Source organism: Schistocerca piceifrons, chromosome 5 (assembly GCF_021461385.2).
Source record: "Schistocerca piceifrons isolate TAMUIC-IGC-003096 chromosome 5, iqSchPice1.1, whole genome shotgun sequence".
Taxonomy (NCBI): domain Eukaryota; kingdom Metazoa; phylum Arthropoda; class Insecta; order Orthoptera; family Acrididae; genus Schistocerca; species Schistocerca piceifrons.
The window spans coordinates 289,473,933-289,762,290 of record NC_060142.1 but is presented as its reverse complement, the minus strand read 5'-3'; the positions used below and the strand labels follow the sequence as shown (position 1 = coordinate 289,762,290).

At 41.0% G+C, this 288,358-nt stretch overlaps 2 protein-coding genes and 1 non-coding gene across 3 annotated transcripts; 1 reads left to right on the top strand and 2 right to left on the bottom strand.

Annotated features, from left to right (window-relative positions):
• The first annotated feature begins 27,554 nt into the window (after positions 1-27,554).
• On the top strand, positions 27,555-29,354 carry LOC124798245. Its single transcript, XM_047261562.1, has one exon. The coding sequence runs from the start codon at positions 27,793-27,795 to the stop codon at positions 28,360-28,362; it is 570 nt and encodes a 189-aa protein (XP_047117518.1). The 5' UTR covers positions 27,555-27,792; the 3' UTR covers positions 28,363-29,354.
• Positions 29,355-98,679: 69,325 nt separating this feature from the next.
• Positions 98,680-260,025, bottom strand: LOC124798555 (LHFPL tetraspan subfamily member 3 protein). The gene is made up of 3 exons (XM_047262012.1): positions 259,255-260,025; positions 127,567-127,815; positions 98,680-99,852 (listed from the first exon to the last, which is right to left on the bottom strand). Exons 1-3 carry the CDS (start codon positions 259,664-259,666, stop codon positions 99,647-99,649), a joined length of 867 nt encoding a protein of 288 aa, XP_047117968.1. The 5' UTR covers positions 259,667-260,025; the 3' UTR covers positions 98,680-99,646.
• Trnas-cga lies at positions 229,091-229,165 on the bottom strand. The gene has a single exon. It is a non-coding gene; the product is annotated as a tRNA-Ser (tRNA).
• Positions 260,026-288,358: the final 28,333 nt, after the last annotated feature.

The following is a 288,358-nucleotide window of genomic DNA, read 5'->3' as shown; positions in this document are numbered from 1 at the left end:
AAAATCCGGTTCGAAATTCAAGTGTACCGGAAAAATTATCCAACTGTTGCTTAGTGTTCACAAGACATACAGTACGGTATCTGAGCTCCGGAAAAACGATAACCGAAAATTGTCTTTGCAACTACCAATATATTCCATCCATCCGCTCGAAGGAGGTGTCTCTGCGATCCAAAACTCTCACTCCCCACGAAAATATAAGGTATCTTGTGCCATCCTCCTGTTGCTCTTTTAGTTATTCGAATGCTGATATACTTATTCGAAACTAATGGAAGAATTGCTCAGGATCGCTGCGGAGCTCTTGGAACAGAACGTGAAACCCCCGTATTCGTTCCTTTCTAAATTAATTGAAGGAATCCATTACATTTTGTTTCTCTTTCTCCTTCAAAGGAAGACAAACTAGAAAAATTGTTAACGTCACATCTCGCTGGGGCTGAACTGAGAGACTGTAAAGGAATACAATTAAGGGATCTACCGTGCAGTGCCGTTCACAACAGCAGCCGGATATATGTGAATACCCCGCGGCGGCATGCCGTGTACACGTTTATGCTTAGAAGGCTGCCGGACAAGTGTGGAAGGAGCCTCAGTCTTTCCTTCAAGACTATACCCTACCAATTTGGTAATATATCATATGAATACGGAAGATTCGTCCGCTTGTAACCTTTACGTAGGTGTTGTAAGCCTTGTTTGAAAACAAATTGCTCCGTCACTCATGGTACTTGATTTGACACTAATACCCACTTTACTCTTTGCCCTCTAGCTTGCATTCAGTACTGCTCGGTTCTGTCTCTAAGCTGTTTTTCTGACAGTGTTTGTTGAACAGCAACAATGATATAGAGTTGTATGGATAGCTGAGTTTGCCAAAATGCACATCGTGTTTGGGTTCATTGAAAGTAGTGGAACAGGAGGCACATCAACGTTATGGTGGGCTGTTCCCGCAGCAGTGAACCATATCACAGTACTTTCGCATCGTCTGAGAGTTGTTGCGTTGCTCAAATGGCTCTAAGCACTATGGGACCCAACATCTGAGGTCATCAGTCCCCTAGACTTGGAACTGCTTATACCTAACTAACCTAAGGACCTAACACACATCCTGCGACCGTAGCACCAGCGCGGTTCCGGACTGAAGCGCCTAGAACCGCTCGGCCACAGCGGTTGTTGTATTACCATGTGTCTTGTGTTGCACATTCTGGTGATTGTAAGTTACAAAATTTTTCATTACTAAGATGGTATTTTCACAGAAACAAAAGTAATTAGTGTATAAGTCTATCATAATTACATTACATTACAAGCCACCAGAAATAACTTTTTCTGACACCAAATGCTTAGAAAATATTGTTGAACAAGCTTCAATATTATGCCAGTGAATTTCAGATTCATGCAGTAGATGCCACAAACGTGCAAGAGTTAGACCGCAGAAAGAGGTTAAACAGACTGCCTAACGACTAAAACTCGTACTTGATTGAAATCATTTGATTTCATATTATTTTTATTTTCATAAAATACGGTTTAAATAATATTCAACACGCGACCAAGTAAACCGTTAAACACAGCTATAATAAAAAGTTAAATTACTTTTGTGACCCTTACCACTCCAAGTAATACGAATTAAAATTCAGTAGACAATTTGTTTCACTTCAATAAAAATTAAGAAGCTACACACGCTTTTCGCTGACCATGACGGCGAGATTGGAACGTCCTGACAGATTAAAATGGTGTGGGTGCACACCTTTAATCTGCCACGAAGTTCCAATATCTGTATGCTACGAAAAGTGGCAATTGACCCTGAATAAAGAAAAGTGCGAAGTTATTCACATGAGTACTAAAAAAAATCAGCTAAATTTCGATTACGCGGTAAGTCACAAATCTGAGGGCTGTAAATTCAACTAAATACTTAGGGATTACAATTACAAATAACCTAAATTGGAACGATCACATAGATGATATTGTGGGTAGAGCAAACCAAAGACTGCGATTCATTGGTAGAACACTTAGGAGGTGCAACAAGTCTACCAAAGAGACTGCTTATATTACGCTTGTCCGCCCTATTCTGGAGTACTGCTGTGCGGTGTGGGATCTGCATCAGGTGGGGACTGACGGATGACATCGAAAAAGTACCAAGAAGGGCAGCTCGTTTTGTATTATCGCGAAATAGGAGAGATAGTGTCACAGACATGATACGTGAATTGGAGTGGCAGTCATTAAAACAAAGGCGTTTTTCGTTGCGACGGGATCTTCTCATGAAATTTCAATCACCAGTTTTCTCCTCCGATTGCGAAAACATTCTGTTGGCACCCACCTACATAGGGAGAAACGATCATCACGATAAAATAAGAAAAATCAGGGATCGCACGGAAAAATTTAAGTGCTCGTTTTTCCCGCGTGCCGTTCGAGAGTGGAACGATAGAGAGACAGCATGAAGGTGGTTCATTAAACCCTCTGCTAGGCATTTTATTGTGAATAGCAGAGTAATAACGTAGATGTAGATGTATATGTACGACACACACTCCGCTGCAGAATTAAATATTTACTCTGTACGCCAGTGAAGGGCACTGGCAGCGAAAGCCAAGGCTCCGAGTTCGACACAGTGTCTTACACTCCGCTGCAGTATAAAGATACATTCCAGAAACTGCAAACAGAGTGCTAGTTAGCGAAGTGGTATCAAATAACAAGACTAGAAACAACGTTATAACTGCATGACCTACTTTTTTATGTGGAATATGTTTCTCATTTCATTCCCACATCTACATACACAGTCTGAAAACCACTGTAAAGTGTTTGACAGATGGTATTTACAAGGGAACCGCTCCCCCCCAATCGCACGCTCTTTGGATTTTGTTGTAAAGTGGCCCAATGGATAGCCCGTCATAAACTGAACACACATCAAGCACGAAAGCAGGAAGAGTGTGTACTGGACTCTGAAAAAAGAAGCAAAATACGAGGGTGGTTTTGAAAAGTTCTCTGAATCACCACGACAGCTAGCGCAACGAGTTGTGCACGAGACATTCATTGTGCTGTTGCCTGTAAACATGTGCCACGTCAGTGCTCTTGGAAGAGAACTGTGGCGGTGACCTGGTTCTGTTGTGGTTCCCGCGTAGTGATTTGCGAAGACAGAAAAAATGGAGATTCGAGCAGTTATTAAGGACTTCGTGAAGAAAGGTATGAAAGCGAAGGACATTCATGCCGATTTCCAGAGTACGCTGGGGTTCTCTGCTCCTTCATATTCAACTGTTGCCAGGTGAACAAATGAATTTAAATTTGGTCGGAAGAGCTTAGATGATGATCCGCACAGTGGTCGGCCAAGATGTGTCACTATTCCAGAAATCATTGCAAAAGGGCACAAAATGGCCATGGAGGATCGGCGATTGAAAGTGCATGAAATTGCTCACGCTTTCCAGATGTCAACTGAAAGGGTATATCACATTTTAACTGAAGAATTAGAAACGAAAAAATTATCTGCAAGATGGGTGCCGCGACTCTTGATGCTGGATCAAAAACGCATGAGAATGGACGAATCGGAACAATGTTTGGCCAGTTTTAGGAGAAACGAGCAAGATCTTTTGCGTCATTTTGTGACAACAGATGAAACTATGGTGCACTACTATACCCCGGAGACAAAACAACAGCCAAAGCAGTGGAAATATGCTGATTTTCCGCTACCAAAGACAGCAAAGACGATTCCTTCGGTTGGAAAGTTCATGGCATCAGTGTTCGGGTGTAAGCCGTAATCCGTAGGTAGCGGTCATTCAATGCACTAGTAGCCCTTCCTGTCTCTCTGTATCTCCTCCATGTCCGAACAACATCACTTTGCTTCACTCCGAGACGCCTGGACACTTACCTTGTTGAGAGCCCTTCCTGGCACAAAGTACAATGCGGACGCGATAGAACCGCGGTATTGATCGTCTAGGCATGGTCGAACTACAGACAACACGAGCCGTGTACCTCCTTCCTGGTGGAATGACTGGAACTGATCGGCTGTCGGACCCCTTCTGTCTAATAGGCGCTGCTCACGCATGGTTGTTTGCATCTTTTTTTTTTGGGGGGGGGGGGGGGGGGGGGGGTTAGTGACATCTCTGAACAGTCAAAGGGACTGTGTCTGTGATGCAATATCCACAGTCAACGTCTATCTTCAGGAGTTCTGGCTGACGCAAAAAAAAATTATGTGTGTACTAGTACCAATGAAATCGACTGTTAGTAGTAAACAAAGTAATAAACAGCATGTAAAGTCAGTGCTAGTGTCGCTTAAAGGGCTGAGTCAACATACACACCCCATACGACGCCCACCCTCCCGTCAGTCGCGTATCAGGACAGATGGAAATATCTTTTTGCACTTTTAAAAGATTGCTTCAAGGAATTTGCACAGTTTGATTTCACGAAAGCCGATTTCTATCTTATTTCATCCGAATTTCCAAGCTTTATCCAGCGGCGGATTCTTGAGCCATTGGAAATGGGAAAAGTTATTCGTCAATGATATATTGCGGAAAACGTACGTCTTAAGAGCTATAGCGTCTGATAGATAATTTATCGATTCATGACCTCATACCAAGGCTAACCGACCACTGCGAGTGCTTTGTTATGAAGGTATTATACGTACAATGTGACAGTTATTGAACTATATGAAAAAAGAAAATTAGTTACAAACTACGGCATGCACACACTTTATTCAACATGTAAACATCACTACAGATATTCTAATTATGTTATGACATGTTCGATGTATGACATGTTTGATAAGCCCGCCATCATTGGCGATGATGTGGCGCAGACGAATAGCAAAATTCTGCATGATCCGTTGAAGTGTCGATGATCTTTAGAATGGCTGTATTCAGCTCAGCAATGGTCCTGGGTTTGTTGCTGTACACCATGTCTTTAATATAGCCATTCAAAAAGGAGTCACATGTGTTCAGATCTGAGGAGTATGGCGGCCAATCGAGGCCCACTCCAGTGGCCTCTGGGTACCCCAGAGCCAGAATGCAGCCACCAGAGAAACTCTTCCAGAACATCAAACACTTTCTGCTTCGATGGAGTCGAGCTCCATCTTGCATGAACCACATCTGGTCGAAATCCCTTTGGATTATTGTGGTCGTCTTCACTCCAGAGATTGGTTTGATGCAGCTCTCCATCCTGTGCAAGGTACTTCACCTCCCAGTACCTACACTCTTCTGAATCTGTTTAGTGTATTCATCTCTTGGTCTCCCTCTACGATTTTAACCCGCCACGCTGCCCTCCTATACCAAATTGGTGATCCCTTGATGCCTCAGAGTATGCCCTACCAACCGATCCCTTCTTCTAGTCAAGTTGTGCCACAAATTTCTCTTCTCTCCAAATCTATTCAATACCTCCACATTAGTTATGTGATCCATCCATCTAATCTTCAGCATTCTTCTGTAGCACCACACATCGAAAGCTTCTATTCTCTTCTTGTCTAAGCTATTTATCGTCCACGTTTCACACGCATACATGGCTACACTCCTTACAACGACTTTCAGAAACGACTTCCTCACGCTTATATCTATACTCGATGTTAACAAATATCTCTTCTTCAGAAACGCTTTCCTTGCCATTGCCAGTCTACATTTTATATCCTCTCTACTTCGACCATCATCAGTTATTTTGATCTTCAAATAGCAAAACTCGTTTACTACTTTAAGCGTCTCATTTCCTAACCTAATTCCCGCAGCATCACCCAATTTAATTCGACTACATATAATTATCCTCATTTTTCTTTTGTTGATGTTCATCTTAGATCCTCCTTTCAAGACACTGTCCATTCCGTTCAGCTGCTCAACCAAGTCCTTTGCTGTCTCTGACAGAAGTACAATGTCATCGGCGAACCTCAAAGTTTTTATTTCTTCTCCATGGATTTCAATTCCAACTCTGAATTTTTCTTTTATTTCCTTTACTGCTTGCTCAATATACAGATTGAATAACATCGGGCATAGGCTACAACCCTGTCTCACTCCCTTCCCAACTACTGCTTCCCTTACATTCCCCTGGACTCGTAACTGCCATCTGGTTTCTGTACAATTTGTAAATAGCCTTTCGCTCCCTGTATTTTACCCCTGCCACATTCAGAATTTGAAAGAGAGAATTCCTGTCAACATCGTCAAAAGCTTTCTCTAATTCTACAAATGCTAGAAACGTAGGTTTGCCTTGCCTTAATCTATTTTTTAAGATAAGTCGTAGAGTCAGTATTGCCTCACGTGTTCCAAGATTTCTATGGAATCCAAACTGATCTTCCCCGAGGTCGGCTTCTACCAGTTTTTCCATTCGTCTGTAAAGAATCCGTGTTAGTGTTTTGCAGCCATGGCTTATTAAACTGGTAGTTCGATCATTTTCACATCTGTCAACACCTACTTTCTTTGGGATTGGAATTATTATATTCTTCTTGAAGTCTGAGGGTATTTTACCTGTCTCATACATCTTGCACACCAGATGGTAGAGTTTTGTTAGGCCTGGCTCTCCCAAAGCTGTCAGTAGTACTAATGGAATGTTGTCTACTCCCAGGGCCCTGTTTCGGCTTAGGTCTTTCAGTGCTTTGTCAAACTCTTCATGCAGTATCTTATCTCCTCTTTCATCTTCATCTACACTCTCTTCCATTTCTATAATATTTCTATAATAATTTCTACACTCCTGGAAATTGAAATAAGAACACCGTGAATTCATTGTCCCAGGAAGGGGAAACTTTATTGACACATTCCTGGGGTCAGATACATCACATGATCACACTGACAGAACCACAGGCACATAGACACAGGCAACAGAGCATGCACAATGTCGGCACTAGTACAGTGTATATCCACCTTTCGCAGCAATGCAGGCTGCTATTCTCCCATGGAGACGATCGTAGAGATGCTGGATGTAGTCCTGTGGAACGGCTTGCCATGCCATTTCCACCTGGCGCCTCAGTTGGACCAGCGTTCGTGCTGGACGTGCAGACCGCGTGAGACGACGCTTCATCCAGTCCCAAACATGCTCAATGGGGGACAGATCCGGAGATCTTGCTGGCCAGGGTAGTTGACTTACACCTTCTAGAGCACGTTGGGTGGCACGGGATACATTCAGACGTGCATTGTCCTGTTGGAACAGCAAGTTCCCTTGCCGGTCTAGGAATGGTAGAACGATGGGTTCGATGACGGTTTGGATGTACCGTGCACTATTCAGTGTCCCCTCGACGATCACCAGTGGTGTATGGCCAGTGTAGGAGATCGCTCCCCACACCATGATGCCGGGTGTTGGCCCTGTGTGCCTCGGTCGTATGCAGTCCTGATTGTGGCGCTCACCTGCACGGCGCCAAACACGCATACGACCATCATTGGCACCAAGGCAGAAGCGACTCTCATCGCTGAAGACGACACGTCTCCATTCGTCCCTCCATTCACGCCTGTCGCGACACTACTGGAGGCGGGCTGCACGATGTTGGGGCGTGAGCGGAAGACGGCCTAACGGTGTGCGGGACCGTAGCCCAGCTTCATGGAGACAGTTGCGAATGGTCCTCGCCGATACCCCAGGAGCAACAGTGTCCCTAATTTGCTGGGAAGTGGCGGTGCGGTCCCCTACGGCACTGCGTAGGATCCTACGGTCTTGGCGTGCATCCGTGCGTCGCTGCGGTCCGGTCCCTGGTCGACGGGCACGTGCACCTACCGCCGACCACTGGCGACAACATCGATGTACTGTGGAGACCTCACGCCCCACGTGTTGAGCAATTCGGCGGTACGTCCACCCGGCCTCCCGCATGCCCACTATACGCCCTCGCTCAAAGTCCGTCAACTGCACATACGGTTCACGTCCACGCTGTCGCGGCATGCTACCAGTGTTAAAGACTGCGATGGAGCTCCGTATGCCACGGCAAACTGGCTGACACTGACGGCGGCGGTGCACAAATGCTGCGCAGCTAGCGCCATTCGACGGCCAACACCGCGGTTCCTGGTGTGTCCGCTGTGCCGTGCGTGTGATCATTGCTTGTACAGCCCTCTCGCAGTGTCCGGAGCAAGTATGGTGGGTCTGACACACCGATGTCAATGTGTTCTTTTTTCCATTTCCAGGAGTGTATATACTCCTTCCAACTTTCTGCTTTCCCTTCTTTGCTGGGTTTCCATCTGAGCTCTTGATATTCATGCAAGTGGTTCTCTTTTCTCCAAAGGTCTCTTTAATTTTCGTATAGGCAGTATCTATCTTACCCCTAGTGATATGTCCATCTACATCCTTACATTTGTCCTCTAGCCATCCCTGCTTAGCCATTTTGCACTTCCTGTCGGTATCATTTTTGAGACGTTGTATTCCTTTTTGCCTGCTTCATTTGCTGCATTTTTATATTTTCTCCTTTTATCAATCAAATTTAATATCTCTTCTGTTACCCAAGAATTACTATTAGCCCTCGTCTTTTTACCTGCCTGATCTTCTGCCACCTTCCCTATTTCGTCTCTCAAAGCTACCCATTCTTCTTCTACTGTATTTCTTTCCCCCAGTCTGCTCAGTCGTTCTCTAATGCTGTCCCTGAAGCTATCTACAACTGCTTCATGCAGTTTATCCAGGTCCCATCTCCTTATATTCCCACCTTTTTGCAGTTTCTTCAGTTTTAATCTACAGTTCATCTGGTTTTCACTTTGGATAAAGGGGTTGAAATCATATTCCAAAACCTTCACGTACCATTCTATAGTCACCGTGCCATCAGAGAATATCGCACCGATTTTTCTGTGTCTGAACATTCCACACCGCACAGTCCGTTGAGGCGGGAGAGATTTCTCGGTCGCGAAATGCGCATTCTCAGTCCACCAAATGCGCCAATTTTGCTTATTGGCGAATCCATCCAAATGAAAGTGAGCTTCGTTGCTAAACTAAACCATATTCACATCAAAGTTCTGTTCGTCAGTTCTGTGGACCATAGTGTTGGCGAAACACAACAGCTCTTCCATGGTCCTGGGGTTTAATAGCTGAGGGGTTTGAATTGTATATGGGAAGAGATGCAGGTCTACAACGAAAATTTGTCGCAGTGTCTTCCGGTTGATTCCCACCTGTTGTGCAGCTCGTCTGATCGATTTCCTGAGGCTGTTTTGAAACACAGCACGTCTTCTCTGTGTTTTCAGGTGTTTTCATCCTTTTTGGACGACCGACATTGCCAGCGCTGTCATCACGAATACTACCCGTTCTCTCAAACTTGCGAATCAAATTCTTGATTGTTAGCACTCTTGGACCGCTTGTCTTCAGCCTGAACTCGGTCGCAAACTTCCTTTGTGCCACAGTTGGGCTGTTATTCCTCGCATAGTAGGCCTTCACGAGCGCTATACGCACAGGCACGCCGTACCGCGACTTTTTCGCGTGCAAAGGGCCGACAACAACAAAGCACACGCACATGGGCATACTGATTCCCATCATGCCCCGTGACCAACCGTGCAGTGTGAACATCCTAACGCAAAGCGTTCAGAAGTTATGACGATTTTATTTAATATAGTTCAATAATTGTCACCCTGCAGCTTCATTAGTGTGAAGTGTAGGCACAAACCCATTATTCAGTAAGATTACATGAAACTTTCATTTTAAGCCAGATTCTGTGGGAAAGGCTTGTTTCTGTTGTGCCTTGTCCCATAGGGTCGGCTTGGTTATTAACGGATCTGTTATGGTTAGCTTAAAAGTTGACCGGACGCCTTTCCTGCAGCTACCCTGTTAACCCCCCAAGATGGAATATGCACTGTTATTCATTTGACAGTGGGCGAAAGTTTTCTAAATGTTTGCTAATCGTGTAACTGAGACTCGACTTGGGTACCAGCCAAGTATTCGCCTAGTGCGATGTGGGAAACAGCATACAAACCACATCCAGGCTAGCTGGCACACTGACCCTCATCGTTCACCCGGGGGCCGGATTCGATCCGGAGCCGGTGCACCTCCCCATCCCAGAAGAGGTGCTATTTTAATATCTGTGACGTGTAAAGTCGTGTAGTCGTCTGTCATTTGTTTATTTCTTTCAAATAACCTTTGTACGTTACTGACAGTACAGTTAGCCTTCTGCCGCTGAGCAGTGTGGTAGCAGTGCGCAAGTAGCAGCATTACTGCATTTACTAGGCAATCTTTTATTTTAATAACCGTTTAAATTTTGTGTCGAATTGTTTGTGCTCTCTGTAGATTAGTTCAGACGTTCTTTGCACAACTATTTAGCATGGATGGGGACTGCGACTGCTGTGTTCGGATGCGGCCTGAGTTGGCATCCCTTTGCTCCCAGCTTCAGGCAGTGTTGGCTTCGGTCACACAGCTTGAAGCTGTTGCCAATGGGCATCACTGTGAGGGTCCAGACGGGGGTTTGTCGGGGACGGCCAGCTCGTCCCCCCGATCGGACTTCGGCTGTGGCTGCCCGGGATACTGCCCACATTGAGGCTGATCCCTCACCGTGGTAGAGTGGGAGGTCGTCTCGAGGTGTGGCAGGGGGCGAAATGGCGAAAGACATTCCGGAGGGCTGAACGGAAGGTCTCTCCAATTTCTCTGACGAACCGGTTTCAGGCTCTGTCTCTGGCCGATACTGATCTTCGGCCAGACATGGCTGCTTGTCTTGCTCCAGAGGTTGCCCCTCAGTCTGCAAGATCCGGGCGGTCACAGAGGGTGGGCTTACTGGCAGCTGGGAGCTCCAACATCAGGCGCGTAATGGGGCCCCTTAGGGATATGGCTGCAAGGGAGGGGAAGAAAACCAATGTGCATGTGTGTGCATACCAGGGGGAGATTCCAGATGTGGAAAGGTCCTTCCGGATGCCATGAAGGGTACAGGGTGCACACATCTGCAGGTGGTCGTTCATGTCGGCACCAATGATGTGTGTCGCTATGTATCGGAGGAAATCCTCTCTGGCTTCCGGCGGCTATCTGATTTGGTGAAGACTGCCCGTTTCGCTAGCAGTATGAAAGCAGAGCTCACCATCTGCTGCATCGTCGCCAGGCCTGACTGCGGACCTTTGGTACAGAGCCGAGTGGAGAGTCTGAATCAGAGGGTGAGACGGTTCTGCGTCCGTGTGGACTGCAAATTCCTCGACTTGCGCCATAGGGTGGTAGGGTTTCGGGTTCCACTGTATAGGTCAGGAGTCCACTACATCCAACAGGTGGCTACACGGGTAGCAGTGGTTGTGTGGCGTACACTGGGCGGTTTTTTAGGTTAGATGGCCTCGGGCAAGTACAGAAAGGGCAACAGCCTCAAAGGGTGCGGGGCAAAGTCAGGACATGCGGGGACCAAGCAGCAGTCGATATTGTAATTGTAAGCTGTCGAAGGTGCGTTGGTAACGTACCAGAACTTCAAGCGCTGATAGAAAGCACCGAAGCTGAAATCGTTATAGGTACGGAAAGATGGCTGAAGCCAGAGATAAATTCCTCCGCAATTTTTACAAAGGCACAGACGGTGTTTAGAAATGATAGATTGCATGCAACCGGTGGTGGCGTGTTTGTCGCTGTTAGTAGTAGTTTATCCTGTAGTGAAATAGAAGTGGATAGTTCCTGTGAACTACTATGAGTGGAGGTTGTACTCAACAACCGAGCTAGGTTAATAATTGGATCCTTTTACCGACCTCCCAACTCAGCAGCATTAGTGGCAGAACAACTGAGAGAAAATCTGGAAAACATTTCACATAAATTTCCTCAGAATGTTATAGTCTTAGGTGGAGGTTTCAATTTACCAGATATAGACTGGGACACTCAGATGTTTAGGACGGGTGGTAGGGATAGAGCATCGAGTGACATTATACTGAGTGCACTATCCGAAAATACCTCGAGCAATTAAACAGAGAACCGACTCGTGGCGATGACATCTTGGACCTATTGATAATAAACAGACCCCAACTTTCCGACTCTGTAAGCGCAGATCAGGGAATCAGTGATAAAAGGCCGTTGCAGCATCCCTGAATATGGAAGTAAATAGGATTATAAAAAAAGGGAGGAAGGTTTATCTGTTTAGCAAGAGTAATAGGAGGCATATTTCAGACTACCTAACAGATCAAAAGGAAAATTTCTTTTCCGACACTGACAATGTTGAGTGTTTGTGGAAAAAGTTCAAGGCAGTCGTAAAATGCGTTTTAGACAGGTACGTGCCGAGTAAAACTGTGAGGGTCGGGAAAAACCCGCCGTGGTTCAACAACAAAATTAGGAAACTACTGCGAAAGCAAAGAGAGTTTCACTCCAAGTTTAAACGCAGCCAAAACCTCTCAGACAAACAGAAGCTAAACGATGTCAAAGCTAGCGTAAGGAGGGCTATGCGTGAAGCGTTCAGTGAATTCGAAAGTAAAATTCCATGTACCGCCTAGACAAAAAATCCTAGGAAGTTCTGGTCTTACGTTAAATATGTAAGTGGATCGAAACAGCATATACAGACTCTCTGGGATGACGATGGCATTGAAACAGAGGATGACACGCGTAAAGCTGAAATACTGAACACCTTTTTCCAAAGCTGTTTCACAGAGGAAGTTTCACTGCAGTTCCTTCTCTGAATCACAGCACGAACGAAAAATGGCTGACATCGAAATAAGAGTCCAAAGAATAGAAAAGCAACTGAAATCACTCAACAGAGGAAAGTCCACTGGACCTGACGGGATACAAATTCGATTCTACACAGAGTACGCGAAAGAACTTGCTCCCCTTCTAACAGCCGTGTACCGCAAGTCTTTAGAGGAACGGAAGGTTCCAAATGATTGGAAGAGAGCACAGGTAGCCCCAGTTTTCAAGAAGGGTCGTCGAGCAGATGCGCAAAACTATAGGCCTATATCTCTGACATCGATCTGTTGTAGAATTTTAGAAAATGATTTTTGCTCACGTATCATGTCATTTCTGGAAACCCAGAATCTACTCTGTAGGAGTCAACATGGATTCCGGAAACAGCGATCGTGTGAGACCCAACTCGCTTTATTTGTTCATGAGACCCAGAAAATAATAGATGCAAGCTCCCAAGTAGATGCCATTTTCCTCGACTTCCGGAAGGCGTTCGATACAGTTCCGCACTGTCGCCTGATAAACAAAGTAAGAGCATACGGAATATCAGACCAGCTGTGTGGCTGGATTGAAGAGTTTTTAGCAAACAGAACACAGCAAGTTGTTCTCAATGGAGAGATGTCTACAGACGTTAAAGTAACCTCTGGCGTGCCACAGGGGAGTGTTATGTGACCATTGCTTTTCACAATATATGTATAAATGACCTAGTAGATAGTGTCGGAAGTTCCATGCGGCTTTTCGCCGATGATGCTGTAGTATACAGAGAAGTTGCAGCATTAGAAAGTTGCAGCGAAATGCAGGAAGATCTGCAGCGGATAGGCACTTGGTGCAGGGAGTGGCAACTGACCCTTAACATAGACAAATGTAATGTATTGCGAATACATAGAAAGAAGGATCCTTTATTGTATGATTATATGATAGCGGAACAAACACTGGTAGCAGTTACTTCAGTAAAATGTCTGGGAGTATGCGTACGGAACGATTTGAATTGGAATGATCATATAAAATTAATTGTTGGTAAGGCGGGTGCCAGGTTGAGATTCATTGAGAGAGTCCTTAGAAAATGTAGCCCATCAACAAAGGAGGTGGCTTACAAAACACTCGTTCGACCTATACTTGAGTATTGCTTGTCAGTGTGGGATCCGTACCAGGTCGGGTTGACAGAGGAGATAGAGAAGACACAAAGAAGAGAGGCGCGTTTCGTCACAGGGTTATTTGGTAAGCGTGATAGCGTTACGGAGACGTTTAGCAAACTCAAGTGGCAGACTCTGCAAGAGCGGCGCTCTGCATCGCGGTGTAGCTTGCTGTCCAGGTTTCGAGAGGGTGCGTTTCTGGATGAGGTATCGAATATATTGCTTCCCCCTACTTATACCCCCCGAGGAGATCACGAATGTAAAATTAGAGAGATTCAGCCGCGCACGGAGGCTTTCCGGCAGTCGTTCTTCCCGCGAACCATACGTGACTGGAACAGGAAAGGGAGGTAATGACAGTGGCACGTAAAGTGCCCTCCGTCACACACCGTTGGTTGGCATGCGGAGTATAAATGTAGTTGTGGATGTAGATGCATAACACGGAAGCCTATGAGGGTGGTTCGATTGTATGAGAAAAACTACATTTTAACTAAGATTAAGCAAAATTGGCTTGGTTGTTACAAGCGTTCTGTTATCTTGAATTTGCCTAGCACGCGTATTTGCTTGTTGTTACATGGACATGAATCTCAACCTTTTGTTCGTTTTTTAAAAAAATATCTGGTTCTTAGTGACGTTTATAAACTGTACTGAATGACTTTATGAGTTCAGTACTTTCCTTTTTATTTCATCAGTTCATGAATTGTATAGATCATATTAACAATTAAACAATATACCGAGCGAGGTGGCGCAATGGTTAGACACTGGACTCGCATTCGGGAGGACGACGGTTCAATCCCGCGTCCGGACGCCCTCATTTAGGTTTTCCGTGATTTCCCTAAATCGCTCCAGGCAAATGCCGGGATGGTTCCTTTGAAAAGGCACGGCCGACTTCCTTCCACATCCTTCCCTAATCCGATGAGACCGATGACCTCGCTGTCTGGTCTCCTTCCCCAAAAACAATCCAACCCCAATTAAACAATAAACCTTAAAGTTTTCAATATATTTTTGTAATTCGGAAAGAGCTATAAAATCCTATATTTAGCTTGTTAGTTATCACAGAATTCGCTCTGGCAGGACCAGCACCACATGTTCAGTGTAGGGATCTATAGTTCCCACATACGGCGCCGTTTCACTTATTACCGACTCTTGAAACTTTGTACATCCAGTAGCGGAAATCAGTATAAAGACATGGATATTTACAGGAAAATTAGCATTGTCGGCTGGAGTAATTGTGTACAGTGTATATGCAACAGTATGAGATCCTATATACTGACAAATGCAGTCATATGTTACAGCATATCGTGTCAGTAGTACAGAATATAACGAATGGTAGACGGTGGAACTCAGTATAACGACCGTCAGCTATGTGTGTGGTTAAGTGTGTGCATGTCTGTCCTTATTGCAGGCAGGGAACAGACACCACTAGTGACAGTACGTGTTGTCTATATAACCGACGATTGCGACAGTTCCACGCGAAAAACGGTCATTATGAGATGAAAAAGCTGAAATCCGTACGTACAAGGAAATGGGACTCCATAACCGTCAAATCGCCAAGAAATTGAACCGTTCAGGAACAATTATTGATAATTTCGTTAAATTGGGCTCACGATATAGACAGAACGGAAAATATGGGCTAAGTAGAAAATTATTTAAGGATCGAAACAGAGCCTTATGCGCAAGCAAGGATCACAAAACATTATTCTTCTCAACTTGTTGCTGATTTACAGTTGTCAGTAACTGCTAGACGTGTACACAAATTTTGTCAAATGACAAACATCTTATATTCAAGAAACGACTGCAGAAACCTGTTCTGACACCTAAACATAAACAGATTAGATTGGAGTTTGCCGAAAAACGTAAGTCATGAGCTTCATAATGGAATATAATGATCTTCAGTACGAAAAGAAGTTTAATTTAGATGGGACGAATGGATTTCAATATTATTGGCATCGTCTGAGAGCCGGCCGCGGTGGCCATGCGGTTCTAGGCGCTGTAGTCCGGAGCCGCGCGACTGCTACAGTCGCAGGTTCCAATCCTGCCTCGGGCATGGATGTGTGTGATGTCCTTAGGTTAGTTAGGTTTAAGTAGTTCTAAGTTCTAGGGGACTGATGACCTCAGATGTTAAGTCCCATAGTGCTCAGAGCCATTTGAACCATTTGAACCATCGTCTGAGAAAGAGCAGCAGCTAAGAATGAGCAGAAATTTTGGTAGTGGGTGTGTTATGATTTGGACAGCCTTCTGCGCCAAATACACTGAGATGCTAGAAACAGAATTGATTAGAGTGTGTGAGGACTTAGGGGACGAAAGTCTAATGTTCCAACAGGATAATGCATTTGTACATGTTTCTGCTACAGTCGAAAAGTGCCTTCAAGACAAAGATACCGACCTCTTGCCCTGGCCTGCACGTGGCCCGGATATGAACCCCGGGCAACCTTTGGGGAATGTAGCCAGGATTTTGTCAAAGGGTGGGCCCGATATGTTAAAGAGGACCTTACAAAGACTCACATTTTTCATTTATTCTGAAAATTTCCATAAAGAACGATAAATCATTTTATTCTAAAATGATCTCGGAGTTTTCACCAAGTGAAGACATAATCTCAACACTTAGGAGTGCTGTATTTTGGCAAACCGCCACGAAGCAGTCACGCTCAAATCTCCCTTCACCCTCCAAAGTCCTTGTACACTCTTCTCCTTTCAGTCTGGATTTGAGCTGAGGAAGTGATCACAAATGCACGAGCGCTTATTTTTTTTTTTTTTTGGGGGGGGGGGGGTAACAGTGGTTATTAGTGGCAGGGCTTTTCGAATAAAGAGATCTCTGTTCGAGAGACAAGCTAGAATAATTTTTGGTGGCGAAAATGCAAACGAATTATTCAGCATCTGTCACGAAAGATCATTCCCTGCATTAAAGAGCATCCCAGCAGACGAATTCATCAGCCTAAATGAAGAGAATTGGGACTATTGTTTATTTATCATATGGCTTTCCTGAAGAGGGGCAGCAGCCTTTTCAGTAGTTGCAGAGGCAACAGTCTGGATGATTGACTGATCTGGCCTTGCAACACTAACCAAAATGGCCTTGCTGTTCTGGTACTGCGAATGGCTGAAAGCAAGGGGAAACTACAGCCGTAATTTTTCCCGAGGGCATGCAGCTTTGCTCTATGATTAAATGATGGGTTCCTCTTGGGTAAAATAACCTGGAGGTAAAATAGTCCCCCATTCGGATCTCCGGGCGGGGACTACTCAAGAGGACGTTGCTATCAGGAGAAAGAAAACTGGCGTTCTACGGATCGGAGCGTGGAATGTCAGATCCCTTAATCGGGCAGGTAGGTTAGAAAATTTAAAAAGGGAAATGGATAGGTTAAAGTTAGATATAGTGGGAATTAGTGAAGTTCGGTGGCAGGAACAACAAGACTTTTGGTCAGGTGAATACAAGGTTATAAATACAAAATCAAATAGGGGTAATGCAGGAGTAGGTTTAATAATGAATAAAAAATAGGAGCACGGATAAGCTACTACAAACAGCATAGTGAACGCATTATTGTGGCCAAGATAGACACGAAGCCCACGCCTACTACAGTAGTACAAGTTTATATGCCAACTAGCTCTGCAGATGACGAAGAAATTGATGAAATGTATGATGAGATAAAAGAAATTATTCAGATAGTGAAGGGAGACGAAAATTTAATAGTCATGGGTGACTGGAATTCAAGAGTAGAAAAAGGGAGAGAAGAAAACATAATAGGTGAATCTGGATTGGGGCTAAGAAATGGAAGAGGAAGCCGCCTGGTAGAATTTTGCGCAAAGCATAACTTAATAACTTGGTTTAAGAATCATGAAAGAAGGTTGTATACATGGAAGAACCCTGGAGATACTAAAAGGTATCAGATAGATTATATAATGGTAAGACAGAGATTTTGGAACCAGGTTTTAAATTGTAAGACATTTCCAGGGGCAGATGTGGACTCTGACCACAATCTATTGGTTATGAATTGTAGATTAATACTGAAGAAACTGCAAAAAGGTGGGAATTTAAAGAAATGGGACCTGGATAAACTGACTAAACCAGAGGTTGTATATAGTTTCAGGGAGATCACAAGAGAACAATTGACAGGAATGGCGGAAAGAAATACAGTAGAGGAAGAATGGGTAGCTCTGAGGGATGAAATAGTGAAGGCAGCAGAGGATCAAATAGGTAAAAAGACGAGGTCTAGTAGAAACCCTTGGGTAACAGAAGAAATATTGAATTTAATTGATGAAACGAGAAAATATAAAAATGCAGTAAATCAAGCAGGCAAAAAGGAATACAAACGTCTCAAAAATTATATCGACAGGAAGTGCAAAATGGCTAAGCAGGGATGGCTAGAGGACAAATGTAAGGACGTAGAAGCTTATCTCGCTAGGGGTAAGATAGATACTGCCTACAGGAAAATTAAAAAGACCTTTGGAGAAAGGAGAACCACTTGCATGAATATCAAGAGCTTTGATGGAAACCCAGTTCTAAGCAAAGAAGGGAAAGCAGAAAGGTGTAAGGAGTATATAGAGGGTCTATACAAGGGCGATGTACTTGAGGACAATATTATGGAAATGGTAGAGGATGTAGATGAAGATGACATGGGAGATACGATACTGTGTGAAGAGTCTGACAGAGCACTGAAAGACCTGAGTCGAAACAAGGCCCCAGGAGTAGACAACATTCCATTAGAACTACTGACAGCCTTGGGAGAGCCAATCCTGCCAAAACTCTACCATCCAGTGAGAAAGATGTATGAGACAGGCAAAATACCCTCAGACTTCAAGAAGAATATAATAATTCCAATCCCAATGAAAGCAGGTGTTGACAGATGTGAAAATTACCGAACTATCAGTTTAGTAAGTCACAGCTGGAAAATAATAACACGAATTCTTTACAGACGAATGGAAAAACTGATAGAAGCGGACCTCGGGGAAGATCAGTTTGGATTCCGTAGAAATGTTAAAACACGTGAGGCAATACTGACCCAACGACTTATCTTAGAAGAAAGATTAAGGAAAGGCAAACCTACGTTTCTAGCATTTGTAGACTTAGAGAAAGCTTTTGACAATGTTGACTGGAATACTCTCTTTCAAATTCTAAAGGTGACAGGGGTAAAATACAGGGAGCGAAAGGCTATTTACAATTTGTACAGAAAGCAGATGGCAGTTATGTCGAGGGGTATGGCTTGGTTCAAATGGCTCTGAGCACTTGGGACTTAACATCTATGGTCATCAGTCCCCTAGAACTTAGAACTACTTAAACCTAACTAACCTAAGGACATCACACAACACCCAGTCATCACGACGAGAGGTATGAAAGGGAAGTAGTGGTTGGGAAGGGAGTGAGACAGTGTTGCAGCCTATCCCCGATGTTATTCAATCTGTATATTGAGCAAGCAATAAAGGAAACAAAAGAATAGTTCGGGGAAGGTACTAAAATCCATGGAGAAGAAATAAAAACTTCGAGGTTCGTCGATGACATTGTAATTCTGTCAGCGACAGCAAAGGACTTGGAATAGCAGTTGAACGGAATGGACAGTGTCTTGAAAGGAGGACATAAGATGAACATCAACAAAAGCAAAACGAGGATAATGGAATGTAGTCGAATTAAGTCGGGTGATGCTGAGGGAATTAGATTAGTAAATGAGACACTTAAAGTAGTAAAACAGTTTTGCAATTTGGGGAACAAAATAACTGATGACGGTCGAAGTAGAGAGGATATAAAATGTAGACTGGCAATAGCAAGGAAAGCGTTTCTGAAGAAGAAAAATTTGTTAACATCGAGTATAGATTTAAATGTCAGGAAGTCGTTTCTGAAAGTATTTGTATGGAGTGTAGCCATGTATTGAAGTGAAACGTGGACGATAAATAGTTTATACAAGAAGAGATTAAAAGCTTTTGAAATGTGGTGCTACAGAAGAATGCTGAAGATTAGAGGGTAGATCACGTAACTAGTGAGGAGGTATTGAATAGAATTGGGGAGAAGAGGAGCTTGTGGCACAACTTGAGTAGAAGAAGGGATTGGTTGGTAGGACATGTTCTGATGTTCTGAGTCATCGAGGGATCACCAATTTAGTATTGGAGGGCAGCGTGGAGGGTAAAAATCGTAGAAGGAGACCAAGAGATGAATACACTAAGCAGATTCAGAAGGATGTAGGTTGCAGTAGGTACTGGGAGATGAAGAAGCTTGCACCGGATAGAGTAGCATGGAGAGCTGCATCAAACCATAACAACAACATGGCTTTTAGTGCCGGGAGTCTCTGAAGATATGATCGGCACGCCTTCGATGCCGCTCTTTTATTTAAGCAGAGGGGCTGTATCTTTAGGGGAGTTGGAATCGTTAAGGAAAGAAAGGTATTTGGAACTGGCTGTAGCCTGTAGTGAAGGACCAAACCCAACATTTGCCTAAACTGAAAACGGGAAACCACAGAAAACCATTTTCAAGGTTGCCGGCAGGTTGATTCCAACCACCTCGCGACCCAAATCCAGGAATTGCTAGCTCAGTGCCCCACCATGCAGAGCTATTCCAGTACAGTGGAGAGTTTGGAAATACTGGTTGCTGTACGTCATTTTAAAATAAAATACAACGCATCACAACAAAAGGTTGAATTCTCACAGTGCATGCTTTTCCTGTAATTGTGCATGTTTATTCATTTGATAGTGCATGAATGCATGCATATTTTAGGACTTAATTGTGCATGGAATTGCTGGCTTCAGGTATTATAATATTACAATAGCGTAAATAGGTTTTCAACGAAAGGGGGAGGGAGGGATGCAGGACGCAGTCAGCTCGGGGTAATTCAAGCAACCCACTCAAAAAAAACTTTTAGGTACAAACGAACCGCACAGTGTGCTATCATCACATACTCCTTCTGCTCTCCATAAACCCCTCCACATCGTTCCGTGTCGGAACTGGTTTTCATAACTGAGAACCGCCGGGTGACCAGATGGGGCGATACTTTTTCCATGTGGGCTACTAATGATAGAATATTGAGCAAATTTATTAAAGAAATGCAGCCATTGCCGTTTGGGCGATATTTTTGTTGATCAACGCGATTTTTGAGCGAAACAGACAAATCAAAGTGTACTTTTATGCGCTAATTTTAGTTTAAAGTTATTTGTAATGGTATTTTCAGCTCCACTGCCCCGTGAAATACAGAAATACCCAAAGGTCTTCCAGCCTCCAAATAACGACTACAGTGCTCATATTAAATTATTATAGATAGGTAATCAGGCTATTATAGTAGTGTGTACTATTTTTAGCTTAACCGTAACGCTAACAGTTAAATCAAAATCAGTTTTCCTCTTCTGTCTTGTTACAAACTTATTTACAGGGTGGTCCATTGATCGTGACCAGGCCAAATATCTCACGAAATAAGCGTCAAACGAAAAAACTACAAAGAACGAAACTTGTCTTGCTTGAAGGGGGAAACCAGATGGCGCTATAGTTGGTCCGCTATTTAATAGTTTCATTTCACGCCGTGGAATTATAGCAGGGACGTTTTTGGTATAGAAGCTGGGCATTTGGTGACTTTGTGAGTTGTATATACTATATAAGCTGATGTCTACTGTCGAAACTACATAAACACTGAAGTTTAAAAACTGGTAATATTAGAAAATACATTTATTTTCAGTCTGGTATCATTCTCCACCCTCGTGTTCTAAGACCATTATTATTCGCGTTTACTACACATTAGTTGTTGCCATGAAGTGAAAGGTGCAGTGTAGTTTAGACTGAAATCACTGTATTCCCTTGCAGGCGATCATACGTGAATACTGGGCAGGCCTCCTAATTCCGACTGGTTTCCACGGTTTACTAACTCTTTCAGTAGCATTTGCCACCATTTTTTAAAGAACTGTGTAGGCACTGGGCCTGTTACACATATGTGTTTGACTCCACATCGACCGAAAGTAAAATTTCAATGCCAATAAAATAAAAATCCGAAAGCTGAAACGTTCCTAGTTACAATCTGGTGCTAGTTTCCTAGCGTTTTGCATTCTTAGTGGAACACATCGTTACTCGTATGGCATGTGGCGAAAGCTGAAAACACAGAAACATACTGAAATAACTAACAAGCATAGAGTTAGTTTCAACATAAAATGTCATGGAGCTATAATGCTCATGAAATGCTGGTTACAGAGTAGGATATTTGTCAACATACATAGGTTCCAAACGTCAGGTTACTTTGTCATAGCTACCTTTGAAAAGTAACTTTTTGTCCTCTCACGAATCTAGATTTGAATCTGTAGTAGTTATAATTATTCACTGTTACTCTGGTTAATAAATAAATGTGTGAAAACACAACGAGTATGTCAAATATTGAAGTTTTAGTCCTTGGGTAACGTGCAACCAAATAGTGTTGTACTTAAGTGATAATTCCGGTTTGATGTTGGCGACATGCACAGCAGCCTACTCTTTGTTCACTCCATAAATATTTCTAGTCTTTGATCATATCATATGAATCAGTTTTTGTTATTTTTTAGTCACTTTCAGTGTCAGTCGAAAATAAATGGAACATTCTTCTCCAGAAACTTTTTTTCTTCCGTTGAGTGATAAAACTGATGAAAATCCCTTGAAACCTAAATGTAGCCTCCATACCATCCAGTGACGTGAACTAAAGTGTACTATCCGACCATGATATTATTGTACTTAGCCTCCCGTGGCCGTTATTGGAAAGACGTCGTAACGTTACAGTAAACGAGTACAATGGTGATTAAGGGCAACGCATCGCATTGTTAATGATGTCAAGATAGCTGCGCGTATGCTATCAAGAGATTCTGCGTGCCCTCGATGCCACTCTCATTTCAACGATAAGCCGACCGAAGCCCCCTCACTTCCAGGCGCAATGATATTGTAGTGGACTAATATGTGTAACAAAGAACCTAATAAACATCCAGAAAATGGTATAAATTTGAAGAAAGTACTATCGACTGATACCGTCGATGATCAATTTAAAAATGCCCCTAAAAATAACATGAAGACTACTAACATCTTAAAAATTTACAGTGCAGTAGACTGTACTCAGATATCTTTTCCTACAACACGTTCTTAAGGCCTTTCGAAAACTGTTTTCAATCTTTGGACATATCTTTCACGTGAATACGGCTTTTTCCGTGAGCGACAATGATGAAAGGATTACTGAGCATTGGGAACGTCAATTACATACTGATCACGAAGAAAGGGAAAGATCTAAATATAACTATTATTTTGAATTGTGAAAAAACTGGATACGTTTACTCTTCCATTTGACGGAATAGAGCGAGAAGAAAGGATTAGTGATTATGTTAACTATTTCAGTGTTATTCTTTAAGAGACTATAACTGCTGTAACGTACATAATATTTGCGGCAGTTCCCAAATTATTAAACAACTGCGATCTAAACTGTGTTTCTTGGTCAGTGATTACCTGTGATGGTACACCGAATCTTGCAATTCAGTGCTGGTAGATGACTGTTACCACTTTTTCAGCTGAAATATCTTCAAGTGGTATGACTTCCATCCAAGATGTGAAACAGTCAATACAAGTTAAACAATAAGTAATGCCATTAGAAGGAGGAAAAGGTCCGATGAGGTCAATGTGTACAACACTGAAACGTTCATCAGGTTCTTCAAACTTCTCTAGCAGTGATTTTGTGTGGCGAGTGACCTTGGTTTTCTGACAACTGACACAGGATTTAGTCCACTGATGCACATCACTTTTGATGTTTGACCAAATGGGTCTGCTACTCAACAGTTTCACTGTTGTCTTTATGCCAGGATGAGCTAAACCATGAAAATGAATAAATATTTGATAACGAAAAGGTTCAGGAATATAAGGTCTGATGTTTGCAGTGGATGTGTCACACCACAATGTTTTCCCTGATGGAAGTTGATATGACTTGAAGTTTAAGGAGTTGTTCCCTGTTCGGGGTTGCTGTAGTTCTTGATCTTATTGCTGGTTTTTGGCAATTTCATCATAGTCCAGTATTACTACTTCACCAACTCTGGATAGGGCATGTGCAGCAACATCGTCATGGCCACTGACATGACGAATATCGGTCGAAAATTGTGAAATGTATTGCAACTGTCTCATCTGTCGAGGAGATGCCTTATCATTGTTTTGCTTGAAAGCAAATGTGAGTGGCTCATGATCAGTGAAGATTATGAAGTCTCTTCCTTCCAGTAAATGCTTAAACTTTTTTACAGAAAGGTAAATTCCCAATAATTCTCGGTCATAGGTACTGTAACCCTTCTGTGACTTACTCAGTTTCTGTGAAAAGAATGCAACAAGTCTTCAATTTCCATTTTCCAGTTGCTGGAGCACAGAACCAACAGCAATATCTGATGCGTCTGTACATAATGCTAGGGGTAACTCCGAGTTAGGAAAAGCCAATAATGCAGCATTTGCTATATCGTGTTTAGATTTCTCAAACATTTTCTTTGCTTCTTCAGTCCACTGAATTTGTCTATTATCCTTCTTTCTTGCCCCCTTAAGATAATCATGCAAAACAGCTTGAGTCTGTGCCGCATCTTTAAGGTAGCGACGGTAGTAGTTGACAATGCCAAGAAATCTACGGAGTTCATGCAGTTTGTCAGGTAATTTATACTCTAAAGTTGCTTGCACTTTCTCAGGTAGTGGACGGGATCCCTCTGATATTATCCAGTACCCCAGGAAATCAATTTCATTTACTCCAAAGGTTGATTTTGATATGTTAATTCGAAGTCCATAACTAGACAATCGCTCCAGGACTAGTTTCAGGTATGTTCGGTGTTCTTCAACACTGGATGAGGCGATTAAAGTGTCATCGAGGTAAAGAAACACAAAATCCAGCCCAAACATAACTTCATTAATGAATCGCTGGAATGTTGAAAGTGCATTCCGCAGGCCAAAGCTCATGACATTAAATTCATACAGTCCAAATTGTGTGATTACAGCTGTTTTGTGCTTATCTTCTTCAGCAATAGGTATTTGATAATAGGCCCTAAAGAGAGCGATTTTAGAAAATATGTTTTTGCCTTGAAGAATACAATGGAAATCTTCTATTCTAGGTACAGGATGACGGCCTGGAACTGTTCTTTCATTTAACCGTCTATAATCTCCACACGGACGTATTGAGCCATCCTTCTTAGGTACAATATGGAGAGGACTTGCCCATGCAGATTTAGATGGTCTCATGATGCCATTGTCTAACATGAATTTAAATTCTTGTTTTGCCATTGCCATGCGCTTTGGGTCTAATTGTCTTGCCCTAGAAAACACAGGCGGGCCTTCAGTGGCAATATAGTGTTTGACATCATGTTTAATTCCGCTAGGTACCAAATTAGGTTTAGCTATGTCAGGATACTGTAACAGTAGATCTGTAAATTTTGTGTTTTGGCTCATGGTGCTCAGGACGTTTTCCTCTGAGATTGACATAACTTTACCCTTAGCATTGAGCTTGGTTACATCATCTATTAATCTTTTACTATGGACATCTACTAATAATTGAAATTTATTCAAAAATCGGCACCCAATATAGCTTTATTGATCTTCGCAACTATAAATGGCTATTGAAATTGACGTCGCAGTCGCAGATCAATAGTACGAAGTTCGATTCCGTATGTAGGAATTTCGGTACCATTTGCAGCATACAATTTATATGGTGAATCACCACTAAAATTTGCGTGAGCGGGAATTACAGAAACACTGCCGACTAAAAATTGAAATCCTGTTTTTTTGTCGGTTACAAATAAGCGGGTTTTGCGGCAATGGACTTGGGCACCAGAACTTGCCGCTAATTCAGCTGCTGGGTCGCGTTTCCCTTTTCACTCCAGCTACATGGAGGTGTGCATTTTTCAGGCTTGCAGTTCTGCCCAAAGCGAAAGTGGTAATAACAGTACTTGCCCTTGGGGTTGTATTTATTTCCAGACTTACTACGACTTCTTTTACATTGACGCTCACAGCTTCTGTTACGAGACCTGCCTCGATAACCAATTGACAGCGCGGCCATTTGTTGCTCTAGTCCAGAAATTCTTGTCATCAAGTCACTCATGGTTATCGAAACATCCTGTTGGCTGCAAGCACCACTTTTTGTGACGAACAATTCGTTACGGGGATTTATTTCTGTTATTCTATCAGCCCTTACAGCCACTTTTTCGAGTCCCTCGTCACTGACAATTAGAATGTTCCTTATAAAATCCGGAAGTTTTTCAAACCAAAGTTTCTTTAGGACTTTTTCTGGCACATCTACACCTGCCAAAGCTTATATTTTGCGTAATAACTGACTAGGTTTTTGGTCTCCCATTTCAATTCCAGTAACTAATCTCTTAATACACTTATCTTCACTTTCTTTGAAAATATTCAGTAGACGTTCCTTAGCCAACGAATATTTATTCGCATCTTTGCCGCAAATAGTGTCCCAAATATTTTCGATGTATTTTGGTTCCAATTGTCACCAAATATAACTGCCGTAACGTAATATTTGCGGCAGTTCCCACAAGATGTTGCTTGACGATATTTAGTCTAATTTTAAATCACCAAGAACACACGCCACTTTGCCTGCTTAAGACTTCTGTATTGACTTCTGCTTAGCAGCCATCTCAGAATCATCACATCTTTGTTCCCAAAGAATAGAAACAAATAAACAAAATTTTAAAGATATTACATCATGTTATCAGTAATGAACTATAACTATTAACGGTCTTGGCAACTTCATAAAATATAAAAATTCCATTTAGATTCATCACTGTTGCCTTTACAAGACAAAACGCCATTTTCCTGCTTCAACATTGTAGCAAGATAAAGGTGTTTGATTCAAAAACGAATGTTTGCATACTAATTTTTAGTAGTTGCTACGCAAAAAATCACTTTAACAAAATGATTACAGGGTCATCTAAGCAAAGGTCGTACAAGGCGTTGGCTTCCAAGTTTACCAATGGATTCATTCTCTGTACTGAACAGACTAAATCAACATGTCATGCAAATATTACTGAATGTTCAAAGCTCAACATAAAAATAATCCACTTCTGAGGCAACAATACTTGTAACTATCATGAAATCTTGATTCTCTCGTAGACATCTACTTTAAGGAGCTGGGCATTCTGATCACTACTTCACAGTATATTTATTCCCTCATGAACTTTTTTGTAAATAATCTACTACAGTTCAAAAGCAACAGTGATTTACATAATTAAAATAACGAGAGAGAAAGTAACATTCATTACTCCATATTAAGGCTGTCTTTAGCACAAAAAGGTGTGCACAATCCTACAGCAAAAAAAAAAAATTGATCACCGTCCCAGTGATATGAAATGTCTGACAGACACGAAAGTAAAATTTGGAAACAAACTAAACAAAATCCTTCTTTACAACTCCGCCTATTCCGTAAAATAATTTCTATTACAGTAATGTGTAGAAGTGGTGGGTAGGAGTTACTAACTCACTTCTGTATACTTCAAAAAATAGAACTTCAGCAAGTAATCTACAAATTAATTTGCGATGTGAATATAAGATGACTCGTTCCACACCATTACGATTTATCTTTCAAAATGATACGAAACTAGCTAACTAGCCGTTAATACGTAGGCCAGCAGCGTAGTGCACAAAGCAAGACATGTATTATAACGGAAGCGAAAAATGACTTCCATTAAAAAGTGATCCTTCAACCACTTTTCCTTGCAGCACAGTGTTTTAGGAATTCTCGCTTGCCAAGAAGTTTCATATCTTAAATTTACCGCTTTGAGGTTGATTCATTCAACTGTCGCCAGATGGCAGCTGCAGATAGAAGCGGTCAAGACAGTCTCTAGCGGCCACAAACGAAACTAGTTGAGGTGACAATGTTATATCGCGTAGTAACGAAGGACGACGTTTGTTTACCACACTGTAGGAAATGAATGATCCCATAATTCTTTTGCAATAGTTCACCGTATTTTTCATCCACAAATATCTCTTTTTATTCTGACGTACAAACTCAGTGAAATTCAAACACTAAATGCTTAGAGTAGTGGCGATATTGCGACATGTAAATCGTTGAAATGTTTGTGCACAGATCGCAGCACAGGCGTTGACTTCATTTTTTGCATTCCACACATTCCAAAATGCTGAGGCTGGACGCAATGTCAGTAGTGTGTTTGTCACTTCAGTAGTGTTCAGGAATTTCGGGCAACAGATGCAAGACGCTGTTATTCTATTCAAGATCTTGGATATTGTCGCACAATCAGGTACTTTCCAGTTAATTTGTACCTAATAATGGAAACCGCGGAATCACCCCTAGACGTTTTATCACGTGCGGCCACCATGGTACGAGACAATTCACCCCCACGCCGCATCGTTGGAGGAGAAGCAGTACTCAAGAGAGGTATGCTACCTGCTGTCGGCAGAGTTACAGCACCGAGAACACATGCGCAGTTCAAGATTACGGGCCCCTGCCGCAGCGAATTGGCAGACACACCGTCGACTGCACAGGCAGAGGATAGCGACACCCCCCTCGACATGTCGACGAGAGGCAATGGGCTGCCACCCCCCTCGTACAGCGAGGCAATGTCAGCAATTGCAGGGCACCGCCCAGGGCATTGTCGACAAATGCTCTCAGGCGAATGTGACCCCCTCATTGATGAGCATTTTCGCAGATCTCTAGGGGATGATTACATGAACTTGTACAATGCAGATACCAAGAGATCTTCACGCCGTGAGAAAAGAAAAGAAGTGTGCGATGATACTGGTGCTGATAGCTGCTTGTCAGTTGAAGATCATTTTGCAAAAGCTCTTGGTGATGCGTGGCTAGAACTTCAAGCCAAAGAAGCAAAACTATCCAACTGAATGAAGTGCAAATTTCAGCTTTCTTCTTTGGCATACAGCTGCGGATGTGTGCTAATTATGTACTGTTTATAGTTGTTGAGCTCTTTCTTCTGCTTATGTTCATAGAATTGTGAATTTGGTGGCTATTTCCTTGCATTTCATAAGGCAATGTTCAGCTCCATTGTGACTGTGTCTTCCTTCATTTATAATGTAACACAAGTGTAACAGTACACATTTTCTGGAAGATGTCTTCCAATGTCATGTACTTTGTGTAGAGATTTGTATGTAATGTTAATGTTTACTGCTGAATCATTTACTTTTTAACAAGTAAAATGTATTAGAGCATACTTGGTATTGTGCCATTCACTGGTTGTTTATTTACTACAGTAAATGTGCATAAATTTGAGAATATAAAGGTTTCAGTTGGTAATGAAGTATGCTTGGCTACATACATTGTTACATGTAAGGTAACTTATAAGCATAATATGACACTTTTCATATTAAAATGTATGCTAAGAGAATCATGACTTCACACTATTCAGTTATTAGAATTAATACTTTCAACAAATTAGATTTAAAAAAAATTGTGAACATAATAGTACATGATCTGTTTAAGGGTAAATTAAGTAATCTAGAAATTAGGACAATGTGAAAAAGTTATATTCCCGGTGTGCTCACATGTTATAAAGTGCTACTACTTTGAAAAGCTTTCGCACACAGTACGTAAGTTTTGTGATCATTTCTGTGATTGTGTCTTATTTAATAATTCTCCTCCTCAGAGGCATGCTCTGCTGCTGTTTGCCCAGTTCATAGCAGTAAAATCTGTGTACCTTGTGGGCTTTGGCAGGACTTGACAAATAATTTGCTGATATGGCAACAGTTAACATCATACACATCTTGTTGGTGTCTGTGTTAATCCATTCCTCTATATGCCAATTCACTTAAGCTTTATATGTTACCATTAATTTTTTTTCCTGTATGATGTAAATATACAAAATACAAAGTTTATATTAGAAAATTGTTTCATTTCATAAGTTACACTTCAGTTACTAAAACAAAGTAGCAGTTTGTGCTCTTTATCTTAGAAGATTTTTTTTTTTTTTTTTTTTTTTTTTTAACATATATTTCTATTGAGTTCAGAGGCTGATTGCCAGTGATCTTGTTAGTCAACAAATGTGCATTACAGTAAAGTATTTCCAGTATGAAAATTGATTGTTAATATGATTCACTGTATGTATGCTTTCTTTTGCACACTGCACTAGATCTCAAACAGGGATCCATAATGTGAATGTTGACATCATTGAGATCATTGGACTCTTAATGACAGTTTTCACACTTGAAATCAAAGTATGAACTGGATCTCTATTAGTTAAGTAACAGCAATGCATTTTAGGCCAAATATCAGTACAAAGGCCTGAAAACAATAAGAACTAGGATGTATTTATCAAGTAAAATGGATTATGGTACTGTCAGTTATCAAATAACAGCCCATTCCCCCAATATTTGTTTTTAATTAAGTGCTACAACAATGATAGAGTTAGGAATTATTTGTACTTATAGACAAAAGAAAAACTGTTTAAAACCTTTCATTGTCCAGTTATGGTATGGAAATTTCCCATTCCACAATAATGAGTGGTAAATGTTGCATCAGAATGGGGAATTCTTAACAGATACCGGTAGCAATTTTGTATGAGTCATGAAGATGCATCTTCTGTTTCCTCTAGCAGTTGTTCCATAAATTTATGAAGAACATCTGTTTTGCATGCAGTTTTCATTTATTTTTTGGAATTGTGTACACTTGATGGAGACCACTGATAATTTATTGTTTCAGATTATTGCTACATTCCATGTTACTCTTACATGCACATTTAAGGTATTTTGCTGAGTGTTGGCAAACATTCTCCACACTCTGTTTCTTTTGAGATTTTATTTTTTGTTAAGCCTCTCATTGAAATATTTTATAAAATCCATAGTGTCCATGTTTAGCTGCCTTTTAGCTACTCTTAAAAAAATGTCAAAGCTCTTCTCAACCATGCATTTGTTTTTTTTTTTTTGTATTTTCCAAATGTTCAGGTTTCTCAAGTGACAGGGAAACTAAGCAAAAAGACAATGGATATTGTGAACAAGCGCCATAAAATTGTTATAGCTGTCACTTTATTGAAATTGTGAAATACAAGAGATATTTGTGAAAGAGAATTGCTGAATAAGTAATTTTTGAGTACTATATGCTAGTGCCAATAACTGTGAATGTAAGGATCATGCATCTGATTAGAAAAAATTGGTTAATGGAGTCCTTCGGGGAAAGGAGAGAGAGAGCGAGAGCATGATTTTATTTTTTTACCATCAATGTTCATCTAGTATTGTGAGTTACAAGGAATTGATCATACTGCAAGAAGCATATACAACCCATTAATTAATATGAAAAATTTAGTGTTCAGTCTGTTTAGTGTGCTTAGCAGCTTTCTGATGTTAAAGAAAACAGTAATTCCACTGGTATTGTTGGCAATATTTAAGTTTTGTCAGGTCACTCAGACATAATGCGATGATCATTTCTTATTTAAAGTTGCACCACAATTCCTTTATCTGTTTTTCTGGGCAGATACTCTACAGTAGTATACATGTTATAGCTTGCAGATTTTATAATTACATTTTGGTCATCAGTGCTTGCTTCTGCCATGAATAACACTAACAAATTGTCTCACTTTAGCAAAACTGAACATTCTTGTACTGTTATGTTACAAAAGACAACATTTGAATTCAGGCGTATTGAGGCACCTAAACAATGACATGTTAGAAAATGTGTGTATGTATGTACAAAAAAAAGAGGGAATGGGCCCAAATTGAGAAATACAAAATTTTAGTCATTTGTATTGAGCAATGAAAAATGTGGAGCATTTCCTAAAGTTTTCAATTGCTGTGGAAATATTCACGTTCCACTTCAAGAAGCAATCAAAATCAAAGCTGCTGCTGGACAGGCACTAGTTCCTTTTGAATTTTCTGTAACAGAGTAAGTATATTCTATGCATTCTAGATAGCTACCTGCAAATATTCTAGAATGGACTGGCATAAGTACACTATATTTTAAAGAAAAAGTGCTCTCACTTCAAACAAATGTTCAATGTCAACTGGAAATTTGCAGTTTATGAATTGAGGATTGTGGAAAGATCATGCAGATAGCACTCGACTCTAGTCCAATAAGTCAAGAAACCAGAGCACTCAGTGCTGGATTTGTGCAATGTTTCTGGGGCACTGACTTTAGATAACATAACAGCTATTTCTCCAGATAATTTATACAGCATTTGTCCACTGTTACAGCAAATAGAAAAATTACTTTGTTGCACTTGAGTTCAAAAATAAATTATGAAAGGAAATGACAATATATACAATGCGCTCAGGATGTAGTTACTTTGTTTAATCACCAACACTGCACTACACCATCAGTATGAGATCCATTTCTAGTGCGGATCTCTGGCACTATTTCTGACTTTTTCACAAAATGAATCTTCACTGGTAATGGTCTGTCAAGATTAAGAAATGAAAAAGGACCAGTAAAAATCTTGTACAAGTAAGTAAAATATGAACCACAGAGTGAGTGCTGTGAGTATCCATGGAAATAAAACTGAACCTAAAATTTTGTACCTGCATCTATACTCTGTGAACCACTTGAAGAGCATGGCAGAGAGTATGTGCCATTTTACTACTTGTTAGGTTTTCCCATTCCATTCACATATGGAGCACAGGAAGAGTGATCATTCAATTCCTCTATGCATGCTGCAATTGATCTAATCTTGTCCTCACAAGTGAGCATTACCAATTAGCACTGCCTACTGTTTATAATTCCTACGTTTAACAGTGATATAGAAGTTCTGGTTGATCTAGTGCTCTTTTTTTTGTGAGAATCTGTTTTGGGAATTTCCCTGTGAAAATCACCCTTGTTCTTGCTGTGGTAAAAGGAATATGGCTGATGTGAAATCACCTGTTGACTTCAACAAGCAAAGGCAGAAAACTATGTTGAAGCCCCTGTATGTGTATGTTGCAAGACATGTATGTTCTGCAGGTGAATGTAAGTAAAGTACAACATTATGCCAATAACACTAAGCAAAAATAGGGAAGAAGAGTAAGATTGAGTGTCCCATCAATGATTATGTCATTAGGGATGGGACACAAGGTCAGATTGGACAAGGATGGGGAAGTTAAATTGTACATTTCCCTTGTGCAGTTTAGGGAATCTTAAATCAAGATGGCTGTACGAGAATTGAAAGCCTGCACGTCCTAAATCAACATCCAATTAGAATTTATTTGCGCTATCAGTCAGTTTCTGCATCTGCACCATTCTCAAGTGCTTGTAGATCTTCTAGTCCATATATACTTGGCAATGGCATAAACAGCAAAACCAGTCAGTAGCGCAGAAAAAAAATAGAAGTATTTAATGTAGCTAAACAATAACATTCCAACTATTGCTGCAGATTGTTTTAGATGTTGCAAAGAGAGAGAGTTCATACCTTATGACAAGGAATCACTTGAAAATTTTGTGAACATCTAACATAGAATGTAATTCTTTCAAAAATAAATAAATACTATCAAAGGAGATCCATTACTAACATGCTGTGAACTTTCATTTATTCCTGACAAAATCACATTTTATGACACAATCATAACTGCTTTCAGCCTTCATTAGGTGAACAAAACTTTCATTACATGTGTTATCGGAGCGTGTAATAACTGTTGTGTTTACCAAATGGTGCCCAAGGCAAGTAGTTCATAAAGGTGTCCAATATGGTTAACAATACACTCATTACATGTATTTCAAAGCGTATAGTGATCATTTTGTATACCAAATGATTTCTGAACAAAATGGAATCAGGCTCTTTGGGATCCTCAGCTTTTCATGTCTTCAGCTGAGGCCTGGTTCAGTCTATGTAAACTCATAGAACACCCATGATTATGCACCAGAAAATCCCGAAGTACTTAGAACAGCCATTGCTTGACCTCAAGATTGGCCTTTGTGTTTTTTTGTCAAACAAAGTTTTTCATCAGACTGTTAATGACCAGAAACTATTTAATCCGTGTCCGGATCAACTCACAGAAGATGAGCAACTCCAAGGATAATTTCAACAAGACAAAGTAACAACATACACTGCCTTGTTACAAGTGCTTGAGGTGTTTAGTGAGGAGAGGACAGTCAGCAGAGGCAGTACAAATTCCAGGGCACCTATACCACCTGAAGAAAATTGAAGGGCCAGGTGTAATACTCATACACTGGAGTAGCTCCTGCAAAATGTTGAAAACACTATTGTTTCTATCCCACAGGCAGAGGTGCTGTACATGTCTCACAGATTGATAAACCTAGCACAGTGCTGCATTGACGCCAACAGTTGCCATTTTCAGCATATTATGCAACATTCATTAACAAGGGTCAATCCCATATGAGTCCCATTGTATATATTTTCTGGGTCAGTTTTATTTTGCCACTCCTATAGCAGCTGTTGATAGGCTATTAGTACCTTAATATTTATATGATTAAAATGGTATTTTTCAAAGAAAAATCTGCAACTATAAATGCTGCATCCTACTTACAGTACATTACAATCTCATTTGCAGTTTTACAGTGAACACTGCTACTTGCTGTACAGCTACAGGACATTTCAATCCCTGAATAGAAATATTCAGATAATTTGCAGAAAGAATGGCTAAAGAGATATGTTTTCAATTTTCTTTTAAATTGGTATGGATTTCCAATTTCTTGCTTTGTGTTGGATGGGAGTTTGTTGAATATCTTCCTACCAGAGTGCACAAGTCATGTGAACTCTAGAAGACAGGCACAATGAAAAGACATCTCTCTCTCTCTCTCTCTCTCTCTCTCTCTCTCTCTCTCTCTCACACACACACACACACACACACACACACACACACACACACACACACACACACGAGACAGCCAATACCGGCATCTCAGGCTGCATTCCAGCCCCAGATGCTGGAGTTGGCAGTCGTGTGCATGAGGTATGCTTTTGCTTTTTGCTTACATGTGTGAGTGGTGTGTGTATGTGTCTCTTTTACTGATCAATGGTGTGGCAGAAAGCTTAATGTAAGTGTCTTTTAATTGTGCCTATCTGCAACTTGACATGTCCTCTTTAAGGTAAGTAGCAATCAGTCTTTTCTTACATTGTTGATATTCCTACCTGGAGTTTCTACTGTTTGAACTCTAGTAGATTATTTTAGTGGCTTGCGCACATCACAGTTCAGCTGTAACTGATCTTTACTATCAATGAGAAAAACCATTTAGAAGTAAATGTATTGGGATGTGAGTGCAAGAATTCCAAGATCCTTGAAAAGGTTTCTGCAAGAAACATGGTTATCTGCTTTATACAGTGTTATCACTGCTTGCTGCTGCCATATAAATAGACCTACTTTATTTACCTTAGGTACACTGCCCCAGAAGATAACTTCATAGGATAACATGGAATAAAACTACCAAAAAAACCTAAAAATTTTGTCTTTAAGTCAACACAATGAGAGATGCTTGGAAGGATGTAACTAGTCGAACTGAGCTTCTTGATTAGTTTTCCTACTCCACATTAAATTGTGCTCAATTGAACCCCAATCAATTTCATGCAGGCAGTTTCTGTTGGTGTATGAGTGCCATTAATGTCTATTTCTAATGCTAACAGTTTATTATTGCTTGTTTGAAACTGTGTTGTATCAGTCTTTGTGAAATTAATACTTAAAGACTGTTAACTATAAACCATGTGTAGGTCTGTTTGACCAGTATCTGAGCTGTACCTGCCAAGTTTGAGTTTGGACACTAAATAATATGTCTGAGCCATCAGCAAACATTACTGTCTTTGAACTGCCTTTTGTACCAAGTGACAGATTTGGAAACAAGGTTGGTCTCAATACTGAACAAGTCATGTTCCCCCATTCTGAGGTTAGTTTCATGCCAGTGATACAATTTGTTAATGAGACCCTCTGCTTTATTTTGAAAGTAAGATTCTATCCCTGCAAGAGTGATACTGTTAATACCATAATATCAAAGACTTTAGCAAGGTCACACAAACTCTCTGCCCACTTTATTCAGAGGATAGAGAAGTGATTCACATTCCCCAGCCATTCCAAATGAATACTAACATCATTCTTGTTGATAACTTATGGACACCTTTGTCCCTATTACCATTAGTAGTAATTTAAATCAACATCTTATGCATCCACATTTTTAATATTGTTTTACTTACTGCTTAGTGTATTTAATTACTACCAGTACTCACTTTAAAATTTTGTCAACTAACCTCAATAAAAATCCTAAGAATTTTTCATATTATGTAAAGTCAGTAAGCATTTCATTATACCCAAAGTCCTCAGCTATTTGTTGGACAAACTCCAAAATTCACGTTCATGCAATGGTGTGCTCCACATGTACACTCTCAGAAATTTCTTCCTCAAATTAAGGCCAGTGTTTTATACCAGCAGACTTCTCCTGCCCAGGAATGCCCTCTTCACCTGAACTGGTCTGCTTTTTATGTCGTCCTTCATTTGTCATGCATTATTTTACTTCCAAGGTAACAGAATTCCTTCAGTTCATCTACTTTGTGGTCCCTAATTTTGATGTTAAGTTTGTCAGTAATCTCATTTATCTTACTCATTAATTCTTTTGTCTGTCTTTGGTTTACTCTGAATCCACATTCTGGGCTCAATAGACTCTTTATTCCATTCAGTATTTTCTGTAATTTTTTCTTGCTTTCACTGAATGCACCAAGTTTTTAGCAAAACTAATCATTGATATCCTTTTGCCTTGGATTTTAATCCTAGCCTGAAACTTTTCTTTTATTTCTGTTATTACTTCTTGAATGAACAGGTTGAACAATAGGGTAGGAAGACTGCATCCCTGCCTTACATCTTTTTTAATACGAGCACTTCCTTCTTGGTCTTCCATTTGTGTTGTTCCCTCTTGGCTCTTATACATTTGAGTATTTTATGTCTATTAACATTTTACACCAATTTGCATTGTAAAACACTTTTTCTAGATCAACAGATCCTATAAACATGCCTGGATTTTTATCAAGTTTCACTTTTTATCAGATGCAGCACCACAATTACATCGATGATGCCTTTACCTTTACTAAAGCCAAACGGATTATCATTTAACTAATCCTCAGTTTTCTTTTCCATTCTTGTGTATATTATTCCTGTCAACAACTTGTATGAATGAAGTGTTACATTAATCACGTATAATTCTCATCTGCCCTTCACAATGTAGCTGAGACACTGAGTCACAACAGCCACAACAAAAAGACAGTTATACATTTAAGCTTTTGACCAAAAAGGCCTATTTCTAAAGTAGAAAACACGCATTCGCACAAGAACAACTCGCACACATATGACCAGCCACTCCAGCAACAGTGGCCGGACTGCGTACAGCAACTGCACCTGATCAGAAAAGCAATCTGTCTGTGATGTGGGTAAGGAGGATGCTGGGGTGTGCAGGGGAGTGACAGCAGAGTATAAGAGGGGGAAGGTGCAGTGCTGTTTGTGGTAATGTCCAGGGCCGTGGTGGGGACAGGATGGGCTGCTAGAGCAGGGTGCAATCAGGAGGCTTAAAGGAATCAGGGAAGGGAGTGGAAAAGGAGAGGACTAGAGAAGGGGAAAAAGACTAATAGTTGCATTAGTGGGGTAGAAAGCTGTGTATTTCTGGAGCTGAAGCAGGGAAGGGTATAGGTAGGTGGAGGACAGGTACTAGTAAAGGTTGAGGCCAGAGGGGCTACAGGAATGTAAGATTCCAGTATATTGCAGGGAGAGTTCCCATCCTTCCTACAAACACAGCTGTTCTGAATCATGCAGACTGCCATTTTTAGAGATGCGCATTCCTCTGAACTGGCTCTTGTAGTATTCACTATCACAGTATGTATAGTTTTAGAGAACTTCAAATGCATCTCCTCATTCCTCAGTACTTCAGTCTTCCACTTCTTTCTACATTGATTGCTTCAGACAATTCTTAAACTGCAGCTAGCTTTTCATTATTTCTAAATTATCTTCTAATTCTATATCTGCTCTTGCACATGTGCTGCAATCCAGTATCTGATTTTAGAATCTCTGTCTCACTATGATGTAATCCAGTTGTTATTTTCCCATGTCTAAAAATGGTTCAAATGGCTCTGAGCACTATGGGACTTAACATCTGAGGTCATCAGTCCCTAGAACTTAGAACTACTTAAACCTAACTAACCTAAGGACATCACACACATCCATGCCCGAGGCAGTATTCGAACCTGCGACAGTAGTGGTCGTGCAGGTCCAGACTGAAGTGCCTAGAACCGCTCGGCCACACCGGCTGGTTCCCATGTATACCACCACCTCTTGTAATGTTTGAACAGTATATTCACTATTTCCAGCTGAAGTTTACTGAAGAACTCTGATAGTCTTTCTACTCTTTCATTCCTACTACCAAGCAACATTTTTTCGTAACACCATCTCCAATTCCTTCCGTACCACAGCACTCAAATACATCTGAGTTATTAAAGCATCATCTCCCAGTTGGTAATGTTGGAAACCCCTAGGGGCTATTTGCGAATGATTCTGTTGTCTACAAAAAGAGCGCAGTGTCAGATGAATGTAGTAAAATGCCAGAAGACGTGCAGAGTCTCAGTAACTGGTGCAGGAATTGATAGTTAACGCTGAACAAAAATAAAAAGAAAGTATTGTGCATAAATAAGTGAAGATATCCATTACTGTTCAATACAATTCACAAAAAGTCACTGAAAACAGTAAAAAATGTCAAATACATATGAGTAAGCTTCTATAGTGACATAAAATGCAATGCCTACATAAAAGTTGTTGTAGGAAAACTGGGTGCCAGGCTGAGACTCAGTGGAAGAATGTTAAAGAAATGGAATCCATCTGGGACAGAAAGTGGCTTACAAAACACTTGTTCAAATGATTCTTGAGTACTTCTCAATCTAGAGTTCTTATCAGGTCCAACTAATATAAGAGACACCGACATTACAGAAAACAGCAGTTTACAGCTCTTTTACAGCTGGTAAACAGTGACAGTGACAGCTCAATATACAGAACTTCACAGTGAAGAAGATGAGGAAAACAGAAAGCATGACAAACTGTGAAAGAAATCAATCACTGTAAAAACATAACACATCAGGAAAACCACACCATGTGGTAAAAACCATAAAATAAAAGCTCACTAATGATGCTGCAACTGCAGTGAAACATGTTTGGGATAAAAAACAAAATTGTGTTTTGTTAAAGGCAGACCCCATCCAAAAACTTAAGTATCATTAAAGCAAACATGGACAAAAGAGCTTCAACCCCAAAATGATTGCTACAAATATACTCAACAAACTCCAGTGACAGATACAGCAAGAGAAGCATTATGTACAATGGAGAGGTCTACTTTTGAAATTCTGGGAATGTATGTTTCAAGTGTACTTGGGCAACATACTGCTTCCTCCCATACACATACCACAAAATGATATGATGAAAAAAACCAGTGGAACTAGACTTATACGGAGGTTTCTCAACAGTCGTTATTCCCACACATCATTCAGGAATGGAAGATGATAGTGATGCCAAAAGTACTCCCTGTCACACACTGTTAGTGCCTTGCATAGATGTAGATATAGCTGTTGTTTTTATCTGATACTTCAAACCCACATTCAACTTAACACAGACCACTATCAGCTTTTTCTCATTTTAGTATTACATTTATACTGTTGTTTTTGAACTATGACTGATGACTAACAATAAACTTATAAGGGAATAATTTTCTGTGAGGTTGTCGTCAGTATACCCAATTATTTGAAAAAATGTCTAGAAGAGATTCTAAAGTGCATACAACACATTATCATCATTACATACATCCACACAATGAACACTTTATTCTCAGTTACATGTTATCACAGAATATGATATCATAATACAATGGTGACTGAAAGTAGGAAAAATAAGTGAACTTTTTGACATTTTTCATCTTCAAATTATTATATTATCTGAAATACAATAGTCAAAAAATCATGTAAACCATTCTTTACAGAACTTAGGATCCTAGCCCTGCCACATATTTTTATACTTGAGGTTGTCATGTATGTAAAAAAGAGCATGTTAAAAATTGAAAATGTATTTATTCAGAATAAAACTGTACATGAATACCGTAAAAGGTCAAATAGTGGCACACACAGAAATCATTGTTATGCCGGTACCACCCTGTGCAAGAAAGGTGTATATATCACTCAGGATCACAACTGTTTAATTGACTGCCAATTCACTTAAAGACCACTAACCAAACACATATCATTAAAAAGATTCTCTAACATTACATCTTCTAAAAAGCTGCTTTTACTCAACATCACAGTATCTTCAAAACTGAATTTGTTAATATACTGCATATTTGATGCCCAGAAGCTCTCTCTTGGAAAATATGTACATACAAGTATTGAAAAGTGAGACTGCAAAAGTGCCAAATTGCATTAAGCATATTGTATTGCATTCTATTATATGTTAAATATATCCCACTTAATAAAAGAAAATTATGTAAAATAGCCATGTTCAGAATTTTCTCTGTTGTAAAATCTATAACTCTATATCTTCTGGAAAACTGTTTTTGCTCAGTATCATAGAATCTTGCAAACTGAATTTCATAAATATACAGTACTGTACACCTGCTGCCAAGAAGGTCTCTCCTGGAAAATAGATACATACAAGTATTGTAACAAAGAGATTGCAAAAGTGCTAATTTGCATTAAGTGTATTGTATTGCATTCTATTGTATGTTAAACATATTCCATTTAGCATCAGAAATTTATATAAAATGCCCAAGTAAAGAATTTTCTCTGTTACAAAACATGCATATATTCTATTTAACATAAGAAATTTATATAAAATGCCCAAGTAAAGAATTTTCTCTGTTACAAAAGATGCAAATATTCCATTTAACATAAGAAATTCATATAAAATGCCCAAGTAAAGAATTTTCTCTGTTATAGAACATGCATATACAAACATCATAAAAATGACCCTCGCAAATAACATTCAATGTAACAATGTTTAATTTAATGAAATTTTGTTTATGATCTGGGGTATAATACATGCATCTCAAAGATTTCAGGACATAAATAAATAAATCCCTGTTACGTTATTTAGCCTGTTTCTTAATGCCATACTTTGCATTCTTTTAATTAAGTAGGATGAAAACCAGTTAACAGTAATTTCAGCATCTCTAGGAGAACACTGTGACCTGCAAAATCAAGTGCTTTTGACAAAACACAGAAAATACTAAATGACAATGATTTTTGTCATTTAAATTTCATGTAATATGATTCACGAATTTAAAACAGCATGTCTGGGGAGAGAGCCATTTGAAAACCAAACTGAGATTGACTATGCATCATAATGTGAGAGAAGTGTGTTATGGTTCTCATTTAGATAATCTTGGTTTATTAAGTATCCATTTAATCAAATCATTGAAATAAAATATGACATTTTTGTATGTTAATTTGCAATTTTAAAAACACTGTACATTGCAATAAAATTAATTCAATGCCATAATTAATTTTAAGCATGTAATACTGTACAATAAAACATCTTTTCCCAGTACCATACCTTAAAGAAGGAGGTAAATGGTGAGTCTGGTAACTAATTATTAATATCTGTCCTGGCACATTTCTTGTAAAGGAATCTGCCAATAACATATTTCAGTCTGTTTGGAAATATCCCCCATGAGGGTGATGTATTGTGTACGTGCCTGCATACATATATTGGAAGAACAGGATTTAGTACCTACTTTACTTAACATATATCAACACCATGAGAGTTTTTGATTGTGGGGGAGTTAATTACATTCATAATTTCTTTAGCAGCGTGTGGGATAATTGTGATTTGCCAGCATGTATGCTTCTTGCATAGAGTCTTATCACTCTCTTCCTTGAACAGTCCATGTCAGTCTTCTGAGCTATTTCCAAGAAGTAATGATTAACTGATTTCCTGTTTTCTCTTTTAACAGTTGCCCATGCAGTTTAATTTTATTAGCTGAATCATTCATTTCAGACATTAAACAGAGAATTTTTATTTTTAATCATCTTTCTCATGACAGCATATTATTTCTAGTAGTATTAAATAAGTCCTGTTTCTCTGTTTGTTCTAAGCATTTCACTGCTCCTTATAGTCTGATTCCTCTGGAATCCAGTATTCTTTTATGTCTTATTAATGCTCTAATTGAATATTTTCTTTTGAAAACAGCTATAAAATGTTGATAGAAACACATCTATAAGTATATAGATTAGGTGTTTAAATTCATCACATTGTACACATCCCTATATTCAGTTTTGAGTAAGCCTGCCTTAAAACTTCATTATTTACTTCAGTTGTTTTCCATTACATCACTTCACTGTACTCAGAAATGATCAGAGGGACCATTCATTACTGCATAAACAGTTGGGTCATTGATTAGGTATTCACTTACATAAATGTTTTCTGTTAGTGTGTTGCTTACCTGTAATACTGGTGAGAAAATTAACAACAGAACTCAGGTTATAAGAGTTAAGTAATATTTCCAGAATGTTGCATTTTCACAGATCTTTCACAAAAATAATTTCAAGTAATTATTAACATTTGTTTGGCACCTTTCTTGTAAAGAGAGAATTAGAGAGAAGATAAATTTATGGCACAACTTGACTAGAAGAAGGGATCGGTTGGTATGGCATATTCTGAGGCATCAAGGGATCACCAATTTCGTATTGGAGGGCAGCGTGGAATGGCATATTTCAGTCTGTCTGGAAATATCTTTCTTTTGTCTGTGAGTTGGCATAATAGTGGTACAAAATTTTTCTAGGAATGTTTTGATACTTCCGTATGGGGATCTATAAACTGTAATAATTACAAATGACTTTTCTGCTAGCATCAATTTACAAGCACAGGCATTTTTTATTTACATTTCTTTTTCAGTGTAGTCAGAAAACAATGTCTTTTGCAAACATCGTATTGTGTACAAAGGTTTAATATGAATGTTAGTACATAATGTGTACAGCTTAGAATTATTTCAGTGAAAGTAGACATTTATTTAAAGAAAAGATTTTAATTTTGCTTCTGATTTTCCAATAGTGAGGACACTCACAAAGCAGTTCCCAGATGGCTCTGTGCCAAGGAGCAGATTTCTTTCATCAAGGAATTGACAATTGGTAGAATGTTTTGAGCATTAATTGCAGAAACTCAGGAAGTATGTTGAGAAATTGTGGTATGTATATGTGTCACTTTGAAGTGTAGTGATGCCTTCAATAAAAGTTTCTTGTTCAGCCATAATAATGTGTAACTTACTTTTACTTGCATCGTCCATCATAGATTGTTTTGCTTCCCAGGTAGCAGAATTCCTTCAGTTCATAGTTCCTAGTTTTGATGTTAAGTTCATCACTAATCTCATTTCCGCTACTCCTCATTACTTTCATCTTTCTTCAGTTTATTCTCAATCCTTATTCAAGGACCACATGAGAAATTGTTAAAAGAGAAATAGGAAAATGCTCTAAAGACCAGAATATTGTACTTAAATCTAGTGATAACATTGAAATAAAGAAGGAAGGCTTGCCCGATTACATTAACAACTACTTTATAAGTGTACTTGATAAATTAAGCAAGAGCTTTACCAAAGAAGGGAAAACAACAGCAACAAAAGTAGTTAGTAGCATGATGATAAGTCCCACTAATAAAATGAAATATTGAAAGTAATTAACAGTATGAAGCCCAAAATGTCTGCAGGACTGGATGAAGTGCCAGAGACAATAATAAAAAAAGTCACCTCACAAATCTTGCAACCACTGGTACATATTGCCAATTTATCATTCAATGAAGGTGTGTTCCTCCAAATGCAGAAAATTTCTAAGGTTAAACCATTATTCAAAAATGCGGATACACATAAGATAGAAAACTATAGACCTATATCCCTCCTTCCATCTTTATCAAAATTTTTTGAAAAACTGATGTAAATTAGACTCATAAGCTACCTTGACACCTTCAATCTTCTAAATTGTAATCAAGATGGTTTTTGTACAGGTCACAGCACAGAAACACCTATACAGGCCTATATGGAAGAAATTATTAGAAATTTAGACAATAACAAACGTCTCAAAAGTGAGATCGACAGGAAGTGCAAAATGGCTAAGCAGGGATGGCTGGAGGACAAATGTAAGGATGTAGAGGCACATATCACTAGGGGTAACATAGATACTGCCTACAGGAAAATGAAAGAGACCTTTGGAGAAAAGAGAACCACTTGTATGAATATCAAGAGCTCAGATGGAATCCCAGTTCTAAGCAAAGAAGGGAAAGCAGAAAGGTGGAAGGAGTATATAGAGGGTCTATACAAGGGCAATGTTCTTGAGGACAATATTATGGAAATGGAAGAGAATGTAGATGAAGATGAAATAGGAGATATGATACCGTGTGAAGAGTTTGACAGAGCACAGAAAGACCTAAGTCGAAACAAGGCCCCGGGAGTAGACAACATTCCATTAGAACTACTGACAGCCTTGGGAGAGCCAGGCCTAACAAAACTCTACCATCTGGTGAGCAAGATGTATGAGACAGGCGAAATACCCTCAGACTTCAAGAAGAATATAATAATTCCAATCCCAAAGACGGCCGATTTGACAGATGTGAAAACTACCGAACTATCAGTTTAATAAGCTACGGCTGCAAAATACTAACATGAATTCTTTACAGATGAATGGAAAAACTGGTAGAAGCCAACCTCGGGAAAGATCAGTTTGGATTCCATAGCAATGTTGGTACACATGAGGCAATACTGACCCTACGACTTATCTTAGAAAATAGATTAAGGAAAGGCAAACCTACATTTCTAGAATTTGTAGATTTAGAGAAAGCTTATGACAATGTTGACCAGTTTAATAAGTCACAGCTGCAAAATACCAACACGAATTATTTACAGACGAATGGAAAAACTGGTAGAAGCCGACCTAGGGGAAGATCAGTTTGGATTCCGTAGAAATGTTGGAACACGTGAGGCAATACTGACCTTACGACTTATCTTAGAAGAAAGATTAAGAAAAGGCAAACCTATGTTTCTAGCATTTGTAGACTTAGGGAAAGATTTTGACAATGTTGACTGGAATACTCTCTTTCAAATTCTAAAGGTTGTGTTGTTGTTGTGGTCTTCAGTCCTGAGACTGGTTTGATGCAGCTCTCCATGCTATTCTATCCTGTGCAAGCTTCTTCATCTCCCAGTACCTACTGCAACCTACATCCTTCTGAATCTGCTTAGTGTATTCATCTCTTGGTCTCCCCCTATGATTTTTACCCTCCACGCTGCCCTCCAATACTAAATTGGTGATCCCTTGATGCCTCAGAACATGTCTGACCAACCGATCCCTTCTTCTGGTCAAGTTGTGCCACAAACTCCTCTTCTCCCCAATCCTATTCAGTACTTCCTCATTAGTTATGTGATCTACCCATCTAATTTTCAGCATTCTTCTGTAGCACCACATTTTGAAAGCTTCTATTCTCTTCTTGTCCAAACTATTTACCATCCATGTTTCGCTTCCATACATGGCTACACTCCATACAAATACTTTCAGAAATGACTTCCTCCCACTTAAATCTATACTCGATGTTAACAAATTTCTCTTCTTCAGAAACGCTTTCCTTGCCATTGCCAGTCTACATTTTATATTCTCTCTACTTCGACCATCATCAGTTATTTTGCTCCCTAAATAGCAAAACTCCTTTACTACTTTGTGTCTCATTTCCTAATCTAATACCCTCAACATCACCCGACTTAATTCGACTACATTCCATTATCCTCGTTTTGCCTTTGTTGATGTTCATCTTATATCCTCCCTTCAAGACACCATCCATTCCGTTCAACTGCTCTTCCAAGTCCTTTGCTGTCTCTGACAGAATTACAATGTCATCGGCAAACCTCAAAGTTTTTATTTTTTCTCCATGGATTTTAATACCTGTCTCCGAATTTTTCTTTTGTTTCCTTTACTGCTTGCTCAATATACAGATTGAATAACATCGGGGAGAGGCTACAACCCTGTCTTACTCCCTTCCCAACCACTGCTTCCCTTTCATGTTCCTCGACTCTTATAACTGTCATCTGGTTTCTGTACAAATTGTAAATAGCCTTTCGCTCCCTGTATTTTACCCCTGCCACCTTTAGAATTTGAAAGAGAGTATTCCAGTCAACATTGTCAAAAGCTTTCTCTAAGTCTACAAATGCTAGAAACGTGGGTTTGCCTTTCCTTAATCTTTCTTCTAAGATAAGTCGTAAGGTCAGTATTGCCTCACGTGTTCCAGTATTTCTACGGAATCCAAACTGATCTTCCCCGAGGTCGGCTTCTACTAATTTTTCCATTCGTCTGTAAAGAATTCGTGTTAGTATTTTGCAGCTGTGGCTTATTAAACTGATTGTTCGGTAATTCTCACATCTGTCAACACCTGCTTTCTTTGGGATTGGAATTATTATATTCTTCTTGAAGTCTGAGGGTATTTCGCCTGTTTCATACATCTTGCTCACCAGATGGTAGAGTTTTGTCAGGACTGGCTCTCCCAAGGCTGTCAGTAGTTCCAATGGAATGTTGTCTACTCCGGGGGCCTTGTTTCAACTCAGGTCTTTCAGTGCTCTGTCAAACTCTTCACACAGTATCGTATCTCTCATTTCATCTTCATCTACATCCTCTTCCATTTCCATAAAATTGTCCTCAAGTACATCACCCTTGTATAGACCCTCTATATACTCCTTCCACCTTTCTGCTTTCCCTTCTTTGCTTAGAACTGGGTTTCCATCAGAGCTCTTGATACTCATGCAAGTGGTTCTTTTTTCTCCAAAGGTCTCTAATTTTCCTGTAGGCAGTATCTATCTTACCCCTAGTGAGATAAGCCTCTACATCCTTACATTTGTCCTCTAGCCATCCCTGCTTAGCCATTTTGCACTTCCTGTCGATCTCATTTTTGAGACATTTGTATTCCTTTTTGCCTGCTTCATTTACTGCATTTTTATATTTTCTCCTTTCATCAATTGAATTCAATATTTCTTCTGTTACCCAAGGATTTCTACTAGCCCTCATCTTTTTACCTACTTGATCCTCTGCTGCCTTCACTACTTCATCCCTCAAAGCTACCCATTCTTCTTCTACTGTATTTCTTTCCCCCATTCCTGTCAATTGTTCCCTTATGCTCTCCCTGAAACTCTGTACAACCTCTGGTTCTTTCAGTTTATTCAGGTCCCATCTCCTTAAATTCCCACCTTTTTGCAGTTTCTTCAGTTTTAATCTACAGGTCATAACCAATAGATTGTGGTCAGAGTCCGCATCTGCCCCTGGAAATGTCTTACAATTTAAAACCTGGTTCCTAAATCTCTGTCTTACCATTATATAATCTATCTGATACCTTTTAGTATCTCCAGGGTTTTTCCATGTATACAACCTTCTATCATGATTCTTAAACCAAGTGTTAGCTGTGATTAAGTTGTGCTCTGTGCAAAATTCTACCAGGCGGCTTCCTCTTTCATTTCTTAGCCCCAATCCATATTCACCTACTACATTTCCTTCTCTCCCTTTTCCTACACTCGAATTCCAGTCACCCATGACTATTAAATTTTCGTCTCCCTTCACTATCTGAATAATTTCTTTTATTTCATCATACATTTCTTCAATTTCTTTGTCATCTGCAGAGCTAGTTGGCATATAAACTTGTACTACTGCAGTAGGTGTGGGCTTCGTATCTATCTTGGCCACAATAATGCGTTCACTAAGCTGTTTGTAGTAGCTTACCCACATTCCTATTTTCCTATTCATTATTAAACCTACTCCTGCATTATCCCTATTTGACTTTGTGTTTATAACCCTGTAGTCACCTGACCAGAAGTCTTGTTCCTCCTGCCACCGAACTTCACTAATTCCCACTATGTCTAACTTTAACCTATCTATTTCCCTTTTCAAATTTTCTAACCTACCTGCCCGATTAAGGGACCTGACATTCCACGCTCCGATCCCTAGAACGCCAGTTTTCTTTCTCCTGATAACGACATCCTCTTGAGTAGTCCCCGCCCGGAGATCCAAATGGGGGACTATTTTGCCTCCGGAATATTTTACCCAAGAGGACGCCATCATCATTTAATCATACAGTAAAGCTGCATGCCCTCGGGAAAAATTACGGCCGTAGTTTCCCCTTGCTTTCAGCCGTATGCAGTACCAGCACAGCAAGGCCATTTTGGTTATTGTTACAAGGCCAGATCAGTCAATCATCCAGACTGTTGCCCTTGCAACTACTGAAAAGGCTGCTGCCCCTCTTCAGGAACCACACGTTTGTCTGGCCTCTCAACAGATACCCCTCCGTTGTGGTTGTACCTACGGTATGGCTATCTGTATCGCTGAGGCACGCAAGCCTCCCCACCAACGGCAAGGTCCATGGTTCGTATTACGAAGGTATAAACTTTAATTCCGCCAAACAATGCATGTCACTTTCCGAAGCATTGAAATCCAGATTATGTTGCACTTTTGTAGACCAGTCATAGCTCATGTCACATGATCTCACCAGTTGATGACAGCACAGGACACGTGATATGGTTAGCCAATAGTAAGATCACACTTAAGTAGCGCGAACATACAAATACGAAAAGTTAATAGTTTAAATTAATATACATAGCATTCATATATAATACTGGTCTTGAAGGTTAATAAGCTGGAAGAGAAGTTAAGATTCCACATATAATGTTGATCTTTTTTGCGCGTGATACACTTTAAGATACATCACACAAATGTGCCAGTAAATTTTTTAGCAACGACATAAATTTTATCTACTGGGCTCGAAAATATTCTAAATGGTCATTCTAAAGGTGGCGGGGGTAAAATACAGAGAGCGAAAGCTATTTACAATTTGTACAGAAACCAGATGGCAGTTATAAGAGTCGAGGGGCATGAAAGGGAAGCAGTGGTTGGGAAGGGAGTGAGACAGGGTTGTAGCCTTTCCCCAATGTTATTCAATCTGTATATTGAGCAAGCAGTAAAGGAAACAAAAGAAAAATTTGGAGTAGGTATTAAAATCCAGGGAGAAGAAATAAAAACTTTGAGGTTCGCCGATGACATTGTAATTCTGTCAGAGACAGCAAAGGAGTTGGAAGAGCAGTTGAATGGAATGGACAGTGTCTTGAAAGGAGGATATAAGATGAACATCAACAAAAGCAAAACAAGGATAATGGAATGTAGTCGAATTAAGTCGGGGGATGCTGCAGTAATTAGATTAGGAAATGAGGTGCTTAAAGTAGTAAATGCGTTTTGCTATTTGGGGAGCAAAATAACTGATGATGGTTGAGGTAGAGAGGATATAAAATGTAGACTGGCAATGGCAAGGAAAGGGTTTCTGAAGAAGAGAAATTTGTTAACATCGAGTATAGATTTAATTGTCAGAAAGTCGTTTTGGAAAGTATTCGTATGGAGTATAGCCATGTATGGATGTGAAAAGTGGATGATAAATAGTTTAGACAAGAAGATAATAGAAGCTTTCCAAATGTGGTGCTACAGAAGAATGCTGAAGATTAGATGGGTAAATCGCATAACTAATGAGGAGGTATTGAATAAAATTAGAGAGAAGAGAAATTTATGGCACAACTTGACTAGAAGAAGGGATCGGTTGGTAGGGCATATTATGAGGCATCAAGGGATCACCAATTTAGTATTGTAAGGCAGCGTGGAGGGTAAAAATCATAGAGGTAGACCAAGAGCTGAATACACTAAACAGATTCAGAAGGATGTAGGCTGCAGTAGATACTGGGAGATGAAGAACCTTGCACGGCATAGAGTAGCATGGAGAGCTGCATCAAACCAGTCTCTGGACTGAAGACTACAACAACAATTATGTGGCAGGAATCAACCTAGAGCTTTCCAAGGCCTTCGATACAGTAGATAATCAATTTCTCCTTGACATACTGGAGGCAATAGGCATCAGAGGAATTGGGAGGAAATGGCCTGAATCCTATCTCCAAGATAGAACTCAGGTTGTGGAACTTAGCTCATCTCAGAATAAGCAAAAACTGAAGTGGGTAGCTGATGCTAAGAAAGTGGCAGTAGGTGTCCCTCAGGGTAGTGTTCTTGGCCCCCAGTTATTCCTAATCTATATAAATGACATTGAAAGGCCCAACAGATCATCAAAAATTATGTTATTTGCAGATGATACAAGCTTAATTGTAAGTGATGACAGCAAATCATTATTCACTAGAGCTGAAAAAGTTCTGAAGAGTGTGCAACAGTGGTTTTACACCATTAAGTTAACACTCTATTTAAATAAAACAAATTACATACAGTACGGTAAAGTAAATGAGATGGATGATCACCATTTATCATTGAGTGACCATGAAATAGAGAAAGTCTGGTCTACAAAATTTTTGGGCATGTACATTGATCAGCACTTGAGCTGGAAAGACCATGTCACATACATATCCAAAAACTCAATTCAGCATATTTTGCACTGAGAATCATTTCTAGAGTTTGCAGTGCGGAATGTACAAGATTAGTATATACGACCTATTTCGATTCTATTATATCCTATGGAATAACATTCTGGGCTGCAACTAAATGTTGCTTTAGAGAGGTTTTTAAATGACAGAAAAGGGCCATTAGAATTATTACACACAGCTCTCCACAAACACACTGCAAGCCCTTGTTCATACAGCTAAACATACAGTACCATCTTTGTACATATTAAAAAGCATACTGCATACAATAACACACTTGAGTAGTTCACATGTAAATTCAGATCTTCGTGATTACAATACACATATCTGTAAGAATCTGCATGTAGAAAGAACAAGATAAACAAAAACTCAAAAACATGTGATCCACTGTGGAATAAAGCTTTATAATGCTCTGCCACTCTGCATCAGGGGAACAGAAGATGAAGGAAAATTTAAGTCAGAATTAAAAAAGTATCTGATAAATAAATGTTTTTATAGTATAGATGAATATTCTGAATTCTTAAATCATTAACTGATAGTTGTATTGTCAATATCATGTTGTCATTGTCAGTTCTATGTCTTGTTTATTCTCTTTTAACTCTAAATTATGCGTAATTTGTGTTTTCCAAAATGTACTAAATGTATATAAATTCATCACGTACAGTGTGTGTTAAAAGAGCATGTAAAAGAACAACCCATAAATTCAATGTTTTAATTTTCAACATATTATATAATGTTAATTTTATGTGTTTGATAGAAATTTGCAATATTCTGCTGTGCATATTCTGGACAGTATTATGACAATTCCTATATCATGTAAATGGTGCAAAGGATGATAATAAATGAAACGAAATGAAAATGAAATGATGTCCTTTCAAAGTGAATTTTATGTCACTCTAGAATTTTTCTTTTATTTCCATCATTGTTTCTTTGATGTATAGACTGAACAGTTGATTGTATCCCTGTCTTATGCCGTTTTTAATCTGAGCATTTAGCTCATGGTCTTCCATTCTTATTGTTCCTTCTTGGTTCTTAAACATATTGTATATTATGCATCTCTTGTTAGAGCTTTTATCCTATATTTCTCAGAGTTTTGAACATCTTATGCTGCTTTACATTGTCAAACAGTTTTTCTGGGTCGACAAGGGCTACGAAAGTTGTCATGGCTGTTCTTAAATCTTATACACATTATCAGCTGCAACATCGCAGCTATCTCTCCGGTGCCTTTACCTTTCTTAAAAACAAACTGATCATTACCTAGAAGATCCTCAATTTCCTTTTCCATTTTTACATAAACTGATGAGCCAAAACATTATGACCACCGACTTAACAGGGTGTTTCTCCATCTTTGAAATGAAATACATCACTGATTCTGCATGTTAGGGATCCGGCAGTTTGTTGGTAGGTTTGTGGAGGTATGTGGTATTAGATGTCTATGTACAGGTCATGTAATAACGGGCCACTGATTTATGTATACAGTGACAGCACCCAATTGCGACCCAGATGGGTCCCATGGATGTACATCAGGCAAATTTGGTCTGCAAGACATCAATATGAGTTCACTATAATGCTCCTCAAACCACTTTAGCACGTTTCTAGCTCCAAGACATGGGCAATTGTAGTGCTGAAAGATGACATCACCATTGTGGGAGACAACAAACATGAAGAGATGCAGGTGGTTCGCAGCTATCAGCGTGTCTTTGATTGCTACCACACGTCCCATGCAATGGCAGGAGAATGTCTCCTAAAGCATATTACTGCTCCCACCATCATGCATCTGTGGCTCACTGCACTTTTCAAGCAACCATTTACCTTGATGAAGGCACTTGTGGAGATGACCAGTGACCTAGTGTAGCAAAAATGGGATTCACCCGAAGAGCCAATACATTTCCCTTGATTGATGGTCAAATCCTGATTGTCGCATGCCCACTGCAGTTATAATTGATTATGTCATTGAGTGAACATGTGAATATGTAGGGGTGGTCTGCTATGGAGTTCCATGTTCAACAATGTACGATGAATGGTGTACTCCAAAACACTTGTGCATGCACCAGCATTGTCACTGTGCTCTTTTGGCCAAGATGCCATAGATCACCATCTATCCTACTTTACAGAGCAGAAAAGCCTCTGAACCCCATGTTCCATGAAGAGTCATGTATGTCCAACTATATAGCACTCAGTGGTAGTCTCAATATCCTTCTACCTCTTTTTGTAGATACTCACAACAGTAGACTGTGAACATTCAACCAGCTTTGCTGTTTTCAAGATACTCATTCATAGGTTCTGCAGGGCGTTCCCCTGTCCTTGTCTGCTCCTCTTACATACTTTTGTTACCATATCATGTGCTTCTAACATAACCAGGCAACATCCAACATGGTGGTGGGCAGTGTTCATGTTTTGGCTTATCAGTTTATGTTATAATTGTCAGCTACTTGTGTGGATGAACTATTAGGGTGACTGTGCAGTAATTCTGACATTTACCTGCCATTTCTGTCTTTGGAATTCTGTGGATGATATTTCTACAAAATTCTGAGTATACGTCACCAGTCTAATAGAATCTACACATTAGTTTGCATAGTCATTTGGTTGTTACTTCTCCCAGTAGTTTTAGAAATTTTGAGAGAATATTATCTACCCCTTCTGCCTTAGTTGATCAAATGTCTGCCAAAGCTCTGTTACACTGACTCTAATATTGAAACCCATACATCTTGCTTATCGACTCCCATTTTTTCCTTTTATCACATAATCAGACAAGTTGTAGAGGTCTTACTGTATTCTTTTTGCCTCTTTGCTGTCTTCTCTATGTTTAGCAGTGCACCTATAATGTTGCTGCCCTTGCTTTTAATTTCATTGAAGATTGTCTTGACTTTGTTCATCCAACAACAATCTTTCTTTCAATTTCTTCACATTGTTCCAGCAGCCATTTTGCCTTAGCTTCCTATTTATTTAATTCCTAACTATTCGTGTTGTCATATTCCTGTCTTTCTCTGAATTTTGTTGTATGTACTTCTTTCCTTGATCAATTGAAGTATTTCTTCTGTTACCCAAGTGCTCTTGGCAGTTTCTTCCTTGTACCTAGTTTTGTTCATCCAGCTACTGTGATTGTGCTTTTTAGATGTTCATTCCTTCCTCAACTGAACTGGCTACTATTGTACTTATTATCACAGTATCTCCATCCTTAGAGAACTTCAAATGCATCTCATCATTTCTCAGTATGTCAGTGTCCCATTTCTTTCTAAATTGACTATTTCAGTTTACTCTTCAGTATTAGTAAATTGTGATCTGACTCTGTATCTGCTCCTGAATATCCCTTACTGGTAAAGAATGTCATGGAGTTGACCAAAGCTTTATTCAAATTTTGGACTTTTATATTCTGTCACTGATTTGAGAAAATATGAATGTATGTGGGTCATCAGTCAGTTGTGCCTGTGTTACCTCCAGCTTGAGTTTCTCATGTTATTTTATCAATTATATTATAAGAGCAAAGGTTTAAATTCCACACAAACTTAACTCAAGTCACTTTTGTTTAGTGTTTCTAATCATTACCTATGAGTGCTAACTGCATTAATTTTGCTTTCAGTGTTTGAGTCCATGGAGTTATTAATTATACATAAAACAATATCAGAAAATAGAAAAAGGAAAAAATAAATATATTCCTGTCATATCATTGTTTTATTCATTCATTCATCATGTGCCATAGATCTTATCAAGAAGCTGAAGTTTTATGGATGTGGAATCAGTCAATGCATATGTGACAAAGGAGAAATGGTTTGTAGAAATATAATCTGTACACTGTATTAACAATACAGTGCTTAATAGTATTTGTAATTATGCCAGTAAAAATTTAATATTGTGAATTAAATGGTAAAACCTGCTGCTTTCTGAGTTAACTTAAATGGTTGTCATTTATGTTCTATTGGTAGATAAATATTTACTTGATTATTGTGGTGTATGCAGGACTGGAACCCTGCATATTTGGCCACCAAACTTCAGTATATGCTTCACAGGCCATAAATGGCCCCTGCCTCACCTTGTGGGTTGTTTGTAAATAGAAGAGTCAAGTTACTGTGTAAAGTAAGCCTCCTGGCAGCTGCCACAGTGTCTGGGGTTGGCAGCCACACCACTTACTTGGCATGCAAGCCACTGTGTACAGTGCTGCTGTCATGGGAGCCTACGTACACCTTTGCAGTCATATGTCCATGTGATACTGTGGATGTATATTTCCACAGCTGTCTATTTGGTTGGTGCTCAAACTCTGGAGGGCCAGACATAGTCCAGGCTCCAAGCAACCAATAACTGCTTCAACTGTCCGCTACAGGTCTCCACTTCAGACCCCAGCTGCCATTGTTGCTCCTGTTCCCCATCTAGGTGTCACTTCACCCTCAATGCAAGCTGTGTCCACCACTGCATTTCTGTCCACTGCTCCCAAGGGCACCACTTCACAGTGTTTGTACATAGACTTCACATGAGCTCATCACCTCATCGGACCCTGCCATTATTGCACCTTGCAGCTCATCAGTAGTATACCCACAAACTTCCAGCCTCATGCTACTGTGTCATTACTAATCTTCCCTGCTCCTCTAAGCATTGTCAAGAATCAAAATTTCTGTTATTCATTTACCTAGGCATTTATTCTCAGAAGGTGCACTTATTTAAGTTCCTGTAATAAAAAGTTGTCATTGAAAAGCATGCATTCCACTCCATCCAACCACATCATTCAATAAAGAATATTGTAGTTCCAATAGTACTTCTGTAAATATAAAGCCATGTTTACAACGCATTACTGTTTGTCATGCAGCTTTACTAAGAACACTGTTGCTTGCTACATGGTTAATAAGAATTTTCAGTCCTTAAGTCAAGATAACAAGAAAATTTGTAGAAGGTATAGCTAACAAGGAACATTTTTAATGTTGTTTTTTAACTGGTAGGGCTTCCCAATTCTGTGATTTATGTTGGATTGCAGATTACCTATTAATTTTACTGCACTCTCAATTCTAAACACAAAGGCAAAGTGTACATAAAAATTACTTTTGTGACTTGTATTGTGACTGTGCAAGATATAATTCAGCAAAAATTTATTTTTATTACTAGAAACACAGAGAGAAAATGTACTCAGAAGTGAGCGTAAGGTCCTCAGCGAGGTGCAGTTATCTATACCATGTTCTTACTGCTGGCTTTTCTTGAAAAAGTACAGGGTAAGGCAAATAAAAGTGGTCTGGAAAACAGAGTTCCAGACTACAAAGAAACACGGAAGAGGAAAGGAAATACAGTACTAACATGAACTGTAGCAGATGTTGAAAGTGACCATCATTCATCTTTTGGCACTTTTAGGCCCTAGTGAACATGTTTCTGAAGGCAGATCGAAGCCAGACTGCTTGACTTGCTACAGTCTCATCTGAAATGTTCTGCTGAAAACTAACTGTTGTGATACACCTTAGACTTGAGGAGTCCCCACACAGGGTAATCGCACACTGACAGATCAGGTGAGCTGGGTGGCCACCTAGGACCGTGACCAACCTGACATCTGCTAACAACTCTGTCAGGTGTGAAGATTATGTTAATGCTCCAAGGTTCAGCCAGCTGTATGGACATTTGCTCCATCCTATGGGAAGTAACTGTAAGTCATTTCCTTCTCTGTTAATGCTGCTACAAATCATATCCACACATCTAGGCCACTTTTATTTGCTCCACCGTTTGCTTTGTTTACTTTGGGAGCACTGCCCCAGAAGATAATTCCATAAGACAAAAGGTCATGAATATGTCCCAAATTAGCCAACAAATTTGTTTTTATTTCAATACAATGAGAGATACCTCCAAAAGGAGAACATACAGAAATGAGCTTCTTCATTAGTCTATCTAATTTCTCATATCTGTTACCAGCAGTAGTTTCTGTGTAGGTGAACAACTGTAAGCCTGTACTTATGAATTGTTTTCACAAAAAAAATTATTTGTAGTTGTTATGGTATACAGATGGCCACTGGGAAACTTTCAGATATTCTTGGAAAATATGCAATATCATTATGCCACCTGGCAGACAATAGAATGCAAATGATAATCTTTGGAGATTTTAATATCACTTTTCTAAAAGATTCAGGTAGAAGAAACAATTTGGAAGTGTTACTTAATGTTTACAATATGTGTCCTACCAGAATTATGCAGGAAAACAATATACTAATAGGCAACGTTTTTGTATGTGAAGACTTGAAGTATAAATGCTTATGCAGTAGTGAATGGTCCCTCTGACTATAATGTACAACTAACCATACAAAACCAGTATCATGGAAAACAGTTAAGAGTCTTAACAAACAGACAAAGGAAAATTTGAGAGTAGATTTACTGGAACCTCATTGAAGGAATGTGTATAACATGACAGATGTCAACTCCAAATTTAACCTATTCATCGTTGGATTTCTATCAGTTTTTAACAGGAGGTTACTTATCCCCACCCCCAGCCCTCAAAACATAGCATTGCTCTAACTAAACCTCAAAAATCCCTGGATTGCAAATGGATTCAAAATATCACGAGCAAGAAAAAGGAAATTATTAGAAATGAGTAGGTATGCAGGACTACAATTTTGTGACAAGCAAAGTCCTTAAAAACATAAAAATCTCTACATAATGTCTGAAATAACTAATTAAGATAATAAAATTAAATTTGTGAGGGCAGTAGTTAAAAGAGAAGCAAAGAAATCTGTTAATGAATGTAGGAACTTTGTTATTAAAGACAACACCCTTATAGTAAATGTTGGAAGTCAGATACTCAACAGATTTAATAATTACTTCCTTGAAGATGCTCAGAAGATTAGCATAGACAGTTCAAGAGATGAAACCATAGATTATATGCAAGAAGCAATGCCTCATACATACAGGCAAATTACAATTTGTCCACACTTTTCCAAATAAATCAAGATTTGATTTGATTTTTATTTGGTCCTGTTAATTCACACTTTGTACACATGATTTGTGATTTTCACACATTATACACATGATTTCTCCCCCATGAACCATGGACCTTGCCGCTGGTGGGGAGGCTTGCATGCCTCAGTGATACAGATAGCCGTACCGTAGGTGCAACTACAATGGAGGGGTATCTGTTGAGAGGCCAGGAAAACATGTGGTTCCTGAAGAGGGGCAGCAGCCTTTTCAGTAGTTGTAGGAGCAACAGTCTGGATGATTGACTGATCTGGCTTTGTACACTAACCAAAACGGCCTTGCTGTGCTGGTACTGCGAACGGCTGAAAGCAAGGGGAAACTAAGGCCGTAATTTTCCCCGATGGCATGTAGCCTTACTGTATTGTTAAATGATGACGGCGTACTCTTGGGTAAAATATTCCGGAGGTAAAATAGTCCCCCATTTGGATCTCCAGGTGGGGACTACTCAGGACGACGTTGTTATCAGGAGAAAGAAAACCGGTGTTCTACAGATCGGAGCATGGAATGTCAGATCCCTTAATCGGGCAGGTAGGTTAGAAAATTTAAAAAGGGAAATGGATAGGTTGAAGTTAGATATGGTGGAACTAGTGAAGTTCAGTGGCAGGAGGAACAAGACGTCTGGTCAGGTGAATACAGGGCTATAAATACAAAATCAAATAGGGGTAATGCAGGAGTAGGTTTAATAATGAATAGGAAAATAGGAATGCAGGTAAGTTACTACAAACAGCATAGTGAATGCATTATTGTGGCCAGGATAGATACGAAGCCCACGCCTACTGCAGTAGTACAAGTTTATATGCCAACTAGCTCCGCAGATGAGGAGATTGATGAAATGTATGATGAGATAAAAGAAATTATTCAGATAGTGAAGGGAGATGAAAATTTAATAGTCATGGGTGACTGGAATTCAATAGTAGGAAAAGGGAGAGAAGGAAATGTAGTAGGTGAATATGGACTGGGGGGAAGAAATGAAAGAGGAAGCCACCTGGTAGAATTTTGCACACAGCATAGCTTAATCATAGCTAACACTTGGTTCAAAAATCATAAAAGAAGGTTGTATACATGGAAGAAGCCTGGAGATACTGGAAGGTGCCAGATAGATAATATAATGGTCAGACAGAGATTTAGGAACCAGATTTTAAATTGTAAGACATTTCCGGGAGCAGATATGGACTCCGACCGCAATCTATTGGTTATGAACTATAGATTAAAACTGGAGAAGCTGCAAAAAAGTGGAAAATTGAGGAGATGGGACCTGGATAAACTGAAAGAACCAGAGGTTGTAGAGAGCTTCAGGAAGAGCATTAGCGAATGATTGACAAGAATGGGGGAAAGAAATACAGTAGAAGAAGAATGGGTAGCTTTGAGAGACGAAATACTGAAGGTAGCAGAGGATCAAGTAGGTAAAAAGACGAGGGCTAATAGAAATCCTTGGGTAACAGAAGAGATATTGAATTTAATTGATAAAAGGAGAAAATATAAAAATGCAGTAAATGAAGCTGGAATACAAACATCTCAAAAATGAGATCGACAGGAAGTGCAAAATGGCTAAGCAGGGATGGCTAGAGGACAGATGTAAGGATGTAGAGGCACATATCACTAGGGGTAACATAGATACTGCCTGCAGGAAAATTAAGGAGACTTTTGGAGAAAAGATAACCACTTGCATGAATATCAAGAGCTCAAATGGAAACCCAGTTCTAAGCAAAGAAGGGAAAGCGGAAGGGTGCAAGGAGTATATAGGGGGTATATACAAGGGCAATGTTCTGGAGGGCAATGTTATAGAAATGAAGAGAATGTAGATGAAGATGAAATAGGAGATATGATAGTGTGTGAAGAGTTTGACAGAGCACTGAAAGACCTAAGTCGAAACAAGGCCCCAGGAGTAGACAAAATTCCATTAGAACAACTGACAGCCTTGGGAGAGAGCAGGCCTAACAAAACTCTACCATCTGGTGAGATAGATGTATGAGACAGGTGAAATACCCTCAGACTTCAAGAAGGAATATAATAATTCCAATCCCAAAGAGAGCAGGTGTTGACAGATGTGAAAACTACCGAACTATCAGTTTAATAAGCCACGGCTGCAAAATACTAACACGAATTCTTTACAGATGAATGGGAAAACTGGTAGAAGCTGACCTCGGGGATGATCAGTTTGGCTTTTGTAGAAATGTTGAAACACGTGATTCAATACTGACCCCGCAACTTAGCTTAGAAAATAGATTAAGGAAAGACAAATCTACGTTTCTAGCATTTGTAGACATAGAGAAAGCTTTTGACAATGTTTACTGGAATACTCTCTTTCAAATTCTGAAGGTGGCAGGGGTAAAATACAGGGAGTGAAAGCCTATTTACAATTTGTACAGAAACCAGATGGCAGTTATAAGAGTCCAGGGGCACGAATTGGAAGCAGTTGTTGGGAAGGGAGTGAGACAGTGTTGTAGCCTCTCCCTGATGTTATTCAATTGTATATTGAGCAAGCAGTAAAGGAAACAAAAGAAAAATTTGAAGTAGGAATTAAGATCCATGGAGAAGAAATAAAAATTTTGAGGTTCGCCGATGACATTGTAATTCTGTCAGGACTTGGAAGAGCAGCTGAACGGAATGGACAGGATCTTGAAAGGAGGATATAATATGAACATCAACAAAAGCAAAACGAGAATAATGAAATGTAGTCAAATTAAGTCGGGTGATGCTGCAGGAATTAGATTAGGAAATGAGATGCTTAAAGTAGTAAGTGCGTTTTGATATTTGGGAAGCAAAATAGCTGATGATGGTTAAGGTAGAGAGGATATAAAATGTAGATTGTCAATGGCAAGGAAAGCATTTCTGAAAAAGAGAAATTTGTTAACATTGAGTATAGATTTAAGTGTCAGGAAGTCGTTTCTGAAAGTATTTGTATGGAGTGTAGCCATGTATGGAAGTGAAACGTGGAGGATAAATAGTTTAGACAAGAAGAAAATAGAAGCTTTCGAGATGTGGTGCTACAGTAGAATGCTGAAGATTAGATGGGTAGATCACATAACTAATGAGGAGGCATTGAATAGAATTGAAGAGAAGAGAATTTTGTGGCACAGCTTGACTAGAAGAAGGGATCGGTTGGTATGACATATTCTGAGGCATAAAGGGATCACCAATTTAGTATTGGATGGCAGTGTGGAGCGTCAAACTCGTAGAGGGAGACCAAGAGATGACTACACTAAACAGATTCAGAAGTATGTAGGTTACATTAGGTACTGGGAGATGAAGAACCTTGCACAGGATAGAGTAGCATGGAGAGCTGCATCGAGCAAGTCTCTGGACTGAAGATCACAACAACAACAACAACACATGATTTACCATAATGTAGGACAAGTCAAAGAATACAATAACAGGGGGGGGGGGGAGGAAGGGAAGAAAGAAAAGATTTGTATGACACATTTTCCTTGTAGGTATTAGTTATCATTATTTACATGGCAATTGTTTGATTTTATAATCTGCCTTACCAATTGCCACATACAGTACTGCAAACAAACTACATGCAAGGCACACACTACTACTTAAAAGAACTCCAGGAAATAAGCCCTGATTTCAAAATTAAATGTCTCAGAAACTAAGAACAATAGATGAGTGCAACAAAAGGAGTCTTTAGTGTGAAAGCTGTAAGATTTTTATACAGAAGTTCAAAAAGTTCAAAAAGCAGCTAACAGATGGTGCTGTATACTCCACAGCTCATACAGTATCAGAATGCATAATTAAAGTCATGTGCTGCAATCAGTCTTTGCAATCACATCACAATGTTTTTGAAATATCCACCACTCACAGTACGGAGGTGGCACAAATGAACAGCAAAATTTGCCATCCTGTAATGTCTCAATGGGTTTGTATTCAGATGCCACACAGATCACCAGTTCAGTCTTTGTCTAGCATGGTGAAATGGTTCCAGTAGACAGTATCTTTCAGTGTGTCCCAAAAAAAAGTCACAAGGACTCAGATGAGGTGAATAGGGAGGCCAGTCCATCCTTGTGATAGTAAATTTGGAATAATCCAACACAATGGCTCTATTCCTGAAGTATTCATCAAGAAAGCAAAACAACTGTCCAGACCAATGTGGTCTGGCACTATCTTGCATGTACCGCTCATTGTCTCATCAATTTTCTGACACTAGCTGCGTGGTGACAAACTATTACAAAACTGCAAAGTAAAGTTCACTAGTAAGTGTTTGTCAAATGGAAAAAGGGACAATAGTTCCTCTGCTGCATACTGAAGCCCAAGCAGAGCCTATATTAGTTTCACTTACCACAAATAGTAAATTTTGGATCCCCAAAATCATCAGTTTTTTATTCGCAGCTCCATTCAGGTGCTTCATCTGTGAAATGGGCAACATCAAAGCCTTCATTATTAGTTGTTGTCAGAATCTGCTTTTCAAAATCAGCCTTCTGTTGTACAATGTGTGCAGGTGGATTTTGAATGGAAATGTGTGTAGTCTCTGTCTCAGCATTTTTTGTGTGCTGGAACACTATAGATCAGTCTCTGCAGCACCTTTTTGGACAGATTTCCTTGGATTTTTCTGAATAATTCCAGAAACAGTGGTGGCATTTTTGGGAGTAGCTACAATTTGCCTAGGCCAACACTCTCCACTAGATCATCAGCCATGCTGCCTGCCCCTTAGAATTTGGCAAAGAGCTTGCAGCCAGTTTCTCCATTGGCTCCATTTGGAAATCGTTTTAACCTATTTTCATGTGTTAATGGCAAAACTAATCACTCTGAGCTGCAGCATACTCTCTATAGGAACTATGTATTATAGTTTAAGTGCCACCTGTTAGCAGCTTTTCAAACTGTTTTGAAAATTGTATATTATTTCTGTATAAAAGCCTTACAGCTTTCACAATAAACATGCCATTTGTTGCACTCTTCTATTGGTCTTAGTTCTGGTGATGTTTAATTTTGAAATCAGGGATCCTTTGCTGAACACCCTGTACATACACACATACATATATAAGATACATATATAGTACACAAAAGTACAATTGTATACTCTTATTCAAGGCTGGACAGCTTGTTTTTGCACTATACTAAACGTTATTGAGGCTTAGTGAGTCTTTGTGAGACTTTGGTTTTGTCTTATGTGATTGTGAGCATCATATTTAGTTTGTAAAAGTTTGTTGTTGTTAATTACAAATATCATCAGTGGAAAATCCAGGATATAAATATCATCAGTGAACAGATATACTCATTTGTGAAATCAATGTCCTGAGAGTCTTGAATATCTGCTTATAAGATGTCCAATTTGTAACTCCAAAGCTCAACCTAACAACTTGTTTATTTAGTTCAAAAATGTTTTTTTCATATAGTTTAAAAACTTTTTCCACTTTTGCAGTATTTTCCCACAATATAGTACGATAAGAGACCAGAGAGTGAAAAATATGTAGAATTTGACAACATTATTATTCCCCTGTCAACATACTGTGAAATAGCTCTTAGTGCAAAGCATGCTGATCTTAGTTTCTTGATTAGTAAATATGTCCATTCCATCTTAATTGAGTGTTCATTTGTCAGCCTAGAAATTTTATATGTGGAGTTTCATTAATTTTCTGCCTGTTGATACCTGTTTCAGGAGCTTTCAGCTTGTTATTTTTAGACAAAAATGGCTTAGATTTGTTTTAGAAAAGTTTATTGATCAACTATTTGCTATGAACCATTTGTATAGTTCATGTGTTATTGATTCAGTTGTAATCTTCTTTGACAAAATCACTCTCTTTACTAAGATATTTGTATCATCAGCAAACACTACTATTTTGCCTTTTATTTACTTATGCTTGTAGGTCATTAATGTACACCAAGAAGATCGGTGGTCCAAGGGTCAAGCCCTGGGAAACACCATACTTAATAGCTCCACACTCTGATTTTGTTGTTTCACTTGCACCTGTTAAGGCAACTTTTTGTTTCCTTTTGTGTAAGTAAGATTCTATCCTAGCTGGTGGTTTGTCTTTGACACATACTGGTAGTGTGGGTGTTTTTGTACTAATGTATTATGTTTTACACAATGAAAAGCCTTAGTAAGGTCACAGAAAATCCCCACAGAATGCTTTCTATTGTTCAGTTCATGAAGAATTTCGTTTGTGAGACTAGTTCTCTCTGGGGAGAGCCATCTAGGTTAGGGAGAAAGTCAGTGAGCCTATTGTACACTATCTTCTCAAATAATTTTGAAAACACTATCAGCAAAGAAATAAGTTGATAGCTAGATATTACATGTCTCTCAACACCTTTGTGTCTTGTCATTGCCGTAGCTTGTTTTAATGTAGCAGGAAATGCCCCAATTTCTATAGACTGGTTACATATAGCACACTATGTTGCTGATTTTAAATCACCAAATAATTTTAGTGCTTTGTTTGATATTCTTTTGCACCCAGGAGTGCTAGTGCCTTTTAGGGATGTGACAATTTCTATAGTTTCATTAGGTGTTGTGTATTTAATGGATAGTATCACTTTTGGTGTGTCTGAGTAATACTAAATAGGAAGGCTGAGTGTTTTATGTTCATGTTTTCAACTATAGAGAGGAAAAAGATATTCAGTTTGAAGGCTGCACTTTACAGATTATTCTGATTTTTCCAGTTTTCCATTTCTTGTGCCATTCCTGATCATTCTAATTTTTTGTCCCTATTTGTTTCAGATTTTATGATATTCCATATGGTTTTCACTTTTTTATTTGATCTCTTAAATTGCTTCGCATATAACATGTTTTTGGCCCTTCCAGTTACACACTTTAAGATTTTACAATATCTCTTACAATGTATTATCACAGCTTTATTTGTACCACATTTCTATTTTAGGAAAGATTTGCTTTTTCTGTTACATGATACTCTAATCCCTGTTGTTATCCAATTTTTCCACAAACAACGTGGTGCACAGATACAAGACAAACTCAAAAACAAAGAGGAACATACACTGATCAGCAAGGACATTTTGACCATCAACTTACTATCAGTATAAACCCATCCAGACAATAGCAGCATCACCTGGCAAGGAATGATTGTTAGTGAGACACACTCATGGTGCACGTAGTATCAGTGGGTATGCTGTCCATGAGTAGAATGAGTAAGGTGAATGATCTATTTGAGTTTGACCAAGGGCAATTGTGATGTCCCAGAAGACCAGCATGAGCATTTCTAAAACTGCACAACTTGTCAGATGTTTGAGGAGTGGTATAGTGAGTGTCTTCAACACATGGTAAAATTAAGGTGAAATCACATCCAGACATTGTGGGGTTGGTCGTTAGAGATGTTGGACTTCGTAGTCTGGGTAGACTGGTAAAACACAACAGGCAGTGAAATGTGGTGGAACTAACATCAGACTTTAATGCTGTGCAGAGTACAAGCATGTCTGAACACACAGTGCAATGAACACTCCTAACAATGGGGCTCCGCAGCTGACAATCCAAGCATGTACCCATGTTAACATCATGTCAACAGCAACTGTGATATAACCGTTGATACTGGATGTTGACATAGTGGCAGAACATTTCACAATCTGATGAATTCTGATACCTTCTTCATCACACCAATGAGAGGGTGTGGATCTGTCATTTCCAAGGGCAGCAGCTCCCTGACAACTGTATTGCAAGATGGAGATAAACTGGCAGAGGTTCTGTTATGAGGGGGCAGCCTTCATGTGAGCATTGATGAGACCAATGGCGCTTTTGCAAGGCATTAATATGACCAATGAGTATTGTAGACTTGTTTCAGGCCATGGACACCCCTTCATTAGGTGATCGTTTCCCGATGGCAGTGGCATTTTCCAAGATAATGCACCATGTTACAAGGCTAGGAATGTGATGGAATGGTTCAAGAATGAAGTGGCATGTTCCAATTAATGTGCTGACCCCCCTAACTTGCCAGATCTGAACCAAACTGAACAGATCTGGGATGCAACTGAACATGCCATCAGAGCTCATCACCACTCTCCCCAGAATTTATGAAAATTAGGTGACTTGTGTGTGCAGATGTGGTGCCAACTCCCTCCAGTGACCTACTAAGGCCTCATTGCTTACATGCCACACTGCATTGCTGCTGCTGTCCATGTCAAAGGTTGACATACCAGCTATTACGTAGCTATTAATAATGTTCTGGCTGATCAGTGCGTACTGCTGTAGAAATACTCTATGGAGAATTGGTCTGACTCAGCTTATGCTCTATACTTCCACAATTTTGATTTCTAACTTCCTTCACACAAACATGTATGTTAGCAATAACCATAAGGCACATGTCTTTGATAATTTCACTGTAAGCTTGAAGAATAAGGCATCTGAGCTCCATTAAATGATGTGGACATTTCAAAAAAATTATTTTCTTTTGGTACCCCCAAAGAAAGAAGTTGCATGGGTGGGGGTTTGGTCTACTGGGGGGCTAGTCATTGAAACAACCTGGAAATCTGAGTGAAATGACCCGCATGTTGAAATGCTTGTGGCAGAAATGCAACACAATATTTGCAGTATGTGCCCTTGCTCCATCTTGCATGAACTATTGTACATTGAAGGACAATACAGTAGCAAGAAGCTAGCAGAGATGGGTTGTAAAAATTAATAACAGACTTGAAATGAAAATACATAAACAACTTTCCAAAGTATATACCCTTAAGGATATTCAAAAAAGTAAAAATATGTTCCTAATGCTCTTGAACATAAATGGGTTAAATTTAAACTATCCAGATGGCAGAGAAACAAAACTTAACAACTTGCACATCATTTTGTCAGAAAGACCAAATATCAAAGTTGTTTGCTTGATTGAACATTGGCTTATACGGGACAATATCAAAATCTTAAATAACCCTGAAAAATTTCATATTGTCAGTAGTTTTTGTAGGAGTAATGGAACAATTATGCAGGACACAATTTCTATTCTTTTAATCACAACTGTACTTTTGGAAGCTGATTGCAGAGTTAGGCCAAAGTACAGGGTGTCTGAAAAAGAACTCATTAATTTTAAGTATAAATTTAATGGGGAAATTAATGAAAAACTACATCAATGAGTACATATCATGAAAGAGAATTCCTTCAAGTTTTGTTTAATGTTAGTAGACTTCAACATGGGATCCATTTGTTGCTCTGCACACATTGAGATGATATTCCACTTCTTGCCACATATTCACCAACATTTCAGGTGTAACTGTCCCAACCACTGTGACGATTCTTTCCCGTAAATGATTGATGTTTCTGATCTTTTCACTGTACACAACATTTTTTATGTGGCCCCAAAAGAAAAAGTCCAGTGGGGTTAAGTCTGGGCTTCATGGTGGCCAAGGTATTAGGCCAGCCCTGCCTATCAACCTTCCTGGAAAGCAAGTGTCAAGAGCCACACATTAATGGTTACTGTAACGAGGTGGGGTGCCATCTTGTTAGAAAAACACAAGCCCCTTTTCTGCCTCAATATTGTCTATTTGGGGAAAGACGTACTTTGTCAACATGTCACAGTAAACATCCCTGTTTATTGTTTTTTCTACAAAAATGAAAGGACCAATCATATGATCTACCATCAAACCACACCAGCATTAACTACAGGAGAGTCACTTTGATGCTGAATAACTTCATGTGGATGCTCTGCCCCCCAAATTCTGCAGTTATGACAATGACATGAAATGTAGCCTCATCAGAAAAGAGAATCTTTTTTAAAAAAAAATTGACATCATCTTCAATTCTGTGTAGAAAGTCAACAGCAAACTCATACCTTTCGATTTTATCAGTATGTTTTATTTCATGTAACAGTTACAATTTGTAGGCACACATCTTAAGTCTTCTACGCACAACATCATACACAGTACCTTTAGGCACTCATAATTGTAGACTACATCTGGCCAATGACTTCTTCGGGCTCCGAACACACAAAACACAGATCTGTTCAACAACATCTTCAGAAGTTCTCGGTCTACCTGGTGATTTTGCTTTTAAAACACGACTGGTTTCCTTGAAGGATTTTAGCCAATGATGGATAGTTTTTGCAGTAGGTGGTTCACCACCATACTGATGTCTAAAATAACATTGCACTGTTATAACTGACTCAGTTTTCACAAGCCAAATAACACACTGTTCTTTCTGTTATGGAGTACACATTGTTGCTGAGTTGCACTGCACCGCACTGCACACACGCCTGGACTGAACTGAGGGAGCAGAGGAAAAAAGCAGTGCTGGTGCCTTCTCAAGGTCAAACAGACCTGCCAACTGCAGGGGAGCTGAACTTGTAGAGTTGATGAAACAAACACCACAAAGTAGAATAGAGTATGTCACTTTTTACAGCTTCTAAGACACATTAAAACTAGAGAGTTCTTTTTCAAACACACTGTATTGTAATTTTTGGCTGTGTACAGAATTCCAGGTGCAGAAATAATGAAACTATTTTTGTAGAAATTCCAGTGCCTATTGCAGAAATTTAAAAAAGGAACCAAGAAAACATTCGTAATTGTTGTTGATTTCAACACAGATTCAGGTAGTGATGCCAACAGCTTGACAGAATTCATTGACATGATTCAAAAATCAAGTATCATTTAGTTTTACTAATTTTATTCAAATAAATGAAAAGTTAGCAAAATGTATAGATAATATTTTAATCAGTTATAGTTATAATGAGGTAAATAAGTTTTGTTTGCATTTAGGACTTTCTGACCTGTGTACGTAGTTACTAAAGACAATAGAACTTTGCTCCAAATAAATTCTACACCAAATGACAGGCCAGTACAGAAAATATGAACTTATTATTTCACCATAGATTAAATAAGGTAGGGTGGACTACAGAGCACAGTATTTCAAGTTCTGAATTTTTTTCTGAATTGTTGGAAAACTTCTTGCACATTTTAATTAAACTTTCTGTCTTACTGTATACTCTCATCCAAACAAGATTCAGCATGCTCAACAGCACTGACCAACCACTGTATCATCCTCAGTCAATAGGCATCACTGGCGGTGGATATGGAGGGGCATGTGGTCAGCACACCACTCCGGCAGCAATAGCCAGTTTTCATGACCAGAGCCTCCACTTCTCAATCAAGTATCTCCTCAATTGACCTAACAAGGGCTGAGTGCACCCCCTTTCTACATCTACATCTACATTTATATTCCGCAAGCCACCCAACGGTGTGTGGCGGAGGGCACTTTACATGCCACTGTCATTACCTCCCTTTCCTGTTCCAGTCGCGTATGGTTCGCGGGAAGAACGACTGTCTGAAAGCCTCCGTGCGGGCTCAGCATATCTGGACAATCACCCATCCAAGTGGTAGCCAAGCCCAACAGTGCTTAAAAAATGGTTCAAGTGGCTCTGAGCACTATGGGACTTAACTTCTGAGGTCATCAGTCCCCTAGAACTTAGAACTACATAACCTAAATAACCTAAGGACATCACACACATCCATGCCCGAGGCAGGATTCAAACCTGAGACCGTAGCAGTCGCGTGGTTACAGACTGAAGCACCTAGAACCGCTCAGCCACACCGGCTGGCAACAGTGCTTAACTTCAGTGATCTAACAGGAACTAGTGTCTCTGCGGCAAGGATATCAGCACCATTATATTGATACTGTAAAAAATAAAAATAAAATAAAAGTTGTTACCAAAGGAATAAAAATATCCAGTGCAAGAAAAAGACAGTGACACCAGGAAATAAAACACAACAAAAGTCCTGATTTTGTTACCTAAGTAAAAAATTGCAGAACTATTTTTAAGGAAATTATAGGGGCAACAAAAGAAATGGCAAATATTAGATTTATTTTTGACACTGAAAACAAATCAAAGGCCTATGGTCAGTGATCAAAGCTGGAACAGACATTACACCTACAGGTGTTGATATTTTTGAAATTAGGGTAGACAACAAAAATATTGTAAACCCTGCTCAAATTTCGGAACTGTTTAATAAATTCACTATAAATGGTAACAAATCAAACATTAATGTACAAAAGTTCACAGGGATAAGGTAAATTTCTTTTGTACTGGGGAATATGAAGGTGACCTTTTTAACACATTCAACAAAACTACTGCAAAAGATATAGAAAATGCAGTACTACCACTAAAGTGTAAAACATCAGCAGTGTAGGAGGAATACCAACAAAACTGTTATAGGCAGTCTCCAAATAACTGTGCAGCCTCTGTCCACAATAACTAATCAGCCCTTTGAAGAAGTTTGTTTTTCAGAACCTCTGAAGTACACAATACTTAAACCACTACCTAAAAAAGGCACAAAATGACGTATGGAAAACTATCACCCAATCCATCTTCTCCCACCACTATCAAAAATATTTGAAAAGGTTGTCACAATACAAATTCAAAATTTCATAGAAAAATTTACAATGATTTCAAAAAAATCAGTATCGGTTTCAGAAAGGCAAAAGCACATTATCTGCCACCAACTAGTTTGTTGACAAAATTAGTTCCTCACTAAACAACTCCCAGCATGCCACAGGACTTTTTGTCACATGTCGAAGGCCCTTGACACTGTGAACCACTGCTTGCTACTCTCTAAACTGGAAAAAACATGAAGTTAGGCACACTGTATTAGAATGGTCTGGTCCTATTTAACGAACAGAAGACGAAGAGTGGTTATAACGTCAGAGAGAGAAAAATAAGCTCCAGAATGGAGAACCATTTTACAACAAGTACGCTAAGGTTCAGTCTTTATGTCCTGTTCTTTTTCTGTTTTACACAAAGGACCTACCACTAAATACTGAGTGTCACTTATTTTTATTTGCAGATGACATATCTGTAATTATTGAAACCATCAGTACCCACCAAATTGCTCAAACTGCATAAATACCTTAGACAAATTAGATACCTGGTTTAATTAAAATTAAACATCAGAAAAACTCAGTTATGCAGATTAAAACAAGACAAGTGAAGTTAAATTATGTTCAAATCCATCAAAAACAATCAGGATTTGAATTCCTAGGAATGCAGTTAGATAAAAATGTCTCATAGGGCTCACATACACTATGTGATGAAAAGTATCCAGACACCCCCAAAATATATATGCTTTTCACATTAGGTGCATTGTGCTGCCACTTACTGCCAGGTACTCCATATCAGCAACCTCAGTAGTCATTAGACATTGTGAGAGAGCAGAATGGGGTGCTCCACAGTACTCACGGATTTCAAACGTTGTCAGGTGATTTTGTGTCACTTGTGTCATACATATGTACATCAGATTTTGATACTCCTAAACATCCCTAGGTCCACAGTGATAGTGAAGTGGAAACATGAAGGGAAACGTACAGCACAAAAGCATGCAGGCTGACCTCATCTGCTGACTGACAGGGACCACCAACAGTTGAAGAGGGTCGCAATGTGTAATAGGCAGACATCTATCCAGACCATCACACAGGAATTCCATACTGCATCAGGATCCACTGCAACTATTATGACAGCTAGGCGGGATGTGAGAAAACTTGGATTTCATGGTTGATCGGCTGCTCATAAGCCACACATCACGCCAGTAAATGCAATATGATGCCTCGCTTGGTGTAAGGAGCGTAAACATAGGACAATTGAACAGTAAAAAAACGTTGTGTGGAGTGATGAATCATGGTACACAATGAGGCGATCCAATGGCAGGGTGTGGGTATGGCAAATGCCTGGTCAGCGTCAACTGCCAGCATGTGTAGTGCCAACAGCAAAATTCAGAGGCGGTGGTGTTATGGTGTGGTCATGTTTTTCTTCCAGGTGGCTTACACCCCTTGTTGTTTTGTGTGGCACTATCAGAGCACAGGCCTACACTGATGTTTTAAGTACCTTCTTGCTTCCCTCTGCTGAAGAGCAATTCAGGGATGGCAATTGCATCTTTCAACATGATCAAGCACTTGTTCATAATGCATGGCCTGTGCCTGAGTGGTTACATGACAATAACATTCCTGTAATGGACTGGCCTGCACAGGGTTTTGGAACGTCGACTTTGTGTCAGGTCTCATCGACCGACATTGATACCTCTCCTCAGTGCAGCACTCTGTGAAGATTGGGCTGCTGGTCCCTAAGAAACCTTCCAGCACCTGATTGAATGTATACCTGCGAGAGTTGAAGCTGTCATCGAGGCTAAGGGTGGGCCAACACCATATAGAATTCCAGCATTACCAATGGAGGGCACCACAAACTTGTGAGTCATTTTCAGCCAGGTGTCCGGATACTTTTAATCACATAGAGTATACAGTATCTCACAAATTAATTAAATAGCTTAGCAGTCATGATGATGATATTATACAATGCTACTAGCATGAACATAAGAAAAGTAGTGTATCACAGCTACTTTCAATCAGTGATATGGTACAGAATTATGTTTTGAGGCATCTCAAACCATATTTCCCAAATATTTAAACTTCAAAAATATCCACACAATGAAAAGCAAATAAAATCATAATGCACACTCCTAAAAAATCCATGTGTATTATGTGTTCCCTCACTGTCTGTCAATGAACTGATTATCTTTGGACCTAGTAACCCTGATTTATTTGTAGCGAATTATTGGCAACAGGATTGCAACACCAGGAATCAAAAGAATTTTATGCTGCCCACCCCTTGATAAAACTTTATCCTCAAACTCTGCAGTATATGGCTATGAAATTGTACAACAAAGTAAAAAGAAAAGAATTGCTCAGTATTAATTTGGAAATGCTGATAAAATTTATATGACAAACAGGTCCAGAAATGTTTCTGTTCAGTAGAGTTCATGGAGGACAGTCTGAAAAGTTGAGCAGGAGAGAGCATGTAGTGAGGATGTTACAGCTTGGTATTTAAAAAAAATGATCAGTTATGTATTCAATATAGTATATTATATTAATGTTATTTAAGACAACTATAAAAAAATTATTGTGTTTTGATGAGTTTCCTGTACATTAAGTCAGTGACTTGAATTTATATGTCATGAGACAATAAATTTCTAATCTTCCCTAGACTACTTCTTCTCATAACTCCTGTTACTAAGTCTAAACATATTAGCAGATTAATTGTTTGTCATTCTACCATGCCTAACTTCGGTGTGTTTAATAACTGTTTTCCACTTGGAGAGTTTTAGGGTTGCCATTTGACCTTCATAGGCCATTTATTACAGCCTGTGTTTTTACATCATCATAATATGTGGGCGGTCCAGAAAAACATTGTCAATAGCAGGCTTACTATAGTCATTTACTCTTTTTGCGGATGAGATCATCAGGTGTCAGTTAAAGCAAGACTTCCATGTTTCTAATTATCTGTGACTGCTACTGGTGTTATAAAGCTTTATAAGGGCAGTTTGTAGCTGAGCAATAAACTTGATATTTCCTATTGGTGCCCTGTAGATTTTTGTAATCATGATGATCAGTTTTTCTAGTTCTAGTCTGATGACTCATTCAAAAAGTTGTTCAGTGCTGTACTGATTTATATCTAGATTCTGTGACGTGGGAGTAAAGCAAATAAAAATTGCAACATCTCCTTTTGTTAAGATGGTTCTACAGTAGCTAGGTCTAATTTTGTAACTTTTTAAGTTAAGCTCCTCAATTTCTGCAGATTCTTTGCTATGTTAATCAAAGTACATCAACTTCTGTTTCATCTAAATATGTCACAACTTGAAGTGAAAGCAGCAGCTCTTCCTTCTTGTTTAATGGACTTCTTATATTCTGATAGAATATTTTTAAGCAATGATTCTTAGCAGCATGCTTATTTAAAATTTTGGTATCTGTCAGATTATTATCAACTAGAACTACTTTTATCTGCATCTTCCATTTTCTGTTATCTTAAAAAAGGTCTACAGCTAATGTTCAAAATTACTGGGATTGTATGGAGTCTGTCTTACTTGTATCTAATGTTATTAGTGATGATACCTCTAATAAACTTTTTACCTGCTGTATTTAAATGCAAGCCATGATGTGCCTGATGATATTTGTTTAGTGACACTGTGTCATCCATTTCAGAGTGTGACTAGCCCGGCTGCCACAGCACTCTGTCAAGCTATTTATTGAAATCTTTCATTCATGACCTATTGCAATGATAAAACTATCTTCACATTGATGCTTAGCTTATCAAAAACGTAGATTGCCAGTTATCATACAGATAACATGCTACATTGCAAACAGGCACAATTAAAAGACACTTACACACAAGCCTCCAGCCACAGCAAAAATTGGAAAAAGAGCAACACACACCATTCATTCACACAAGCAAGCACACCTCACACATGCAAATAAAATCCTTGATGATGGTATTTTCCCTGATTGCCTTAAAATTACAGTTACTCTCCCCATATACAAAAAGGGTGACAGAGAAATACCAGATAATTATAGACCAATATCAATTGTCCCTATACTCGCCAAAACCATAGAGAGCTGCTCACACACGCAGATTTACATGTATTTTGAGAGCAATAAATTACTCAATGACAGCCAGTTTGGATTTAGAACTAATCAGTCAACCATAAAAGCTATTGAAAGCCTGATAACTGAAATCCACAACACTTTTGAAAGGAAACTGACCACCTGTGCAACACTCATAGACTTAAGCAAAGCATTTGATTCAGTATCACATGAGATAATTGTTAAAAAATTAGAATATTATGGTATTGCAGACAAACCACTTAATTTGTTTAAGTCATACCTAAATAACAGGCAACAGTTAGTGTGTGTGAACAATGAAAGGTCAGATCTAATGAAAATTAAGGGAGGAATTCCACAGGGCTCCATTCTTGGACACTTCCTCTTTGTTGTCTATGTTAATGACTTCTCAAACAATATAGCCTGCAAAATTGTTTTATATGCTGATGATATGACCATGATCTCCACAGGTGAGAGTATGCAAGAGGTGGTAAACAAAAATAATGAACTTTTTGAAAAATGTTATGCATAAACAACACAAAAACAGAGGACATTTATTTTAATCTGAAAGTACGGAATGTATAGAATCACAATGTCAAACTACTGGGACTAAAAATAGACCAGAGGCTCTCATGGGATGACCATATAAGCTATCTGAGAGGCAAATTTGCACGAATAATATTCCTGCTGTATAATCTAAGACATTCTGTCTGTAAAATTTTATTGATTCATTGCTCCTATGCATTCTTTCTGTCACAGTTACAATATGGGATTCTGTTATGGGGTAATTCACCAGGCACAAACTGTGTACTCAAATGGCACAAATAAGTAATTAGATGTTTACAAGGATTGGGTCCAAGAGAAAGTTCTAAGGAGCATTTCAGTATATTAAACATAATGACACTCCCAAGTCTCTATATGTATAACTGCTTAATATACGTAAAAGAAAACATACAACAATTTACACAGAGAAAGAATTTACATTTGCACAGCACTCGAATCAGGAGGAGGAGGAGGAGGAGATTAGTGTTTAACGTCCCGTCGACAACGAGGTCATTAGAGACGGAGCGCAAGCTCGGGTGAGGGAAGGATGGGGAAGGAAATCGGCCGTGCCCTTTCAAAGGAACCATCCCGACATTTGCCTGAAGCGATTTAGGGAAATCACGGAAAACCTAAATCAGGATGGCCGGAGACGGGATTGAACCATCGTCCTCCCGAATGCGAGTCCAGTGTGCTGACCACTGCGCTACCTCGGCATGCTTGATATACCGTATTCTAGGCTGTCATTGACACACAACAGTCACAAACATCTAAGTCTAAATTTATATAATAAACTGCCACAATCTGTCAAAACCCTCACCCTCTTTAAATTTAAGGAGGCATTAGAAACATGCCTCAAAAATAAATCATATTACTCAATTGAAGAATATCTTGGAAGTAATTTGAAAGGAATGTATGTATAAACAATGAAATAATGTAACTATCATTAACTAAATGTGTAAAACCCTATAATTAATTCTTGAATGTAAACTGTATAATGATTATTGCTGAAATTGTCTGATTAGTAAGAAGTTTGTGTATTTATATGTATATATGCATGTGTAAAATGATGATGTGAGTACAATGTACAAATTACTAACTACTAAAAAGGTGTATGTATATGTACGCATAATGTGTTGTTGTTGTTGTTGTGGTCTTCAGTCCTGAGACTGGTTTGATGCAGCTCTCCATGCTACCCCATCCTGTGCAAGCTGCTTCATCACCAAGTACTTACTGCAACCCACATCCTTCTGAATCTGCTTAGTGTATTCATCTCTTGGTCTCCACCTGCGATTTTTACCCTCCACGCTGCCCTCCAATGCTAAATTTGTGATCCCTTTATGCCTCAGAACATGTCCTACTAACCGGTCCCTTCTTTTTGTCAAGTTGTGCCACATACTCCACTTCTCCCCAATTCTATTCAATACTTCATCATTAGTTATCTGATCTACCCATCTACTCTTCAGCATTCTTCTGTAGCACCACATTTTGAAAGCTTCTATCCTCTTCTTGTCCAAACTATTTATCGTCAATGTTTCACTTCCATACATGGCTACACTCCATACAAATACTTTTAGAAACAACTTCCTGACACTGAAATCTATACTCGATGTTAACAAATTTCTCTTCTTCAGAAACGCTTTCCTCGCCATTACCAGTCTACATTTTATATCTTCTCTACTTCGACCATCATCAGTTATTTTGCTCCCCAAATAGCAAAACTCCTTTACTACTTTAAGTGTCTCATTTCCTAATCTAATTCCCTCAGCATCACCCAACTTAATTCGACTACATTCCATTATCCTCATTTTGCTTTTGTTGATGTTCATCTTATATCCTCCTTTCAAGACACTGTCTATTCCATTCAACTGCTCTTCCAAGTCCTTTGCTGTCTCTGATAGAATTCGAATGTCATCCGCGAACCTCAAAGTTTTTATTTCTTCTCCATAGCTTTAATACCTACTCCAAATTTTTCTTTTGTTTCCTTTACTGCTTGCTCAATATACAGATTGAATAACATCGGGGAGAGGCTACAACCCTGTCTCACTCCTTTCCCAACCACTGCTTCCCTTTCATACCCCTCGACTCTTATAACTGCCATCTGGTTTCTGTACAAATTGTAAATAGCCTTTCGCTCCCTGTATTTTACCCCTGCCACCTTTAGAATTTGAAAGAGAGTATTCCAGTCAACATTGTCAAAAGCTTTCTCTAAGTCTACAAATGCAAGAAACATAGGTTTGCCTTTCCTTAATCTTTCTATCTAAAATAAGTCATAAGGTCAGTATTGCCTCACGTGTTCCAATATTTCTACAGAATCCAAACTGATCTTCCCTGAGGTCGGCTTCTACCAGGTTTTTCATTCATCTGTAAAGAATTCGTGTTAGTATTTTTCAGCTGTGACTTATTAAACTGATAGTTCGATAATTTTCACATCTGTCAACACCTGCTTTCTTTGGGATTGGAATTATTATATTCTTCTTGAAGTCTGAAGGTATTTCGCCTGTCTCATACAACTTGCTCACCAGATGGTAGAGTTTTGTCAGGACTGGCTCTCCCAAGGCTGTCAGTAGTTCTAATGGAATGTCGTCTGCTCCCGGGGCCTTGTTTCGACTCAGGTCTTTCAGTGCTCTGTCAAACTCTTCACGCAGTATTGTATCTTCCATTTCATCTTCATCTACATCCTCTTCCATTTCCATAATATTGTCCTCAAGTACATCGCCCTTGTATAAGCCCTCTATATACTCCTTCCACCTTTCTGCTTTCCCTTCTTTGCTTAGAACTGGGTTTCCATCTGAGCTCTTGATATTCATACAAGTGGTTCTCTTTTCTCCAAAGGTCTCTTTAATTTTCCTGTAGGTAGTATCTATCTTACCCCTTACATCCTTACATTTGTCCTCTAGCCATCCCTGCTTAGCCATTTTGCACTTCCTGTCAATCTCATTTTTGAGACGTCTGTATTCCTTTTTGCCTGCTTCATTTAATGCATTTTTATATTTTCTCCTTTCATCAATTAAATTCAATATTTCTTCTGTTACCCAAGGAGTTCTACTAGCCCTCGTCTTTTTACCTACTTGATTCTCTGCTGCCTTCACTACTTCGTCCCTCAGAGCTACCCATTCTTCTTCTACTGTACTTCTTTGCCCCATTTCTGTCAATTGTTCCCGTATGCTCTCCATGAAACTCTGTACAACCTCTGGTTCTTTAAGTTTATCCAGGTCCCCCTCCTTAAATTCCCACCTTTTTGCAGTTTCTTCAGTTTTAATCTACAATTCATAACCAATAGATTGTGGTCAGAGTCCACATCTGCCCCTGGAAATGTCTTACAATTTAAAACCTGGTTCCTTAATCTCTGTCTTACCATTATATAATCTATCTGATACCTTCTAGTATCTCCAGGATTCTTCCATGTATACAACCTTCTTTCATGATTCTTGAACCAAGTGTTAGCTATGGTTAAGTTATGCTCTGTGCAAAACTCTACCAGGCGGTTTCCTCTTTCATTTCTTAGCCCCAATCCGTATTCACCTACTATGTTTCCTTCTCTCCCTTTTCCTACTCTCGAATGCCAGTCATCCGTGACTATTAAATTTTCATCTCCCTTCACTACCTGAATAATTTCTTTTATCTCATCATACATTTCATCAATTTCTTCATCATCTGCAGAGCTAGTTGGCATATAAACTTGTACTACTGTAGTAGGCATGGGCTTCATGTCTATCTTAGCCACAATAATGCGTTCACTATGCTGTTTGTAGTAGCTTACCCGTATTCCTATTTTTTTATTCATTATTAAACCTACTCCTCCATTACCCCTATTTGATTTTTTATTTATAACCTTGTATTCACCTGACCAAAAGTCTTGTTCCTCATGCCACCGAACTTCACTAATTCCCACTATATCTAACTTTAACCTATCCATTTCCCTTTTTAAATTTTCTAATCTACCTGCCCGGTTAAAGGATGTGACATTCCATGCTCTGATCTGTAGATCACCAGTTTTCTTTTTCCTGATAACGACGTCCTCTTGAGTAGTCCCCGCCCGGAGATCCGAATGAGGGACTATTTTACCTCCGGAATATTTTACCCAAGAGGGCGCCATCATCATTTATCCATAAAGTAAAGCTGCATGCCCTCGGGAAAAATTACGGCTGTAGTTTCCCCTTGCTTTCAGCCGTTCGCAGTACCAGCACAGCAAGGCTGTTTTGGTTAATGTTGCAAGGCCAGGTCAGTCAATCATCCAGACTGTTGCCCCTGCAACTACTGAAAAGGCTGCTGCCCCTCTTCAGGAACCACACGTTTGTCTGGCCTCTCAACAGATACCCCTCCATTGTGGTTGCACCTACGGTACGGCCATCTGTATCGCTGAGGCATGCAAGTCTCCCCACCAACGGCAAGGTCCATGGTTCATGGGGAAGACCACCAACTCTGGAAGCTTTCTGGCAGTCTACAACTTAACAGTTATCTTTGCAGTAAGTAGTAATCTATCTTTTCATACATTGTTGATATTCCTACCTGAAGTTTCCATTCTCAGGTGTTTATATTGAAAGAACCTCAGCTGGAAGTTAGATGTTACGCATCTCCGTAAATGTATAAACTCTGCAGTTTTGTGTTGCATATAGTATCAAATTTTGGTGGTGAAAATGTCAAAAAGTTCACTTACTTTTCCTATTTTTGCACACTGCCTTATGGCATTATGACATCCACTCTAGAATCCCTTGTAAAGAACTCTTTAAAACAGTTGGGCGTACTGATACCAACATCACATAAATTTACTTCCTCATGAATTTTGCTGTCAACAAACAATCACAGTTTAAAAACAACAGTAACACCCCTAAATGGAATACTAGAAGGAGAAATGATTTTTCACTATCCATAGTGTGTAGTATGGCACAGAAAGAAAGGAGGGTTTCAGCCTTAATACTCTCAACCACCTGCTCAAATAATCAAATTAACTTCTGAAATCAAATCATATCTGCTTTCCAACTCCTTCTACTCATGTATAAAACACCTGATACATGGAAAAATACTGAATGTATGGAAAAAAACATAAGAAATTATGAAAATGGACAGCATGTTGCCATATTTTTCTTCTGAGAAGATATACTATAATTTTAAACTGTGTTGTTCCATATTGTAATGAAAGGTCACAGTTATGATCCATACAACATGCAAATAACTAACTGACTATATCTGTTGCCTTCATTTTAAATTATATTCAATTGGGCCCCACGGAATTTTCCACACAGTATTTCATTTAGTGCATGATCTTTAATGTCTATTTCTGGCACTAACAGGTCAATTTTCTCATTTGAAATTGTATAAAAGGAAGCATTCTAAGGTTTAGACTTATTATGTTTGCTGTGAACAGTTACAGTCATAGATCTTGGAAAAACTGTTATCAGAAGCTATACAAGTACTGAAAAACCACTTAAAATTGAATAATAGATATATTTATAGAAGCATATAAATCGTGAAAAGCCTCACTTATTGCATTAATTTTAAATGATTAGATAGAGAATTTTGTTTCAATTGGACTTCTCATTAATTGTGGAATAATTTATAATCTGGATAATTTGTAGAAAAAGTAGCTCATGAGGCATGTTTTCAATTTTATTTTCTAATAGTTAGGATTCCCAGTTTCTTCTATTGTTTTAGAGGGAAGTCTCTTAAATACATTTGCACTTTAATATATAACTCCATTCTGAATGTTACACAAGAAGACAAAGTTTACATCAAAACTATTTTTGTTTCTTGTAGCATGACTACGTAGATCAATGATCAGCTGAAACTGAATTTTGTTGTCCTCAATAAAAACTATTAAGAGGTAAATGTGTTTAGAAATAAGTGTAAGAAATTCAAGATCCTTAAAAATATTTCTGCAAGCTGTACTTTACGCAATATTATTACTGCTTGTTTCTGTTGAATATACAGAAGATTATTACATGAGACAATAAGGAGTAAATATATGTTACATAGCCTAACACTCTTGTATTTAGATTGCCACAATGAGAGATGTGTTGGAGGGCTTCTTCATTGATTTATCTATGTGTCAGCTTCACTGCAACTTACCAAATTGGAATCCAAGGACTTTTATGCAGTTGTTTTCATTTAGTGTGAGACAATTTACGTCTATTTCTGATGCTAACAGATCCTTTTCACTTGTTTGAGACTGGTTAAACTGTTGGCTGTGAAACTCTTGTAGGCCTATTCAGCTATCATCTGAGCTGTATGTCGTGGTTCTTGAACAATACTTAAGATTCACTGGCAGACCATTTTATTTATTTATTTAGCATCTGTGTCATACAAATGATATTGGACTTGTCATACATAGAAATTAACAATGTAGAATATACAAAATAAAATTGTCTACAATTGGAATTGTTATACACAGAAATTAAAATATAGAATGTACAAAATGAAATTGTCTATAATAAATGAAAGCAAATTTACAGTTTCTTTCCACATAAATGGTTTATTTTAGTTTAAGAACAAGAGTGGGCCTAGCACCAATTCTTTTGTGTACCCATATGTTATATTGTCCCTTTCTGAAGTTAGTTTGATGCCCGTGACACAGTGTATCAATGCAATATACTGAATAGTAATTAAGTTTGGAAAAATTAGTACATACACTGAGCAACCAATCAAATTTTGGAAAAAAACACTGACTAGCCACTAGAGCAAGTGAATTGCCTTTATTCAAAATTTGTGTGAACAGAAATATGAGAGAAAGGGAACTGGTAACCAGTGGTCATATTCAGAACCATAATGAAGGGAGGGGGTGTTTCAATAGGTCCCGCCAAGGGTACAGTTTAGTCAGTTTCTGTTAATTAATGACTGGAGTGGGATATAATGGTGAAAGAAGCTAGTAAGAAAGGTGGAGAAGAAACATAATTTACTTGCCTCTCTAGCTAGGTATTTCAATTAGTATGATCTGCTGTGTAAATAAAAAAGAATTCAAAGTAAATCTTCTGTGGCTGATTAATAACATGTTGGTCATTGTACCTCTACACAGCTAATCTCTGTTTGTCCAACAACAAGTTAGATCCTCATGCAAACAGAAGTATACTCAGTCACTTGTCATCAGTTGCATTGCTCATGAATGTGTGTGAATTGTTACCTAGTGCGAATGAAACTATGACAAAGCACTGAGACTCTTAAGCTTCTTTGCTAATTGCTCTGATGAATGTTTAACCTATGAAATTTTTACATCAGATTTTACGGGTCAGCCAATTTCATTGGGTCTGCTAGCCATGCCCATATGGATGTGTCATTCATATATGCACATCTGAGTGAAACGCAGTGAGATTGGCCGTGCTGTTGCATTGTAAATGTACTGATGGTTAGTGGGTCTTTCATCATCACTGTGCCACTGTAGCACTGAAGATATTTGTAGCAATTCCAGTGATGGCAAAATCTTGGGAATGCCTTTTCAGCAATTTAAAGGTGATAACAAACTACTTAATGTCAAGTATGGGTGAAAGTAGGTGTTCAGATTTGGCCATCTTGTTAATAGAATATGACAGCTGCTAAACTTGATATCAATGAAATAACCAATGGGTTTGCAGTGCTCAAACTGGGAAATCCAAAGTAATAAAAACACAATTCCTGGAAAGGGATAGGTTATCAACAGTTTAGAAGAAGCAAATACATACAATTTTCAGTATTGTTGTAAACAAAAGGATATAGGTATTGTTTTACTTTCATTTTTAAAGAGTTTATACAATTTGTAATTTATTTACTACAATGATAAAATTAACTTATTATGTGCAGTATTTTTCATAACTATAATTTATTTGAGTAATTTTTTAATAATGATTAATTTTTTTATCTATTTATAAAATTATAAAATGTTCTGTCTCAGAATACAAAAAAATCCAGAAAAGGAATTTTAAAGGAAGGAAGGAGAGAGGCACAATGTTGGCAGCTCTGCTAGGATCACAGGATCACCTTGGTATGGCTCTGGACATATTAGTCCATGAAGATTCCATTGGTAGAACTTTGGACATGGTGGGCAAAGCCTAGCATGGTCTTCTTGGAGCTGTGGCCAATGGCGCATGAGAATGACGAATCAGAAGAAAAAAAAAAATTATTTACAGCCTACAATCACTGTTAGGTATTCTACAATTACAGAGCACTAAGGGCTGGTATCCAGAACTGTGCCAAAATGAAATCAAGGCCACAGAATATACGTGGTCTGAGACTGAGCTAACATCAGCTGAAACAAAATGTACAAAATTAACCAGCTGAGTAAAATGAGCTAAATGAGAAGTTTAACATTTATGGAGTATTCTGTCAGTACTTGGAGGAACTTAGACACACTAAAAACTGAAATATGCAGTACTAATGTTCACTCTCATGATATTCATTTCTGTAAGTGCCTACTCCACTTCCCCCATGATTTTCTGATCATAATTTCACTTCAAAGAATGGTTCAAACGGCTCTGAGCACTATGGGACTTCTGAGGTCATCAGTGCCCTAGAACTTAGAACTACTTAAACCTAACTAACCTAAGGACATAACACACATCCATGCCCAAGGCAGGATTCGAGCCTGCGACCGTAGCGGCCGCGCGGTTCCAGACTGTAGCACCTAGAACCACTCGGCCACTCCGGCCGGCAATTTCAGTTCCACCCTCCATGTTGCTAACCACCAAATCCTCCTTGATTGAAGTTCTGTCTCTCATTTTTGCATTAAAATACCAGCACCATCTAAACAGGCCTTGAAGGCCCATTCTTTATATAGAAGGATCTCGTGGTAGATTTCCATTAAAAAGAAGTGCCTTGAGGCCAGCTAACAGACATGCTCTCATGATTTATAATAAATTATAAAATGAATATTATTGTGGATCATCAGTACTGTGTCTTTCAGTTCTTAAATGAGAAGAAATCAAATCAGTTTCTTTATAGCCTCAGACCTGCAGGAGTCACATAAGCAGTCCTGCCATCAACACAACTGCCAAATATAAGGAGATGCCATCCTTGTTTGATTCCATAGGGCAGTGGGGGTAGACTGCTTTCTAAAGTTGGCAGACATGAAAAATATACCAAACAATCGTGAGAGCATTTTTGTTAGGTGGCCTCAAGGCACTTTTTTTTAATGGAAATCTACCAGGAGATTCCTCTCTATAAAGGGTATTTCAGCCATGTCATGGCATAAAGAAATACAAGGCTTTTGAAATGGATTGTCTGCCATCTTAGTTACCTCAAAAGTTAAACCTCTAAAGTAAGTTGATAACTGTACAAAACACCATAAGGTAGTTCCCCAGTTTGTCACGAGCATACTGATATGGATAGCCAAATTTTAATCATTTTGTCTCCCATGAAAAAATGAGGGACAGAATTTCAATCAAGGAGAATTTGGTGATTAGTAACATGGAAGGCAGAATTAAAATTATAACCATGGAGATCATGGGGGGAAGTGATACATCAAGTTACATAAATGAATTTCAGGAAAGTGGAAACAGAGCGGATTTTCATTGCAGTGAGAGGAATAGGGATGGGAACAGAGAATTCAAAAATAGGAGATCGTGGAAAGAAATACATTCTCTCAAGGCAAAAAAATAATGTACGATGAAGAAATTATCGAAACTAGATGGAAATCAGTAGGTTGATGTACATGAACAGAAAACAAATGATCACAATTTCAGAAAATTTGGATAATTTATTCAAGAGTAACAGCTTCTGAAATGTAATCATTTGTTTGCTTGTACATGTACATCATATCTAAAAATTTCCACCACACTCAGATAGTTCCTTCATGGTGTGTGGTTCTTTTATCTTAGTGTGTAACACACAACATGATATCAGAAGATCTGGCAATGGGGGAAATGTTCAGGGAAACTGATGGTTTAGGGTGAAAAATAGGAACCAAAATCAGGCTGTCTATTACAGAAAAAGGTTTCAGGAAAAGAGAACATCCCAATCTCATGGGCAAAAAAATAGAGTAGCAAACCAGATGAGTAGCTTACATTCAGACAGAAAATTTTGGGAAAAAAATTATTACTAACATGGTTAATTATGATGAAGAAACAGATGGGATGATTTATCATGAAGTTACAGCAGTGGCAGACAGTAATTTAAAAAGTAGTGATGAATATAGTTGAAGAAGTCAGTATTCTCATAGGAAGATCCCTGACAAATAAGAAAAAGTACGAGTAGAACATAAGACATGAAATTTTAAAGATAGCTGGAGTAACTGTAATGACAATAACAGTAAAATCAGAGCTAATTTATGAGACATTTGTGAGATATGCATCCAGACTGGTGTGGGAAGAAATGAAAGATATGTTAGATAATGGAGGTAATCTGACATTGAAAATGTTGAGGAGGTCCTAAGGTTGGAAGGTAGGAGACGAGGTACTGGCAGAGGTAAAGCTGTGAGTACCGGGCGTGAGTCGTGCTTCAGTAGCTCAGTTTGTAGAGCACTTGCCCGCGAAAGGTAAAGGTCCCGAGTTCGAGTCTCGGTTGGGTACACAGTTTTAATCTGCCAGGAAGTTTCATATCAGCACACACTCCGCTGCAGAGTGAAAATCTCATTCTGGAAACATCCCCCAGGCTGTGGCTAAGCCATGTCTCCGCAATATCCTTTCTTTCAGGAGTGCTAGTTCTGCAAGGTTCGCAGGAGAGCTTCTGTAAAGTTTGGAAGGTAGGAGACGAGGTACTGGCAGAGGTAAAGCTGTGAGTACTGGGCGTGAGTCATGCTTTGGTAGCTCAGTTGGTAGAGCACTTGCCCGCGAAAGGCAAAGGTCCCGAGTTCGAGTCTCGGTCGGGCACACAGTTTTAATCTGCCAGGAAGTTTCACATCAGCGCACACTCCACTGCAGAGTGAAAATCTCATTCAGGTCCTAAATAACTTACAACACATTTCCACTGGATTCTCATATTGTGAAATATTGTGTGACAAGAAACCTTCCAAACTTATAATTGAGTTGATAGAATGTCCTGCTAGCAAAAGACTTACTGCTCAGATGGACTTTGTAGCCTTAGACATTTATGGGCTATTACCAAAATCAAGAGGAGGTTCGAGTTAAATTTTTGTTATTGTTGATCTATTCTTTAAATTCACAAAATTGTATCCTCTTAAGAAAGCAACTAATAAAACATTATTTCAAAACTCATAAGGGATTTTTTCCAAATGTAGGTGTTCCAAAAGCAATTTCTTCTGACAGTTGGACCCAATTCACTTCAAAAACTTGGAAAAACTTTTATTGAGGGGGAAGAAGTAAATTATATATCAATTTCAGCATATCAGCCTTCAAGCAATCCTGCAGAGAGATATATGAGGGAAATTTGAAGTTATGCAGAATCTATTGCAATAAATCTCATTCAAATTGGACAGAGTATGTCTTATAACTATCATATGATTTCTGTACAAGTTGTAAATATCCTTTTGCTCCATATATTTTACTCCTGCTACCTTCAGACTTTCAAAGAGCGTATTCCAGACAGCACTGTCATCAACATTCTCTATGTTTACAAATTCTATACATATGTGTTTGCCTCTCCTTAACCTATCTTGTGAGAGAATTTGTGGGCTCAACATTGCCTTGTGTGTTCTTACATGTCTCTGGAATCCAAAATAAGCTTCTCTGAAATCAGCTTCTACCATTCTTCTGTAAATAATTCATGTTAATATTTTGCAGTGTGATTTATTAAACTTATAGTTCAGTAATATTCCCACCTGTCAGCAACTGCTTACTTTGGAATTGAAATTATTACATTCTTTTCAAAGTCTGAGGGTATTTTACCTGTCCCATACATTTTATTTATTTATTTATTATCTTTTTTTGCATATAGTCACCAACTGATGACTTTTGCAAACATCATAGCATTTTTATACAATTTTTGTACAAACAGTAGGAATATGCAATTCATATGTACAAAAAGCCACTTATGGTTGATGCACTTGGCAATATATGCTACAGAACTTCATAATGCAACATACAGTTGTTACATAGTACAGGTATTTGCATTTACAGCATGTTGTTACAAAAATAGTACATATTACAATCACCACAGAATAGTACATCATATAGATAGAAGAGTTAGGCCTACATTTAAGAGTAGCTACATTTTAATATCAGTATTCATTCAGTGAGTACAAACATTTGAGCTTGAAGAATGGTTTTAATTCCCTTTTGAATACTTTACCTCTGTCGCAGCTTGTAGCACTTGGCAGTTTGTTAAACCATATCTGGCCATTAATCCAAGGACTATGATCTGTTGTCTTTAGTTTAGTTCTCTTTCTGAAGAAGCAATCTTTTTGTCTTGTGTTATGGATATGTACATCAGAGCACTTAGTTTCATTATTTTTATGGTCCACAGAGAATGTTATTGATTTGTACAGATACAAGGAATATACATACTGTCAGATATTTATGTTGTGCAAAGGTTTCCCTATATGAATCTCTGTATCCCGGTCGATGCATGTCCTGATTCCTTTTCTGCAGTGTTAGGATTCTGTTCATGTGACCATCAGCAGCACATCCCCACACCTCTATTCCATAATTAATATATGCAAATACTATCCCATAATGAGCCATTTTTAATGTTTTTCCAGAGACTAATTTTGATAGTTTGCTAATTAAATGCAGTGAATTGCTAATTTTATTGCATACAAAATTGGTATGGTCTACTCATCTAAGATTTTCATATATGTATATCCCCAAAAATTTATATTTGTCAGTGTCTACTTTTTTGATGCCACTTATATTATCAATACAGGTTTGGTATGAATTACCAAGTTTAAATGGTAATAGCTGGGATTTGCTAATATTGACTTTTAGACCTTGATCATGGAAGTAAGTAGTTATTTGACTTAAACCATCAGCTGCAGCCAATGTCAAGTCATTAGTTTGTTTGCAAAAGAACAAAATTGAGGTATCACCTTCATAACTTACTAATTTGAAGTACAGAGGTGCCTCTAAATCATTAATGTAGACCATGAAAAGGAAAGGGCCCAATATGGAGCCCTGAGGTACACCTTGTTTTACTGTTTCATAGCTGGATTGGAAATGTTTGATCTGATCATTAATTTCAAAACTAAGTGTTGTACACTGCTTACGATTGGTTAGATAATTGATCAGTAGTTGTATGAATGTGTCATTTATATTGTAAGTTTCTAGTTTGCTTGCTGAGTCAAATGCTTTAGTAAGGTCTAGAAATATCCCTTATGTCTGCATTCCCTCATCCAGGGCATCATACACCTTGTGGAGAAATTTGGTAATTGCCATAATGGTACTGTGATGCTTTCTGAAGCCATGCTGTGTTTCTGCTAGTCTTATTCTTTGAGAAATAATCAATAAGTTGTGTCAACATAACAGTTATGCACACCAGATGGAATAGTAATGTTCTGACTGGCTCTTCCAGGTGTAACTGAACTAAAACCTTACAGACAGGTGATAAATGTTGCAGACTAATATGTGTATGTGCTTTATGGTAATACTGAAGCAAAATCTTTTTCTGTGGTTAATTTTTATTTCCCTCAGAGGGACATACACTTTTTGTATGTCCTGTGCATGGCAAGAATAAGGTCCCCTAGCAATGTAGCGTTTTCTTCAGTTTTTCATTTCTGTTGGAATGTACCTTGCCTAGTCATCCTCTTACTTTACTTTCATTCATACACTTCATTTTAGGGGGTCTGCTGTTTCAACATCCAGATACATTGGCAAATTTCAACAATTTTAACCTTATATGTGAATGTAGACTATCCCAGCTGATGAAATCTTATTTGGTTCCCATTCAGGTGGCTATGAAGAAATTCTGTGATGTTTTGATGAGTGTCAGTCACTCTCATAAAAAAGTAAAGGAATTCCAATGCAGCCACCTGGATGGAATGGAAGCTCAAAAGGATTTCATCAATTTCAACCTTATTTGCAGACAGCAGTCTGAAATGTTTCTTCATTTCAGGGTTTCTGCAGTTTTCATTCAAGTTTATCTCCTTCAGGTAACAACATTCTTTGTATGTCATGTGTGTACAAGCGTAAGGACCCATAGCTATTTATCATTTTCTTGTGATTTTCATTTTCTAATGCTACATTCCTTGCATATTAGTTCTATTACTTTCCTGTCAATTGTGTTCTTCATTTCAAGATTTATCCACTTCTTAATCAACTATATTTCTTATTATGAGTGTTCTACATTGTACAGTCAAGTTTAAATTTCAATACAATGCTCTCTCCATGGCTATACTTTTTATTCAATACAATATTATCAGTGCAATACTATGTTTATATCTTGATTCAGTGTCATCTCATATATGCCTGGTATACATCTCAATCTAAATCTTCATCTGCATCTATATCTGTACTCTGCAAACCACTGTGAGGTGCGTGGCAGAGGATATGTCCTATTGTACTAGTTATTTGGGTTTCTTCCTGTTCCATTCACATGTGGATCACAGGAAGAATGATTGAATGCCTCTGTGCATGTAGTTATTATTGCAATCTTATCTTCATGATCCCTATGTGAGTGACATGTAGGGGGTTGTAGTGTATCCCTAGAGTAATTGTTTAAAGCTGGTTCTTGAAACTTTGTTAATAGACTTTCTCAGTATAGTTTACATCTGTCTTCAAGAGTTTGCCAGTTCAATTCCTTTGGTATCTCTGTGACTCTTTCCCATGGATTAAACAAACCTGTTACCATTTGTGCTGCCCTTCTCTGTACATGTTCAATATCCCATGTTAGTCCTATCTGGTACGGGTCCCCCCACACTTGGGCAATATTCTAGAACCAGTCATATGAGTGCTTTGTAAGCAATTTCTTTTGTAGACCAATTGCACTTCCCTAGTATTCTACCAATAAACTGAAATAAGTCTGCCACCTGCTTTACCCACAACTGAACCTATGTGGTAATTCTATTTTGTACCCCTACAAAGTCTTAACCCAGGTATTGTATGAGTTGGGTGATACCGACAGTGACTCAGTGATATTACAGCCATAGGATACTACATCTTTTTGCTTTGTGAAGTGCAAATGCTGTGACATCTGCACAAGACACAGCCATGGCAAAAACACCATAGGCGCAAAGACATGAGCTGGTGCCAGTCCCATAGAGACTCTCCACTTGTGCGAGTTCCACCGATTTCCAGCCCAGTACAATCCACCAATGATTGGACGACAACAGACAGAAGCCTTCTCGGAAGGTAGAAGAGCAGCTCTCGCCTACTTGGTTATAGATCATTGTCCAGGGCTAACTTAGGCAGGGAACATCATCTAGTGAACTCTTAGAAGTGCACAAACAGTTGTTGTAAATTGCACTTGCTATGTACTGTGAAGTTTACCTACGATTATTTGCACCTAACCATTGAGGGTCGTTTTTGTGTTCTATTACATGCAGTGTTGCAGACCTCACTATGCAACAAGTCACAAAGATAAGTAAACACTTTTACCTCATTTGCCTGAGTGTTACTTTTTTATTGGATTGTTGTAGAACCTTTATTCTCCTGTGCTCTTACTTGGCCCTGGTGCATAGATGTGTAATAGTGGCAGGGAGAGATTGTCTTAAAGGTGAACTGCGCCAGAAGTCATCTCTCAGACTCACAAACTTGGCCTCCACAGCAGTAGCAACAAGGCCTTTTCAGAACTGGTGACAAGGGTTTACAAAACAAAATTTTACATCTCTGATCATTTAAAGCAAGCACACTTCCCTGGGGCATACCCCAAGTTACTTCACCATTTGACGATGACTCTCCATCCAAAATAACATGCTGTGTCCTCCCTACCAAAAAGTCTTCAATCCAGTCACAAGTTTCACTTGATACCCTGTATGATTGTAAAAGCATAGGAGTAGTACTGAGTCAAATGCTTTTCAGAAATCAAAAAATACTGCGTCTACCTGACTGTCTTGATCCTAAGTTTTCCATATGTCATGAAAAAAGTGTGAATTGTGTTTCATGTGACCAATGTTTCTGGAATCCATACTGGTTGGCACTGAGGTGGTACTTCTGTTCAAGACAACTCATTATGTTTGATCTCAGAATTTGTTCTAAGAGTCTACAACAGATCGAGGTCAAGGATATTGCATGGCAGTTTTGTGGACCACTTCTGCTACCCTTCTTGTAGAAACTTGTGGTGTATTAAGTAGATACTGTATTATTACAGGATATACTTAAATTATTTGAAGTCTCTCTTTCTTTGTATCTTTTTTACTTTGTGGTAATATCCATGTTGTGATAAAGAAATATACTTAACGATGGTTGGTGCGAAGGACTGATTTAGATTGAGATTTCTGGGAGAGAAATGTTATAGAAGAAATTTGTAATACTGAAACTGGACATTACTTCCTTATATGTACAACACATAATCTGTTAATGTAAGATAGATGATTTCTTAGTAGTTTGTTCATTCTGTGTTATGGATTAAACACAAATACAACAAAGAACAGGGAACATTCTTCATACTGGAATTTTGTACCAAATTGTTTATACTCACAAATTCTTACACTTTCTTGACTGCTGCATGAATGCTCGTGCAGAATCTTATGCATAATTCATGCTGCAATTTATGTTACGTTTTACCAAATATGTAAAAACTGAAGTCAAATGCGATGTAAATATATTTCTATTCATTATATCTAAAAACAAAGATGATGTGATTTACCAAATGAAAGCGCTGGCAGGTCGATAGACACACAACCAAACACAAACATACACACAAAATTCAAGCTTTCGCAACCAACGGTTGCTTCATCAGGAAAGAGGGAAAGAGAGGGAAAGATGAAAGGATGTGGGTTTTAAGGGAGAGGGTAAGGAGTCATGCCAGTCCCGGGAGCGGAAAGACTTACCTTACGGACTTTCTGCTCCTGCAAGTGAACACTACCTCCTCCCCAATGCCCTTTTGACTCACTGCCAACCATCCTCCCAAAATCCCAAAATCCCAAACTCCTTGTTTGATTCATGTTCATTGACGTCATCTTCATAATCTGAACCCAGAGCCAAGGCACCCTATTCTCATTCCTGGACATTGACTCCCACCTCTCTGATGTTTTGGTCCATACTTAACAGCTGTCATCCTTGAAACACACACACAAACACACACACACACACACACACACACACACACATACACACACACACAAAACAAAACAAAAAAAACAACAACAAAAAAACCTGCTCCCATATAGTCTGGCCACACATACATGGCATACCTGCAGCGATGAGATTCCCTTTCCCACTATTATGAAGGTCTCACTAAGGCCTTCACAGACTGCCATTAACCCCCCCCCCCTCCCACACACACACACACACACACACACACACAAACCTAATCCTTCCAGTGTCCCCAAAATCCAGCTGTGAAGGAACAGCCATGACATCACCCAGTTTAGTATCACCCTTTTCCCATTTTATTTCCCTTGTAGAACAAATGTTTATGTGCAACCGTACAAGTGATTTATATAGCTCAAAGACTGATTGTGACTACAAGAGACAGATTATCTCTGACTCGTGATACAAAAACTCTGTGAGTATAATGTGGTACATTATGTGTACAGTGGGCTTCTTACTTCTGATTTAGAATTACAGAGAGCAGGATCGCAGTGCAATTGTAATTAGTGGCATTGTTGTAAGCTGCCATTTTGAATACCAAATGTAATTTGATGTATTACGACAACCGATGTGTGTGCGAATCTTGTCGGACTTACGATGAATTTCTTAGCAAAATACTGGTTACATGGAACTCAATAAAGTTTGTGCCAAGAAGTATTTTACCCTGAACAATTCTCATTCAAGGAAGGGACATTAAGAAAGTAATTCAAAAATATATTAGTAAATGTCATTACTGGGATGATCTGTTACCACAACAGGATATACTGAGAATATTAAATGCTAGATAACCGGTCAGTGTCAGAAATCTTCTAATTAATGTGTCAAACAAAAATTTGGAGGAATTTTTATCTATATTAGATTCAGTCAACCTGATTCAAGAAGACTTGAAGCCCACATCAGGATCGAATAATGCATATAATAATCGAACACTCATGTCTGGTAAGTGGCTGTGGAAGTGGTAGTAATGCACAAGGAAACAACCAAATGGATAAAGCAAATGCAAGCAATGCACCAAATCATAATCCAAACAATCGGAAGAACAACAGTGGAAACGGAAATGGTAGTGGCTTCTGACTGGCCACAGGCAAATTTAATAGAGCCAATCGGAGAGACAATCCAGTCCAACCCAATAACCAGAAATTGTCAACTCGTCAGTTTTCAATCAATAACTTTCCACAACAGAAACAACAGAATCATCCGCAGTCTATGCCAGGAGATTGACACATGCAAACACCAATAATTATGGAGGTAACAGACGGCACAAATAGTGGCAATGACGTGTGTTCAACAAACTAATCATGACCTCCTCAAATGCCAGAGACATGGTCAGTATTTGAATAGGGGCTACAACCAGCAATTGCAGATGCTACAGTGTAATGATGGAAAGGAATTACAGGAGGAAATGTGTGAGGATATTTATCAGTGTGACGAGGTTTATCCTTTCGTGCAAGTGTCGGAAATCCTTGCAACAATCAAAGGAATTCCAGTCACCGTACCGGTAACATTAGACACGGGAGCTAATGTGATATCAAGTGCTTTGTTCCAAAAGCTATTGCAAAAAGCAAAACCACCAATTTAGCCAGTGTAGAACTGTAGAATTGCAGGAGCCTTAAGCACAAGGTCCATAAGTGTCAGGATGCAGACACAACTGAAGTTGAAATTGGGAAATGCAGCAATTACATGCATGTTCCTGGTTGTTGGATTGTATCCTGGGCATTAGTAGAAAACGAGAGAAGGACAGAAGCATTGACTTCTCAGGGGGGAAAGAGAAATTTTGGATCAACAGTGTTTAGTGGAGGTTGAGTTAGTATGGAAAGGAGTAGTACATGAGTGGTACTGCCATGCAGCCCACATAAACTTGATCATCACAAATAATAATGCCAAACAATGTTTTACCTGAACACAATGAAACTATCCACATTTTCAGATCAAGTAATTGAGAAACTTAAGGAACCTATGCACTTCGCTGATGAACAGAATCAGCAATTATCAAGCCTCCTATTATCTCATTCAGTTATTTTTGAAGAAAAACCTGGAATTATCAAAGGATATGTGTGTCATCTTGATGTCACATAGGACATATGTCATAGCTTCTATTCAGTTCCCTGGGGTCTTAAGAAACTGGTAGAAGAGGAAATCATGAGCAACTTGTTTCACTCTTCAACCAAATTCACACCTGCTGAACTGATGTTTAGAAGAAAGGAAAGAAATGAATGGGTTGATAAAATTCTGAAGGCAGAAGATACTGACATACCTTGGGCAGAGAAAGTTGGACAAGCTCTGGTTAATCTCACTGAGAAGACCAGGGTCTGAAAAAAGGATTATTACAGCAAACTCAAATGGATGCAGACATTCAGGACTGGGAAAAAGTTATTGCTCCGAGCACACCCGTGATCCCCATTACTTTTCAAAAAGAATAGGTGGCAGTTATTATATGCTGGACCATTTGTAATTGTGAAGATTCCAAACCCTGGTGTGTATTACTGGCATATCCAGAAAGTTTACGAAGCAAAGGACCATATCCTCATCAAGATATTAAGAAATATGATATGAAGTGATTAACTGTGTGAAAAGGACTATGATGATTAAATTCCTAGTGATTAGGAATTATGTAGTGAGGACTGATCGATTATCATTAAATTTATAGTAATTGCATTTGTGCTGGACTATGATGCACTCATAATGAGATCAGAGTTACTAACAAGATATTATGCACAGCATAGTGCATACTTTAGAGAAATAGTGATAGTGTTTATCTAGTAAGTAACTAATTAATGCTTTTTATTAATTCTTCATTTTTTGGAAGAGTGTATATATATATTTGTATGGTTGTTTGATCTAAGTTTCATGCATCATAAGTTACTCTTTTGTGTGAGAGGAAATGTACCTGAATTGACTGAACTTACCCAAAGGAGGTATTCTGATTTATAATGATGGTGACATTTTCGGGACTTGCAGGAATCATCGATAATGAACAGTTAAATTTTGCTACAGTCTTTCCACTTAGTATAGCTGCAAGTTGGTTGGTATGTAAGGTGTAGACTGGGATTGGTTTGATGGTTTCTGACCCTAATGAATTTTACTTTCAGGAAGATGAAATCCTTTCTACATGTTTGTAAGATTTATTTGATTTCAAATCATTATAAATATAAGAGAAATTAACTTATCTATCTGCTTTAAATTGCATTCAGATTTGGGTATGGTATGAAAAGAAACTGAGGAGGCGTAGGAGTTTAAGAGAGAAATGTATGATGAAAGCATAGAAGTGGTGCAAATGCAAGGTGATTTATAGTCTTCATCGAAAAGGTGGAACATTCACTTTGGATACACAAAAAATTGTATTGTCTTACTTTGAAGGATGATAGCGAGATATTGATGCATAGGGAGAAGGATTCCTAAAATGAAGGATGATTTTTTTTTTTAATCTCAGCTCATACGAAAAATTCATATATGTCTAGTTATGTGGTTAAAAAAAGTATTGGATTGTCTGCTGACTTCATACAGTCCCAGAACATCTGAATGTAATGGCATGATCAGAGGAGTGATTTACTTTGTAAAGACTTATTTAAAATAGATAAAATCGACTGCTATGCAGTGGACACTTCAGTGAGACATACCTCTTCCGAATCTACACTGAATTTATGAAGGATCCAATGGAGAATGTTACTAACCCATTCTTTTGCAGTGCCTTAGGTAAAGATCTATATCTGATCCAATGTTTGAAATTGTTTCATGTACTGTTGGTCCTGTCTGGTTCCTTGAGGTTCATGATCATTGCACTTTCCTTCAACCCGGTTCCTGGTTCCCGCAAGATTCATCCTACGTCAACCTCCAACAGTTCCAGTCAGCCTCCAGCATCCAGCCATCCACTTGTTGACCAACTCCATCCAGCTCTATAAATCTTTGTCAAATCCATCTATTCAAGTCAACAGATTGTTATTGTTGTTCACTAAACTGTTTTAAACACACAAACTATAGTTTATTCCCTACTAGTAATCTGAACATTCAAACACTTTGCCAAATGAAATTGGTTATGTTTTAAAACATCTCAGGTGATTAGTAAAGAGTATTTTAGTTTTCTCTTTTCTGTGCATAATTTTCAAAATTTTTAAATCCATCTTATCTATATATCATGCATCTTATCTACATATCATGAAAAGGTCAAAATTGTGGGCCTGTATTTTGGGGTTTTTCATGGTTTCCATCTGGAATAAAGCTGCCTAATGGGTAGATCTGAATTTATTATGATCTTCCATGGTTGTGTGGTACAGTGTGATAAACCCTCTCCACATGTGGAAGTCAGCAACCTAGTACCAAATGTTGTATCTTTTTGTAAACTCAGGCTATGATAAAGAGAATAAGATAAAGAAATGAAAGTAGAGTCAGAAAAATCCTTCAAATCTTCCAAAAACAGCTATGAGTTCTCTTGAAGAATGTGACAAAACTTTCTTCCCAACATTTATACCCTTCTGGAATTACTCGCAGTTATTCCCATTTCTGTCATAATCATAGAGCAAACTTTCTCCAGCCTGAGAAGACTGAAGCCTTACCTAAGGAACAATATATCTGAAAGTAGGCTTAACAGGCTTGCTCTACTTTTTATCCACAGAGACATTATGGTTAGTGATGATGAGGTTCTTGATAAGTTTGCAAGTGTACCAAGAAACCTGAACTTCGTTTTGTAAGCATTGTTCTATATAAAAAATTGAAGTTCCTTTTTAATTTCATGTATTCTTTTTATAGTCAGTCCGATAAACGATTAATAAAGCAAATTTTGTTGCATTGTCATTTGTCAAACAGTCAATTTAATAAACATTCTTGTAAGGTCTCTGCAAAATAACACCTACTCAAAACAGTCTTTTGAATTATAGTTGGTAAAACACGCAGGGGCATATACACAAAAGAAAAATATAGGGGTGTTGGCAATTTATACATACACGACAGAACAAACCAATATTTATAGCTAGAATCACTCCACACACGATAATCACAATTGTGTTTTCACTCTTTTAATTTGGATAAGTGTTTGCAGATGAGACACTTTTAAAATCTTGACTAATGTTTGAAATGTAGTACTATTGCCTCACTATGTTCGTTCTCCGGCGACTTGCTTTGTTTCCTTGACACTCTTATAATCACAAGCTGCCGACTACTGCGACAATGTATGATAGATTATTGAATTTGACAAGGTACATTATTGAATTTGACATTGTCGTGCTAGTTAGCATCTTGTAATTATAAAAGTGGAGACGAAACAAATAGAGTCACTGGACAACCATCATAGCGAGGCAATAATAACTGAGATCTTTTCATCACTTGGTTTTTAAATGTTATTTTTATGATTTAAAGGCAACAATAAAAAAGCTTGATCTCAGAAAAGTTAAAGGGGATTCAGCACAAATTATCCTGTGATTATAAGCAGCAAAACTGATACAAAATATAATGGGGTGCCTACTTAAAATAACTTATCTTTACATTCATCTTGCCTCCCCAAAAATATATGCTGTATTCACCACTGCTATGGCAGGAATAATTACGGAATTAGTGATGAGAAGATTGTTTGTTGGAACGCTGAAGGAGAAGAAATGGGGGCATCATACAAATTATATGGAAGAATATGAAGATCCCAAATTCATATAAAAATTTCGTAGTACTACTTTTCAATCTCATTCTTGGGAAACTGGAGCATATGAATGAAATAAGAAACTCTCTCCTAACATAAAACTTATTTCTTGTAGTAGGCCTCATAGGCATTTGATATTGGTACTTTGTGAATTATATTCTCTCAAGTTATTCATGTACATAAGGTAGATAAAAATGACCACTCACACATAACAGTCTCACTCATTTGGTATGTGTTGCAATTGCTGCACTATTATAAAAGCCTATTTCATTTTATCTAGCAGCCAGTGACAAAATAGATTAATTAAATCGAGAAACCACACCAGTCTTTGGTACTATTTGCATCAACAGCTTTTTCAGTAACAGACTACAAATTTTGATTTTTCATGTAGCAAAACATTTGACGAACTCTGATGAGGTAATAGATTCTTTCGCAGAAAGGAAAGAATGCTGTGTAAAACTGTACCAAGATTAGAGCGGAAAAAAATGCTGGGACCTAAGGATTGAAGAAATGTGTATTGCCTTGTTTGTCTATACTGTCTATACTGATTTTATATTTCTTATATTTAATTTTATGTCAGAAAAAAGAGAAAGTTACTAGCTAATAGGCAATAAAGAGTGCACATTTTCTGAACAGTTCTTATTCTCCCCATTACAAATAATCACACCCATTATTAATTATGAGATTTTTTTAAAGGGAAGTAGGATGTCAAACTGGCCGACTGACAGCAGAAGAGGCACCACAGGGCATTTTAATTTCCACTGTCCTGAATACAGGTTTGATGGCTTCCATTATAAAATATCCACATTTGAATTCCACAGAGCGAAATACATTGATTTGCGATAGAAGAATGCTGTGTGAAGAGGTGCAGCACTGCATTTTGCACACTGAAGACCTTGTAACATGTTTTACATTTACTCATCTATACAGGTTTTATGTATCAAACTCTTCAGAAGGATGTGACCTTCAAAATGAACAAAATGAACGTATTTTTGAAAAATCAATTTATTTTTAATTTTTTACCTTGTCTCAAATGCTCCATGGGAGCATGGGGGGGGGGGGGGGGGCAGCACCACCACTATTTTGCCCCGGTTTGGTTTGGAAATATTGTAGATCCAGGGCTGTATCCTACCACATCAGAAACAGAGTCACCTGTGAAAGTAGCCGTGTCAAATACCAGCTCTGCTTCAATTTCTGCACAACATTTTATGTGGGCATGACTACCAGCCAACTGTCCACCCACGGCCAAACTTTGGCTGATAGCAGAGTTGACTGCTTAGTGACAGAATGTGCCCCTAAGCACAACTTGCTTGATTTCAATGGCACCTTCACAACTTGTGCCATCTGGATTCTCTCCCTTCAACGTCAACTTTTCTCAACTACATACATAGGGAGTTATCCTTGTGACACAGTCATCGTTCCCCTCATACTCCTCGCCTCAGTCTCTGCTCACCCTCTGCTTCCACACCCTCTTCCTGACACTCTCCCCTTTTTCTGTTCTGCCATCCACTCTCTCACATCAACATCATAGCATGCACTCACTGGCTCCAGTGCTTGTGTGTCTCATTCCTATCCCATGTACCAGCTGCCTCTCTCCAAGCCATCATTCACCCCCCTTACTCCAGTTTATTTGCTGAACTGCAGTCATGGTACAGTGTATTCAACTGGCAAAATGTAGCTGCATAGGCACGTGTGTGTGTGTGTGTGTGTGTGTGTGTATGTGTGTGTGTGTGAGAGAGAGAGAGAGAGAGAGAGAGAGAGAGAGAGAGAGAGATTATCACCACATATAGTGTGCCATCATGAGTATAATTCCATTTCATGTCACTAGTTAAGGCACTTTCCTGTTTACCGCCTAGTGATCCAGAGTGCCTCTCATTTCCCAGAGCTTTTGTTAATTTATTTTATTATAGAACAACATTTATGATTTTCTAATATTCTTTTGTTTACTAATTTGTCTACCATTCACATACTCAGTACTTTTTACTCACATTACTTTGTAACTTATTTCACCTTTCATGCATGAAAGCTGCATGCATCTTCTGTTCTTAAATCATCATGAATGTATAAGATAATTACACTATAAAGGCACTATCAGCAGATAATTAGATACATGTATCTGTCCTTTATCTATCTTTTCATACCTATTACAAACTATATGACAGCTAACAATCTCTCATTTGGAAGTGATTGAGATGAATGTGCTTCAAAATGTAATGGAAAGTTGAAAGTGTGTTGAAATAAAATAAAGAAGCTGTGTACTTTAAAGATGCTACTATACATATGAAACATAAGCTCACAATAGATCATTTAAGATTTGAATGTAGTTCATTGACAATTCTTGTATTGAAGTGTAGTTATGTTGGCACTGGGACATCTTTTTCCTGTAGTTGAGTGCAATTTTTAGCAATTCAATGATTTATTTCAGAGTCACTGATACAAAAATATATACACTTCATAACTGTCTATGTAAATAAATATCAATCATCCAGTTTCAGAAAAAATAAAATCAGTACAAAAATTTCTTCCATTCTTTTAAAAAATTATATACAATAGAATCAATGGAATGATCATAAGTTGCACTGTATGTCACATCAACATGGTGTGAAAGACATTATATGAAAAATGGAATCACGAAGCATTTTAAGAATCACTTTATGTTAGCACATAGAAAAATTTTTGATACCATATTATATTCAGACTGGTAACATTTTTATTTCAATGACTGCTTTGTATAATGAGCAAGATTGTTCTGGTAATACTGAACACTTACAGCCATCATGGCATTTAAGACTATGTCAATGAAAAATTTAGTTTTATTGTGGTTTCCACAGTAAAAATGTGTTAAAAATATATTTGATACATATATAACAAGGCATACAAAAAGTGTGAACATTCATTTTAAGCGGCTAGGTTACCTGTGCCATGTAATCATCATCATATTTTGTACCCTTTTCTGCATTTTGAATTAACATCCTAAAGACTTTCACAGGTTATTTTGAAATGCCTGTACTCTAATAAACAACAAATTAAGCAACAGCCACACTTTAAAATTGTGTCTTAATAATCCACAGCTAATTTTCTATTACAGGGATGAAACTAACCTTTCTGATTTAAATAATCTTCTAATTTAGCTCTCAAACAATTTAATACACTATGCACAGCAAACACATAAAAGAAAAAATTCAGGATACAGGAAGAGAAAATGAATATCCAAATAAGATACTAAAACAATATAAACCATGTTTGTCTCATTGCACATCATTGAAGATATGTAACAGGTGAATTTTAATGCAGTGATACCTGTTACATTCTTATTGAGTGTGCAGCAATTACATGATACATAGATGAATATAGTTGTTCAATCTAATATTCACTCATGTGTAGGTACAATATTCAACACTGTCTTATATGCAAATATTTTAAAGCTGGAAGTTCTGTATGCTTGAAGCATACTCAGGACGGTAGCCGGATGCCTTTGAACGACCAGTGCGGTTTGAGAACTCAGAGAATCGATCTGCTTCTGGGCCATGTGGCTGTGGCATAAGCAATACTGGATGAAGATTGAGAGACTTGCGAGAACCGGCCACAGACTGAGCGTCCCCAACAAATCCACCATTCACTTCACCTGTGACAACAAAAACACAAGTAATTAGCTCCAGCCACAGTTACTGTTAACATTAAAAAATATTACACATTCCTGTAAAAAAACTCTATGTATAAACATGCTGTTAGACAGTAGCATTTGAGATCTTGTTGGCTCAAGATCTTCACATAATCTACTACAATAATGCTGTATTGTTTATTTGAGGGCAACAACATGCATATTTATCTTTCCACGAATGTACATGTGGTCAGAGGCAGTCGAAATATTCTGGATCTGGGGAGAGTGTCTATTTGGAAGTCATTCTGTAACTATATCAGGAAAGGCATAGTAACCAGTGCCACCAGAGATTCCTGCAAAACTAGTGGAACCAGAGACATAAAATGAGAACACAGCTAATTGGTTAATTCATATTAGGAAAGATATAGTAACCAGTGCCACCAGATATTCCTGCAAAACTAGTGGAACCAGAGACATAAAATGATTACAAATATAATTGGTTAATTTCATCTTCCACAGGTATCTGGCAAGAGTTATAATGAAACAGTGTAGAACAAATCAGTTTACAGGTTATACACGCAAAATTGCTTTTTAATACCCACCATGTAACAATGAAAACAGATTCCTAAATAACACTGTCACTTATATTTAATAAAAATTAATATATTAGTCTTTGATACTACTTGTGTTATTGAGAAACATACTTTAAATTTAATGACAACAGAGAAACTTTTATCTTCTGTGCTAAATGAGCTATTACAGCCACCAATATATTCTGACGCTCATCTCTGTGTCAGAGCACCAGATCCCACTTTGAGGATTTTGAAAATACGTATTACAAGCAAGAAGCAAAATGAACTTAGTTGTGAAACAAGTCTCCATTTTCCTGCCTTTATATCTGAGAGTATGTTTAGAAGCACAGTGACTGATGACATTGTAGACAGTTGTACATTCTAACAGAGCACGAGAGCAATCAATATAGAAAACTGTGCAAAACCTGATAAGTAAAATAGATTATGTGTGCACTTTAACACATTGTCCCCCTCTTTAGTACAATAAACTATCAATGACAAATATTTGTATGTGAAATGACCACCAGGTACATCACAGGTATTTTCCACAAGTGTGTCTCTCAGCATGTGCAAATGGATTATTATTTTAGCTGCTGTTAAAAAAATGCTCCTACCTACATACCCTAATAAGCAAATGAATTGGATATAACTTCTATATGGAAAGAGAGTGCCCCTGTTGTCATAGAAAGCTGAGAGGTTGCAACATGATGAGTCAAGGATGTGGTCAGACTTTGTCCTGGCCATTGCTGTGACAGAAGATAGCAAGATATCAGAGAAGTTTGTAGCGACCAGATTATAACTGTCTAATGTATAGGATTGTCCATGTAGCACTGGGCTTATAACATACTACTGAGAGTAAAGAGTACTGTGAGTATCTTGATTTCGGGAAAACTACCACTGTTTGAATCAGTTGTTGTGGGCAACAACCTGCTGAACACAAAAACTGCTGTTGACAATTACATACTGTAACAATATATGGTTTGATCACAACCAGCATGCAGCATTTCAACCAAAGCCATCTCAGTATTGGGATCTGACACCACAAATCACATCCATATCTCTACTCATTGCACACCACAAGGCATAGATACTAGCATGGACCCAGAACCAATGTAGGACACACACAGCCAAGAAAAAGGTCACCTTTATTGATGAGTTTCAGTACATATTGGTACACTTCTGTGGCAGTGTACAAGCACGTCAAAAACCGCATGATGTAATGAATGCATGTTGGCTACTTGATGCCTTTCAGGAAGATGGTGAAGGTACTCTTGTCTACAGAATATTCACTTTGGATGAAATGTGTCCTCCAAGCTGTGTGCCGTCTTCTCTCACTGGTAAATAATACCATAATCTGGCCTCCAATGATATGTAAGCATTATTTCACAAACACAGCACCATTCACTCATTCCTTGTATGTAACCTGCACTTTCATCACGCCCACACGCCACGCCTTAATTGTGTTAGAATGCTTTGATGAACACTGCACAGACTTGAGGGTGCTAGTGTAGTCCCTGAGATCTACAAACATACTCCATGAGCAATGACAACACTTTCTTGTGCACTCGAGCATCATCAGCAACCAGCTGCAGATTGCTGGTCATCCTATTTATCAGATTGTTTATTTGTAAAGAAAACAAGGGTAATTTTTTTGCACTCCTCTGAGGCACGCTTGGTGATGCACTTGTCTATACCACGACATGGCACTGCCATTTTCAGGGTGAAAGTGGCTACAACACAGTGTCATAAGTATGGTGTTAATGTTAATTTTTAAATATTGTAGACAAATCTTCACTGAAAATATAACAACTAAGGAACTGATCTGGTACCAACATAAATTTATAAAATAGAAGGAGAAAAAACAGCCATGCAATAAAACGAGTGATATATCTCTCTTAAGGACACGTTAACAGAGAGAATGTACCTTTTGTCATCTCTCTGCAATATATTCTAAGTTCATCTGGTTACTAAATATGTACAGATAGTCTGTCCATTTTTAAAACTGTCTACTTGTCTTGTACTATAAAGTGAGATGGCACAATGGTAAGGTATTTAGGAGGATGGAAGTTCAAATTCTTGTCTGGCATCCAAGATTTGGTTTTTCATGATTTCCTGAATTGATTAAGGCAAATGCCAAGACAGCTGCTTTCAAAGGGCATACTCAGTTTCCTTCCACTTTCTGATCTTGTGCTCCATGTCTAATGACTTTGCCACAGATGGGACATTAAGCCCTAATTTTCTTTTCTGCCTTTTTGTCAATGTACTAAGAGACACAGTTTGCTTTAAGCTGTATTTGTAACAAAACTTATATACCAGCCAGGCGCAATTCAGATCCTGCAAAACAATTTGCTGTTGACATAAAGGGATCGGACAAAAATATGGGAATACCACAAGAAATACATGTTTGCACATAACTGCTAGCCAAACCTGCAGGTTGTGCTGCTTTATTTAACCATGCACTGCACCTCTATGATGTCCTCAATACATTACAACTGTCGATCATCATCAGAACAATTTCCTGTGTTGTTGTGAGTGCATTATGTGGGAGCTATGTGAATTCGAATGTGGACAAATTGTTGGTGCTCATATGGTGGGTGCTTCCACAACCAAGATAGCAGAAGCAGTTGGTGTTTCAAGAGGCACCATATCAAAGACTTATACCACATACAGGGAAAGTGTAAAAACATCACAAGCTAAGTCACAATGTGGATGAAAGTGTGTGTTGAGTGATTGTGATGGACGGTCAGTAAAGAGGATTGTCACAAAAAATGAATGAATGACAGCCCAAAAGTCACTGCAGAACTGAATGCCACATGCTTAAGCACTTTCAACACAAAAACAACATGAAGGGAGCTCCATAAGCTAGGAACAGCAGGGTGAGCTAGAATTCCAAAACCACTAATCAGCAATGCAAATGCCTCTAACAGGAACAATGTGATGCCAGAGTCAAAACCTAGACTATCGAACAATGAAAGAGGCATTTGGTTGGATGAGCCTTGTTGTGTGCTGTTTCCAACTTCTGGATGAGTGAAATATGACAGGGTTTCATGAGCATTTGGGCAGCCATACTGTAGTATTCCACGGGCTCCATGGTTACTCTGCAAGGGGCATATGACCATTTTGGCTAATAAGGACCATCCTAGGGTACAGTCCCTGTTCCTCAATGGTGATGCTGCGATCCAAGATGAGTGGACCCTTGTTCACAAGCTTGCAGTGTCTAGATTTGGTTTTGTGAGAATAAGGGTGAACTGACACATCTCCCCTGGCTAACACAGTCACAAGATCTTGATATTATTGAGCCTCTGTGGTCTCCTTTGGAGAAAAGTGTGCGTGATCACTATCCATCTCTATCATTACCCGAACTTTCCATTCTTTTTCAGGAAGGATTGCATAAGATTCCCTAGTAACCCATGCAGGAGCCATATTTATCGATTCCAAGGTGACTAGAAGCTGTTTTCAATGCCAACAGTTTTCCTACACCATATTAGGTATGGTAATGTGTAATATTTTTGGTGTTTCAACAATGTAGGAAAAGGCAGATCACTACTTACTGTAACAATAACATGCTAAGTTGCTGACAGGCACAATTAAAAGACACTTACACATCAGCTTTCAGCCTCAGCCTTCACCAGAAAACAGAGAAATACACACCACTCATTCACACAAGCAAGCACATCTCATGCACAAATGACTGCCAACTCTGGCAGCTTGGGCCACAGTCTTTTAATTGTGCCTGTCTGCAACTTAGCATGTTGTCTTTATAGTAAGTAGCAATCTATCTTTTCCCACATTGTTGATACTCCTAACTGGAGTTTCCCTTGTTTGATTTTTGGTGTTTCTATATTTTTGTTCACCCCTCCCTCCCCCTGTAAGAAAATGTACTTAAGAACAGAGAAAAAGTTTTAGCCAGCTACAAATACTGCCAGTTAAGAGAGAAAATTGTGATTGTATGTTTCCAGATTTTTGGCTGAACTGAATCTGTTTTGCACACAATATTTTATGTGTAACCTACTTACAAACTTTAGGTGATTCGAACAATGATCTTATCTGTGCTTGTTATCTGGACTCCAGCCAGAGTGTGACAAGTACTTGTTGCCTTATCATTATTTCTAGCAGAATTTGACTTCTATTGCATGCTGCAACCTCTGAAGAACATTTATTTTCCTACAACTGTGCTGATCTTTCTTTTTTTTGTGTGTGTGTGTGTGTGTGTGTGTGTGTGTGTGTGTGTGTGTGTGTGTGTAACTCACATCTTGTCAACATCAGGATGTTAGAAACCCTTATAAATAGAGATGGCTCCCATTTAATTAATGCTTATGATCTAAACTCAGCTTATTAAGATATTGTGGGTTACCTCATCTGTCTGAGCTGGAAAACATCAGAAAGATATCCAGTTTACAAAATATGGCCATGGGCACCAGAAAACAAATATAAACCAAAGGATACTGCAGGTGTCTGAGGTGGCACTCAGTTATTATCAGGGGCACCACTGAGAATTCCCCATATTCTTCTGTGAGACCACAACCCTGACTTAGCCATTTGACAAAATATTGACATAAAATTTAATCATCAACTCAGATAGATACCCAAAAGATATCATTACTCAATAATACTACAGAAACCTCACAAAGGAGACAAAATTTCATTAGTAGTTATTGTACCTGGCAAGGCTGGGGTTACATTGCCCTTTTGATATATGTAACTAAACATCCTTCACAAAATATGCTAATACATAAAATTCAACCAGGATATTTGTTATCACAGACAATAAACGCAAAAATGAGACAAAACTTAGAGTTGTCTGATATTTTCAATAAATTTGTATGAGAGGTTAAGAAATAATTATTGATAAACATGAGTTTTGTATGAGAGTATAGTTTTCCGCAGCAACATTCGTCAAGAAATGTTTCACAGATTACTTGCTGTGCCAGATTTGTAGGTAAGCTCAAGCTTTCTACAACTTCTGTCATCATTGTTAGGAGCTATCTGTAGGTGATGCAGTACTTTATTTAGTTAACAAATTATGGAGACACCATGAAGTCATGAAATTTCCATGTGGTATCAGAGAATATGTCTATGATCAAGTGGTTCACCATATGTGTCTGATTGCCACGTGAACGACTCATGTTCAGTTCCCGATACTGACAGGAATTTTTTCTTGATGGATGGGCTATAGTGGGTGCACTCAACACTGTGAAGCCAACTGAGGAGCTACTTGTAAGAGAAGTAGCAGTTCCTAGGTCTAGTAAGCTGATAATGAGTAGAAGGGCTGTGTGCTGACTCCACACTGCATCCTAATGACACCAATTGGCACAGGACAACACAGTGGCCACCAGCTGGTTGGCATTGCATGGTTTTCTGGGCCTGATACTGCATTAGTTTTACTATGATGAGGAAAATTAGCAGCCAACAAATATTGACCTATACCTCAATGTGCAAAGCTTCTGTCATCCAACCCAAAACAGGGCAGTTTAAACATGCTGTTTTTGATTGGGACTGTTTCTGACTAATTCCAAGATAAGACATCTTACAAAAATGACTATAGTGAATGACATAAATCTCTAAGGAACAAAAATATATAGATACTCAATCATCACAAGATAGCACTCGTTCCTTTCTCCAGAGAGACAACAAATAAAATAGGCAAAGTCCTGTGGAGGCACAGATTCCAATCCATTTTCCAACCACCCAAGAAAATTAAAGAGGTGCTGCACCCAGCAGTAGACAGCAACTGAAGAGTGAAGGGGTGCACAGTTTCTCATTATTGACCAACAACACACGAAGACTATTTCACCACAGTTTTTGTATTGTTTCATCAAGAACTTTAGGGCTTTTTGTGTGGATCTGTGAAAGTGGTTGAAATCTGAATCTATTAGTACATACCAGAATTGAAACAACAGTCAAAACAATGGACAAAGGCCAGCGAGAGTTAGTTTAAGAACATAGTGCCAAGGTATAAGCCTCAGAGGTTACCTGTAAAACAGAACAGCATATCATGAACTTGCTATGCTCCATTGTTCAATTGTTGGAAACATGGGTTGAATGAAGAGTAATCAAGAGGAGCATGGAAGCAGCTGTTCTTTCATTAGTACAATGGAGTCTCACACTGCAACAACCGTAACAGCACATGTGCGTGAATTGGGCTTCAATTGAGTTCATTCCTCATCCATCCTATTTTGCAGTGAGAGGTCTGAGTTACTCCTTCTCAGGGGAAGAAATAACCATCAAATAAGGAAGTGATTGTTATCAACAATAAGTAATTTGTAGAGTCTGGCAAAATCTTGTCCTTGCAAGAAACAATATTTCATGTTTCCCCACTCTAAATTTAGTTTCATCCCCATCATATCATTTGTAAATATGAGCCTCTGCTTAAGTAGTTAACAAATGATTCCATCCATGCAGTTTTCCTGGCAGAATTTTTTGATGCATGCAAGATCACAGAAAATACCAACAGGGTAATTTTTCTTGTTCTACTAGAACGGGTGGGCAATTACGCAATACCAGTTTAAGCAATCCTACCAGATTTCCTCTTTAAAGTGCATTTCTGTCCCCGTGTTTTCAGCTACTGATAGGAAAAATTCATTGAATTTCATGGCTAGTGATTTAAATTTAACATTATCTTCCTTATAGCCACACCATTTGCAATGCAGTGCCCCAGAAGTTCAACTTGTTTAAAAGTCTTCTTCAATTTCATTTCGGTATTTATACCAGAAAAGTCTTCTGTGAAGATAAGCTTACTTTTCTTACAGCAGTTTGTTGTGTCTCATTCTGGCCATTTTAAGTAACATTTATTTTTTGGTCAAAGGAACTCCTATTATCCCATTTTATTTGCCCAAGAATCACACTCAGATGGACTAGAGCACAGCTCATTGTCTTGTTATTCAGTTTATGTTGACCTACACCATTTCATAAAAACACTGGAATGACTCTTCGAGAAGAATATCCCGTCACAGTCCATTTCACATTTCAGATCCTTCTGTAATGGCATCATTATACTGGGATATTTAAAACCCCAGTCTTTCTTCCATCCTTATTAAAAGGCACACCAATACTTATTACATCATTCACTGACTGTGTTATTATTAGACTCAATTCCCTTGATTAGCAGCTCTTGCAGGGTCCCACCTGACTCCAAATTCACTTGAATAATGTGCTAATTCAAAGATGGTAAGGTACACAGTAAAGGAAATGTATCATGTGATATGACAGTCTGCTTAGTTCCATCTATCATGTACATTTATGAACGTGATGTGAAAATTGGCAATGATTTTCATATGATTGCATTTCTGGTGTCACGTACTATTACAAACAACTTTCTGAGGAAAGGCAACCAGAGCTCAGAGACATAATGAATAACAGTTAAAAAGCACAAAACACCTAAACTCAATAACCACTCAAATTATCACAAAAGTTATGATTATTAAAAAGTCAAGATTGATGACATGTTTCCAAAAGCCTCATAGCTGTATGAAGGTGTTTTATTCACATTATCCACAACTACCAGTTTTACCTCAGTATACTGCCCCCTCCCCCCTTTTCATGCTGAGCTCTTTACACAGATGCCTTGTCAGATGAAATTAGAATAGCATGTGCTCAAGTCTAATTTCCACCTGTCCATCTCTCCAACCAGATTTTGCAGTTATGGTGGAGCTGTTTAGTCTCCTTAATGTTACAGGAACACTTAAGTGCAAACTGCAATGCATACCATAAATAATTGTTCTCAACAAAAATTCACAAGTTCAATGCACTTATTTAACTAGAAGAATTAGATATTCACCTGAGAGTGAGCCTGAACCCTTATACCTTTACTGTGTAAGGGTACAGACTATCATTTTCTATTTTACAAATAAGTATGACCATCTTGCAGTCTTTGAGTTTTTAAAAATAGAAGTTGAAATAGGTCTCTTTTTCATGTTGCACGACCAGATATAAGTGCAGATATTTTTTTATATATGTACAGACATCAGTTGGTTAGTTGCTTTTTCTCAGTGTCAAAGTATTCCACAAACCCCACAAATATGTCACATAATTTACTACCTGAGTTTTTTTCTACTGCACCACAAAGTGGACTGTGATTATCGGTATAAGCTAACCATTTTGTGTCCACACTTCAACATCTGACCTGCTGCCCAGCAAAAAATAAGCATTAACGGCTTGCTGTTGCCACATGTACCTGGACGTACTAACCAACCTAAAAATATATTACTCCTAATAGCTATAATTATTAGTCTGCAAATGAAGTAAATAGTACACCATTCTCAGTCACAAATAAAAGTATCTGCACACATACCCATTACACTCTGTGTGTGTGTGTGTGTGTGTGTGTGTGTGTGTGTGTGTGTGTGAAGCAAATCCTTATGTACTTTGCAGATGACACACCGTCAAACAACAGAAATGCAACCAACTTGTGCCAACCCACTTCCACAATTAATGTACTTTCAGTTGAGCTATCAAAACAAACAAAAAATTCATGTGGTACAGTTTTTAGGCTTAAAGTACAAAAATAACCATAAACTTTGCATAACATTTTTACAGAACTATATTGAATGAGACATAGGCATCAAAACATGTTTTGGTAATAGAGAAAAGAAATACATTGTGTTTTGCAGAGAGCAGAATTTAAAAACCAAATCATATGAATGTGAATTATTTACAAGTAATAGTCATAAGATTTTAATTGACAAAATAAATTTATGCAACTAATTTTTTGTTTGTTTGTAGACATGAGTCTCCAGTCCTATTATACACTGAAATCCTCATGTCACAGTTCCATAGCACAGTGGTAGAGAAGCCAATATGAAATGGTGCAGCCCATTGATGAAGTTGATTATTGTGGGGTAATTGTTTTCTGAATTTGATGGGGAACAATTATGTAATAATTCACACTGAGTGGAATCAGTTTTCAACATCCTGACAACATTTTGAAATTTCAAAGAAATTGGTGAGGAACATCTGGAGATTTAAAATATTGAAGAAACAAACATAAGGTTTTTGCTAACAACATACCCCTTTATATATTATATATATTTATATACCATATGGTACTCCAATAGGTATACAAAGACACTCTCATATTCGAAAGCAACATTGTGTCAAAATTTCATAGCAATCAGTGAAGAATTGTCAGAGATAATAGTATACAGTTTTGAGCAAATGAACCTCTACCTCTACCACCACCACCACCACCATCCTCTGCCTCATCATCATCATCATCAGCAGCAGCAGCAGCAGCAGCATCAGCATCAGCTCATTCTCACAGATTCACTTCTACTAGTACATCAGCACCTATCTTTCCAACTTCGCAGAAGTTCTCCTGTGTACCTTGCGGGACTAGCTCTCGTGGAAAAAAGGATTTTGTGGAGACATGGTTCAGCTACAGCTCAAGCACTTTGTAGAGGAGTGTTCACTAATAGAAACTTCCTGGGAGATTAAAATTGTGTGCTGGACTGAGACTCCAACATGTACATCTATAGACCTACTCTGCAAACCACTGTGATGTGCATGACAGAGGGGATGTCCCACTGTAACAGTTATTAGAGCTTTTCCCCATGCCATTCATGTATGGAGCACAAGAGGAATGACTGTTTGAGTGCCTCAGTGTGTGCTGTAATCTTGTCTTCGTGATCCCTATGGGGGCAATGTGTAGGAGGTTGTAATTTATTCCTTGGCTCATCAGTTAAAGCTAGTTCTAGGAACTTCATAAAAGAAGGTTTTCAGTCACTCATTTAGTTAGGTAGTTAGTTAAATGTTCCATGGGTCATTTGAATGATTCTTTTATTGAAATTATGTGGGACAAGTCAGATACAGGATATGTATTCATGATTAGTGTTACCATTAATGAACACTTTTTTTAGTTCTACTCATGCAACTACACTTAAAAACAATATTTTTAATTTTTTTCTCATAAGTTTGCATCTACCTTAAAGAGTTTGCCAGTTCAGTTGTTTCATTACCTTTGTGACACTCCGGTATGGGCTGAACAAACCTATGAATATTTATCCTGCCGTTTGTTCTATCTGTTCAACACCCATTGTTAGGCATATCTAGTATGGGTCCCGTTCCATATCCATATAAACTGTTGCACCCAGTTATTCATATGAGTTGTCCAATTCCAACTGTGACTTATTGATATTATTGTCACTGTATATTAATATTTTTTGTTTTATGAAATTAACAATTTTACACTTCCGAACACTTAAAGGAATTTGCCAATCACAGTAACACTTCGAAATTTCATCAAAGTTTGGTAGAATATTTGAGCAAATAGGTAAATGTTTATCTGTAAGACGTCTGGGGGCCATTAATACGTGACATGAATAGCAGGGATCCCAACACACTTCCCTGCAGCACATCCGAAGTTACTTCTATACCTGTTGAAAACTCTCCATTCGAGATAATGTACTGTGTGCTCCCTACTAGAAAATTCTCAGTCAAGCTGCAAATTTTGTCAATACCCCATACAATCATACTTTTAATAGTCAGCACAAATTCTGCATTGAGCGAGCCAAGGTCTACTGATCGAGCTACCGAAGCACGACTCGTGACTTGCCCTCATAGCTTTACTTCCACTGTACATCTCCTACCTTCCTGACCTCCCACAATGCAAAGGTCCTACATTCGAGTCCCAGTCCAGCATACACTAGCAGCAACCCCAGATTATTTACAGAATCTAAAAGCATGTATAAAACAGGAAGTTTCAAATCGGCACACACTCCACTGCGGAGTGAAAAATCATTCTAGAATATTATTATTTCTTTCCTCTCTCAGATGTTATGTCTGGTTAGAAATGGAAAGTGATGTGGATCTTGATCAAGCGTGACTTCCTTTTAACTGTATGGTATATGTTACATTGCATTTAGGAACTTTCGGGTAATTGAACATGTATCAATAATTACAGATTTCTGTAGTTGTATATATACATTTGGATGTAGCTGTATTGCATTGATGTACTGGTGGATATTGTGTGGTATGACTCCTGTAGTTGATAGTATAATTGGTATAATGTCAACTTTATCCTGATGCCATATGTCCTTGACTTCCTCAGCCAGTTGGATGTATTTTTCAATTTTTTCTCCTGTTATCTTCTGTATATTTGTTGTATTAGGTATGGATATTTCGATTAGTTGTGTTAATTTCTTCTTTTTATTGGTGAGTATAATGTCAGGTTTGTTATGTGGTGTTGTTTTAGCTGTTATAATGGTTCTGTTCCAGTATAATTTGTATTCATCATTCTCCAGTACATTTTATGGTGCATACTTGTATGTGGGAACGTATTGTTTTATTAATTTATGTTGTATGGCAAGTTGTTGATTTATTATTTTTGCTACATTGTCATGTCTTCTGGTGTATTCTGTATTTGCTAGTATTGTACATCCGCTTGTGATGTGATCTACTGATTCTATTTGTTGTTTGCAAAGTCTGCATTTATCTGTTGTGGTATTGGGATCTTTAATAATATACTTGCTGTAATATCTGGTGTTTATTGTTTGATCATGTATTGCAATCATGAATCTTTCCATCTCACTGTATATATTGTCTTTTATTAGCCATGTGTTGAATGCGTCTTGATCGATGTGTGGCTGAGTTAGATGATACGGGTGTTTGCCATGTAGTGTTTTCTTTTTCCAATTTACTTTCTTCGTATCTGTTGATGTTATGTGATCTGAAGGGTTGTAGAAGTGGTTATGAAATTGCAATGGTATAGCTGATGTATTTATATGAGTGATTGCTTTGTGTATTTTGCTAGTTTCTGCTCGTTCTATAAAGAATTTTCTTAAATTGTCTACCTGTCCATAATGCAGGTTTTTTTATGTCGATAAATCCCCTTCCTCCTTCCTTTCTACTTAATGTGGATCTTTCTGTTGCTGAATGTATGTGATGTATTCTATATTTGTGGCATTGTGATCGTGTAAGTGTATTGAGTGATTCTAGGTCTGCGTTACTCCATTTCACTACTCCAAATGAGTAGGTCAATACTGGTATAGCGTAAGTATTTATAGCTTTTGTCTTCTTTCTTGCTGTCAATTCTGTTTTCATTATTTTTGTTAGTCTTTGTCTATATTTTTCTTTTAGTTCTTCTTTAATATTTGTATTATCTATTTCTATTTTTTGTCTGTATCCTAGATATTTACAGGCACCTCTTTTTCCATCACTTCTATGCGGTAGCTGTGGTTATCCAATATTTAATCTTCTTGTTTAGTGTGTTTTCCCTTGACTATGCTATTTTTCTTACATTTGTCTGTTCCAAAAGCCATATTTATATCATTGCTGAATACTTCTGTTATCTTTAGTAATTGGTTGAATTGTTGATTTGTTGCTGCCAGTAGTTATAGATCATCCATGTATAGCAAATGTGTGACTTTGTGTTGCTATGTTCCAGTAATATTATATCCATAATTTGTATTATTTAGCATGTTGGATAGTGGCTTCAGAGCAAGGCAGACCAGAAAGTACTTAATGAGTCTCCTTGGTATATTCCACACTTAATCTGCATTGGCTGTGATGTGATGTTATTTAAATTTGTTTGGATATTAAGTGTAGTTTTCCAATTTTTCATTACTATGTTTAGGAACTGTATCAATTTAGGATCTACTTTGTATATTTCCAATATTTGTCGTAACCATGACTGGGTTACACTATCAAAAGCTTTTTGGTAATCAATGTATGCGTAGTGTAGAGACCTTTGTTTAGTTTTAGCATGATATGTCACCTCTGCATCTATTATCAGTTGCTCTTTACATCCTCGTGCTCCTTTGCAGCAGACTTTTTGTTCTTCATTTATAATTTTGTTCTGTGTTGTATGTGTCATTAATTTCTGTGTAATGACTGAAGTTAATATTTTGTATATTGTTGGTAGGCATGTTATGGGGCAATATTTTGCTGGGTTTGCTGGGTTTGCTGTGTCTGCTTGATCTTTAGGTTTCAGGTAAGTTATTCCTTGTGTAAGTGTATCAGGGACTGTGTATGGGTCTGCAATGTATCTGTTAAATAATTTATGGATATAATGGGGGGAAACATTCTACGTGGGAAAAATATATCTAAAAACAAAGAAGATGTGACTTACCAAACAAAAGCGCTGGCAGGTTGATAGACACACAAACAAACACAAACATACACACAAAATTCTAGCTTTCGCAACCAACGGTTGCTTCATCAGGAAAGAGGGAAGGAGAGGGAAAGACGAAAGGATGTGGGTTTTAAGGGAGAGGGTAAGGAGTCATTCCAATCCCGAGAGCGGAAAGACTTACCTTAGGGGGAAAAAAGGACAGGTATACACTCGCATATACACACATATCCATCCGCACATACACAGACACAAGCAGACATTTGTAAAGGCAAAGAGTTTGGACAGAGATGTCAGACGAGGTGGAAGTACATAGGCAAAGATGTTGTTGAATGACAGGTGAGGTATGAGCGGCGGCAACTTGAAATTAGCGGAGGTTGAGGCCTGGCGGGTAACGAGAAGAGAGTATATACTGAAGGGCAAGTTTCCATCTCCAGAGTTCTGACAGGTTGGTGTTAGTGGGAAGTATCCAGATAACCTGGACGGTGTAACACTGTGCCAAGATGTGCTGGCCGTGCACCAAGGCATGTTTAGCCACAGGGTGATCCTCATTACCAACAAACACTGTCTGCCTGTGTCCATTCATGCGAATGGACAGTTTGTTGCTGGTCATTCCCTCATAGAAAGCTTCAACAGTGTAGGCAGGTCAGTTGGTAAATCACAAGGGTGCTTTCACACGTGGCTCTGCCTTTGATCGTGTACACCTTCCGGGTTACAGGACTGGAGTAGGTGGTGGTGGGAGGGTGCATTGGACAGGTTTTACACCGGGGGCGGTTACAAGGGTATCCCAACCTGGTACAGAAGCAAATAACCAGAGCCACTTCCTCATCCCCTCAAACCCAGAACCTCCCACAGGAGAACCCCAAAAGTGCCCCACTTGTGACAGGATACTTTCCGGGACTGGATCAGACTCTGAATGTGGCTCTCCAGCAGGGATACGACTTCCCTAAATCCTGCCCTGAAATGAGATCCATCCTCCATGAAATCCTCCCCACTCCACCAAGAGTGTCTTTCTGCCGTCCACCTAACCTTTGTAATGTCTTAGTTCATCCCCAAACCACCTTCCCTACCCTCTGGCTCCTACCCTTGTAACCGCCCCCAGTGTAAAACCTGTCCTATGCCCCCTCCCACCACCACCTACTCCAGTCCTGTAACCCGGAAGGTGTACACGATCAAAGGCAGAGCCACATGTGAAAGCATCCACGTGATTTACCAACTGACCTGCCTACACTGTGAAGCTTTCTATGTGGGAATAACCAGCAACAAACTGTCCATTCGCATGAATGGACACAGGCAGACAGTGTTTGTTGGTAATGAGGATCACCCTGTGGCTAAACATGGCTTGGTGCACGGCCAGCACACCTTGGCACAGTGTTACACCGTCCGGGTTATCTGGATACTTCTCACTAACACCACCCTGTCAGAACTCCGGAGATGGGAACTTGCCCTTCAGTATATCCTCTCTTCTCGTTACCCGCCAGGCCTCAACCTCCACTAATTTCAAGTTGCCGCTGCTCATACCTCACCTGTCATTCAAGAACATCTTTGCCTATGTACTTCTGCCTCGACTGACATCTCTGCCCAAACTCTATGCCTTTACAAATGTCTGCTTGTGTCTGTGTATGTGCGGATGGATGTGTGTGTGTATGCGAGTGTATACCTGTCCTTTTTTCCCCCTAAGGCGAGTCTTTCCTCTCCCGGGATTGGAATGACTCCTTACCCTCTCCATCCTTTCGTCTTTCCCTCTCCTTCCCTCTTTCCTGATGAAGCAACCGTTGGTTGCGAAAGCTAGAATTTTGTGTGTTTGTTTGTGTGTCTATCAACTTGCCAGCGCTTTTGTTTGGTAAGTCACATCTTCTATGTTTTTAGATATGTTAAATAATTTAGTTAGATGTGAATGTGTTGAGGTGAACTTCTTTAGCCAGAAATTTGCTATTTTATCTTTTCCAGGGGCTTTCCAATTGTGCGTAGAATTAATTGCTAGGGTGACTTCATGTTGCAAAATTATCATTTCAGGCATTTGTGGTATCATCTTGTATGTGTCTGCTTCTGCTTGTATCCACCGTACATGTCTGTTATGTTGTACCGGGTTTGACCATATGTTGCTCCAGAAGTGTTCCATGGCTGCTATGTTTGGTGGATTGTCTACTTTAATGTGCGTGTTATCTATTGTCTGGTAAAATTTCTTTTGGTTTGTGTTGAATGTTTGGTTTTTTTTGCTTCTATTTTCACTTTTTTTTTTATCTTCTAAGTCATTTGGCCAATGCTTGTAATTTCTGCTTCTTTTCATCTAATCGCTCTATTGCTTTTTGTTATGAGATTTTACCTAACCTTTTTCACTTTTGTCTGATATTTCATTTCTTATAAATTGTGTTAGCTGTCCGATGTCTTTTCTCAGTTTTTCTATTCTGATCTGTAGTCTGTGTTGCCATGCTGGTTTTGTGGGTTTCTTCTGTGTGTTGGTTGGTTCTGATCTCTGCCTAGTGTGTATATTTAGTGTAGTGAGTGCTCTATATAAACCAGTAGTTGTAACTTTCCATAGTTGTATTTTCATTTATTTTGTTGTGTATGATTGTGTTGATAGTTGTTATTGTTGTTTCGACTTGTGGGTTATTTGGTGGTCTATGCAAGAATGGTCTAATGTCTGTATTTGTGTCTTTGTATTCTATATATGTCAGCTGAGATTTTTCTTCTATATCTAACACGTTTGTCACTTCGTGTTCTATTTCTGCTTGTTCTGGTGATTGTCTTAAGATTTCGTTTTACTCTGATTGTTTAATTGATGCGTGTTGTTCTTTGTTTGTTTGCTCTGGGATGTTTGAGTCCATTACTGTATGTTCTTCTTCTTCTGATTGCACATTATTTTGTTCCAGTATTTGTTGTACTTGTTGTTTGATGTTTTCTAATTCTGACTGGGGTATCCTGTTATTTTTGATTATTACATGGATCTGATCAGCTAGTCATTGTTCTGTTGAAAATTTTAATTCTGGGTATCTGGTAATAAATGTTGTGTATACTTGTGATCTGTATCCATTTGTGTTGGTTCCTAAGTTTCTTGCTTGGTAATAACAGAACATGAGGTGTCGGTTAACTTCATCTGACCATCTCATCCTCTGTCTTTGTTTTCCTTCTAGAGTGGTTGCAGGAAGCATATCCTGCAAAAAACCTCTATTTAGATTTAAATCATTTTCCGTGTGGCTAGCAGTGTCGTTACCATCGTGGACGGGCGTAGCGTTCAAGCGTCGTCCCTGACCATGACAGCGCTTGTCCGAGGCTTCACTAGTTCTGTCCTGAACCAACTAATTACACTCAAAGGGGGGTAAGCCCTATTAGTGGTTTGTCTTTTCGTTGCCTTTTATGACTGGCAGAACATACCAGAGGCCTGTTCTTTTCCCAGGCCCCCAGGGGTTATATTATTATTATTTCCTTCACTTTCTCAGACGTTAAGTCCGGTTAAAAATGGAGTGACACGGACCTTGATCAAGCGTCACTTCCTTTTAACTGTATGGTATGTGTTATATTGCATTTAGGAACTTTCGGGTAATTGAACATGTATCAATAATTACGGATTTCTGTAGCTGTATATATATGTTTGGATGTAGCTGTATTGCATTGATGTACTGGTGGATATTGTGTGGTATGACTCCTGTAGTTGATAGTATAATTGGTATGATGTCAACTTTATCCTGATGCCACATGTCTTTGACTTCCTCAGCCAGTTGGATGTATTTTTCAATTTTTTCTCCTGTTTTCTTTTGTATATTTGTTGTATTGGGTATAGATATTTCGATTAGTTGTGTTAATTTCTTCTTTTTATTGGTGAGTATGATGTCAGGTTTGTTATGTGGCGTTGTTTTATCTGTTATAATGGTTCTGTTCCAGTATAATTTGTATTCATCATTCTCCAGTACATTTTGTGGTGTATACTTGTATGTAGGAACGTGTTGTTTTAAAAGTTTATGTTGTAAGGCAAGCTGTTGATGTATTATTTTTGCGACATTGTCATGTCTTCTGGGGTATTCTGTATTTGCTAGTATTGTACATCCGCTTGTGATGTGATCTACTGTTTCTATTTGTTGTTTACAAAGTCTGCATTTATCCGTTGTGGTATTGGGATCTTTAATAATATGCTTGCTGTAATACCTGGTGTTTATTGTTTGATCCTGTATTGCAATCATGAATCCTTCTGTCTCACTGTATATATTGCCTTTTCTTAGCCATGTGTTGGATGCGTCTTGATCGATGTGTGGCTGTGTTAGATGATACGGGTGCTTGCCATGTAGTGTTTTCTTTTTCCAATTTACTTTCTTCATGTCTGTTGATGTTATGTGATCTAAAGGGTTGTAGAAGTGGTTATGAAATTGCAGTGGTGTAGCCGATGTATTTATATGAGTGATTGCCTTGTGCATTTTGCTAGTTTCTGCTCGTTCTAGAAAGAATTTTCTTAAATTGTCTACCTGTCCATAATGTAGGTTTTTTATGTCGATAAATCCCCTTCCTCCTTCCTTTCTGCTTAATGTGAATCTTTCTGTTGCTGAATGTATGTGATGTATTCCATATTTGTGGCATTGAGATCGTGTAAGTGTATTGAGTGCTTCTAGGTCTGTGTTACTCCATTTCACTACTCCAAATGAGTAGGTCAATATTGGTATGGCATAGGTATTTATAGCTTTTGTCTTGTTTCTTGCTGTCAATTCTGTTTTCAGTATTTTTGTTAGTCTTTGTCTATATTTTTCTTTTAGTTCTTCTTTGATATTTGTACTATCTATTCCTATTTTTTGCCTGTATCCTAGATATTTATAGGCATCCGTTTTTTCCATCGCTTCTATGCAGTCGCTGTGGTTATCCAATATGTAATCTTCTTGTTTAGTATGTTTTCCCTTGACTATGCTATTTTTCTTACATTTGTCTGTTCCAAAAGCCATACTTATATCATTGCTGAATCCTTCTGTTATCTTTAGTAATTGGTTGAGTTGTTGATTTGTTGCTGCCAGTATTTTTAGATCATCCATGTATAGCAAATGTGTGATTTTGTCTGGGTATGTTACAGTAATATTGTATCCATAATTTGTATTATTTAGCATGTTGGATAGTGGGTTCAGAGCAAGGCAGAACCAGAAAGGACTTAATGAGTCTCCTTGGTATATTCCACGCTTAATCTGTATTGGCTGTGATGTGATATTATTTGAATTTGTTTGGATATTAAGTGTGGTTTTCCAATTTTTCATTACTATGTTTAGGAACTGTATCAATTTAGGATCTACTTTGTATATTTCCAATATTTGTAGTAACCATGAGTGGGGTACACTATCAAAAGCTTTTTGGTAATCAATGTATGCATAGTGTAGCGACCTTTGTCTAGTTTTAGCTTGATATGTCACCTCTGCATCTATTATCAGTTGCTCTTTACATCCTCGTGCTCCTTTGCAACAGCCTTTTTGTTCTTCATTTATAATTTTGTTCTGTGTTGTATGTGTCATTAATTTCTGTTTAATGACTGAAGTTAATATTTTGTATATTGTTGGTATGCATGTTATGGGGCGATATTTAGCTGGGTTCGCTGTGTCTGCTTGATCTTTAGGTTTCAGATATGTTATTCCGTGTGTAAGTGTATCAGGGAATGTGTATGGGTCTGCAATGTAACTGTTAAATAATTTAGTTAGATGTGAATGTGTTGAGGTGAACTTCTTTAACCAGAAATTTGCTATTTTATCATTTCCAGGGGCTTTCCAATTGTGAGTAGAATTAATTGCTCGGGTGACTTCATGTTGCAAAATTATCACTTCAGGCATTTGTGGTATCATCTTGTATGTGTCTGTTTCTGCTTGTATCCACCATGCATGCCTGTTATGTTGTACCGGGTTTGACCATATGTTGCTCCAGAAGTGTTCCATGTCTGTTATGTTTGGTGGATTGTTTATTTTAATGTGTGTGTTATCTATTGTCTGGTAAAATTTCTTTTGGTTTGTGTTGAATGTTTGGTTTTGTTTCCTTCTATTTTCACTTTTTTTGTATCTTCTGAGTCGTTTGGCTAATGCTTGTAATTTCTGCTTCTTTTCGTCTAATTGCTCTGTCGCTTCTTGTTGTGAGATTTTACCTAACTTTTTTCGTTTTTTTTCCGAGATTTCATTTCTTATAAATTGTGTTAGCTGTCCGATGTCTTTTCTCAGTTTTTCTATTTTGATCTGTAGCCTGTGTTGCCATGCTGGTTTTGTGGGTTTCTTCTGTGTGTTGGTTGGTTCTGATCTCTGCCTAGTGTGTATATTTAGTGTAGTGAGTGCTCCTATATAAACCAGTAGTTGTAACTCTTCCATAGTTGTGTTTTCATTTATTTTGTTGTGTATGATTGTGTTGATAGTTTTTATTGTTGTTTCGACTTGTGGGTTATTTGGTGGTCTACACAAGAATGGTCTAATGTCTGTATTTGTGTCTTTGTATTCTATATATGTTAGCTGAAATTTTTCTTGTATATCTAACATCTGTGTCACTTCGTGTTCTATTTGTGCTTGTTCTGGTGGCTGTCTTAAGATTTCGTTTTCCTCTGATTGTTTAATTGGTGCATGTTGTTCTTTGTTTGTTTGCTCTGGGATGTTTGAGTCCATTACTGTATTTTCTTCTTCTTCTGATTGCACATTATTTTGTTCCAGTATTTGTTGTACTTGTTGTTTGATGTTTTCTAATTCTGACTGGGGTATCCTGTTATTTTTTATTATTACACGGATCTGATCAGCTAATCATTGTTCTGTTAAAAATTTTAATTCTGGGTATCTGGTAATAAATGTTGTGTATACTTGTGATCAGTATCCCGTTGTGTTGGTTCCTAGGTTTGTTGCTTGGTAATAACAGAACATGAGGTGTCGATTAACTTCATCTGACCATCTCATCCTCTGTCTTTGTTTTCCTTCTAGTGTGGTTGCAGGAAGCATATCCTGCAAAACACCTCTATTTGGATTTAAATCATTTTCCAGTTGGCTAGCAGTGTCGTTACCATTGTGGGCGGGCATAGGGTTCAAGCGTCGTCCCCGACCATGACGGCGCTTGTCCGAGGCTTCTTTAGTTCTGTCCTGAACCAACTAATCACACTAAAAGGGGGGTTAGCCCTATTAGTGGTTTGTTCTTTTCGTCGCCTTTTACGACTGGCAGAACATACCGGAGGCCGATTCTTTTCCCGGGCCTCCACGGGGTTTATTATTATTATTATTATTATTATTATTATTATTATTATTATTATTATTATTATTTCTTTACTTTCTCAGACGTTAAGTCTGGTTAAAAATGGGACGTGACGCGGACCTTGATCAAGCGTCACTTCCTTTTAACTGTACGGTATATGTTATATTGCATTTAGGAACTTTCGGGTAATTGAACATGTATCAATAATTATGGATTTCTGTAATCGTATATATAAGTTTGGATGTAGCTGTATTGTATTGATGTAATGGTGGATATTGTGTGGTATGACTCCTGTAGTTGATAGTATGATTGGTATGATGTCAACTTTATTCTGATGCCACATGTCCTTGACTTCCTCAGCCAGTTGGATGTATTTTTCAATTTTTTCTCCTGTTATCTTCTGTATATTTGTTGTATTGGGTATAGATATTTCGATTAGTTGTGTTAATTTCTTCTTTTTATTGGTGAGTATGATGTCAGGTTTGTTATGTGGCGTTGTTTTATCTGTTGTAATGGTTCTGTTCCAGTATAATTTGTATTCATCATTCTCCAGTACATTTTGTGGTGCATACTTGTATGTGGGAACGTGTTGTTTTATAAGTTTATGTTGTAAGGCAAGCTGTTGATGTATTATTTTTGCTACATTGTCATGTCTTCTGGGGTATTCTGTATTTGCTAGTATTGTACATCCACTTGTTCTATTTGTTTCTATTTGTTGTTTCTATTTGTTGTTTGCAAAGTCTGCATTTATCTGTTGTGGTATTGGGATCTTTAATAATATGCTTGCTGTAATATCTGGTGTTTATTGTTTGATCCTGTATTGCAGTCATGAATCCTTCCGTCTCACTGTGTATATTGCCTTTTATTAGCCATGTGTTGGATGCATCTTGATCGATGTGTGGCTGTGTTAGATGATACGGGTGCTTGCCATGCAGTGTTTTCTTTTTCCAATTTACTTTCTTCGTATCTGCTGATGTTACATGACCTAAAGGGTTGTAAAGGTGGTTATGAAATTGCAGTGGTGTAGCCGATGTATTTATATGAGTGATTGCTTTGTGTATTTTGCTAGTTTCTGCTCGTTCTAGAAAGAATTTTCTTAAATTGTCTACCTGTCCATAATGTAGGTTTTTTATGTCGATGAATCCCCTTCCTCCTTCCTTTCTGCTTAATGTGAATCTTTCTGTTGCTGAATGTATGTGATGTATTCTATATTTGTGGCATTGTGAACGTGTAAGTGTATTGAGTGCTTCTAGGTCTGTGTTACTCCATTTCACTACTCCAAATGAGTAGGTCAATATTGGTATGGCATAGGTATTTATAGCTTTTGTCTTGTTTCTTGCTGTCAATTCTGTTTTCAGTATTTTTGTTAGCCTTTGTCTATATTTTTCTTTTAGTTCTTCTTTAATATTTGTATTATCTATTCCTATTTTTTGTCTGTATCCTAGATATTTATAGGCATCTGTTTTTTCCATCGCTTCTATGGAGTCACTGTGGTTATTCAATATGTAATCTTCTTGTTTAGTGTGTTTTCCCTTGACTATGCTATTTTTCTTACATTTGTCTGTTCCAAAAGCCATATTTATATCATTGCTGAATACTTCTGTTATCTTTAGTAATTGGTTGAGTTGTTGATTGGTTGCTGCCAGTAGTTTTAGATCATCCATATATAGCAAATGTGTGATTTTGTGTGGGTATGTTCCAGTAATATTATATCCATAATTTGTATTATTTAGCATGTTGGATAGTGGGTTCAGAGCAAGACAGAACCAGAAAGGACTTAATGAGGTTCCTTGGTATATTCCACGCTTCATCTGTATTGGCTGTGATGTGATGTTATCTGAATTTGTTTGAATATTAAGTGTGGTTTTCCAGTTTTTCATTACTATGTTTAGAAACTGTATCAATTTAGGATCTACTTTGTATATTTCCAATATTTGTAGTAACCATGAGTGGGGTACACTATCAAAAGCTTTTTGGTAATCAATGTATGCATAGTGTAGCGACCTTTGTCTAGTTTTAGCTTGATATGTCACCTCTGCGTCTATTATCAGTTGCTCTTTACATCCTCGTGCTCCTTTGCAACAGCCTTTTTGTTCTTCATTTATAATTTTGTTCTGTGTTGTATGTGTCATTAATTTCTGTTTAATGACTGAAGTTAATATTTTGTAGATTGTTGGTAGGCATGTTATGGGGCGATATTTATTATTATTATTATTATTATTATTATTATTATTATTATTATTATTATTATTATTACTATTAGGGAAGCTGCTAACAGAACTCAGCGTCTTTACACAAACTGAAACCTCACATCTTGAATTACTTGTGATTGTCCCAATATTAGTGGCAATCCCAAACACAAGAGAGAAACCCAATCTTCTTCCAAAATCCCAGCCTCCCACCCTGGTGCCCCATGTCTCTCTGGTTTTTTTGTTTAAGAAAAAGGAAGAAGAAGAATACAAAGAAGCTTTAGTTACACTGAAGTGCCAAAGAAACTGATGCAGGTACATGTATTCAAATATAGTGATATGGAAACAGGAAGAATATGGCACTGCAGTCTGCAATGCCTATATAAGCAAGAAGAGTCTGGTGCAGTTGTTAGCTCAGTTACTGCTACAACAATGTCAGGTTATCAAGATTTAAATGAATTTCAACGTTGTGTTTTAGTTGGAGTATGAGAAATGGGACACAGCATCTCTAAGATAGTGATGAAGTGGGGATTTTCCCGTACGACCATTTCATGAGTATACTGTAAATATCGGGAAAACATCAAATCTCCGATACTGCTGCAGCCAGCAAAAGAGGCTGCAGAAACGGGACCAACGACGACTGAAGAGAATCATAGGTTGTGAAAGAAGAGCAACCCTTCCACAAATTGCTGCAGATTTCAATGCTGGGCCATCAATACGTGTCAGCATGTGAACCATTCAATGAAACATTATCAATATGGGCTTTCAGAGCCAAAGGCCCACATATGTACCCTTGTTGACTGCACGACACAGAGCTTTAAGTCTCGCCTGGGCCTGTCAACACTGATATTGGAGTGCTGATGACTGGAAACATGTTGCCTGGTCAGATGAGTCTCGTTTCAAATTGTATTGAACATACGGACATGTACAGGTATGGAGAAAACCTCATGAATCCATGGACCCTGCGTGTCAGCAGGGGACTGTAGTGGTGTGGGGTGTGTGCAGTAGGAGTTACATGGGACCCCTGATACATCCAGACACGACTCTTGACAGGTGACATGTACGTAAGCGTCCTGTCTGATCACCTGCATCCATTCATGTTCACTGTGCACTCCGACAGACTTGGGCAATTCCAGCAGGAGAGTGCGACACCCCACACATCCAGAACTGCTAGAGTGGCTCCAGGAATGCTCTTCCGAGTTTAAACACTTCCGCTGGCACCGAACTCTCCAGACACGAACATTATTGAGCATATCTGGGATACCTTGCAACGTGCTGCTCAGAAGTCTCCGCCCCCTCAACTCTTACCGATTTATGGACAGCCCTGCAGGACTCACGGTGTCAGTTCCTTCCGAGATTAGTCGCGTCCGTGCCACATCGTGTTGCGGCACTTCTGCATGATCACGGGGGCCCTACACGATATTAGACAGGTGTACCAGTTTGTTTGGCTCTTCAGTGTAGAAGGAGCCAAACTCTCTGTGAAGAAGTCTTTGAATAACAGCTGCCTTTTCTTTTTAGCAACGGCTGGACTGAGAATACCCGACGATAAGATGCAGGGCCGGCGCAAGGCACGTGCGAATACGTGCGGCCGCACGGGGCGGCACTTTCCGAGGGGCGGCGAATCTGCCGCCCCCCCCCCCCCCGTGCCCCCCTATTTTAAATTATTTTTAGGACAAACTCAACATTCATGCCCAAGAGGGGATTCGAAACCAAACCTCGGAGGGAGCGGCTTCGAGAACTGTGGCATGGCGCTTCGACAGCCTGCCGGCCTACCCTGTTTAACGCCGGAGGAACAGAGAGGGGGAAGCAGTCTGGCGTATTCTTATCAGTGGAGAGCTGCCAGCCTGTTACGCGCCGTCTGTTTACTCACAACTAATTTTGCAGAAGACGAAATCTAATTTGGAAATTCGAATGCAATATTCGATACTGCGGTTACATGTTAAGCCTGAAGCAATTTTGCTAAGCCCTTCAACGGCTGTTTCCGAGTGTTTTCTTCTTCTCGCATTATGGGGGAAAAAAATGGTTGAACATTACTACAGTCAAACATGTCCAACACCTACAATGGCTAGAAGTATTCCGAATGGGCAAATGCGCTGCGAGTAATTACAAGGGACAAAGACATTGCTAATAAGACTTGCATAAGTTGGGTTTCGATTTATTTTTGAAAATTTTTGCTATCCGTTTCTGAGTGATAGTCGGACGTTTTCGTTTTTGAGCCTCGAAACACCTGTCTCCGCCTGCATATACAACAATCAAACACTGACCGGCACTTTTGTTTGACAAAACTACTCGAACACTATCACTTTGCCAAAATTTATTTACTGTATGGTACGTGTGAATCAATGTTTCATCTTAGTAAACTACTGGTCGCTTTGATTCTGATGAAAACCTGAGAAAGTATGGTCTTTTAGCAACAATGTCCTCTCGTCCGCACAAAACAAAATGTCAGTTTTGACACCTTCTACAACGAAAATCCATAGACAGAAAATTACTTCTGAGTGTTTCCTTGCTAGCTTTGAAGCTCATTTCTGTTTGACAAAAGTTGCGCAGTTTTCGCAAAGTTCGTATTTTTTTCTATTGTACGTAATGCCATAGAAATTGCTGCCTGATGATACATTTATCCATATCATCGGTCACACACTTATTGTGAGCTTCTTGCTTCTTCTTCTCGCGCGCTAGTTTAACCGTAGCCTCGCTGTACCTCGTCATGTGACCTAGTTCCTGGCACTACCGCGTTACCACTTCGGCTTTCCAGGCAATAGGTATTGTTGCGTCCTCTAAAACGAAAGCTAGAATTCGTTTCGGTAGTTGGCCAAGGTGGGAATTTAAGGAGATGGGACCTGGATAAACTGAATGAACCAGAGGTTGTACAGAGTTTCAGAGAGAGCATAAGGGAACAATTGACAGGAATGGGGGAAAGAAATACAGTAGAAGAAGAATGGGTAGCTCTGAGGGATGAAGTAGTAAAGGCGGCAGAGGATAAAGTAGGTAAAAAGATAAGGGCTAGTAGAAATTCTGGGTAACAGAAGAAATATTGAATTTAATTGATGAAAGGAGAAAATATAAAAACGCAGTAAATGAAGAAGGCAAAAAGGAATACAAACGTCTCAAAAATGAGATCGTCAGGAAGTAAAAAATGGCTAAGCAGGGATGGCTAGAGGACAAATGTAAGGATGTAGAGGCTTATCTCACTAGGGGTAAGATAAATACTGCCTACAGGAAAATTAAAGATATCTTTGGAGAAAAGAGAACTACTTGTATGAATATCATCTCAGATGGAAAACCAGTTCTAAGCAAAAAAATGGAAAGTAGAAAGGAGGAAGGGTATATAGAGGGTCTATACAAGGACGATGTACTTGAGAGCAATATTATGGAAACTGAAGAGGACGTAGATGAAGATGAAATGGGAGGTGTGATACTGCGTGTAGAGTTTGACATAGCACTGAAAGACCTGAGTCGAAACAAGACCCCGGGAGTAGACAACATTCCAATAGAACTACTGATAGCCTCTGGATAGCCAGTCACGACAAAGCTCTACCATCTGGTGAGCAAGATGTATGAGACAGGTCTAATACCCTCAGACTTCAAGGAGAATATACTAATTCCGATTCCAAAGAAAGCATGTGTTGAGAGGTGTGAAAATTACAGAACTATCAGTTTAATAAGTCATGGCTGCAAAATACTAAGACGAATTCCTTACAGACGAGTGGAAACACGGTAGAAGCCAACCTCGGGGAAGATCAGTTTGGATTCCGTAGAAATGTTGGAACACGCGGGCGATAATGACCCTACAACTTATCCTAGAAGAAAGATTAAGAAAAGGCATAGCTACGTTTCTAGCATTTGTAGACTTAGAGAAAGCTTTTGACAATGGTGACTGGAATATTCTCTTTCAAATTCTGAAGGTGGCAGGGGTAAAATACAGGGAGCGAAAGGCTATTTACAATTTGTACAGAAACCAGATGGCAGTTATAAGAGTGGAGGGGCATGAAAGGGAAGCAGTGGTTGGGAAGGGAGTGAGACAGGGTTGTAGCCTATCCCCGATGTTATTCAATCTGTAAATTGAGCAAGCAGTGAAGGAAACAAAAGAAAAATTCGAAGTAGGTATTAAAATCCATGGAGAAGAAACAAAAACTTTGAGTTTCGCCGGTGACATCGTAATTCTGCCAGAGACAATGGTTCCAATGGCTCTGAGCACTATGGGACTCAACTGCTGAGGTCATCAGTCCCCTAGAACTTAGAACTAGTTAAACCTAACTAACCTAAGGACATCACAAACATCCATGCCCGAGGCAGGATTCGAACCTGCGACCGTAGCGGTCTTGCGGTTCCAGACTGCAGCGCCTTTAACCGCACGGCCACTTCGGCCGGCCTGCCAGAGACAGCAAAGGACTTGGAAGAGCAGTTGAACGGAATGGACAGTGTCTTGAAAGGAGAGTATAAGATGAACACCAACAAAAGCAAAACGAGGATAATGGAATGTAGCCGAATTAAGTCGGGTGATGCTGAGGGAATTAGATTAGAAAATGAGACACTTAAAGTAGTAAAGGAGTTTTCCTACTTGGGGAGCAAAATAACTGATGATGGTCGAAGTAGAGAGGATATAAAATGTAGACTGGCAATGGCAAGGAAAGCGTTTCTGAAGAGGAAAAATTTGTTAACATCGAGTATAGATTTAAGTGTCAGGAAGTCGTTGGACTGAGAATACCCGACGATAAGATGCGAAGTGAAAGGCACGCACCCTTGTAGAGAGAGCCGTTGTTGGCGTAGGCGGGCTCGGGCTGCAGGCGGACGTGTCGCGTGGCGAGGATGAAGGCGAGAGCGGCGAGGATGGCGGCGTCGAGGCAGCCGATGAGCGCGAGCAGGAAGGCCCAGCGCAGGCCGCATGCGCCCAGCTGGTAAAGGCCGGCCGCAGGGCCGCACATGGCTCGCACCTCGGCCGCGTCCCAGCCCGCCGGGAACACCGCCACGCCCGCTCCCAGGCTCACCGCTGCCGACAGCGCCACAAGCGCAGGTTACTACTGGCTGCACTAAAATAAAACGCTAGAAGTAAAAGTGCTGGTCTTTTTGCACAATTAATCACAAAACGCAGGTTTCAAAATTATTATTTGGAAACTTTGTTACAGGGCAAATACAGGGTGGCGCACGAAATGTGTTACCATTTTGTTTTTGAATATAACCTTTATTGTCAATACAATCTGAAAGGAACATATACTACAATGAAGAGCCGTCCATGGAGATTTGTTCTAACTCAGCACATGCTCAATACGTCCACCATTTAGTTTCCGAACTTCCTTCAAACGAACACTGAAGTTAGTGATAACCGAGCGGCACATGTTGTTGTTGTTATGGTCTTCAGTCCTGAGACTGGTTTGATGCAGCTCTCCATGCTACTCTATCCTGTGCAAGCCTCTTCATCTCCCAGTACCTACTGCAGCCTACATCCTTCTGAATCTGCTTAGTGTATACATCTCTTGGTCTCCCTCTACGATTTTTACCCTCCACACTGCCCTCCAGTACTAAATTGGTGATCCCTTGATGCCTCAGAACATGTCCTACCAACCGATCCCTTCTTCTAGTCAAGTTGTGCCACAAACTCCTCTTCTCCCCAATTTTATTCAACACCTCATCCTTAGTTATGTGATCTACCCATCTAATCTTCAGCATTCTTCTGTAGCACCAAATTTCCAAAGCTTCTACTCTCTTCTTGTCTAAACTATTTATCGTCCGTGTTTCACTTCCATACATGGTATACAAATACTTTCAGAAACGACTTCCTGACCCTTAAATCAATACTCGATGTTAACAAATTTCTCTTCTTCAGGAACGTTTTCCTTGCCATTGCCAGTCTACACATTATATCTCCTCTACTTCGACCATCATCAGTTATTTTGCTCCCCAATTAGCAAAACTCCTTTACTACTTTAAGTGTCTCATTTCCTAATCTAATTCCCTCAGCATCACCCGATTCAGTCTGCTTTAGGCGGTGGCGCGGCACGGACCTGCTGTCCCGACCGCGGGCGCGCGTGGACGAGGAAGTGTTTACACCGCCGGTACTCGCGCGTGTTGTTGTCTGACTCGATCGCCATGGCACACAATTTTCGAAAGACTACGCTCCAATTTACGTTCGACAACGAATTTGCCAGACCCAAAGCTTCCGAAATAGAGCGTTTTTTGAGGGAAGAAGTTCGTTTACCTGCTGCAGACATAATTGTCAGCAGTACAATGTACGTAAAGATGACCGATGACGCTGCGTGTGAAAGAACTCTCTCCGCTGCTCAAAGAGGATTTAAATTTCGACACTCTGATGGCCATATCAGCGATGTAACAGTAGCTCCTTCCGGATTGGGTGTGAGGGTCATTCGGATCTTTGAATTGCCGTTTGAGGTGCCAGAATCGATGGTTACTGAATCGCTGCGACCATATGGAACGGTACTTAGTCATACGCCTGAACGCTGGGCAAGTTTTAGTACATATCCTGTGCTTAACGGCGTGCGACAGGTGCGGATCGTCCTTACTAAACATATCCCGTCTTATTTATACATTGGCGGATGTCGAGCTATTGTGATCTACGATGGCCAGCCACGCACCTGTTCTGGCTGTGGTGGAGAAGGACATATCCGCTCGGAGTGCATACAACGCCGCGTCGTGCAACTGCCACATGGGGAAGCGTCACAGCGAGAAGTTCCCACGCAACTGCCGATGACGTACGTGTCGGTGGCTCGCCGGGAGGTGTTGCCCAGTTCGGAGCGTGACAAGGACGTGTTTATGCAAGAGCAGACAGAGTTACGGGACCACGGAGGTGACTCGGAGAATGTCCCTACACCCACATCACGTCAGTTGAGGGAGGAACCTTCCGCAAACTCACATGAAGCACGCGGCGTGGAAGTAGAGGTCGAGACAGTGGCGCCGGCAACGGCCCAACGAACGATCGACGAACACAGTGAGGCAGCAGAGGGTAGGGCACGCAAACAGCGATCGCCGAAGCGTCGGAAAAAGCGTCGCCATAGTTCGGGTGACGCGTCGCCCCCTAGCCTAGGGCACACGGAAGGTATCCTAGCCGAAGACCTGTCTGACACAGAACATGTGCCTTTAGAGGACGCTAACAGGATTCCGTCAGATGGTGACCGGATGTCCTGCCTTTCAGATGGTCCCTCTTCATTGACACCGACTGACCCAGCGCTGCCGACGAAGGAGTCAGGGATACCAATGTCCCAGCAGCCACGTCGAAATACATTAGAGGACGTTCCTCGGATGGATGACCACTGCGACTGGGCGGAACCAGTCGAAGAGATACAGGAATTGCCACCCCCTGATGATGACCACTCACCTACAGGATGCACACCACGGAACGAAAACAAAGGAGGGCAGCCCGTTGGCGGGCACCCCTCTGAGCACGAATAGTGGACTAAAGCCCTTGGAGTTCTCAATGACATGACATGAGCATGACAACGACAACAGACCAAGCATATAAGGTGGGCACAGTGAACATTAACACCGCACGTTCGCTTGCAAAGATGCAACTTCTCCGGGACATGATTTACGCCACTGACGTTGATATTCTGCTGATGCAGGGAACCTGCAATTCTGCTTTTCCCGACGTGCATGGATACAACACTTACCTAGCGCCAACTCCAGATGGAGGACGTGGCACAGCAATACTAGTCCGGGAAGGGATTCCGATGTGTGACCTCGATTACCTTCCTTCGGCTCGGGGTTTGGCTATGACCGTGAACGGCATCCGTATCGTCAACATCTATGCACCCTCCGGATCTGACAATCGACAGGCGCGTGCACGATTCTACTCGGAGGAGATTGCCTCCCTCTTCCATGGGAGGTATGACCACATCTTGGTAGGGGGGGATTTTAACTGTGTACTCACACCGAAGGATCAAACTCCTAATTTCAGCTCCTGCCACGCATTGAACACGATCTGCCGGGACATGGCCCTTATGGACACGTGGGAAAAGATCCATGGGCAGCGAGAGGGCTACACGTATTTTACTAGCCACTCGGCGAGCAGGCTGGATCGGATTTATGTTTCTGACGGATTAAGAGATCACGTGTTGGCTGCTGAACGTTGGCCCACGGCTTTTACGGATCACCTTGCATATTTATGCACGTTAATCCTCCCAAGGCAGAGGGTCTGGCGGAGTCGTAGTTCCTGGAAACTTAATTCATCCTGATTGGTGGATCTCGAATGTCGCCAGCGGATCGAAGAAACATGGCAGACTTGCACTCGCCGTCTGCCGCTGCACCGTACGGTTCTTTCGTGGTGGCTGCAGTGTGCAAAACCGGCGATACGAAGAGCTCTCATCACGTATGGCAAGGAAAAAGCGAAATGGCTCCGAGATACACTTGATTATTACTACATGGTGCTCCGCGACCTGTCCTCCAGGGCCCCATCGCCCGAGCGTCAAGCGGAAGTCCATCGCATTCAGGCCTGCATTTTATCGATCACGAAACGTCGACTGGAGGGACTTTCGATCCGTGCTCGGTGCTTGGACAACGTTGATGGAGAACGTATTGGCATGCATCATGTGTCCAAGGGACATGCGCGTAATCTGCATCATGTGTCCAAGGGACATGCGCGTAATCGCCGATCCCTAATCACAGTCCTCCATGATGACGATGGTCGGCCCTTGACGTCACAACAGGACATTGCTGCTGAGTTTCTGGAGCATTACCGCCTCCTTTTCACTGGGACGCCGACGGACAATCGGACAGGAGAAGAAATTTTGCGACAGATGCAAACGGAGGTGGATGGTCCGGATGCAGAGGCGCTATTGGAACCCCTAACGGAAGATGACATCCGGGGCGCACTCGCGAAGGGTGCGGTGCATAAATCCCCTGGGCCGGATGGGTTGACACTCGAATTTTACCGCGCATTTGTGGATTTAATGATGTCCCAGTTGGTATTGATGTATAATGAGTTATTGAGCCCTGCCACGGACGTTCCGTCGCAGTTCATGGCGGGAATACTTATACCAATACCGAAATCGACAGCGAGTGTCAGCGCCCATCAATTTAGACCGCTCACGATGCTCAATACTGATTATAAGATCTTTGCGCGAATGTTGGCGGCAAGGCTCAAGACAGTAATATCCCAGACAAAACCACCAGATCAGGCTTGTCTAGGGGTTCGGAGCAACATACATTCTTTCCTCGGCGAATACCGTGACATAATTTCCCTGACGGAAGCCTGTCGCATGCGAGCGGCGTTCGTATCGGTGGATTTTGATCGTGCCTTTGACAGGATCAACCATGATTTCCTTGACTCGACCATGCGACGCATGGCGATACCACAGGATTTTATTACCGTCCTCATGCGCCTCCTTCGCGGCGCTTCTTCGACGGTGAGAGTCAATGGCAGGGAGGTAGGAACGATTCCTGTTTGCAGCTCAGTTAGGCAAGGATGTCCCTTGTCGATGATACTGTTTACAATAGCGCTCGAACCATTGATGCAGACTCTTAGACGGACTCTACTGGCGTCCGACTCCGTGCGAGCTCCTTCACGTGTCGTGCATATGCCGACTTGATGATACTCGTCCGGCCGGAGAACGAAGTAAGTCAGGTGGTTACCCTTCTTACTACGTACGGAGTAGCTGCGGGAAGCAGGGTCAACATGAATAAAACCAATATCACGCACATCGGTCGAGGGCTGGACGCTCTGCACATTCCGTTTACGACGGTGGACATCTTGCGATGCTTAGGTGTATTGTTCACCCGATCGCTACGGCAATCAGCGGCGGCGAGCTATCGACGTCTCCTCCAGAACGTCCGACTGCACATACGCAACAATTCACTCCGAACGCACGACCTGCTCCAAAGGGTGGACTACACTAATGTTCATCTGGCCTCGCGACTGCCGCACCTGGCACGGGTACTGCCAATGACACATGGTATTGCTGACAGATTACTGGCGGCCTTTGGATACTATGTCAGCCAAGGAATGTTGTTTAAGGTCAAATACAAGACTTTAACTCTCCCACACCATTCTGGAGGACTTAACCTCACGGATGTGCGGAACAAGGCTCTAGCTCTATACCTGCGAGCGACGCAACGCACTTGGAACCAACGGCAACACGCCATCACGTCGGCCATCCTGGATGTGCTTCTTCCCACGTCCTTTGAACCACCGGTGGCGGTAGGCACAATCTCGCCCTTTTTTTTCTCACGTCGCGCGATTTTTTGTTGACTTTAATTATGTTCAGTTACAGATACCTTCTACAAGAATCCCCACTACCCGTGAGATATATCGATACTTGCGTCGTCATCATTGCAGCAATGTTGTCGAACTTAAATACCCAACACGAAACTGGCGGCAGATTTGGCGAGCTGTCCATACACCTCTCCTCACCACAGCAGCGCGATCGTCATGGTATACACTAATCAACCGCAAGACAGTCAACCGCCAACGATTGTACGACATTCGCATGGTAGATTCCCCGCTCTGCCTTATATGTGGCATGCACGACACCGACGAACATTCCCTGCAGTGCGGTGAGGCAAAGGATGTCTGGCGGCTGACGCAACGCATCATGGCCCTCCTCCGACGCACCGACGAATCAACGATCACGACGGACGCTTTATTTTTCCCTGACGCTGTATTTTTCCCCTCACAAAAAACTTCGGCAATCCGATGGATTGGAGGACACGCATCGCACTACGTGCTCTCGCGGACTTTGATATCGGTCATGGACTATTGGCATTATCTACTAGAACAACACGAAATCATCAGACGCCACTCTAAATATAAAACGCATTTTGCGAACTTTCTAGGCAGCATGTTTCATAACCCCCCGAAGCGGTGGGGAATCCCAGGTTTACGTTGTTTCGAGGGATAGGATGTACTCCCAGTGAAGTGACGAGGAAGTCACTTCAGCCCTATATTTCTTTCCCTTCTTTTTTATATATGATTTTTTTTGGGACATTAAAATTAAATGAATCAATAAAAAAAAAATTATTGTTACTAACAAAAAAAAAAAAATACAGTGTACAATGTTTCCTTCCTGTTACCTCTCCCTTATATATATAACAAAAAAAAAAACAAAAAAAAGCGGTTAAAGGCGCTACGGTCGCAGGTTCGAATCCTGCCTCGGGCATGGATGTTTGTGATGTCCTTAGGTTAGTTAGGTTTAACTAGTTCTAAGTTCTAGGGGACTAATGACCTCAGAAGTTGAGTCCCATAGTGCTCAGAGCCATTTTTTTTTGCTTTTGTTGATGCTCATCTTATATCCTCCTTTCAAGACACTGTCCACTCCGTTCAACTGCTCTTCCAGATCCTTTGCTGTCTCTGACAGAATTACAATGTCATCGGCGAACCTGAAAGTTTTTATTTCTTCTCCATGGCTTTTAATACCTACTCCGAATTTTTCTTTTGTTTCCTTCACTGCTTGCTCAATATACAGATTGAATAACATTGGGGAGAGGCTGCAACCCTGTCTCACTCCCTTCCCGACCACTACGTCCCGCGACTCTTATAACTGCCGTCTGCTTTCTGTACAAATTGTGTTAAGTCCCATAGTGCTCAGAGCCATTTGAACCATTTTTGTACAAATTGTAAATAGCCTTCAGCTCCCTGTATTTTACCCCTGCCACCTTCAGAATTTGAAAGAGAGTATTCAACTCAACATTGTCAAAAGCTTTCTCTAAGTCTACAAATGCTAGAAACGTAGGTCTGCCTTTTCTTAATCTTTCTTCTAAGATAAGTCGTAGGGTCAGTATTGCCTCACGTGTTCCAACACTTCTACGGAGTCCAAGATGATCTTCCCCGAGGTCGGCTTCTATCAGTTTTTCCATTCGTCTGTAAAGAATTCGCGTTAGTATTTTGCAGCTGTGACTTATTAAACTGATAGTTCGATAATTTTCACATCTGTCAACACCTGCTTTCTTTGGGATTGGAATTATTATATTCTTCTTTAAGTCTGAGGGAATTTCGCCTGTCTCATACATCTTGCTCACCAGATGGTAGAGTTTTGTCAGGACTGTCTCTCCCAAGGCTGTCAGTAGTTCTAATGGAATGTTGTCTACTCCGGAGGCCTTGTTTCGAGTTAGGTCTTTCAGTGCTCTGTCAAACTCTTCACGCAGTATCATATCTCCCATTTCATCTTCATCTACCTCCTCTTCCATTTCCATAATATTGTCCTCAAGAACATCGCCCCTGTTTAGACCCTCTATATACTCCTTCAACCTTTCTGCTTTCCCTTCTTTGCTTAGAACTGGGTTTCCATCTGAGCTCTTGATATTAATACAAGTGGTTCTCTTTTCTCCAAAGATCTCTTTAATTTTCCTGTAGGCAGTATCTATCTTACCCCTCGTGGGATAAGCCTCCATACGTCCACCATTTAGTTTCCTAACTTCCTTCAAACGAACACTGAAGTTAGTGATAACCCTACGGCATATGTCTTCCGTAATTTCACTGCAAGCTTGAAGAATAAGTCTTCTGAGCTCCATTAAATCACGTGGACGTTTCGGGAAAATTTTTTCCTTTAGGTACCCCCAAAGAAAAAAGTCACGTGGATTGAGGTCTGGACTATTGGGGGGACAATTTCTTCCGTCATTGAACCGACCTAGGAACCTGAGTGAAATGATCCGCATGTCGAAATGCTCGTGTAAAAACTCCAACACAGTGTTTGTAGTATGTGGCCTTGCTCCACCTTGCATGAACCACTGCGCGTTGAAGGGCAAGGCAGTAGCAAGAAGCTGTGGAATGAAGCTATGCGAAGCATGCTCAAATAACGCTTGCTGTTCACAGTTTCTTCAAAGAAAAAGGGTCCAGTAAATCCGTGACTGGAAATTGCTGCCCATGCTGTAATCCTCGGAGCATAATGTTGTCGTTCATGAAGCACTTGTGGGTTTCCAGTGGCCCAAAAGCGTACACTTTGTTTGTTAACCACACTGTCCGCGCCTCGTCTGAAAACCAAACGTTGTGGAGAGTTCTTTCCCTATCCTCCGCACACTGAGCAAACAGTAGTCTCTGCTGCATGTGCTCTTCAGTGCGCTTCTGTGCACAGGTCATCTTGTATGGGTACATACGGAGGTCACTTTTAAGAATGCGTTGAACGGAGCGTCTGGATATTCCCAGTAGCACTGCTGCCTTTCTATACGATTTCCCGGGACTTCTCTGTACAGCAACTCGTACCACTTCAGTATTCTCCGGCGAACAAACAGGCTTAGGCCGAGGTCGCTTCGTTTCCAATACTGTTCCTTCCTGTACAAATTTATCGTACAACCTGTGGGTGGTCTTCCTGCAAGGTACCCATCGTGTGTTAAACTGTTGTCGAAAACGCCTCTGAGTCACAACAAGACTTTTCGTTTCATGACAAAGTAACACAATTGCCGATCGTTGCTGTGTCGTCAGTCTTCCATTGTCAGCCATTGCTGCTTACTAGTCTCATAGCGGCAGTATCGTGAATTGCACGTCATTTCGTAACTCATTTGTATTTCCAAGCTCTGCTGTACTGCTGTAGAGATCCTAGCGGGATATCTAATGTGCGTCGTAAATTGTGAAAGAAACAATTGGTAACACATTTCGTGCGCCACCCTGTGTCACACTGCAACAATAAAACTCCTGAACTCTAGATCTCTTGTTAATCTTGTTGTTGTGGTCTTCAGTCCAGAGGTTGGTTGGATGCAGCTCTCCATGCTACTCTATCCTGTGCAAGCTTCTTCATCTCCGAGGAACTACTGCAACCTACATCCTTGTGAGTCTGCTTCGTATATTCATCTCTTCGTCACCCCCTACGATTTTTTCCCAGCACGCTTCCCTCCAGTCCTAAACTGGTGATACCTTGATGCCTCAGAACGTGTCCTAACAAACGATCCCTTCTTCTAGCCAAGTTGTGCCAAAAATTCCTCTTCTGCCCAATTCTATTTAGTACCTCCTCATAAATCACGTGATCTACCCACCTAATCCTCATCATTCGTCTGAAGCACCACATTTTGAAAGCTTCTAGTTTCTTCTTGTCAAAACTATTTATCGTCCATGTTTCATTTCCATACATGGCTACACTCCATACAAATACTTTCAGAAAGGACTTCTTCACGCTTAAACCTATACTCGATGTTAACAAATTTCTCTTCTTCAGAAACGCTTTCCTTGCCATAGGTAGTCTACATTCTATATCCTCCCTGCTTTGACCATCATCAGTTATTTTGCTCCCCAAATAGCAAAACTCATCTACTACTTTCAGTGTCTCATTTCCTAATCCAATTCCCTCAGTATCACCTGATTTAATTCGACTACATTCCATTATCCTCGTATATTGAGGGTATACTGCGAGCTATTCACGAAAAAAAAAACAATATTTTTGTTGGTATACTGGTCCTGTTAAATAGACGTTAATAATCAAGTATTTGAAACAGACAAAAAAGAAATCAAAATTAGCGAGAAGTTCTTGCTGGATAGCAACAAAAATAACGAACCAAAACTTCCATGTTAAATCGCCTCAAAATGCATTAACAGGAAATGAACATTACAAAGTGCTTATTTCACTTTGAAGCCATCTGTAGCAATTTATTTACTTTCAAAACTTCACATTCGACAACGATAATGGATTTATTGCACTATTTTCATGCCTTCCATTATTTAATGTTGATTAGCACAAAAAAGTTGAACAGTGTTCAGAAAGTTACATTTTTCGGTTTCTTGGTAAAGTGTAACCTAAGGCCGCCGCCTTCGACAAGGTGAATATGGTGAACTCCCGGAACTATCATCAAATTAACTTTTACAATCGATTTCTTAACATGTTAGCACTGAATCAAGGCAATCCCCCCCCCGGTCACAGTTTCACGCATTATTGAGTAACACTGCCCTATTGCTCTGCCGGGTAAGACTGAGTGCAGTCTCAAGCAGCCGCCATGGACTTTACTTCACCACAGATAAATGGTAAGACAGTTATTTCTACAACCACACCTCTCCCGTCGCACTCGAGAATTTTAAATCTGCTGTTTAATAGTAACCCAAACAATAATCGTCAGAAATAGGTGAGAACTTTGTACTTAACAAAAAGTCCATATCGCTGGTTCCAGGAGGGTGTAAGTGGCCCCTCTTGTCGACCATTCGGACGCTTGTTTATACGAGGGTTGGAACTTAAATAGTACCAACTATTTATTCACAAGCGATACAAAAGAGTTATATGTTTGCACCTGCTACTGTCCTTCAAAGAGTCACCAGCGTTGCGCAGAACCCGTTGCCAGAGATGTGGAAGTCGTAGTATACCGTAAGCAGAGCCTGTTCTGTTGATGGTCCGAATGGAGCGGTCTACTGCCTGTCGAATCTCGAACAGTTCTGAAGCGAATGCCACGAAGTGGTTCCTTCATCTTCAGAATCAAATCAAAGTCACAAGGACTTAAGTCCGGGGAGTATGGTGGATGGTACAGTACTTCCCAGTCCCATCGACCTAACACAGCAGCCACAGCTTGCGCTGTATGTGCCCGCTCATTGTCGTGAAAAATGATGGGTGGGTTGCGCAGAAAGTGTCGCCGCTTCTTTCGCAAAGCTGGTCGCAGGTGATGCTCCAAAAACGAACAGTAATACTGTGCATTGACGGTCTGCCGAGGAGTAACGTAATGCGTTAGGATAGCACCATCAGAGTCGCACACGAGAATCACCATAACTTAAGACCGCTCCATTCGCACCATCAACAGAACAAGCTCTGCTAACGGTATACTACGCCTTCCACATCGCTGGCAACGGGTTCTACACAACGCTGGCGACTACTTTGAAGGACAGTAACAGGTGCAAACATGTAACTCTTTTGTATCGGTTGCGAATAAATAGTTGCCACTATTTAAGTTCCAACCCTCTACATGCACTGTAAAGCCTGTGACGCCACTGATCGTGGCTTACCGTTGTTGCACAGCTGTTGCAAGCGTGAACATTTTGCGTCAGTACAGTAGTGTGATTTCATCTAAACCATTAGTGTGAGTAAAATCACACGTTAACTGACCGCTTGCGTTTGGGAGCCAGAATATCATCTGCAGTTCATCACCGCGCCCCGAACATCGTTATAGCAAGTTTATGGCCTCGTGGCACAATATGCAATCATTCAGCCGGAAATTGCCACACCCAAAGAGGAAGAGAGAAGCCATGAAGGACGCATATGGCCAGTAATAGTACACTACTGGCCATTAAAATTGCTACACTAAGAAGAAATGCAGATGATAAACGGCTATTCATTGGACAAATATATTACACTAGAAATGACATGTGATTACATATTCACGCAATTTGGGTGCACAAATCCTGAGAAATCAGTACCCAGAACAACCACCTCTGGCCGTAATAAGGGCCTTGATACGCCTGGGCATTGAGTCAAACAGAGCCTGGATGGCGTTGTACAGGTACAGCTGCCCTTGCAGCTTCAACGCGATACCACAGTTCATCAAGAGTAGTGACTCAAGAGTGCATTATCCTGCTGAAATGCAGGGTTTCACAGGGATCAAATGAAGGGTAGATCCACAAATTGTAACACATCTGAAATGTAACATCGACAGTTCAAAGTGCCGTCAATGCGAACAAGAGGTGACCGAGACGTGTAACCAATGGCACCCCATACCATCACGCCGGGTGATACGCCAGTATGGCGATGACGAATACACGCTTCCAATCTGCGTTCACCGCGATGTCGCCAAACACGGATGCGACCATCATGATGCTGTAAACAGAAACTGGGTTCATCCGAAAAAATGACGTTTTGCCATTCGTGCACCCACGTTCGTCGTTGAGTACACCATCGCAGGCACTCCTATCTGTGATGCAGCGTCAAGGGTAACCGCAGCCATGGTCTCCGAGCTGATAGTCCATGCTGCTGCAAACGTCGTCGAACTGTTCTTGCAGATGGTTGTTGTCTTGCAAACGTCCCCATCTGTTGACTCAGGGATCGAGACGTGACTGCACGATCCGTTACAGCCATGCGGATAAGATGCCTGTCATCTCGACTGCTAGTGATACGAGGCCGTTGGGATCCAGCACGGCGTTCCGTATTACCCTCCTGAACCCACCGATTCCATATTCTGCTAACAGTCATTGGATCTCGACCAACGCGAGCAGCAATGTCGCGATACGATAAACCGCAATCGCGATAGGCTACAATCCGACCTTTATCGAAGTCGGATACGTGATGGTACGCATTTCTCCTCCTTACACGAGGCATCACAACAACGTTTCATCAGGCATCGCCGGCCAACTGCTGTTTGTGTATAAGAAATCTGTTGGAAACTTTCCTCATGTCAGCACGTTGTAGGAGTCGCCACCGGTGCCAACCTTGTGTGAATGTTCTGAAAAGCTAATCATTTGCATATCACAGCATCTTCTTACTGTCGGTTAAATTTCGCGTCTGTAGCACGTCATCTTCTTGGTGTAGCAATTTTAATGGCCAGTAGTGTATTAAGATTGTACTCCTCCCCCACATTTTCCTCTCCTCGAAAGCTGTGCCTGTTGAAGCGCCGCTTCTGGGACGAGGAGGTGCGTCGGGGCCGGATCAAATCGGCATGGAAGATTAACTACGAGGGTCGCCGTGCTGGCTATCCTGAACGAGGTTTTTTGGCGGTTTCCCACATCCCACAAGGTGAATACCGGGATAGTATCCAAGTCCCACTTCAATTACACTTTCGCTCACTTTCACATGAGTAACACCAATCGCAGACACTTGGAGTACACATACTCCATGAAGAGCATCCGGACACTCCTTAAACGAGCCATGCCAAATCCGTTCATGTCCATACTGACCCTGCAACGATGCGTGACAAAGACACAAGGAAAAAAAGAAGAAGAATATTAAGATCGTAAACAGGTTTAGTACTGTACCCCTTTAGAAACCACAGGATTCATGGTGGCCAAGCTTATAAGGTATACGTCCTAACGTTATTTGTACACCACACGGAAGACTTTAGAGCGGCAAATCGCGAACTGTGATTTTTCACCTTCTCCCGGCATAATTCAGCTCACCCGTAAGTCATTGACCAGTCACAAGGTACCGCGTCCACAGCAAAAGCACACAATTTGCACAAAGGTTTCTGAACAGTACGCCCTAACGCTATGAAACCTTCCCCATCATCTTACTCCGCTGTCTTTTGCGACCCACACTGTCGCCGTTGTCATTTAGAGAGAGGCTAAGCCACTGAGCTTTAGGTCAGTCATTCATCTACAGGTGCTAAAATTCTGTGAGCAAATAACCAATACGTCGTCTACCGCAACATACTCTTCACGCTCCTTGCCATTTACAGGGCAACTATGATTTTTCTTTTGTTAAAGTTTCTTTAATTGACTACTTTCTTCCTAAAGACCACGATTCGAATCATGATTTCTTTTATCCTCGGGTCCTATTACGTATCGTTCACACAGCGACTCCTCACGGTATAGTGATGGTCGTTATGTTTCTGCTTATCATCGTATTACTCCCACCATTTTTTACCTTTTCGTTGCCTCCAGAAATGGGAATTTTGATGATTTTCTTAAAATTGGCAACGACATAGATGCTGTTTCATAGTAGTTAAAGTTATTTTGGTTACTAAACTTGACATCAGCCGTTTTCTCACAGTGGTCGTCGTCGACTGTAACTCTGATAAATTGACAATAGCAAACATGACACGTTTTAGTGATTTACTTTTGTCATCAGAAAATTTATCTCACAAACGACTAATGCCGTCTTTCTTATTTCGGATCATCACTTCTGTTACACAGAACTGTGTTCCGTAGCTTGTGTATTTTGATACGTTCAAGCTTATTTCTCACTGAGAATAAGCATTTCTGTTACCAGTGAGATTTTTTTTTTTTTTTTTTTGCCGATTTCTTGCAGTAATCACGAAGTGTTTCACGAACTGATTCCCATTTAAAAGTGCTTTAGGATTTGTACTTTTACATTAGGTAGTGTGTTTTCTGATGTGTCAAGTTTTTAAATTTTATGTATCAACAGAAGTAAAACACGTATTACGGAATGTAGTCGAATTAATGTAGGCGGTGCTGAGGGAATCAGATTGGGAAATGAGACACTTAAAGTAGTCGATGTATTTCGCTATTTAAGCAACGTAGGGACTGACGATCCCTGAAGTTTTGAGGATATAACATGGAGACCTGCAGCAGCAAGAACAACGTTCCTAAAAAGGATAAATTTGCTACCGTCGAATATAAATTTAAATGTTAGAGAGCTTTTTCTGATGGTAATTCTCTTGAGTGTAGCCTCGTACGGAAGTGAAACATGGGAAATACACAATTTAGACAAGAAGAGAAAAGAAGCTTTTGAACTGGAGTGCGACCATAAAATGCTGAAGATTAGATGAGTATATCGAATACTAATGAAGAGTTACAGGATCGAACAGGGCGGGGGGGGGGGGGGGGGATGGTCGCACAACAACTTTAGTAAAAGAAGGAACCAGTTTATGCGACACATCCACAACGATTAAGGAATCGTCAGTTTGACAATGAAGGGATATGTATGTGAGAGGGAGAAAGGGGGGGGGGGCGTAAAATTGTAGAGGGAGACCAAGACTCGAATACAGCAAGCCGGTTTAAACGGATGTAGGTTGCAGTAGCTATGCAGAGACGGAGAGTCTTTCACAGAATGACTAGCCCACAGAGCGTAATCAAGACAATTCTCGGAATGAAAACAACACTTGTCTCCGTTTAAAGGAAATAGTACAGCTCGCAGGTTGACTAGCCAATCTTGGCATAGTTAACAATTCTGAGAACGGTGTTTATCACAAACCTGTAATTGTCTTGCGATAAAGACGTAAAAAATAAAAACAGTGCGAATAAGTGATTTTTTTTTTGGGTTAAAAAGTAGAGACAGCTGTTGTAACTAACGAAAAATTCGAAGCAGAATTGTTCTTTAACGCCAGTTTTACACGACGACTTACTGGTCAAAATCGACTACTCGAAGTGTGTGCACCTTTCGTGCTTCCGTGTAAATCAGCACCCAACCAGGACGGGAGTCTGTCTACGACGCCAATGATCTATAGCTGTGCCAAGTGAGGAATTCTAAATTTCCGAGTATGCTATACATCACGCATGGGCTGAAACAAAGGACTATGGTGGATCTGCATTACCAGACATCGGAAGTTAACCGATTCTGGAAGAGCTCACTCCCATTACAGAAATGGAATTGCTGTCTTTGTGTATTCTTAATATTACTGTGGTGTCTGATTTGTTTTCATACACACTGGAAAGTTACACAAGCGTGATATTTGAAACGAGAAAAGTATTTACGTTTTACAGAAAAAGCTTACATTATGCAAAAATATGAGCGTAAATTGATAAACATTTTGTAATGGACATTATTTCAGCAGTGAAAAGTCAGAATTATCTAGGCACTTAGGAAGAAAAGAAGATACAAAGGATATTTAAAGCAAAAAGGTGTTATTTACTGCGTTCTAGATGTTGTTTGTTGTGTTTGCACGTATATATTTAATCGAGCAAATAAAAGTATCTGTTCTGAAATGTTTGGATGAAACTTTTTCTATTCGTTCTGCTTTGGTCGTTAATAAACTATCATCGTTGTCTGTTACTACATTTTGTTACTATATTTCGATTTTTTTGTAAAAACGGTAGTCCCTCATAAACTCATTTTCACCGTTCGGATGCCAAACTAGACGGCAGACAGCTCTCATAAGCCGGTCGGAGTGACCGAGCGATTCTAGGCGCTACAGTCTAGAGCCGCACGACCGGTACGGTCGCAGGGTCTAATCCTTCCTCGGGCATGGATATGTGTGATGTCCTTAGGTTAGTTAGGTTTAAGTAGTTCTAAGTTCTAGGGGACTGATGACCTTAGAAGTTAAGTCCCATAGTGCTCAGAGCCATTTGAACCATTTTTTGAAGCCCTCATAAGACACGCAGTTTTGGTGCTGGCGTGTAAGTGAAAATGACCACTCGAAACAGATGAGACAGTACAGCAATAAAACACCCGGTGCACTGCTGTAGACTCACTTGTCTCGAGTAGTCAGTTGAAACAAGAAACGTGTATAAGGGACTACCGCAAATAGGCATCCGAGTGATGCAATGCAAGCAAGAACGGCGCACAACCGTTGAGTTGCAATCCTGAAGGGCAGCCTTCGCGAGGAATGCTGTGTGTCGGCAGGTGTTGCTGCTGTGGCCTACTGCAGAAGCGGCGCGGGTACCGTTAGAGGCGTGGGCCGAAGGTTGCCTGTCTGCCTCCTGCCCCTTCACACTCTCCTAGACTGCTGGAAGCTGCCTGCGCTTTTGCAGCTCTGCGTTCCGCGAGTAAACACACAGCTGCACACACATCCTCTCTCTTCTGCACGAGCGACTTCCTCGCTTCAGTCGACTACCCGGAACGAGTGAGACTACGAGGTGAAATGGGTCTACCTTTCCCTTCGTACCTGAAATTCCTTCCTCATGTCGAATTTCTCTGAAGAGGTCAATTTAGCTCTAATTTTAAACTTTCTGAACTTTATATTGTTATGTCTATACCCAGTTCCATTAGTAAACTGCCCTTTAAAAATTAGTACAAATGAATTTACTATTTCATATTAAATTTGACATTAATATATTAGCCGATTTATATTAGCAACTAATGGCAGTAAGCCGTTTGTTACTAATTCAACCTTTAAATTTCGTGATATTAATTGTGCAGCCATGATGCACCACAAATTCTTGAAAATTTACCTCTCCCATGTTTCCGAAAATTTACGATATTTATTCGTAAGATTATTTAAAATCATAGCTCTACTTGAGAGCTATCATAGGCACCAATAACAATATTTTATTCAAAATAATTTGTTCATTATTAACTAAAATGTAATTTAAATTGTTATACTGTAAAACGCATTGAAATTGTATATGAAATTAAGTAAACTCCTCCAAATTGCATATCAGAACATGTAGGACAATATGTGGCCCATTTTTTGAAGTAAGTAACGAAAATCATCTGTTGATGTTGTTGTTGTGGTCTTCAGTCCTGAGACTGGTTTGATGCAGCTCTCGATGCTACTCTATCCTGTGCAAGCTTCTTCATCTGCCAGTACATGCTGCAACCTACATCCTTCTGATTCTGCTTAGTGTATTCATCTCTTGGTCTCCCTCTACGACTGTTACCTCCAATACTAAATTGGTGATCCCTTGATGCTTCAGAACATGTCCTACCAACCGATCCCTTCTTCTAGTCAAGTTGTGCCACAGACTCCACTTCTCCCCAATTCTATTCAGTAACTCCTCATTAGTAATGTGATCTACCCATCTAATCTTCAGCATTCTTCTGTTGCACCACATTTCGAAAGCTTCTATTCTCTTCTTGTCCAATTCATCTAATGACTTTTAATTGTGGTTCTGTACATCTTACATTTAACAATGTATTCAATTGTTTCGTTTTACCGTATATAAAAGGAAGCGGCGCATGAGCTTCGCCGGCAGAGTAAGTAAGTATGTAATAGTAGTCGAAGTAAGGGATAGTCAGTGAGAGAGTCAAGTGAATGAGTCTGCATTATTGCCTTTCGGAAGCTGTTTGTGCGAGACTCTTTCGGAGGCTGTCAGACAATAACATGTGTCTACCATCAATCTATATACCATTCAGTTAGAATACAAAACCAGAAAAATTATAAACACTGTGTTTTACTTAAAAATTAGTACATCAGCAACGACAGACTCTAGCCTTTCTGAAGCGACAACCTCCTATGATGCCATAATTGAGCCTTTTATCATATGGAACAGCAAAGTTATTATGTGAACTTTTATTAACCACGCTTGACATTTTCTAGTTTCCATTCGTCTTTGTATTTGTGAATGGTGGAGGGCCAAATTATTAAGTTGCTCCGATGGTATGATTGGGAATTGGTTCAAATGGCTCTGAGCACTATGGGACTTAACATCTGAGGTCACCAGTCCCTTAGACTTAGAGCTACTTAAACCTAACTAACCATCCCGAGGCAGGATTCGAACGTGCGACCGTAGCAGCAGCGCGGTTCCGGACTGAAGCGCCAAGAACCGCTCGACCACAAAGGCCGGCTGATTGAGAATTCACTAGTCCAGTTGTAGATAGCGCGAAAAGCTGTATATTTTATTCACACTCAGCGTCGATGGTAATTAAAATGCTTCCCTCCTCCCAAACTTTAAGAGTGGCATTTTAGAGGGATTGCATGAAGTTTTAATTATAAGCGGAAAATTGAAGTTACCCAATTATTTTTTTATATGTACGTGCGTACACTCGAAGACGAAGAAAAAACGACGCACCACGAATGAGACGGAAGTCGGTAAATGTGATCTACATGTACAGACAAACAAATGATTACAATTCCAGAAATATTGGAGGATTTATTCAGGAAGAACTTCACAAACTAAGCAAGTCAATAATAGCTGGACCTCATGGAAGCAGTTAGTCTGCTTGTCATTGATTGAGAGAGTGGTTGGATGTCCTCCTGAGGGATTTCGTGCCGAATTCCGTCCATTTGCCGCTTTACATCGTCAAAATCCCAAGGTGGTTGGAGAACCTTGCCCATAATGGCCCAGAAGTTCTCATTTGGGGAGATATCCGGCAACCTTTCTGGCCAAAGTTCGGTTTGGCAAGCACGAAGAAACTCGCGCCGTGTGCGGGCGGACATTACCTTGCTGAAATTTAAGCCCAGGATGGCTTGCTATGAAGGGCAACAAAACGGGGCTTAGAATATTGTCGACGTACTGCTGTGCTATAAGGATGCCGCGGATGACAAACAAAGAGCTCGTGCTAGAAATGAAATGGCACCCTAGACCATCACTCCTGGCTGTCGAGGCAGTCGGTATCACACCGCCGACCGGGGCATCTACAGAGACAACTTCAGCCTGGAATCTCAAGGACTGGTGTAAGACTGTCTTCAGTGATGAGTCCCGCTTCGAACTGAATGCCGATGACCAGCGAAGACGTGTTTGGAGACGCCCCGGACAGCGGTGGGATATCAACCTGACTGTCGCCTGCCATACGGCCTGACAGCCACGAGTCGTGGTGCGGGATGCCATTTCGTTTCGTAGCAGGACGCCTTTGGTTGTCATCCGCGGTACCCTTACAGCACGGCGGTACGTCGACGATGTTCTACGCCCCGTCTTGTTGCCCCTCATGGCAAACCATTCTAGTATTACATTTCAGCACGGCGAGAGTTTCTATTGCTTACCAAACCCTACCTTTGTCAGCAGCATCGCCAGATCTCTCCCCAATTTAGATCGTCTGGAGCATTATGGGCAAGGCCCTGTAAACCAGTCTGGGATTTTGAGGATCTAACGTGCCAATTGGACAGAATTTAGCAGAACTTCTCAGGAGTCCAAAAATTCTATCAATCAACGCCAAGCCGAATAACTATTTGTATAAGGGCCAGAGGTGGACCAACGCGTTATTGACTAGCTCAATTTGTGAAGCTGTCTCGAATAAATCATCCAGTTTTTCTAAAATTGCAACCGATTGTTTGGTTTTTTTTTCTTTTTGGGTGTATATGGTTGCAGCACTGGTACACAAGCCAGTGCATTGACAAAGTTGAGTTATAGTACGGTAACTCGATTTCTCCCCAACGCTGCAACGATCCATGCTGATTTGGTGGAAGTTTACGGCAGCAATGCACCGTATCATATGACACAGTCGTTGGGAGGAGCAGACGCTTCTACTGTCAAACAATGCTGAATGACAAAGGACGTAGTAATAGAACATTTCTCTCTAAAGAACTCGGAAACTGAGAAGGAGACCTGTTGCTCAAAGACTAGCATAATACAATCCAGGCGATAGCACAAAAAGTAAAAATTAGTAATGGGTCGGTCTTCCACAACTTGCACGACATTTTAAACGTGACAAAGAGCTCCAAGCGCTGGATTCTGCCAATAATCGCTCTATTCAAAGAGCAGAGAACCGAGGCAACAGCGGAAATTGTACAGCCGTGTCACTTCAGTCTCTGACTTCCTCAGCCCCTCCTAATCATCATGGACGATTGCTAAGTTACTAAGACCTCGAGCCAAAAGTTGATTCACCGCCGCCGAAAAAGACGAAGACCCATCCATCATCGGGCAAGACAATTTATTTTTTTTATTTTTTATTTTATTTTTTTATTTTTTGGGATGGCATGATGTGGTGTTAACAGGTTATGCTCTTAAGGGGACAAACCGACACAGGAACATACTGGCGAAAACTCCTCAAGAATCAAGAGGTTACGGGTGGCTGTCAAGACCAAGCGCCACGGGGAGCTGTAAGAAAGGAAGCTTTCGTTCTACCACAACCCGCCAATTCTTTCTGCATCAAATTCTGCCTTATCAGTGCTGTCAAAGTGCCTCACCATCTGCATTCTCCTGACATAGCACTCAGCGACATTCCTCCTCCCTCGAGTGAAAAAACAAGGCAGGCACTTAAAAAATGACGAAGAGAGTTTCAAGGTTCAATGTTTTATGAACAGTCAAAATTTAGATTTCTGCCACCGAGACTTCCGCCAAGCTAATCGTCGTTGGGAAAATCACGTCGCTATCATGGTCAAAATGGTTCAAATGGCACTAAGCACTATGGGACTTAACATCTGAGGTCATCAGTCCCCTAGACTTAGAACTACTTAAACCTAACTAATCTAAGGACATCACACACATCCCTGCCCGAGGCAGGATTCGAACCTGCGACCGTAGCAACAGCGCGGTTCCGGACTGAAGCGCCAAGAACCGCTCGGCCACAACGGCCGGCTGATTGAGAATTCACTAGTCCAATTATAGATAGCGCGAAAAACTGCATATTTTATTCACACTCAGCGTCAGTGGTAATTAAAATGCTTCCCTCCTCCCAAACATTAAGAGTGATAATTATGAATTCGTGACTGCTTCATTCTCCTCCACCACCTACCTTTCCTCCCCTTCCGCTCCCCCCCCCCCCCCCCCCCCCGGTTCCATCCCGAACTGCACAACATAGCGCGTTATTCTCGTACTGAAACCAGAACGTCACGAGTGGTTTGTTGTGTTTTCCCGTGACGTTACCAAAATGGCGTATCTGCAGTGAAGTGTCTGTTGTACGATTTGGTACCCATATTTTTAGTGAAGGAAGATTCGCATTGGACGTCAACGAAACGTCACGGCTCAATAGTGGTGCGTTCAGCGAAACCGAGGGTATGAGAGACCTTCCGTCTTATGATAAGTCGGAATGTAGTAACAGCATTAATAAACTAACAAAGATAAAGTCTAAAATTCAAAACGGATAGTCTTGATTGGAGTCGTAAGGCAAATTTCCGCACTTATGAGAAATGAAAGAATAGGAATAGTATAGCTAAAATATTTCAGATAGTCAACATTTAAGTGCTGGAGAAAATATACGCTATACATAGTGAAGTGCCAAAGAAACTGGTGCAGGCATGCGTATTCAAATACAGGGATATGTAATCAGGCCGAATACGGCGCTGTGGTCGCCAACGCCTATATAAGACAAGTGTCAGCCCAGTTGTTTATCGGTTACTGCTACAACAACGGCAGGTTATCAAGATTTAAGTGAATTTGAACATGTTATAGTTGGTGCAAGAGCGATGGGACACAGTATCTCCGAGGTAGCAATGAAGTGGGCATTTTCCCGTACGATGATTTTACGAGTGTACCGTGAATATCAGGAATACGGCAAAACATCGGATCTCCGACATCGCTCCGCCCGGAGAAAGATCTTGCAAGAACGGGACTAACGTGACTGAAGGGAATCGTTCAACGTGACAGAAGTGCAACCCTTCCGCAAATTGCTGCAGATTTCGATGCTGGGCCATCAAAAAGTGTCAGAGTGCGATCCATTCAACGAAACATCTTCGATATGGGCTTTCGGAGCCGAAGTCCCACTCGCGTACCCCTGATGACTGCATGACACAAAGCTCTAAGCCTCGCCTAGGTCCGTCAACACCGACATTAGGCTGTTGATGACTGGAAACACGTTGCCTGGTCGGAAAAGAGTCTCGTTTCAAATTGTATCGAGCGGATGGACGTGACTGGTATGGAGACAACCTCATGAACCCATGGACCCTGCATGTTAGCAGGGGCTGTTCAAGCTGGTGGAGGCTCTGTAATGGTGTCAAGCCTGTGTAGTTGGAGTGATATGGGGCCACTGATACGTCTAGATAAGACTCCTACAGGTGACACGTACGTAAGCATCCGGTCTGATCACCTGAATCCATTCATGTCCATTGTGCATTCCGACAGACTTGGGCAACTCCAGTAGGACAATGCGACACCCTACACGTCCAGAATTGTTACAGAGTGGCTCCAGGAACACTCTTCTAAGTTTAAACACTTCCGCTGGCCACCAAACTCCCCAGACATGAACATTATTGAGCGTATCCGGGATGCCTTGCAACGTGCTGTTCAGAAGAGATCTCCACCCCCTAGTACTCTTACAGATTTACGGACAGCCCTACACGATTCATGGTGTCAATTTCCTCCAGCACTATTTCAGACATTAGTCGAATCCATAGCACATCGTGTTGCGGCACTGCTGCTTGCTCGTGTGGTCCCTACACGATATCAGGCAGGTATACCAGTTTCTTTGGATGTTCAGTGTGTTATCCGTATACATAATAAAAATTTGTTCGGAACCTCTGTGCGAGCCCTTTTTTATTTCCCGTCTCTAAAACTTGGGACTCAACAGCTGATGCAACATACTACTTTCGACAACAATTGCAACGTGCCTACATTACTAGTAACCCAATTAGGAAAACGAAACATGGCAAGGCCAAAAAATATCTTGTCGATTTCTCCTGCACTACTGAGGCATCTATGCAGGAGTGTAAATGCGAGATCGTACTGAAAGTATTGACCTTTTTTTTTAATTCTGTTGTAAAAATCGGCTGAGGTATTACATGTCTTGTACATTACTCGGTCGACTTTCCCACTTCACTGACGCAAGCTGGAACCGTCTGCCGCTAAAGGGCTCCAAACCGTAGTCCGAACATGGCAGTGTGTAGTAATCAAGTCGGTGCGTGAGAGACAGCGTGATGTAAAAGAGTTTCTAACCGCAGAAAACGTACCTCAAATTGAAATTCATAGAATACTGTGTATGATGATAACTGAATCGACATCACTGATGTGCGACTTCAGGTTGTTCGTGCTCTTAGTGGAAGAAAACAGTGGTGCAATGCCACACCAAAGACGAACGCTACGATATCTACAGTAACGCGACGCCTTGGGTTCACCGAGGCCTTCGAGAATGAAAGGTCGCCCTGCGATCGCTCGCTCGCTCAAATCAGCAGACAAACTCGTTTCTACACCTGTTAACTCGTAACTAGGCGTGTCCGTGCAAACGAAAACTGCATCTTCTACGGGAATCGGCTATTATGGAATCTTACTGTTATTAGTCCTATAATGATGGGAAGTCCATGGGCCTACTTATAATTTGTTACATCTGTACTGGTGTACAATAAAATAAAATAATGCTAAAATGATTATCAGTTGCTTAAGCCACCACTTCCAGCATGTAAAGAGTACTGTTAAGCAGAAGCGACTAAATGCTATAAACAAGCCGTTATACCATTTATATCGGGTATTGATCTTAAATTAAATTTTGCTGAAATACTGGTAATCAGTAAGACTTCATAATAGCAGATTCCAGTGGAAGATGCAATTCTCGTTGGTACTTAATACGCCCAGCTGCGAGTTAACAGGTTTGGACACGCATTTTGTCTGCTGAGCCGAGCGAGCGAGCGAGTTCAGGACTACCTTCGTGACGTACGCGCCGCGGCCTGTCTTTCTCGTGGGCCTCGGAGTTCAGTATCATACGTCATCATACAGTCCCGACTTGCCCCCATCCGGTTTGCATCCGTTTCCCAAAACTTAAAGAACACCTTCGAGCGCTGCAGTCCTGGACTGTGCGGCTGGTCCCGGCGGAGGTTCGAGTCCTCCCTCGGGCATGGGTGTGTGTATTTGTCCTCTGGATAATTTTGGTTAAGTAGTGTGTAAGCTTAGGGACTGATGACCTTATCAGTTAAGTCCCATAAGATTTCACACTCATTTGAACATTTGAACACCTTCGAGGAGTTCGCTTTTATAGTGATGATGCGGTGCGGGCAGAGGTGCTGTTGCGGCTCGGTCAACAAAGTCGAACATTCTGCGGTGACGCTATCAACAAACTTCTACGTGGTCGTGCCAGGGTGACCAACTTGGGAGATAAATATGTAGGCAAGAAGAATAAATATGAAGAATATTAATAACGTTTGTTTTATTTCAAAAGCTTTAAGAGTTTTCACGTAAGATACTCGGAAGCACTACTTTTATGCACTCCCTCGCAAAAAGCGAGAAAAGTGGCGTCATATCTTGCAGTCGAGGAACAATGGCGTAAGCCTTGCGTCTTGTGGGAAATGGGCGTATCTCACAGCAGACTCTCTTGAGAAACAGCTTATATCGTGAGAACGGTTAAGGCTGGAGCGATAGAAGATGTGTAACGGACGCTGAAACATCGTTCAGCGCTGTTCTTGAATTTTTACAATAATCTGCGGCACTGGAGGAATACATTTTCAAAATTTTGTGCGTGAAATCATCACAATACGAACATATTTTATTTTATTTACTCATATGCCTCGCGGCCTTTTTAGTTGACGCCACTTGGGCAGCTTGTATGTCAGCTGCCTTATCTGTAACTGTTTCGGAAAAGTGACCTGTACAGTGCAGTGTCGCCCGTATGAGAGGTCAACAAACTCGCCGACAGCGAACGAGGAAATGTGACGAGACTCAAGTAAGAACTGTAGCGAATACAAATGTAACTTGTGAAGCATTTTTACGCATATAACTGTTTAATTATCTCTGTGCAAATGGACAGGTCAGCGCGAGGTGAAAATACATGAAAACCGCGGAAGTCATTTGCAGAGAAGGCAGTTGCTATAGAGGTTGGGGAAGCGCTAGGAGTTGGTCGAAATCGATACGGCAATCGACCTGCTGTTATTTTCGAAGATGGTACTGACTACATTCGATCTCCCAATAAGTCATTTCCTAGCTATTAACTTCTAAAGTACTGATGTGAAAAGGAGATACCCGGATGACAGTTTCGGCGTATCAAGCCATCAAGTTGGTGCTTACTGATAGTCATCGTTTGTAACAACCTATAGGTGTTTAATAAATAATAGAAACTCCTACTTAATATATAGCTGGGACTCCGACAGCTAAAAATGGCCTGAGCAGTTGTGGAGAAGAGACGTCAATTAAATGCTGATAATTGGGATGTTGTACCATTTCTCGCGAAGCAAATATGTATCTAAAGATACTGGAGGAGAATAACGTGCCGTTAATGTGTTTTAACCAATGCTGACCATAATGGATGGGTAATATCCTAAAATACGTTGTTCTAATTCCCGTGGTAGGAGGCAACAGCATCGAAACACATCCGGGAGCTTTTATGACTACAGCCAAGAGCTGTTCTCCAGAACGAGAAAGTTTCAAAAATCGTTCACGTTCTAGTTTCGAGATCTGCGTATACGAACCACTTTGCAATGAGAAATGGGAGCTCATGTTTTTGAATATGATATATGAACAGTCGATATTGATTATAGGAAATATTTATTTGCATATTTTTATTAATGGTCAACACCTGTTATTGTCTTCTTCTTCTTCTTCTTCTAATTCTTCTTCAGTCTGAAGCAGGAGTAGTGAATCTTTTTTCCTACCTTAACGTGGTTAGCAGTAAAATTTTCTAACCGCCATTTGTTTCCTCTGTTACTGTGATTTATGACGTAGGGAAGTAACGTTGCATTACAAAGTTATCTGTAACTGTTTCGAATAGGTGACCTGTACAGTGCAGTGTCGCCCGTATGAGAGGTCAACAAACTTGCCTGGCACAGCGAAAGAGGAAATGTGACGAGACTCAAGTAAGAACTGTAGCGAATACAAATATAACTTGTGAAGCATTTTTACGCATATAACTAATTATCTCTGTGCAAATGGACAGGTCAGCGCGAGAATTAACAGCAAGTTAAAGCATTCAGGATGTCTCAAACTTTTGGAGTCCAACTGAAACAGGTGAAAGTGGGTCCACAACCGAATATATTGAGTTAGAGAACGAATGGCTGGAAATGCATATTTATTGTATTGTGGACATTCACAGCGTACAGCGCATGATAACGTCTGTTGTACCAGAAGTTGTGTACAGTATGTTTGTCTGGTGGTTAGGGCTGTACGCTGTTTGTTTATCACCCTGCCTGTTCCAGTGTAGGGCTGTTGATAAAATATCAGTCTATCGATATTTTTCCAAGAAATATACATAATGGCGTTATTCCCCCACCCCCACATATCAAAACGGCTATATCGAGTGCAGATATCTTTATTTCATATTATATTTGTTCACAATTTTCAAACAATATTTGAAGCTGTTCTTTGAAATTGTAGTAGAACATGATTTTACTTTCACTGTGTGAAGGAGTCTTATTATTTTTTGAGCTTTCACGATTGCACTGGAGAGGGGGGAGGGGGGGGAGGTGTGATTGGAATAAGATCTCCGATGTGAAGAAGCAGTACACCTTTTACGTTAAAAAACAATAACTAGTGTGCTATTTCTTCACATCGACATTCTTAAAAAAATGTTGCAGAAAATGATGAACAAAAATCTAAATGACAAGATTGGTCGCTGCGGTGGGCGGAGTCATGTGATGGGAAATGCTGACGTAATCGGCGCTCAGCGCTGCCAGCGGAAACTGCAATATTTAGCTTCACCACGCAATTTTGACACTATAACTTTTAGGTCGCTGGCGTTTTGGAAAGAAAACAGGTAAGTCGACACGAAGTGTTCCGGACAAACCCGATATGTAACGAAACCGAAAGATGGACACATCGGATGCCTTTTATTGTGCTACTTACATGCAGTTACCATTGTGGGCAAAGTGGTTATCTATCGCCCATCGAGAACGTGTATCGTTTTGCTTTCAATTCTCGCTCTACGGGAAATATGCGGGGTGCTGGATTGTTTATTTACAGAATATCTAATAATAAATCACTACTTAACTGTACAGTTCTAAAACCAGTAGTATATTTACAATTTGCAGCCGATATTTTTATTGTCAGGTACGTCGATATTTTTCCTCCGATATATCGATATATCTATAACTTTCTTCGATAAACTCAGGACCGACCGATCATATTTTTTAAACGTCGATACATCGGGTTCCCGATATTTTTAAAAATATCAATAGTCCTATTCCGTGTACAACAGACATGCGGGCTCTTTGCACGAGTGCCTTTGGAACTGCATACGCCGTTGCAATAAATGCATTGACACTTGCGGTCGTCGCTTTCAACAATTAAATCACTATGAGCTACGTTTTTGTTAGGCGGTGAATGTAAGGCGATAACACAATAAATGTGCGTTTCCAACCACTGGTACGCTAACTCAATATAATCCGTTGTGGATCCACTATTACCTCTTTCAGTTTGACCCAAAAGGTTCGAGACACGTTGTGTGATAATATAATCGTATGTTTCCGCTGCCCTTGTCACTGTCAATAAAAATCTTCAGGATATGTGATTGCATTGTCAATATGTAAAATTATCCGTCGTTTCGGCTCCTATCGGAGAATTTTACATATTGACAGTGTGTCACAGACCCAGAAGAATATTGCTGACACACTATAATAATAATAATTAGTTACCAAACACTCTGTCAAAATTTTATGAAAACTCATTGAAAATGGTTTTTCAAACTTCTACTGCCTACAGCTCACCGTGAAAGCTGGAACGTCTACTAGTGAGCGGTAGGGTAGAAACCAGGTTGACTACTACCTCACTGGAGACTGATTTGATGCAGCTCTCCAAGCCGGTCTCTTCTGAGCAGACCACTTCATCTCTGCCTAACTAGTGCAACCTACTTCCATCTGAACCTGCTTACTACGGTCAAGCCTTGGTTTCCCTTCACAACCAGCTTCCCTCAAATGGTTCTGAGCACTATGGGACTCAACTGCTGAGGTCATTAGTCCCCTAGAACTTAGAACTAATTAAACCTAACTAACCTAAGGACATCACAAACATCCATACCCGAGGCAGGATTCGAACCTGCGACCGTAGCGGTCTTGCGGTTCCAGACTGCAGTGCCTTTAACCGCACGGCCACTTCGGCCGGCAGCTTCCCTCCCTCCCCTCCCCTCCCCCCTCAACTTCCTACCATGATGTGTTCTATTAATCAACCCCTTCTGTTGGTCAAACTCTGCCATAAATTTTTTCTCCTCAGTTTGATTCATCTACCCGTATTTCATCTACTCAATTTATCTTCAGCATTCTTCTGTAGAAAAAAAAAGAAAAAAAGAAGACTTCAGGCGCCTACAAGCATTGGAATAAATCGATGATGAAGGCTGAATATTTGTGCCGGACCGGGACTCGAACCCGAATGCGCCGGTATTCTAGAACCGTTGTCTTAACCGCATCGGCCATCCGGATAGGGTTCCCGTCCTACCCAAATTCTCAGCCTGCTTGTGTAAGTATATCAATATCCATTTTAAAAGCTTCTCTTCTCGCCTGAATTGTCATTCCAGCCAAATACCTCATTTAGACAAGACTTCGTAATACCTAAATTTATATTCGACCGTTGAATTTCTATTTTTTCAGGAGAGCGTTTCTTGCTACTGCTAGTTCGCGTTTTATATCCTCTCTACCAGTTATTTTGCAACCTATATAACAATCCTCATCTTCTACTTCTAGTATCCGATCAGCTAATTCCCTCAGGATCACCTGATTTAATTCGACGGCGTTCCACTACTCTTGCTTTGCTTTTGTTGATGTTCATTTCATGATCTTTTTTCAAGATACTATCAATTTCGATCGACTGCTCTTAAAAGTCCTTTGCCTTCTCTGGCAGAGCTATTACGTCGTCGGCAAATGTTAACTACATGAATTAAAATTCTCCTTCCAACTTCCTCCAAGACTTCCTTTATTGCTTGCTCAATGTGCAAATCGAATAACATCGGGGAGAGCGTACGGCCCTGTCACACTCCCTCCACAACCATCGCTTCCCTTTCATGTCCGTCAGCTTTTACAGTTGCACTCTGCGTTCTCTACAAGTTGTAGTTAACATTTTGTTCCCTGAATTTTATCCGTACCACTTTCGAAATTTCAAAGTGTGTATTGCAGTCTACATTGTCAAAATCTTTCTTTAAACCTATAAATGCTACAAAAGCGGCTTTGGCTTGTTTTAAGACTATCATCACGATAAATCTTAGGGTCAATATTCCCTTGTGTATTCCTCCATTTCTCCGGAACCCAAACTGATCTTCCCGGAGTTCGGCTTCTACCAGTCCTTCATTTATTAAACTGGTGGTCCGGTAATATTCACACCTGTCGACTCCTGCCTAAGGGTGCTTCGCCTGTCGCACCTAGCTGCCTTGCATATCGGGTGTGGGATGTTCTGTCGAGTAATTTCAGTAATTGTGCGAGAATTCAGAAAAAGATGCACCAAAAGGATATACGTTTTCATTTTTATTTCTTAAATTACTTCGTACATTCTTATGTCCCAGTTCCCTGCTGGCACACGACCATTCGGCCAATGCGCGTTGCTCTTCACTCGTTTAAGAACTACAACTAATCTATCCATTAAAGCTATTCTTCACTTAAACTTAAAAAAAACTAATAACGTAGAACTAATATCAATAAAGATGGGACAGTAAGGACATAGGAAACTGAAAGGAAAGAGAAAATAAGAAAGAAATTTGTCATTATTAAAAATAATACGAGAAGGCGGCAGCAAGTCCTACGATAGATTGAGTGATCTGATATGTTACAAGAGGTCCGTGCCTACTCACCATCATCGATTTTGTGCAAATTTATGGTATATGCAGGGGATGGTCAGAAATAAAAGTCACGGATGTGACTGCTCCAGACCACCAAGCGTTTGGAGACAATACCTCATTTTTTTTTTTTTTTTTTTTTTTTTTTTTTTTTTTTTTTTTTTTTTTTTTTTTTTTTTGCGCGTGTCGGGCAAGACATCAGCCACACAAGTTAGCGTAGTGTCCAGGCAGCGCTCAGGCCAGCAGAAGCAGTACAGAACGGTATCCAAGGGTCGTGGGGTCAAATCCATATGCGATAATTTTTTTGTTTTCAAGTCTTACGTTACTTACACTACAAATAAATCGAAATAATGTTAAATACATTAATATTTTCATAAAAGACATGAAAAGAAATGGCAAAGTAAAATTTGGGATTGGAAATAAATTTCCAGGAGGGATTGTCAGGCGAACAAGAGATTTTTGTATATTGAACTAGGTATCTTTATCACTCTACAGTTGATGATTTACACGTGCTGGAATGACATCATCGTAAAGACAGGGCACAAGCAGTATTTTTCTCGGCATCCCGCACAAGTTATAAACGCTGCTTTCTACAATTACATGGCTATTTTAAAGTTTCTATAGAAAAATAAAACTTTGTTAACATTCTCATAAGGTTCATTCTCATTGTATACTTTGGCAGCAGACCATCTGGAACGCAACATTTCGCACCTGTTAGCGAAAGAACGCGCAGAGAACGGTTTCAACGCTCCAAGAACGGTGATTCTGAAATCGAAGACCGGCATGGCGGTAGAAGACAGGTTTTCGAAGCTACTGAAACCGACAGAAAACAGGAGATCGTTATCGAAAGCGGTTGATGCGTTTGAGCCAAGTGCTGAAAGACAAACGTCCACAATACGGCAATAGATACGAAAATTTGATTTTGCAAGATGACAACGCTCAAACCCATGTCGCAAAACGCGTCAAAAGATACTCCAACCACCGTATTACCCAGCCATTGCTCCGTCTGACTACCATCTGTTTCGATCAATGGCAAAACGGCGTGGGTGACCATCACTTCCTGTTATATGAACAACTGCAAAATTTGATCGACTCATGGATCTCCTCAAAAGACACCCAGTCCTCCCGTCGAGGGATTCACATGCTGCCCGAAAGATTGGAGAAAGTAGTGGCCAACGATGACCAATTACATTTTTCACAACAAAGCCTTAAACTTCGAAAAAATACTTCGGAAGCCAAGTTGTAGACCTAAAATATTTCGACGAAAGAAGTCATAAGATTTAGGGATTCTCATTAGCCACTGTATAGTGTATATTATCAACCGATTGGGTACGACCACCGGAAACGAACTGCCAACAGCAGCCCGCAGCGGAAGAATTGCCGACACGGTAAGTGCACTTTAAGTCTTTCATGCACTGGGATATGAGACAAATTCTGACTTTATTACACAAGACTTTAATTTGTTGAACAATTTTGTGAAAAAATGGTGAATTGTTATGCAGTTACATTTGAATAAGAACATTAATAGACATTATGACGTTTTTAAAAACAATTTTTCGAAAACAAAGGTGGTACATTACGCGTACCACCATTCTTCAAATTACGTGGCAGTATCGGATGCAGGATTTGTTCTTCCCGAAATACAGAAACCTGTCACGTGCAATATTCCAAGTAATGTGGTTTTGTTCCTAAGCAGAGACGTACCTGGCACACGCAACACATTCATTTGGATCTTATCTGCTTTTCCTTGGTGCTTCAGTATGCACATCTTCGTTAGAAAGTTCACCAACATCATTGTTTCCAGCTTCAGTTCCTTTTGACGCACAACGGTATTTACTATAAGTGCATCAATAAAGTACTAGAAGATACGAGTCCATCATTTCCAACTCTGTTTACTATTTCGATTTCCTCTGAAGGTATTTCAGTATTGAGTACTGCCATTACCATCTATCGATAGTACCCTTCAGCGATTCATTATAAACTGAAATGGAAGACGTCTCGAAGTACACATATGAAGTTCCTAAATCCTATAACGCAGCTTCATTGCACAAACAGTGCACGAAATATGTAGCACTCGTCCATGTCCCACACAGCATCCAGCACAGTTGAGGAACGTACATGCATTGTGGTACATGTTTTTAACACAGAGTTATTCACGAAACAGTCCTCTTCTGTAGAATATATCTAAGAACCATGAATTTCAGAGTGATTCTAAACGTATAGAATTCATCAAGTAACCTTCCATTAGGAATGTGGATGCACTCTACGACTGTGATATTACTTTCAAAATGATGGAGCACAGCAATCAATCGTTCTTTCCTCTCAGGTTTTGTTAAAATATATCTAGATTTCGGTTAGTGGCTAGCTATTAGCAGTGCACTATTTCATACACTAGCCGAACTCTAGTTTTGCTTTAATAAGACATGTAAGGAAAGGACGACTGATTGCTGTGCTCCATCATTTTGAAAAATATGAAAGTCAAACCTCGCCAGTAATAAAGAGCTGAATCAACAAAACATCACATAAAATGGAAGCAATCACGCACCCCAGTCATAGTGGGAAGAAATCAGCAGCACTGTGCACACAGCGGGAAATAACAATAGCCATAGACGGACTACGTGGAACGATGCTACTTCTGACCCGTCTCGGTCGTACCGCTAATCACCACATAATGTACAATGGACTGTTCCGCAAATATACCTTCATACTAGATGAACTAGGACTTCAAAATTAAGTTATACGTTTTTTGTAGCACCAAGCATTTGGACAAAGAGGAATGCTGGCACACACGTTGTACCACATACACTGAAACAGTTAACTCAGCTTTTCAAAACTGATACACGCAGTGGCATAACAGCTTATTCTTCAATCTTTGTCGTCCGCTACTGATTTGAATTTCCACGTCTCCCTACAGTCCTACACCTTCAAACTGACTAGTCCCAGATGTCACAACATACGTCTGCCCACTCCACTGCATACGGTGTACAGGCTTGTGCAGTAGATGTTAAAACAAAGCAGGTGTTGACAGATGTGAAAATTACCGAACAATCAGCTTAATAAGCCACAGCTGCAAAGTACTAACACGAATTCTTTACAGACGAATGGAAAAACTAGTAGAAGCCGACCTCGGGGAAGATCAGTTTGGATTCCGTAGAAATACTGGAACACGTGAGGCAATACTGACCTTACGACTTATCTTAGAAGAAAGATTAAGGAAAGGCAAACCTACGTTTCTATCATTTGTAGACTTAGAGAAAGCTTTTGACAATGTTGACTGGAATACTCTCTTTCAAATTCTAAAGGTGGCAGGGGTAAAATACAGGGAGCGAAAGGCTATTTACAACTTGTACAGAAACCAGATGGCAGTTATAAGAGTTGAGGGACATGAAAGGGAAGCAGTGGTTGGGAAGGGAGTAAGACAGGGTTGTAGCCTCTCCCCGATGTTATTCAATCTCTATATTGAGCAAGCAGTAAAGGAAACAAAAGAAAAATTTGGAGTAGGTATTAAAATCCATGGAGAAGAAATAAAAACTTTGAGGTTCGCCGATGACATTGTAATTCTGTCAGAGACAGCAAAGGACTTGGAAGAGGAGTTGAACGGAATGGATGGTGTCTTGAAGGGAGGATATAAGATGAACATCAACAAAAGCAAAACGAGGATAATGGAATGTAGTCGAGTTAAGTCGGGTGATGCTGAGGGTATTAGATTAGAAAATGAGACACTTAAAGTAGTAAAGGAGTTTTGCTGTTTGGGGAGCAAAATAACTGATGATGGACGAAGTAGAGAGGATATAAAATGTAGACTGGCAATGGCAAGGAAAGCGTTTCTGAAGAAGAGAAATTTGTTAACATTGAGTATAGATTTAAGTGTCAGGAAGTTATTTCTGAAAGTATTCGTATGGAGTGTAGCCATGTATGGAAGTGAAACATGGACGGTAAATAGTTTGGACAAGAAGAGAATAGAAGCTTTTGAAATGTGGTGCTACAGAAGAATGCTGAAGATTAGATGGGTAGATCACATAACTAATGAGGAAGTATTGAATAGGATTGGGGAGAAGAGAAGTTTGTGGCACAACTTGACCAGAAGAAGGGATCTGTTGGTAGGACATGTTCTGAGGCAACAAGGGATCACCAATTTAGTATTGGAGGGCAGCGTGGAGGGTAAAAATCATAGGGGGAGACCAAGAGATGAATACACTAAGCAGATTCAGAAGGATGTAGGTTGCAGTAGGTACTGGGAGATGAAGAAGCTTGCACAGGATAGAGTAGCATGGAGAGCTGCATCAAACCAGTCTCAGGACTGAAGACCACAACAACAACAACAACAACTGTTCGTATCGATGGCGATGCCCGGAAGGTTATTCCGGGCACAGCTCGTGGCAAGTGAAACAGGAACTGGATGGTAAGCGTCTCGACCGTGACTGTCGCATTGCGAGGAAAGCACACTCAAGGGTGTGGTTGCCAACGTCCGGGAGAGAGCGTGCGTGTGACCTACCGTGCCAGCCAGCTGGTCGCGCTCTGCCGCTGTGCCGCACCGAGGCATGATTCCCTGGCCGTTTTCGCTTTCGTCGTTTATTTCTTGCTTAGTCCGTTCCGCTCCTGAAGCTGTCATTACAGTGGGTCTGTGGCCAACAATACAGCCCGTCAATGTTGCACGGCACCACTTCTGGCCTCACTAATTGCAGCCACATGTTCAACGATAATTACCGACAACTGTTGCCCAGCATGGTTTATAGCAGTACACTTGCGGGTCAGAAGTCTTTATGCAGCCTACAGTATTGTAGGGATGGGGTTACCGCTCAAACAACTGTTTTTTTCATCATCTCCAAATTAACATGATTGTAAAAAACGCTCTAAATAACAGTTTTCTGAGACACCTAATGTTCGGTTTTTTATTGCTATTAATACCTCAAATAATACACGTTGACATCGAACAGACATCGAGAAATGAAATTACAATGAAGTCCAGACCATTAGTTGCTTACAGGCGTTGATAAATATCAACGGGGACAGTTGAAAATGTGTGCCCGACCGGGACTCGAACCCGGGATCTCCTGCTTACGTGGCGTCTGCCTGTAAGCAGCTTATGGTCTGGACTTCATTGTAATTTCATTCTTCTTCTTCGGACATGTCCAAAAGAACAGAACGAACTTCATAAAGATCGAGAAATTCCAAAATTGTTCAAATGGCTCTAAGCACTAAGGGGCTTAACATCTGAGGTCATCAGTCCCCTAGACTTAGAACTACTTAAACCTAAGGACATCACACACATCAATGCCCGAGGCAGGATTCGAACCTGGGACCGTAGCAGCAACGCGGCTCTGGACTGAAGCGCCTAGAACCGCTAGGCCACAGCGGCCGACTGAGAAATTCCAAGACTACAAGAGAATTTTACATTATACATTTCAAGACACGTAAAATCAATATATCAAATACACTGACGGAATAAAAAATTGCAACACCAAACAGTTGTGGAACAGCAACGAAAGTTGGTAGCCTTGTTTCTACCTATGAAAGGTGGTGAGTATTCAAATTTCGTGCCAGTCGCATGTGTGGACTGTTAAAACTGGATATGGTGAGTTGATGTCTGTCAAGAATGGCTTTAAGGCGACACAGATGAACCGCGCGGGGTAGTCGTGCTATCTAGGACGCCTTGGTACGGTTCGCGCGGCTTCCCCCGTCGGAGGTTCGAGTCCTCCCTCGGGCATGGGTGTGTGTGTTGTCCTTAGCATAAGTTAATTTAAGTTAGATTAAGTACAGTAGTGTGTAAGCCTAGGGATCGATGACCTCAGCAGTTTGGTCCCATGGGAACTTACCACAAATTTCCGAAGACGTCATCAGCTCACAGAGTTCCAACGATGTCGTATAATAGGGCTTACGAGAAACTGAAAGTTCCTTGCAGAGAGACTTGGCAGGAATGTCGCCAATGTGCATTACTGCAGTGGTCACAAGAACGCACGGTCGCAAGAAGACCAGATACCGCACAGCCACCGAGAGGGAAGACCATCGTATTCGCTGTATAGCTCTGGCACATCATACCGCACTTGAATAGCAGTTTGAGCAGCAGTTGGCACCACAGTGACCAGACTGTTATAAATCGGTTACTTCAAGAGGGCTCCAAGCCAGACGTCTTGCAGCATGCGTTCCACTGACCCTAAACCACCACCTTCTGCGACTTCAGTGCTCATAGGAGGGCAGGGAGAGGTCTGTTCGAGTTTTCTGATGGAAGCTGGTTCTGCCTCGGTGCCAATGATGGCCGCGTGTTGGTTAGGAGGAGGCCAGTTGAGGACCTGCAACTAATATGTCTGCGTGCTACACACAATGGACTTACACCTGGGCCGCCCGGGGTGGCCGAGCGGTTCTAGGCGCTACAGTCTGGAACCGCGCGACCGCTACGGTCGCAAGTTCGAATCCTGCCTGGGGCATGGATGTGTGTGATGTCCCTAGGTTAGTTAGGTTTAAGTATTTCTAAGTTCTAGGGGATTGATGACCTCAGAAGCTAAGTTCCATAGTGCTCAAGAGCCATTTGAACCATTTTTGAACTTACACCTGGAGTTATACTCTGAGGTGTGATTTCGTATGACAGCAGCACTTTCGTGGTTATCCCACGCACCCTGACTGCATATCTGCACGTCAATCTGGTAATTCGTCCTGTCTTTCTGCCATTCATGATCAGCATTCAAGGGGGCTGTTTTACAACAGGACAACGCTCACCACATAGCGCTGTTGTAGCCCAATAGGCTCTACAATGTGTCGACACGTTGCCTTGACCTGCTCGATCACATACGGGATATCATCGGGCACACGTCCACCATCATCCACAACCAGCATTAACCGTCCCTGTATTGAGCAACAAAGGGCAACAGGCACGGAACTCCACAGACATCCAGCAACCGTACAACACAATGCATGCACGTTTACATACTTGCATTCAACATTCTGGCAGTTACACCGGACATTAATGTATCAGCATTTCACTTTTACAATGGCTATCTTGTGCTTTCCATAACCTGTGATCTTGCAACGTTAATCACTTAAATATGCTACCTAGACAATTGTATTCTCGGAAGCTCATTAATCTCCAATCATTTTTTGGTGCTGAGATTTTTTTTTCAGTCAGTGTGCAATACGGAAATAGGAAAATAAAAGACAATCCGAAAAGTAATGAGGCTTTGAATACTACAAAAAGACACCAGAATTCTCCAGTTGATCTTAATTTTTTTCCAACTCACGTCTACATACGTGCTCGACAAGCCCCAAGGCGGTGCATGGGAAAGGGTACCTTTTACAGTATATTTTGGATCGGACTTCCTTAACTCTTGCGCAGAAAGTATATTGCTGCATCCATTTTCAATAAGCTACCACTCGAATTCAAAAATCTTAGCGTAATCCACGTTCTTTCAAATCGAAACTGAAGAGTTTCCTCATGGGTCACACCTTCTATTCTGTCGAGGAGTTCCTTGAAAAATTAATCTGATTCTTATTGTATTGTTGATTGCGTTTACTTAATCTTATGGACTGACTTTTTTCGGTTCATAAACATTTATTTTTATCTTTCATTACTTTTATGTTACAATTTCACGTACTGACACGCTGCATGACCTTTGAGATTTGCTCCTCAATTTGGTACTACGGAACTTGACGTGCAAATAAAAAATAAAACAAAGGAAACAGAATGATAAGCAACTGTAAAAGTTACCCTTTCTCATGCACCGTCTGGTGGCTTGTGGAGCACGTATGTAGACGTAGATTAGGGTACTTACGGAGGGATAATGACACAAAACGCGAATGTAGTAGAAGCGGAAATGTCTAGTATAGAAAAGAAGTATCCTTTCCACACGCACTGTACAATGGCTTGCAGTGCATATATGGAGAAGGACCATGTGAAATATACCTTGTATAGATACCGACTGCGGCGTTCCTCTTTCGTAACATTTCCCGTAGACGCCGAGGGGTTTCAGGGGAGTGGGATTTAGTCGCGCTGCCCCAGGCTGACCCACCGGCTGGGCCCCAGCTTCCTGCAGGCGGCGACCAGCCGCCACTTCCGTGCACTTTCTCTGGGCTTTCTTTCAAGACTTGCGGCCACAGACGTTCACCCGCCTCGCAACAGGTCGTTACGGCCCTATGTCGCAACCACTCGCCCGCCACACGAAGTTGCTTGGAACGTTTACGCTAGCGCCTACCACTGCAGTACCACGGGTCAGGCAAGTTACTGCAGTGCTTAGTGCTTCGTGGACAACTGCCCACCGGAATACGGACACTACTCACGATGCACCGTGTGTCACTGTATAAACATACACGTAACTTTTCTGGAGGCTGAATACGTCATGATATTATGAGTTTACCACCAATGTAAATATTATATGCCCGTGTGTGCGACCGGCTGGCCGTGTGTGTGTGTGTGTGTGTGTGTGTGTGTGTGTGTGTGTGTGTGTGTGTGTGTGTGTGTGTGTGCGCTGTTTTAAATATAATATACACTACTGGCCATTAAAATTGCACACCGTGGGGATCGATCGAGAGGAGACGGTTGTTCTTCGCTCGACACGGAAAATTCATGTGGCCAGATTCAATGTCGGTGGATTCAATTTCACCTGGTCGACTTCAGTCCACTGCAAGAAGCAGCCTGAGACTGCACGCAGTCCCCTGTGGCGACTATTATTAAATGAAGACTATATAAGTGAGTGTCGATGTTGTAATCACTTCTCGTTCTGGCCCCGATCGAGTCTTCTTCTATTACTATACGTGTTATTACTGAAAGTCTTAACACGCAGCACTCGACAGTATTCTTTGGTGTTTAATAAACCAAGCTAAATTGATTTTTGAAGATAAAGATCTGTCAATGAGCTGCGCCTATTTCCTGAAATATGTACGACGAAATTCATTTCCAGCTGAGTCTCGATAGAAGTCTAAATCAATTGCTCAAACATATTTTAAAAAATTTATTTAAATTGTGAACAATACGAAAATTGAGAAGTGTTAAGTCTGCTTTTGAAATAGTTCGCTGACATACACTCCTGGAAATGGAAAAAAGAACACATTGACACCGGTGTGTCAGACCCACCATACTTGCTCCGGACACTGCGAGAGGGCTGTACAAGCAATGACCACACGCACGGCACAGCGGACACACCAGGAACCGCGGTGTTGGCCGTCGAATGGCGCTAGCTGCGCAGCATTTGTGCACCGCCGCCGTCAGTGTCAGCCAGTTTGCCGTGGCATACGGAGCTCCATCGCAGTTTTTAACACTGGTAGCATGCCGCGACAGCGTGGACGTGAACCGTATGTGCAGTTGACGGACTTTGAGCGAGGGCGTATAGTGGGCATGCGGGAGGCCGGGTGGACGTACCGCCGAATTGCTCAACACGTGGGGCGTGAGGTCTCCACAGTACATCGATGTTGTCGCCAGTGGTCGGCGGAAGGTGCACGTGCCCGTCGACCTGGGACCGGACCGCAGCGACGCACGGATGCACGCCAAGACCGTAGGATCCTACGCAGTGCCGTAGGGGACCGCACCGCCACTTCCCAGCAAATTAGGGACACTGTTGCTCCTGGGGTATCGGCGAGGACCATTCGCAACCGTCTCCATGAAGCTGGGCTACAGTCCCGCACACCGTTAGGCCGTCATCCGCTCACGCCCCAACATCGTGCAGCCCGCCTCCAGTGGTGTCGCGACAGGCGTGAATGGAGGGACGAATGGAGACGTGTCGTCTTCAGCGATGAGAGTCGCTTCTGCCTTGGTGCCAATGATGGTCGTATGCGTGTTTGGCGCCGTGCAGGTGAGCGCCACAATCAGGACTGCATACGACCGAGGCACACAGGGCCAACACCCGGCATCATGGTGTGGGGAGCGATCTCCTACACTGGCCGTACACCACTGGTGATTGTCGAGGGGACACTGAATAGTGCACGGTACATCCAAACCATCATCGAACCCATCGTTCTACCATTCCTAGACCGGCAAGGGAACTTGCTGTTCCAACAGGACAATGCACGTCCGCATGTATCCCGTGCCACCCAACGTGCTCTAGAAGGTGTAAGTCAACTACCCTGGCCAGCAAGATCTCCGGATCTGTCCCCCATTGAGCATGTTTGGGACTGGATGAAGCGTCGTCTCACGCGGTCTGCACGTCCAGCACGAACGCTGGTCCAACTGAGGCGCCAGGTGGAAATGGCATGGCAAGCCGTTCCACAAGACTACATCCAGCATCTCTACGATCGTCTCCATGGGAGAATAGAAGCCTGCATTGCTGCGAAAGGTGGATATACACTGTACTAGTGCCGACATTGTGCATGCTCTGTTGCCTGTGTCTATGTGCCTGTGGTTCTGTCAGTGTGATCATGTGATGTATCTGACCCCAGGAATGTGTCAATAAAGTTTCCCCTTCCTGGGACAATGAATTCACGGTGTTCTTATTTCAATTTCCAGGAGTGTATATTTGCATGAAAGAGTTTAAAAAGAAAAGTGTTTAAATGGAGTGGGCTATTAACTAAATGTGAATGAGAAAAAACTTTACTCTGATTCGATGAAAAGAACCAAAAAGTACATTATGATAGAAATTATTTCATTTCTTATTGGAGTATTAGAAAAAAACCAGTGATTCAGTGAAGAATCTTTTGGAACACCCTGTACTCAATCCGTTGGGATTAAGTTCCAAAACGATCTGCACAAATTCGATCACGCATATTTCAGAAATGAGGGTAATTAGAAAGGCCCGATTGGCTAGTATTGACGAAAATGGCCAGTCGAACTTCCGGACACGTTACAGAAGCACACCTTTATTATGCCCGACCATCAGACAGTGGCACAAGAGCTTCACGGAATCCGAAAGCGTCATGAAGAGGGCCTGTACTGGGCGTCCTAGCACGAGAGATGCAGAAGTCGAACAGGTGAAACAGGCACTTATCCAGAGCCCAAGAAAACCATTCCGTCATGCGTCTCAACGTATTGAACTCTATTAAACAGCTGGTAAAACTTTAGGTGTGTGTGTGTGTGTGTGTGTGTGTGTGTGTGTGTGTGTGATTACGCCGCAAACCGCAACTTTCTACCAACCCCCATTCCTGAAATATACGTGATCGAAGTTGTAAAGATCATTTTGGAACACACTGTGTTACAGTTGTCTAGGCAACACGTGCAATCAAAAACTAAATTTATGACGTTTCAGACAACAAGTTTAACCTGTAGTATTCACCATTTTGCGCCTTATTCTGTCTGACGAGAGACGAACCTGCGGACTGTTAAAAATATTTAAAGAAGTGTTATAGTATAGATGAATAGCAGACAGTCAAAAGTAAAGTTCACTCACGTTCATTAGTCGTAACGACGTCATATGCACTATGTGTAAAATAATTACTACGATTCGCAAGACTGTGCGAACATTTTACAAGGGACAGTTGTATATCTTGCGTAGAGATCATTTTCTGCAGGGTCACTTAGGCCGGTATTACACTATCAAATTTCTTTGTCAAAGATTTGATCAACGATGTGATCAAATATTCCGTCAAATATATTTGACAAAGATCTTTGACGTAGCGCTAGAAGGGGTATTACACTGTCATCATATTTTTCGTCAAAGTTCAAGATGGCTGACAACAACTTGTTATTATCTACAGCAGTTGCATGTACCTCAATTGCACAGTGTGAACATGCGGAAGAGAAGCGGGGGAGAAAAAGGAAACATACCTGGGTGAAGCCGTGGATTTTACGACGACACGATAAAAGCATTCAACAAAACTTGTTACGTGAGCTTATAGTGGAGGACGTCAAATCGTACATCAATTACTTAAGAATGGATGAGCATACATTTCTGTATGTGTTCAATGAAGTGTATCCTCATACAACAAAGCACAATATTCACTTAAGAACTGTTACATCTGCCGAAGACAGGCTCACTGTAATACTCCAATTCCTTGCTACAGGAGAGGGTTAGGTTAGGTTAGATTAGGTTAGGTCAGGTCAGGTCAGGTCAGGTCAGGTCAGGTCAGGTCTCCAATCTTCTTAATCTATTTTTGTATTCACCGTGCCTCACGTTGTAAAGCGCCTCGTCAGCTTCATACATCTCCATTAATTTTGTAGTTGTCGGCACACACCAATTGTATTTACCCGCAATGTTTACAAAAACACTACAGACGACAGAATGTAGCGATGCTAGCGCTCCATGTGATAACATGTCACATTGCAGTGAACAGAAGACAAGCGACTTCTTTGATCAAATCTACAGCGAGGCCCTAGATTTGATCAAATATTCAACTACATTTGACAAAGTTCCATATTACACCATCAAATATCTTTGACAAAGATACCGGCCTTACGCACCATGATCTTGAAGCGAGCGGCTAAGGGGCGATCGAGTAGTTAAACTGTGAGGTCTTTCATTTCTGCCCACCCTGGGTTGGGCAATTCTAGCGTTGGATGCCGGTGCGAATGCGCGAAGTCGAATGCGGCTGCACTGACATCTGCCGAACTTCCGCGGCACTACCTGCGGTCCTGCGACAAGTCATTCGAGCGAACACCATAAGCGGACCTTCACCTGACGCGGGTCTTTCGAAATAGTTACCATACGTTCTGAAACATCCTGGACGAACTGTAGAGATAACACACTGCGAGTTCTGTTCGCGTCGCAGGGCTGCAAAGGGACACGGGAAAGCAGACGGCGGGAGAGTCATTCCACCCTTCCGGTTCCCAGCGCTGGGCCTGGTGCCCTGTTCGCCTTCAGCCGCATCAGGTTACGGGATCGCAGCTGACCGTTACAGCGTCCTCTCGTAAAGCTGGCGGCGTAACCCGCAGCCGTCCCATTACGTCCTCCGCAACAGAGAACAACACGGTATAATTACACTCGTTTTTTCGAGTTAAATGTTCCCTCCGGTCTGCTTATTTCCAGGCGAAGTCGTAAATACTGACGAACAGGCGAAACGCGTCGCACAATTCAGCTACAGTCATTTCCACAAGAAAGTGTACGCCATAATTTTAACCCGTAACTGGTACACCTGGGTCCCAGGGACCCGAGCGAAATTTCTTTTTTCCAGCTCCGTGATGTGTGTGGTAGCACTGACTTCCCTCTCCCTGTACTCTCCTAACAATCAACTGGCTACCAGCCCACAACATTGTTGCAGGCGTTTCTTTGTTAGTTTTGTTTCTATAAAGGTGATCGGGTCCCGTGGACCCAGGTGTACCGTTAGTGAAAGTTTTCTTTTCGTGGCATTATTTCCGGTATCTTGGATTTACGGTGTAGTGCTTCAGAAAAATGAGCGAGGAAGATACTACAGATAATCTGAACGAACCATTGGACAGTGATATTGAAGACATAAGTGGAAGCGACAGTGACTATGAAATTAGTGAACATGAAACTGGAAGTGATGAAAGTGATGATGGAGACAGTAACAACGAACAATCTGGAACTAATTATATCTATGGAAGAAACAGATTCAAGTGGTCAACAACACCCAGCATACGTGGAAGAACCTCTCAAACCAACATCATTGCTCCAATTCACTTTCCTGGCATACGTAATGCAGCTAGACAGGTAACAGAAAAGACCCCTCTAGCATTTTGGGAACTACTTTTCAGCAAAGAAATGATTGCAGAGGTAGTACTCAGAACCAATGAAAAGATTATGTCATTGCCACCTGAGTCAAAAAAGAATTCTTTTTCAAATCTAACAGACAGTACTGAAATAAAAGCTGTCATAGGTCTTTGTTATTTGTGGGGAGCCTTCAAGTCAAACAACGAAGATCTGAATGGTTTATATGCTACAAACGGCACTGGTAGACCAATTTTTAGGGCAACTATGCCCTTGAAACGTTTGCTGTTTTTATTACGTTGCCTTCGTTTTGATGATGCAGCAACCCGTGACGCAAGGAAACTCACAGATAAACTGTACCACATCTCTTGGCTCTTCAATTCATTGATAGAAGCTTGTCAAGAAAACTATTCAGTCGGAGAGTACGTCACTGTTGACGAAATGCTTGTAGGATTCCGTGGTAGATGTCCATTTAGGATGTACATTCCATCCAAGCCACGGAAATACGGTATAAAAATATTTATTCTAGCTGATGCCAAAATGCACTACTGTTTGAATGCAGAGATATATTCGGGAAAATCAGCTGTAGCCATCCCGCGCCGTGTCCTCTTACCAACAGCTGTTGTCATGCGGTTGGTTGAACCAATCAAGGGAAGTAACAGAAATGTGACAGGGGACAACTGGTTCTCAAGTGTGGAGTTGGTCAATGAGTTGTCGAACTGTAATTTGACTTATATTGGCACCATGAGAAAGAACAAGGCTGAGCTACCACCAAGCTTTTCAACAGCAAAGGGCAGAAATGTGTCTTCTTCAATCTACGGATACTCTGGTTCTGTAACAATACTTTCACACGTCCCCAAAAAGAACAAGGTTGTCAACCTGATATCGACAATGCACCATGGAGAATGTATGGTGGAAAATAAGCCTGAAATAATCCATGACTACAATAAAACAAAAGGTGGAGTTGACGCACTTGACGAAAAGACGCATAATTACACGACTTCTAGAAGAACAAGGCGGTGGCCTATGGCAGTCTTCTACACTATGCTAGATATAGCAGGTGTAAATGCTTTTGTTTTGTACCATGGGAAAGAAGATACTGATGATGTGACACGCAGAGAATTCCTCATTGAACTAGGTACACAACTCATAAGTGATTGTATGAAAAGAAGATTGGATTCTCCATTTTTGAGAAAAGATATCCGAAATTCCATTTGTGATATTCTAGGCATGACCCCCTCCAAGGCATCAGGAACATCCCAGGTTCACAGTGAAGCTGGTGCTACTAAATCGAAGAGGAAAAGATGCTCAGTGTGCCCATCTAAAAAAGACAGGAAAGCATCCCGGGCGTGTGCCAGATGTCGAACACCATTATGTTTGGAATGTTCCACTGCTTTATGTCCAAACTGTTTCGGTAGTCTGGATGAATGAAATAACTGAAATGGACTGGTGAAGATGCTGTATAATTGAAACCTAATATTTTGTCATAATTTCTGCTATTTTCAAAGATCACATAGTCATTTAGCTGAGAAATGTACTAAAATTTATCCAAAAGTTGTGCCTGCAGAAATTTTTATATTGATTTTGAACTTTTCTTCTGGCTTACTGTTGTGAAGCATAGTACATTTTGTGTTTAAACGTGAAGTTTCAGTTGTCTATCTTACTATTTGTAACTGATGTGCAGGACTTTCCAAAAGTATATTTTTCACATTTCGTATTTTATGCAGTTTATTGTCCTTTTTTGTAACATCTTTAAGGTATGACCATAAATGAGGAATGTGGTTTTAAAACATTAGTAACAAAACATTAATAAAAGTTTCATATTTAAATTTCATTTAAATGTGTTTTTTTTACCAAAATATACTCAAAACTTGGGTGGGTCCCGAGGACCCAGATGTACCTTATGTGTTACAATTTATAGGTGTACCAGTTACGGGTTAATGTAACGTCCGCAGCGACATCTCTGGTAGTGATCTCAAATTTGTAATCAATGCGCTTTTGCGCAAGGTCTACATAAACGGCGTGAGACTTTAATGTTTTGTTTTGTCGGTTGCAGCTTAAAATGAGTAGAAAATATCTGAAGCGTCACTTATTTATATTTATATATTCATCAAAAATGCCTTCTGAGGTCCGTTAAGAAGCTATTTGGTTCGAACGACGCAAACTGGATGCTTCAAAAGGATAATGATCCGAAACATCGCAGCAGTCTCTGTACAGAGTGGAAACAAGACAATGGGGTTCCACGATAGATTGACCTGCAATGTCTTCGGATGCAAATCCGATCGAAAATGTTAGGTCGTATACAGGGTGTTACAAAAAGGTACGGCCAAACTTACAGGAAACATTCCTCACACACAAAGAAAGAAAATATGTTATGTGGATATGTGTCTTAAAAAGTTGTTAAGAAATCACAGGAATATCATAGATTCAATCGAAGAAGCAGCCAAGTTGATATGAAAAAGTTGAACAAAGCTAAAACGAGACAAAGGAGAGCAACGCGAGACGCTTTCAATGAGACAGAAAGTAAAATATTACCAACTGTTCCGATTGAAAAGAAAATTTGGTCGTACGTAAGTGGATCGAAATCATCTGTTTAGTCGCTCTGTGGCCATACTGGCACCGAACGGAATATGACACAGAGAAGGCTGCAATATTAAATTCGGTCTTCCAAAACTGTTTCACCGCTGAAGATCGTAATATAGTTCCTCCTTTCTATAACCGTGCAAATGGCAGATTTTGAGTTACCCGAATGACAGATCACGGAATTCATGCATACTATAAAAGAGAGAGAGAGAGAGAGAGAGAGAGAGAGAGAGAGAGGACGGAGAGAGAGAGAGAGAGAGAGAGAGAGAGAGAGAGAGAGAGAGAGAGAGAGTGTGTGTGTGTGTGTGTGTGTGTGTGTGTGCACGCGCGCGTGCATGTGTGATCCACATCTCCTCCTACACTACTGGACCGATTTCAACCAAATTTGGTGCACATATCCTTAGCAGGCAACACTCATTGTGGAGATACGAACCGTCTACCTGTCATAGTTAACGAGATTTGAGATCATAAATAATAAGATGCGTGAAAAACTGCCACATCACGCATGATGCTTAAATATATTACTTACCTGCTAGTAACTCTATTCCCCATGAATTTCGCAGACATTATCCACACATGGAGATAAAAACATCTACAAAATTATATCATGGTGCCACCTATAGTTAAGGAGATATGAGTCTTAAACAGTGAGATGCGTAAGAAACTGTTCCATCGTGCACGAAGTTTCAACTCCTATAGCCGAGTCATCTTAAGGAAATCCCTGACACCTGGCAGCGATTTTAACAGTTTTTAAGTGCTAAGTGCAAATGGCAATAGGAGAAAACTATAGTCATTGCAGCACTACCACCTAAAGAGATGGTAGTTGTAGGCATGCGAATCAGCTGCGGCCAGCATCAAGGAACTGTTTGATAATTTCAAGAGTGTTTTCACGAATACACGGAAATTAATTTTTTTCGATATTTACACAACAAACAGAGTTCATTTTTTTGTTTTTGTTTCTAACAGAAAATTGGCAAAATGAATAGCCAGGCAATGTCAGGTTTGTCAGCTTGTAAAAAATAAACTAAAATCGTTCAACAGTGGAATGACAACTGGCTAAGATGAAATACCTGTGATGTTCTACTTGCCCCCGCCCCCTCTCCAAGAAGTAGTTTTTTGCAGTCCGTTGGAGCAACGAAGGGTAACACATGTGAAAAAAAACCACAGGTCCTTTATTATACGAGGGTTGTCCAGAAAGTAAGTTCCGATCGCTCGCGAAATGGACACCACAGTGAAAACCCGATGAAGCTGTGCACAAATGTGTTGGGTAGTGTCTCCAGTATGAGCGTCGATCGCATCATGTCGCTCTTTTCAGTTGTGAGCGCACTGTGAGCGAGTAAAGGTGCCTAGAACAACGATGTCTCCCCGAAGTAGGAGGGCCGGCTGAGAGGCTTCGCCTTAATGAATGCAGCCCACCTAACACAACTGCCACACACTTCCTTCTTCATAGCAATTCTCAGCCGTACTCTGCAGGGGCAGTGAAGACGCTCCTGCAGCCTTTTCGATGGAAAGTGTTCGATCACCCACAACACAGCCCTCAATTGGCTCGTCCTGAGTATCATCTCTGTTCACATGAAATGCTGGATACGAAGACAACACTTGGGCGCAGGCTACGCGCCATAGACCAATGTAGAGAATTATTAGAAAGCACAGGCGGCTGCCTTGAATGACGATGGTGTTGGAAATTTGGTATAATGCTCCGACAAATGTCTAAGTCGAAGCGGCGACTATGTAGAGAAGTACCTAGAAAGTGTAGCTAACTCTCGCAAATAAAATTTTTCTGATTTTCACTGTGGTTTCCATTCACCAACCGATCGAAACTTACTTTCTGGACAACCCTCGTAATTTCAAGAAGGATCACCTGACATATCCAAGTAAATGTAGTCTTACATTCCTGACTCGCTAGCGCAGGTTGACGTTTTTGGAGAATGATAATCTGTTATACAAAAACCAATGTGGATTCTGTAAAAAAAGATGCTGCACAATACGGCTCGCCCTATTCGTTCAACAAATCCAGTGCATTGTAGACAGAGGCGCCCAGGTTGATGCCTTGTTGCTCGACTTCCAGAAGGAATTCAATACAGTTTCGCACTCTCGTTTACAGAACAATATACGAGCTTACCGAATATCGGAGCAGGTCTGCGACTGGCTCAGGGCTTCCTGCCATGTTGAAACCAACACACTGTTGTTAACGGAACGAAATCGGGAACGAAATCGACAGATGTAAAGCTCATATCAGTTGTAACACAAGGAAGAGTTATTTGGCCATTATTTTTTAAAATACGAGGACTGTTCGGAAAGTAAGGTCCGATCGGTTGCGAAATGAAAACCACTGTGAAAATCAAAAATTTTTTATTCCCAACAGTTAGCTGCACCTTCCAGCTACCTCTCTAAATAGTCACCCCTTCGACTTCAACATTTATCGTGGCATTGGACAAACTTTCCAGTACCCTTGTCACAGAAAGAAGCAGTCTGAGCTTTCCGCAAATTCTCTACGCTGACCTGTCTTTCGTTGTTTGTGCCAAAATGTTATCTTAGTAGCCAGCGGTTCATGTGAGCAGAGTTGAACAACGGAGGGAGCCAATTAAGGGCTGTATTGTGCGTGATCAAACACTTCCCATCGAAAACACTGCAGGAGCGTCTTCATTGCCCCTGCAGAATGCTGCTGAAAATTGTTTTGATGAAAGAAATGCATGACATTTAAGTTATGTGGTCTGCATAACTTCAGGCGAAATCTCTCACCAGATCTGCATACTTGGTGGGAGACATTGTTGTTTTAGGCATTTCTACGTGATCACTTTGCGCTCTGAACTGAAAAGAGCGACGTGATGCGATCGATGGGCATACTAAAGACACCGCCAACACATCTGTGCAAAGTTCCATCGGATTTTCACAATGGTTTCCATTTCGCGCCTAATCGGACCTTACTTTCCGAATACGCCTCTTACAAATTATCTAGTGGATAACACTGTCAGAATCTCCAAGAAGCTGTTCGAAGATGATGCACCTGTCTTTAAACAAGTTTCAAAGCCAGAAGACTGCCGAAATACAAGAAAGATTGATGACTAATACTGGGATTGACAGTTTGCTCTAAATAAATAAACGCAACTTTTTGTGCATAAATAGTCTAAGGGAGCCATTTTTTTCTATTATGCTGTCGGACAGCGATAAATCACTGGGAAAAGTAACGACATTAAAACAACTAAGGGGGAGCTAAAGAGGAATGACTATTTAAAACTAATAAGGGAACCTCCCCATCGCACCCCCCTCAGATTTAGTTATAAGTTGGCACAGTGGATAGGCCTTGAAAAACTGAACACAGATCAATCGAGAAAACAGGAAGAAGTTGTGTGGAACTATGAAAAAGTAAGCAAAATATATAAACCGAGTAGTTCATGCGCAAGATATGCAACATCAAGGAGAGTGTGAGCTCAGGAGCGCCGTGGTCCCGTGGTTAGCGTAAGCAGCTGCGGAACGAGAAGTCCTTACTTCAAGTCGTCCCTCGAGTGAAAAGTTTAATTTTTTATTTTCAGACAATTATCAAAGTTCAGGCACTCACACATAATCAACTTCGCTCTCCAAAATTCCGGGACATGTTCAGATTTGCTTGGACATAAGCAGGATTTGACGGTCTACACACGGAAAAATTTGAAAACGATAAAAACTTATGTTTTGACAGAGCACAGGGAAAACTGTGCGACTGTGAAACTGTTGCATTCATTTGCTGCAGTTTATGTGACAAACTCTTATGTTTTCATCACTTTTTTGGGAGTGATTATCACATCCATAAGAAAACCTAAATCGGGCAAGGCAGAAGAATCTTTTTACCTATTCGCCAAGTGTACAAGTTAGGTGGGTCGACAACATATTCCTAACATGTGACGCACATGCCGTCACCAGTGTCGTATAGAATATATCAGAAATGTTTTCCTGTCGAGTAATCGGTTGACCTATGACCTTGCGATCAAATGTTATCGGTTCCCATTGGAGAGGCACGTCCTTTCGTCTACTAATCGCACGATTTTCCGGTGCAGTCGCAAAACACAGACAGTAAACTTATTACAGTGAACAGAGACGTCAATGAACGAACGGACAGATCATAATTTTGCGCAAATAAAGAAAGTAAAAATTTTCACTCGAGGGAAGACTTGAACCAAGGACCTCTTGTTCCGCAGCTGCTCACGCTAACCACGGGACCACAGCGCTACTTAGCCCACACACTCCTTGATGTTGCCTATCATATGCATGGACTACTCAGCTCGTATATTTTGTTTATTTTTTTCATAGTTCCAGACAACTTCTTCCTCTTTTCTCGATTGATCTGTGTTCAGTTTTTCAAGGCCTATCCACTGTGCCAACTTATAACTAAATCTGAGGGGGGTGCGATGGGGAGGTTCCCTTGTAAGCTGTACGAAAAGCGGATGTCAGGCCGATATTGATTGAAAGAATCTTAAGGAAATGCAATTCATCCACGGCAGAAGTTGCTAACAAAACACTTGTAAGAACTATTCTTGAATATTGCTCATGTGTCTGGGACACTTGCAGGTTGAAATAATAGACGAGATAGAAGGACGCGACACGTTTCGTCACTAGGCCGTTTAGTACGGGCGAGAGCTTTACGAAGTTGCTCGAAACAGTCCAGTGATGTAGTTAACTACAATGTTGTGGATCTCGGGGAGGTTTCCTGCTGAAATTCCGGGAGCGTCCGTTCGAAGTGGAGTTGGGCAACATGTTACTCCTCCCCCCCCTCCGTATACGTCACGCGAAATGATCACAACCAGAAAATCGGAGAATTTATACCTCTTGCGGAGGTGCATCGACAGTCATTCTTTCCATGTACCAGATGAGAACGATTTCCACGCTCCAGTCTAGCTCTGGCACAGATTTTCTTTACCCATTACATATTCATTAATGATCTCCTTACGGTTTGTTAGGGCACACCCAATATTCAGATTAAGTGGCATGTTAGCGCGCTGGCAAGCCAGTAAAAATTCTGTTTGTTCAACCGGACGGAAACCGAACTAAGATATACATCAATTAGCACGACTTATCTGGGGAGCAGATTGTATTGTTTCTCATGTTGTGGCTACCTCTACTTTCATAGAACCGACTTCAGATCTGTACAGATAAGACAAATACAATGCACAACAAAACAAAAATGAACCAACCAGAAGACGAAGAGGGAACGAAACGAAACTTAATGGGATTAGAAAGGCATGTGACGTTATTTCGGTGATTACAATATTGACAACGGAAGGTCACGATTTTCGGATAACAGATTTACTTCAGAGTTTATACTCTTTTAGTAGTCCACTAGCACAATACGATGTGCAAGTAGTAATGTGTATTACTTTAACAATTTCGAGAAAATCTTAAGAGACGATTTACGCGTCAGTGAGATACCGCCACTTTGCAACACAGCACGAGATGGCGGCGGCCATGTGCTTAGCGTTTAAGGTCCGTAATCGGTTGATCGCTGGGTCGAGTCCTGTTCATAGTTTTTTAATTTGTATTTTTTCAACACTAGTCATATTTTTTCATACACATTACATTTGAAAGCAAACATAATGAAAAGACACGTGTATTTGCACGAACAACAAACGTAATGAGACTTGTTTTTGTAGGTAAATTAATAAGTTTATCAAGTGCCTTCAAATTTTTTCGTATTTAACTGAGAGCGAACAAGAAATTGTTTCTCGTAAAGATGCTATTAAAATACATCCAATCGTACATCGCCAGTTTTCGGTACCGATATTTACGAACATATTGCGTCACACATGGTTTGCATCCAAACTGTAGTAAGAAAGAGAAATTTTTCAAAATGTCATGAGCTTCGTTTTCCCTTCGAAACTCTGAAGATTCTTTGTGCATGCAGGAAAATTTCGTTCATTCGATGTAACTGATGCCACTTTAATCCATTTTTTCCGTGTCTGTGTGAAAAATATCATTCTGCAGCTTGTAATGTCGAAAGCAGATCCGACGATTAATTCAATTACTGAATGAAGTTAATTACACCTGTATTTATCGATGGTTGAGTTGCGCTTTCCAAGCCTGTCCTTAAAACCTGTGTCTGCATATCAAAGTGTCCAGCTGCGAAAACAGTTCTCGGCACCTTACCCGGGATTTCGGAAATCACGACAGGCACACATTTTCAGGAAAACTGTATGGATTGGTCGTTTAATTGTCGATAGCTATAAATATATTTGTTGTGATGATAAAAATTAGCAAACAGCCAAATAACACTGGAAGTTCAATAAATATTCATGCAAATACACGTATCTTTTCATCATAGTATGAAATAATATGGCTAGTGTTGAAGAAAATATAAATTAAAAAAAAAAGCATGAGCTGGACGCGATCCAACGATTACAGAGCTTGAACGTTAACCACACGACCACCGCCATCTCGTGCTGAGGATCGCAAAGCACCGGTATATCATTAATGCGTAAAGCTTCTCTCGCAATTTTCTCAAAATCGCCTAATTAGTACGCCTTGCAACTTGAACATTATGTTGTCCTAATGGACTATTCAAAGTGTACAAAGTATGAAGTAAATCCGTGATCCGTACGTCGTCACCTCCATTCTTTTTTTCTGGGTCAAATTTACAAAGAACTTGGCAGTATGATGTCACACCCCTTCTGGCCTGAATGCATGCTCTGATTTGGTTGAGAAGCCGTTGTATTCTCTCCCGAGGCAAACTAGACCACAACTGCAAACACATTTCACGTCTTAGCCACCGGGTGACATTGTGCAAATCCCACAATATTTCATCGAAACAACTGCTCGATATCTTCGGGTTGTAACTGTTGCAGTGGCCAAATCAGGCCAGGAACAGGGATTGCTCAAGCGCGAGGCGGCCTCACAGATGGTTGGAAGTGGCGCTCCAACTGCCCCTAATAGGAGCCGCAGAGAGGCCTTCCACGCATGCACGGTGGGCAACGACCCAGCACAATAGGTAAAATTTAATTATTTGCTGTCCTTCCTGACACTGCAGTTTTAATGGTCAGCAGTGTAAATGCAGTGTAGACAATAAAACCACTTCTAAAAGCACTGATTGTGATTTACTAAAACAGGAAACCCACTTAGTGAATTTATACAGAACTTACTTGTGGGCCTCGCTTATAGACAAGGTAGCGTACACGGCTACTCTGAGAGAGAGAAACTCGTGGGAGCGCTTGACGCTCTGTACAGATGGTGTACGAGAGCAAAAGTCTGCCGACAAAACCTCGGTCTCCCATAGCAGCGTAGCGCGGCGCGCCGCACAGCTGTGGCATCACCGGTGAAAGCCACAAACGGCCGACGCCTAAAAACGGCATCGCCTCCAACGGAGCGTAGCCGCGGCCCTCCACGGTGGGCCGGCGCCCACGAGTTCAACCTTCACCGTCTCGCTGCAGCTCTCCGTCAACTGGCTTGAATCTACAGTTCTGATCATGTGATGTAGTACCAGTGTTGTCTCTCAGCACATTTTGCAAGGTACAATAGAACTTGCGCAAAATAACTTGACACTTGCGCAAAAACTCATTATGGACGAGTGCCTTTGCTGTCGCCTGTTGAGCTGTACTCTTCGCCTGCTAGAAGCAGCAGTCTCAATTCTTTATGGGCTCACGTTTTTATTAGTTATTCTAGTCAGAGATTAGTGACTTGCCGAATTGTTGGTCGTACTGGCGTACCCTTTTAATAAGACCGTTTGCCGGCTTGCTAGATGTAGTTTAGAAGACCAAGATCTTGGGAAGATGTACAAAAGGGTCACCAAAGCAGAAAGTAACGCAGGACTGTTGTTGTTGTCTTCTGTCCAAACACTGGTTTGATACAACTCTCCATGCTCCTCTACCCTATGTAAGCCTCTTCATCTCCGAGTAACTAGTGGAACCTATACTCTTCTGAATCTGCTTATTGCATTCATATCTTCTCCCTCTACTATTTTTCCCCCGCACGCTTCGCTCCAGTAATCCCTTGATGTCTCAGAAAGTGTCCTACCAACTGATCCCTTCTTCTAGTCAGGTTCTATCACAAATTTCTCTTCTCCCCCATTCTGTTAGTACTTCCTCATTAGTTACGTGACTTACCCATCTGATCTTAAGCTTCCTTCTGTAGGACCACATTTCAAAAGCTTCTATTCTCTTCTTTCCTAAACTGTTTATCGTCCATGTTTCACTTTCATGCCGGCTGGAGTGGCCGAGCGGTTCTAGGCACTTCAGTCTGGAACCGCGCGACCGCTACGGTCGCGGGTTCGAATCCTCCCTCGGGCATGGATGTGTGTGGTGTCCTTAGGTTAGTTAGGTTTAAGTAGTTCTAACAAGGGAACCTCCCCATCGCACCCCCCTCAGATTTAGTTATAAGTTGGCACAGTGGATAGGCCTTGAAAAATTGAACACAGATCAGACCAGTCGAGGAAACAGGAAGAATTTGTGTGGAACTATGAAAAAATTGAGCAGAATATACAAAATGAGTGGTCCATGCGTAAGATAGGTAACATCAAGGATAATGTAAGCTAAGGAACGCCGTGGTTCCGTGGTTAGCGTCAGCAGCTGTGTAATGAGAGGTCCTTGGTTCAAGTCTTTCGCCGAGTGAAAATTTTACTTTCTTTATTTTCGCAAAGTTATGATCTGTCCGATCGTTCATTGACGTCTCTGCTCATTGTAATAAGTTTAGCGTCTGTGTTTTGCTGGATTCATATTGCCCACGGAATACATCTCACGTATTTAATGCACTCTCGTCCGAAGTAGCTAACAGTCTACTGCCAGCCACGGTGCCTCGTTAGCAGGAATACTCTCTCTTCCGTGAACTGTAGTCGACTGACGTCCTGTGTTTCGATGTTTGTTTAGGTGTAGCGTCCCCATACTACGGCGCAGTTACCTCGCATCGGACGGACGGACGGACGGACGGACAGACAGATAATAATTGTCTGAAAATTAAAAAAAATTATCTTTTCTCTCGAGAGAAGACTTGAACCAAGAACCTCTCGTTCCTCAGCTGCTCACGCTAACCACGGGACCACGACGCTTCTGAGCTAACGCTATAAAATGATGTTGCTTATCTTGCACATGGACTACTCAGTTTGTATATTTATTTTTTTCATAGTTCCACACAACTTCTTCCTGTTTTCTCGATTGATCTGTGTTCCGTTTTTCAAGTCCTATCCACTGTGCCAACTTATAATTAAATCTGAGGGGGGCGCGATGGGGAGGTTCCCTTGTAAGTTCTAGGGGACTGATGACCTCAGAAGTTAAGTCCCATACTGCTCAGAGCCATTTGAACCATTTTTCACTTACATACGTGGCTACACTCCATACAAATACTTTCAGAAAGGATTCCTCACACTTAAATCTATACTCGATATTAACAAATTTCTCTTCTTCAGAAACGCTGTCCTTCCCATTGCCGGTCTACATTTTATATCCTCACTACTTCGACCAGCATCAGTTATTTTGCTTCCCAAATGCCAAAACTCATCTACTACACTAACTGTCTCATTTCCTAACCTAATCCCTCAGCATCATCTAATTTAATTCGACTACATTCAATTATCCTCGTTTTGCTTTTGTTGATGTTCATCTTATATCCTCTTTTCAAGACTCTGTCCATTCCGTTCAACTGCTCTTCCGAGTCCTTTGCTGACACAATTGCAATGTCTTCAGCAAACCTCAAAGTTTTTATTTCTTCTTTCTGGACTTAAATTCCTACTTCAAATTTTTCTTTTGTTTCCTTTACTGCTTGCTCCATATACAGATTGAAAAACATCGGGGATAGACTACAACCCTGTCTCACTCCATTCTCAACCACAGCTTCCCTTTTGTGCCCCTTGACTCTTCTAACTGCCACATGGTTTCTGTGCAAGTTGTAAATAGCCTTTCGCTTCCTGTATTTTAATCCTACCACTTTTAGAATTTGAAAGAGAGTATTCCAATCAACTTTGTCGAAAGCTTTCTCTAAGTCTACTCATTAATAAACAAAAAACTAACAAATATGCACGAGAACAATTCACAGTTGATAATGACAAGTTTAAGTCCGTTGACCACTTCAAGTACCTGGGAGTTGGTACAGCCGTTATGACCAAATACCCATTGATGTAAATGAACGAATTTGCACTGGTTCCGCGCGTTTATATGCTCTCAGAGATACGTCTTAAGTTGCAACATACGTCACATCCTACAAAAATGAAGATCTACAATCCCGTTTTATACCCGACTGCCCTCTATTGTTCATAAAACTGGATATTAACTAAAAGAGAGAAGCAAAAGCTTCCAAGTCATGAAAGAAAGTAGATGGCAATAATCTGGACCCCGATGACAGACGGAGGCACTTTGAGAACAACTAGAAGTAATGAAATTTGTGAGAACATGAACCAGCCCAACGTCTTACAATGTCAGCAGAGGACACGAATTCAATGGAGGGGTCACATAATCTGTATACCGGATACCAGACTCCCTAAACAAGCTTTCATTCCCCACATTACGACAAAAAGATCCCTGTGTAGGCCACGAAACAGATGGGAAGCGACATAGAGAAAGATGCGGAAGCTCTGAATCTAGCGAACTGCTATGAAACGGCAACGGACAGAATGCAGTGGAGACTGACTATTGATGCCGTGCTTGGTCTGCAGGGCCGGTGACCACAGGACAAGTAATTACGTAAGCATATAAATTCTGCTTGTGAAAAGACTTCAGATGCTGAAGCGCACTTCCCCTACTACTGTCATTCCTGTCTGCACTAGTACAGGCCAAGTTATTTTGCGCGCGCTCGATCTTCGCAAAAGTGTGATTGGCTGGAGGAGTATTTGGCTATCAGAACACAATACGCTATACTGGATGGGGAAGGTTGCACAGAAACGAGAGTAGCGTCGGATGTGGGGCAAGGATACATAATAGTACAAGTTCTCAATATACAGGGAGGCTAAATTAAACTTACGCCACTTGAGCCAGTGTAGACAGAAAACTATTTACAATATCGGTACCCAAGTAGAAGTCATGTTCAGACTGTGCGCTGCAGGATTTGAGTTGCTACTGGTATTAGTGTCTTGACCTGCCGTAAGGCGTCGGTATTTGTAAGGATAGCTGACTTCAACGACCAAGGAAATGCAGTGTGAACAGCACATGTTACTGTGATCTTATTCACCAAATGTGATACCTCCTCTGTGGGAGAGAGTTGCTTTGGCCTCTACTGTTTTGATGCACGATGAAGCTCTATCTCAAATTGCTCGTGAGGTCACTTGGTTACTCCGTAACGCAATTGGATAAAACCGGATCACTGGCCAATCGTTCCGAGCTACTTTGCCACCAAGATAATCAGATTTGAATCTGTGGTGTTTCTGGCTGTTGGGTTACCTGAAGGAGAGGGTTTATCAACGGGAGACTAACACATATAGGAAGTTGAAGACGAGCATACTGAGGGAGGTAACCAGCATTCAACCTGAGATGTTTCAGACTGCAGTAGAGCAATCTCTTGTGCAGCTCCAGACTGTCGTGGATGCAGACGGTCGTCATATTGAGCGGCGTTTCTAACCCGGAATGTAAACATGATATGCAGTTAAAAAATGCTACCGTCACATGTGGAAATTAAAATGTGTTTCTTTCAATGATTGCTCGTTATTTCTGTTCCGCAATGTCCTTTAAATGTTTTCTCGAAGCCTCATTGCTCTACAATCACTCGATTTTTATGGAGCCCCTCTAAAGTAGCGAAAGTTTAATTATAACCACCCTCTACATCAACAATTTATCAGACACGATCACCACCACCACAAAACTGTTCGCTGACAATGTTGTCGCCTACAGCAAAGTATCGTCGTTGGACGACTTCGACAGAACTTCCACTCTAATTAATGGCTACTCTTTTTTAAATGTAGATAAAACGTAATGCTTCCGCAGAGGAAACTGCATACAAGTCACTAGTGCAACCAATTCTAGAGTACTGTTCCACTGTGTGAGGTCCTTACAAAGCAGGCACCAGAACCGAGGTTACTTACTTACAGTGCATGTCTACATCAAACAATGTGACTGTCAGGAGTATGATTTTTACACCTGAAGAGAAAGTAGTTTTACGCAGGTGTTCACACAACGCAAGTAACTGTCTTTCACCAGGTACAACGAACCTTATTCCAAGAAATATTGGAATACGCAGTCTAAAAACAAAACAGGATGTTTGTAATTTATTGTAATCAATAAAAATCAGACATGTTATATGCAATGTTTTATTTGAATTACTCTACACTACCACCTACTAAAATGTTTACTATTCTTCCTGAAAGACCCTCTACTATTACTTACAGCGTATTCAAATATTTCTGCAGTAAGGTTAGTTTTAAAAGGCAAAGCCGAGTTTTCGTTGAGACAGAGGTTTATATTATCATAACCAGTTTCGAACATAAGAAAGGCAATGACTTCCAAGAGACTGAGGTTAGGCATCACTATCGCTTGTGCTATCGGCGACAAATAGGCCACGGCGCCAACGATTAACGCAGCTCTTTACTTGCACGGCTAACAAAGCAATAACATGAGCCTTGCACGGCGATTGCCGACTAATGGCACCCAGGAACGCCGTTTACGTCCACTGCTGCGTCAGAACGCTAGGGCAGCGGCTGACGCATGAGGAAAAGGAGGTGATGACATACTGGTAGAATCGTTTCCCTGTATTCCACGACGCACCTTTGCAATTGTGTTCAGCTACTCCATCGGACCTAGACGTGCTGATCGTCAAGCTGAAGGCTCGTAATAGTGTTCTGATGAACTAATGAAGTTTCCTCCAGAATTTAGAATATTGGGTCTTGACCTGAGAAGTTATCTGCAGTTGACTAAGGGGTAAAAGCAAAATGGAGTCGATTATGGTCTAAAGGTGACTCAATTATTTATGAAACGTATCTCTGTCATCACTACTTACAAGGGAACCTCCCCATCGTACCCCCCTCAGATTTAGTTATGAGTTCGCACAGTGGATAGGCCTTGAAAAACTGAACACAGATCACTCGAGAAAACAGGAAGAAGTTGTGTCGAACTATGAAAAAAATAAGCAAAATATACAAACTGAGTAGTCCATGCGCAAGATATGCAACATCAAGGAAGTTGTGAGCTCAGGAGCGCCGTGGTCCCGTGGTTAGCGTGAGCAGTTGCGGAACTAGAGGTCCTGGGTTCAAGTCTTCCCTCGAGTGAAAAGTTCAATATTTTATTTTCAGACAATTATTATGCGAAGCTGCACAGGTGCACAGAGCAGTACTGTTTACGTGATCGTGGGTCGATTATCAAAGTTCAGGCACTCACACATAATCAACTTCGCTCTCCAAAATTCCAGGACATGTTCAGATTTGCTTGGACATAAGCAGGATTTGACGGTCTACACACGGAAAAATTTGAAAACGTTAAAAACGTATGTTTTGACAGAGCACAGGGAAAACTGTGCGACTGTGAAACTGTTGCATTCATTTGTTGCAGTTTATGTGACAAACTCTTATGTTTTCATCATTTTTTTGGGAGTGATTATCACATCCATAAGAAAACCTAAATCGGGCAAGGTAGAAGAATCTTTTTACCCATTCGCCAAGTGTACAAGTTAGGTGGGTCGACAACATATTCCTGTCATGTGACGCGCATGCCGTCACCAGTGTCGTATAGAATATATCAGACGTGTTTTCCTTTGGAGGAATCGGTTGACCTATGACCTTGCGATCAAATGTTTTCGGTTCCCATTGGAGAGGCACGTCCTTTCGTCTACTAATCGCACGGTTTTGCGGTGCGGTCGCAAAACACAAACACTTAACTTATTACAGTGAGCAGAGACGTCAATGAACGAACGGACAGATCATAACTTTGCGAAAATAAAGAAAGTAAACTTATCACTCGAGAGCAGATTTGACCCCAGGACCTCTAGTTCCGCAGCTGATCACGCTAACCACGGGACCACGGCGCTCCTGACCTCCCAATATCTTTGATGTTGCCTATCTTGCGCATGGACTACTCAGTTTGTATATTTTGCTTATTTTTTTTCATAGTTCGACACAACTTCTTCCTGTTTTCTCGAGTGATCTGTGTTCAGTTTTTCAAGGCCTATCCACTGTGCCAACTTATAACTAAATCTGAGGGGGGTGCGATGGGGAGGTTTGCTTGTTAGCTAGACTCGGTGGCACGACTAGGGTGTCCAAACGGGGACGCGTGACCTGGGCTCTGTTTCTGTGGACTCAGGAATCTGAAAAGATGGATAATGGCAGAAAAAGAAGAAGAAGAGGGAGTTGGAGGAGGAGGAGGAAACATTTGGAGGGCACTCGAACTGGAAGATAGCAGAGATGTTTCGCAGAGATTCTGATTGGACTATATTGTGCAACAGTTCTACTTCTCCCTGCTACAGAGACGCTTGTACCTCGTTTCCAGCTACGATAAATGGTGTGCATATAACATAGCACATGCGTGTTGCGTTCTGCGTGGAGAGAGACGGCCTCGTCAGTGTGCTATACGCATTTGTTTCATAGCACACGCTCCAGCCGTTTCCTGCCATCGAATCTTGCAACGCTGGCTTAACCAGCAATTTTTGCAACTTTTTCTGCTTCTCACTCACTCTAGAAAACTTTAATTGTTCAAACAATCGTCAGTTCTTAACATTTTTGCTCACAGCTCACAAGAAAATAAGCTGTTACTTATCACAGACTAAGAGCAGGTAACGTGAGCATTAATAAAACGATGCATTTGATAAACTTTACAAATTACGATGCCATCCGTCACTGAAGAGGACATTTATACACATGTTAATAAAAGACAATAAATACAATAATCCAAGAAGAGTTACAATGTTGTTGTTGTTGTGGTCTTCAGTCCTGAGACTGGTTTGATGCAGCTCTCCATGCTACTCTATCCTGTGCAAGCTTCTTCATCTCCCAGTACTTACTGCAACCTACGTCCTTCTGAATCTGCTTAGTGTATTCATCTCATGGTCTCCCTCTATGATTTTTACCCTCCACACTGCCCTCCAATGCTAAATTTGTGATCCCTCGATGCCTCAGAACATGTCCTACCAACCGGTCCCTTCTTCTTGTCAAGTTGTGCCACAAACTCCTCTTCTCCCCAATTCTATTCAATACCTCCTCATTAGTTATGTGATCTACCCATCTAATCTTCAGCATTCTTCTGTAGCACCACATTTCGAAAGCTTCTATTCTCTTCTTGTCTAAATTATTTATCGTCCATGTTTCACTTCCATACATGGCTACACTCCATACAAACACTTTCAGAAACGACTTACTGACACTTAAATCTATACTCGATGTTAACAAATTTCTCTTCTTCAGAAACGCTTTCCTTGCCATTGCCAGTCTACATTTTATATCCTCTCTACTTCGACCATCATCAGTTATTTTGCTCCCCAAATAGCAAAACTCCTTTACTACTTTAAGTGTCTCATTTCCCAATCTAATTCCCTGAGCATCACCCGATTTCATTCCACTACATTCCATTATCCTCGTTTTGCTTGTGTTGATGTTCATCTTATATCCTCCTTTCAACACACTGTCCATTCCGTTCAACAGCTCTTCCAAGTCCTTTGCTGTCTCTGACAGAATTACAATGTCATCGGCGAACCTCAAAGTTTTTATTTCTTCTCCATGGATTTCAATACCTACTCCGAATTTTTCTTTTCTTTCCTTTACTGCTTGCTCAATACACAGATTGAATAACATCGGGGAGAGGCTACAGCCCCGTCTCACTCAATTCCCAACCACTGCTTCCCTTTCATGTCCCTCGACTCTTATAACTGCCATCTGCTTTTTGTACAAATTGTAAATAGCCTTTCGCTCCCTGTATTTTACCCCTGCCACCCTTAGAATTTGAAAGAGAGTATTCCAGTCAACATTGTCAAAAGCTTTCTCTAAGTCTACAAATGCTAGAAACGTAGGTTTGCCTTTCCTTAATCTTTCTTCTAAGTCGTAAGGTCAGTATTGCCTCACGTGTTCCAATATTTCTACGGAATCCAAACTGATCTTCCCCAAGGTTCGCTCTACTAGTTTTTCCATTCGTCTGAAAAGAATTCTTGTTAGTATTTTGCAGCTGTGGCTTATTAAACTGATTGTTCGGTAATTTTCACATCTGTCAACACCTGCTTTCTTTGGGATTGGGATTATTATATTCTTCTTTAAGTCTGACGGTATTTTGCCTGTCTCATACATCTTGCTCACCAGATGGTAGAGTTTTGTCTGGACTGGCTCTCCCAAGGCCGTCAGTAGTTCTAATGGAATGTTGTCTACTCCCGGGGCCTTGTTTCGACTCAGGTATTTCAGTGCTCTGTCAAACTCTTCACGCAGTATTGTATCTCCCATTTCGTCTTCATCTACATGCTCTTCCATTTCCAGAATATTGTCCTCAAGTACGTCGCCCTTGTATAGACCCTCTATATACTCCTTCCACCTTTCTGCTTCCCTTCTTTGCTTAGAACTGGGTTTCCACCTGAGCTCTTGATATTCATACAAGTGGTTCTCTTTTCTCCAAAGGTCTCTTTAATTTTCCTGTAGCCAGTATCTACCCTAACCCTAGAGAGATAAGCCTCTACATCCTTACATTTGTCCTCTAGCCATCCCTGCTTAGCCATTTTGCAGTTCCTATCGATCTCATTTTTGAGACGTTTGTATTCCTTTTTGCCTGCTTCATTTACTGCATTTTTATATTTTCTCGTTTCATCAATTAAATTCAATATTTCTTCTGTTACCCAAGGATTTCTACTAGCCCTCGTCTTTTTACCTACTTGATCCTCTGCTGCCTTCACTACTTCATCCCTCAGAGCTACCCATTCTTCTTCTACTGTATTTCTTTCCCTCATTTGTGACAATTGTTCCCTTATGCTCTCCCTGAAACTCTGTACAACCTCAGGTTTAATCAGTTTATCCAGATCCCATCTCCTTAAATTCCCACCTTTTTGCAGTTTCTTCAGTTTTAATGTACAGCTCATAACCAATAGATTGTGGTCAGAGTCCACATCTGCCCCTGGAAATGTCTTACAATTTAAAACCTGGTTCCTAAATCTCTGTCTTACCATTATACAGGGTGAGTCACCTAACATTACCGCTGGATATATTTCGTAAACCACATCAAATACTGACGAATCGATTCCACAGACCGAACGTGAGGAGAGGGGCTAGTGTAATTGGTTAATACAAACCATAAAAAAAATGCACGGAAGTATGTTTTTTATCACAAACTTACGTTTTTTTAAATGGAAACACGTTAGTTTTGTTAGCACATCTGAACATATAAACAAATACGTAATCAGTGCTGTTTGTTGCATTGTAAAATGTTAATTACATCCGGAGATATTGTAACCTAAAGTTGACGCTTGAGTACCACTCCTCCCCTGTTCGATCGTGTGTATCGGAGAGCACCGAATTACGTAGGGATCCAAAGGGAACGGTAATGGACCTTAGGTACAGAAGAGACTGGAACAGCACATTACGTCCACATGCTAACACCTTTTTATTGGTCTTTTTCACTGACGCACATGTACATTACCATGAGGGGTGAGGTACACGTACACACGTGGTTGCCGTTTTCAATTACGGAGGGGAATAGAGTGTGTCCCGACATGTCAGGCCAATAGATGTTCAATGTGGTGGCCATCATTTGCTGCACACAATTGCAACCTCTGGCGTAATGAATGTCGTACACGCCGCAGTACATCTGGTGTAATGTCGCCGCAGGCTGCCACAATACGTTGTTTCATATCCGCTGGGTTTGTAGGCACATCACGTTACACATTCTCCTTTAACATATCCCACAGAAAGAAGTCCAGAGGTGTAAGATCAGGAGAACGGGCTGGCCAATTTATGCGTCCTCCGCGTCCTATGAAACGCCCGTCGAACATCCTGTCAAGGGTCAGCCTAGTGTTAATTGTGGAATGTGCAGGTGCACCATCATGCTGATACCACATACGTCGACGCGTTTCCAGTGGGACATTTTCGAGCAACGTTGGTAGATCATTCTGTAGAAACGCGATGTAATTTGCAGCTGTTTGGGCCCCTGCAATGAAGTGAGGACCAATGAGGTGGTCGCCAATGATTCCGCACCATACATTTACAGTCCACGGTCGCTGTCGCTCTACCTGTCTGAGCCAGCGAGGATTGTCCACGGACCAGTAATGCATGTTCCGTAGATTCACTGCCCCGTGATTTGTGAAACCCGCTTCATCGGTAAACAGGTAGAACTGCAACGCATTCTCTGTTAATGCCCATTGACAGAATTGCACTCGATGATTAAAGTCATCACCATGTAATTGCTGATGTAGCGACACATGAAACGGGTGAAAGCGGTGACGATGCAGTATGCGCATGACACTACTTTGACTCAGTCCACCGGCTCTCGCAATGTCCCGTGTACTCATGTGTGGGTTCATGGCAACAGCAGCTAACACACCAACTGCACCCGCTTCTCCTGTGACGGGCCTGTTACGGACCCGTTTGCGTGCTACGACCATACCTGTTGCATACAGTTGGCGGTAGATGTTTTGCAATGTGCGGCACGTTGGATGCTCTCTGTCCGGGTACCGTTCTGCATACACCCTGGAGGCTTCAGCAGCATTTCGTCGACACTCGCCATAGATGAGTATCATCTCCGCCTTTTCAGAGTTCGAGTACACCATGGTCACAGTTCCTACAACACTACACTATCACAGACGTCTGGTAACACGGTGTACTACAGTTGGTCTGCGTGCGGAGACGAATGCAGAATAACAATAGCAGCAAGCGCTACATGCGGACACTGCGACAGCTAGACCAAACCACAACAGTGCACTACAACCACACTCGTAAACACGGTCGTCATCGTAAACATGTCCCTGCAGATGCTGCTCGCCGACCGTGGCCCGTGTTTGTTACAACACGCAACTGAACGTCGGAGGTTTCAAGCGTCAACTTTAGGTTACAATATCTCCGGATGTAATTAACATTTTACAATGCAACAAACGGCACTGATTACGTATTTGTTTATATGTTCAGATGTGCTAACAAAACTAACGTGGTCCCATTTTAAAAAACGTAGGTTTGTGTTAAAAAAACATACTTTCGTGCATTTTTGTATGGTTTGTATTAAACAATTACACTAGCCCCTCTCCTCACGTTCGGTGTGTGGAATCGGTTCGTCAGTATTTGATGTGGTTTACGAAATACATCCAGCGGTAACTTAGGTGACTCACCCTGTATAATCTAACTGATACCTTCTAGTATTTCCGGGATTGCACTGTACCATGTTTTAAACATTGTGGATTACGTTTCTTTCAGAGTTACTCTTAGCTTCATGAAGAGGTATTTGGCGCTGAATTCATTTCTGTAAAAGGCAACATTAAAAATTTATGAGCTTTGTCTATCGATCATTGTGCACACATCTGTACGTATATAATTAGGGTTTGTATTAAAAACTGAGTCTTATTGTAACTGAGCACCCAAAACAGTGCATCTTTTAGACTCATCTCACATAACTGTTCGTTTATGTAAAGCATTGTGTATCATTATGTCATAATTTTAATTGATCAAATGGGGTATACCTGAAACCAGTAGAACAAATAAATAAAAAAATATTTTAAGGCAATGAAATTCGAACCAAAGTACGAGGGTCATTCTACAAGTAACGAACGTTAGTTTCTCCACACACTTTTATTCAAGATGATGAAACAAAATATATTTTACAACATACTTTGGTATGTTAGCTATTTTTCTACAAAGACGCCGTTTAAACTTTTTTTTATAGCGCTCCACAAGCTTTCGTTTGCCTTCTGGATTGGATGCTCAGCTGCTGCCAAGTTGTTGAAGTCACTAACCTCCCTCAGTTCGTAGTGATTTCCATAGCGCTTATGGCCCTCCCCCCCCCCCCCCCCCAAAAAAAAATCTTTCAGTTTACGAAAAAGATGATAATCACTCGGCGTCATGACCAGGCTATATAGCTTGTATTCAAACACTTTCTACTTAAACTGTCGATTGAAATACTTCGCCAACGCAGCATAATGCGTGCGCAAGTTTTCGTAAAGAGCGCCGCTGGTCAATAATGCACATCATTGGTTTTGAACTGCGCGGCGTAGTCGCTGACAGGTCTGAAAGCAGACCGCTGCATTTGTGGTCTCTCTTGTAGACATAACGTCGATAACAAGGAAGCCCTTTCGATCCTAAATAACTGTGACCGTAGCCTTTTTGGTGGTCACATTTTGTGCTTTTTTTGGCGGAGGGGGGGAGGGGGGGTCGTGAATGATGCTATTCCATTGCCCGGATTGTTGTTTCTGGACTGCTACGCGAAACCCAGGACACGTCACCAATGTAACAAACACCTGGCCATTCTCGTCGAATCTAGTGAGGCAAATCAGAGCAGTAGCCATTCGTTGTTTTTGTGTTCACCTGCAAAAAGTCGAGGAACTCACCCTGTGCACACTTTTCAACTGCCCAAGCAACTACTAACGATTTAATGACTAACTGATCTTGAAATTTCAGGAAAACACAGGCTCAGTCTATTAATAATGAAACGTCTGTCCTGCTGACTTTTTCCTCAATCCTTGACTTGCGTTCGTCATTCCCAACTGACGGTCGCCCTGATCATCCCTCCACATAAATATTCGTTCGTCCGTCATTAACAATGATGCACCATTTTCTGACTGAAAATTCATTTTCACATTTTTATAAACTTCGGTTTCTGTCTGGTAAATTTTGAAAGGGCTGACTTTTTTTCATTTAGAAACCGTATAACACTACGCATCACATACTTGGCGGGATCGTTAATGTTGTGACCCTTTTTTAAAATCACAGAAATAAAGAGTAAACGAGCTCTCCTACACGCTGTTGGCGTTATAATGGCACCAGTCTTGACACGGCGACTGGTGTGAACTCGGCGTCGTTCCGCACGATGGAGGTGGACGTGGAGGCTACGCACGCTGCGCAGATGTAGCATTCAGGTAGAGAGAGCCGACCCAGACGCTATGACGTCACGAACACGTCACGTAGCAGGCTCTTCCATTGTGCGGCTGGCCCCCGCGAGGCAGCTCAGTCTGATCGCTGTGTAGGCACATCCCCCAGTCGAATAGGGTCGCGTCTGAATGCGGGTTGTTGGGCCAGGAAACGATATCTGCCTCACACGCTTAACTTTTTTTTTATTTCTGTGACCTCAAAGCTACGTATTGAGTTCTCTACCAAGTAAAAAAAAAAAAAAATACGGTTTCTCCACAACTGTTGTGAAGGCTTCCGGTAAATCGAGTTCAACAACATAACTACATGAGAAACGTGAGGATGCGAAACACCGAGAAAATCGCGTGTTGTATAGAAAAGGCTACATTTTCTGCGATATTTTTTTTGCATTGAAAATGCTATATTTTTTCTGTGTCAACAGAAAGTAAGACTTCACTAGCTAAAGTTCATCGTCTATAGTTCCACATCAATATTCCTGCAAGCCGCATGGCGGTATGTGGCGGAAGGCATTTCTGGTTCCACTAACTGATCCCCGCTTCCTTGTGCTATTCGCGAATGGCGCGCGGAAAGAATGATGGTCGGCAAGCCTCGGTTCTGAGTCATCAGTCATCTGTCCGATTTGATGCGGCCCGCCACGGATTCCTACCCTGCGCCTACCTCATCATTTCAGATTAGCACTAGCAACCTACGTCCTCAATAATTTTCTGGATGAATCCAATCTCTGTCTTCCCTCTACAGTCTTTGTATTATATCTAATTTCTCGTTGTGATAATTTCGTGAGACGTACGAGGTGTGGCTAGAAAGAAACCGGACTAGTACTGGTGAAACAATAAAACGAATGCAATAAGGCTGAAAGTCGCGTGGCCTGTCACGTGACTCTCGCTCCGCCTACTCCTCGAGTTTCATCTGCCTCTTGCACTCAGTCTGCCCGTGGCGTCTGTTTTAAGTAGTTGACGTTTTGTCTGTGCGTCGGAAAATATTGAGTGTACAGAAAGAACCGCGTGTTAACATCAAATTTTGTTTCAAACTAGGAAAATCTGCAAGTGAAACGTTTGTAATGTTACAACAAGTGTACGGCGATGATTGTTTATCGCGAACACAAGTGTTTGAGTGGTTTAAACTATTTAAAGACGGCCGCGAAGACACCAGTGATGACACTCGCACTGGCAGACCATTGTCAGCAAAAACTGATGCAAACATTGAAAAAATCGGTAAACTTGTTCGACAAGATCGCCGTTTAACAATCAGAGCAGTGTCTGAGTTAACAGGAGTTGACAAGGAAAGTGTTAGGCAGATTCTTCATGAAAGTTTCAACATGAACAAAGTGTGTTCAAAAATGGTTCCAAAGTGTCTCACAATTGAACAGAAGGAACGCCGAAGAATGATTTGTTCTGACATCCTGGAAAACAATGAAAGTGATACCACCTACTTACAAAATGTTATTACTTGCGATGAATCGTGGTTTTTTACTTACGATCCCGAAACTAAACGCCAATCGATGCATTGGAAAACTCCTGGTTCTCCACGACAAAAAAAAGCACGAATGTCAAAATCAAAATTCAAGGCAATGATGATTGTTTTTTTTTTTGACATCAAACGGATTGTGCACATTGATTGGGTACCAGAGGGACAAACAGTGAATCAGCATTACTACATTAGCGTCCTGGCTACCCTACGTGAGCGAGTACGGAGAAAACGGAACGATTTGTGGAGAAAAAAGTCATGGATCCTTCACCAAGACAATGCCCCAGCTCACAGTGCGTTGTCAGTGAAGACGTTTTTGGCAAAACACAACATTCCCATCTTAGATCATCCACCCTACTCACCTGATTTGGCCCCCTGTGACTTTTTTCTTTTCCCTAAAGTCAAGTCAGCTTTGAAAGGAACTAGATTTGAGACTTTTGAAGCAGTAAAAGAAAAAGCGACGGAAGTAATGTATGGACTTACCGAAAATGATCTGCAGCATTGCTATGAACAGTGGAAAATTCGTATGGAGCGGTGTAGAGACCGAGGAGGAGAGTACATTGAAGGAGATAACATGAAATTGTAAATAATTGTAAATAAATGTTTTTTCCAGCATCAGTCCGGTTTTTTTCTAGCCGCACCTCGTATGTCGGGGAGTGTAATATGTTATCCTACTCTTCCCGGAAAGGAACTCTGGAAATTTCAATGGTAAACGTCTCAGTGATTCACAACGCCTCCCTTGCAGCGTCTGCCACTGGAGCTTATCGAGTATCTATTTGACGACAGTGAAAATTTGTGCCGGACCGGGACTCGAACCCGGATTTTCCGCTTATCGCGAGCGGCAGCCTTACCATCTGGCTATCCGTGCACGACTCACGACCAGACTCAAACTTCCATATGTCACATGGTTGACGACATACGGGTCTGGCCGTGGGTACATAGGAGCCCGAGGAGTCTTCGAACATCGTCGCAAACCGCAGACTGTCGGCGCTTCGGTAACTTCTTCTGTGTAGGTTGCGTAACGCGCTGTGATCTGTGCCGCTGTGAAACGTCCGCAGGGATGTTTAAATTCGCAACACAGTTCATGTATCAACAATTTCTTCTTATTTTGGGAGACCTGGTTCCTCACGCACGCATCAGTTCAAACGCATTGCGTCGAATTCAGTTTATCTCAGATTCAATTTTTTAAGTTTTGCCTGATTCTAAAATGATAACACTTTCTTTCTTTCTTTAATGAATTAAATAATCCTACACTCTCTACGCAATAACACATGTAAAACTTCCAAACATGAATGGTTCAAATGGCTCTGAGCACTATGTGACTTAACTTCTGAGTTCATCAGTCCCCTAGAACTTGGAACCACTTAAACCTAACTAACCTAAGGACATCACGCATATCCATGCCCGAAGCAAGATTCGAACCTGCGACCGTAGCCAAACATGAATGCACAGAGTTTTTGTCAACTCTCTGGTAACTTGGAGGCATCAGTCAAAAGGAAACCTTAAACCTGAAACAACGCACGAAACATAATAGCGTGAAGTTCACAATATTGTTGGAAATGGCGAAAGGAATTTCTACGTGTCATACTGATGGGTTAAATCATTACGATCATTGTTAACTGCGAGAGTGAATGTACCCTGGACGCGTCGCTGCACGTGACGCGATAAGACCGGTATTACACTACCCAGATTTCTGTGACGAAGTTTCTTTCTCAAATAAGATTTGGTAGTGTAACATGGAACTTCGTCAAAGTTAGGCCTTTGTCAAATTTCCTTTGATCAAATCTAGCGTCTCGTCTTAGACTTTGTCAAAGAAAGCGTTCTTCTTTTTTCTGCATTGTGAAATGTAGCCGCTTCCAGCTCTAGCATCGCTGCAGCTGTGAGACATCTAAGGTTACCAACAAGGCTTCAAAATTTAGATGGTGGGTCTCATCTACCATGAAACTGATAGAAATGTGCGAGGCAGATGAAGCATTATAACTTTCGGCATCTCGAATTCAAAAATAGAGTAAGAAGCGAGAGTTATAAAAAATTGCGAAGGCCATTAGCCGTGAAGTACGTCCAGGATGTACCCAAGACGATATAAAGAAAAAAACCTACAACTATTGTAGACATTAAATATTTCTTAATGGTTGTAGTATGTACTAAACATTTACTTGCCTTAAGATATTCTTGCTTCATTGCTTTATAAAAAGCTTCACATGTTTCTGGCGCTATTTTCGTCGGTATGGCTCAAATGGTTCAAATGGCTCTGAGCTCTATGGGACTTAACTTCTGAGGTCATCAGTCACCTAGAACTTAGAACTAGTTAAACCTAACTAACCTAAGGACATCACACACATCCATGCACAAGGCAGGATTCGAACCTGCGACCGTAGCGGTCACGCGGTTCCAAACTGTAGCGCCTAGAACCGCTCGGCCACTCTGGCCGGCTCGTCGGTATGCACTGCGGTATTATGGTGCTGTAACTGTAAACTGGAGTAGCTTTTTCCTGTTCCAAGAAATCGCACTGTTACGGTAAGCTTTCTTTTACGGACATAAAATTTCTGAGGTTAAAGTTTTGCTTCGTAATATGAGGATCTACGTTCTTGAGCACATCCTGAAATGTACTCTCGTCCATACGCAATTAATTATCATGCAATTTTACGTCCTCGATTTGCAACTCCCGTAACAGATTTTGTTGGATGCTTGTAGCATCTCGACGTGAAACCCACGGTTCACCAAAGTCTGTTTCCTTTTTCTTTTCTACTGCTTCTCTTCCACATGTAAATACAATTCAGTTGCAGTACATGCAATTGCAGAGCACATTAATAACTTTCCGTCGGCCGTTCTGAAGGAACTATGACGTCAAAGATCTGTAAAATAAAATATGATGTATATTTGGTCACATTTGTTCGTCAAAAAACTTGATAGTGTAATACTGGCCTAAATATACAAGGTTCAAAATGGCTCTGAGCACTATGGGACTTAACATCTTAGGTCATCAGTCCGCTAGAACTTAGAACTACTTAAACCTAACTAACCTAAGGACATCACACAACACCCAGCCATCACGAGGCAGAGAAAATCCCTGACCCCGCCGGGAATCGAACCCGGGAACCCGGGCGTGGGAAGCGAGAACGCTACCGCACGACCACGAGATGCGGGCAAATATACAAGGTGGCGCCTTATGATAGAGCACAATACTAGTTCAGACGACCCGTGGCTCTACCCTTCATTCGATCCCTGCGAAAACCTACATTTCAGCAGGATAATGTACGACCGCATGTGTTTCGAAGCATTTAGTTGAGCGCAAATTGTTGAACCCAGGACCCCATAGCAGACGAACCCCGTGTTTTGCCATGTTGATCCAACGAACTTGTCAAGTACGACTGCGGTGAAAACGGGAACATCAATATTGGACTGGGGATCAATGGAAACGTGTCGACCGGTCGGATGAATCTTCATAGACCAGGTCGATGGTCGTGTCTAGATACGCGGTCGACCACGAGAACCGCTGCTCTGAACATTCTACGAGCGTTGGGCTCAGGCCGGTGGGGGCGTTATTATGTTAAGGGGCAATTCACCTGGGCTTCCATAGGACCTGTGGTTGTAAACGAAGGCACCATGACAGATGTGGACTACGTAAATATTATTGTGCGCCACCTGCTTCACTTCATGCTTGAATTACACTACTGGCCATTAAAATTGCTACACCACGAAGATGACGTGCTACAGACGCGAAATTTAACCGACAGGAAGAAGATGCTGTGATATGCAAATGGTTAGCTTTTCAGAGTATTCACACAAGGATGGCGCCGGTGGCGACACATGCAACGTGCTGACATGAGGAAAGTTTCTTACCGATTTCTCATACACAGCAGTTGACCGGCGTTAACTGGTGAAACGTTCTTGTGATGCCTCGTATAGCAAGGAGAAATGTGTCCCATCACGTTTCCGACTTTGATAAAGGTCGGATTGTAGCCTATCGCGATTGCGGTTTATCGTATCGCGACATTGCTGCTCGCGTTGGTCGAGATCCAATGACTGTTAGCAGAATATGGAATCGGTGGGTTCAGGAGGGTAATACGGAACGCCGTGCTGGATCCCAACGGCCTCGTATCACTAGCAGTTGAGATGACAGGCATCTTATCCGCATGGCTGTAATCGTGCAGCCACGTCTCGATCCCTGAGTCAACAGATGAGGACGTTTGCAAGACAACAACCATCTGCAAGAACAGTTCGACGACGTTTGCAGCAGCATGGACTGTCATCTCGGAGACCATGGCTGCGGTTACCCTTGACGCTGCATCATAGACAGGAGCGCCTGCGATGGTGTACTCAACGACGAAACAGTGCACAAATGGCAAAAAGTCATTTCTTCGGGTAAATCCAAGTTCTGTTTTACGGCATCATGATGGTCGCATCCGTGTTTGGCAACATCGCGGTGAACGCACATTGGATGCGTGTATTCGTCATAGCCATACTTTGCGTATCACCCGGCGTGATGGTATGGGGTGCCATTGGTCACACGTCTCGGTCACCTCTTGTTCGCATTGACGGCACTTTGAACAGTGGACGTTACAGTTCAGATGTGTTACGACCCGTGGCTCTATCCTTCATTCGATCCCTGCGAAAACCTACATTTCAGCAGGATAATGTACGACCGCATGTTGCAGGTCCTGTACGGGCCTTTCTGGATACAGAAAATGTCCGACTGCTGCCCTGGCCAGCACATTCTCCAAATCTCTCACCAACTGAAAACGTCTGGTCAATGGTGGCCGAACAACTGGCTCGTCACAATACGCCAGTCACTACTCTCGATGAACTGTGGTATCGTGTTGAAGCTGCATGGGCAGCTGTACCTATGCACGCCATCCAAGCTCTGTTTGACTTAATGCCCAGGCGTATCAAGGCCTTTATTACGGCCAGAGGTGGTTGTTCTGGATACTGATTTCTGAGGATCTATGCACTCAAATTGCGTGAAAATGTAATCACATGTCAGTTCTAGTATAATATATTTGTCCAATGAATACCCGTTTATCATCTGCATTTCTTCTTGGTGTAGCAATTTTAATGGCCAGTAGTGTACTTCCTCGACGGCAGTGGCAGTCTGTGGCAAAACCAGAATCGTGCTATAATCGTTTGAGGAGCTTAGTAGTGAACTCACGCAGATGTCTTTGCCACCAAATACGACTGAACTGAAATCTGACTGGCGCTATCGGGCGACAGGTCCTCGTCCACAAACCATTAGCCCGTAATTTATGGGAATTGCACGATCTGTGGGTAGAAATCTGGTGCCACTTACCTCCGGAAACCAACAAAGAGGCGTTGTTTTGAAACAACATGGCAGATTAAAACTGTGTATCGGATAGTGAAAACTTTTTTCCAGTACCTCTTGTAAGCTGCCTCTTACGTGAGGAAGACATTTTTACCAGTTTTAATAAATTATTGTCTCTTATTGATGTATTCACGATAGTTAGGAAGTGCTGTAGTCCGTAGCCGGCCATGAGTCGGAGAGCATTTCCCACGTTGGCTGGCTAGGTGACGAAGCGACCATATGTCGCACGTAGTGGGGTGGGGCTCGGCGCTGGACAGTAGCAACAAGCGTCAGCCTGGGAAATATACATGACGGGGAGTACCGCCATCTTGGCGCCAAAGTCATCGATTTTGCTTATTTATATTTAATAATTAAAGTCATTCATGAAAACATGAATACTAGGAGGAGTCTATGGATGTTTAAAACTATTTATCATGATTTTGCCTTGTTAAAATTCACACTCGTTCATTAACAAATGGATATCGTAGTAAGCACGAACTTGATCGGAAATCCACGAACTGTGAAGAAACTAGTAAGAGATACGGACTGCGTGCCAAAGTCGGCAGTCGGCGTAAAGAGCTATTCATGTCATGTTCGGTGGTAGCCATGCTCTCGGTTACGAGTAGTTTGTGACATGAGTGTTTCATTATTGATCTAATAGGAATAAAAGTGATATTACGGCATTCTGAATGTTAATTTCGAGTAAATAGATACCCCAAAGTTGATCGACAGTAACTTCAGCTAATTAGCTTCCAACGACATCCAATGCGCCAATGAAGAATCTGCACGGGACGACATTTACGAGAGCTGCACCGCGCACAGGTAGGAGGAAATCCCACGACACGACCCACCAAGGCGGATCAAGAAAGGTCGGACTTACACTCGCAAATTCCGGGTGGAAATGCTGACCAGTTATACTGTACGTCACATATACCACCCTGCACGGACTCACGGTTAAGCTGAGTAATAACAGTATCAGTTTAGAAGAGAGAGGATCTTGCACACTCTCTCTCTGTGCTGTAAGAGAACGCCTATGGAAATTAGAAAATACTGAGAGAGGTTCTGGCGGACGTAGAGCTGCGAGGGCGCATCGTGTTCCGTGCCTGGAACGCTCAGCCGGTAGGAACATTGCTCGCGTGTCTAAAGGTTCCGGGTTCGAGTCACCGTTCCGTACACACACACACACACACACACACACACACACACACACACACACACTTTAATTTGCCAGAAATGTAGGCCCCTAACCTCTTTCTTTGTACAGCAGAAGTGTGAGAATGGAGAAAGGTAGTAATAAAAGAAATAAATTTCCTAAATAAATCCGTGAACATTATGAATGATTAAACATAAGTTTTTAACACTTGTTTAGCGAGTTCTAAACATTTTGTTATTTGATGATGGCACTAACCGGCGTGAAAAAATGAAATTTTATCAAGCGATCTAGACGATTTTATTCGCTAAAAAGTGGGAGAAGGTGTTAGGAATATATGTTACCTAAAATGGCATGTGCTACTCGTTCGCATCAGGCACATCGAGTTGTGACGAAAGAGAACACTGCAAGAGTTGATATCAAAGTGACATATATCGTAATTTAGAATACACTGCTACGAGATCAGTCCTAAATCTCTCTGCCCCGTCCTCCGAAGTTTAACCTTCTACACGACTACCATAACAATTCTGTAAGCCAGTTAAAATCATCTCATCTCCAGGAATTCCAGTGATGGCAAGCTTAGTTTCTGAAACAACTGTTACCATGTAAAAGCTGGGAACCTGGTGCGTGTTCTGTTTCACCGTTTCGCTTCACTTACTTTTAGGCCGAGAAACGTGACCGACAGTCACGACTTTAATGATGCGGGTGGGACCTGCATATCTCACCCACATCAACGTACCAGTAAGGCGTGAGAGGCCTTGTAAAAGAGAAACTCGTTGATACGTCAACGAGAAACAAGTAATGAACGTAGCAAGACGAGGATAACAGACACAGTGACAGCATCGAAATACAAAACGAGATGCATTTACCATTATTCTTTCTGAGAAAATGACAGTAATACAATTCACAGTAACAAGAGAGCAACACCAGACAATACAGATTGAATCAAAAGAATTATCCTATTTGGCGCGTCTGTATTTCTGAAACTAATAAACATATACAATGAATCTTGTTTCTTGATGAATGGGAAACTCAAAAAGTTTACTTTTCATACCTTCCCATAGGTGTTCAAATGCCCCCTTGAGATTCACGGCATATCAAGGCGGTACTCAACTAAGTTGTTTACGCATATATCTCAAATAACATAATAGTTACGATTTTTAAAAATCGGATGATTCTTTTTGATACACCCTGCATATTAAATAAAAATGGAATTACTTTAACAATTTAAATCATTTTATATCACTTGGTTAAAGAGAACATAACCTATGGTTTGGGACATCATGAAATGGTGTACAGTCGTAAATGTTAGTCAAGAAATATTTAAAAGACTTTCCTGTTCATTTTTCACTATTTTTCTTCCAATTTCACTTCTTGGCTTTCAAGTATCACATAAATTGTCTCGAAACGTCCTCGTGATTTTTTCCCCAACTGTCTCAGCATGTGCTGTTCAAACTTGCGTCACAATATCAGTTTTTCCTTTTTATGTGACGACTGTCTTCCAGATTTTGGTTGTGTTAAAATCTACACCTACAACTACAAACTCCGCAAGTCACCGTATGGTGCTTGGCGAATGGTACCTTGCACCACTGCCACCGTTGGGCACAAGACAGTTAATCGTTAACTAACGAATTTAACTTTCCGAATAACGGATTAACTTTTAAGTTAATTTTAGAAAACATTAAGGAACTATGTAACTTCCGTCAACTTGCTTAGAGTTTGTTAATCGTTAATTTGGTACCTTCTATTTATGACAAAAATGATGCCGCGCCCCAGTGGAAATCGTGTTATGACATGTAACTCAGCGTTGGCTGATTATCATTGTTTGTTTACTGATTTCGCATAAAGTACTACTTTTTGTTCGTGGACCGACTTAGGAAACCAAGCCTAGCTCCAACAACAATCAAGAGGATCCTAGTACTAACCCATTTGTAAAAAGTAAAGGATCTATATTTGTTACCGGCAGATTCGATCGACAAACTTGCCTTACGGAGATGCTTCGTGAGCTCAACAGGGATTCCCTGGAGGGGGAAACGACGTCCTTTTCGCGGAACACTGTTGAGAAAAAGAGAACAGGCATTAGCAGCTGACTGCAGTAAGATTCTGTCACCAGCGTATATTTCGCGTAGGGACCGCAAAGACGAGAGAAACTAAAACTCGTACGGAGGCATGTAGACAGTCATTTTTCTGTTGGTCAATTTGCGAGTGGAAAAGGAAAGGGAACGACTGATAGTGACCATCAAACGTTGACTTCGCTAATCATAAATCCTTGTTAAACGTTAAATGGTTGAAATGGCTCTGAGGACTATTCGACTTAACAGCTGAGGTCATCAGTCCCCTAGAACTTAAAACTACTGAAAGCTAACTAACCTAGGGACATCACACACATCCAAGCCCGAGGCAGGATTCAAACCTGCGACCGTAGCAGTCGCGCGGTTCCAGACTGAAGCGCCTAGAACCGCTCGGTCACACCGGTCGGCTGTTCAGTGATGAAGCGACTTTCCATTTTAGTGGTCAGGTAAAGAAACAAAATGTTCGAATTTGGAGCTTAGAGAACTCACATGCAGCCATTGAACATGTACGAGATTCGCCCAAAGTCAATGTGTTTTGTGCGATATCCCGATCATCTGTTTATGGCCCATTCTTCTTTGATGGAAACACGGTTACCGGTCAGCAGTATCTCGCTATGTTACAAAACTGGTTGTTTCCGAGGCTCCACGAAGACAACTTCATTTTTCAACAAGACGGGGGATCCTCTCACGGGAGTCGCCAAGTGCGTGAATATCTGAATGAAACTCTACCGATCCTTTGGATTGGTCGTAAAGGAGCTAGCGACTTAGCATGTCTCAGTTGGGCTCCACGGTCACCGGATTTGACACCCTCTGACTTCCTCCTGTGAGGTTTCGTTAAAGACAACGTTTACGTACCACTACCCCCACAGAACCTGGAAGAGTTGAAGAACCGGATCCGTACTGCCATAACTTCAGTGACGAAGGACATGCTTGCCCGAGTATGGGAGGAATTTGAGTGTCGATGTGATATTGTTCGTGTCGCTGATGGAGGACATATTGAACATCTGTAATCTGAACTTCAGGGGTTCGTAAATGTGTGTGTAAAGTTTCACATTCGTATGTCTTAAAGTTTAATAAATATATGCATTCGAAATATGTATATTCTTTTTGAAACACCCTGTACTTACAGACTAGGGGCGGTGCCATTCTGTAAGTCCCACGACGATAGTGAGCAACTACCATACAGACCAGATGGCGCAAGTCTTGCGCATTGCATCTACACACGTACCACCCAACAGGGCACGGTACATCGTAACAGGTACATTACTGTCTCAGCAGTGCTGTACCAGTTCTCATGCCATGTGTTTTTCACTTGTTTCTAACGGAATTGTTATTAAAATAGCACTGATTACTTTTCTCATTTTTTATAATAACGCAATACTTCTAAGCAGAGCACATTTTACGAATAAAAAACACCCGCTCTTTGAAAAAGGTTTATTTCAAAATGAAAAATTTTAGCACTGCTGCTATGGGCTAAGTGATATTCTCAGTCTTTTATCTGGTTATTAATAAAAAATAAAAACACCTGTTATAACCGAGAGCAAGCGAATACCTAAAAAAATACCGGTTATTTAGAATTAAAATACCGGTGGCGGTTTTAACCGGTCGGTTTTTCCCATCCCTAGAATAAGGTATCCTTGAACGCCAGTGAAAGTGATTGTTACGATCTACATGGCTCGCTCTCCCAGAAAACGCTGACTGGCGTAACGAAAATGGGTGTCGGGAGTGAAAGTTCACGAGGTACGCTAGCCGAACGCTACCTTGGGTACAGCTACGCTTGAGACGACAAAAAGGTGGCGGCTGAACCTCCGTGCCCTTGTCGAATAGAAGACTTAGATCGCATATTTTGTTAATTCAGCATTAAAATCTGCGTTGTTAGCGTTGGTGTCGCTGAAGCCAAATACCTCCGGGTAAAAAACGAAACGTGGCGATGGAAGGGCCTGTGCGCGCTATTTTGTGTGTGTGAGTTTTAGTGTGTGTGTGTATGTTTTCATGATTTTGCGTGCATGTCAAAATGCAATTTATCAATCCTTTATTGTTGTGTGAACAATTAATGTTGCTTTCGCTGAAACAGCTTTAGCAGTGACCTACACAGTACCTGAAAATCAACCAGCAGACTTGATCGGTAGGCTAATAGTGGCGCTATCACACAATTACAGAGAATCGTACATGCATGAGGAGGAAACATCATACGTTCAGACATATGTAAAGAAGAGAAAAAGTGAGAGAGTAAAAGAAAAAATAATGATGGAGAGTTATTCCTGAAACTAAAATGAGAAAAGCAAACAATATTTTTGCATTAAGATTAATCCACAAATGCCAAATTGCAGGAAATAACTCTTCCACTTCGCTGATTTATTCGTTTATCCTCAAATATTAAGTTGGTGTATAAGTTCGAAGCATTTTAGTTTTACGTGTTAGTATTCCGGTTGCCTTGGGTTTATTCATCGATAGTTATTTTTTATTTGTAGTTTACTGTTGCTATCTGAGTTTACATATTGCCATTTTGTCACTCAGAGATAGTGGAGCTGTGGACGCTAGAAAATGGAGAGCGAAGTGGAGGAATCGGAACATTTCCGACATATTCTTCTATTTGACTATAGTCACATAATCGCCTTGAGAGAAATCAGCAACTGTATAGGAGAAGATATTTAAGATAATTCTCATTTATTTATTGTTCCGTCTCAGCTGCACACTTTTTTTTATTCGATTACATGTTTCGATCACTCTGGATCATCTTCAGATGCCATTGGATAGAGCGTGGCAAGAAAATGGTTTTCTCGTTCGAAGGAGGATCGTTTTAACATTAGGAGTTTCATGAAGATCGTTTAAACGCATTAATCCACAGTAATTCACATCGGTGTACTCGAGAAATGGCAGATGTGATGAACTGCGATCATTCCACCTTTGTGCGGAATTTGCATCCAGTTGGGAAGGTTCAAAAATCGAGTGCTTACTCTAAGCCAAAAGCATAAAAATCAGTGGGTTGTCTTACGTGCATCTCTGCTTGCGCCTCATGAATTTGCTCGAACAACACCGACAATTACCATCTTGCATCGTTACTGATGACGAGCAATGCTATCTTTATGCTAACATAAGGAAAAAAAGGGATGCTTGAGCAGCAGTAGAAAGACCTGCGCACATTCACAAAAGGTAATGTTATGCATCTGGTGGAACAACGAAGGTGTGGTATATTACGAAGTGCGTCGCCGAAGTGTAACCGTCACTGCTGGCTGAGGCATCTTGCCGGCGCATCAAAGAACGACAGTACGACTGCGTGAAGAGGATAACGCCCGCCCGCATTCTGCTAGTCTGACACAAAACACTATACAGCAGTTGGGTTGTGAAGTCATCCCGCACCTAGATTATTCACCTGATCTTGTGCCCTCAGATTTTCACCTTTCCCGCTCTGTACCGAACAACATTCAAGGATCTTCCTTTCCGGATGAAAATGCGCTCCGAACACGGCTCGACTAGTTATTCACCTCAAAACCACGTGATTTCTACAGTTGCGGAATGCCAGCGATGGCAGACTGTTTTAAATAGTGAAGGAATGTTTGCATCACCCAGGTTCCTAGAGCTCCTGAAGATAGACGTTGACTGTGGATATTTTATCACAGACACAACTCTTTGACTGTTCAGAGACGTCACTAAACCCACCCAAAGCTGTAAACAACTATGCGTGAGCAGCGCCAATTAGACGGAGGGGGTCCGACAGCCAATTAGTTCCAGTTATTCCATCAGGAAGGAGGTACACGGCTCGTGTTGTCTGTAACTGAACGATGCCTAGACGATTCGATTGCGTCCGCATTGTTACTTCGTGCCAGGAAAGGCTCTCAACAAGTGTCCAAGCGTCTCGGAGTGAACCAAGGCGATGTTATTCGGGCATGGAGGTGATACAGAGAGACAGGAACTGACAATGATTTGCCTCGCTCAGGCCGCCCAAGGGCTACTACTGCAGTGGATGACCGCTACCTACGGATTATGGCTCGGTGGAACCTTGACAGCAACGCCACCATGTTGAATAATGCTTTTCGTGTAGCCACAGGATGTCGTGTTACGCACACACTGTGCGCAATAGGCATCACGTTCTCTTCACCGATGAGTGTCGCATATGCCTTCAACCAGACAAACGTCGGAGGCATGTTTGGAAGCAACCTGGTCATGCTGAACGCCTTAGACACACTGTCCAGCGAGTATAGCAAGGTGGAGGTTCCATGCTGTTTTGGGTTGGCATTATGTGGGGATGACTTACGCCGCTGGTGGTCATGGAACGCGCCGTAACGGCTATACTATACGCGAATGCCATCCTCCGACCGACAGTGCAACCATATCGGCAGCTTACTGGCGAGGCATTCGTCTTCCTGGACGACAATTCGCGCCCCCATTGTGTACATCTTGTGAATGACTTCCTTCAGAATAACAACATCGCTCGACTAGAGTGGCCAGTATGTTCTCCAGGTATGAACCCTATCTAACATGCCTGGGATAGATTGAAAAGGGTTGTTTGTGGACGACGTGACCCACCAACCACTCTGAGGGATCTACGCCGAATCGCCACTGAGGAGTGGGACAATCTGGACCAACAGTGCCTTGATAAACTTGTGGACAGTATGACAGGACGAATACAGGCATGCATCAATGCAAGAGGACGTGCTACTGGGTATTAGACGTACCGGTGTGTACAGCAATCTGGACCACCACCTCTGAAGGTCTCGTTGTATGGTGGTAAGACACGCAATGTGTGGTTTTCATGAGCAATAAAAGGGGCGGAAATAATGTTTATGTTGATCTCTATTACAAATTTCTGTACAGGTTCCGGAACTCTCGGAACCGAGATGATGCAAAACTTTTTTTTGATGTGTGTATATACACACTTCATCCATTCCTGGAATAGAGAATCTTGTTGATTTTGCATGTTATCGACGTTGATACTGGCGGGATATCTGTCCTAGGACAGATTTCCCTAAATCGTTCCAGGCTAATGCCGGAATGGTTCGTTCCTTTGAATAGGCACGGCCAACGTCCTTCCCCAATTCGATGAGACCGGATGACCTCGCTGTTTGCTCCTCCCCCAAACAAACAAACCAATCAAGCGCTAGGGTCTCAAGTTGTCTATGCGTGCTTTTAATGGCTGTCGGTTACCACAGTGAAAGTCCAAAGCCATCTTCTCTATTAATATTGTTAAGATATTTTTATATTTCAATGGTCGATAAATTTACACACAGTACCACGCCGAACTAAAGATTTTTTTATTTTATTTTTATTTTTTAAATTGTCCTTCTATATCGTGCCCAGAAGAGGCACCATGGCGAAATATAAGAGAAACAACAAGGTACAACAGTAGACTCACAGAAAGGCCAGTGCATCTGTGGCCGGGACTTCGGTTCTTATTCAGTGACAATTTCCAATATGACATGGCACTAGACTTTGAAAAAGACATTTCTTAACTGGCTCTGGTCGCGGTATTCTCGTGAATGTTTGATGTGAAAGGTATAGACGCTCGTTTGGAGCTGCTATGTGCAAACACTGTGTGTAACAGCAGGAGTAAATCTGAATAAGCGCTATAACCGTAAAGTGAAATGCAGTAGCGATATTACGACAATCTGCGTCTCACAGCGGGGTTTCTCGGTTACGAGAATCCTTCTGGTTGCCATTAAGGCGGTGCTCTTACTTCACTAACCGCTAAAAAGCGAGTCAGCTTGTTACATGCAATCGCCACACCCACTCACTTTCATAACACTCGAAAAACCATTGCACAATGACTGCCTAACGACGGCATTCGCAGCAAACACTCGTAGTTATAGAAAAAGAATGTGGCGTGTCTTCCAACGGAACTGGGTTTTTACATCAGTTTTTAAAAATTCTATCTCTACTGTCGTCGTATTCATTAAGATAGAAGCCCCTCACCTCAACATGATTATTATGATAACGTACGTATCTTATCTTTACTTCTTGCTTAGTTCTACAATTCACCTCCTAATACTCCCAACTCACAGGATAAAATGATGATGACCAAACAGGCGTGTGTTCTCCGATGTCTATAATTTTTATTTGCTGCTCTTTTAAGACCAGGAGCCTCTTATGGAACTTGGTTCGTTCAGATAAACATAGGTCCGCAAATGTTTAGTTACCGAGTTATGGCTAATAAAAGATTTTGCCTGAAATTTAGCAACTTCGCTAATATGAAGACATCGCAAAGCTGTACGAGGTTAAAGTAAAGCACGATTTCCATTTATTTTGTTGTTATTGATCTGGTGAATCTATTAAAACATGTCCCAGACGTGTATCTGCAGTAGTTTTCCAGAACATCCAGAGAAGCAAAGAAATAATTTCGTAAAATTTTTAATTTATTAACTACTTGGCCAATTTTTTTTTAAATTCCAAACAATTGCACAAAATTTTCAACATAGGTTGGAGAGAATTTAATTTTGGAAAAATGATGGCAATAACGTTAACTGAAACTATATGAATGTTACACACATCCATGCCCGAGGCAGGATTCGAACCTGCGACCGTAGCAGCCGCGCGGTTCCGAATTGAAGCGCCTAGAACCGCTCGGCCACCACGGCCGGCTATGAATGTGTCAGATAATCTGCTTTTATTAATACCATAGCACACGTGAATTCGTATTCTCTGGATGTTCCGTAAAACTACTGCTAATACACGACTGGTACATATTTTATTAGATTCACCAGACCAATAACACTAAAATAAATGGAAGTCGTGATTTACTTTAACCACGTACAGTTCTGCGATGGCGAAGTTGCTAAATTTCAGGCAAAATCTTTTATTAGGCGTTAACTCCGTAACTAAACATTTGCGGACCTATGATAATAAGAACTTTTTTCTTTAGTTGCTCTTGTAGAATAACATATTAAAATATTTGTATCTCTTCGTGAATCACCCTGTATTTGGGAGGGGATTTACAGTTCCAGCAATCACCTGCCAACCACAGGGCATCTCTCAGAATCTTGATGAGAGTTCGCGTATTGGATCAATTTTTAATTTATTTCTGGGGCAATATTTTCCATTGTGCCAGACAAAAATTAAAAATTTGTATGTGTATGTCTGTTGTTTTCTACAAGCCTTTGTACCACTGTCCCTGTGTGAAAATCATCTTCGCTCTCTTTGCAGCAGCGCGAAGACGTATAAGTAGTCACTGTCGCGGTCGACTATTTTCGTATCTTTGCGACACGCGCTATGCTGCAACATGGCGAAATTACACCATTTCCTGCAAAGGAACTGTCTGTTTGTGGTTCCCGAGCAACTCTCTCCACTGCTGCATAACTGAAACGCCTTTTGATAGGAGGCCGTTAAAAATTGCGAAACTTGGTTTACCTGTGGCTGTTTCTTCGCATTTCCATTTCACTATCTTTTCGCCAATAGACGACTTGGTCAGCTTTAAAAGAATTGAAATGTTCATGATTGATTTGTTGCACAGGGGACATCCATCGACTAGTGCACATTCGAAGTCACTGAGATCTCCTAACCAACCCATTTGCTGTTACTACTTGTCTATCAGACAACACAACATTCCCCGCCTCCTTTCACAAAGACGGGTCTGCAATTCGTGACATCTAGTGGTCACATCCGCACTACACTGGGGCGTCCGGATACTTTTAATGAAGTTTTGCACAATTCGAATGGAAGGAGATCGACCAAGCAAACGGTGGGCATAAACTTTGTGAAGAAAGAGCAAACAAGGGCCTAATCCCTGCATGCAGAACGACTCCTACGCAGTTTTTACTGAAGTATGTTTCAGAGCACTGTCTCTGTAAAAAATTACTACTGTGGAAAAACTGTAACTCGTGCGTGTATCGTCAACAATTCGACGCACAAGCAACGGAGATAGAAGTCACTCAATGCCAAAAACATATTAGAATGTTTTTCTACCAGACACATCCGTCGTCGTATTTTCCAAGATGGCTTCGTGAGGACGATATCACCTGATGTGACGTAGAAACAAACTGGCAAACGATACATGAAACTGACACACCGGAGAAACAGCTTGGTAACTAACGCTCGGTGCACTTTCTGACCCTGATGTCAAAGTCTCGAAGAAAGTGGTGCGGAGACGAAATACAACAATACCACTTTTTGGATTCTCCGTCTATAAAACGAAGTTTGAAGACAGCTACAGACCTTACGGGGTAACTGGTCCCACAGTCCACTTAAAAGGCCCGAATAGAATGAGAATGAAAAGGGGAGACAAAATTAAACGTCTATCTGAAGTAGCTTACCACAGGGAATGATCTGCCAAACATAAGAAACACAAATATGACACTTGGTGTAGTTTGCAAATTTCAAACCTCCTATCTTGTGAAGCCACACAAGACGAACCGCTAAAAGTGTTATCACGATGCCCACAGCAAGATAGCGCATAGAGGTTCACATAGTCCATTAAACTTCGGACATGCAGCCGCGCAAATATAATTTCCTCCACTGATAGTTCGGCCACGTATCGTCCGGCCATCTTCAGAGTGAGTCACAAAGACTGACAAGATGCCAAGCGCGGCATTATATGCTCCACCGCGGCGGTACTGCGCATGCGGGTCACAGATGCTGGTCGGCGGCAAAGAAATACGCTTGCACATGCGTCGCCTGTGGCGAAGGCGTACAGACATTCGAGTCGCTTATCGATGTATGTTCGTAGGCGCTGATACCACGTTTTGCAGTTTAATTACACCAAGAGCCGGATTCCATGCTTTGTCTAAATTAAAACCATTATCTCTATTTATTAGCTAATCTAATCTCTATAGCTTCCTTGAAGACAGAATCCCAAAAGGACGAGGTGGATGTTAAAATCTTCACATCACTGTAATTCATGGAATGCCCTGTATCAATACAATGTTCGGCCACAGCTGACTTGTCTGGCTGTGATAAGCGTGTGTATTTTCGATGCTCCACACATCTCTCATGAACGGTGCGTGTTGTTTGGTCTATGTATGACTTCTCACATGTTTAGGCAGATGATGGTAGGGACGCTAATAGACCATCAAACAACGACTGTCGCGTGTGTACTTTAAGTGTCACTCATTGCAGCTTTTCTAGTTCTGGAAACAAGATGGTGAGTTGTTATACTGGCTTCGAGCTTAATCTCCACAACCAAGATTTGACACTTTCGTTTTCAGTTCAGACTTACAAAGCATATGTTCACTGTAGCATCCCCAGTAAAGTTTTCACAGGATTAAAGCTATGTCATGGTAAAGTACTAAATAAACGCCGTTTGGAACTTACATTCGACGAAGAGAATAAGTATGTCGTGAAGTTCTAAACATTTATAAAATTGGTACGAAGCGCATTTCGGTTCATTCTAATAGTGACAGTATATGGTTAATTTAGCATTATCAAGACCAATATCTAAATCGATAAAGCAACAGTGTAATAAGACCCGTACAAATATGACTGAGGGTAATTACGACATTATATTCCAATACATTCCAGTAGCATGCAGATGTAATGACAGGATCGAACTGCGCCAAGCTCTTGCCATGGGGTACAGGAAATGCTCACGTAAGTAGTAAGTATGCGTAGCGGCTAAGCAAGTCGCGAATCGAGCATCCGGTGTTTTCTACGAACGGCCGAGAAAAGGCGTTGGCAACAGCATCCCCCCGTAGCGCCGGCACAAGTATTTATTACCGCTACCTCTTCCATTAAAATACTGTGTGAGGCCAGATTATGGATCCAGAAGTCTCGGGATTGATCTCTCGGTCCGTTCTAAGATTTTTACCTGTAACTCGTCACTTATTTCCGACAATGTTGATGTGAAAAATACCAAGTTGCGCCGTGGTTCGAAGCCAATGTTAATCTGTAAATTCCCATGTAACTGGCTGGTAAAGTTAGTTCAATGGTCGGAAAAAGGTAACGGCCTACCACTTGCGACAAGACGACGCCTAGCAGAGCAGTGTGTTCAACAGAATCTTCTGACGGATGCCAGCTTTTCTTGCTACGGTGTATTACTCTCATGCCAGGGAGTACTAGCAGAATATTACAGTATTACCGAGTGTGCTACATACGTGTCGCCTGCTATTTGTCCTAGACACCTCCACTCTTGTCGACGAGGATGATGTTTGGTTTGTGGGGCGCTCAACTGGGCGGTTATGGCTCTGAGCACTATGGGACTTAACATCTGCGGTCATCAGTCCCCTAGAACTTAGAACTACTTAAACCTAACTAACCTAAGGAGATCACACACATCCATGAACGAGGCAGGATTCGAACCTGCGACCGTAGCAGTAGCGGGGCTCCGGATTGAAGCGCCTAGAACCGCTTGGCCACCGCGGCCGGCTGCGCGGTTATCAACGCCCGTACCAATTCCCAACCTTTGCTCAGTCCAATCTGGCGACTTTCATGAATAATGATGAAATGATGAGGACAACACAAACACCCAGTCATCTCGAGGCAGGTGAAAATGCCTGACACCGCCGATTCCTGTCGGTAAACTTCTGAGATCAATTAACTACCCATTGTACAGACTGCGCCTGTAGGGCTATCTAATTTCCATGTTGGTTTTGTGGCCAAGCCTAGAGAATGGTTTGTTACAACTCTCCGTGTTACTCCATCCTATATCCACACATACAAAAATGTGTGTGTGTGTGTGTGTGTGTGTGTGTGTGTGTGTGTGTGTGCGTGCGTGCGCGCGCGTGCGTATGTGTGTATGCCATATATCCCTCCAAACCACCAATTTCAACCAAACGTGGTATATATTCCCATACTGTCAGGCAGCAATCGCTGGGAGAAGGGGGGAGGATCACCTATTCGTTATAATTTAGGAGATATGACTTTACAAACAATGAGACGAGAGAAAAACTGCTGCATCATGCGTGAAGTATTAATTTATTACTTCCTTGTTACTGACGTTATTGGCTACACGTTTGGCAGACATCACATATGCCGCTGAACGTACCTACACAAATAAATCGTTGTACGAGACGTAGTTCAAGATATATGACATCATAAATACTGGGCTGCGTGAAAAAATGCCGCATCATGCATGAAGATTTAATACATGTATTCTTTACTACTATGATACTTAATGAAATGCCTGACACCTGGTAGCATTTTTGACAGCTCCCAACTGCGAAGCGGAAACGATTGTAGACGAAAACAATAGCTTTCTAGAGAGCTATGCGTTTACAAAATCGCATTGTTGGAACTAGAAGCAGCTGTACTTATACATTTGTATATGCATATTTCTTTGTACGACTGTTTCATAATCTCAAAGGTGTATCCACTAATACAGGGAAATGTTTTTTTTTTCGATATTACACTTAAACAAAATTTATTTCTTGATTTCGTTTCTAACAGAACACTGGCAGAATGAATACCTGGGCCAAGCTGGGTTTGTCAGCTAGTGATCAAATTAAATGCGACCGCAAGATTAATGCTATTGTACGATCCCTCTGGAGCAGTAACAGCGTAGATCAATAGAAACAGAGATGTTCTGGAATAAAGGGCACCTTTTACTTGCACGGTTGACCAGCAATATTGTGACCGTAGGACGATTCCAAAGCTGGAAGTTGGATGCGGATGGCAACAAAGGATCTGTTACTTTTGCTGGATATGCAAAATAATTATAAATGCAGGTATCCTAGGAAAAATTGCATGCAATCATAACGGATTTCACTGCACAAGCTGTAATGACAAACAAACGCACAGAAATCCAATGGGCGTAGCAGAAAGCACAGGAACAAGTGTGCTAGGGTTTTGCTACACACGGAGAATTTTCCTGTGTACTGAAACACGGATTGGTACGACAACAGTGACCTCAAAGTCGCACGGACCCGGCCTCGAAAGTAGAGAGGTATCCTTCACGGAGACATCTCTTCTCGCCAGCCATTGTGGCCGAGTGGTTCTAGGCGCTTGTTCGGAACCGCGCTGCTGCTACGGTCGCAGGTTCGAATCTTGCCTCGGGCATGGATGTGTGTGATGTCCTTAGGTTAGTTAGGTTTAAGTAGTTCTAAGTTCTAGGGGACTGATGACCTCAGATGTTAAGTCCTGTAGTGCCGTAGTGCTCAGAGCCATTTGAACGTCTCGTCTCGCAACGAGGCAATACTAGGCAACACGTTGCTTATGTCGAATGCTACGTGTCGCCAATTTTTAGTGCGCGACGTGAAACCGTGCTACAAGGTTGCTGTTGCTCAGGAAAAGTGTTGCATGGTGTCGCATGCTGCAAGCGGTCTGTGTTGGTAGCACACGCCTCTCAATTCCACCGAAGCTACATCAGAAGAATGCACCATGTCTTTGCAAACGGTAGCAGCAGCTGCGTTCTTGATGGCAACCGTGAGTAACAGAAGAAAAAGAAGGCACACGTTCATATAACCTGATAGGCTTAGCTGGGCAATGAATCCACCCTCACAGTGCAGATGCACAAACGCTTCCGGCCTCCTGTGGGAATCTCGGAAGAGCGAATATGGAGGAAATGCTCAGGCGCTGCGGATAGGTGGCTCTCGACGGCAGTGTGAATCGGCCATGAGGCTTTCCGAGATAGTCCGTGCAGTGGCGATAACGCCCGGATTGCGCAGTGGCTACCGCACCTGCCCTCTAAGCAGGAGATCCTGGGTTCGAATTCCGGCGCGGCGCACATTATCACTTATCGCCGCAGATTCCGCGTAATGTCCCAGTGCAGCTGACAACAGTGAGTCCTTTTTCTTTCCTTTCTTCCCCTCTCCACCTTCAATTTACATATTGTGCAGGACCAATAGGTGAATTTTCTTAATCATATCTAACTATAACCACATGGAGCTACACATTATTTATGTAATGTTTCACTAGCGTTTGTGCCCTACGCGACAAACGCCGTTGCTCGTTTGCAACATGCACGCCGTATGTTGAAAATTCATTCCTTGCAGCTGCTGCTTTAAGATACCACACGCTTCAAATGGCTCTGAGCACTATGGGACTTAACATCTAAGGTCATCAGTCCCCTAGAACTTAGAACTACTTAACCCGAACTAACCTAAGGACATCACACACATCCAAGCTCGAGACAGGATTCGAAGCTGCGACCGTAGTTGTCGCGCGGTTCCAAACTGAAGCGCCTAGAACCGCTCGGCCGCTGCGGCCGGCTAGTACATGCTTCTTCCTCACGTTCTGATGAAGATGTAGAACGCAAACTCTTCCTTACTCTCCTCTTGAGTGAAAAACATTTTACCTCAACAGCCCGGCCCTCTTTTTCTCAGCTTCGTAACTGGAAAATGCAGTGATATAGGCAGTGTTTCATCATAGCTTAAAAAATGCCGGCCGGTGTGGCCGTACGGTTATAGGCACTTCAGTCTGGAACCGCGTGACCGCTACGGTCGCAGGTTCGAATCCTGCCTCGGGCATGGACGTGGGTGATGTCCTTAGGTTAGTTAGGTTTAATTAGTTCTAAGTTCTAGGCGACTGATGACCTCAGAAGTCGCATAGTGCTCAGAGCCATTTGAACCATCATAGCTTAATGTACTGTGAGTACCGGGAGTGCTTGAAATTGCATCTTCACCCTGTAAAACCAAATACGTAAACACGTAAATTAATTTGTTCTTTGTTTGTTGCTGTCACTATTTTCACGAATAATTATGGCGAGTATTTTTAGAGGTAACACATCCGTAGACTTTAAATATGATTACAGTAATAATATTGTTATTATTGTTGTTGTTGCGGTCATCAGTCCCAAGACAGAAGAATAACACACTGAAATTGCAAAACACAATGCATACCATCTGTATTGCGTGTTGTGGTCGGGGGAGGGGGGGGGGGGGGGCGACTGCCCGCACTGTATCGGGGCTTGTAATGGAAAACACACAGTGATTCAGAACCCGAAGAATAGGGGCGGCGTCGTTTTCAGTTATAAAGAAACTTTTAGAATTGTTCTGGTGCTACTGTTGATGTTCACTGTTGTTTCTTGTATGCTAATGCATGTTGCCTAGGCCTCATTTGAGACGGCGGAGTTTGCCGAGAAACTTACGTTCTACAGAAGAACGACAAAAAATGAGTAGGCATTACCGCCTCCTGGATCTCTTCCTGGAAGCAATACAGTCGCCCCAGACGTATTAGTGGCTGATGATGACTTTCCACTACAGGAGCACACAATGAAACCCTTTCCAAGCCACCAAAAAAGACGTCCTTGCAGAAGAATGTACAACTAAAGACACAGTTTTTAGTTTATTTGGAAAACCACTATTGCTGTCTGTGGAAAATGCAGAAGTTGTTACTACAAAATGCATTTATTTTAACAACTCCTTGAGAAAAAGCTCCACGTCAGAACCACTGTATTCGCGTCAAGGAACATTTGACAGTTACACAAGAGATGGAAATAATGTTTGTGGATCGTGGAGGTCCGTAACTCGCAATATTGTAGCATGGGGAATTTGTAACGCAAACCACGGAGATAAGCATTAGGAGCAAAAGAAGTCTGGAATGAGTGTATGAGATGAGGGATGTGTGCCTTGGCAAGATCATTACTGATGTGCAAACCAAGAGGAAATACCAATTGTTATAACGCAAGGAAATAGAAACTCTAAACTGAACCACACAAATTTTGACGAATACTGTCTATGAATGAAAAACATCCTATTTTTGTAGTTCACCGAGACTGACAGTAGCAGGCTACAACAGAGGGTGGATTGAATTTGGTGATTTATAAAAGTTTTTTATCTCTTTGTACGCTGTTAATACGAACCTATAAGGGGCGTTCAAAAAGAAACGAGACCGAGTTTGGAATGCTCAGACCTGTGACAGGAGGATAATATCGTGGCATGTGTAACGAGGTGTGGTTCCGACCACAGCGTGGAAGTTCTCAGCGCGGCACTAGAGGGCACGCGTGCACGTCACGTGACTGTACAGAGCTAGCAGCAGCATGCATCAATCGACCAACGCTGCCAGTCGCATTGCAAACAGTGACATGGAGCCGTCAGAGGAAGAGGAAAGAAGTGTTGCTCGTTTTCTGACAGCGGAAGGAGTAGGAGGAACGGAAAATCATCGACGAATGTCACAAGCGTACGGCGAAGACTGCATCTCCCTCGCAAGGATCAAGCGTTTCAGGCAAGGGCGGGTGTCGTTAGCCGATGATGCACGGTGTGGAGAACCACACTGCACTACCGATGACGTCGTCCAGCTAGTGGATGCACACATTACCCAGTACCGCCGAGTGACAGTGAAAGACATAGCCGCCGTGGTCAGATTGAGCGTCGGACGTGTTCACACGATCATGGAGGAACGACTGCACATGCGCAAAATGTGTGTCCAATGGGTGCATTTGAAGAGATCGGTACTTAATTGAAGATGTGTAAGGGCTTCACAGCGCAACTTCTACAGTGTCCTCTAAACAACCTTGGCAAAATGTTGTTTCGACTACACTGTTGAAGTTTCGCTGGGAAGCCCTTACACATCCTCCAGACAAGTCTGATCTCTTCCCATATCTTGGGAGCCCCGCAGAAAGACATTGGTGGCTGTTGATTTTCTTCGGACGAAGTGCACGCCAGCTACAATCATGATTTCGTAAGCAAATACAAATATTTTTCCATGAAGGCACTAACCGTCTTGTTTCACAGTGGGATAAATGTATTACAGTTACGGCGATTACTTTTGAAATAATAAACAGAATCCATCTTCCTTGTTTTCATTTGACTGCTCCCTATAAAATGTGATCACCAAAACTGAAGTGGCTCAGTTAACACCTTTTCATATTTTCCATTCACAGTTTAAGAGTGAAAGTTTTCTCTCAGGCTATTGAGATAGTTTTGGTGACAAATCCGAACTTCTGACTATTACGTATAACGGAAGGTGTTGCTTTGATGACTATACTCTTTAGTATACTAACACAATTTGGATCAATGCCTTATTTCTCGTGGGTACTGGTACCGATTCTGTTAGACTAAGGTCAAAAGCTTTCTTAAAGTCTGTGCCCCACAGAAAACTGGCAACTCAAAGTATCTACAGTTTCATTCACATCACATCATATAAATGGTCCATAGCGCATCACCAATTTCTAAAGCCAGCTTGCGAAACGGTCAATGATAATTTTAGTATCTTGTACATTACGGAGAGGAGGCCAACAGGTCTGTATTTTTTTGTCCTGCCTGTCTTTCTTTTTAAGTAATAGGCTTACAATTTTAATTGTTGGTTATTTGCATGTTCCGCGGATCAGAACTGCGACCTCTCGCTATTATGTGGAACGGGTCAGTTTCACAACCACACTACACTTCCTCGAAGTAAAAAGCATGCTCTTGCACTGTATAACTTACGTCTAAGGTAATCTCACGACTAAGCGACGCTTCCCTACATTCTTTAATCATTCAAGTCAACTGAGTTTTGTACGGTGTGAAAAAAATTTCGTTTGCGAAAGATGCTTGCCTGCCCACTCATTGAAGTCTCCAAGAGAATTTTCCGAGATAAAAGTCTGCACCAGGTACTGAGTATTTCTCACTGCAGTACGATACCCGCTGCATTTCAAAGTAATTGATGCCGACGTCGCGGTTTCGCTCGTTATCTACGTCGAGACGTGAAAATCGAGACGCTTGTGTCGAGTTGCGCTTAATGGCGCTGCGGTTGTGGCGGATGTCTACGAGGCAAGTGAAATGAATAGGCACGTCGCTCCCAGCAGAACTACGACCACGGAACATCATCTGGCTGAAGCATCCTGCGAAAGCTGCTTTCACTCGTGCCGCAGACTACAACATCTGTTAAGTCTGTGTCGCGACCAACGTCTACTGTCAGTGCCGAGATATTTTGGAATCAATATCTCTGTAAAAGTAATGTGCGATTCGGCTGAATAATATAAACAATGTTACAGCGACCGTCTATTAGACTTACTGGAAGCTGACTAAATGCTGTCATTTGCACACAACATGAGCGCACATTCTTTCGGCATGCAAGTTCCTGGAATTTTGATAGTGATGCACCACGTCAAATAATTCTAATACCGTGTAACCTAAAAAAATGAGTGGCTGAAGGACTATTTGTTTTTACTCTTGGTTTCTCATTTACATAGATTTAGTAGCGGCTTTTCTTGCTTACAGTGCTTTCATTCATCAAGGTCTAGAAACTATGTCCCCCACTTAGGATAAGAGGGCAAACAGGACAAGGAATGCCTGCTGGATTAAGAAACAGTGTAAGAACTTACAAAGCAGTCAGCTAAAATATTTATTATATATAATAGGATTTAAAGAACCACGAGAATGGCGCCACAAATCACCACAATAAAAGAAATTGCCTCATACGTAGCGAATAGTTCTGTAGAGTTCTTCAGTGAATTAGAGCAGTTACTACAGAATGACGGGAGCAACTGGTTTAAAGTTTCAGATGGCACTGCATTTACGATTTTGATTAGCAGTCTGGTGGCAATTCTGACGACAGCCAAACTGAAGTGGAGCAGTTGTTTTTAGTGACAAACAAACATTACGCAGAGTTTATATTTACCACTGAACCTATTCAACTCATCTCACATGCAACCGTGAATTTGCAACCCTGGAGGGCCGGCCGCGGTGGCCGTGCGGTTCTAGGCGCTCCAGTCCGGAGCCGCGCTGCTGCTACGGTCGCAGGTTCGAATCCTGCCTCGGGCATGGGTGTGTGTGATGTCCTTAGGTTAGTTAGGTTTAAGTAGTTCTAAGTTCTAGGGGACTGATGACTACAGCAGTTGAGTCCCAAAGTGCTCAGAGCCATTTGAACCATTTTTTTGCAACCCTGGATAAAAGTACTACAAAAAAAGAAAAGCACATAAGTTGATGATTTGAGACACTACTGAATGGGGGCTCGACTTCATGCCAACAATTTAAACATAGATAGATCTCAACATGTAGATAGAATGAGACCACGCACTCCGTTTGTCAAATCGTTGTTCAGGCACAGTTGGTGGAGGTATTCACGTGAGGAATTTTTACGTTAGTTGAAATAGGGTCCCTCTTAGGCTGTCACCGTTTCGAGAGGTGAGCGATATAAAACCTCGGTCCGATCATCTGCCTCGCATTGTTCGGCTACAGCAACCTGCACATGTCCGTATGGTAAGACAATAAGCCAATAATGAAATTACAATGAAATCCAGACCTTTAGCTGCTTACAGGCGTTGATAATATCAACAGGGACAGTTGAAAATGAGTGCCCCGACCGGGACTCGAACCCGGGATCTCTTACTTACATGGCAGACGCTCTATCCGTCTGAGCCACCAAGGACACAGATGGTAGTGCGACTGCAGAACAGATATCATCTTCATATAAATAAGCCAATACGTGTGTCCCGAATCTTGTCAGAGTGGTTTGCGAAACATCCTAGCCAACACGGTTTCAGAAAACAGCGTTCTTGTGAAACACAACTAGTTATTTATTCTCACAAAGTAATGCGTGTTATCGACAGGGAACGTCAAATTGATTTTATATTTTTAGTTTTCTAGAAAGCTTTTGACACCGTTCCCCACAAGTGACTTCTGGTTAAACTGCGTGCCTATTGAGTATCGTCTTAGTTGTGTGACTGGATTCGTGGTTTCCTGTCAAAAATGTCACTGTTCGTAATAATTGTCGGAAAGTCATCGCGCAAAGCAGAAGTAATATCTGGCGCTCCCCGAGGATGTGTTACAGGCCATATGTTGTTTCTGATCTACGTAAACGATTTCGGAGAACCTGAGCAGCCCTCTTAGATTGTTTGCAGATGATTGTGTCATTTATTGTCTCGTTCTTGTGATCAAATGATCAAAATAAATTGCAAAATGACTTACACAAGATATTTGTATCGTGTAAAAAGTGGCATCTATCTCTAAATGGGGACTGATGACCTCAGATGTTAAGTCCCGTAGTGCTCCGAGCCATTTGAACCATTTAACCCTAAATAATGAAACGTGTGAAGTCAAACACGATTACTAAAAAGAATCGGTTAAATTTCAGTTACACTGTAAACCACACAAACCTAACGGCTGTAAACTCAAGTACACAGTTAGAGATTACAATTACGAATAAATTTAACTGGAACGATCACATAGATAATGTTGTGGGGAAAGCAAACCAAAGACTGCAATATTTTGGCAGAAATGACGACAGGCAAAGATTAGTATAGATTCGTGCGTCTGTGAAAAGATCTATGCGCGACGCATACAACAGCTACCACCATCATACCGCCTAAAGATCTCGCGGAGAATCCGAAAAAATTCTAGTCCTACGTAAGACCGCTAAGCGGGCCTGAGGCTTCCATCCACTCACTTGTTGATCAGTTTGGCTTGGAAGCAGAAAGTTTTAAATTCCACGTTTAAGAAATCGATCACGCAAGAGGATCGTACTGACGTACCGTCGTTTGACCAACGCACAGAGTCGCGTACGCACACACAGTATTAAGCATCGCTGGCGTAAAGAAACAACCGAAAGAGTTGAAACCAAATAAGTCGCCGAATCCCAATTCGGTTTTACAAAGAGTACTCCACGTCATTGGCCCCTTACTTAGCTTGCATTTATCGCGAATCTCTCCACCAGCGCAAAGTGCCAAGCGATTGGAGAAAAGCGCAAGTGACTCCTCTATATAAGAAGGGTAAAAGAACGGGCCCTCAAATTTACGGACAAAAGTCCTTAATATCGGTTTTCTGCAGAACTCTAGAGCACATTCCGAATCCGAATATAATAAATTTCCTAGAGACCGAAAAGCTCATGTCCACGTATCGGCACGGCTTTAGAAAGCATCGCTCGTGTGAAACCCAGCTTTGTCTTTTCTCAGATGATATACTGCGAACTATGGATGAAGGGCAACAGGCAGATTCCATATTTCTAGATTTCCGAATAGCATTCGACACGGTACACCACGGCAGACTGTTAACGAAGGTACGTGCATACGGAATAGATTCCCAGACACATGGCTGGCTCGAAGACTTCTTAAGCAATAGAACCCAGTATGTTGTCCTCGACGGCGAATGTTCATCGTAGATAGGAGTAACATCAGGAGTGCCCCAGGGTTGTGTGACACCGTTGCTATTTTGTATATCCATAAATGATCTGGCAGAAGGGTGGGCAGCAATGTGCGGTTGTTCATTGATGATGCTATCGTATACAGGAAGGTGTCGAAGCTAAGTGACTGTCTGTTGATACAAGATAACCTACATAAAGTCTATACTTGGTGCGGTAAACGGCAGCTTGCTCTTAATGTAGAAAAATTTAAGTTGATATGGATGAGTAGGAAAAACCCGTCGTCTTCGGATACAGCATTAATTGTGTCAAGCTTGACACAGTCACATCGTTTAAATACCTCGGCGTAACGTTACGAAGCGATGTGAAATGGAACGAGCATGTCAGGTTTGTGTTAGGGAAGACGTATGGTCCACTTCGGTTTATTGGGAGAATTTTAGGAAAGTGTAGTTCATCTGTAAAGGAGACCGCATACAGGACGGTAGCGCGACCATTTTTGAGTACTGATCTAGTGTTTCGGGTCCACACCAGCTCTGATTGAAAGTAGACATCGAAGCAATTCAGAGGAGAGCTGCTGGATTTGTTACCGGCAGGTTCGATCAGCATGCAAGTGTTACGGATATGCTTAGGGATCTCAAGTGGGAATCCCTGGATGGAAGAAGACACATATTTCGAAGCATACTGCTGAGAAAGTTTAGAGAACTGGCATTTGAAGCTGGCTGCAGAACGATCCTACCGCCGCCAACGTACATTTCCCGTTGGGACCACGAGAAATTAGTGCTCATACGGAGGCATACAGACAGTCGTTTTTCCCTCCCTCTACCTGCGAGTGGAACAGGAAATGAAACGACTAGTTGTGGTAAAGGGTACCCTCCGCCATGCGCCGTACGTGGTCTGCAGAGTATGTATGTAGATGTAGAATACTCAAAAGAGACTGCTTACGCTATGCTTGTCCGCCCTCTGTTGGAGTACTGTTGTGCGGTGTGGGATCCGCATCAGATAGGATTGACGGAAGACCTCGAAAAAGTTAAATGGCTCTGAGCACTATGGGACTTAACTTCTGAGGTCATCAGTCCCCTAGAACTTAGAACTACTTAAACCTAACTAACATAAGGACATCACACACATCCATGCCCGAAGCAGGATTCGAAGCTGCGACCGTAGCGGTCGCGCGGTTCCAGACTGTAGCGCCTAGAACCGCTCGGCTTCTCCGGCCGGCGAAAAAGTTAAAAGAAGGGCAACTCTTTCTATATTAGCGAGAAATATGGGGTAGAGTGACACAAAAATTATCCACGAATTGGTGTGGCAGTCATTAAAACAAAGGCAGGGTTTTCTCATGAAATTTCAATCACCAACTTTCTCTTCTAAGTGCGAAAATGTTTTGTTAGCACCCTTTCACAGGGAGAAATGATCATCATAATAAAATAAAATAAGTCAGAGTTCGCACGGAAAGATTTAAGTCTTCGTTTTTCCCGCGCGCACTTCGATAGGGGAAAGGCAGCGAAGAATTGTTATCATCTTCGTGACGTGCGAGCTGTTGATTAGAGGTCATGAATGAGACGCCGTATTAACGCTTTCGGTTTCTAGTAGAGTCCTTGTCACATACAGCTGGTCAACTCGGTCTTCAGACTCGTTCGCAAACTCCTCGCCGTCTTGTCACATTCTCAAACACCAAGGTCCGTTTGATGTCAACGGGGCACGGTCCGGCGACTGACCTCTAGCGAAGCGAGCCCGTGAATTTCCACTGTGCTTGCGGATCTTGTTAGATTCGTTGTCACATGGCACTGGCGACGAAGGAAGACCTACGAATATTAGCAGACGTTATTCTACCGGACAGATCAGGAATACTTCCAGCTGGATTAATTTCAAGCTACTAGCTGTTTGATTTTATTACGAATTTGCGTCATTTAATGTCAAATGAATGAAGTGTTCAAGCCTTTGATATCGGATTCTACTGAAGTTTTCTATGTTCATCATTACAACCGCTGGAAAGGAGAGTGCTCAAGTTGACATTCACAATTCTTATACGTTATTATAAACAGTAGCGTGCTAAAATTACGAAAACTGATCCATTTCTTTCGTTCATCGCCTTATTTATCTCCGCCCCGTTCAGTTAAGGACGAACATTTGAGAATACTTCCATATCTCTAGTTTATACAGGGTGGTCCATTGATAGTGACCGGGCCAAATATCTCGCGAAATAAGCATCAAACGAAAAAACTACAAAGAATGAAACTCGTCTACCTTGAAGGGGGAAACCAGATGGCGCTATGGTTGGCCCACTGGATGGCGCTGCCATAGGTCAAACGGATTTCAATTGCGTTTTTTTTAAAAAAAAATAGGAGCCCCCCTTATTTATTACATATTCGTGTAGTACGTAAAGAAATATGAATGTTTTAGTTGGACCACTTTTTTCGCTTTGTGATAGATGGCGCTGTAATAGTCATAAACATATGGCTCACAATTTCAGACAAACTTCTTAAAACTGACCTCTACGACAGCAAAATTAGAAGCCACGTGTCTGCCACTTTGGAGGAATTCCAGAGATTCTTCAGTCATGTCCAAGGGAAACTTGGAAAAGACGCAAAGAACAAACTGGACAGTGACATAAACTGGAACACAAACTACGGATTCTTTTGTTCAGTGAAGAAAGTATTTAGTGAAAGCATGAAGAACTTGATCTGACAGTCACAAGATATGTTCGTTCAAAATCGTATCTATAACTTCTTGTGATATGGAAATGTCATTTTCGGCCTATAAATATTTTGCCTGGTAAGTGCAGGAAACTCACAAAAAAAAATTGTTAGAGAACATTGTAGTGCTCTTTTCACTTGATCGTACAGGTATTGTAGTTTGGTAGTGTATGAATGCAAGGATTTTATAGTGCAATGAATTCTCTTCTTTAATGATGATGAAATAGTGCATTCATTGTATGTGAACCTACCACGCATGCATTTTTCGTTGCAGGCCATCCATTATCACACTTAGTCGATTCCTCTTCTGCTACGACTATGACCGAGTCGCCTCCTCTTGAGCGTCCACTACTACAGTTAGCCGACTTCCCTTCCGCTACTATTATGACCATGTCGCCTCGCTCATGAACGCTTGCTTCTGCGTGAGCCACTTGTTTTACTTGCTACCCCACTCCGAGCAACTACCAATGTCACGAGTAAAGGACTGGCGCGCGTGCTGACCACCTCTAGTATACTCCACTGAGCGAGGGAACGTCCATGACAGCTAGCAGCGATGTTGCCAGCTTCCAGCCACAAAGTACAGAAGATTCTCTGCAATATCGAGGACACATGGTTGATGTTCAACATAGCACGGGGCACATTCATAGCGTCAGTATGAATAATAAGTACCCGCTCTACCCTGTTGGCGCCGGCCAAGGTGGCCGAGCGGTTCTAGGCGCTACAGTCTGGAACCGCGCGACCACTACGGTCGCAGGTTCGAATCCTGCCTCGGGTATAGATGTGTATGATGTCTTTAGGTTAGTTACGTTTAAGTAGTTCTAAGTTTTAGGGGACTGATGACCTTAGAAGTTAAGTCCCATAGTGCTCAGAGACATTTGAACCCTGTTGGCACATTCATCGTTCCGTGGCGCGTATGGTCTGTTCACGCAACGGACCGTTTAATAAGCTCGTTAAGTTTCATCTGTGCATATTATATCTTCCTAATTCTCTACTAAGCACCTCACGAAGGAAATGACATCTCCATGCCGCAACAGCTCCGCGTCCGTTCTCTGGCTATTGTGAGCTGTCAAAAAGCCTACACGCGTTTTCGAAGGACCAGCTATTATTTATTTTTTATAAAAATGGATACCAGATTTTGTATTACGTTTTGCAATAACAAGGCAATAAAGTGGATGGAAATTTTAGAAATATTAAATACTGCTTTTGATGAGCCTGCTAAGAGTGTAAGACAGTTTACGAGTGGTAAACGCATGTCGAAGAATGTCCTGAAGACATTGAAGATTAGCAGTGTCCTGGACGCTCCAACACGTCAGTCTACGAAATCGTACAAGAAGTGAAAGGCAAGGCTAGGTACGATGCCGAATCTAGAAAAGTCGCTGACGATGTTGGCGTATCGACTGGTTCATGCCATGAAATTGTTTCGTGAAATTTTCTTCCAAAATGGTTGCGTTTCAAACAAAAATAAGCGGGGAATGCAAGTTGCTCAGGAATCTTAGCTAAAGTCAACAACGATGTAGAAGTACTGAAACCAGTCATAAAAATAATGAAATCTGAGTCTATGGACATGACATACAAACTACGAGTCTATCATCCGAGTGGACGCATTCCGTGTCGTCAAGATCGAAGAAAACTCTGCAAGTGCGATCAAATGTGAAGGTTATGCTCAGCGTTCTTCGACTGAACAGTACATAATGGTGCAACATGAGTTCTTGCCACAAGGTGAAACGATCCAGCCACGTTTCGTCAACATAAAAGAATTTTCTGCTTTGCTCTCGTAATTTCCTTACTTGGATCAACTACTGTGTCTGCATCGCCATTCAATTACATCAGTTCTTTCTAGCAGAATCTTCCTTTAGCTCACAGATTTCTTCCAGATAAATCCCATTTCACACAATGTCTTGGGCATATCAACTGTGTCAAGGAGAAAGTTTTTTTTTTCTTTTTATTGTACAGCAATAAGTAATATGCGTAACGTCAGCACAATTTTTTGATTAATGTGAAAGTCCAGAATGAGGTTTTCACTCTGCAGTAGAGTGTGCGCTGATATGAAACTTCCTGACAGATTAAAACTGTGTGCTGGACCGAGACTCGAACTCGGGACCTTTGCCTTTCGCGGGCAAGTGCTCTACCAACTGAGCTATCCAAGCACGACTCACGACCCGTCCTCACAGCTTCAATTCTGCCAGTACCTTGTCTCCTACCTTCCAACTTCACAGAAGCTCTTCTGTGAACCTTGCAGAACTAGCACTCCTGGAAGAGAGGACATTGCGGAGACATGGCTTAGCCACAGCCTAGGGGATGTTCCCAGAATGAGCTTTTCACTCTGCAGCGGAGTGTGCACTGATATGAAACTTCCTGACAGATTAAAACTGTGTGCCGGACCGAGACTCGAACTCGGGACCTTTACCTTTCGCTGGCAAGTACTCTACCAACTGAGCTATCTAAGGTAACGAGTTCGAGTCTCGGTCCGGCACACAGTTTTAATCTGTCAGGAAGTTTCAATGTGAAAGTCTTTTATCATTTGTTGAATTACCGATTTTGTAAAGCTCTGTCACGATGGGTTTCCTCCAAAAATTATTTGCGCCCTTACTTTATGGCTCCAGTAAAGCATTTGGTTTGCTTCGAGTTCTTTTCTAATACGTCATATTGCGGCGAGGCAAACTTCTGTATGCACTGCAGTCCTTTGATTTACACTGGCATTACCCAACAGCTCTTATTGCGTTTACTCTTTAGTAAAAGCTATAATTACGACAGAGACGACCGAATTGTCTTTACGCTGGCGCTATGAGCGTGCATTCATTATCGTCCGACTGCATTATGGCCCTGGTATCAGTTGAATGGTCTGGCGAGTTTCAGAGGACTGGCCTTGGCCTTTACGCGCAGGCGCAGTTGTATCCTGTGAGCGCTGCAGACACCTGAGCGGAAACGATCACTTGTACATGCAAGCAGGGATTAACCTAGCAGTTCGTCTCGCTCTGAGTCGCACACCTCCAAAATGGATCTAAAATATACTTTTCCGCTTTTAGTTTCAACCTTCTGCGTCACGTATTATGCTCATCTGTATAGCAGGAAGTACCGACTGACAATCAATGAAACTGATTTTATAACTGAGCGAAAGACGCACCAACGCAACGCGCGCGACGTATTATGGACTGCCAGACTGGCTTTAAATACTAAATCACCCTACGAACAAATGAGTGAGCGAGGATCACACCCCAGTTATAGCGAATAAAAAATTAGGTCTTCCGTATTTACAATGGTTGCCGACATATTACGCTGTTTTTGTGATTTAAGTGATCGGTAGAGCACATGATTGTAATATACCACACCCCTAGACTCTATGGCCTATAACTTAGCATTTTATGCATGATATGATGAACTCTCTCTTCATATTTACCTAACCGATGCCGTCTACTTGATGGACAAAGCGCAGAAACCGGCTGTAGCGTAAAATAAAATTTTCAAATGCAGCCGTTGACAGTCATCATCCTGCGAGATAGATATCTGAAACCCGCTGCGACGAAAATGAAAACTTTCACGGACTATCCTGACTAAACTTTAAGTGTTAAAAGGTGGAAGATCTAAAGCCGAGATGTTTGAGAAACTGTAACATGCTGAAAAGCGAAGACGAATAAAGTACTTATAAAAACATAATGGGAAATAAGTTACGGTTTAAAGTTGCGCCGACGATGGGGCCGTTAGGGACATAAACAAGCGATCTCAAAGGTACCGTGCTAATACTTGCCTTAAGCGATTTAGGGAACAACGGTAAATGCAATTAATTCAGAATGAGTTGACGGCAATTAGAATGGGAGTACAGTGTGCCACACACCCGGTTTTTGTTCGCCACGGCACTGTCCGCGATCTAATTGAAAAATTAGTTGCCAGCAATTTTACAGTTACTTACAGTCTGTTTCACATACGCCGCATGAAATATCTTCGGCAATGCGTGGGAAACAATATACTCGCGGGTAGGTTTCGACCACCGCATGACACTCCGGTCCATTGCTCGGACAGTGTGACAAGTGGCGTATCCGTTAACGGCACAAGTTGTGCCTCGTTTACTGTGCGATCGAGTCTATAACTTAATTTTCCCTTTTTTGTTATAATTAATTTCCGTTCACTATGATACTACTGATGTACGACGATCTTTGACGTTTACAAAATATCAATTTTGGAAGTTTAACGCTGCAGTGGTCGCGCTCTAAAAAGAAACGTAAGTGGTCGTATGAATTACATATGTATGCCATTTTCTCAACTAAAAAATGAAGCAATTGAATTTTGAATTTTTATTGAGTGTTTTATGTGTTTCTCGTAGTAACGTTTATTAAAAACTATCAGTTAAAAGTAAACATATTCTGTCATATTTGAAAAAAAAAAAAACAAAATTTTAATAACAAGTAACAATTTGAACCAAGATAACATCACAGCCTTTGATTTAGTTTGAAACAAATACACATTCGTATAAATACAAATCTAATCATGGTTTTCAGAACAAGACATACAAACGATCTTGATACGATTGGGACAAATTAATTTATTAAATGCATTAACACTTTTCACATACTTCTATTTCGTGATCTTCTGAGTTATAGCAGCTACCCACAGAACTACTCGGTGTCATTTCCAAAGATGATGGCTAACTTTCCACCAGAGGAATCCAAAGGAAGTCATTTATTCTGAAGAACTGACGTCTTCTTTTTTTCTTATCATCGGTGAGCCAGAGGTTTCATCATCGACAGAGACAGGTCAATAAGAAGATCTCGACGTTGAACAACAGTATAGCTCTGGTTGAAGAATTTATTGGATTTCCTTTTGCCGAAAGAAAATCCCTGGGCACTTCTCTTTCGTCCTTCCATACCGTAACAACCACGATCGTTTTATTTTCAAACAGCTGCTTGGCAACATGGAGTGAAGGGAACCAATTGTCCAGTGTTAACATTGATGTCCCTGCCGAACTAAGAAAAAAATGTGTTTCAAAAATACTTAACGTAATAGGTCGCGCAGATTATGGTGGCAGATCGTCAACTTTGACGAGCTCTTGTCACAGAACCACTTGCGACTGCAGGGTCCCCCAACAATCCATATCAAAGTACGGAGAGGCTCGACGCGCTGTCGCTACGATATTTTAAAAAATTCCCACAAGTGGATTACAAATGTAATCCATGCGAACAATGCAGGGGCATCAATGTTCCGTATCCGAACTGACGTCTTTGATATAACACCGCTGTTAAAGAAAATATTTACCTTCAACGTCGGATGAAAAGCCATTTGTCACCGCTTTCACCTAATCGAATCTTTTACTGAGCATGCCACATAATGATGCCAGTGCAACACATTTACGACTTGTCAAATGTGGCCTTAGGGAGGGGGGCGGGGCAATAATTTTGAACGAGCAAAGGCAGAAACGTTATGCGTGGACTGATCCCTTTCAATGTTCATTCCGTTCATGATTTCGTGGTGTTGTGTGGGCAGCATTAGAAAATTGAGAAATCAAATTCTAATTATGAAGTTAACATTATAAAATAGCATAAAAAATAATGATTTGCAAACTGGAACACAAATTGACCTGCCATCACAGGTCAATTATTACCTGAAAAATCGTCTCGTACATCTTACACAAGATCCTATCCGGGCATGGAGTCATATCATCGGCACTATCAATCCAAAGCGACAAAAAAATTGCACCCGATAAATATGTGAGCTGTATAGCCACTTCGTCAGCTTCTGAAAGATTGTTCTCACAAGCAGGTTGTTTTGCCAACACAAAGTGGACGGGAAAATTCTCTCAAAAACGTTACTTTTACAGACCTTAGACAAAAAGTTGTGGGATGGGTAATGTTACTTACTGCTATACTTGCTGATTAATAAATATGATAACAGATGCATTTGCAGGTTGCTCTTTACGTTGTTTTGTAAATTCATTATTTAACATCTATGTTTGGGCGTCGATTACTATCAGGTATCGAAGTTTAGATGTCGATGACGAAATCGAAATCACTTTCGATGATTTTGTCAGTATCACATTTCCCTATATGGTATACATGGAATATCAACGAGTGTTTCTTGTGTTGAGCTATATAAGAACAGTGTAGTAAGTGGAATGTCAGTTTGTCTTCACAAGAAAACTTTCCGGTCTACGATAAATTGATTAGTAAAGTAACTTCAAGAGATCGGATCCCTGTTAGACAAAGAAAGTCTAGAAAACAAAGTGTTTATACTGAGAAACTGGATGAGTTAGGAGCAGGGCTTTGCGCCATCTAGCACTTCAGACTGCTGTGTTAGTTGCATCTGTCCACTGAACTATGTATAACCTCAAACCGAAACCTTACAAAGTAGCGATGGAGCATCGACTGACCCCTTCAGATACTCTTGCTCGATGTCAGTACTGTAACTGCTTATTGCAGTCCGTATAGATGACGAAACGCTCCTTTTCCTGATGAAGTATGACTGTATTTACCGCGTTACGTTACCCTCATCGGTTTCACAAAGTGCCTCTGCATGATGTGATGACATGAGTATGATGAACACAGGTATCTTAACATAGCGCAATTCTCTTTTATGCGAAGAACTGCCAACTAGCTAAAACAGCTAACGTTATTTCATGCGGGACAAGCAAGAGCGCACATTGCCAGTTCGTCTGACACTAAAACGCGCGGTTCACACTGGGACAATACGATACGCAAAACGACCTATAAGCTACCTGCATCGTCGGAGCGCGTGGAAACGTAGATGAAGAGACTTAACTGGTTCACACTGGGACGACAGCGATACAACACTATATCGTACGATACACGGGGAGGGAAATTTCAAGTCATCTGATGTGCCTCAAAAAATTGTTTTTATGTAGATAAAGCACAGCTACAGTCGTCTCTGTAGTTAGTATCTCAGTTAAACTTTTTACTTTTCACGTAAAAAATTAAAAACCAATGTTCATGTAAAATCGTTCTCTCAACGACATAGTTACTCCCTCACACAGTATGTCTCCATTACGGGAGGATTGTTCAATCGGTTCATCTGGTGTCCACATACGGAAGTGGCCATCGGACACAGTTTTCCCGAGAGCTGGAAACGATAGCTTGTAATGACATTGTGTCTTGCAAAGCGGGGAAGTCCTCAAAATGAGAGTCGTCCAATGTTGCTAACGCTAGTCGACGCTGCTCACATTCAACGGTTATATAGAAAGATCAGTAATATCACAACACCCGCCGCTAGGACTTACACATCAGTGTTTTGTCGAAATGCCTTTAGTCCCCTGCGTTATGAAGTCTGAAATCTAAGTGCTATTGACAAAGTATATATGTTTTACGTAGGCATCTGTTGTAATTATGGCGATAAATGGGAGCGTAAAACGCTCGATGTAATGCCCTCGGGCCGGTAAATGCATCCACATGTTCCGTTAAATTGAAACCACCTGGCGGCGCTCTTCATAATAAAGCTTACGTCATTCCGTAATCCAATACTAGATGTGCAAAGATCACATATTTCTTAATACGTAATTGGCCGAGTCTGAGGAAATAATTTTCTCTCAGCGTATTTGATTGCAATATCATTCACGTATGCACTGCCGGCTGCTGGCGTCTACAGGACGGTGTCATATAGCGATTATTACTACTTTTCAGTTTCAATATACTGCTGTGCTCAAAGGTATACTTTCAGAAATTTTACCCTAAATTCTATGAGAATGTTGTTTACCGACAAGTATCTTTTGTTGGAGAAAAAAGCAACCTTCCTGTGTGACACTCGGGACTTCTCTCTCTCGATTCGTCCATTTCGTTCCCTCGTAAGCAGAATTTTTGTACGTTCCTACCGTGACTTTCCCCATTTTAAATCTTAAGATAATATTATTTTACATGTGGCGGTAATTTGTAATATCACGTTATCTCTTTACACCTTTATCGTCCAACGAGTATGCATCTCTCGTACGTTAGATTCTATTACTGCCAGGAAGACACAGATGCTTTCGGGTGACGTTCTGATAAATGCGTGCTATTGTGTTATTAATGTGTATGATACAACTCACACTTTTTTTCAGAAGAAAAGTGTACCAACACTATATGGAAAACTGTACACAATTCTATCTGTCACTTTTATGTTTGCAGAACCATCATTAAAAGCAGATAGCTTTGATGGTACTTCCAGCACATTTGCTGTCTGTGTTAATGATATCAGCACGAACTGCGCCATTCCTGGTGGTAGAGGACGAAGCTTTGACAACGCTAGCCATTCGTACAGGCGAAACGTCGGAAAAGTTAGCAAACGTTGGTCGAAGAACCCGGGTCAGAAGCCGACAAGCAATTTGCCAACAAGTGTCCACAAAAGCCTAACAATTTTGAACCGCATGAAACTCGTGTTTTCTCCATTTTCAGTCGCAATCGACACACCAATTTAGACGGCTGTCACCAATGAATTGTACGCTGTCGTTATTGAAATTCTTTATGCGATCCTTGGAATAATCAAGCTTACCAAACATGAAGGCGCAACAAAATGTTTCATTCTTTCATGATAACTTACCTGACTTATCAAGCAATCCCCGTAAAACCAACGCGCCACAATACCGCAGCACGCCACTAGAGTAGCCAAAACGAAATGGCGCTACCCGTTGTTCAACGAGGATACCGTACCGTAATTAGTCCTATTCATTAGAAGGCGAGCAATGCTCCAAACAGCCCAAGGTAAAGCGGTGGAAGTGTATCGCAACAATGCACCACCATAATTACGATACAGTTGTTAGGTGGCGTAGAGCTTCCCGTGTAGTCAAACTAGTCAATGACTATGAAAGAATTGGCTGACCACCTCACTGAATAGAACAGGGAAACGCAAGGGGAGGTCCTTGGTGCTCGTAGACCGATAGAGGCGATAGCGGAAAACGTCGAAATCAGTCATGGATCAGTCTTCAATTTCTTGCACAACTTTTGGACATGACAATGGTTGCTGCCCAATGGGTTCTGCGACTACTAAGGCCCATTCAAAAAGCCAGCAGCGGAAATGTTGCAGCTGTATTTCGCCAATACATATACAACGTTCTTTTGTCGCTTAATCACCATAGACGAGTACTGGTTGTATCACCAATATCCTGAGATAACAGAGCAAAGCAAGCATGGAAATATGTGGAGTCCAATACACAACCGAAAATGCCGAAGACCCAACCATCTTCGGGCAGAGTGAATGACGACGAGCTTTTTTTTTTAGGGGGGGTGGGGGGGCTGATTGACGTAATTCTAACAAATTATGCTCCTAAGGGTAAAACCTCAGCCATTCTATACGAGGAGCGTTCACAATAAGTAACGCAGCACTACTTTTTCTGAAACAAGGTTGGTTTTGTTCAGGATTCCAATACACCATATCATTCCCCATTCATTTGGCTACAAATCCTTATTTTTCATTCGGGAGAACGACGGTTCAATCCCGTCTCCGGCCATCCTGATTTAGGTTTTCCGTGATTTCCCTAAATCGCTTCAGGCAAATGCCGGGATGGCTCCTTTGAAAGGGCACGGCCGATTTCCTTCCCCATCCTTCCCTCACCCGAGCTTGCGCTCCGTCTCTAATGACCTCGTTGTCGACGGGACGTTAAACACTAATCTCCTCCTCCTCCTCTCCTTATTTTTCAATATAATCTCTGTGCATTCCGACGGTCTTACGCCATCTTAGGCCGGTATTATACTACCATATTTCTTTGATACAGAAATATGATCAAATATTCCTCAAATTTCTTTGACAAAGACCTTTGACGTGGCGCTAAAAAAGGGTATTACATTGTAGTCATTTTTTTCAGCAAATTTCAAGATGGCGGACAACTTGTTATGCGCTGCAGTTGCTAGTACCACAATTGCACAGTGCGTGTATTTGGAGCAAAAACGAAGGAAAAAAAACATACTTGGTTGAAGCCATAAGTATTACGTCGAGATAGTAAAAAACATTCAGCAAAATTTGTTACGAGAGCTGCTAGTGGAGGACGTCAGGTCTTTTATACAAATTACTTACGAATGGATGAGAGTGTATTTCAGTGTTTGCTCAGTAGAGTGGCTTCTCATATTACAAAACAGAATACTCTCTTGAGAAATGCTATGTGTGCAGAAGACAGGCAAACTGTGACACTGGGATTTCTTGATACAGGAGAGAGCTACTTTAGTTTACAACGCAGCACTGGAATATCACGTTGCACATTAGCCAAAATAATTCCAGAAACGTGTAAAGCGATTTATGAAGCACTCACGGGAGAATATGTAAAGGTAAATACATGTTTAGTACACTATATGGGAAATAAGAACTATTTTTATTTTCGGATAATTTAATTAATGGCATTATATGTTCCAATAACTACAAATTAATAAACAGTACGAAACAGATGAAGCGCTTTTCAACTTGTGGCATCCAGAGATAAAAAATAAAGTAGAATGGAAAGTTAAGAAAGAATTTTTATTTTATTTTAGAGACTAACGACATCCTCTGTTCCGGTTTGCTGAAAAGTTACCTGGATGTTTCCAGGTGTAGCGGTGGATGACTGTAACTCTGATTGTGGACATGAAGTCGCCTGCAGCAAATTCCATTTGCCCATCACCACACAATTTTATTAATAACATGCACTGTGCCCCTTGATCACCCCCCTCCCTCCTCCTACAGCCATAGCCGAAGCAAGTTTATTAAAAATACAATAAAAAAGTGTCGAAGGAACACACCAACTTTGAAGCCATGTTTACAAACAGTACAGAGACGCCAAATAGCTGTAGTGACGCCAGCTCTCCAAGCCCTTACAATCACATTGCAGTGAACAGAAGACGAACGACTTTTATGATCAAATTTACCCTAGATTTGATCATATTTATTTGACGACAGGCGAGATTTGACAAAGTTTCCTATTACACCATCAAATTTCTTTGATATGAATATTTGACATATCAGCTTTGACAAAGAAATATATACCGGCGTTACTGGGAGGGCTTGTATGCCCGTACGATACCGCTCTATTGGTCGACGACAGAACCAACGTCTTGCTGCATCAATAATCATCTCGTTATCCACGTACTGCTTCCCGTTGAGTGCATCTTTTATTGGGCCAAACAGATGGAAGGTGAAAGGTGCGAGATCCAGGCTGTGCACAGGACAAGAAAGAACAGTACAATGAAGTTTTGTGATTTCTTCTCAGTTGCGCAGACTTTTGTGAGGCCTTGTGTTGTCATGGAGAATAAGTCCGTTCGCATATTTGTGAGCAAGATTAAGTCGTTTGCTCAATTGCTTGAAGGTAGCACAATACAATTCAGAGTTGATCTTTTGCACCACTGGGGAGGGCATCAAACAGAATAACCCTCTCAGAGTCCCAGAACACAGTTGAAATAACTTTACCGGCTGAGGGTGCGGCTTTGAACCTTTTCTTCAGAGGGCAGGTGGTGTGGTGCCGCTCCATGAATTGCTGTTTCGTTTCTGGTTCGAACTGATGAACCGATGTTTCATCGCCTGTGATGATGTTCGACAAAAAATTGTCACGATCAGACTCGTAACACGCAAGCAATTCTGTACAGATGGTCCTACATTGCTCTTTACTGCGTTTTGTTAGGTAGCCAGCAACCCAGCGGGCACACGCCTATGAGTACCCCCCAACTGGTGGACGAGTGTTTCAGCAAAAAATGGTTCAAATGGCTTTGAGCACTATGGGACTTGGTCATCAGTCCCCTAGAACTTAGAACTACTTAAACCTAACTAACCTAAGGACATCACACAACACCCAGTCATCACGAGGCAGAGAAAATCCCTGACCCCGCCGGGAATCGAACCCGGGAACCCGGGCGCGGGAAGCGAGAACGCTGCCGCACTAGTGTTTCAGCACTACCAACAGACGTTCAGTAGAGCAGCGAGGTGTGTGTGTGTGTGTGTGTGTGTGTGTGTGTGTGTGTGATCCGTCGATCACTTCGAATAAGTGTGTCCATACGTTCCAACATTGCAGGGATAACAGCTGTGTGCGGCCGACCAGCACGCGGGAGATCGGAGAGGTTAACGTGACCTTGTTGCGTTGATGACACACGCCTCGTCCAACGACTCGCCGTGCTTTTGTTCACTGCCAGACCTCCGTAGACGTTCTGGAAGAGTCTATGAATATCTGCGATGTTCTAATTTTCCGCCAAAACAAAGACAATGCAGTCTCTGCTTGGGACGCATCTCCGTTACATACGCCATTTTGGAGGCTACGTATAGCGCTGCCACCTATCGGAACTTCATGAAACCATAGGGGCTGAAGCGAGAATATTCCACTACGTCCCAGAACAAATTCCGTTTTTAACCAGAGACTGGCCGAGAAAAAAATGTGTTGCATTACTTATTGAATGCGCCTACTATACAATCTCCTGACGATGTTGCGGGAGGCTGTCAAGACGGTGCATCACGTGAAGTTGTCCAATGGGATATTTCGCGAAAATGTCCCAGTCAATCTGCACAGGACACAGCCACACACGATGTTTCTTTCGACTTTCAAATTTTGACTCACACCCTGCATGACACCCTGTGACTTCTACTGTCCCCACATGAAGTAACTATTGGGTGACGGACACTTTCAGAGCTAAGGCGAGGCAATTTTCGCGATGGAACGTTTTCTGAACAGCCAATATACAAACTACTACAATCAAGGAATCCGAGACGTCATCCATGGTTGAGAAAAATATGTCGCATTGATGGACGAATATGTAGATGAGGACTGGAATTACCACCACCACCTATCATTGCCGCAGCACCTTCCAGTCGCCCCCCCCCCCCCCCCCCCAAAAAAAAAGCGACAACTGAAATTTTATGTTTATCATTTGTAATAACAAGCGTTTTGGAGGTAACTATGGTACGATACGGCCTCCGCTGGGGAAGGAAGCACCGTTAGCTAAGAGACCAACACCGTGACTGTACGCCGGACTTCCGCCTCAGAAACTCATCACGCGCGCTGGGCTTCCACACAAGGCGCTTCCAGGTAGATGGAAAGCGGGGGCTTCTCCGCAGTGCTGCTCACGGATACGTCACCCGGTGGTCTGCTTTCCGAATTCAGGGTGCCTCCATACTAATGGCAGGTTCAGTTGTTTATAATTAGGATGTTTCAAAAGCGAAAAACTGCGGTGGCTACAGCTCTCCATTATCAAGTAACCGAGTAACAACCACTTAACGCCCACGGATTGTAAGATGGGATTTTATGGCGCGCAAATTACTTTGCTTTCATTCTGTGCTGGATGTTGTAATGACTGGCGCTTGTCAGCCTAAAACTTTATACATCTTTTTTAAAGTGTGTCTAATAATTTTGGTTAATCAACGCCCAGGGCAATTTCAGTCGAACTTGGTACGTATATGACTTACAAGATAGCTCGACCGGCTGAACTAGAATAAAAAATTAGTTTAAAATAAAGAGATATGTTTTCTCTGCCACCTATCAAGACCATTTCTCTGTAAATCTCTGAATTTGTGTAAATCGATGTTGGAAAGTTAATTAATCCTAAGTCTAGAGAACGACTGCTAGTTAAAAGCAGTACGATTAGCAGACAACTGCAACCAGAAGATTTACAGGAGCTATAAATGAGGCTTTATTTATCAAAAACCTAAACATTTGTTTGAAACAGCACTTGTTAACCAAACATGAAGTACTTACTGGGTCATATTGTCGAAAGTTCCTCCCTTATTACTATTCGATTTGCAAATTAGGGGTTTCAAATGGTGTTTTAAACAGAGCGGAATGCAATAACATCCACACCTGACTTGGGCGACATAGGCACATGCTACGTTTTTTTTTTTATGCGAATGTAGGCTTTCCCGGTGAGTATTGCTGATGAAATCTTCTCGGGCTTCCATCCGAGTAGCTGCGTCGAAAATCCGCGACGTTTCGATGAGTGTCATTCTCTTCGTCAGAAGATGATGAGAATGACACTCATCGAAACGTTGCGAATTTTCGACGCAGCTACCCGGATGGAAGCCCGAGAAGATTTCATCATGCTACATTTACTTCACAGTGTTTAAACTTTGATAACGGATAGGGAAGACTATACGACAATAAAGTAGCTTCGACAACATAGCAACGTTTGAGAATTATCATTAAGTACTGCATGTGTTAACATAATATGTCGTTTCATGTGAATGTTTGGTTTTTGCTAAATAACACCTGATTTATGACTCTTGTGAATCTGCTGGTCACACTAGGGCTGTTGATAAAATATTGATACATATCGGAGATATACTTTCCCCGGTATATCGATACCAAAACGGCAATATCGAGTGCCGACATTTTTATTTTATATTACGTTTTTCTTTTCTTATAATTTTCGAGAAATATTTGAAGTTATTCTTTTGAAACTTTAGTGGGACATAATTTTACTTTCACTATGTGAAGAAGTCTTATCACGTCCAGTCTTTCTGTTTAACTGTGTGAAACATTTATATGTGGCACAAAAGAAAACTCTGACTGCATTGGGGGTGGCGGTGGCGGCGTGAATGAAATTCACAACAATTGCGTTAAAAAGCAAATTTTAACGCAACTAGTGTGCTATTTCTTCACTCATCGACATTCTTCAAAAACAGTTGGTGAATATGATGAACAAAAACCTAAATGACAAGATTGGGCGTTGCGGTGGGCGGAGTCTGTGAGGAGAAATGCTGACGTAATCGGCGCTCCGCGCTACCTATAGAAACTGTAACGATTAGCTTCAAAACGCAATTTTGACACTACAACTGCTAGGTTGCTGGTGTTTGCAGAAATGAAAAAACTAATAAGTCAACACGAGGTGTTGCGGACAAATACGATGGACCCATCAGGCATCTTTTATTGTGCCACTTACATGTAGTTACCATTGTTGGCAAACTGGTTATCGCCAACCTTGAACGTGCATCGTTTTCCTTTCAGTTCTTGCTCTAAAGGGCATAGATAGGCTGCTAACTTGTTGATTTACAGAATATCTAATCATAGATCAATAATTAAATACACAGCTTCAAAACCGGCAGTATATTTACAATGTGCAGCCGATATTTTTATACGGAGGTACGTGGATATTCCGCTGATATAAAGATACTATTTTTATATACATCGAGAGCCAATAAAGATATCTTTTTAAAATATCGATATATCAGATTTCTGATATTTTTTAAAAAATATCAACAGTTCTAGTCATAACTGCCGTGTTACGCAGTATTGTTTCTTCGGAGATTTGTGTTTCCTTTGCCTTGGATTCATTACCCTCTAACCATCGATTCTACCCAGATGCAGAGTTTTACAGACAAGACGACCTTGATAGGTGATGGAACGGACATGTCTCTGAACCGTAACATCATTTTTATTCGGTTTCAGCTATTCGAGGTGGTGTACTTCCCTTGTTAGTACGAGGAGGCAATTACCGTGAGGATAGGGCAACCCAAGCACCCCTGTTTATGTGAGTGGGGGTGGTAAAGTGGGGGCATGTAAGGGTAATCCTAGAACGCCTGGAAAAGTTTGAGCAAAACTTATTATACACATGGCTTACTGTCCAGGGAAAAAAATGCTGTGGTAGGGGTGGTTGTCACGCACTCCTAGCACCTCTATGTGTGAGACTTGGAATGACATGTAACTCAGGAATACCTAGACTAATTTCGACTAAACTTCGTATGTGACATACTGTAGCGGAAAAACATAACTGTTTACGCAAGACCCCCTAGCCCCCTTCGGCATGTGGGAGCGAGCTGAAGGGGATGAGGAGCAAAAGTAATCGAAAAGCTACTGTACATATATTTCAATTCTTTCGCTGCTATCACAATTAAGATTACAATAAATAAGTAACAGGCCAACGCTGGGTAATCAGACAGCAATATCACAATATAAACAATAAATCACAAGATACACATAAAATTCCCTTATTCGAGAACGAATTCATTTCCGCTGTCTGCAACACACCAATCCTTGTTTGTAAAAACACTAGATGCCGTGGGCGATGGAATTTGTACAGATCGACGCAAGAATACCAGTATCAAGAACACCAATGATGTCCGGTATATCTGCTGTATGTGTTCCTATCAGAATTCCTTTGAGGAAAGTGAACGAAACGAAATGTGCAGGTGGCAGTTACGTAGAGTAACGTGGATATTACAAATCAGTTACGTGATTTTTACGCAATACACTGACCAGCCAGAACATTATGACCACGGTGTGATGGCCCTGTGGCTCGGCATGAGCATTTCGGAAACTGGACGACTTGTCGGGCGTTCAAAGAGTGTTGTGGTGAGTGTCTTCAACACTTGGCGAAACCACGGTGAAACCATGTCCATACATCGAGGGTCGGACGTCGAAGGCTGGGCAGATTGGTAAAACGGGACAGGCTGCGAACTGCAGAACTAACTTCAGACTAATGCTGGACGGAGTACAAGTGTGTCTGAACACACAGTGCACCGAAAACATCTAATGATGAGCTTCCGCAGCCGACGACCCACGCATGTGTCAATGTTAACACCACATCGGCAACTACGACTGAAATCGTCACGTGACTATCGGCTCTGGACGTTGGCGCAGTGGCGCGTTGCGCAGTCGGATGGATGCGGATACCTTCTTCATCATGCCGATAGGAGTGCGCAAATCCGTCGTCTTCCAGGAGAAAAGCTTCTTGACACCTGTACGGCGGAACGTAGATAAGTTGGTGACAGCTCTATTATTCTTTGGGAACATTCACGTGGGCATCCATGGGTCCAGTGGGACTCGTGCAAAGCACCATGACGACCAAGGAGTATCGTACACTGGTTGCAGACCACGTACACCCCTTCATGACGAGATTGCTTCCCGATGTCAGTGGCATTTTTCAACAAGATAATGAGCTATGTCACAAGGCTACGAGTGTGACGCAGTGGTTCGAGGAACACAATGGCGAGTTACAATTGATGTACTGGCCCCCCAACTCGCCAGATTCGAACGAACACATCTGGAATGTGATCGAACGTGGCGTCAGAGCTCTTCGCCCCCGCCCCCTCCTCCCCAGAATTAACGAGAATTTGGTGACTTGTGTGAGAGATGTGGTGCCAGCTCCCTCCGGCGACTTACCAAGGCCTCATTGCTTCCTTGCCATGACGCGTCGCCGCTGTTATCCGCGCCAAAGGCGGACGTATTTGGCTATTACGTAGGTGGTCGTAATGTTCTGGTTGATCAGTTTACGTTTCGCACTAAATAGCTGCGTGATGGCTGGCGTTACCAATGCAACATATTCCACTTTTACATTCCAGTTATATTCTGGCCGATCACGCCTGAAGCGCAGCAGCAACCGTTCAAACCTGCGCCCAATAACTCTGCGCTCCTCACAGTCTGACGAGCAGACCCTAATTCCCATTGGATATTGCCGCTGCAGTCGAAAAATGTGATCACATTCTTGATCTTGAGTGTAACACTTCATTGCCCGGGGAGGAAGTAGGTGAATTGTGGAGGAGCCTAGGTTTGTAGCGAGTTCCTTGCCTTCCAGTTCCGCATGGTCATCAAGTGAAAAAAAAGTATATTACGGGGCGAAATACTTCGAGATTAAGCCAACAACGTTACTTTGCCGTTACTCTTTGAAGTATGTAAGTGATCTGGTGGACAATGTCGAAAGCACTGTATAAGGAGCTCGCCTGTTCTGTTCTTACATGTCGAAATGTCGCAATACCCGAAGATTGAAGCAAATCGTAGCAGGGCCTGCCGAGAATCTGTGCTTGATGCAGGCGCTGACAATTCACCCTGAAGAAGAAACAATTATTTAAATAAAAATAAATTTTTAAGGTACTTAGCTTTTAATCGCACTAAAATGTATAAAATAATTTTTCCTGGCTCCATACAGCCAGTCGGCAACATCTGTGACTGTGAATTTTTAATAGCTACGAAAATAACGTAAGATTTAAAAGGAAAAACGTGGGGCGCATGCAATACATAACTGATGCAGGCGTAGTTCACATCCTTCCAACTGTCTATTGCATTCGCCCCAAGTTTTTCGTTTTAATATTATTTTCATAGCAATTAAGAATTCACAATCAAAACTTTTCAGGATTATCTGTACCGTATGGAGTAAACAATCAGTATAGGATAAGGAGAAATTATTATTACTTTTTAATGCGATTGATTGAAAACTGATTTTTATTTTAATAATTATATCCTGAATTTTAGTTGTGTGTGAAATTTTTCAATCGATTTCAAAAATTTGATGACTGCAAGAGATGAGTGGTAAACTTCAGTTTTATTACAATTTCTCTCCGCTAGAGTCAGCCAATATATTGCTCCTCCTGCGTATAATGCGCGAAAAGACCGCAGAGGAAAAATGAGATACACGGGCACACAAAGAGGCGTACCAGCAATTGTTCTTCCAGCGAACCATTCGAGACTGGGGCAGGAAAGGGGGGAAATGGCATTAGCACACAAGGTACCCTTCCGCCACACACAAGAAAGTGAGTTAATACAGCTTTGTTGTACAGTTGCGAGCTATGTTGAAAGTCACAAGCTCATTGGGAAGTTAGTTTAAAATCAAGTGCAAAATTTGTACTGAACAGACAGACAAGAAAGTGAGCTAATGAAAACGTGTTAACAATGTAACGTAAATGGTTATCAAGTACGTGGACAGTGTTCGATTACACTAAAGGCGATAAATAGCTGGTTATACGAATAATCATAGACTACCTAAGAGTATTCGTCCGGTACGACCTAATTATTAACGATCATAGGAAACAAGGAGGAAAAGGAGATGTGAGGTTTAAATTAACTGTAAGAATCAAACGGAAATTTAAGTCGTTAATTCATCCACGAAAGAGGCCGATTCTTAATCATTGCTCGCCAGTTTGGAACCCTCGAGGGGAATTTCGCCACGAGTTCATTTCCTCAGAGAGAGCCAGACAAAGGGGGGGGGGGGGGGGATAGATTTGAGCTTAGAACTCCGAGAACGTACGTCCCGAGGACGACAAGAGAAAATTTTACTTCGTCCCACATAATTTTTCTTGCGATATTACAATGAAGGGAAAAATAAAGAGAAATACGAGCTCACCTTACCGCCTGACGTTCCACGCGCGCACCATTCCCGAATGCAACAAAAAAAAATCATCGTTGTACAAGAAGCACACCTGCCACCACTCACCGTATCGTAGCTTGTGAGCACTAGGTAACACCTATGTCTATTGTGAAGATACTTTTCACAACAGATAGACCCCTATCACATATTACGTCAGTCAATTCTTACGTAATTTCCATCCGTGTCCAAGGACCCAAATAATAGTGCAGGAAACAGTCCATTTTAATTACCTGTTTCTCTAATATCAAAGTCAGAGAAAGTCGTCCATTTTCTTTCAGCATCTGTAGCGCTTACTCGATGTTCTCTGTCGATATGTTTCTTTACAATCGAACCGAACTGCTGTATCTCTCACCATCTTCGTTCCGTTCCGAAAATGTTTCGTTCCAGCTACACAACATCTGTTCACAGCTTCTCTTACATTATTTGAATCAGCGTTGTGCATACACTACCGTCGCTGGTTTTCGCTAATTGTGAAAGAAAAGATACATGAGGACTATCCGTCGCTTTCATTCACAATAGTTAAATTCGACTGGACGGCTTAATGTATTTCACACCATGTGGAGCCTTTCGACACCTCTCCCCAAGTGCGCGCAGATATTTATGATACACATTGCCATTTAAAAATATGGCCATTCACTGAAGCTTTTAGACAAAAAAAGTCCAACTTTATCTGTTTTGTAAGAGATTCTCGCCAGTGATATCTGTTTACATTTCACGCATGCTTTTCAGCGTCTATGTAAGCTCTCCATAAACAACATTCTTCAGATTTGTTCATAACTCGTGTTTTTTTCGTTCGCATTGCAACGGACGGTCGGTAGAAAATGACTGTGAAAGAGCCAAACCAGTACTGCGAAAAAACAGATCAGCATTCTATTCGTGAGTCACGGCACACGCGCAGTAGGTCACAAGGTCAACTCTGAACTTATTTGTTCTTTTAGCTACAGATCAGGTTCTTGGACGGGTCTGATGTTGCCCTCCGTTTCTTCCCGCATTGCCTCAGTCTCCCAATGTTTCCGCATACCGTCCGCTATCATCATCATTAATATATTCTAAAATCGGGGCACTGTGAATTGCCTTCTTATTTTTTGAAACTGGAACAGTCTTACATCACGCAACAACCTAAATTCTCTTCCAGTACGCTTCTATAACATTCATTTTTTCATCGCACTATCACACAGCGCCAACTCCAGCTACACATAATGAAAAGGAAATTGAACATATCTTTAGAAACAAAGAAAATAGGCACTCTGCGACATTTATGAGACACACTCATTATGTATCCTTGGTAACATCGGTTTCTAGGGATTAGGCATTGGTCGAACAAAGGGACCTTACGGACTGGTGCTCTTTGATTTTCTTCATACTTACAGGATTTGAAGGTCTGGCCTCGGAGAACGTCTGGCCTCGGACATCAGCTTCCTAAAACTATACGAAGCGTTTCTAAAAAAAACACTAAATAAATCGACTTTTTTTCGAACGCTGTTTACTACAAAACATTTAAACTGTTTTAACTGTCGCAAAATTTAGTACTTAGTAATCTCTTAATACAAAATTAATTATTCATAGTAGAGTCGGTCAGCAAAGGAGATTATATATAGTAATTCAAGGCGTGACAATAAAAATTTATATGAAATGTCTCACACACAGAAGCTCTTAAATACGCTGATCATATGACAGTTGTCAATGGACTGATAGTTTTCTGGGAAACTGCAGCTTGTCAACACTTGCATCACATTCTCTGATGCGCCAGAAGGTTATGACCACTGCCCGCACACTGCGTAGCGGGAACGTATTAAATGAACAAAAACAGTGCATAGGCTGCATAAAGTAGTTGAGATAATGCTTCAAATAAAGTAATGAGATAAAATAGCAACTAGGATGAAAACCATGTTTGCTAATGTATCGAGAACTATATGTCACGAAATCTCAAAACCATTTTTCTGTTTCTCGCTGTTGCCCTTGCAACTGAACAAGCCAGACTGCTCTGGGTTCAAATGGTTCAACGGCACTGTACCTCAATGAAGGATGTTTCTCCTCGTCTTACCAGCCCATGGCAATATAGAAGGTAATCGTATGTGTTTGAATCTTATTTGTCCAAGAGCAAAATAGTGTGTATAAATCTCATATAAACTATACAGTCAAGTACACTATAGGTAGTAACGTATCTAAGTATTTTTTTTTTTTACGAAAACAGTTTTCCAACAGTTCTGATTTTTATTTTGAAAGAAATTGTGCATAGTTTCCTCCACCCCTCTCTCTTCGAAGGAAGTAAAACAACTTTGTTTTTCTGCGTATCCGAAGAATGAAAATATGTGATTGCCGGCACCACATGAAGTCAGAATCGTAAAATGTACGGCCTGTGTTAGTTTTAAAGCGACAGGTCTAGAACAGGTACCAGTAAATTGAACAAACTTGGTTCCGTCTACAGGGAACATCGAACTAATACAAATAAACGTACCCCATACAGTCAGCTTGGTTAACTTAGTGGGCCTGTGGAAAATGTCGACTGATACTCGAAAATCCTACTTTGAAAGTTACAAGGCTACGCTGGAACTGTATACTTCAATCCCATGCATAACACTACTTTAGGGACCCAGAAGATCAATGTAGACTAATGACAGTTTCCACAAGAGCGTGTAGCTGATCATTCTTCCTGAGCTCTATCCACGAATGGAAAAGGGAGGAACTGTTAAGCATAATGAAATAAAAAGTGAGACCATATCGGTAGGCATGCGACAGCATGCGTAACTAATGTTCTAAAACGCAGCGCTTAAAAATGGTAGGGTCAAGTGTTTTGGGTAGACCTTCGCCTACAGACCATTTGTACACTCAACAGAATGATCGTCTTAGTGTCACTATGTTACAGTACAGGGACAAAGTATAAAACTACACACTTCCTCGTACTTAGACAAAGGAGCATTTAGGATGGTTCTTTTTGCATTTGATGTGGTCTATGGTGATGGGACTTATGGAGGCACCATTACTTTATGGGCGTCTCCTCGGAAAATTCCACACAAAAGGGTTTCTTTACTACATTTTCGGCCAGCGGATCAAAACCCAACCGACGATTCTACGGCGGCTATGCACAGCAAATGGCTGAACTTTTTATGATATAAGATTCCCGTCTCGAACAAATATCAAGATTTTCTTGATATCTTCACCCGTTTTCAAGATACAGAAGTTTAAAGTTACCCTACTTCTACATGCGAAATCCGATGTGAGGCGAAAACATAGTTTATAACGTGACGTAGCACCCTATGTTGTTAAATTGCAGCACATGCAGAAATTTTTGCACTTAAAATCTGTTCTGACGTGTAAATTCAGTTTTGCTTTATTTCAGTTTCGCGCAAGTAAACCATCTAAATTTTACTGACTAATACATCTCTTTCAAATACAGGGCTATTACAAATGATTGAAGCGATTTCATAAATTCACTGTAGCTCCATTCATTGACATATGGTCACGACACACTACAGATACGTAGAAAAACTCATAAAGTTTTGTTCGGCTGAAGGCGCACTTCAGGTTTCTGCTGCCAGAGCGCTCGAGAGCGCAGCGAGACAAAATGGCGACAGGAGCCGAGAAAGCGTATGTCGTGCTTGAAATGCACTCACAATCAGTCAGTCATAACAGTGCAACGACACTTCAGGACGAAGTTCAACAAAGATCCACCAACTGCTAACTCCATTCGGCGATGGTATGCGCCGTTTAAAGCTTCTGGATGCCTCTGTAAGGGGAAATCAACGGGTCGGCCTGCAGTGAGCGAAGAAACGGTTGAACGCGTGCGGGCAAGTTTCACGCGTAGCCCGCGGAATATTGGCTCATGCCAGAACTGGAGACCGACGGCGCCGACTTCGTCTTTCAACAGGATGGTGCTCCACCGCACTTCCATCATGATGTTCAGCATTTCTTAAACAGGAGATTGGAAAACCGATGGATCGGTCGTGGTGGAGATCATGATCAGCAATTCATGTCATGGCCTCCACGCTCTCCCGACTTAACCCCATGCGATTTCTTTCTGTGGGGTTATGTGAAAGACTCAGTGTTTAAACCTCCTCTACCAAGAAACGTGCCAGAACTGCGAGCTCGCATCAACGATGCTTTCGAACTCATTGATGGGGACATGCTGCGCCGAGTGTGGGAGGAACTTGATTGTCGGCTTGATGTCTGCCGAATCACTAAAGGGGCACATATCGAACATTTGTGAATGCCTAAAAAAACTTTTTGAGTTTTTGTATGTGTGTGCAAAGCATTGTGAAAATATCTCAAATAATAAAGTTATTGTAGAGCTGTGAAATCGCTTCAATTATTTGTAATAACCCTGTAAGTTATATGCCCTGCTGCAGCAGGGAGACGAAGAGAACCAGCGGAAAACTGTTCCTATTGGGGCATAAAAATGCGAATATGCTCCTGTTTATTTAAAAGCCTGGCCGAAAAGTGGGATAGCAGCTGCCTCATTATTCCGTCCTCAGCACCTTAGAAATTTTCCGCAAAATTTTGGCCTGTAAACATCTTCGCGCTTTTTATGCTGAGAGAGAAGAAGACAGTGGCAGTGGAGAAGAAACGGAAAAGTAATACACTGGAAGACAGTAAGCAGTGGTTGTGTTATAGAAAGAGCGAAGGAGACAATGGCAGTGTGTGAGAAACAGATGGACACAGTGACAACGGAACATAGTTGACAGTGACAGAACAGTGCTAAGAAAAGAGTGAAGGAGACAGAGCTGGAGAGGATCGGAAGCGGACGATAGCCAGTGACAGAGAGAGAGAGAGAGAGAGAGAGAGAGAGAGAGAGAGAGAGAGAGAGAATACATGACAATGACAACGAGGAAGAGAGAAACAGTGACAGCGGGGAGATACAGGGAAGGAAGGGAGGAAGGAATGAGATATCAGCAGTGTTAGAGAGCAAGAATGAGGCACTGACATTGAGACGAGACTGTAGTAGCAGAATAAAACGAAGGGGACTGGGGCTGTTTTAAAGGAGGCAATGAAAGACACACAAAGAGATAATGACAGTGAGTTGGGCTGTATGAGTAGAGAGAATAGGCAATTTGGAGTGGATGGGTATGAGCGACTTACAGCGATCGACTAGTGGGTTTGAGTGAGTTACAGTTAGGGGAGGTTGAGGTAGTTTGAGATGAGTTGCATGTAAAAAAAATAAAAAAAAGGAACGCGAATATGTTCGCATACCAAAATTTCTGGGGAATTTTTTAAAGGCGCTGAGGAAGTTAGAATCAGGCAGCTGGTACCATACTTTCCAGTCAGTCTCTTAAATTAATAGGAACACACACACACACATATATATATATATATATATATATATTCCTTTTTTTTGCTCCGATAGGTTTAGCTGGTAAAGTATTGAGCGAAATTTGTGACTGAGTTGAGGATTTTTTTTTTTTTTTTTTTAAAAAAAAATAGGGAGGAAGCAGCATCGTATTCTGGATGACGATTCATGAAAGGATACAGAAGTAAACTCAGGGTTGCCCCCAGGGAAGTGTGTTGGGACGCTTACTGTTCTTGTTGTACATCAGTAGTAACGAAGCTCAGACTAGCAGGATGGTCTAATTGTAATCACCTGGAAACGGAGAGATCGCAGGTTAGAATGCCTGTCGGAGTCGAAATTTTCAGTCTGCCTTCAATCCAGCCTTCACCACTCAACAACGCCGTCAGGAACGATGTGGTTCGGATTCCACATTAAAGTGGAGCACCCCCCCCCCCCCCCCTCTAGATTAGCGACAACCAACTCGCCTAAGGGGTCCTCAATTGAAAGATGCGATGCGCCGGGCTATTGAGCCACATGTAATTATCAGCATAATAAAATGAAATTATTGGGGGACTTCTTTATATGTTTGCAAATTGTTCATTTCACATAACGAAAAAATGTATCATCATGTAACTTCAATATGAATGGGTCCACGACTGGCAGCAACTCATACACATATCTGAGTGTAATAATTTGTGGATATATGGAATGGAATTATCACAGAGGCTTACTTGTAGGAAAATGAGATGGCAGATCGGTTCATTGTTTGGATACTGGTAACAAACGGTTCTAAGCACTATGGGACTTAACATCTGAGGTCATCAGGCGCCTAGACTTAGAACTACTTAAACCTAACTAACCTAAGGGCATCACACACAACCATGCCCGAGGCAGCATTCGAACCTGCGACCGTAGCAGCCGCGTGGTTCCAGACTGAAGCGCCTAGAACCGCTTGACATCACGGCCGGCTACTGGTAACATGCTGGCAGTCTATAGAAGAGATTGCCTGCAAAGCATTTGTGCATTCCAACTTATAATGTTGCACAACTGTCTGGGACTCTTAGCAAACAAGACCAACGTATTTAAAGGATGTCAGCACGGATGGTCATAGGTTTGAGCCCTTGGAGAGCATCGCGGAAGTGATGAATAACCTCATGAAGCCTATATATGAGGGACGCAAAAAAGTAAAGGGACTTTTGAGAAAAGGAATATTTATTCTAATGATGGAAAACTGAAATATACATTATTTTTATACACTACCTGCCTGCACTCCAAGGCACTTTAAATCGCTTGGAGCCAGATCTGGGCTGTATGGAGGGCGTTCGAGTAATTCGAATCCCAACTCCTTTATTGTTGCGGCTGTCCGTTTGGCAGAATGTGGCCGAGCGTTATCTTGCTGCAGGATGATACCTTTTCGCTGTTTTCCGTCACGTTTGGATCTGTTTACAGGTTTTAATTTCGTTAGCAACACATCGCAGTAGTACTCACTGTTCACAGTTTCGCCTCTTGGTGTGAAATGAACGACTAGCACACCTTCCATGTCCCTGAATAGTGTTAGCGTAATCTTACCAGCTGATGATTGACGTTCAAAATTTATTAACTTCTGGTGATGATGGATCTTTCCAAATCATGGTCGCAGCTTTATATTCTGGTTCGTGATGCTGCAACCCACGTTTCGTCTACAATAACGATTCGCTTAAATCCATCTCCGCGATGATGACGGATCAAATGTTTATGAAAGATGTCCATCCTTTGCGCCTTACGCCGTGCTAACAATTCTTTCGGTACTCACCTTGCACACACTTCCCGAAAATTTAGCCTGTCGTGTAAGTCGGAATACGCTGAACCATGACTGACACGTAAAGTATTGGCGATTTCGTCCACTGTGATTCGTCTGTTTTCCTTCACTATACCCTCTACGACTTCCAAATTGTCCTCAGCTGTTGACGTCGAAGGCCTGTCAGATCTTCCCTCGTCACATAGAGAAGTTCTTACCAGTGGTGAAGCGCTCTGTTCATTCCTATATAGATCTTTCTTCGCGATGAACAGCTGTCATCATACTGCGCATTTATTCGACGAATAATCTCCACAGATTTAACACCTTTCACAAACAAAATGCGAATCACTGCGCTCATTTCCTTCCTGGTGCAGATCTACACTGGAGCTGCCATGTTTCACTGTCTGCTGCAAAACAACGACTAACGAGGTGGAGCTGCCATGTTTCACTGTCTGCTGCCAAACAATGACTAACGAGGGATGAGTGACACGTTGTATAGAGTTGTTCAGACGATAATATGTCACCCCTGGATACTAGCAGTATTACCAAACCGCATGGCGAAAAATTGCAAAAGTCACTTTACTTTTTGACTTACCCTCATACATAGTTTTATGAAACAGTACGGTATTAGGTGAGAAATATACTGAGAATAAACTATCGATAAAGCTGATGATCACTCTCTCAGGAATTGTTAATGTGTTGTTTCCCCATAAAATATTAAGTGAGAAAAAGGTAAGTAGACTTAATACGGTTTATGATGAAGATGTGCTTAAGATTGTGAGTGTGAGAGATCAATACCATGGTTAGTGTAGAATATATATACAGTAGTAAAGAAAATTTTCATACTTAAACCAGATGACAAACGAAGGAAAAAAAACCATGCAATAATATTTATATCTGACAACCAGACACGAAAAATGTAGAAGCTAATTAATGGTGAACATAACATAAGAGGGTAAACAGACCACTTGCAGCATCTGAATGCAACACATTTAAATGCTTTCACTGATAAAGTACAGAAAATAGTAATAAAGTGTCTGCAGCCAAACATAACATAGCCACTGATCACAAACACTGTTTGGGAAATATTGCAAAGCAAGTAACTGCATTCAGCTTTAGAATGAGGTTCAAGGTGATTATAATGTGTGGAAAAAGCTAATGAAGCTCCAGTAATGACAAAAAAATAATAAATAGCTCCGGAAGTGATATTTATGGATTTACATTTAGTGAATTTATGTTTATTTGAGGCCCTGTTCCTAATGGCTTTGAAATATGTAGAAATTACTTCAGTATGATAGATGTAGCCTTTTTATACCTGGATCAGAATAACAGCTAGTGGCACTTGACATGAAAGAGTAGATCTTGTTGGTCAGCATTACACTCAAGTGTGTTGTGGATCTGGCAGCAGCTTCTGTGTGGTTACATATTTAGTGATTTGTATGTTTCCCATTACAGTGCAGTATTCAGTTTGCTTTGTAGGATCTCAAAAGTCTTATCACTTTCCTAAGTAATTTCACTGTTAGATTCACACATCCACAAAAGCAACACATGGCACGCAGAAACAAAGCGTACAAGAACAAATCACAATTATGTTACAGACTACAACTAACGAGTGCAGCTGACTGGTAACATGCAGCTGAGATTGCTGACTGATATGACAACTGTACAAAGCATAGGAGATGTGATCAAACTCATACTCTGATTAGTTGTTGCTATGATAGCAGTCTTGTAAACAACTAGCTGTCTGTCACTTTGTTGTTCTGATCCAGGTTTAGCAGTGACAATTACAGATCTGTGTCAATGGTCTGAATGCTACCAAAAGTAAGTGAAGCTATAACGTAATTTCTGACACATGTAGCAGTCAACAAGAAAATGGATATGGCTTCAAAGTAGGCTTTTGTTTTGTCAAAAGCTTTTGATACTGTGTCCTGTGAGATATTATCAAATAAAACTGCAGTTGTGCAGTTTCACAGAAAATGCTGTTGGGTTAATAAAGTCTTACTTATGTAGTAGAATTCAGCAAGAAGTGGCACAAAGTCTGAGTACCTCCCAGGGGCATGTGGGCATTTTGTCAAAGTAAAGTATTGGGTTAATTCTTATTCATTATTGGTATTAATGACTTGTCATACAACATAACCTGACCATCTACTTTCGGTTATTTACTTCGTGATGATCTAGCTGTCCGCATACCATTGGAAACAATAGAGACATTGATATGTGAAATATACTGGACCATTCATAAAGTTGAAGCTTGGTGTAATGCAAACTCTCTCTGTATCAATCAAAATAAAGCACAGGACCTACATACTACATGGAATCGCAACAAGCAATTGGAACAGGAACTAAGTTCTGTTAATTTCTTCAGAATAACAACTTCTTAAAAACTGTCTTGGGACAATTATATAGAAAAAGTAGTATGTAAAACTAGTAAAGCATTTTTATGGCTGGTCTGCAGAGACAGGTCGAGGATATAGAATCAGTGCGTAGTGGGGATGTCCGTGTTGCTGATAAGTCGCATATATGTACAGTACTTAATAATCACTTTCTGAATATAGCAGGTGAACTAAATAGAAACCTAGTCCCAACAGGGAATCATATAGCGCTCTTAGAAAAAAGTGTTCCGAGACTGTTACCTGAAATGCTCCTCCATGATACTGACAAGAGGGAGATTGAGTTAATAATTAAATCATTAAAGACCAAGAACTCTCATGGATATGACGGGGTATCTAGCAGAATACTGAAGTATTGTTCCACGTATATTAGCTCAGTACTTAGCCATATCTGTAACTTTTCCTTTAGCAGTGGTCGGTTTCCTGACCGATTAAAGTACTCGGTAGTGAAGCCACTTTATAAAAAGGGAGACAGGGATAATGTTGACAATTATAGACCTATTTCTATGCCATCGGTGTTTGCTAAAGTTATCGAGAGGCTTGTATATACAAGGTTACTGCAGCATTTAAATTCACATAATTTGCTGTCAAATGTACAGTTTGGTTTTAGAAATGGCTTAACAACTGAAAATGCTATATTCTCTTTTCTCTGTGAGGTTTTGGACGGATTAAATAAAAGGTTGAGAACGTTAGGTGTTTTCTTTGATCTAACGAAGGCTTTTGACTGTGTTGACCACAAAATATTACTGCAGAAGTTGGAACATTATGGAGTAAGGGGAGTAGCTTACAATTGGTTCGCCTCCTACTTTAAGAACAGAAAGCAGAAGGTAATCCTCCGCAATATTGAGAGTGGTAATGATGTTCAGTCCCAATGGGGCACTGTTAAATGGGGCGTTCCCCAAGGGTCGGTGCTGGGGCCACTGCTGTTCCTTATTTATGTAAATGATATGCCTTCTAGTATTACAGGTGATTCAAAAATATTTCTGTTTGCTGATGACACCACCTTGGTAGTGAAGGATCTTGTGTGTAATATTGAAACATTATCAAATAATGTAGTTCATGAAGTAAGTTCGTGGCTTGTGGAAAATAATTTGATGCTAAATCACAGTAAGACTCAGTTTTTACAGTTTCTAACCCACAATTCAACAAGAACTGACATTTTAATCAGACAGAATGGGCATGTTATAAGCGAGACGGAACAGTTCAAGTTCCTAGGCGTACGGATAGATAGTAAGCTGTTGTGGAAAGCCCATGTTCAGGATCTTGTTCAGAAACTAAATGCCGCTTTATTTACCATTAGAACAGTATCTGAAATAAGTGACATTTCAACACGAAAAGTAGTATACTTCGCATATTTTCATACGCTTATGTCATATGGTATTATTTTTTGGGGTAATTCTTCTGATTCAAAAAGGGTATTTTTGGCTCAAAAACGGGCTGTTCGAGCTATGTATGGTGTAAGTTCGAAAACCTCTTGTCGACCCCTATTCAATAGTCTGGGAATTTTGACATTGCCCTCACAGTATGTATTTTCTTTAATGTCGTTTGTTGTTAGCAATATTAGCTTATTCCCAAGAGTTAGCAGCTTTCACTCAGTTAATACTAGGCAGAAATCAAATCTGCATGTGGAATGCACTTCCTTGACTCTTGTGCAGAAAGGAGTGCAGTATTCTGCTGCATCCATTTTCAATAAGCTACCACAAGAACTCAAAAATCTTAGCAGTAGCCCAAACACTTTTAAGTCTAAACTGAAGAGTTTCCTCATGGCTCACTCCTTCTATTCTGTCGAGGAGCTCCTGGAAGAGATAAAAAATTAAGCAAATTCCAGTGTTACATTCTTGATTTTCTTTATTTAAACTAACGACTTGTTTCATTTTATGTGTTTCTACAATCGTGTTATAATTTCATGTATTGACTCGTTCCATGACCATGGAGACTTCTCCTAAATGTGGTCCCACGGAACAATAAATAAATAAATAAATAAAATAAATAAAATAACATTCCATTGCTGAAAGTCATATACCAGACTTAGCACATAATCATATATCATATGGCACCATTCTATGAGGCCAAAGAGAGAAGGCAACCAATGTATATAAAGGCAATGAGGAAAATATGCAACATGCCCCACCTCAACCCACAGTCCACTGTAGACCTAGCTTTAGAAAACTACAGATTATGTCTCTGCCTTCATTACATATTATCCAGTATGTGATTCACATTGTGGAAAACTACTGAAGATGGCAGCAGTATCAAATGTACCGTAATTGCAGTATTGTGAACAAATATTTCCTGGCATCATTCCATTGTAGCTATACCAAAAACATAGTAGTGCTTTGTGAACAAGTACACCAAACTCTTCAGTGTTATGTAAGTGTATCAGGAAGCAAACAGATCAGAAAAAAGAAATAAAAATATTATATTAGAGCTGAAACCTTAACAAGCAGATTAATTCATAATTAAGGTCAAGAAAATTATGTGATTGTAACATATATATTGTTAATCTCATGGGCATCTGCAGAAACTTTCTCAGGGGACAGGTGGGGGAGCAAGTGCCTTCTCTTGCAGACACCTACTATGGACTTGCAGAATTAGGGTGTGAACCATCAGTGAACAGTCACATGTCGTTTTTGTTGTGGTTTTCAGTTTGCTGCAGCTTTCGATGCTACCCTATCCTGTGCAAGCTTCTTCATCTCTGAATAACTACTACAAGCTACATACTTTTGAACCTCTTACTATACTCATCTCTTGGTCTCCCTCTATGATTTTTGTCCTCAACACTACACTTCACCTCCCCCCCCCCCCCCTTCCCAGTACTAAACTGGTGATCCCCCGATGTCTCAGAATGTGTTTTATCAACCTATCCCTTCTCCCAGTCATATTATGCCGAAAATTTCTTTTCTTCCCAGTTCTATTCAGTACCTTCTCATTAGTTACGTCCTCTAACCATCCAATCTTCAGCATTCTTCTGTAGAACCACATTTCAAAGGCATCTATTCCCTTCTTGTTTGGCCAATTTATTGCCGATGTTTCACTTCCCTACATGGTTACACTCCATGCAAATACTTTCAGAATCTATATTCGATGCTGACAAATTTCTCTTCTTCAGAAATCCATTTCTTGCTATTGCCAGTCTACATTTTATATCCTCCTACTTTGGCCATCATTAGTCATTATGCTGCCCAAACAGCAAAACTCATCTACTACTTTAAGTGTCTCATTTCCTAATCTAATTCCCTCAGCATCACTTGATTTAATTAAACTACATTCCATTATCTTTGTTTTGCTTTTGTTTATGTTCATTTTATATCCTCCTTTCAAGACAGCGTCCATTCCGTTCAATTGTTCTTCCACCTTCTCTGTTGTCTCTGACAGAATTACACCATCATCTGTAAACTCAAAACTTTTTATGTCTTCTTACTGGACTTTTATTCCTATACTCCAAATTTTTCTTTGGTTTTCTATACTATTTGTTCAATGCATAGATTGAATAACTTAAGGGGATAGGCAACAGTTCTGTGTCACTCTATTCTCAACCACTGCTTTTCTTTTGTACCCCTCAACTCATCACTGTCATCTGTACAAGTTGTAAACAGTCACATAATTATTTGCAATGTTGTGTGTGTGTGTGTGTGTGTGTGTGTGTGTGTGTGTGTGTGTGTGTGTGTAACCTGAATATTCATTGGTGGTTCTGTGGGGATAACCCGCTGGCGCGTTCTTCCCAGGCAAGAATGTACACGCAGAACATGAATTACACTCCCCCACGAAGTCCCAGTAATTTTGAAGTATATATATGTGTCCATCCGGGGTATACTTACCAGAAAGGACTTGTATCCAAGCGCAGACGTGGAAAACAGTGGTGGCGGGTACGAAGAAGAACAGCAGCATCGCCGCGATCGCGATGAGGGCGAGAAGGGCTGCGGCGGCGACGAGGACGGCGGCGGCTCGAAAGGCTCCGCTGGGGGCGGCGCGCAGGTCGTCGAGGCCACCCTCGCACCGCTCCGGCCCGCCCCCGGGAGGGAACATGCAGCGTGCGAACAGCCCGAAGCGGCCCGTCGTCTCTGCCTCCATCGTGTCGCCCACCCATTCGGGGGTCACCAGCGACACCACCACGATAATCGCGTAGCAGATGCTGAAGATACCCCACAGCACGCCGATGGCCTTTGAGTTACGCACATAGTTGGTCGCATACATGTGCGACGACTCCACGTACTCAACCTTGGAACCCATTGCGAACTTTCGAGAATTTGCGGTCGGTGATACTCGTGTCTCGACCACCGGTTACGAAGTACGCACAGTGAAGTTTGCAGACACTTCAAATAGTACTGAGGACTGTATTTTGGGTGTTACTCAAAAATTACGTTTGCATGCTACCAGGTCTAAGTCATTATTGGTGTGTGTCTAAGCGTTTTCCTCAACACGGGTGACAACAAAGGATAGTCCAATGCTTAGGAAATGTTACAGACTCCTAGAACCGTACCGCGAATTTAAACCGCCATCAACTGCACACCCTCGCTGCCACTCCCACACACCGCCTTCTCTTCCCTACTCGACTGAACTGCCGCTGCTCTCGTCTGGTCTGACAGGTAACCGTAGATGCCGATGTAGATTAGCGCCGCGCCTCATAGATGGCGACACGGTACGGACGTCCGTCCAGTACAGCAAAGTGTACCAATATGACAAAATTTACCAGTACATTTCGCGAAAATATGACATAATATATCGCCCCACACAACTTTTATTGACTTAAAAGAAAATATGAGGAAATACAAAACAGAAAAGTAAGCTTTTTAATTCAGGGAATGTGCTTTTACTACTATCTCACTGCTGGAAGATAGAATTCTGCTTGTCAGTGATTTGGATGTCGACTCTTCTCTCACAAGAGCCAAGCTGTCAACCACCTGGGAAAGAGAAAAATGGGTGTGAACGAAATGAGCTTACGAGATCGAGACAACAATAATTACAAATTCAAGTACTCGCAAATTTTACGGTAATGAGTAGAATGTGAGAAAACATATGGAGGTAAACTATTATACCCCTCCAAGCTCTCAAACAGGTAATTTTATACAGGCTGCTTCATCTTAAATGTACCGGCAAAATTGAGGCGTGGAATTAAACCAAAACCAGTCAGTAATTCTGGTGAACATATTACACTATCACCTCATGTATTCTGAACCACATTATTTCGCTTATATCTGACTGAAATTTAGTGTATTTACGAGAGTATAAAATGAATAAAAAACTATTTACAATGTTTGACACACTGTATCTCGCCCTCAACATATTTCAGTTAAGTCGCCTTCCCGGAGAACGCCTCAATTATATCTGCTGAGACAGTTGACTGTCCACATTTTATAACGAATTCCAGTTTTTATGAGGAAATAAGAAAATAAATTCAATGTGCGACACAGCAGACCTGCTTTGTCACATATTGCGCAATCTGTCAAGCGAAAAAGGTGATCTGGGAGTACCGATGGACACATGCTGGAAATTAAGTTCTATAAGGAATTAACTGTAACGATGTGTATTTCGTGATATTCCAAGCAAGCTAAAACAGCAACTCATTTGTGCTCTAATCATCTGTGATTCAGCATGTAAACACCATTTACAAACAATTAAGCGAGCCAATGCAAAACATAAAATATAGAAGAGAAAAAACAGCTGTTGGGTGTATGAAATACCGTACCTTGTGAAATGCTACAAAACATAGTAATTAATCTGGACCTCATGTTTACCCAATGAAGCCCTATTGCACAACTAACTTGGTCAGTGTTTATTCAGAACTACGGCATATATTTGAGAGCAATGCTTGAGTTTTATTTTCATACAACCGTAACCTGTTTTACACCGTATTTCCGATGACACAAGCCGCGTCTCTTAATTCGTATGTCATGCTTTAGAACCAACTGTGAATATTTAGATGAAATGCTTATTCTAAGACATCATCTCTCTGACATTGTAATCACTGCAAACAAACAACTGGACGTGAAAGGTTGATCATGTGTGGTCTTGTGGTTTTATTACTTACCCAAAGGATTTAGGGGAAACAAGGCAAAAACTTCAAGCAGTGACAGAAGCGAAACTGAGGTTCCAATTCCTATCGATCGAGTCCAATGCTCTCCATTTTAAGGTTCTATATGTAGATGTAAAACAAAACACGAACAGTTTATGATGGGAACAAAACTTCATGGTATACACTTTCCGTGACGAAACTGCTAACTACTGTACAATAGATGTTAAATGAGGCACATTCAGCTGTCAAAAGGGCAATATGTGAAGCCATCAACTAAACACTGTACTGGAATCTTACTGAAAGTCCTCGTACAAACCTGAAAAAATTCTGGTCATATGTACAGGATGTCAGTGACATCAAACTGTGTGTCCAGATATTCACGTGCAAGACAGGAATTGAAATTGGGGATAGCAATGCAAAAGCAGAGATGCTTTAGTATGCATTCAAATGTTCCTTCACATAGGAGAATCCAGGAGAACTGCAGACGTCAATTCTTGCCCCACTGTAAAGATGAGTGGTATTGATATTGACGTTAGTGACACTGAGAAATAGCGAAAATCGCTAAAATAAAACAAAATCTCAAGAGCCCAAACGAGCCGTATTACATTCTAGATATAATTTGCAGCTGAGTTAACTCCCTTTTAACCATAATTATTGTAGATTGCTTGGCGTAGATAAAATTGGAGAGTGGCTGGTACCAAGTAGTAGTTGCAAGAAAACACAAGTCACACTAATCTACAAGAACAGTAGATGCAGATTCCACAAAACTACTGTTCTGTATCAGTGACATCCATCTGTTGTAGACTCTGAGCTCTAACGTAATGAGGTATCTCCAACAAAATGACTTCCCCCTCGACAATCAGTGTTGATTCTGCATACATCAGTCCAGTACTGGTAAAACATAACTTGTGATTTTCTAGTGTGACATCCAGAAAATCATGGAACAAGGCAATCAGGTAAGTATAATATTTCTTGACTTAAAAAAAAAATCACTGAGTAGAACACCAACCTTGCACAACAAAAGTACAATCATATGGTGTATCAAATAAATTTGACTTGCCTAAGGATTTCTTTCCAGGGAGTATGTAGCATATAGCGTGTTCCCTTGGATGGTCAATCATTGACAAATGTACAAGTGACTTCAAGAGCGCCACAGGATGTTACATGTTAATGACATATTATTGGTAATCTCGGACATTTTACAGATGATGCAGTTATTTTTAATCGGAAAAACGATTTAGTCACATTTAGAAGGGATTCCCAAGTGTTACAGAGCTTGGCAATTTGCTTTAAATTTTCAGAAATATACAATTGTGCAAATAAAATGCAGAAAAGTAGAATATAATAAATAAAATATCAATGAGTCTCAACTGGAATGATAAAATAGACTCAGTTATAAAGCAGGTGGCAGACTTCAGTTCCTTAGGAGGATACTGGGAAAACGCAGTATACAGAGAAGGTTGCTTTCAAAACTCATGTGAATATTACCATAGTTGTGGGAACCATACCAAATAGGACTAAGGGCAGTATGAATGTTGACATGTATGATGGTCCATGGTGGTCTGTCATGAAAATACTGAGAAAAATGAAGTGGCAGAAAGCCTGTTTACAAAGATCCAAGAACCACAATTAATTAGGAATATACTACAGCTCCCTACTATCACTCCTGTAAGGACCACAAAAATAAGATTCGATTAACTACAACCCTTACAGAAGCACTTCAGCAGTCATTCTGCATGCACTCCACACGTGGAGTGGAACATGAATAAACCCTAAATGTGGTACAACGGAAAGTACCCTCTGGCCATGTACTTCACATTGATTAGGAGAGTATGAATGTAGAACACACAAAATGATGATTTTAACTATGTGTTATTACAACATGATTTGTGTATGCAGAAAGGGCTGTTAAGATGTTATACTGTGGCCTGAAATTGTATAATTACAGGGAATAAATGTAAAATTAATCATCACAATCAACAACTGCACACCCATTTCTTCCTCAGATGACAAAATTTGAGTTCCAGGATGTAAACTACAAAGATAAAAGCCACTAAGTCAGAAAAGAAATCTGAAAAGTAGAAGGCTTCTCTTAACATCACCCCAGCCTTCACTACTGCCTGCCAGACCAATGATAACTCATGATCACAAGAACCATTCACAAAAGTAGTGTTCTTCATCTAAGACACTCTCCCCTCCTGAATCACGTGATGGTTTCACTTCCTACAATAAACTTGCATTTAATCATTTTGCTTCGGTGAAGGACATACTTTCCCGCACATGTAATGTCAACTCGAAATATCACTTTACAGCCCAATTCCAAAACCTTTCCAACTGCAAACCTAACATTGACCCATGCCTTGAAGAGCTCCGACCACGATTCCAACTACCACTACCGCAGAATCATTCCTTAAAGACTTCCTAAAGTTCCTTATGTTCAGCAACACTTCACAACCCTTCCTCAGGTCCCTCCAACATGACCCTAAGCAGTCCTCTGAGAACTCCAAGCTCTTCATTCCCTAGAAACTGTTAACTTTGTAATTATCCTCCCAGCAGACAAGGAATCTACCACTGGGGTACTTGACTGACGGGAGTATGTAAGCAAAGGTGGTCTCACTTTAAAACCTCATGACCCTCACAGACAATAACACCTCAATCCATAGAACTTCTACCCCACCCAAAACACACACCTCCATCTGTTACCTTCTTCCTAAGATGCAGAAACGCAATCATGCTGGCCGTCCCATAGTTGCTGGCTTCAAAGCACCCACTGAATGTATAACTGCCATAGTTCATGAACACTTGCAACCTATATTAAAGACACCAACCATTTCGTTGATTGTCTGAAATATGTACCATCCCACTCCCACCACACACCTTGCTTTTCACCACTGATGCCATATCCTCCCATTCCAACATCCCCCATATACATGGTCTATCTCCTACTGAACATCTCCTCAGTCAGCACCCAGCCAATTCCAAACCTATGACATGCTCCTGCTCAGCTTGATCAACTTTATACTTACCCACAACTACTTAACCTTTAAAGGGCAGATATAAAAAAGATATGGGGCACAGCCAAGGGAACCAGATGGCTCCTTGCTATGCCATCTTTTTCATGGGTCATTTGGAGGGCAATTTCCTAGTATCTATAAGCCTTCAGTTGCTGGTTTGGTTCTGATACACTGATGACAACTTTACCATATGGACTCATGGCGATGCTGACCTGTTAAAATTCTTAGAATCTCTGAATACGTTCTCCCCAATAAAGTTTACATGGTCCTATGCTGAACCTATGCCACTTTCCTTGACATTATCTCATACTCACTGGAGGTCAGCTACACACTTCTGTTCGCATTAAACCTATTAACAAACAGTACTTACATTTTGCCAAATGCCATCCTTTCCATGCGAAACGTTCCCTTCCATACATCCTTGGCATTTGAAGCAAATGTATTTGTTCAGATGCAGACTCTTTACAGCAATATACCACCACTCCCACTTTAGCCTTCACTTGATGTAATTACCCCACCAGATTTCCCAGGCCATCTCATCCAATCCTGGTACTGCTGATTCCTTAAAAAAAAAAAACCACCATAGGGCTACACTTCTTGTCACACAGCATTACGCTGGTCTCGAATGTGTTAATCACCCAATATGACAACGCCCCCACAAAATGAGGTCCATAATGTCTAACATACTGCCCACCACACTTAGAATAGCTCTTTGTCACCCTCCAAATTTTAGCAAGATCTTTGTCAGATCCCAAGCTCATTCTGCACTCATCTCTCTACCCTATGGCTACTATCTCTGAGACTGTCTCAGCTGTAAGACTTGCCCTACGCACCCTCCTGCTTTACCTATACCAGCCCTATATCTGGAAAAACGTGTACTATCAAATGGAGAGCCACCTGTCAAACGATGCATCGTATACCATCTGTTATGTAAGCACTGTTCAGTTTGTTACATCAGCATGACTAGTACCAAGCTATCAGTTAGAATAAATGGGTGTAGGCAGAGGTTGTATAATGGCAATACATAATATGCTGTTGCAGAGCATGCTCTACACCATGACAGTCATGACCTTGGTGTCTGCTTCATCACATGTACCGTCTGGATTCTTCCCTCAGATACCAGTTTCTCAGAACTCTGCAGATTGGAATTGGCGTTACGTTCCTGCCACCCACCTGGCCTTAATTGACATTAATTTCTTTGGTATCAACACTTCTTCAGAGTGATATTCCTTCCTTCACTCCCTTTTAATTTTCTAAATCTTTCATTTTCTGACCTGTCTAATCTTGCTCACCCCCTCCCGCTTCTATCACATACAATGCACTTAGCTTTCTGCTCTTATTAACTCATGCACAATCTTTTCGCAGTAACCTCTGCCTCAAACATTACCCTATCTTCCATTTTTAAGCTCTCATGTTTTCAAATCTTGTCTGGTACCTTTGCTCATTTGCAGCTTTGAGATGGCAGCTGTGTAAATAGCTCACCCAAGCACCAAGAGTGTCGTAGCATCATTTTGATTAGCCATACATTTTGTAAAATCCAACGTAATAAATATTATACAGAATAAAGAATAGCTAAACATACACAGCAACAATTTCTAGGGCAATACTTCTGGCAACACATACAACCAACTCAATTTCTGTCCACTGCTATAACTAATGACAGATGATGGCAATTAAGCGCATCTTTAATGCTGCTGGAATATTATATCATTTAAACAGATGCTGAGCAAAGAACATTATATAGACACAATCAGTTGAAGCTTGTTGAAGGGTGCTGTTGAGGCAATGCTTCAGATCCAGAAATAGCTTTATTTTTCAAATAACTGTTGTTATCTTCTGAATAATTTCTCCAGTTCTATTAAGAAATTCAGTATTAAAGCTTCATGGCTATTATATCCAGTGTGTTTCAAGGGCTTGCCCCCCCCCCCCCTCTCCTTTTTTTGGGAACACATTGGAGTGTTATACACTTAGGAATGTGACATTTCAAAATTCTTTCGGTCTTGAAATAACTTATGTAATTATGTGTGATCGTATAACACTGTATACTTTCAAAACAACTATCTGCAATACATACTGTTTATTGAAGTGTTGTTATACAGATTAAAATCCTTGAAAGACAGGTGGGGTATGAGCGGCGGCAACTTGAAATTAGCGGAGGTTGAGGCCTGGCGGATAATGAGAAGAGAGGATATACTGAAGGGCAAGTTCCCATCTCCGGAGTTCTGACAGGTTGGTGTTAGTGGGAAGTATCCAGATAACCCGGACAGCGTAACGCTGTGCCAAGATGTGCTGGCCGTGCACCAAGGCATGTTTAGCCACAGGGTGATCCTCATTACCAACAAACACTGTCTGCCTGTGTCCATTCATGTGAATGGACAGTTTGTTGCTGGTCATTCCCACATAGAAAGCTTCACAGTGTAGGCAGGTCAGTTGGTAAATCACGTGGGTGCTTTCACATGTGGCTCTGCCTTTGATCGTGTACACCTTCCGGGTTACAGGACTGGAGTAGGTGGTGGTGGGAGGGTGCATAGGACAGGTTTTACACCGGGGGCGGTTACAAGGGTAGGAGCCAGAGGGTAAGGAAGGTGGTTTGAGGATTTCATAGGGATGAACTAAGAGGTTACAAAGGTTAGGTGGACGGCGGAAAGACACTGTTGGTGGATTGGGGAGGATTTCATGAAGGCTGGATTTCATGAAGGCTGGATCTCATTTCAGGGCAGGACTTGAGGAAGTCGTATCCCTGCTGGAGATCCACATTCAGAGTCTGATCCAGTCCCGGAAAGTATCCTGTCACAAGTGGGGCACTTTTGTGGTTCTTCTGTGGGAGGTTCTGGGTTTGAGGGGATGAGGAAGTGGCTCTGGTTATTTGCTTCTGTACCAGGTCTGGAGGGTCCTTTCCTCTCCCGCATCCACACTGGCTGTTCAAAGCATCCTACTACAGGCCAACCGCAAATTAGAACAGCATGCCACCCTCCACCTCAAAAAACTATCCAATCTCCTAGTTTCCCACCTCCCGAAAGGCAACTCACTCACCCTTCACAACCTTTCCAGCAAACCTCAACCTCCTCTCATCGCACACAAACCCAGTCTCTCCCATCTACTCAGTCTCCCACTTCCAGCTCCACTCCCTCCAAAACCTCAAAATTCCAATCAACACAATCTCGAACCACAACACCCTAATTCAGTAGTTAACTTTTCCTCCAAACCTCTCTCCCAATCCGAAACCTCTGTCCTATCCAAAGGCCTCACCTTCAGCCCCACTCCCAGATTCAACCAAACAGCCCTCGTCAAAGATTTACTGTCCTACACTCTTACTCTCTGCTGGAAATATCACTTTGCCACGAATAAAAATGATCCTAATCCTACTCCTAATGATCCAACTCCCCAAGACACTATCCAAATTGAACCATGCCTGGAACATTTCCGTCCTCCGTCACAGAGTGACCCACCTCCTCTTCCTCAAAATCACCCTCTCCAAACCTTCCAGGAATTTCTGACTTCCAGCCTTGCTTCTCAATCCTTCTTAAAAAACCTTAATCCTACTCCCAACATCACCACTGCTGAAGCCCATGCTATCTGTGATCTGAAGGCTGACCGATCCATTGTCATTCTTCTGGCGAACAAGGGTTCCACGACCGTGGTACTTAATCGTCGGGAGTATGTGGCTGAGGAACTGCGTCAGCTTTCAGACAACACCACATACAAAGTTTGCCAAGGTAATCCCATTCCTGATGTCCAGGCGGAGCTTCAAGGAATCCTCAGAACCTTAGGCCCCCTACAAAACCTTTCACCTGACTCCATCAACCTCCTGACCCCACCGACACCCCGCTCCCCTACCTTCTACCTTCTTCCTAAAATTCACAAACCCAATCATCCCGGCCGCCCCATTGTAGCTGGTTACCAAGCCCCCACAGAACGTATCTCTGCCTACGTAGATCAACACCTTCAACCCATTACATGCAGTCTCCCATCCTTCATCAAAGACACCAACCACTTTCTCAAATGCCTGGAATCCTTACCCAATCTATTACCCCTGGAAACCATCCTTGTAACCATTGATGCCACTTCCTTATACACAAATATTCCGCACGTCCAGGGCCTAGCTGCTATGGAGCACTTCCTTTCACGCCGATCACCTGCCACCCTACCTAAAACCTCTTTGCTCATTACTTTAGCCAGCTTCATCCTGACCCACAACTTCTTCACTTTTGAAGGCCAGACATACCAACAATTAAAGGGAACAGCCATGGGTACCAGGATGGCCCCCTTATACGCCAACCTATTCATGGGTCGCTTAGAGGAAGCCTTCTTGGTTACCCAGGCCTGCCAACCCAAAGTTTGGTACAGATTTATTGATGACATCTTCATGATCTGCACTCACAGTGAGGAAGAACCCCAGAATTTCCTCTCCAACCTAAACTCCTTTGGTTCCATCAGATTCACCTGGTCCTACTCCAAATCCCATGCCACTTTCCTTGACGTTGACCTCCATCTGTCCAATGGCCAGCTTCACACGTCCGTCCACATCAAACCCACCAACAAGCAACAGTACCTCCGTTATGACAGCTGCCACCCATTCCACATCAAATGGTCCCTTCCCTACAGCCTAGGTCTTCGTGGCAAATGAATCTGCTCCAGTCCAGAATCCCTGACCATTACACCAACAATCTGAAAACAGCTTTCACATCCCGCAACTACCCTCCCGACCCGGTACAGAAGCAAATAACCAGAGCCACTTCCTCATCCCCTCAAACCCAGAACCTCCCACAGAAGAACCACAAAAGTGCCCCACTTGTGACAGGATACTTTCCGAGACTGGATCAGACTCTGAATGTGGCTCTCCAGCAGGGATACGACTTCCTCAAATTCTGCCCTGAAATGAGATCCAGCCTTCATGAAATCCTCCCCACTCCACCAACAGTGTCTTTCCGCCGTCCACCTAACCTTCATAGCCTCTTAGTTCATCCCTATGAAATCCCCAAACCACCTTCCCTACCCTCTGGCTCCTACCCTTGTAACCGCCCCCGGTGTAAAACCTGTCCAATGCACCCTCCCACCACCACCTACTCCAGTCCTGTAACCCGGAAGGCGTACACGATCAAAGGCAGAGCCACGTGTGAAAGCACCCACCTGATTTACCAACTGACCTGCCTACACTGTGAAGCTTTCTATGTGGGAATAACCAGCAACAAACTGTCCATTCGCATGAATGGACACAGGCAGACAGTGTTTGTTGGTAATGAGGATCACCCTGTGGCTAAACATGCCTTGGTGCATGGCCAGCACATCTTGGCACAGTGTCACACTGTCCGGGTTATCTGGATACTTCCCACTAACACCAACCTGTCAGAACTCCGGAGATGGGAACTTGCCCTTCAGTATATCCTCTCTTCTCGTTATCCGGCAGGCCTCAACCTCCACTAATTTCAAGTTGCCGCTGCTCATACCTCACCTGTCTTTCAACAACACCTTTGCCTCTGTACTTCCGGCCTCGACTGACATCTCTGCCCAAACTCTTTGCCTTTACAAATGTCTCCTTGTGTCTGCGTATGTGCGGATGGATATATGTGTGTGTGTGTGTGTGTGTGTGTGTGTGTGTGTGTGTGTGTGTGTGTGCGCGCGCGCGCGCATGCGAGTGTATACCCGTCCTTTTTTCCCCCTAAGGTAAGTCTTTCCGCTCCCGGGACTGGAATGACTCCTTACCCTCTCCCTTAAAACCCACATCCTTTCATCTTTCCCTCTCCTTCCCTCTTTCCTGACAAAGCAACCATTGGTTGCGAAAGCTTGAATTTTGTGTGTATGTATGTGTTTGTTTATGTATCTATGTTATTTGCTTCATTTTCCAATAGCTAATGTCATTTTTCCAATTTGCTGCCCCTATCCTCACATTATACAGAACTGTACACACCCAAGTTTTTTCAATTTGCTGCCCCTATTCTCACATTATACAGAACCGTACACACCCACTAAAACTGATTAATCCTAGCATGGTAATGAAATTATTAAGAATAAATGTCCTTCCTTACAGTCACAACCTAATCATATGCTGTCTGTTAAACAGGAGTAGAGCGCTTTGGAAGTTTATTTTTATTTGTAATATCCAAACAGCTCTAAATCCACATCCTGTATAAGCCCGACATGTCGACATAAACTTTCTTAGACTTGCTACTTTCTCAAGTGCTGACTACATACCTCACTTTTTTTACCTTGTAATCCAGTACCTAAGAGTCCAATTTCTGACCTAAAACCACACACAAGGTGTCCATAATTAAAGTTCTAGTTTCAAAGCAGTATAGAAAGAGAACCACTTCTGAGAATGATGTCAAATTTGAACAGCATATTACTGACACAGGGGGAAACATCATGAGAAAAAAGAAAAAACTGATGATAATTTAACCAATACATTGCTCAATTTCATTTTAGTTGTGTACTGAATGTCTGAATATGCACACCAACAGACACATGACACACAGCTGTTCCTCAGTTTACAACGAGATGCCCAACATGACTGTCTCCATGAAAGATCGTGCACTGCTGGTAAAGCTGTTTTACAAGAACGGTGACTGTGTGCCGTGCCACCTGCCCTGAAGGTGTTTCAGACACTAAAGTCTACAAAATAGGGCGTTAGTCCAATGCCTCAGTTTCATGATTGTAAATTTACTAGTAAATTCAAGGTCAGGAGTTAGGTTCGCCAACAAGTACCCATCACACAGTTTATGGGCAGGCGTGTACTGTGTCTGCCTAGGCGGGCCTCATGATGCTACGGTCAGTTCCAGTACAGCACTCGTGGCTGCCGCATCACAGTCAAGAAGTGGGGCCGGGGCAGTTTCAGATAAGTTTTTAGAGTCACGATAATTTATGGGTTTGTAGTTTTAGCTTGACAATGTCTACTATGGACAAACAGTAGTTACTTTTATTCTGAAGAAGGTTGGGTTATCCCGACTGAAACCTAGGTAAAATTACCAAATATGCAGCAACCAGTTGCAAAATCATGTTTTATTTATTTTGCAACTGGTTGTGCATATTTGGTAATTTTATGGCTTACAATCACTGCACAACTTGGGAACTACATGGAGCCCACCATTCACAAATCTAGGTAAGCTTTGCAACTGAGGCTGTTGGTTTTTAAAATTAAAATCAATATTTATACAGTTGCTGACAGGGCTGCGAAATGTTGAAAATATTTATTACTAATTACATTGATCATGAAGTAGCATTAACTACTAAAAATGAAGTCGAATTTTGATGAGTTGTAAAATCGGACATAGTATATTCAGTACATAAAAGAATGAAGCAAGGATGTTAACTAGATGTGACTGAGTTGATACATTGCTCAATTTCATTTTAGTTGTGTACTGATCTTTTGAGGTCAGTTAATGGAAGCTTTTTATAAGACAGATTCATAACTAAATACTGTAAATCACACATGACTACAACATTAATACTATCATTAAAAAAATAAAATACCAGCAACGATTATAATCAAAGAAAGACTAAGCTGACCAGGATCTAGAGGTCATACTGGGGGGTTCTGAAAACATTACTCCTTCACAATGTAAAATCACAAATATTGTTAAAGGATACCAAAACAAGAAGTATGTTACAGAAAACAGATAAAAGGAAGAAGGAAGGTTGTGTAGAGAATGAAGAAACCAGGAATGAAGAGACAAGGAGGAGGGTGAGGAGGATGGTAACAACATAATTGCAGCTATTGCCACGTCCCCGTATTTATGTCCCGCAGCAATCTCGATAACTCCATGTTAGATATTACACACAGATACAATGCTTAAAGATTCATTCTGACTGATAGATAACTTGTTGATGATCACTCCAAAGTTACACTATGTGATCAAAAGTATCTGGACACCTGGCTGGAAGTGACTTACAAGTTCGTGGCGCCCTCCATCTGTAATACTGGAATTCAATACAATGTTGGCCCACCCTTAGACTTGATGACAGCTTCCACTCCCACAGGCACACATTCAGTCAGGTACTAGAAAGTTTCTTGGGGAATGGCAGCCCATTCTTCACGAGAGGTACTGATGTCGGTTGGTGAGACCTGGCACGAAGTCGGCATTCCAAAACATCCCACAGGTGATCTACAGGATTCAGGTCAGGACTCTGTGCAGGCCAGTCCATTACAGGGGTGTTATTGTCGTGTAACCCCTCTGCAACAGGAAGTGGATTATGAACAGGTGCTCAATCGTGTTGAAAGATGCAATTGCAATCCCCAAATTGCTCTTCAACAGTGGGAAGCAAGAACGTGCTTAAAACATTAATGTACGCCTGTTTTGTGATAGTGCCATGCAAAACAACAAGGGGTGCAAGACCCCTTCGTGAAAAACATGACCACACCATAACACCATCACCTTTGAATTTTACTGTTGGCACTACACACACTGGCAGATGACGTTCACCAAGCATTCGCCATATCCACACCCTGCCATCGGATCACCATACTGTGTACCGTGATTCGACACTCCACACGATTTTCCACTGTTCAATCGTCCAATGTTTACGCTCCATACACCAAGTGATGTGTTGTTTGGCATTTACCCGCATGATGTGTGGCTTATGAGCAGCCTCTGGACCATCAAATCCAAGTTGTCTCACCTCCCGCCTAAATGTCATAGTACTTGCAATGGATCCTGATGCAGTCTGGAATTCCTGTGTGATGGTCTGGATAGATGTCTGCCTATTACACATTATGACCCACTTAAAGTGTCGGCAGTCTTTGTCAGTCAACAGACGAGGTCAGCCAGTACGCTTTTATGCTGTACGTGTCCCTTCACATTTCCACTTCACTATCACATCGGTAACAGTGGACCTAGGAATATTTAGGAGTGTGGAAATCTCGCATACAGACATATGACACAAGTGACACCCAATCACCTGACCGCATTCAAAGTCCGCGAGTTCCGCGGAGTGCCCCATTCTGCTCTCTCATGATGTCTAACGACTAATGAGGTCGCTGACATGGAGCACCTGGCAGCACAATGCACCTAATATGAAAAACATGTATTTGGAGGTGTCAGATACATTTGATCACATAGTGTATGTATTAAATTTTTTTTAAACTAATACATTGGAAACATTAAAAAAAAAATATATAGAACATGTCAGACTGCCATGGTTATTAAGTGCCTGGGTTTTGTCAGGCTTTAGAAATCAGTTGCTTCTTCTAAAATATTCTTATGCAATGGGCTAAAATTTGATTATGAGATAGATTTCAGAAATGGTGTACTTGTTGTTGTTGTTGTGGTCTTCAGCCCAAACACTGGTTTGATGCAGCTCTCCATGCTACCCTATCCTGTGAAAGCTTCTCCATACGTACTGCAACCTACATCCTTCTGAATCTGCTTGATGTATTCATTTCTTGGCCTCCCTCTACGATTTTTACCCTTCACATTGGCCTCCAGTAGTAAGTTGGTGATCCCCTGATGCCTCAGAACATGTGCTACCTACTGATCCTTCTTCTAGTCAAGTTGTACCAGCTACAAATTCCCCTTCTCCCTAATTCTATGTAGTATCTCCTCATTAGTTATGTGATCTATCCATCTAGTCTTCAGCATTCTTCTGTAGCACCACATTTTGAAAGCCTCTATTCTCTACCTATTTATCGCCCACGTTTCACTTCCATACATGGCTACACTCCATACAAATACTTTCAGAAAAGACTTCCTAACACTTAAATCTACGGTTGATGTTAACAAATTTCTCTTCTTCAGAAGTGCTTTCCTTGCCACTGCCAGTCTATATTTTATATCCTCTTCACTTCGATGATCATAGTTAATTTGCTCCCCAAATAGCAAAACTCATCTACTACTTTGGGAAAGTGTCTCATTTCCTAATCTAATTCCCTCAGCATCATTTGATTTAATTTGACTACATTTCATTATTCTCATTTTGCTTTTGTTGATGTTCATCTTACATCCTCCTTTCAAGACACTGTCCATTCTGTTCAACTGCTCTTGCAGGTCGTTTGATATCACTGCCAGAATTACAATGTCATTGGCAAACCTCAAAGTTTTAATTTCTTCTCCATGGATTTTAATTCCTACTCCAAATTTTTATTTTGTTTCCTTTACTGCTTGCTCTATATACAGATTGAATAATGTCAGAGATAGGCTACAACCCTATCTCACTCCCTTCCCAACCACTGTTTCCCTTTCATGCCCCTTGAGTCATGTACCTGCCATCTGGTTTTTGAACAAATTTTGTTCCCTGTATTTGACCCCTGCCACATTCAGAATTTAAAAGAGAATATTCCAGTCAACATTGTAAAACCTTTCTCTAAATCTACAAATGCTAGAAACGTAGGTTTGCCTTTCCTTAATCTATCTTCTAAGGTAAGTCGTAGAGTCAGTATTGCCTCATGTGGTCAAACATTTCTACAGAACCCAAACTGATCTTCCCTGAGGTCGGCTTCTACCAGTTTTCCATTCACGTGTAAAGAAGAAGAAAGTATTTTGCAACTGTGACTTATTAAATTGATAGTTCGATAATTTTCACACCTGTCAACATCTGCTTTCTTTGGGATTGGAATTATTATAGTCTTCTCAAAGTCTGAGGGTATTTTGCCTGGCTCACACATCTTGCTCATCAGATGGTAGAGTTTAGTCAGGGCTGGCTCTCCCAAGGCTATCAGTAGTTCTAAAGGAATGTTGTCTATTCCCGGGGGATTGTTTCAGCTCAGGTCTTTGAGCTCTGTCAGTACATCGCCCTTGTATAGACCCTATATGTACTCCCTCCACCTTTCTGCTTTCCCTTCATTGCTTAGAACTGGTTTTCCATCTGAGCTCTTGATACTGATACAAGTGATCCTCTTTTCTCCAAAGGTCTCTTTTAATTTTCATGTATGCAGTATCTATTTTACCCCTAGTGATGTATGCCTCTTAATCCTTACATTTGTCCTCTAGCCATCCCTGCTTGGCCATTTTGCACTTCCTGTCAATCTCATTTTTGAGACGTTCGTAATCCTTTTTGCCTACTTCATTTTTATATTTTCTCCTTTCATCAATTAAATTCAATATCTCTTCTGTTACCCAAGGATTTCCACTAGGCCTCGTCTTTTTACCTGCTATATGAGATGAAATAGTGAAGGCAGCAGAGGCTGCCTTCACTATTTCATCTCTCAAAGCTACCCATTATTCTTCTACTGTATTTCTTTCCCCTGTCCTCGTTAATCGTTCCCTAATGCTCTCTCTGAAACTCTCTACAGCCTCTGGTTCTTTCAGTTTATCCAGGTACCATCTCCTTAAATTCCGACCTTTTTGCAGTTTCTTCAGTTTTTGTCTACAGTTCATAACCAATAAACTGTTCAAGAGTCCACATCCGCCCCTGGAAATGTCTTACAATATAAAACTTGGTTCTTAAATCTCTGTCTTACCATTATATAATCTATCTGAAACCTTCCAGTATCTCCAGGCCTCTTCCATGTATACAACCTTATTTCATTATTTTTGAATTAAGCGTTAGCTATGATTCAGTTATGCTCTGTGCAGAATTCTACCAGGTGACTTCCTCTTTCATCCCTTCCCCCATTCCATTATCACCTACTACTTTTCCTTCTCTTCCTTTTCCTACTATCGAATTCCAGTCCCCCATGACTATTAAATTTTCGTCTTCCTTCCTTCACTATCTGAATAACTTCTTCTATCTCATCATCATACATTTCTTCGATCTCTTCGTCATCTGAGAGCTATTTGGCACATAAACTTGTACTACTGTGGTAGGCATGGGCTTTGTGTCTATCTTGACTACAATAATGCATTCGCTACACTGTTCATAGTAGCTTACCCGCACTCCTATTTTTTTATTCATTGTTAAACCTACTTCTGCATTACCCCTATTTGATTTGGTATTTATAGCCCTGTATTTACCTGACCAGATGTCTTGTTCCTCCTGCCACTGAACTTCACTGATACCCCACTATATCTAACTTTAACCTAGCCATTCCCCTTTTTAAATTTTCTAACCTACCTGCTCGATTAAAGGATCACACATTCCACACTCCAATCCATAGAATGCCAGTTTCCTTTCCTCCTGATAACAAAAACGTCCTGAGTAGTCCCTGCCTGGAGATCCGAAGGGGGGGGGGGGGATTATTTTATCTCTGGAATATTTTAGCCAAGAGGATGCCATCATCATTTAAGCATACAGTAAAGCTGCATGCCCTCCATTGTGGTTGCACCTAATGTTTGACCACGTGAGGCAATACTGACTCTACGACTTATCTTAGAAGATAGATTAAGGAAAGGCAAACCTACGTTTCTAGCAACTACTGCTGCACCTCTTCAGGAAGCACACATTTGTCTGGCCTCTCAACAGACACCCCTCCATTGTGGTTGCACCTAAGGCACGGCTATCTGTATCGTTGAGGCACTCAAGCCTCCCCACCAATGGAAAGGTGTATGGTTCATTGGTTCATGGTTGGGCTGGTGTACTTAGAGTAGGTTAGAAAGTCCCATAAATAGTGGTACTGTTATGTCTAGATGTGGTGGCCTACTCTGCCTCAAGAGCATATATCATGTCATTTAACATTCAGTGCTGTATAAAAGCTTCCCCTTGCCTTCCCTATGCATTACACTCTGCCATCATAAGGATGCGTACTATTCATGAATGTATTCTAATAACATTCTTTTACATAACCACCACCACCACACCACCACCACCACCACATTCATGCTTCAGTGCTGTTAGGCAAAAGCAATACTATTCTAACTGTAAATTTTCAGTCTTCAGCTTCTCCCTGGGTATTTCATGTCAAAATAGTTCCTGGATGAACTGCTGGATGTCATTATCCAACAGGCACAATTTTCATCAAATGACCACGTTGCCATCATCTGGTGTGATGATGAACTGACTGATGGGGAACCAGCACCATTCTTTTATCTCCTCCCCCTCTCCCTCCCATCGACCAGTCCATCAGCTGTCTGAGCCCAGTAGCCCTAGCCCCACTCCTTCTGCCAACACAGTGTTCCATCCTATGTTCATACCTAGATACATATGCTGGCAGCACCTCTGTGCTGTTCCTCCACCCGACCCCAAAGTCAGTTCATTGTCTGGTATCTCATTCCTCTTCCTGATCAGTCTAATAGCGCAGTCTTCATCTGCCCTAAATAAAGATCTGTGACATGACCAACATGTATAATTTTCTTTTTAAAATGTTGATAAGACACTATTCTAATGTTATTATGACTGATTTTTGAACTTCCTCTATTTTGTTATTCCACTTTCTGCTGAAATTTATCTACACTAGAAACAAACAATGCATTATCTTCGAATCAAAGGTGGTTCAGGCAAAGTCCCATCAGCACACATTCCTCTGTTCCATACTTTAAGAATCTGAATATTTCCTACAGGACTACTGGGGGTAGTTTTTATGACTTTAAATCTGTCTGACCCTCTTTTAATTCTAGATTCTCACCATCCTGCTGAAGTTTAACTGATGATGTAGTCCAGATAGCATAAGTGCCTTGTTTCTCCAGGGCTATAGAAGAGTTTTGTTGAAAAACAATTAAAAGCTTTGTCACTCAGCATGACTTTTAACACTTTCGCTGAGGCATCGGTGCAGGCGCACAACTCTCCAGTGCGGCCCGGCAACGTGCGAATGCGTCCGGTAACACACTGAAACGGCAGGTATTGCTTGGAGCCGACGCTCCTAAGCACACCTGAGCTACAGGCTGACGTCAAGACCTTGTAAGATCTGTAGGATCATGTTCTATACTGACTTAATGATGACTCCTTAGATGCATTACTTCAAATAAGCTTCGTCTGTATTGCGGTCACGTTTTAAAGTCTGTTTGCTGCCTGACACCTATAGGGGTCTAGTACACTAAGTAACTGTTCCTCTGTCAATTTAACACTTTTCCTGCCCCTTTTCACATTGGAAGGTCCAGGTGTCGGTTCATTAGCCGCCATTATGAACAATATACGTTCGATAACTGCCCACACAAAACAAAAGTTTACACGCTTTGATGCTAGCTTAGATGCTGCAACTAGACTGAGTAATCCGACAGTGAGCGCGGACGCTTATAAGCATCAGCCGCACTGGCTCGTGGCTTCTTGTGACGCTTATAAACGTCAGCCGCAGTGAAACTGTTAATGCAAAATGGTAATTTATACTTTGTCCCATTCCATAAATTCTTTCAAAATTTGCTGATGCTATATCCATTTTGTTCCTTAGCTTGATTAAAATCCATTTTTGTGTGCTGTTAGTAATGATTTTAATGAATATTTGGTATGTAAAACAGAGGAAGTTGACAGATCTAAATTTGTTTTATCTTCTCTGTCCACTTGCTGAGAGGAACAAATTGCTGCATGGTTTTAGTTTCCAAGAATTATTATTGTCAAACATTTCTAATGAAGCACGATCTGCTCCAAGCATCTTTCCTTTGTACATGTCATGAAATGTTTTAGACAACACATCTAATAACTTCCAGAATGCCATTATGTTGATTTACTATTGGTGTTTCTTGTTCACCTCTAGAACAGTACAAACAGTTCATCACAAAATCTTCAAATGGTTAAATAGTTTTCTCTGTTATTAGTAACTACGTTGTCTTAACTGATAAAATATATAACTATCCCAGATAAGTCAGTTTTATTTTCTTCACACTTTTGTTGTATTCCCACAATCAAAACTTAATTTCACCTTCTATCATTAGCTCTTTAGATACTTATGAATGGTTTCATTCAACCCAACATATTTTCTTTTTAATGGTTGCTATTTCCCTTGCAATTTCCTTTCCTTTTGTCTATCTCGAACATCTTTTGCTGGTTCCAAACTATGTAGTGTAAGAAGGTGAGATTATTACTCTGATATACCAGCCTTTCAGTCATCAGGGTGTATACGTGGGCAAGGAAAAAAAAAAATCCCAGATTTCCCGGTTAAAAATGCACTTTCTCCCGTATGAAAATACACTTTTTCCATGTTAAGTAACAGTGTACTTTTCCTCGGAACTGTAAAACTTATCAATCCTTTCAATAGTTTCGGTTTTATACACTGGCGTAGAATTTCCCGCCACTTTAGAAAACAAAACTCAGGGGGAAAAAAACATGTTTTGGAAAGGTGTGATGTGCAGCAACATGTACACTGCATATTCTCGTATTACGAAAGTATTAATTCGAATTCCACCAAACATTGCATGCTACTTTCCAAAGGATTGAAATCGAGACTGCGATGCGCTTTTGTTAAGCCAGTCGTAGCTCATGTCGAGCAATCTCGCCAGCCGATGACAGCAGATATACAGAGCACAGAACATGTGATGTAGTCAGCCAATAGCACCATCACTGTTATGTAGCACAAACACACAAATAGGAAAAGGTAATGGTTTAAATTAGTATACACGTAGTTGCTACAAGAAAAGAAAAGCTTCTACATATAATATTGGTCTCTAAGATTAATAAGCTGCAAGAGAAGTGTGTTACACTTTAAGAAACATCACAGTGTTCCTAAAGCCTTTGACATATTTTGCTGTTGGCAGACGCTTATATGAGCACTGTGTTTTGTTGTTGCAATAGTACATTTCCTTTGCAATTTAAGTTTTATTTTCATTTTTTCCCTCTCATTTGTTTTTTATTGCTGCAGTATTATTCTGCAGTAGTGAGATATGGTAATATTCTTTGTTAGAGTTCTGGTTCATACCAGTCAAAGTTACAAAAATTTAACTGAAAACTAAAATGATGAAAAATTCCCGGGTTTTTCCCGCTTTTCTCCCGGATGAAAAAATTCCCAGGTTTTTCCCGGATCTCCCGGGTCGTATACACCCTGGTCATGTGACTACTTTTTATGTAAAAAATATTAATGTACAACAGTGAAGAGCAGCACTATGATCTTCATTAAATTACTTCTCATTCCATATTACTACCTCACTAGAAATGATAAGCTAATTGGATCCTTATCTTAAAGTGACCTCAAGTTGAATCAAACTGACAAAGGAAGTAATGAAAGGGATAAACAAAAACAATGCATTTCCGAGCTGAGCAGGACAAGGAAGGGGCAGAAAAATTATCTGTGATCTTTTTGGAGGAACCATCCTAGTACACACCTACAGTGATTTAGGAGAAGGACATCAGCAGAATTTAGTTTATGGTATGTAGTTATTAATCATGGAGTTTGAAATCTGTCCCCACTATCAGCAAAAAATCTATGACTTATTTGCAAACAACCACTGATTATATCTTCAGATAGCTACAATAAATTTGGTTGTGATAAGTGCACTACATCAAGGGAAACAATTTTGAACACAAGATGAGTCATGTAATGCTGAAGATTGCATGTATCAGGTGATGATCAACTGTGCCAGCATTTAAGGCACAAGTCAGTGCCAAGATTAGCATTTTTAATTAGATTTTGAATTGCTTTTATAAATCAGTTCAGGTCAGGATTGTTTCTTCAATAGGGAAGAGCCACTTAACATCTCCTAATGACTACTGCTCCATATTGTTGGATATGTCATGTTAAACTAAAGACAATTTAGGGTTAGGGATCAAATGATCTGCATTAAAAATGTTTAGTTGCAATTCACAATTAATTTGATTCACTGTCTGTGTTAATTCAGAATCCTTCTTGTTTAATATTTGCAAAAGGTAGAAATGTTCTAATGCAATACTCATCATTAATACTACGGAATTCTTACACAATATATTCCTTTAAATCTAAACATGACATCTTCAGTGATCACATAAACAGCCAGTGCACCGGATGTTCATCATTCTGGCAGTCTGAATTCACGCACCCATCCTCCTGACAGCGAACTAGGTTGGTGCAGGCCTGCAACTCACCTCTACGTTGTTGGCGGAGTGTCTTCTTTGAGAAGCGTGGAGTGTTTGGGGCAAGCAAATATGGCAGTTGGCTCTGGAAATTATTTATCTTAACACCTGTTCGTGAGTCACCAATGTGGTGTGCATTAGTACAACATTGAAGGATGGAGTGTTAAATGTTTTTCTTTTGGGAACAAAGCACTGGATGGCAGTAGTGAATTGTGGATTCCACCTTGTTTTTTGAAGTATCTGTCTAACAAAATTGATGTATTATGCCTACGGTACAGATATGCAAAAGCGGACATTAAGTGTTGAAAGAAGGGATTATATTATGTTGTAGTTGACTGGTGATTTACACTGTTTGTAGGTGAGCATTCCTATCATCATTATAACAGTCTGTCAGATTTGTCCATGCAAACCTAAGGTGATGCATATAGAAGCATTTACTACACTGTGATCCGTTACTAAAGCCTGTGTCTTCGAGTGTTTTCTTTTGATTGGCAGTGCAAGGTAGTCCGATTGTATCACAAACAGCCAATGTTGAGAACTGCGTAAACTGCTGGACAGTCAGCATTCCAAAACAAGTACTGCTGGATGCTACAGGTTCTGTGCATCACCGATTGGTGCGGAACATGGTTAGTCAGAAGGATGTAGGTTGCAGTAAGTACCGGGAGATGAAGAAGCTTGCACAGGATAGAGTAGCATGGAGAGCTGCATCAAACCAATCTCAGGACTGAAGACAACAACAACGACAACAACAACAACAACAACAACAGGAAAAACACAAAAAAATATCAAGTTTGCATTCACTTATTGTAGCGACACAGTAAAGAGATAACACTGGGCATGCAAATACTGAAGTACAGTGTAGTCACATTATTCCGAACTAATTGGTACTGAATACTGCTTGGTTTAGTGGGAATTTGTAATAGTTGGATTTCATCAATTGACTTGTTAAGGTGTAACTCAAAATGTGGGGACATCTGCTAGCGACCTTTGATGACTCACAGTGCAGATGCCCTACCTATCCCTCTCCCTCCCACATCCCGAACATTATCGCAAATTTATTGTTAAGCTTTGTTCCGTGAGTGCTGGGTTACTTTAGTGAGTCTCTATGCACTTTTTAATTTATGTTCGTAGTCCATCACATCAAGAAAATTACAATAAAAGATGTGATTTACTGGTTGGCTGAAGCATGGGATAACACCACTAGGTGTACATTACAAAAAATGTGGAAAAATCTCTGGCCTATATTGGAATTTGTTGAAACAACTTTTACACCAGTGATAGACTGTGACCTCATTCCCCTAGTCAAGAAAATCCCTGGCCGTGAAGACACAGAAGAAAGCTCTGTTGAGGAGCAGACGGCTGTTGATGACAATGGGCATCAGGATTAAGGAGATGAAGATGTCATAACAATAGTACAGGGCTCACCAGCTCGGACTGCCTCAGAGGAAAGGAAGGAGAAGGTGAACGCTCAAACTGAAGTCATATCAAACACAGACACGGTAAATGCTCTTAGGCTCATCTTTAATGCTATGTCTAACAGCAACCTTCATCAACACCAAACGATGTTATGTTCACGCTGCGATGGCAAAACATTGCATCCTCAAGTCAATTCAGTGCTTTTCGTTAAAAAATAAGGGCCGGCTTAAGAGTGTGTGTGTGTGTGTGTGTGTGTGTGTGTGTGTGTGTGTGTCATTAAAAATGGTTCTACAAAACTGTATAAATGGAGCCGACATGTTCTGTACTGTAAGTAACCAGCTTTCATTCCAATATGGTTTTAGGCGTTTCCATCAATCATGGCTCTATGCATGTCTGTATGTAACTTGTTTGTATAATACACTCCCGGAAATGGAAAAAAGAACACATTGACACCGGTGTGTCAGACCCACTGCGAGAGGGCTGTACAAGCAATGATCACACGCACGGCACAGCGGACACACCACGAACCGCGGTGTTGGCCGTTGAATGGCGCTAGCTGCGCAGCATTTGTGCTTCGCCACCGTCAGTGTCAGCCAGTTTGCCGTGGCATACAGAGCTCCATCGCAGTCTTTAACACTGGTAGCATGCCGCGACAGCGTGGACGTGAACCGTATGTGCAGTTGACGGACTTTGAGCGAGGGCGTATAGTGGGCATGCGGGAGGCCGGGTGGACGTACCGCCAAAATGCTCAACACGTGGGGCGTGAGGTCTCCACAGTACATCGATGTTGTCGCCAGTGGTCGGCGGAAGGTGCACGTGCCCGTCGACCTGGGACCGGACCGCAGCGAAGCACGGATGCACGCCAAGACCGTAGGATCCTACGCAGTGCCGTAGGGGACCGCACCGCCACTTCCCAGCAAATTAGGGACACTGTTGCTCCTGGGGTATCGGCGAGGACCATTCGCAACCGTCTCCATGAAGCTGGGCTACGGTCCCGCACACCGTTAGGCCGTCTTCCGCTCACGCCCCAACATCGTGCAGCCCGCCTCCAGTGGTGTCGCGACAGGCGTGAATAGAGGGACGAATGGAGACGTGTCGTCTTCAGCGATGAGAGTCGCTTCTGCCTTGGTGCCAATGATGGTCGTATGCGTGTTTGGCGCCGTGCAGGTGAGCGCCACAATCAGGACTGCATACGACCGAGGCACACAGGGCCAACACCCGGCATCATGGTGTGGGGAGCGATCTCCTACACTGGCCGTACACCACTGGTGATCGTCGAGGGGACACTGAATAGTGCACGGTACATCCAAACCGTCATCGAACCCATCGTTCTACCATTCCTAGACCGGCAAGGGAACTTGCTGTTCCAACAGGACAATGCACGTCCGCATGTATCACGTGCCACCCAACGTGCTCTAGAAGGTGTAAGTCAACTACCCTGGCCAGCAAGATCTCCGGATCTGTCCCCCATTGAGCATGTTTGGGACTGGATGAAGCGTCGTCTCACGCGGTCTGCACGTCCAGCACGAACGCTGGTCCAACTGAGGCGCCAGGTGGAAATGGCATGGCAAGCCGTTCCACAGGACTACATCCAGCATCTCTACGATCGTCTCCATGGGAGAATAGCAGTCTGCATTGCTGCGAAAGGTGGATATACACTGTACTAGTGCCAACATTGTGCATGCTCTGTTGCCTGTGTCTATGTGCCTGTGGTTCTGTCAGTGTGATCATGTGATGTATCTGACCCCAGGAATGTGTCAATAAAGTTTCCCCTTCCTGGGACAATGAATTCACGGTGTTCTTATTTCAATTTCCAGGAGTGTAATAAATATATGTTTTTTCACAAACATCTTTTTCATCTCTTGTGTTTTAGTTTAAAAAATTGTATTTCTTCTGAACAGCTTTCAGAATACCGGGGTTCAGAATAGCGTGACTGTACTGTATAAGAATTATTCTGTATAATGATTAATAACATATTGTGCACAAGAGCAAATACCAAAAATTCAATGTCTACAATTAGTGTAAGTTCATCACAAAAATGTGTATGTTCATCATAAAAATGTGTATGTCCAAAAACAAAATGCTAATTTGTCTTTGGAATTTATACATATAATGTATATATTTATTGCAAATATCGAATCCTTCACATCATTCTCAGCTTAATATAAGTGTGAATTCAAGCAAAATTGTGCTACACAATCTCATGTGCCCATGAAAGCATGAAGATTACTACTGTCAAATGGGAAGATTTGTAATACTGTATGTAGATGTGAGCTTCTCATGCTGTACTAATTATTATTTTAATGTTACATGTAATAATGAACAACAAAGAAGTAAACTCTTCATAGTGAATCCTTCACTCTTCAATGGAGTCTCAATGACAAAACTGTGTCCAGGCAACCTGAATCCAGACCCTTGCTTCCATTGCTTATTGGCACACAGTTTCAACAATTATGAATTTTCTTAATAGTATGTTCTCCACTAAAGTGGCACAATCATTTTGGGGAAAAAATGTCAAAGATTATGGCTTAGCCATTCTCTACAAGAGAATTTCTGCTAGGAATGCTAAAATGTCAAGGATTGCAGGAGGGCTTCAGAAAAGTTTTGACAAAAGGACAGAGGTACTGGTGATTGGAAGCCACATGGTGTATCATGCCTGAATTGCTGTCAGTAAGAGCATGTCCTTCGAAACACGTGGTTCAAGTTTAAGTCTCAATCTTGCACAAAGTTTCATTGTTAGGAAGTTTCAGTAACATATTCCTTCAAAGACAGAGCAACATGATATTCTCCTCAACTATGAGGTCTGTTCTAAAAATTCCAGATCATTTGGTAATTTCGTGCCAATGGTGTGTGGGAGTGAAATGCAGTTGACATCCCTGCACATGCCTGTGTTTAATGTGGAACTACTGGAAGCTACATTGTTGTGTGTCTGTTATTGTTCAGTGCTGCATTGAGTAGAGCGTTGTCTCGCACAGTTTGTGAATTTCGAGATGGCAGAGTTGGAGGAGCAATGCAAGTGCATTAATTTTTGTGTGAAACTCAAGAAAACATTTACAGCGACAACAATGATGCAGGAAGCCTATGGTGATGAATATTTAAACTCAGTGTTACGAATAGTTCACACAGTTTAAAAATGGCCAGACGGACATTAAAAGATGACACTTGTTCATGACGCCCTTCGGCGTCCATTGATGATACTCATGTCATGAACGTCAATGAAGCTGACTGTCCCTGACTGTCGAAGAGATTGCAGAAGAATGTAACATTTCAGCTAGATCATGTCACGAAATCCTGACACAGCATCTTGGAATGCACCGTGTTGTCTCCATGGCTAATGGGTCAAGATCAGGGAGACCTTTGCCTCGCACTCTGTGAAGAGTTTTTATATCGTGCAAATGAGAACGAAATGTTCCTTAACACAATCATAACTGGTGATGAGACATGTGGGCCCACAGTTATGATACGGAGACCATGGTTCAATCTTCACAATGGGTCAGGAAAGGTTCTCCGAGATGAACGAAAGCTTGTCAGGTCAGGTCAAAAGGCAAAGCCATGCGGATAGTTTTCTTTGACATTTGAAGGATTAGTTCCATCATGAATTCGTGCCATAGGGACAATTGTTAATTGATGGTACTAACGGGACGTGTTGTGACGTACTCTCCAGACCTGGCCCCTGGAAACTATTTTTTTATTTCCAAAGTTGAAAAACCTGTTCAAAGGACAAAGACTGGCAACAATAGGTGAGAGAAAAGAAAATTCGCAGACAGCACTTTGTGCGATTCAGCAAGAGGCGTACCAAGACTGCTTCTGGAGGTGGGAATGGCGCTGAGAGTGGTGTATCAATTGTGGAGGAGATCATTTCAAAGCAGGCCATGCACAATACGTATGAGGTACAAGCAGAAAAATTTTGTGGACAAAGTTTCAGAACATTTTGAACAGACATCATACATCAGAAAAGTGTTTTTAATCATCTGTCTGACTGAAAGCACTGGTAAAGTAGATGTATGAGATTTCATGACATTGCTATTTAAATGCCACACACCACAGATCCACACACAATAAAAAAAAAAAAAGCGGGACACAAACAACTAGAACTTTTGTAGTCACCTTGCCTTGCATTCTGCGATTTCTTTCATTACACTAACAAAGAGAGGTATCAGGCAGTGGGACCAACTTGAAATCATCTACATAGTGATTTAGGTTAACATACCAGGTATCACACCCTGGTGGGCCCTTGATTGCAACTAATCAACAGAAAAAAATATTTGAAATTTCATGTAACGCACAAGCTTTAAAAGAAAAGGTTAATGTAGACTGGTTGTGTGGTGTAATTGGCTACCATAAGGCCGTCATACGCTGAAGGTCATGAATTCAAACCTCATCAAGTTCTTTAAATTTTTTTATTTTGAAATCTTTACCAAAGTAATTTTGATCATTATTTTTATTCAATTAATTGGTTAAAATATGATGTTTTACTTCTATTTCTTTGTTACACTTTAATCATCATACGAATTTTTTCACTTCTCATTTTTTTCTTTGTATCGTTCTTGTTCTGGTTTGAATTTTTGGGAATATATATTTAATTATATTTTTCTATTACAATACTTAAATGTCTGAAAAATGCTGATCTATCAGTTAAAAAACAGAGGACGAAATAATCTATTTATACTGACTGTGTAATAGTGTCAAACATTTATTTTTCATTACAAGATGTACTTTTTTATGGGAATAGCTTAAATTTCTATGGCACTATGGACAAAATAAATGAGATGAAGATTTAAACAAAAGAAGGGATTATGAGCAAAACAAAATTCAAGAAAAATGAGAAATAGAAATAATGACTGCAATAACACAGATAAAAATACAGGATGATAAAACAAAAGAAATTGAATCAAAATTAATTCATAACACTAACTAAAATCATGTGAACAAAGAATTCAAGTGGGAAAAGAATGATAGAGAGAAAAATGAGAGCAAATGAAGAAGCTGAATGACAATTAAAATGAGGTGACGAAGGAAAAAAATATAAAATTATTCAAACCAATTAATTGAATACAAATAATGATCAAAGTAATTTCAATAAAATTTAAAAATGAAAAAAATTGAAACACTTGACAAGATTTGAACCCTTGGCCTATATTTCAGTCCCTTACACCATGCAACCAGTCAATGTGAGTGTACTAAATTAACGGTATTGTATATCATGTAAAATTCTGATTTTTTTTTTTATCTTTAACTTGCAAATGAGGCCCATGTGGGTGAATGGCTGCAGGGTGTGATAGCTGGGATATTAACTTACATCACTGTATAGAGGGTTTCAGAAAGTCCATACTACCACTGAGGACCTCTACTTGTAAGAAGATCAAACAAGTCATGATGACATTGGGAACACTAATGCTGGTATGATCACAGCTATGAAATACATTTTGGAAGAAGAAAAAACTAAATTGCAAGATTGCTTACAAGTGTATGAAAACTCCCCACATTAAGTACTTTGGTAATAACCACACCAATAAGAAATACACCTTAATCTCTGCAACGATTTTATGAACTTTAATTGTTGTACCTCATTACTTTGAGTAATAGAAGCATGGCTTAAATAAAGTAATTACTATTCAGTACTTCCACGTTTCTTTCATTACATGAAGCTTAGTTTACACGAAAGCTCCTTACAAACTATCAGTGAACAATTGAGAGAAAGGT

Coding starts and splice junctions, on each gene's coding strand:
- LOC124798245 (XM_047261562.1), top strand. CDS start 27,793: ATGGAAACCGCGGAATCACCCCTAGACGTTTTATCACGTGCGGCCACC.
- LOC124798555 (XM_047262012.1), bottom strand. CDS start 259,666: ATGGGTTCCAAGGTTGAGTACGTGGAGTCGTCGCACATGTATGCGACC. Junction 127,816..259,254: donor TTGGATACAAGTCCTTTCTG/GTAAGTATACCC, acceptor CGCTGTCGGCAG/CGGTGAGCCTGGGAGCGGGC. Junction 99,853..127,566: donor CAACGGCTCTCTCTACAAGG/GTGCGTGCCTTT, acceptor TTGTTGTCACAG/GTGAAGTGAATGGTGGATTT.